The sequence below is a fragment of the Diabrotica virgifera genome, chromosome 10 (assembly GCF_917563875.1).
Source record: "Diabrotica virgifera virgifera chromosome 10, PGI_DIABVI_V3a".
Classification (NCBI taxonomy): Eukaryota; Metazoa; Arthropoda; class Insecta; order Coleoptera; family Chrysomelidae; genus Diabrotica; species Diabrotica virgifera.
In genome coordinates, this window is record NC_065452.1 from 49342606 (window position 1) to 49630963 (window position 288358).

Consider the following 288358-nt stretch of genomic DNA (forward strand, 5'->3'; position numbering starts at 1 on the left):
TGGGAGGATAACTCAAATATAATTATTTGAGTTATTTTCAAGCAATATCTGCAAAAAAATTTGAGTCACCTCTCAACGTCCATCTCAAAACAGATGCGCCCTGGACTAGTACAGGAAACCAGAAATAAGCCAGATTGTCAGAACAAAGAGACTTAGGTGGTTAGGTCATCTTGCGAGAATGGCGGACGGAAGGTGGACAAAGGACTCCTTAATGAGAGGGGCAGGAAACAGGACAAGAGGATGACCAAAATAAAAATGGCTAGAAGCGTGTAAGGAAGATCTGGAATCCATCGGGATAACAAATTGGAAAACTGCGGCCATGGACACGAGAAAATGGAGGAAAACCGTGAACAAAATCCAAGCCATGGGTTTTTAATGCCTGTTGAGCTACAAATGTATAATTACAAATTACAAATTACAATATAATATATTAGACGGAGCAATAAAACACTAAAATCGGCCTTACCTCCGAAAAAAAGGGCAAGACGGATCTTAATAATTCTTTTTGCATTCGATTCGTGAATGCGCCAGGAAACTTTGTGAACCAGAGGCATGATATAATATTGAAAAACTGCATACAAAAAATGCATTCTTAAAGTGCATCTCAAACAGACAATAAAAAAAATTCAGAACTCGTCAATTATCGGCGAAAATGAGTTCAATTTGTTATTCGGGGGTTTTTGGGGTCGCTGAAAACAAATATGACGTCAAAAGTGATCTCCGGAGTACCTGTTGCCGAGGGTACCTACTGTATACCTCGTCAATAAAGTTCATTAAAAATTTAGTCAAAAATCATTACTCGGTGGTTTTTGGGGCCGCTAACGACGAATATGATATCGGAAGTGATTTTCGGAGTACTTGGTGCCCAGGGTATCTACTGTTTAGCTCTCTAGTGGAGTTTTCGGCAAAAAATTTATTAAAAAATTAGTCAAAATATGACATCGGAAGCGATCTGCGAAATACCTGGTGCTCAGGGTACCTACTTCTTATGGAGTTTTCGGCAAATTCATTAAAAAATTAGCCAAAAATCATTACTCGGGGGGTTTTTGGGTCGCTGACGACGAATATGACATCGGACGTGATCTACGGAGTACCTGGTACACAGGGTACCTACTGTTTACGTCGTTTTCTGGAGTTATCGGCAAATTCATTAAAAAATTAGTCAAACATCATTAGTTACAAAATAAACAGTAGGTACCCTGGGCACCAGGTACATCGTAGATCACTTCCGATCTCATATTCGTCGTCAGAGACCCCAAAAACCACTAAGTAATGAATTTTAATTCATTTTTTAATTAATTTGCCAAAAACTCCAGAAAACGAGGTAAACAGTAAGTACCCTGGGTACCAAGTACTCCGTAGAGCACTTCCGATGTCATATTCATCGTCAGCGACCCTATAAACCCAGAGTAATGATTTTTGGCTAATTTTTTAATGAATTTACCGATAACTCCATAAGAAGTAGGTACCCTGGGCGCCAGGTATCCCGGAGATCGCTTCCGATGTCATATTCGTCGTTAGCGACCCCAAAAACACCCGAGTAATTATTTTTGACTAATTTTTTAATAAATTTTTTGCCGAATATTCAACAAGACGGGGTAAACAGTAGGTACCCTGTGCACCAGGTACTCCGGAAGTTACTTCCGATGTCATATTCGTCGTTAGCGGCCCCAAAAACCCTCGAGTAATGCTTTTTGACTAACTTTTAATGAATTTGCCGAAAACTCCACAAGACGAGGTACACAGTAGGTACCCTGGTCACCAGGTACTCCAGAGATCACTTTTTCGCCGATAATTGATGAGTTCTGAATTCTTTTAATTGTCTGTTTGAAATGCACTTTAGGAATGCATTTTTTTTGTATGCAGTTTTTCAATATTATCTCATGGCTAGGGGTCACAAAGTTTACAGGCGCATTCACGAATCGAATGCAAAAAGAATTATTAAGATCCGTCTTGTCCTTTTTTTCGGAGGTTCAGTGATTTATTGCTTCGACTATATGTATTTAAATTTTATGTAGTAGGTATGCCTTGTATGTCCTTAAGGAATTTTATTGTATTTGATGCATTAGAGTTTAAAATATCTTTAAGTTTATTTGGTTTTTCTCGTATGTTGTTAATGAATCTTTCGCAGGAATAAAGAGGGCATTGAATCAATATAATATATTGGACAGTTATTTGACATTCACTCCTATTCATTCAGGTGGTACCCTTTTTGTTTGTGAGATGCTGGTGAGTTAATGTTGTATGTCCAATTCTTAATCGGTTTTTAATCACCTGTTGCCTTCTGTTTCTGGAATTGGCAGTTTAATGCCAATCCTAGCTTTAACATTTTTAAGTTTACTCTTATTATAATTCGACACTTGTTGCCAATTTTTTACATAGCGCTGTTTAAAAATAAGCTGGATATCAGTGAATGGAAAAGATTGACATTTGATTTTTAGAAAGAAATTTTATCACCTGGTTGATTTGGTCTGTGCTGTTTAGGAGGTCTTGGATGATAGTACTAATACCGAGCTGTATCCAGTATCTTGCCGAAACGAAGGTCATTACATAAGTATATGTCTGATTTGAAGGATCGTATTAGAATGCTATCATTTTGATTGAGACGATAATCTCATCAGAAAGCCTTCTGAGGAAATCAGAAGAAGGACTGGCGTCACAAGTGTCAGAGCGAGTAGCGTGGCTGAAGTGGAATTGGGCGGGCCATGTAGCCAGAATGAAGGACGGGAGGTGGACCCAAAAAATTACAGTCTAGAGACCACAAGCAGACAGAAGTAGAGGTAGACCACCTACACGATGAACAGACGACGTCAAAATGGTTGCAGGAAACCCACGACTGACAGAACTGGAAGAAACTAGGGGAGGCCTATATTCAACTTTGGATGCAGAAGGCTGGATGATCATGATGATAGCCAAGCCTTAGATCGGCATGTCATATACGCAATCTACGTATTATTGTTAATTTTTATGGTTAAACTAGGACAGGTAAATGTATTCACCGAGGGTTTAATTTTATACGGTGCGGAAGTTACTTTATTCCAATGAATTTGCCAGGTCGACAGATTAAGCTTCTTCAATTTTAAACGTATAGATAAATTCAAATTTGTAGTGTAACTAGTAGCTACGTTAGACACCAGACTCAGTAAAAAACAAGTTTGATTAAAATTAAAAATATATTTTAAATAAATAAGTAACAAAATAAAGTGAAATAAAAAATAACAAAAACATAAAAATATGCGAAAAAAAATACGGTCAATGGTAGAAAAATTGAAACAAAAGGAAGATTAGTTGGTCAGTACCCAAAAACCAAGAATAAAGTATAGTCACTACTTATTCTAGGTTAGAGGTGGCCGACTCGATCACTACTCGATCCGCCAAGGATCGTGAAGCGACTAATCAATACTTGGTCTCCGGCGAAACTGTTTGGCTTTAGATCAAAATTTCAAGACACGGTTCGGAAGTTCTTACTGGATCAATACTCTAGCTCGAACTGTTAGTGTGGACACTGTGGCAGAACTGGGGTTCTCTCTTTAAATCATTTTATATCGCTGCGGGTGCTCTATCTCTGTGGTGATGAATAAAGCTCGGATTTATAGGCAACAAAAATTGAAGAAAAAGGCGCCTATATAGGCAAAGATTTTTATTAAAAAAGGCAGGAATATTAACATTTAGGCAAAATATAGGCAATAAAGGAATATAACTTATTATTTATTGTACAAAGTGAATTAACGTAATATTAACAAGGCAGGTATATTGACACATCATAATCATAACATTAGTATAAATAAACTAGTAACTAAATAACGGTTAATTAATAATTAAACATTGTAACCACTTAAAATTTTATCATTAATAGAAACAACTAAATGTTTTTCAATATTTTCGGTCTTAAAACTATGTCTTCGATCACTTAAAATTAATTTGTACATTGAAGACGAACGTTCGACATCGACAGATGTAATTGGAGCATATTTCAGAGCGGATAATAAATCTGGCATAATTTGTAATTCCTCGGAAAATTTCCCATTCAAAACTTTAGCAACATTAGATAAAAACGAAAAACTTTCATTCTTGTCGAAAACATATTTCATTTTTTTAAAAATTAATTGACCGTTACTTCCAGGTGCCGATTTAATTTTCGTCTTTAAATTATCTATTAATTTTACTGATTCACATAAATTTATCTCTTGTTTTTCTAATAAGGTAATTGTGGTAACTATTAATTTATAATTGTCATTGATATAAGCAAGTTCCTGTTTCAATTTGGGATTTTTTAATATTTTTTTTTTGCTTCTCGAATGGCTTCGGAAATATCATCATCAAATTCTGACATAACTAATTCTATTTCATTGCAGTGTTCAAAGTAAAAAAAAACTGCTTCGAGCCAGGTTCCCCACCATGTAATTACTGGCTTAGGTGCCAAAGGGACACCGGGAAGTCTTTCTTTATATATTTGCACCCTCAACGGAGCCTGTACAAAAACTTTTTTCATAATATTTATTAAATTATTTACCAACGGAAACAGATTTCTTATTTCTTCAGCAATTATATTTACCCCGTGGGCTACACAAGTGCAATGAATTAAATTAGGATAAAAAATCTTTAAATTAACAGCAGCTTTTAACATATATGCCGGAGCATCTGAAAGCATTAAAACTATTTTATTCACTGGTACAGGGTTGGGTAAAAAGAGGTTTGTTAAACTATCTTGTATAAATCGACTTATTGTTAAATTGTTTGTTTTTTCCAATTCTTTAACGGCAACTAAATAAGGTTTTCTCGCAAAGTCTTCGTTCAAAATTCCAATCATTAAATTAGCTATATACCTGCCGCATACATCTGTCGTTTCATCCACGATAATATACAAAAAATTGCCCTCTAACTCCCGCTTAATTTTTGAAATACATTCCACATAACAATTTTCCACAGTATGTTTTCTCAATGTACTCTCGTCCGGTAAGGATTTACTAAGATATTTTTCGAAAAAGCATTTAAAACTAGGGTTATTAACTTTATATAGAGGAATGTTGGATGCAATCATCATCTGGCATAAATCAAATTTAAATGCGTCTTCCTCCTTTTTTTTAACTGCTTAAACTATCCCGCAGAGATATTTGGGCTAACTTAGAGGAATTTAATTTTTTCAAATTACGTTTATGAAATAGGGTTCACAATGCTGGTCAATAAAGTACTTCTTTCTACTTGAAATCTGAGAATTTAAAAAACAAATAATTAGAATTCTAAAACCGCTTTAGAATTTAGTTATGTTGTGGGACGAGAAAAAAGAGAAAACATAAAACTTACCGATTTGCCGCATGGTTTACAAAATTCTCCATCTCCTTCTAGAGAAAGTTCCGAATAAGGTGCGATCCGTAGCCTTAATTTAGATGTCATCTTTTCACACAAATGTCTAAAACGTTTTAAAACGTGTTCTTTCCTTTTCGGTATACGCAACAAAACTAAACTAGGATATAGCAATTTGTGACTAAACTCTGATACAGTAACCGACTGTACAACTGATAATAAACTAATAAAGCTTAGGGATTTCCAAATAGTTAACCCTCATGTCTCGATCAGGTACATTTTCCTAGAAATCTGTTATATAAACAAACCATTGATATTTTATTATTGACCCAAAATTTTATTATAGAATGGTTTAGTAATAGAATAATATCATGGGTAGTACCATGAAATTTTAAAAAAGGCACAAATAGGCGGAATTTACGAAAAAAGGCAAAAAGTGCAAAAAACAATTATAATAGGCAGAAAAAGGCATTTTGCCTATAATCCGAGCTTTAGTGATGAAAGCCATTAATTTGATGGTATACTTCATCTGGAATTTGTACAGATTTGATGGTAATGTCCATGTTGAGAGACAACGAGGATGAATTTTGAAGACTGTATTTGTGATGGCGATTTAATTGTCTATTCAAAATTCTATGATTCATTATCTGTTTTGTAAACGATCTACGACATGTTTCAATTATTGAAGGTGGTCAAATATGTATAAAGGTATGAAGTACAAATAAAGTTATCTTGATGATGTCTATTGTAACGGGTATCTCTTTGGATTTGTCTGTGTTTATTTTTATTTCCGGTGTTTTATCTTCCCTTTATATGATTGCAATAATTGCTATAAAAATTATGTGATCTACGTAGCTCAAGTGGCTCTTTACTATAAAAAAATACTTTTCTAGTCACGGAACATAGGTAATAGAAATTCAATCATTCGGTGTTTACTCTTTTCAAATCCTGGCTTAACTAAATATTAACTATAATTTACTTTAATTGCCTGTTAATTTTTATTGCAATAGCTAACACGCTATTGTCTAATCTTGTAAATGAATATTAACACCTAAAACAACGCGTTAGGCACATCGCTGGTTAATGAAAAGTTTCAGATGAATGCGCCCGCTGCGTTGTCAGGGATGAATATTATAATTTAATATCAATAATAATTCAAAAATTTAAGAAATTACAATTAAATTCAAAATTTATAGTACAGTCTCTCAAGCATTTTTCTATTTGAAATATGAAGTTTGAAATTTGAAGGGATCTTGAAAGTATTATTTACAGTAAAAATACGTTTCCTCAAATATACTCTTATACAGGGTGTCCCGAAAAGATTGGTCATAAATTATACCACACATTCTGGAGTCAAAAAGAGTTCGATTGAACCTAACTTACCTTAGTACAAATGTGTTCATAAAAAAAGTTACATCCCTTTGAAATTAGAAAATGAAAATCGATTTTTTTCAATATATCGAAAACTACTAGAGATTTTTTATTGACAATGGTCATGTATCATTCTTATAGCAAAAACATCTTAAAACAAAATTATAGTGAGATTTGTCCACACCATAAAAATTTTATGGGGGTTTTGTTCCCTTATACCCCCCCAAACTTTTGTCTACGTTCCAATTAATTCATTATTGTGGTACCATTAGTTAAACACAACATTTCTAAAACTTTTTTGCCTCTTAGTATTTTTTCGATAAGTCAGTTGTTATCGAGACGCGGCTTCTTTTTTAATATATTTACATAAAAATTGTATGGGGGTTTTGTTCCTTTAAACCCCCCAAATGTTTGTGTACGTTCCAATTAAACTATTGTTGTGATACCATTAGTTAAACACAGTGTTTTTAAAACTTTTTTGCCTCTTAGTCTTTTTTTGATAAGTCACCTTTTATCGAGATGTGGCTTCTTTTTCAAAATATACCTAAAAATGTAAATTATAAATAAATTTTCAGATTATCAATAGGTCTTTATAATCGTACTTGACCATATACAAATATGTGGTGGATTTGACAAATATTCAAAATATCTCGATAAACACTGGCTTATCGAAAAATTACTGAGAGGCAAAAAAGTTTTAAAAACATTGTGTTTAACTAAAGGTGCCATAATAATAATTTAATTGGAACGTACACACAAGTTTGGGGGGGTTTAAGGGAACAAGACCCCCATAAAATTTTTATGGGGTGCTCAAATTTCACTTTAATTTTTTTTCAAGATTCTGCTGCCATAATAATGCCACATGTCCATTTTCAATAAAAAATCTCTAAGAGTTTTCGATATATGAAAAAATATCGATTTTCATTTTGTAACTTCAAAGGGCTGTAACTTTTTTTGGGTGCATTATTGTATATAGATAAGTGAGGTTGAATCAACCTATTTTTGACCCCAGAATTTGTTGTATAATTTATGACCAATCTTTTCGGGACACCCTGTATATTGTTGTAGAATTGTTTTTTTTTTGAATAATTCAGAAAATAAATAGAGACCACGAGATCATGGATTTTCTTCAACCTGTACATGACCAAAAATTGTATAGTCTAATTTAGTTAGTAAACAGTGGTTCGGGGAAGGTGAAATCGTTAATGTGGTTTTCGTTAATGGGTTTTTTGAAAGGATTTACAGACACTGTTTCGGAAATATTGGAAAGTGCATGTTATTTCGTTTTGTGAACATCAATAGGATTTTTGTAAATAATTCGTAGAAGGTTTAAACGGTAAACAAATTTTATCGAGTTTAGAATGTGTGGCTTTTGTTTAGTTTTTTGAAAAAACGATAGTAATTTGATGTCTCTTAGAATTTTAACAAAATGGAAAGTTGGATACAAATTAAGTTGGTTTTCTTAGGAAAGGAAAGTATGGATGTTTTGGGTAGAGAGGTTGTTTTTGATTGGTAGAGAAAGATCGATGGAAGGGATGAGAATGGGGAGTCGGAATTCGAGAGAGGAAAGATAGGACGGTGTGATGAATATCGGGAGAGAGCAGTCCAGTTTTTGAAAAGTGAGAAGTCAGTGTAAAGAGATGACATCTGCCTTTGCGAGCAGAATCAACTTGAAACGAAAATGTTGACCGGTTGAGAAGTAAATTTTCCTGTGTCCGAGGAAGATTTCTTTGTTCTGTCTAGAACGACTAGCTGATTGGTATCTACTTGCACAAGATATCGAGCAAGGAAAAACTAAGTAGAGAATTCGAGCGAGTCCTGGTTTTGTTTGTTTTTGAAGCAGTTTGGACGAGAGGTACCTTTTCGCAACATCAAAAGAGTACGTGTGGGAGAATCAAGGACAACGCAATCTGGGAAAAGAAGGAGTGAAGAAACAGAATCAAATCATTTGTCAAAACGGAGAAAGCTTGTTTATATCCACACCATATATGCTCATTTTTTTGTATTGAACAGTTTATTCCAATTTTAAGTAATCAATTCAAAAGGAGAAAAGTAAATTTTATTAAATTTAGTATGAATAAATAATAATTTATTTAAATATTTTCTTTTGTTAAAACAAAGAGGCATCAGGATTAAAGCTTGATTTATTAAGTAAGAAACTGTTGCAACAAATTTAGATTTTAGTATTTTTTTCAAATCTTATTTATACGGCATATTGGATAAATAAATAATAGATTACATTTGTATGATATTGAATGTGTTTAATTTCCCTGTTTTATCCTGGAAGGAGTAAGCAACTAGAGATACTAGAAGACTTAAATCAAAGGTATTGCATCGAATACAAAATTAGCCCTGAGAGTAAAATTTATTAGAAAATTTAATTTAAATTTGGTTTTGTTTTTACATAGACAGAAATTAAAATACATGAGTAATTAATTAAATTAAGAATTTGCTAATCAAACTAATAAAAGAGATAAAGTAGAGCATAACAATATATAATGTCTTAGTGAATACTGGTAAATTGAGGAACATTTATTCTTCACCACTTTACTTATAGTCCTTACCTCCCGCATGAGATTTTTTTATTCACTTATTCATGTCGAGTTGTACAAATTTTCTACTTCGTAAAATTTTGTGAAGGGTGTATTTCGTAACTATAGAGGTTTCAGATAACTAGACTACCCCTAAAAATATCTCGGGACAATATTACCAGTAAATTGTAAGTATTTCTACACACAATCCTACCAAAAAATATCATTATTTATGACTTCATAGTGTGCCCTCCACAGCGAACGCATGATAAATAGTCAAAAAATGTTTAAAGTTTAGAAACTTTAGAATAACTGAATAAAAAGAGTCACATAAGGGAGGTAATATTTTTTTTAAATGGTGCGTCCAAGACCTATTACCAATTAAATCTACTCAACCTTAATGTAGCAAAAAGTGGTCGCAAATTAAACAAGTATATACCTATATATATCAGGGCCACGAGATAAAATTGGGAAGAGACAATCAAACAACAGAGTTAAACGGGAAAATAATACTAACATGGTCAGGTTACGAAAAACTAACGGAAGTCTTTAAATCAGAATCTGATTATTCTGATAATAATATCTGATATTCCCATGTGCTTGAAAAAGAAAGATCTTTGATCAATATTATGTACCCCCAGTTCTAGCGTATGGAGCAGAAACATTGAACTTACCAGAAAGTCATTTACTGAGCTATTGGTGTATTCATGCATTATTTATGACTACTTACATTTTTCATCTTTATTGGTATAGAATAAAATAGAACAAAAATTACTAAATGATTGGATTAGTATAATTATTCTATGAAATGAACGTATGAACAACCTTCTTCGTGCACTATCTACTATCAGCGAATATATCTACAATTTTATTAATTCGGATGGACAACTTCATTTTCAATACTGCACTGCTTAAAAAACGTATGTATGCAAAATAAAATAAGGACACATTTTTACATATTTAGACAACAAGATGGGGCCCTTGACACATTGGGGCCCCCCGTAAGCTTCATGCTGCGGGGTCTCTGTTACGCCTCTGGATAATTGTATCGAAATACTAAACGTAGGTAAAGATTAAAGAGAATACCCATTTCTAGATTTAAAAATAGTTTTCTAAAATTCGTCAAATTACAATTCTCAAATCTTTCAAACCCATTCAACCAATAAGATACGGAATGGCACCGACAACAATAGAGAGGTCAATGTTGAATATATTCCTCAGTTTCAAATAACTTAGTTAGGAGAAAAACTGGTTTCACGGACGAAGTTAAAAGAATTACAACGATGAAAAAAACTGTGCGGGACATGTTGCCTGATTCAATGATTAAAAATGCACCAAGAAAATTTTAGAATGGAAACGTGGATACAATGCTTATCGTAATGGAGGACGTTCCTTAACAAGGTGGTCAAGATCAGCACAACACAACCTGATTCAGGTGCTCAAGATCGAATGCGATGGAATTATTTAAGGGAGGCCTATGTTCAGCAATGGACTCAAAACGACTAATGATGATGATGATTGTATTCATACATTATGTTTCAATTTGTATATCGTTGTGTAGTATTTTATTCTTATATTCGGTAACTTGGCCTTAGATTGTGAATAGGTCATTTTAACATGCCTGAATCTCCATCAGTCGAGGATTTATTGCAACTGCTTATTATTTATAGCCAAATTTAATGCATATGATTTTAAAAGTATTCAAGGAGCGATTAACTTTGGTTATTTTAAAAAGATTTAGAGACGCCACTGGAATACCTACACATGGATACCTGATAAATAGGTCAAGATTTAATGTAGTATTGTAGAATGGGCCGGTTAAAAGTCCTGATCGTAAAATGTATTCTTTGTGTAGGATTCATCCCATTTTGACAATAAGATAAATATTTATTCAACCATAAACAAATTTTCTTAGAGATACAACAATCTTCAAAATGAGATGTCAGATCAAGAAGGCAGTGAGAACTCTAAATCAATATATTATTATATTTTTAAATGGCACGGAATTGGTTGGATTTACAGGATGATTTATTTATAATCTGTCTATAAAATAAAGTAATAGCTACCCGACATACAAAATTAATTGCCCCATTTTTTAACTATGTGAGACTCGAAAGTATTGCTTACGATTACCTTGCAGTCATTACATTTACGTATATCTTCTTTTCTTGTCCTGAAATAATCTATTTGGCAATGATTTTGTCCACTTTTATATGTACAAATACATATAAAAGTACATAATATGCATTTAATATCTTGACAATCGCCATATTTACTCCAATTTTATTTCTAGTTCCGAGTTCAGTCTTTTATGTATCGGTTCATATCCTCTCTTGGATTGGCCCACACCATCATCATCATCCAGCCTTCTGCATCCAAAGTTGAACATAGGCTTCCCCTAATTTCTTCCAGTTCTGTGGGTCTTGAGCTTCCTGCAACCAATTCCCAGCGACCCTTTGGACATCATCTGTCCATCGTGTAGGTGGTCTACCTCTACTTCTTCTGTCTGCTTTTAGCCTCAGCACTGTAATTTTTGGGTTCACTTTTCGTCCTTCATTCTGGATACATCATCCGCCCAATTCCACTTCAGCTATGCTATTCGCACTATGATATCTGTGACGCCTGTTCTTCTTCTAATTTCCTTGTTTCTAACTCTGTCTCTAAGAGTCAGTCCAAGTAGTGACCGTTCCATTCTTCTTTGGGCCACTCTAAGTTTGGTTGCTGTGGCCTGGGTTAACGATAGTGTTTCGGTGCCGTAAGTCTGTATCACTGAAAATACACATTGGTCGAACGTCTTCTTTTTCAAATAATTTGGCATGTTGATCTTGAAGATATCTGATAAAGCTTCATATGCGTCCCATGCTAAGGTCATACTTCTTGCAGTTCGGCAGGTTGATTGTCCCTGGCAATTTGAATTTTATACCCTAAGTATTTATATTTAGGATCCAATTCTATTTCTATGCAGTCGACTTTTCAATTTTTGCTTTTACCAGGTGTAGGTTAAAGAGCCTTTCGCAATCAAATTGATTCCTCGAACTGCCGTAAAGAGTTTGGGAGATATGGTGTCTCTCAGTCTAATTTTTCTTTTGATTTTTATAATCACCTGCATCATTATTTATATTCATCATCATTCAATCTTCTCTTGTCCACTGCTGAACATAGATCTCTCTCATAATTTTCCATCTGTTTCGATCTTGTGTCTCTTGCATCAAATTCCTATGACAACGTTTTAGATCATCAGTCCAACGTGTTGGTGGACGACCTCTGCTTCGGTAGGCATCATCTCCATTCCAGTATCCGTTTTTTCCATCTGTTATCTGTCATTCAAGCCACGTGACCTGCCCAGTTCCATTTTAGTGTTGTTATTTTCTCTACTGCATCAACCACTCCTGATCTAATTTTCATAGTTTATAGTCATGTGGAATAAAATCATCTCCTATTTCACTCTCCTCCGATGGAATATCACTCGTTGTGTCTCCTAATTGATCATAGAAATATTTTCTTTCATTCTTACCTAGACAAGTTATTCGGCTGTGTGTGGATGCTGTATATTAATATGGAATATTATAGGCAGCTTTATTTCGTGATACCTGAACCGATCTGATTTTCAATTTTGGCGATATCTCTGTAGAAAATTGATTCATACTGCTTGGAGTGGAAAATCACCAGGAGCGATGCCACAAAAGAGGCATAGTCTTTTTACAAACTTTTTACAAACATTAAAATGGTTTAATTTTAGATTTTTTTATTCCAGATATCTTGGCCATTGAATCTCCGAGAATATGCATACGTCAAGTGGTGAGTACTAACAGTTTTCTATGTGTACTAACTTTTCTCGATCATCTATAAGTAAATAGTTAATTGGTCGATCCCATTTCTGCAATTTTATGGGATATTAGATATATATTGATTTAGTGGAAATAAACCATAATTTTTATTAAAATATATTAGAATTTACGTTTTAATTTGGACCTCGAATCAGGAACTATCTTTCATTGAACTCATGATATCTTAAGGTCTTTTAGGACCATAGCTTGACGACTGCTCTTAATTTTTACAGTCTTTAGTTTTTGCTCTCCAATTTCTAATAGTGTTCTCTTTCAGAAACATCATTTAATCATATTTTTTTTGGGTCGACCTACATTTTTGCCATTCATCTGTGTATTTATTACTATCTTCAGCACCCCTTCTTCTTTCATTATTTCTTAAATGTTTCAACTATCTCAATCTTACTACTTTTACAACTTCTGATATCGCAAGATTCATGATACCTCTCTCTCTTTGATGCCTCCAAAAATTCTTCTCAATTGGTCTCATTTCACATACATTTCTTTTTTCTTCTTTTTTTGGTTTAGCACTCATATTTCGCTTGCATAGAAAGCTGTCGGTCTCAAAATTTGTTGTATGTTAAGTTTCTGGTAAGTAACATTCACAAATTGTTCTAATTCTAGAGCGTTGTCTGCATTGTCGTTGATCATGAAGGTTGCATGTTCTCTTAATTCTATTTGACATCATCCACATAAGCTCAGATCTGATAATACCGTGTTCTTACAATCACTGTTCTGTTTAAATTGCTATATCTGATCACCCATTCTAGATACACATTCAAGAGGGTTGTAGACTAGTGACGTTGAAAAAGTAACTATTCGGTACAAGGTACTCGTTACTTACGAATACCGAAAGTAACGATTACTATACACAGAGGCAAATCGTTACTTTGATTACTTTGATTACTCTGATTACTTCGTTACTTCGTAGCAATCGTATCAGAGCGAGTAACGACTATTGTATCTACAACCAGTACACTTGATTACTTTCTATAAAAAAAATACCAATCGTATCCCAGCGAGTAATGGACGGGACCGGTATTTTACGAGTGTTATCGAATATCGTTATCGGTATGAAGCGTTTTAAGGGTGTGACGGAATACCTATACAAAATACCTACCTACTGAGAAATACGATACTCGAGATGATTACCGGTACTCAAATACAAAAGCAAATCATAGTAATCAAAGTAACGAATACTGTAAATGATTACTTGTTATATCGGAATACCTATACAAAATACCAACCTACTGAGAAATACGATTTTCGATATGATTACCGGTACTCAAATACAAAAGTAACAAAATTAATCATAGTAATCAAAGTAACGAATACTGTAAATGATTACTTGTTACATATATCGGAATACCTATACAAAATACCTATCTACCGAGAAATACGATTTTCGATATGATTACCGGTACCTACTCAAATAAAAAGGTAACAAAATAATCAAAGTAACGAATACTGCAAATTATTACTTTATGCAAAAGTAACGATTTGTAACGATTACTCGAAAGTAACCATACTCAACATCACTATTGTAGACAGAGGGTATTGTTGCTTTAAACCTGGCTTGGTCCCGAAACTGTCTCAAAGTTTTCGGTTGTATTTGATCTTCATGCTTATATTGCTGATTGTCATTTTATCTAAGTTAATTATTTATTTGCTCGGTATGTTCTTTCAAATATTTTAACAAATTTAGTAATTTTTGTCAATTAACTGAATCATATGCTTATTTTAAAGACAGCAAGAATAGGAATATTATATTCATATATCTCGGTTTGCCTCAGTATAAAAATATATGTGACTGATCTGCTTTTTGGAAAACCAAATTGATACTTCTCTGCTATTATTTTTTGAATGTACTCTTCTAATTTTACTTGAATACTCTCCGCTGTTATTTTGTTTACCGTACCCAACAAGGCTATTTCCCTATAGTTTAAACAGTTTTGCTTATTTCCTTTTATGTATGGTATTAAGAGTGAACTCCAATATGTAGGCAATTCTTCCCTCTTCCATATAATGTCTATGAGCTAATGTATTTCTTCAAGTAATTTTTCCCCTCGGTATGTAATAAGTTCTCATTTTCTCCCGGACTGTTTGTGTTCTTCCTTGGTAGTCTATTTTTTGTAGATTTTTGCATATTTTATTATCCAATGATTTGATTACGTTCTTTTGTAGTTTTATGTATTGTCTATTCGTGGCTAATTCTTGTATTTTCTGCTGTAATTGATTTTGTCCATGACTACAGCTATGCTACCCTTGTTAGCCAGAAATATTATTATGCGCTAATCTTCTCATAGAGCTTTGAGAACTTTATGAGTCGCTTTACTGACATTTGCTTCGATTTTGTGTTCTCTATATACACAGTAATCTATATTCTTACTTTTAATGTATTGGTAGTTGTTCACAGAAAGAAGAATTATATTAATAATATTGTGGAATCTTTCGTCAAAAGATGACTCACAAATTGGGACTTCTCCAAACAAACCGCCTGCCATAATATCAATATGGGACTAAGCGTATGCTTGAGAATGACAAGTACAAGCTATACTGGAATCATAGTATAGTAGACCAGATAGTGGCACATAATGGAACAGATCTCATGTTAGTCAATAAATTAACTAGACAAACAACATTTATTGATGTGGCGATACCTAACAACAATAATCTATGTACTTACTAAACTGAAAAGATTCCAAGTACATCGATCTCGAAATTCAAATATGAAGACAATGGGGAATGCAAAGTACCCAGACAATACCTATATTTACCTATTCTATTATTATACGGGTGTCATTCCGAAGAACCTCCTAGAAAATATGAAAAACTTGTGTCTGAATGAACATCTCTATAAAACCATGTAGAAAGCTGTACTATTCTCGACGGCCGAATGTATACGAAAATTTTTGGGAGATACTCCAGCATACCAAGTCACCTAGGGCTCAATAACACGGAAAGAGTCCCACCAGAACTCAATGCTATTGATACGTAAGTATCTGGGATGAGTGAATTTTCTTGTTAGAGGGATCGAGAGCCTATGGCTAAATCTGGCATTGTGGAAAATTCTACAGGGTGTACAGAAACTCTACCGACTAAGGAAGACAAGAGATTCCTCAGATAATTTGAAGACAATTTAACCCAATTCACTTAGTCCGAAAATGCTTCCTAAGGGAGCTAGAGCTCTTGGAAGACGGCGTCTGGTAATTAGTTTTTCTTAAATACCTCCAGAAGGCTTCTATTTTAAAAAACGACGAAATTTGGTAAGCTTATTTATCTTCCAGGGTTAAATCGACTCTAGTACCGGTCATAGACGTCCGTTTTGGGTAGGGCAACGTTTATTTTATCGCATAACCTTTTTGTCTTTACTTTACTAGGAATTTTTGACTCTGGATTAATAAATTTTCAGGTATTCTAGAACTAAAAGGTACTCTTGCTTATGTCTATTAAGCTAGAATAGCCATTTCATACGGGAGCCATGAGACTTGCCCCATATTTTTTGCTATTTTATTGCTAATTTATTACGCAAATTAAAAATATATTGCTTCATCCCCTTCAGAGAAACAGGTGGCTATTCCAGCTTAATATTAAGCTAGAATATCCAACATTCATATATCCGGAACGAAAGTAGATAGAGAGTTGCTTCCGGTAGCCTATTTTACTGCTAATTAATTTCCAATTTATTACGCAAAATAAAAATTTATTGCTTCAACCCTTTCAGACCAACAGGTGGTTATTCCAGCTTATTATTAAGCTAGAATAGCCAACATTCATATTTCCGGAACGAAAGTAGATAGAGGGTAGCTTTCGGCGGCATATTTTATTGCTAATTAATTTCTGAAAGACTGGGTATACATGAATTTACAAACTCACCCTCTTCATCCCCTACCGTTATCATCATTTCCCGGAATCCACAAAAAGTGAAGATAACCAGTAAAGACCTAAAACCAAGTAGGTATTTTTTGCTTATTAATTGCTACAGATCTGAGCCAAAAATGCCCAACACTTCTATTTCAGGAAAGAAAGCAGATAGAGGGTCACTTCAACAATTTACAAACTCACCCCGTCCAACCCCTACCGTTCACTTTCTGTAAAATCCGGGGGATGATGATAACGGTAGGGGTTAAAGGGGGTGAGTTTGTAAATTGTTGTCTACCCTATCTTTCAGCAATTAACTAGCAATAAAATATGCCGCTGGAAGTGACCCTCCATATGCGTTTGTTCCTGAAATTGGAGTGTTGAATGTTGTAGCTTGAGTATTCAACCGTAGTAGCCATTGTTGCTCGTTAGGGGATGCAGTAAAAAAATCGTTTTTGCCGTAGACCTGCAGCAGTTACTGAGGAAAATACCCACTTGGTCTTAGGTTTTTAAACTGGTAATTTTCACTTTCTGTGAAATCCGGGGAATGATAATATCGGTAGGGGTTGGAGAGGGTGAATTTGTAAATTGTTGTATGCCCTATCTTTCAGCAATTAACTAGCAATAAAATATGCCGCTGGAAGCGACCCTCTATCTGCTTTCGTTCCTGAAATAGGAGTGTTGGGTATTGTAGCTTAAGTATTAAACCGCAGTAGCCATTGTTTCTCGTTAGGGGATGAAGCAAAAAAATTCGTTTTGGCGTAGACCTGCAGCAATTAATTATCAAAAAATACCCACTTAGTTTTAAGTGTTTAAACTGGTTATTTTCACTCTTTGTGAAATCCGGGGAACGGTGATAACGGTAGAGGTTGGAGGAGGTGAGTTTGTAAATTCTGGTATACCCTATCTTTCAGCATTTAATTAGAAATTAAATATGCCGCCGGAAGCGACCCTCTATCTGCTTTCTTTCTTAAAATAGTAGTGTTGGGTATTGTAGCTTAAGTATTAATCCGCAGTAGCCATTGCTGCTCATTAGGGGATGAATCAAAACATTCATTTTTGGCTTACACCTGTAGCAATTAATAAGCAAAAAATACCTACTTGGTTTTAAGTCTTTAAACTGGTTATTTTTACTTTTTGTGAAATCCGGGGAATGATGATAACGGTAAGCGTTGAAGGGGGTGAGTTTGTAAATTGTTGCATACCCCATCTTTCAGCAATTAATTAGCAATAAAATATGCCGCCGGAAGCAACCCTCTATCTACTTTCGTTTTGGAAATATGAATGTTGGCTATTCTAGCTTAATATTAAGCTGGAATAGCCACCTGTTTCTCTGAAGGGGATGAAGCAAGAAATTTTTAATTTGCGTAATAAATTAGCAATAAAATAGCAAAAAAATATGGGGTGAGTCTCATGGCTCCCTTATGAAATGGCTATTCTAGCTTAATAGACATCTCTTGCTTTAAGTCGGTAGGACATACTGTTTTCTAGAAAAATCGATTAGAAAATTTTTAGTTTTTTGAATTTGAGCAGAGTTGAATTTTTTTTCAAAATAAACGGTTTAAATTTTACCAACTTAAAGCAAGTGTATCTTTTAGTACCAGAATACCTCATAATTTAATAATTTAGTGTCAAAAATGCTTAAAAATTAAAGACAAAAAAGTTATGCCATAAAAGAACCGTTGACCTACCCAAAACGGACGCGTATGACCGGTACTAGAAATTTGCAATTAATAAAATCGATTCATCTCTGGAATAGCGTTATTTAAGAAAGGTGATAGGGCAGACCCCAGTAACTATAGAGGGATAAATTTACTGAGCAGTATACTAAAACTCACAACAAAAATACTTATGGAGAAAATAATGGCGTGCATAAATATATCGGATGAACAACAAGGATTTAGAAGTGGAAGATCATGTAACGATGCAGTTTTTGTGATAAGGCAAATAGCGGAGAAATCATTAAAACATAACAAACCAGCCTTTTTCTGTTTCATAGACCTAGAAAAAGCGTTTGATAGAATCCAAAATTGAAAGATGTGATACACCTACTACATATATGACAAAAATTTACCACCGGATATCATAAAACTGATAGAAAACATATATGTAAGAAATAAAATAGAAATGAAAGTCAATGGAATAGTAACAGAACCCATAGAAACAAACACAGGAATCAGGCAAGGAGATTCACTAAGCCTTCTACTGTTTAACATAATATTGGATGCAATAATAAAACAAGTGAAGAAAAAAAAGAGGATACAAAATGGGCAATAGAGAGATAAAAATACTCTGTTACGCTGATGACACCGTGTTAGTAGCAGAGTGCGAAGACGACCTACAAAGATTATTGCATGATATCAACATTAACGCAAAAGAAATGAATATGAAAATATTAGCTCAAAAAGCAAAAAGCTTAGTAATTGCCAAAGAACCAATAAGATGCAAATTGGAGTTAGACAATCAAATTATACAACAAGTAATGACTTTCAAATATCTGGGAATTAATCTATCAGACGGCAACAATATCGAAGAAGAGGTAAAAGACCAAATAATTAAATCCAGTAGAACGGCCGGATGCCTAAACGACACAATTTGGAAAAACAAACACTTAAGATTGGAAACAAAGGCCCGAATATATAAGTCAGTTATTAGACCAGTTATGACTTACACGGCCGAAACAAGACCAGATACAAGCAAAACACGAAGACATCTGGAAACCAAGGAAATGAAGATCTTAAGAAGGATTGTTGGAAAAGGACTACAGGATAGGGTAAGAAGTGAGGAAATCAAACGCATATGTGGGGTAGACAATATAAATACCTGGGCAAAGAACAGAAAAGAAGAGTGGAATGAGCACATAAGAAGGATGTCCGAATCAAGGATAGTAAGAATAGCCAGGGACAAGTCACCGTTAGGCAGGAGAAGTATAGGACGCCCAAGGAAAAGATGGAATGACAACTTAGGGGCAGAATGAAAGGCACCGTTGAAGAAAAACAGGCCGTACTGGCTATATAAAAGAAGGTGAAGAAGAAGAGAATCTCTGCAATATAAATAAACGTACCAGTTTTCGTTTTTCTAAATAGTTTTTTTTAATTTTTTTTACATTCAAGAAACAAAAAATTTTCAAATCAATTTTTCTAGAAAACGGTGTATCCTATGGACTTAAAGCAAGAGTACCTTTTAGTACTAGAATACCTCACAATTTAATAATCCATAGTCAAACATTCTTAAAAATTAAACGTAAAGAAGTTATGGGATAAAATAACCGTTGCCCTACCCAAAACGGGCGCCTATGACCGGTACTAGAAATTCATAATGAATGGAATCGATTTATCTCTGGATGATAAATATGCATACCAATTTTCGTTTTTCTAAATTGAAGCGTTCTGGGGGTATTTAAGAAAAACTAATTACAAGACGCCATCTTCAAAGAGCTCTAGCTCCCTCAGGAAGCATTTCCGGACTAGGTGAATTGGGTTAAATTGTCTTAAAATTATCTGAGAAATCTCCTATTTTCGTTTGTCGGTAGAGTTTCTGGACACCCTGTATATTTAAATTAAAAATGTTAACAACAATACAGCGCCCAAAAACATGAATTTGGTTACAGTACCTCTATTTCGTTTTGAAAGATTACAATTTCCTGAGCATTTTACATGCCAATATCTGGCATCATCCAGTAAACGAAAACTAACTGATATTTATGTAGGTAGTAGCTTTTTAATATGCCATGAAAGGAATACCAATGATTTCAAATCAATAATCTATTATTAAAAGCGTTAAGAATTCAATAAATAAGAAATAAAATTGGATTTTTATTTTAATATCGGAGCTTTATCTTTGAACATTGCACAAATCGAAATTGTAGATGTAATTTTACATATCCATTTTTTGAAAGTGGATATAAAATTAAAGTTCACTTAGGAAGGCATTTTCTGCAGTTTTTATAATTTAGAAAGAAAATAGTTGTTTTGACTCGTAGGTCGAGTTTAAGTTTTCATTAAAAATGCTTTCCCAAAATGATTACACCACGTGGTTATTAGTATTCAAACTAAAACAGAGCCCAATAAAATGAAAAAATAAAATTGATGCTGAAGAAGTGCCTAGTAACGAATTTTCAATATTTTTTTCAATATTTTAGCAGCCTTTTTCTTCTTCTTTCAGTAACCTGTTTGCTTATACGTTGGCGATTATAATTGGCAATAATAACTTTGTTTACGGCAGCTGCTCGAAACATTTAATGAATGCCTCTGGATACCACTCTCGGCAATTTTGAAGCCAGGATGTTCTTCTTCGGCCTGGGCCACATCTGCTGGCGATCTCGCCCTGTATTATGATATGTAGAAGGTTATACCCCTCAGGATGTCTCATTAAATGGCCTAAATATTATAACTTTCGAATTTTTATTGTTTCCATTATCCCGGTGCTTTTTAACTCTGTGTAAAATATTTAATTTTTTATTCGATCAACCCAACTCATCCGTAATACTCGTCGGTAGTTCCACACCTTAAAGGCCTTCAGTTTTTTCATTACTGTTTCTGTAAGGGCCCAGCTCTCCATACTACTCTCCATACTCTCTCCAACGTATTAATCTAATTTTGAAAGAATGATACTGAACCGGATCGCTAAATCTGTGGAGACTGAAATTATTCCAGAACAAACAAGATTCAGACCCGGAAAGTGCCGCTGCAGTCAAATTCTTAATCTCACCCAACATATTGTAGATGTTTTTGAACGGAAAGCAATAACAGGAGTAGCGTTCATAGACCTAACTACCGCCTATGACACAGTTAACCATCAACGGCTACTCGCAAAACTCTACGAAACTACAAAGGATTTCCGACTAACAGAGTTAGTGAAATATCTCCTCCAGAATAGACGCTTCTATGTAACGCTCCAGTCCAAGAACAGTCGATGGAGGGACCAAAAAATGGGCTCCCACAGGGAAGTGTCCTCGCGCCGATTCTATACAACATATACACCAACGACTAACCCATACACCAACAAACAAGGCAAGTTGTTTGCGCTGACGATAAGCTGTGGCAGCTCAGGGAAGAACCTTCAATGAAGTCGAAGTGCAACTAACAGATGCCCTGGGAGGCTTAGCTCTATAATACGATGAAACTCACCTGAAACCTAATCCCACAAAACCCCAGGTATGTGCTTTCCACTTTAGAAACAAGCATGCCCGAAGGCCGCTGGAAGTGGAATGGCATGGTCAGATGCTGGAACACAACGAGACGCCAAAATAACTCGGCGTACGTCTGGATAGAACTCTGTCTTACCGATACCACTGTCAAGATGTCAAGAAGAAAGTAAGTGCCAGAAATAATATTGTCCGCAAGCTAATTAATACAAAATGGGGAGCACCTCCACACATTCTCCGCACTTCTGCCTTAGGATCATGTTTTTCGGCCGCGTAGTTTGGAGCACCAGTATGGGCCAACTCTGCTCGCGCAAAGAACGTCGACGTGGCTCTAAATGAAACGGTCTGTATAATATCGGGTGGCCTTAAACTGACACCTCTCGAAGGGTTATACCCCATAGCTGGGCTTGCTCCACCACCTATCAGGAGGAAAGTCAAGTTAGAGGTAGAACGAAAATAGCAGGAGACGGACCGAAGACACCCTTTACATTACCACCAAACTTTATATCTTTGAATTCTGACCTGCAAAATGAATAATACTTCTCTGGTTCCAAGGTTGTTTGCGAGACCAAACTGTGTTTCGCTTAGTTGTATTTCTATTACTTAGGTGTAAATTCTCGAGTATGGTATTAAAAAAAATTTCAGTACATGGCTCATCAAACTGATCATTACAAATGTTGACAGTAGCCACTCTGTTGGTATATTTCCTATATTCTTTGATAATTTTATAGCTCTTTCACTGTTTCCATTTCATCAAAGGATACCTTTGGACCAATTGATGTATTTTTCATTTAAATTTCTGTTCTTTTGTCATTAAACAATTTCTCAATATATTCCATCCATTTCACCATTTTGTCGTGTTCATTGATAATAATATGTCCTTGTTTGTCAAGTAGATTGTTTGCAATTGACCTATATGATCCAGTTATCTCTTGCACATATTGTATATTAAACGTGACATTCGTTTTCTGACATTCTTCTATTTTAAGATATGTGATGCTGCACTATTTTTTTGTATCCCCATTTTTCCTTCTGATTTTTTTATTGATTTGTTGTAGTCTTCTGTGTTTTTATTTCACTGGTATTGTCTCTTTTCCATTAGTCTCAAGATTTCACCAGTGATTCATGTTTGTTTGCGTTTATTAATAGTTTTATAATTTTTGGTTTTTTTTTGCAGGATAGTTTTGATCTAATTTTTATCTTAGTTTTTTTGGGAATAAGGAAATACAATATTTTACTGCTCAAAACTAAAATTTTTCAGGTAAACTACTCATTCTTGGCCAACTTGGAGATTATCCTGAAATAAATTATGTTTATCTTGACGGATAAGTAAACAAATTTATTTTTGCGAATTTCTACTCCTTTTTGATGAGTATTTCTGTAAAGATATTTAAAAACTCCGGGCCCCTTTTTGTATGTCTCCTGGCAATAAATACATGGAATTATAAAATAGCGGATTATCCTGTATATTTGCAAACCCCAGGGATACTACCCGTACACACTGCGTAAACTGCATTGATCTGTTCATATATGTATACTCTGTATAAATGTGTCCAAAAGGTGAACACTTTTTTCACACAGACCGCTTTGTGTTGATTATTCTTGAGTCTTTACAAAACCTCGATGTATGCCCGTAGCCAACCTTTTAAAACTAAATATTCTGACAATCCCAGGAAACCTAAAACTTTCGCTAAATCCATTTATAAGGGTTAAACGATAAAGCAGAACAATGTAAGCCTTATAATAAGATTTAACGGTAACAAATTTAAAATTTTCCTTATTAGAGATTACACTGAGAATTTGCCGCTTAAAAATAATTATATTATTATGTGCACTCATATAAAATTTGATTATTTTACAGTATGCGGCAAAATAAACAGTACTGAAATGAATATTGAAATTAAAAGTCAAAGTTTTTCAACCTAATAAAATATTTAAAAATATTTTTGAATGATATTTGATTGAAAAACTTATTCGACCATTTTCCTGGTAACACCTCCATGGCTTCTAAAAATTGCAAGCCAGATGGATGCTGCAATGAAGACAAGAGGGAATTCTAAGAGTTGCAATTCACAACCCCGTCTGCACGTCTTGGTAAATTCCAACGGAAAATGAACCAAGTTACTCGTTAGGAGTAATACTAATGGAAATATAAAAATGTCTTGGTTTGCGCTCTCTCAACTAAGTGAAGATTAAGACAGGTTTGCTTCGCATTGCAACTGAATAAAAATGGTATACATTTTCATATTTTTATTAGTATTACTCCTATCGAGTAACTTGGTCCATTTTCCGTTGGAATTTACCAAGCTGTGCAGACGGGCTTGTGAATTGCAACTTTTAGAATTCCCCCTTGTTTGCATTGCAGCATCCATCTGGCTTGCAATTTTTTGAAGCCATGGAGATGTTACTAGGAAAATGGTCCAATAAGCTTTTCAATTAAACATAACGTCAGTTGCAGTGTGAGGACTAACTTTCGGAAGATCGTCACTTAAGGCAGAAATAGAAAACCTATGCCTCTTTGATGATGCCCCTCTCTAATAAGAGGTGAAAATTAGCGATTTATAGTGTTGGTTTGCGCTCTCTGAACTAATAGTCCGATCAAAGAACAATCTGACAATCTGAGCCCAAAAAAATAAAGAAGGATGAAAATTTGGAAATAGGTAGTTGAAATTGTCTATTATTATATAAGAAAAAGTTTACAACTCTACATCCCCTCCATTTTACAAAAATGGAGAGGATACCCCTTTTTCGGAGGTGAAAAATATACATTCAAAATAAGCCCGGAATTGGATAAAATGACTAATTCTAAGCAAATTTTGTTCTATAGAGTTTTTTCACTAAGTCAATACTTTTAGAGTTATTTGCGAGTGAATATGTTCATTTTTAACAAGAAAAATCATGTTTTTGGGCGGTTTTTCGTAAATACCTCAAAAAGTAAGTATTTTATCGAAAACAATATTCTTAGCAAAATATAGCTTATAAAAAGTTTTAAAAAAATGGTGTACGCATGAAGTCTGTAGACTCAACAGAAGCAGAGTTGTAGATAATAAAAAGAAGGTTGTTCTTCGTCAAATTCCAAATCGAATATTTCAATGTAAAATAACCAAAAAACAAAGCACTTTTCGGGGAAAATTCATTACAATTTTTTTAAAGTGTTTAAAAAAGGTTTATTTATGTTTTTCAAAAAAAGGTCTAACATTAAAAGTAAGTGAGTTACGCTCAAAATATTGTTGGTGCTTCTCATTTTTTGGTAAAAAGTAACTGGCTGTATGTATACCATTAATTACAAGAATTGAAGAAAAATCTTCTGTGTAAAAGGTATATTTATTTAAAACCCTAATAAAGGGCTACATTAAAAAACAGAACGTTTTCGCTCTAAAGAGAGCATCATCAGTGTTCTAAGCAAGCTCTACATGCTAAGCCACCAAAAATACGCCGACAAAAAGTCTTACATTGGCGTTTTATACATTAAACCCTGGCGATGGGTGAAATTTAAACAAGATATACCTCAAAGCATCATATGACTATTATACCACGTGTATGTGGGTGGTTGAGTTGATTTCTCTTTGTGAAGACAAAGAAATCAACTCAACCACCCACCTACACGTGGTATAGTCATATTATGCTTTGAGGTATATCTTGTTTAAATTTCATCCATCGCTAGGGTTTAATATATAACACGCCAATGAAAGACTTTTGGTCGGCGTTTTAAGGGATTTAACCCATTTATTTTTGGTGGCTTAGCATGTAGAGCTTGCTTAGAACACTGATGATGCTCTCTTTAGAGCGAAAACGTTCTAATTTTTATTGTAGCCATTTATTGGGGTTTTAAATAAATATACCTTTTACACAGAAGATTTTTCTTCAATTTTTGAACATATTCACTCGCAAATAACTCGAAAAGTATTGACTTAGTGAAAAAACTCTATAGAACAAAAGTTTCTTAGAATTAGTCATTTTATCCAATTTCGGACTTATTTTGAACATATGTTTTTTCACCTGCGAGAAAATATTTTTCACCCCGTATTTCCCAATTTCTGTAAAATGGAGGGGATATAGAATTGTAAACTTTTTCTTATATAATAATAGACAATTTCAACTACCTATTCCCAGATTTTCATCCTTCCTTTATTTTTTGTAGGTTTTCAAAAAGTTTTGTGTTCATTGATGGGGCTATTATAATAGCATCACTTATAATAAGTGATGATTAAAACAGTTTTGCCTTCGCATTGCAACTGAATAAAAATGGTATACATTTTTATATGAATATTGAAATGTTTATGATTATATATGTACATGATATTTAGTATATGTACCGGGTGTCCCAATAAGAATGGCGCTCGGCCATATCTCAGGAACCGTTTATAGTACAGCTTTGGGAAAAAAATTTTATAACAAAATTTGCCTCGAGAAAAGCCTGGAAATTATTTTCATAATTGTAAGTCCACCGCTAGAGGGCGTAATTAAATATCAAAAATTAAAAAATCGAAATTTTACAAAATTTGCCAAATGAAAGGACACTGGAAATCAGATTATCGCATTCTTCATAAAATTCTGCGCATATTTTATTTCACAAGTTTAAGTCTACCTGTGCAAATAAGAGGTGGGGGTGAGTGGGAACATTGTTATGAGAAAATCGCTGTAAGTCCGGTTCTGCTTAATCGATTTTTTCAACTTGGTCTTGTTGAAAACAGCTCTTTTTCGTCAATGTAATAGTTATAATTTGGAAACAGCCTGTTACGTAATATGCCGGTTAGGAGGCGCTATTCATTTTCTTTTTAGAAATCTAGTTCTCTTTGGAAAATATTAAATACAAGTATGTATTTTTTTCCTGTATTACAAAATTAGATCAAATTAGCAACAGAATGCCGAAAACATACCTCTTTTCTATCTCGAGATATCTTAAGAAACGTGTAAATTTTAAACATAACTTTGGCTGTCATATAAGTGGAAATATATAGAAGCAAGTAGTGTGCTTTGGAAAAAAACAAAGAAACATTTTCCAGATGTCACCGTATATAATAAATCAAAACAAAATATGAAAAACTCTACTACTGGGGTGACGTCTTTGGGGATATTTCATTGCATATATTCTAGCCGCAACAGTTGCATTTCTTATGCATTCAAAGAATGTGGCTATCATGTCAAATGCTTCTTAGTTTGTAAAAATCATCTTGAATTTCACTCTGTATAAATTTTATATAAATTTTAATAGAAACAAACCGCAACAAACCATCAATGAACAAATTTTTATGTTTTACTGATTTGACACATAATTTGACACATGATGAATTTTTGAAGTTAATACTTCTAAGAGTTCTATTTTTTCCATAGCACACTAATTGTTTCCACTTTGACTTCCTTAACTTAGTTTACAGGTGACAATAACAGTTATGTATTTATCTTAGTTGGGAATAGGATAATTGATATTAAAATATAATGAAATAAAAATAAAAATTTGTGTAGAAAATCTGAAGTTTCTATATTTTCTACGATTCATCGAGAGACAAGCAAATGCGCGGAGGCAATAATTCATAAATATTTACATATTAACGCTATTTTTTTGGTATTATTTTAAGTATTAAAATTAGTGTAATATTTAAACAAAAATAAAATTAAACTGTTTAAAATATATTTATTTCGTTAAAATCATAATAGTAGAAGTATAACTTCTTACTCGCGTGCAAAGTACACACACTATTTTTTTGTTATATTTTAGTGTTATTTGTCTTATTGTTGTTTTGATTCATTATATACGGTGACATCTGGACAATGTTCCTTTGTTTTTTTTTCATAGCACACTACGTGCTTCTATATATTTCCACTTATATGACAGCAACAGTTATTTTTAAAATTTACACGTTGCTTAAGATATCTCGAGATAGAAAAAAGGTATCGACATGCGGTTTTCGGTGTTCTGTTGCTAATTTAGTCTAATTTTGTAATACAGGGAAACACATACATACTTGTATTTAATATTTTCCAAAGAAAACTAGATTTCTAAAAAACAATAAATAGCGCCTTCTAGCCGGCATATTACGTAATAGGCTGTTTCCAAATTATAACTATTACGTTGATGAAAAAGAGTTGTTTTCAACAAGACCAAGTTTATAAAAATCGATTAAGCAGAACCGGACTTACAGCGATTTTTTCATAACAAGGTTCCCACTCACCCCCCACCTCTTATTTGCACAGGTAGACTTAAACTTGTGAAATAAAATATGCACAGAATTGTATGAAGAATACGATGATTGGGTTTCCAGTGCCCATTCATTAGGCAAATTTTGTAAAATTTCGATTTTTTAATTTTTGTTATTCAATTACGCCCTCTAGCGGTGGACTTACAATTACGAAAATAATTTCCAGGATTTTCTCGGGGCAACTTTTGTTATAAATTTTTTTTCCCAAAGCTGTAGTATAAACGGTTTCTGAGATATGGCCGAGAGCCATTCTTATTGGGACACCCGGTACATGATACAGCCTTGCAAACATTATTCACGACGACGTTCCCGATAAAAGAGATGTCAAAAATTCCCTCTGGCACGAAAAAAAAAATGTTTAATTCTAGTTCCAAATTCCGAAATTTCAGACGGAGGATCGGTCTACCCCTTCAGCTTCCCCTGTTAGGTCAGCATCAGGTGGCGTTAAGTCTGGTGAGTGGCAATGTCCCAAAATGATCGAGCAGTATTCGAAGAGACTCCCTTGCCATGTAACAAGTTGCCCCGTCCTGCTGAAACCATTATTAATTTTAAGCTTGGACCGTTTTCGCGACCTTTTCCGTAAGACCGAAAATAGCACTCCACGATAAAATTGCAAAGCAGTTAAAATTGCAGTTTTTTGCAAAACTGAGAACCATCTTGAAGCACCTGACATTAACACCACATTCACATAAGTTATAAGAACGTTCGGAAACCATTCAGTACGTTTCGGCACATGACACTTATAAACTTGAGGCATGCGGATTTCAGTACTGATTATTTTGCCGCATACCGTACTTAAAAGATACTGATTTTGTATTTATTGGTTGTAGCGTTAAACTACCACAGAGAATTGAATAGTATTAATACTATGTATTATAAAATAATATTTCAATTAAATATGAGATAGGGATGGTAAAAACCTACCGGTTTTAACGTAAAACCGGTTTTTTACTTCGCAATAACTGGATTTACCGGCTGTTTTTTTGTCCCGGTTATAACCGTTTTTTCTTTTTAAAATAAAAACCGGTTATTAGGTTTTACGGTGATTAGAATTAGGTTAGGTATTATTTTGGATCCCAATCATAATTATTATTCTCAAGTAATTATTCCAAACAAAACCATAATCAAATTTTATTTTATACATACAGAAGCAAACTGAAAGTAAAAGTGCAAACTCACATCAGCCAGAAACAATTAAGTTTTATTATAATATTTCGTTGAAAAGGTATTTGTAATCATAATATTTACATAAGAAGTGATCTGGTTTAAGTAGACGCAAACGTCATCTATTTTTCACACTTGACTCTTGACATTGAAAGTGGCTGAATGACTTTTTCTGATTACCAAAAATAATGTTCTGACTATGAATATCGAATTACCGACTACGAATACGAATCTCCAAGGATTTCCCTATGTTTTCAAGACGATACAGCCATACAGGAAGTATTAAATGAGTTAAAATGTACCTATTATACAAATATACAAACGTGTTAAAAGAAATACATGATAAATTTTTTTGATGGTAGAAAAATAAAAGATAAATTGCAATATCCAATTTATTTTTAAGTACAATATTTATGTTGATATTATTTTTTTTAAATCCCATTTGAAAGAGTCTGGGAATTTTTTATAAGTTGAAATGGTAGGGTTAAATTGTATATTATTGCAATATGTATATATTAATCTTACGCTATATTATATTTAATAATAATCAATAAATATATAATAATAATTAAATAACAAATAAATATAACAGAGATCTGGAACACAGAGATATGGTACAGAGATCTGAAAATTCAAATATGAAGACAATGGAGAATGCAATGTACCCAGACGATACCTATTATTATGTCTACTACTGGAGTCATTCCGAAGAACCTCCTCGAAAGCATAAAAAAGCTGGGTCTAAATTTACAAGACCATGCAGAAAGCTGTACTACTCGTAACGGCCAGCTGTGTACGAAAATTCTTGGGAGATACTCCTTCATTAGTGATGTTGATTATAGTTACTTTCGAGTATTCGTTACAAATCGTTACTTTTGTGTAAAGTAATCATTTATAGTATTCGTTACTTTGATTACTTTGATCACTTTTGTTACTTTTGTATTTGAGTAACAGTAATCATATCGAGAATCGCATTTCTCAGTACATATTTTGTATTAGTATTACTAGCATACTTTAATTAGTATGATTACTTTTGTATTTGAGCACCGGTAATCATATCGAGATTCGCATTTCTCAGTATTGCGTAAAAGTATCAGATCCAATAATATTACAACGACCTTCACCGATCTATTTAATGGATAGATATTCTGGATAATGGATCTATTATGTTAAAAATTATTAAAAACAAGGGGTGCCCGACATAATTTTGTCCAGACTAATTAATAATTAAAAATGATTTTTTTTATAAATTCTTTTTTTTTTGGCCCGGGCAGATATTATTTTGGATTATTGGATCATAACAATAAAATACACATAGACCAATACATTTACGAAAAAATAAATTATTTTTAGGGAAGTAGTGAAACAGGAAAAAGTTTTCAATAGAAAAGTGGGTGGAAATGCAAATAAGAATAGTGTGTATTTATTATTAAAATCTAATGTGTTGCATTTTTATTTTCAAAGGAATTAAGATCTGTGAAATTTTGTGAATTATCTACCTCGACAAATCGTATGTATAGACATCAGTTTCTGGGTGCATGCTTTGTTAAATGATATACCTCCCTCTGTTTCAGCTACTTCTCAGCGCCCTGTAATCCTGTAAAACTCTTCATAGCCTTCGGCCTTCATAGATAAAATTTTAGTTAACTGTACTGATACCGAACACCCGTGGAATACCGGTCCGATTCCGATATCAACCGATTGTAGATACCATACTCAAAATAGGTACTCGCTCTGATACGATTGGTACGAAGTAAAGAAGTAATCAGAGTAATCAAAGTAAGCAAAATAATCAAAGTAATCAAAGTAACGAATTGCTTCTCTGTATAGTAATCGTTACTTTCGGTATTCGTAAGTAACGAGTACTTTGTAACCAATAATTACTTTTTCAACATCACTATACTTCATACCAAGTCAACTAGGGCTCGATAACACGGAAAGAGTCCTACTAGAGCTCAATCATTTTGATACCGTAGGCATCTGAGATGAGTAAATTTTTCCCTTAGAGGGAGTGTGAGCCGTATGGCTAAATCTGGATAATATAATAATTAACAGAATAAATTGGTTTTATTAAAAATTGTGTTTTATTTATATTGATATTGATGTTCTTTCGATAGTACTAATTTTGATCATATTGATATCGAGTATCTAGTCGAGTGGAGTATCGCAAACTAAAGTGCATTGTAAATGTAACATTGTAACCTATTGGATTAAAAAACCGAAAACCGGTTTTTGACAAAACCGTTTTTTGGCCGGTTATAACCGCCAGGTTAAACCATAAGCAAAGAAACCGGTATAACCGAAAACCGATGTTGTGTCAAAAACCGCCATCCCTAATATGAGAGACGATCGTTTATGATTTGCCTAGCTCAGTCTCTCAAGTGTGAATACGTATTGTCTTAATAAAAAATATGAACAATGAAGATTCAGATTGGTATAAATAAAAAAATAATATAACTAACCATTTGTATTTATCGCGAAAAATATAATAAAGTGATATTTAATGAGAAAATCCTGCCTATAGCTTTAAAACATAAATATAGTGGAACCCCGATAAGTCGGCCGCCGATAAACCGGAAGTCCGGCTAACCCGGACGATTTTTATCAGACAAATATTGGCGGCAGAGCAACGTTCGGTGTCTCGGATCATCGGAAACAACAGGCACCTGTTATTCCTTTATTTATTTCAAACTTCAAAAGACTATTAAAAAAATTCTTTTTTAAACAATGGTCTTAGTCTCCACTGTTCTTAAATAATATAACATGATTCCGATTGTGACGGTATTGTGTGTATTATAGTCGTATTTCAATTATAACGGAGTTTATCTGTTAGTATACCGTATTTTATTAATTTTTATCATATTCTCCGGCTATCCCAGATTTTCGATAACCCGGATCGGCCATGGTCCCGATTAATGCCAGTTATCGAGGTTCCACTGCAATAATAATTATGAACAGCTTATTTCAGAAAGGGACTCTAGTCGTGACTCACTCTTCGAGAAATATGCAAAAAACTGTCTGAATATGAAAATCCTTGGTTTTGTGTTATGATAATTTTTGAAGTTATACTTCTTTACGATCGAGAGTGAAATTTTATAATCCCGGGCGCATGCGCACACACACCGTATGTAGTTCATTGCTAATCTTTCAATATATGTATGTATCAGCGCTGTCAGCGCAAATAAGTCATTAAAAGGATATATTAGTGTTTTTAGTAAATGTATTATTTATTATAATTTTTATGTCTTTGGATTTGTCTTCCTCGGGAATAAGATATTTATTAATAATAATAAGTATATTTAAAGTATTTTTGTATACTTCACTTGGTCTATTAAATTTGTCAGTATGTATGAGAAATCTTGTAACCTGTTAAAGCAAAGGGAATACAGCTCAGTGGTAGAGCGTGTGACCGGAGATAGAGAGGTCCCGGGTTCAAATCCCGGACGATTCATATTTTTTTTTATTTTTGGTATCGTTTTAATAAAAAAATTTTAAAGTGGTAGGTAAGAAAGTTAGTTTAGTATTAAAATAAAATACAAATAACCTGTTAAGTATATTTATTTCTTTGAAATTATATAATAGAAGTATAACTTCTTACTTGCATACAAAGTACACACACATTCTTTTTTTCTTAACTCAACTACATCTGTACAAGTAGATTAGAGCTAATAATTTCCAATTTAAAACTATTGTTCATTTATAAAAAAATTATTAGTTGGCTTTTTTTCATCCACTTAGGTACCTTTTTCCAGAAAAATTACAGACTCACTCCACTAAAAAATGTATTTACATGTTTCCATCCTAGTTCATTATAACACAATACAGCATATTATTGCTAAAATACTAAACATTGGTACAAGTTAATATCAACACTTTTTTAATGGCTGCTCAGTCACTGATTTGGGTCATTTCCTGTAGTCAATTAAAAGTACGCCATACGATTTCTCTATTTTAATAGGATGTATCGGGTCCCTTTCTATCATAAACGATGTTGTTCTGAAGCTATTTCCTTGTGGCATTTTTTATGATTAACTATTTATGTGGGAAATAAGCCACAATTAAATTAAAAAAAAAACAATTTTATTAACGTTTCGACGCCCAAATCGGGTGTCGTTGTCAAAATACAAAATACTACTAAATTAAACAAACAAGCTGTTGCTAAGTAAACAATTCTTCTAATAATTTATTTAATCTGACTCATTTATATTGGCAATTCAGACATATATTATACATTTTAAAGTAGAAGACTTTAAAATGATATTGCCAATATTTATGAGTTGCGTTCCTGGGACGACTTTACTGAAAGATTATTTTAATGCTATAATTTTTTGTTACGGATATTCTTGAGTTGGGGTTGATTTCATGTAATCGAATGAACTATCTTTCAGTAAAGTCGTCCCAGGAATGCAACTCATAAATATTGGCAATATCGCTTTAAAGTCTTCTACTTTAAAATGTATAATATGTCTGAAGTGCCAATATAAATGAGTCAGATTAAATAAAGTATTAGAAGAATTTTTTACTTAGCAACAGCATGTTTGTTTAATTTAGTACTATTTTGTATTTTGAAAACGACACCCAATTTGGGCGTCGAAACGTTAATCAAATTATTTTTTCCAATTTAATTGTGGCTTATTTTCCTTATAAATAGTTAATCATAAACGATGTATTTTTCGTCCGCTATAACTTTTCTCATGCGTCACGATTCATTTTAAATCAAATTAACTCAAAACATAAAATGAAACGAACGTCATTATGTATATACATTTTGTATACTGTATACCATATAATACTACACACATCGGCGTACGTTTCACTTTATGTTTTGACTTAATTTGTTTGAAAATGAATCGTGGCGCGTGGGAAAAGTTATAGCGGACTAACAATATCTACCATCATAGTGAATGAATCCACTCTTAACAAAAAAAACCAAAAGATTGACTCAGGTCCCTTTCTGAAATAATCTGACCTTATGTTATGGCATTCCTGTTATATGTGGCTTCTTGACGTAGGATTTGAGTTAAATTGCTCGTTTAACATAGGTGGTGTAGTTGTTGAATTCAGATCGTTGCTTGCATGTTGGTCATCAAGGTCCTATTGCAGCTGCAGCTGGTCGATGAATCTACTCATCCAACATTGGATGGCATGGACTGAAGAGGAGGCTTCAGAAGATCCTCCCGAAAGGGGAACGGTTACTTCGTTAGTTATTCCAATAAACCATGAATATCGTTGTTGGAATTAAAATGAAATATTAGGCTGGTGAAATTTATAGTATGTACAAGAATTATAAAGTTTCTTATACTTTTTATAATACTTTTTATTATAAAGTTTCTTAAAAAAAATTATAAAGTTTCTCTACTAGAGTAGCTCCTTTAACCTTAAAGCTAAATGAACGGTATGCCTTAAAAATCGACTACGAAGTAGAGGTATTCTACGATGACATTGTTCTAGTCTTAGATGATACAACAACACACTATACCATAATATGCGGTGACTTTAACGCTTAAACGGGGAGAAAGGCAGACGATACAGAAACATCACTGGGAAAATTTGGTTTGGGAGATAGAAACGAACGCGGTGAAACTTTACTTACTTTCCTGCTGGAGAAAAATCTATCAAATGAACAGCTTCTTCTACAAAAAAGAACATCGTAGATGGACGTGGCAAAGCCCAAATGAAAAAACTAGGAACGAGATAGATTTTATAATCACCGACAAGAAGCAAACCTTTAAAGACGTTACAGTTCTAAACCAGTTTTCAACAAGTAGCGACCACAGAATGGTAAAAGCCTCGATAGAAATAGACCTTGGGAAAGAGAGATACCGCATGATCAAAAAGAAGTCCCCAACTACCTGGACCGAACCTAAAAATAGAAATGTATTTGAAGAACATATCAACAGCATTCTCGAAAGCGATAGGAATACAGACCTAAATGGTAACACCCTTAATGACTCTATAATAGAAGCTATATAAGAGAGCCAGAAGAAACACTGCCAAAAGACATCACATAACAAAAGAATAAGCCCCCAAACACAAGCATTAATGGATGAGCGGAGAAAAATGGAAAGTAATAGAAGTAAAAAACACCATGAACTTAGCGAGATAAGTAAAAGAATACAAAAATCTATTAGGACGGACAACCGAAAATATAAAAACGAACAAATTCAACAAACAATTGAAGATAATAAGAGCCTCAAAGTTCTAAGAAGACAATTAACAAATGGCAAAAAAGAAATAACGAAATTAAAGGACAGAGATGGAAATATCATCATCAAGAGAGATGAATTATTAATGGTAGAAGACATAGAAGGCATAGAAGATGGTAGAAGTAATGGTATTGTATACAGAACTACACAACAGTCAACAAAACCATGATGAGCCACTAGAAGATTCAGGAAAAAGGTTAGTCAACCACGGATCGGAATTGATGCCTGATATATTAACAGACGAAATCAAAAACGCAATTGAGAAAAATGAAAAGAAATAAAGCTCCGGAAGAAGACAATATCGTTATAGAAGCCGTAAAGATTGGAGGAGACAGACTTTTAAACAACATAAAGGAATTGTTCAACTTATGTCTGCACCAAAGTGAAACACCTACAAGATGGCACAGTGCACTTACCATCTTATTACACAAAAAGGGTGATCCAACAGACCTCGAGAATTACCGGCCCATAAGCCTATTAGACCACATCTACAAGTTATTCACAAGAATAATAACAAATATACTGGAAACAAAATTTGATTTTTACCAACCTAGAGAACAGGCGGGTTTTAGGAAAAACTTTGGCACTAACGACCACCTACACTGTATAAAATGAAAATATAGAAACATCTATCGAATATAACCGACCATTGGTCCTGGCTTTCGTAGACTTTCGCAAAGCATTTGATACGATAGAAATTAACAGCAGCATAATGAGAGCATTGGAGGAAAGTCGTATAGATTATCGGTACTCCAAACTGATAGCGAACATATTATTTAATAATGCAACCATGATCGTCCGACTACACAAAGATACCAAATCTATAAAAATCAAAAGAAGAATTAGACAGGGAGACACGTTATCTCCCAAACTCTTAACGGCAGTACTTGAACATGCTTTCAAACAATTGGAGTGGGACGCCAAAGGAATAAATGTCGACGGTGAAAGGCTGTCCCACCTACGATTCGCAGACGACATAGTTCTTATAACAGGCAACTTAAAAGATATTTGATCTATGCTTACTGAGTTAGATGCCGCAGCCGCCTGTAAAAAAGTTTGTTTAAACATAAATTTTGGAAAGACACAATACATGAAAAACCTCGTACCAAGCGAAAATCCAACAGTCGACGTCAACGAAATAGCATTGGTCCATAAATATAAATACTTAGGACATGAAATCCAAATTGCCAGGGACAATCAAACTGCTGAATTAAAGAGAAGGATCACCTTAGCATGGACCGCATATGGAGTTCTATCAGACATCTTCAAGAGCATCTTGCAAAATTATTTGAAAAGGAAGATGTTCAACCAATATGTGCTTCCAGTCATGACTTACGGCGCTGAAACATTATCGTTAACCCAGGTCACAGCAACGAAACTTAGAGTGGCCAACAGAAGAATGGAACGGTCACTACTTGGACTGGCTCTCAGAGACAGGGTAAGAAACGAAGAAATCAGAAGAAGGCCAGGCGTCACAGATGTCATAGAGCGAGTAGCATGGCTGAAGTGGAATTGGGCGGGCCATGTACCCAGAATGAAGGACGGGAGGTGGACGACGTCAAAAGGATTGCTGGGAATTGGTTGCAGAAAGCCCAAGATCGACAAAACTGGAAGAGGCCTATGTTCAACTTTTGATGCAGAAGGCTGGATGATGATGATGATGATGATGATGATGATGATGATGATGATTATGATGATGATGATGATGATGATGATGATGATGATGATGATGATGATGATGATGATGATGATGATGATGATGATGATGATGATGATGATGATGATGATGATGATGATGATGATGATGATGATGATGATGATGATGATGATGATGATGATGATGATGATGATGATGATGATGATGATGATGATGATGATGATGATGATGATGATGATGATGATGATGATGATGATGATGATGATGATGATGATGATGATGATGATGATGATGATGATGATGATGATGATGATGATGATGATGATGATGATGATGATGATGATGATGATGATGATGATGATGATGATGATGATGATGATGATGATGATGATGATGATGATGATGATGATGATGATGATGATGATGATGATGATGATGATGATGATGATGATGATGATGATGATGATGATGATGATGATGATGATGATGATGATGATGATGATGATGATGATGATGATGATGATGATGATGATGATGATGATGATGATGATGATGATGATGATGATGATGATGATGATGATGATGATGATGATGATGATGATGATGATGATGATGATGATGATGATGATGATGATGATGATGATGATGATGATGATGATGATGATGATGATGATGATGATGATGATGATGATGATGATGATGATGATGATGATGATGATGATGATGATGATGATGATGATGATGATGATGATGATGATGATGATGATGATGATGATGATGATGATGATGATGATGATGATGATGATGATGATGATGATGATGATGATGATGATGATGATGATGATGATGATGATGATGATGATGATGATGATGATGATGATGATGATGATGATGATGATGATGATGATGATGATGATGATGATGATGATGATGATGATGATGATGATGATGATGATGATGATGATGATGATGATGATGATGATGATGATGATGATGATGATGATGATGATGATGATGATGATGATGATGATGATGATGATGATGATGATGATGATGATGATGATGATGATGATGATGATGATGATGATGATGATGATGATGATGATGATGATGATGATGATGATGATGATGATGATGATGATGATGATGATGATGATGATGATGATGATGATGATGATGATGATGATGATGATGATGATGATGATGATGATGATGATGATGATGATGATGATGATGATGATGATGATGATGATGATGATGATGATGATGATGATGATGATGATGATGATGATGATGATGATGATGATGATGATGATGATGATGATGATGATGATGATGATGATGATGATGATGATGATGATGATGATGATGATGATGATGATGATGATGATGATGATGATGATGATGATGATGATGATGATGATGATGATGATGATGATGATGATGATGATGATAATAATTATTAGATTTCCCACTGTGACAACATTTTTGGAAAGGATTTAATTGTCATTTAAATAAATGAAGTGTGACACCGAAGCATAGAACATAATGTCTGTGATTAATTTAGGTGTTCTGTTACAAATTGACAGAGATTTTAGCTTACAGAAGAGCAAGAGAGAGGGCGCTAACTAGTATTTAAAGAAAAATTAGTAAAATCGTTACAAAAGGTTAAGAAATTAATAAATTAATAAAGAAACTGAAATTAAATAATTATTTGAAAATAAATTAACAGAGATATATTGTGGCGGACACTCAATAAGAAAGAATTTCCCTGTGTGTATGTAAAGATTTTGAGATATATATGTAGGATGAAGTTGTAATGTGTAAAACAACTTCCATGGATCAATTTATTTATTTTCTTTATATTTTTCTAATTTTGTGAGACGTATTCAAATATTTCCCCACGGTACTTTCCCATGATATTATTTTTATGATCACTTTGCAAATTTCTGCAGTAATAAGAAATTCCGCTAGTAGTAGATATTCATTTTGAAATATTCCTCTTTCCTTTGAAAAATTCTTCTAATAATTTAATTTTATCTAACTCATTCATATTAGACTGTAATCATGTATCATTAGATGACTGTAAAATGTTATTGCCAATATTCATTAGTTGCGTTCCTGGGACGACTCTATCGGAAGATAGTTCATTCGATTACGTGAAATCAACTTTAACTAAAGAATATCCGTCAGAACAATCACAACATATGATATGTCTTTAAAAAAACAACCACCTGCAATAATGACAGTAAATTTCTCCTGTTAGTCATCCTATAGTAAATCACGAGGAAAAAACCAGGAAAAAATCTCTTGATACTATCCCGACATGGTTAGTATTTGGTTTTACACTTGGTTTGCTCTCAAAATTAATACCAAACTCTGATTTTATATGTATCTTATTTTAAAATATAAACGATATATCGTCGATATGTTATTGACTTCCTAATCGTGGTATATTCTTTCTATTAATTTTCTCTTTTAATATGGGTAACCACATATTCTTACTGCATTCTGCTGAGGAATTTGCGACACAATTGGTTTCATTTAACACAATTAGAGCCGCTTCTTTGATTTTTCTCTGTTTACGATCTGTTTCTTTCATGACTATAGTTGAAACTTTCCACTATATTCATTGTGCCATGCCTGTTTACATATTTTAGATCTATCAAATTTTCTATTTTTAGTATAAGATTGATATCTTTACTTATTCTAATGTTTAATGGTCTTAACGTTTCACTTAAATAAATATCTTTGCATCCATAAGATATTTTATAAATATAATTTTTTGTTCTTTCTTGTTCATTGTTAGGTTAAGTTTTAGATAAAATAGATCTAAAGGTGTTTTGTTGTTTTGGATGCCCTTGAAATGTTGAATTTATTTCTTATCTATTCAAGTTTCTCGAATAGGTATTTTATGTATAGTATTGTTATTTTCCTCGTATTAATTCTTGTGAACGTTATATGATCCATGGGTGCCCATATAAAAATTTTCAGGGGGGGGGGGGGCAGACGTGAAGATTTTGCACATTACATTTTGTACACTTTGAGTAACTATATACAGTTTAAAACAACCAAAAAGCCAGGGGAGGGCCACGCCCCCCCCCCTGCCCATGGGTATGGGCGCCTATGATATGATCCCCTTCTAAAAATAATTGTTGTTCTGTTCTATTCGGTATATTCTTGATATTGACCTTTTCCGCAGATGAGATGAGCAGATGATTAAAGAGATGTGTTGGTCCAAGATGGATAAAAATGACCATGGACAGAAAAAAAATGGAAGACAGAGGGAAATACGAAATTGGATATAAAAAGGGCTTTACATAGATAGCTAAATTATATCTTACTAAGTTAAGCTTTATTAAACATTACTAAAGATTAAGTTTTATTAAAAATATATGTAAGAGAAGGTCAACTATACATCAACCAAACCCCTATAGAAAGTGTGAGGCACTACAACTACTGAGGCATCATAATAAATGAAGAACTGACCCCCCAACCAAGAGATAAGAGCGCTCATTGGAAAAGCTAGATCCACCTTCTACCGGATTGGAGCCTTCTTTAAGAGCCGCAACACCTCTCATGGCATAAAAGTAAAAATGCTGCGATTCTACGTCTTCGCTGTCCTTTTTGTGGTGTTGAATCGTGGACCTTGAGACTGATTCGCAAATGACGATATCCTCAGAAGACTGAAGAAGAACCTGGAGGTACTGAACACCAACAAATCTCGAAAATTAGAATACATCTACAAATGAATACAGATATGCCATTCTACAAACCATTCTGCAAAGAAAAATCATCCTGGTTAAATTCTCTGTGCAGCTTCTCCACGATGCTGCAGATACAGTAAAGATTTCCATTATGATCGCCAACATTCGTCATGGATAGGCACATCAAGAAGAAGAAGAAGAAGCTTTATTAAATAAATAATAATTGTTACGGTTTTTTATGCAACCTTCACAATCATCGATAGGTACACATTGACTTTGTAACAATTAGTAACTAATAATCATCTGATTTTGTCAAGTATTAACAGTTTTAAACTCTAATTATAACTTTATATTTTAGAACTTATAAAACCTATGTTAAATCTTACACGTGACTGATCAAGTACTTTATTATAAAGATTAAACCAAAAGACATTTAAATACTTCATAAAAACATACCTTAATTGCTTCTGGTTTCTATAGAACTAAATAATATTTGTAAACTTTGCCATTAAATTTCGATCTTATTTCTCAATATAAAACACTCGTTTACGGTAGAAAAATAACCAGATTTCTCTACAGAATATTGTAATAAACATAGTTGTTTCAATAATTGAATTCATAAACAAAATTATTTATAAACTTTCAGTTAGCATTACATAATAGAGGTTACATTTCGTAAATATGTAAGTGAAGTTAGTTAGGTATTTCTTCTTTTTAATGAGAGTCGTTCCAACTAGAACCGTTTGGCATACCTATCATATCGATGTGTTTGGCGAACATCGGTTGTCACTCCGTGCGGCACTCACTCCAAATTTTCCTTGTAGGTTAGGATGCTACGTACTTGCACTGTCGCAAGCAAGAATGGTTCTGTGGGCCTGTGGCTATTTGAAGGTTACGAATGAACCTATTTTAGGGATGTTTGAGATCATCGTAATGGTTGTGCTATCCTTCTTTTGCTCATGGTTCTGGCATCGGTTTTTGTCACGTGACTAAATCAACCAGTGGTTCCGTGTTTCGATGTTCGTTCTGAATTAGGGACTCAAATAGAATGACAATAAGGAAAGACGGTTGACATCCTGTATGTTTGAATTCTGGCGTTTTGACAGCCTGTCGGAATTTTGTGAAATGTAAAATACTGCAAATCCGATTTCATCAGCTATAATATAGTCGGGATTTATGAAAAACCCTCGTAAATTTAAGTGCGTGTGCCAGACAGATTAAGGGCTCTAAATTTTATATGCTGATGATTAGATTATTAGCTGTAGAATTTTGGGATTAAGTTACTGTGACATAACTTCGCTTGGTAGGAATACACATGTTTAATACATTTTCTTAAGTATTTTATTCGTTTTTAACATAATCAATAGTTTTGGTCACTGTTGTTGCTTGGACTAATGTCCTCCGTCTTCCCTGTGCCGTTTTCCATCACTGGCGGCTGAGGAAAAGATCCTGTACAACTTCTCTTTGATGGCCCCATAATAACAGAGGTAACTATCATTAAAACTCAGATTTAGCCGTACGGCTCACACTCCCTCTAAGGGTAAAATTGACTTATCCCAGATACCTACGGTATCAAAAGGATTGAGCTCTGGTGGGACTCTTTCCGTGTTATCGAGCCCTAGGTGACTTGGTATGCAGGTGTATCTCCCAAAAATTTTCGTACACTTCTGGCCGTCGCGAGTAGTACAGCGTTCTGATGGTCTTATAAAGATGTTCATTCAGACCCAGCTTTTTAATGCTTTCGAGGAGGGTCTTCGGAATGACTCCAATAGTAGACATAATAATCGGTATTGTCTGGGTACTTTGCATTCTCCATTGTCTCCGTATTTGAATTTCCAGATCTCTGTACTTGGCGATCTTTTCACTAAATTTACTATACGTAGATTATTGTTGTTAGGTGTCGCCACATCAATTAGTGTTGTTTGTTTTGTTAATTTATTAATTGGTACGAGATCTGGTCTATTATATGCCATTGTTTGGTCTGTGAGCACAGTGCGGTCCCAGTATAGCTTATAGTTGCCATCCTCAAGCATACTGTCAGGAACGTATTGATAATATGGGAGAAGGTCCGTTTGGAGAAGTCCCAGTTTGATAGCTATCTTTTGATGAAGGATCTTTCCAACTGAGTCATGCCGTACCCTGTATTCAGTTGCCGCAAATTCCTGGCAGCCCCCGGTAATATGTTGGATGGTTTCTTGGGCTTGACTCCGCTTGAAATCCATATCGGCATCTGTCGTTTTGAACCTGAGGGTCTTTGACGATATATTTCAGGTAATTTCTGGTTGGTATAACCTGATCCTGAATGGCCAGTAATGATCTCTCCGTTTCAGGGAACATCCTTCCTGATGTCAACCAATAGTTCGACGCTGTATTGTCGACATATTCTTGGCTGACCTCATTGGGATGTCGCCCATGTAGAGGTTTACCCATCCAGGTGCGCATTTTTTCGTTTTTAGTGAGGTGGTTTATGCGCATTTCTGGTTCCCTCAGTTTGATCGGTGTTGTGTCATCTACTGCGCAGATAGTGCGATGTAAAATAAATGTCTCAACCTGCATCTGAAAATAAGTTCTTAAGTTAGCAATTTGTTTGACTAATTGCTCACCTATATCCATAAGTCCTCTTCCTCCTAAATTTCGTGGTAATGTCGTTCTTTCTACTCCACTTTTGGGATGGTGTTTTTGTGCCTTTGTGAGGTGGCTCCTTACTTTTCGCTGAAGATTTTCTATATCCGTTTTTGTCCACTTAACAATGCCAAATGAGTAGCTAAGCGCGGAACATGCGTAGGTGTTTAGTGCCTTAAATAAATTTCTACTGTTAAGGTGTGAGCGAAGCAGCTGTTTTACCCTTCATATAAACTCAGTAGTTATCTCTGTTTTCATTTGTTGATGGTCAATTTTCCGCGCTTGTTTTACAAGATATTTATACATATCGTTTTCACCCATGGCCTCGATGTTCTGGCCATTTTGCATATCGAATCCTCCGGGCTGTACTTTTCCTCTGACTATATTTAAAATACGGCACTTGTCTAGTCCGAAGTGCATATTAATATCATTAGAAAAAGTTTCTGCAGTTTTTAGCATCTCATCGAGTTGGTTTCGAGTGGAAGCCATTAATTTCAAATCATCCATGTACAATAAATGATTAAGCTTCGCCACCAAATTGTTGTTATTTTTAATGCTAAAACCTGCGTCTGTGGAGTTCAATAGCTGAGATAGTGGGTTCATAGCTAGACAGAACCACAGAGGACTCAACGTATCTCCTTGAAACGGGCCCCGGCTGATTGCGATATTTTCAGTTTCGATGTTATTTTTACCAGGTATTTGAAGGTGAATTCTAGTTTTCCACTCTGTCATTATATGCTCTAAAGGATCATTATATTATCATCGACTTTATATATCCTCAATATATCTATAAGCCATTCATGCCGCACTGAATCAAATGCCTTCTTGTAATCAATGAAGGCAGTAAAAAGATTCCTCTTTTTGGAATATGCCTGGTTAGAAATGACTGAGTCGATGATGAGTTGTTCTTTGCAACCCATGGAACCCTTAGCGCATCCTTTCTGTTGAGGCTCTTTGATATTGTTCAGAGCACAGTATTGGCAGGTACGCCGGGCTACACAGGATGTGACCAATTTATACAAAGTTGGAAGACAAGTAATTGGGCGGTATTTGGCTGGATCTTGGGTGTTATTTTGATCCTTCGGTATTAAATAAGTGGTTCCCTGAGTTAGAAATGATGGTATATCCTGCGGATTAGAAATAATATGATTAATTAGTGTTGATAAGCATTCATGAACACTCCAAAACTTCTTGAGCCAAAAGTTTTGAACTCATCTGGTCCAGGAGATTTCCAGTTATGAAGCTCTTTGATGATATTTGAGACTTCTTTGTAGTGTTGGCAGTTCTGTGTCGAATCTTCTATCCATCCAGCATTGTTGTTAAGAGCAGCTGGTGTGGAAAGTTGATATCCCCAAAACTCATAAATTTCTTCTTGGCTTGGGTAAGTCTAATCGACACGTTCTACAGTGGAATTGAGCTTTCGATAGAACGCCTTTTAAGAACTTTCAAAAAGAGCATTGTCGCTTTTGCGGTTTGTACTAACTTTGTACCTCCTTAGTCATCCTGAATAAACTGAGAGTTTTTGTTTTAATGTATCCAGACACTAATGGGCTGTGTTGTTTTCTGGATCATATCTTAAGTGTCTTGCGGTACTCAGCATTATTTCTTTAGCCATCCTGATGACTTTTCTACTTGTTACACCTCGTACGTATTCTGTGACTATACCAATATCTCTACGTAGTAAGTCAATTTTTCCGAGTAGTCTTTTTTCCCAAGGTGCCATTCTGTTACCAGTTCTTTCGTTATTTGTACCACGTCGTGTTTTGATCTTAACGCCCATTACATTAGCAATTGCTGTTGCTGCACAGTAGATTAGCATATGCAAATATTCTAACGTGTGAGCTTCTACGACATAATTGGGTATGACTTCAGTGTTCACAATTTGTAACAGCGCACCTAGTCTCTTACAAAAGTTTAGTCGTGGTAGCGAGGTCTAGTCGTGGTCTGCTAAGTGGGGTTGTTCCATTAAACACTTGTACTGCACGGGCCATTTCGTTTGCTAGACTATCGCGAAACTTGGCAAGTATCCCTGCTACTCTCTGGGTATTGGCGCTACGAATACCCAGAAAGCATCCCCCATTCGCAGGGGCCGCGCCTGATAGAAGAACCGAAAAAAAGCTCCCATAGGTCATCAAAACTATTATTAAGTTTATAGTCTCTTGTGTTTCTACTGTCTCTTATAGTCGCTACTGACAGTTTTATTTTCTCTCTTGGTAGACCATTTCCTTGGGGACTATCCAATTTCGTGGGGACTACCGTCTAATCAACACCTGACCAGTAACCTAGCATAGTAACTAGCACCTGGTAACCACCTAATAACCAACAGCTGGTAACCAGAATTATGGCATGTTCGATTAGAACACACACCTACGAGACCCGTAGAGGATTCCCATATTTTATGTTAAATAAAAATGTTACTAGCTACAGGTTAATTTAATGCTTTGAATCTCCAAGACCACCCTCTGTTAGCCCACAATAAATCCCTGAGATAAGCTGAGATGAATTGATTTTGTATTTTATATTATAAAATATATTACTAATACTAATTAAATAGATAAATTGATTGCATAATGCATAGTTTATTATACCCACTTCACTCATCATCTCGTATTAATTCGTAACAAAATGTCAAAGTACATATTTGTACTTTGGGGCCTTTCAGTAAATAGAAAGGCACAAGAAACAAAAGGCAGTACTTACGCATCGGAAACGAAGTAGAAGATCTAATAGTTAAAGGACATGAAATAATCAAGGACTGTGAGGAATATGTATATTAGGGTGGATCGATTATCGCAAAATTTAAAAAAAATTGACTTATTGATTTGGAATACCTACCAAAAGTTACTTTTATTAACGACAATAAAAAAGTGTTATTACAACTTTTTGATAAAATTACATCTTCTGCCCTCTACCGGCCTTTGAAAATCGAAAAAAATATGTTGAAGTAATAATCACAAAATAAAAAAAAATTGACACATTGAATTGGAATACCAACCAAAATTTACCTTTAGTAACGACAATAAGAAAGCATTATTACGACTTTTGGATAAAATTACATCTTCTGTCCTCTACAGGCTTTTGAAAAACGAAAAAAAAAATTTTTTGGCATTATTAACAGAATCCCGGTCCTGGCGGCCCTGGTTTGTTTAGTCTATTAGTCCTATCTTCGGGGTGCGGGGTGCTGCGACTTTGGACTTCAGTAATGTTTATAAGTCCGCACGTGGCGCACTTAAATTTGCAATTAGTCGTGAAAATTGAACAGTTTTGTGGATTTCGGCGATCGTGTCATAAAATATGAGTTCTTCAAAGATACGTTATACTAGGCAATACATTGAGTGTCCGTTAGCTGGTGTTCCTGCAGATTTTAAAGGTGACGTACTTCCTTTAAAAGCTCATGTTTTACAGTGTTATTTATGGACAAGGTATAATTTAAAATCTCCAAACTCGGCGAAGGAACCAACGGTTTTTGAGATATTTAACATACTGTCTGACAAAATATTAAGTATGTGGCAGAAAGCTTCAATTTCTACCATAACAAGAAAACGTGTTTTACAATTAATAAAAACTCATCACGACCAGTACTTAAAACTTTTGCGGTATCCGGAAGTTAAGAAAAATGATAGTTACAATATATGTGTCCAGGAATTTCAAACTGAGGACACTCGTCTGTTTGATATCAGCGCTTGCAAATGCGAAATTCTTGAACAATGTTCTTGCGACAAGGGAAAAAGGTACCTAAAAATGAACGGGAGTTTTTACTAGATCAAAGAGGACCTAGAAAAATGATTATTGGCAATATCGATTTAAAGGAAACCTTAAAGTTGACAAATAAGGCAAGAAGAGTGGAAAAGGAGATGCAAAGAAAAGAGCTACAACAATCCGTTCAACACGAAAGCTGCAATACCTTATCAAGAAAGCGAAAGCTAGAAACTGATCCAGAAATAGATCCTATTTTGCCTTTCACTTCCCATGCCAATATCAGTACAGAAATGCAGTGTTCACAAAATTATTTTAAACCTCCTACCTTGGCCAAAGTCTGTGACCGCTATGGATATCGGACAGATCTGCAGCAGCTGTGGCAACTGCAGTGCTACACGACCTTGGAATTGTTACCAACGCTAACACGAAAAACGTAATAGACAGAAACCAACTGAGAAGAGCAAGAGACCAATCAAGAAAAGTTTTTATGCAAAACTCCCCCTAAACTTTGAAGGCCATATATTTTTACGGAAGAAAAGATAAAACCTTCGTTATCGAAAATATTGAAGGCAAGCTCCACAGAAGAACCGCACTCGAAGAGCATGTTTCATTAGTTCAAGAGCCAGGCTCCATATTTTTAGGTCACACAGTACCCCTTTCTGGATCGGCCCTAAGCATTTGTCAAAGTATTGTGGACTTTTTAGAGAGTTATAGGTATAATCTAGAAGAACTAGTGGTAGTAGGATGTGACGGAACTGTAGTAAATACGGGAAGAAAAACTGGTGTTTTTTCTCAACTAGAGTTAAAGTTAGGTCGCCCTTTACAAAGATTTGTGTGTCAGCTTCACGCAAATGAATTGCCTTTAAGGTATCTTTTCCAAAATCTTGACGGTCAAACTCAAGGTCCAAGAGCTTTTGCAGGAACTATAGGAAAACAAATAGTGCAGTGCGAAAATATGCTGGTTGTAAACTATGACATTATTGACTGTGAGTTACCAAAAGTAGATTTAATTGACTTAAGTGCCGATCAGAAATATTTGTTTCAAATTGGTGTCGAAATTTCTACAGGGGAATGTTCTGTCGATTTATTAAACCGAAGCCTTGGAAAGTTGAGTCATTCTCGATGGCTCACGTTGGCGAATCGCATTCTACGTCTTCATGCCAGTACTGAAAATCCAACATCAGAATTAAAGGAACTGGCCAAATTTATTGTTACGGTTTATGCTCCTTTATGGTTTCAGATCAAATGCAATTCATCATGTGTGATTGGTGCAAAGCATGTGTAAAAAACAATTAAGCGTAGTAGATACTTAGAACAAAATTTGAAAAGTATTATAGATCCTGTGATTCAAAGAAATGCCTATTTTGTACATCCGGAAAATCTTCTGCTATGCATGTTGCATGACACTCGCCCGCATATAAGAGAGCTTGCTCTACGTCGCATTCTCAATGCAAAAACTAAGGCCAATAATGATGATTCATCTAATATCCGACCTTTTAATATACCACAAATTAATTTTGAAGCAGATGACTATATTGATCTTATTGATTGGCAAAACAATCAAATAACTTGCCCTCCATTGCTTCAAGGTTTGAAAGTAGAAGATTTGAAAAATATTATTTCCGGATCTCCTGAGAAAATCATTGACATCGCTACATTTCTTTGTCACACCCAATCTGTAGAGAGAATCGTAAAGCTCGTAACTGAAGCATCCTCATCGGTTATTGGGTTACAAAAAAGAGACACTTTTATCAATGCAAAAATTGTTTCGCCTGAAGATATGCCAAAATTTGAGTCCAAAAAAGACTATAAACAATAAATAATCAAAATTAGGGGGGAGGGTAGGAAGTGGGTAGAAGAATAAATATGACATACAGTAAAGCCTATGTTACCGACCACCTGCCAAAATCGGCCATCTGTACTAACGGCCAGTTTAAAAATTTTCCAAACCAATTATATGTAGACTACAAAAACTGGCACTACCGGCCATCTTTCTATATCGGCCAATAGTTCTTTTATTTTTAGTGGCCGTTACTGACAGGTTTTACTGTATTTTGTAAATATTTCAATTGGATATCATTTTTATAATAATAGCATGTACTTATTACTTAACTTTTCAATTAAAATCATAAGTTCGAATTTTTTATTTTTTCTATTTTTTCAACCCCCGGTAGAGGGCAGAAAATGAAATTTTTTTGAAAAATCGCAAATAAAGATTAGGTTTGTATTACTAATTGGCAACTTTTGCGCACTATTCCAAAACAGTTTTCGAAACTTCGATTTTTCGATACACCCTAATGTATATATGGGAACAACAAGAGTGGGCGCACCGAAAAAGAGATAGAGCAAAGGATCGTGAAAGGAAAAAGGGTGATTGGATGCCTAAACCCGATGATATGGCCAAAAGAACTATCTAATCAAAGAAAACATCTCATGTTTAACTCCATCTTTAAAAGTATAATGCTCTATGGATTAGAAACATGACAACTTACTAAATCCCTGGATCGACGCCTACTTGCATTAGAAATGGACTTCTGGAGAAGATCGGCTAGATCAAGGCTTTAAAGAATACAAAATGACCAAATCAGAAATATAATGGGAGTCAAGTTATAGACGTCAATCATAGACGAAATTCAAAGGAGACAAGTGATCTGGTATGGTTATGTAGAAAGAATTGACGACGATAGGCTGAAAAAACAAATTCTAAAATGGACGCCAAGGGATAAAAGGAAGAGAGGAAGGCCGAAACAATCCTGGCTAGGCGGCATTCAGAAGGCAATGTCGGAAAGGAATCTTCACCCTGGCGAATGGAAATAGAACGACCGACGAAGCCGTAAAGTGGGAACCGGAAGGTGAAAAACGCTATAAATAACCGGAATAATAAAAAAACATATTTGTAATGAATTATTCTATGAAATGAACATTTTTTATGTACCTAAAGCTAAATATTACGCAAAAATGCAATCATTATTCATGAGGAAAAAGTTTTCCTGTAGTTGACTGTATACCATGTAATACAAAAAACAGTAAAATCCTGTATAATATACATATTTTTTAAATATACCTTTTATACAGGATTTTACTGTTTTTTCAATCATTATTCGTTTTTGCAGAATTGATTTTGAGATCCTCAGCAAACAAATCGTGCTTTCAGCGTTGAAAATATTTTAATTTAGTAATGAAGTTATAAAAATAGACGTCGTATAAAATTTTCGAATAATTTAACTCTTCTTGCTTTCTAATTAGCCAATATCCACAAATTTGAAATAATTAAAGCAAATACCGTGAAAGAAAATTTCCTCCTCATCTTTATTAAGCGCTTCATCCCAACGACCCGTCAACACTCCCAATCAATACCAGTAACTGATTGCCGCGTTATGATTTTTTCCATCATAAATGCCATGATTTTGGATTGGATTCAAACACACTTGTTCGTCCTTCATAGATAATTGGATTTTCAATAATCACACTACGAAAATTTAAAGATTCAACATGACACATGTCAAAACCAATATACTCAGAATAATAGGCAAATTATTAAGAGGTTATTTAAAATCAAGTATAAGATATGTACACTAGAAAAAATATTATTCGGGTTCCATCACATTAAATATAAGGGGTACACTAATGGCATTTCACTTACAGGTCCAGTGGCGTCCGTCTCTTATAAAATTGACCAGAATATCTTACAATGGACCTGACCAGAAGCACTCAACATCTTTTTGATCGGCATTAAGTGTAAAGAAGAATCAGTTAAATTGATTGTGGATAAGGAAAAGGATAAATCACTGTCGTTTCTGGATGCATTAATCAAAAAGTGGGATATTATAGGATTCATGGGTCATAAATAAATGACCTGAGGAGTGGTGAGAAGCAACCTTTATCTCTATCCATGAAAAATCATCACTAACAATATGTAATGTGCATAAATCGAAATGCAATAAACTGACTTAACGCGTTTTTGCGTCTTTGCGTTTCGTTGCTCCAGGTAACTATCAGTCGAAGAAAAAGAGTTCGTTTTAAAACATTTTTATTCGGAATCAAAATAAACACAAGATACGATAATTAGCCTTAATTACTCATTAAGTTCGTTAATAAAATATATTTATAATTTCTACGCATCGAGCTTATTGTTCGGGCCGATGTAACGATATTTTTGTACATGAATGAATGATTCTGACGATCGCGCGAAATAAGAATTGCTTTTATTAATACGACATGAATGTATAAGGAAAGGGGAGAAAGGAGATCCCGCTCACCTCGCCGGATTGGAAAGACATATAAAGGATATAATATGATCACCGCTAATATAAGGATAGGTAAAAGGATAGGTAAGAAGGAAACTGTCGGACTCGCTCAGCTCGCCAAAACGACAGCGGAAAATAATCGGGAAATACTACCTACATATACTCACCTCTTATACCTCGCTGTTGTCTATTATTCTTCGATCAACGCTACAAGAATAATCAACTAGGCTTTTCGGTCCGATTTTTATATCGTTCGAAACAGTACAAAAACGTGTTTTACTTAATTCATTGGCGTACTCTAGAAGATAAAATTATATTATCGTCACACCCCCCTCTCCTAAAAAAAATTTTGGAACAAAATTTTAGCTACTTAACTACGACTTATAACTAAAACAAAAGAGAAAAAAATACGTCTTTCTGAAAATTAAACTCACGAATAACCTTTAATGCACTAGCACTAGCACTAACGTCTGTATCGTTTCCTGGTGTTGTTTCCATATTGTCCTGGCGTTTCGTCCTGGAGTGGGCGGCGGCGTTCTTATAGCGCTGTTCTGTGGCAGTCTCAACACTGCTGAGATCTCAATGATGACTTTAATTTTGATAAATGTATGTAATTCAGACGTGTCGTTGTATAAATGGTGTGAAGAGTGTGAGTGTGTGGTTCGGGTTTGGTTAAGGGAGAGGATGGAATCATGTACTATCGTTGTGAGCCGGTTTCATATCTTTGATGTGAACTTTGTTAATTGTTTTTCCCGTTGCGTCCTTTAACTGAAAAATTACTTTGGATAGTACTTTGTGAATAGTATATGGACCGGAGAATTTGGGAGCTAATTTGGCGTTCAGTTGTTTGGCGGCATTGGAAATGTTGTAATCTTTCTTCATGACTTTGTTTTCGATTTTCGGAGTCCACTCTCTGCGGCGTAGATTATAGTAGTGGCTTTGTGATGTAAACGCTTTAGCCAAGTTGATTCTTACCAGTTCGAAAGTTTCTCTTAATTTATTCCATTTGTACGTTGGTGAAACTATGTCGGGCGGATTAGGCGCTTCTATAATTTTACTGGGTATATCTAGTTCATGTTCGAAATTTAAAAATGCTGGAGAGAATCCGGTAGAGTCGTGTTTTGCTGAGTTGATTGCGAAGGTCAGTTCTGGGATATATGCGTCCCATTTCTTGTGATTGTTGTCGCAAAATTGAGTAATCATTGTCTTGATTACCCTGTTTGTTCTTTCTACTGGGTTATTCTGCGGGGAATATGGTGAAATTGCGATTTTTTCGATGTTGAATTCTTTCAGTAGACTTCTGAATTCTCTGTTCTCGTATGAAGTGGCATTATCTGATATGAGTTGGGTTGGACATCCAGATCTCATGATTACTTTGTCCTTTAACGCTTGACATACGACGCTGGCTGTGGCACGTCTTACGGGGACAATTTCTACCCATTTCGAAAAAGTGTCTTGGAAAACGATTGCGTAGATCTTGCCTTTGCTTGATCTTGGTAGTGGTCCGATCATGTCGGTTGTGACGGTGTGCCATGGTTGTTCTGGGATGGAGGTTGAGTACATTTTTCCGGGGGTCTGTTGCTGTGAAGGTTGACATCTGACAGTTGGGACAACTTCTGACGAATTTTGCGGTGTCTCGAAACATGTTTGGCCAGTAATATTTTAGTGCCAGTCTTGCTATTGTTTTGGCTATACCCAAGTGTCCGGATGTTGTTGTTTCGTGGTTTTCGGATATCAGCTGTTTTTGTTTATTTGATGGAATACAGACTTTCCACGGGTTGGATAAATCTGTTTCTTTGTAGTCATATTTATCCCAGAAATGTCGGTACAGTCGATTGTCTTTTACCATATAATCTGGAAATCGTTGTGGGCTAGTTTTCACCTCTTCTAGTTTCTTCTTGTACCAATCGTCTTGTAGTTCTCCGAATGTAATGGTACTAATTGAGTCTACTGGTTCCCGAGAGAGGGCATCTGCTAGGTGGTTTTGTGCTACTTTGCGGTAAATGACGTCGAAATCGAACTGTTGTTACGCCATAGACCATCTGGCTAATCTTCCTGACGGATTTTCTATGGTTTGTAGGTATTTTAAACTTTGATGATCGGTTACGACTGAAAATTGATATCCTTCCAAGTATGGTCGCATTTTCTCTATTTCGTATACGATAGCTAGTAGTTCTTTTTCTGTTATACTGTAGTTTTTCTCCGCATTTGACAAATACCTGCTGGCGTAAGCTATGACTCGATCGTGTCCTTGTTCGTCTTTCTGAATTAGAGCTTCTCCGAGACCGTAGTCTGATGCGTCTGTTTGGAGAAAAATCTTTTGCTGAAATCTGGAGAAATTAGAACGGGAGCCTGTGTCAGTAGTTTCTTAATTTTCTCGAAAGCGATTGTTTGTTCTGTACTCCAAATCCACTTCTGTTTCTTTTTTAATAATTGTGTTAGTGGTGCTATATTCGTCGAGTAATCGTGAATAAAACGTTTGTACCAAGATGTGGTTCCTAGGAATTTCCTTAGCTGCTTGATAGATTTTGGGGCTGGATAGTCGATGATAGCCTTAATCTTGCTTTCGTCAGTTTTGATGCCTTGTCTATTGACTACATGGCCGATGTATATGATCTCGTCTTTGCAGAACTCGCATTTTCTTAGCTTTGCATCTTGTAATCGTTTAAATACTTGTTTTAATTTCTTCATGTGCTGTTCGAACGTTTCTCCTAAAACTATGATATCGTCTAGGTATGCGAAAGCGTAAGGTTCCTGTTCGAGTCCTATAACTGAATCCAATAGGCGTTGGAACGTGGCTGATGCTGCGTGTAGTCCGAACGGAAGAACTCTGAATTGAAATTATCCTTTATGCCCGATGCTATGAACGCTGTCAAAGGTTTGCTTTCTTCTGCCAGTGGTATTTGCCAATAACCGTTTTTTAGATCAAATGTTGAAATGTATTTTGCTGCTTTTAATTTGTCCAATATGTGATTGATGTACGGAAGTGGATAGGCGTCTTTTTCGGAAATTTCGTTGATACGTCTGAAATCTACGTCAAAACGGTAACTACCGTGTTTCTTCTTTACTAAGACAATTGGTGAGCTGTAGGGGCTGTTAGACTCTTCTATTACTCCTTCTTTCAACATGGTGTCTATCTCGTCGTTTATGATCTGTTGCATGGCGGGGTTTCTCGGTCTGCATCTTTGTTTTATTGGAGTGTTGTGTGTCAGTTTCATCGTGTGTTTGATTAATGGGGTTTCTCCTGCGATCTTATCAAATCTGGTCACTTCTGTTTTTAAGAAATGTTCCAATTTGTTTTGTTGTTCTTGCGTTAAAGTGGGTTTAATGTTGAATTGGCTTTTTGTGAGGCCGTCGTTGTAAGTACTTTCTGTGAAGTCACTAGTAACTCGTTCCTGTATTGCGGGAACCAATTCATCGACTTGTGTTGCAAATTCGGTGTTGACATCTGTATTGTCTTTACTGCCGTTAAAGTTTTTCGAAAAATCCTTGCAGAATCCACATTTCCGTATGTCATCGATGCCTAGTATGGCTTCTCCCCTAAATACTTCTGGTGGTGCTTTTAATAATGCATCGTGTCGAATCCGATAACAGCTTTTAAGTTCGTATAGCCTTTCCAAAAATTCTGTGGGGTTTTTATATCGTTCGAAACAGTACAAAAACGTGTTTTACTTAATTCATTGGCGTACTCTAAACGATAAAATTATATTATCGTCACAGAGTGTTAAGGATTTCATGAGTAGATAGAGTCACGAATATAGAAGTGTTAAGGAGAATATGCAGAGAGAGGGAAATTGAAAACACAATAAAAGAAAGGAAATTTCAATATATCGGTCACGTGATGAGAGGCGAAAAATATAACATCTTGAGACTCATAATTCAAGGAAAAATAGAACGTAGGAGAAACGTAGGAAAGAGACGCTTTTCCTGGTTGAACAACCTGAGAGAATGGTTTGGTTGCAGGTCAAGGCAACTGTTCAGAGCAGCTGCCTCGAAGATCAAAATAGTCATGATGATTGCCAACCTTCATCGCGGAGATGGCACTTAAACAAGAATAACCACAATATGCAGCAATTACACAACCATTGCCCTTATTCCTCATGTAAGCAAAATACTACTATAGATAATCAATGGACTGCTAAATAACTTTCTACTTCCAGAGATAGCCGAAGAAAAATGCGGATTCATGCCAGGAAAAGCTAGGAAACACAATACATCAAGTCTCCTCTATTTCTTACCTTATACAAAGGTTTTTGATTCATAAAATGGGATCCCTTCTGGAGTATAATGGGAAATATTGGGGTGTCTAACTACTTAGTTAAGCTAATATAAAATCTTTATGATAAAAACTCATCCAAAGTTAAAGTACACGGAATATATTCAAATGCGTTCAAAACAAAAAAGTAACAAAACTGGGCTGCATACTGTCACCATTATTATTCAACATATTATATTTTAAATTTTCGACATATGTATTGGACAAATGGCGAATTAGATATTATAATAAAGAAATACTCACAACCAAACTTATATGGAATCACCATGTATTTCAAAGCAATATTTATTTCTTGTGATAAAACTTGTTATTGTTGCGAAGAATAAAGGTTTTTATTGAAAATAAACAAATCGATAAAACAGTCAGATAGTAAATACAGCTCGGTACGGTATAGGTTATTTCCTTGAGTTGCAAATTGAACGAAAATAAATAAACTATCTTTTTACGTCCAAAACGGAAAATATGCCTCCTGTGGGGTTATAGAACTAACCACAATGAACGATTATTGGTCTTGTAGAGCAAGTAATGTTCTCAGAGGGACATATATGTAGAGCTAGGCCTAACACAGTAAAAGGAACTAGGAAAACTCTAAATTAAAACAAGGGAAAGTCGCCAAAAAGTAATAACGGCTCGCCACGAAGGTTTTGTCCAATCAGCAAGATATCCAGAATTTGGTATTAGTTTTTTGAAAGTAAATTAAATGTAAGACCAAATACTGACGATGTCGGGATAGTATCACGAGGTTTTTTCCTGGTTTTTCCCTCGTGATTTACTATGGAATCTCTAACGCGAGAATTTTACTGTCATCGTTGCATTTGGTTGTCTTTTTAAAGACATATCACATGGGATGATTTTTTTGTGACGGATGTTCTTAAGTTGGGATTGATTTCATCTAATCGAATGAACTATCTTTTAGTAAAGTCGTCCCAGGAACGCAACTCATAAAAATATTGGCGATATCATTTTAAAGTCTTCTACTTTAAAATGTATAATATACGTCTCAATTGCCAATATAAATGAGTTAGATTATAGTTATTCATGTAACAAGTCAGTAAAGTGACTCTTTATCAAACGAGTCTGATATTACGAGCAGAGGGAGCGAAGCGAGCGGGGCGAGTAACAGACGAGTTCGATAAAGAGTTTTTACTGACGTGGTGCATACAAAATTTTATCGCCAATCATAAAAAACATTAACATTCTTTTAATGAAAAGAGAGTGTGTGTACTTTGTACTCACGTAAGAAGGTATACTTCTATTATTATGATTTCAACGAAATAAATATATTTTAAACAGTTTACTTAATTTTATTTTTGTTTAAACATTAAATTAATTTAATTACTTAAAATAATTCCCAAAATTAAAAATAACAAATAGTTATGTCAGTGTTTATGAACTCCCCGCAGTTGCTATCCTCCCGCAGTGGCTTTTCCCTTGATGAATCGTAGAAAATCTAAATAAATATAATATACCTATATTTTTATAAAATATTATTTACTGACAAGATCTATCACCGTCCTAATATAATCGAATTAACAAAAACACCATTTTAAACTTTATCTGAATAATTAATACCTAACCTAAGATTTGAGAATTTTTTAAATTTTAGACGAAATAAACATTTCGTATGACACTAATGACAGAATGCGTTTGCATGACGGCCAGTTTCGATGTTCTTTCTCGATAGTCGTTTATCAATATTGAATACCTAATTACTAAAAATGTGTAAAGTTTTGATTTATTTTTTATGAATATAAGTAATTGCAAAGTAGTACAGAATTTCACTTTTTGACGTAAATTTAATTAAGAATAACGTAAATTTTGTACAATATTTTTAATAACTACAGTAAATAAATTTTAAGTTCACTCAAATAATAATCGATTACTGCCATCGGCCACTTATATTCAATCTCGGTTAATTTGATTAATCGCGGCAGGTAAAGTAAAATTCTTCTTTCAGTACAATAAAGTGTTACTTTACTGCCGCAAATGAGGGCAAATTAGTACAATAATGAATGACTTTAATGACGGTTCGCGATAAAATAAATTATTAGAAGAATTTTTTACTTAGCAACAACATTTTTGTTTATTTTAGTAGTATTTTGTATTTGGACAACGAAACCCGATTTGGGCTTCGAAACGTTAATAAAATCATTTTTTTGGTAAAATTGTGGCTTATTTACCATTAAAAGTAATTTATTATACAAAGGGAAGTGTAATATTCTGGAGAGGAATTGTGATCCGTAAAAAAACTCGTTTAATTTTCATCCAATCACGTTTAACTACTCACAGTTATGTTGATAACCTGTAGTTAGGCTCTGTAGAGGTGCAACAGGAGAAAATTTAATTTTTATGCGTGATAATGGACCTCTACATACCATTAGAGTGACTAGAGACATCATTGAAGCAGAAGGTATCGCTTGTTTGGAGTGGCCTGCTTGCTCACCCGAGATTAACGCTATAGAATATTTGTGGGTATGCTTAAAAGGAAAATTAGAGCTCGCCAGGATAATCCACAAAACACCGCACGGCTAGTACAATCTGCTTTTAAAGGATGGAGCAACCTACCACTACAAAATGTTGATAATTTGATTAGAAGCCTGCCCACGCAAATTGAAGGTGAAACTAAGGACTAGAGGTGATAACAATGACTACCAAAAAATAAAAAAAAAATAAAAACAATTTAACATTATTTGTTTTACATTGAAATCTTTTATGCTATTGAGTTTAAAAGAACTAGTTTCAATTTGTTTGTTAAATGCATTATTGTTTTATTTAATTGTTATGAATTTGTTATTAAATTGCTTTAAATAAATATTTTTTGACTTCGTGTGTTCGTTTTTTTTTATTTCGCACGAAATAATAGGAAATATCAGATGATTCCCTATAAGTTTGGTTGTGTGTATACGAATAGTATAGCGAACCAACACTAGCACAATACACTAGACTGCAGAGATTACGGTGGGCAGGTCACGTTGTCCGCATGCACGAGAACAGAATCCCCAGAAAATTGCTAAATGCACGAATGCAAGGAAAAAGACACGTTGGAGGACCAAAAAAGAGATGGGAAGACGAAGTAGATGTGGATATACTGGAGCAATAATTGACGAAGCTTGTTGAAGGAGGTCAAGGCTAAAGGAATAGGATGCAGGAATCACGATAGGAGGCAGAAAAATCTGTAACCTGCGATACGCAGATGGCCCACTAACTAGCAGCAAATCAAGTCGAAATGATCCATTACTGAACGGCTAAACTGGATAAGTCAACTGGAAGTCAACACGAGTGCAGGCCATTCAGCTACCTTATTGCTCCGTGAATTAGCTCTTTTTTGAACTTTTATTAAACTTAACTAATTTATTCTTAATATAAAAAGGTTAATAGTTTACCACAACATTTGTTAATTCCAAGGCGATACGTAATTTACCTGGTCAACTTTGTATATTTAAATGGGTTGTTTTGTTTAAATTCTATCCCATTTTTATAGTATAAAGTGTTTCCTGACAAAACGTAATAAAAATAGCTATTATAAGCAAATCAATTGTATCTACCGATCTTGATTTGATATAATCGAAACAAATATTTCCTATATTTCTAGCCTGCAGGCATGTGCTGTTTAGTTTTTCAGTACTTTACATAATACAATTTTTTAGTGTGTACACAGGTATTGAGGCCATTACCCTATAATATAATATCAATATTTGTAATAAAATATTGAAATTTAAACAAGGCAATAAATATCAATAATGTTTTAAATCATTTGTTTTACATACCAGTAAATCAACTGTATGAAAGTAACATAATATGTTTGATTAAATAGTTATTTTGTATAAAAGGATTTTTATATGTATTTGATTTACAATCCAATTTGGTTATTATTATATTATCCTCACTGCTTCATTATACAATAAAAACTGAGATAAATTCTCTGGATTATACAAATTTTCTAACGAGGAGTAACGAGAGCTTTTTGTTTTTTTCACCGGAAGCTGTCTATGTTCTACCAGTTCTACTGCAACCAATAGGATTATTATACCCCTACTGTAATGCAAAGCATCTGGAACTCGACATATCTGCAGTAGTACTCTGATTACGATCATTCAAAGTTACTTAAGGTTAGACGAAGTCCACAACGGGGGTTGGTTTTCAGTTTATTATCTTTGGAGGTGTATTCGTGGAGCAAATCCTGAACTAACCCATAGGGAGAACGCCTGCGCATTACAAAATTAAGTGTTCCATAAGGTCGACCTTTTCCCTCAGGCGTTCTCCCTTTGGGTAAGTTCAGGATACGATCGAGGCATGCTGCGCGACTACGGCTTAATATTGTTCTGAGATATTTCAAGAACGATTACCGAAGTGGAAATCGAAACGTCCAAATAAACATATTTTACACTAATATTGTGGCTTATTCCCAATTAAAACAGTAAACTTTATATTTTTATCGCCAACCGTCACTAAATTCATTCATGATTGTACTCATTTGACGCCATTTGCTGCAGTAAAGTAACACTTTATTGTACTGAAAGAAGAATTTTAATTTACCTGCCGCGATTAATCAAAATATACTGAGATTGAATCTAAGTGGTCGATGGCAGTAATCGATTATTTATTTGAGTGAACTTAAAATTTATTTGCTTTAATTATTAAAAATATTGTACAAAATTTACGTTATTGTTAATTAAATTTATGTCAGAAATTTAAATTCTGTAGTATTTTGCAATTATATTCATAAAACTTAAATCAAAACTTATTTAGTAATTAGGTACTTATTCATTATTGATAACAACTATCGATTAAACATTGAAATCGGCCATCATGCAAAAGCTTTCTGTCAACGTCATTACTGTCACACGAAATGTTTATTTCGTGTAAAATTAATAAAATTCTAAATATTTTAAGCTTTGTATTAATGCAAATACTGTATAGGTATTATGAAATGGTGTTTTTGTTAATTGGATTATATGTACAGGGTGTTTCATTAATAATTGTCCATATAGTAACTGGAGAAGCCTTACCACAAAATACGAAGATTTAACCTAAAACACTTAAATAAAATGTTGTTCCTTATTGAGTTACAGGGTGTTTTATCTAAAAATTTAAAAATTATTTTTGCTCAGCATTTTAAAACTACTCAACGTATCCTTTTCATACTTGGCAGGAAGTATAGGTACTGTAGAAACTACTAAATTGTGTTAAACAAACGTTTCTGGCTATTACCAGAGGCGTACGACGGGGGAAAGTGAATGGTTGACCCTTTCCAAATTCTACGCCACTGGCGAAATTTCTATTTTAGTTCAATTTTTGGATTCTCCAACACTTTCTATGAAAATAATATTCTCTTCATTCGTAACGATAAAGTCATTAGTTTTCGAGATCTTTGAAGTTAAAAATGAAAAGACAAGGTTATTTTGATTAATGTATTGTGTCGCTTAATTTTTAATTTCAAATATCTCGAAAACTAATTATTTTATCGTTACGAATGAACAGTATATTATTTACATAAAAAGTATTGCAAAATCAAAAAAATACACTAAAATAGCAATTTCGTCAGTGGCGTAGAATTTGGGAAGGGTCAACCAGCCACTATCCCCTATCGTACGCCTCTGGTAGTAGCTAGAAACGTTTATTTATCTTAATTTAGTAGAGTGTACAGTACCTACACTTTCTGCCAAGTATGATAAGGATACGCCAAATAGTTTTAAAGTTCTGGGTACAAATAAATTTTAAATTTTAATCATATGAATCATATTATAAATTAATCAAAATAATTGTGCCATTTCATATTTAACTTCAAATATCTCGAAAACTAATGACTTTATCGTTACCAATGAAGAGTACATTATTTACGTAAAAAGTATTGGAGAATCTAAAAATGGCACTAAAATAGTAATTCCTCCAGTGGCGTAGAATTTGAGAAGGGTCAACCATTCACCATCCCCTGTCGTACGCCTCTGGTAGTAGCTAGAAACGTTTGTTTATCATAGTTTAGTAGGGTGTCTAGTATTCGCACTTTCTGCCAAGTATGAAACGGACACCTCGAATAGTTTTAAAATGCTGAGCAAAAATAATTTTTAATATTTTAGATAAAACACCCTGTAACTCAGTAAGGAACCACATTTTATTTAAGTGTTTTAGGTTAAATCTTCGTATTTTCTGCTAAAGTTTCTCCAGTTACTATATGGACAATTATTAATGAAACACCCTGTATATAGGACGGTGACATACAGGGTGTTAGTAAATAAGTATGAAAAATTTTAACGGCTAATTCTACATGAAAAATTAATACCAGTTTGTTCCATAAACATATGTCCGCAAATGCTTAGTTTCGGAGATACGGGGTGTTGAAATTTTTATTTCAAACTGCCAATTTATTTATTGCTCTAAGACCAGTTGAGCTATGAAAATGAAATTTAGTGAGTTTTAGGAGGTAGTTATTACGAATTTTTTGACATACAATTTAGAATTTTGTATTCATCATTGGCGCGCCTACGGGAAATGGTCTGAATTATTTTAAAGAAAAAAATAGTACGCCACTGAGATATTTCAAACTAGAAATTATTTCTAAATTCCACGTCTAATTTATGATAAAAAACCTCTCTTGCCTTTTTTTCATATGATGCACCGTTTTTATGCAGAAAAATAAAACATCTGGCGGGTATTTTTCATTTCTTAATACATCATCAAGAACTATCCAATATAATAATACTAAACTAGAACAATAACAGAAAATATTACTAATAAGATTTCAACTAGGTGCAAAGCTGCAAGAAATGTTTAAAATGATCTCCTTTACAGATAACAGAAAAATTTTATATTCATCATCGGCACGCATACGGGTAATGGTCTGAATTTTTTAAAGAAAAAAATAGTACGCCAGTGAGATATGTCAAACTAAAAATCATTTTTGAATTTCTCGTTCCATTTACGATAAAAAATCTTTCTTTCCTTTTTTTCATACGAGGCGCCGTTTTTATACAAAAAAATAAAACATCTTAACGCTTACCAAGTATTTGAGGTAGTTTCCATATGCATAGAAACTAAGTTCAAATACTTTGTAAACGTTACGACGTTTAATTTTTTTGCATAAAAACGGCGCCGCATATGAAAAAAAGGTAAGAAAGATTTTTTGTCATCAATTGAACGAGGAATTCAAAAATGATTTTTAGTTTGACATATCTCAGTGGCGTACTATTTTTTTCTTCAAAAAATTCAGACCATTACCCGTACGCGCGCCAATGATGAATATAAAATTCTTCTGTTACCGGTAAAGGAGATCATTTCAAACATCTCTTGCAGTTTTGCACCTAGTTGAAATGGTATTAGTAATATTTTCTGTTATTGTTCTAGTTTAGTATTATTATATTGGATAGTTCTTGATGATGTATTAAGAAATGAAAAATATGCGCCAAGATGTTTTATTTTTCTGCATAAAAACGGTGCATCAAATGAAAAAAAAGGCAAGAGAGGTTTTTTATCATAAATTAGACGTGGAATTTAAAAATAATTTCTAATTCGAAATATCTCAGTGGCGTACTATTTTTTTCTTTAAAATAATTCAGACCATTGCCCGTAGGCGCGTCAATGATGAATACAAAATTCTTAGTTGTATGTCATAAAATTCGTAATAACTACCTCCTAAAACTCACCAAATTTCATTTTCATAGCTCAACTGGTCTTAGAGCAATAAATAAATTGGCAGTTTGAAATAAAAATTTCAACACCCCGTATCTCCGAAACTAAGCATTTGCGGACATATGTTTATAGAGCAAACTGGCATTAATTTTTCATGTAGAATTAGTCATTAAAATTTTTCATACTTATTTACTAACACCCTGTATATTAATGATAACTTGTTAGGAAATATATTTTTCCACCTACCTCTACCGAAAGTATACTTTTCCGGGCCTGATTGTAGGGAGCAAAGTTGTACTTTTCCTCCCTAGGGAGGAAAATATTTTTCCTCCCTAGGGAGGAAAAGTAAAAGTGACGTCATGGTATTTCATTCATGAAATATAACTTATTGACGCCCTGTATAATATCTATTTTCTATTACGAAGTATCTATACATTTTAACGTTTATTTATAAAACATCCTGTATTTTGCAGAATGGTAAAAAACAGTAAATTGTTATTTTGATTTAACAATGTTTACATTAATAATTTGACTTATATTTGACAGTTGACAGTTATATTGTACCTACTTGTTGTTTTAGTTCTAATAAATTTTGTTGGTTAGTTACATAAATAAATTAAGTAAAAATAAAAAAAATGACTTGTTATTTGAGGAAGGCGGAAAACCCATATGTATAACATGGGAGTAAAGTGCCTTTTCCTCCCTTGAATGATTACTGCCCTCCGCTACGCGTCGGGCAGTAAACTTCATTCTCGGGAGGAAAAGTTACACTTTCCTCCCTTGTTATACAAATAGCTATATTTAGCTTTTCTACTATTCATCAAGGGAAAATCAACGGCGCTGTGGTAGGCTACGCTTCATAAATATAACGAAATTATTAACGGTATTTTTAATTTTTGGTATTTTATTTTAAGTGTTAAAATTGATTTAATATTTAAATAAAAATACGATTAAACTGTTTAAAATATATTTATTTCGTTGAAATCATAATAATAGAAGTATAACGTCTTACGTGCGTACCAAGTACACACACTCTTTTTTCATTAAGATGTAATTAAGTAAGTGTTAATGTTTTTTGTGATTGGCGATAAAATTTTATATGCACCACGTCAGTAAAGACTCTTTATCGAACTCGCCTGTTATTCGCCTTGCTCGCTAGGCTCGCTCGGCTCATAAAAAGAGTCACTTTACTGACTTGATACATAAATAACTATTATCGCCAACTGTCACTAAAGTCATTCATTATTGTACTCATTTGCCGCCATTGGCGGCAGTAAAGTAACACTTTATTGTACTGAAAGAAGAATTTTACTTTACCTGCCGCGATTATTAATCAAATTAACTGAGATTGAATGTAAGTGGTCGATGCCAGTAATCGATTATTTATTTGAGTGAACTTTAAATTTATTTACTTTAAGTATTAAAAATATTGTACAACCTTTACGTTATTATTAATTAAATTTATGTCAGAAAGTGAAAATCTGTAGTATTTTGCAATTATATTCATAAAACATAAATCAAAACTTTACAGATTTAGTAATTAGGTATTCAATAGATATTGATAACAACTATCGATTAAACATCGAAACCTCGATCAATTAAACTGTCATTACTGTCATACGAAATTTCTAATTCGTCTAAAATTTTAAAAATTCTTAAATCTTTGTTATGTATTAATGCAAATAAAGTATGAAATTATGTTTTTGTTAATTCGATTATATATAGACGGTGATAAATATTTACTGATAATGTGTTAGTAAATATATTTATTTAGATTTTCTACGATTAATCAAGGGAAAAGCAACTGCAAGAGGCTAAACTTCATAAACAATGACGTAACTGTTAAACGTTATATTTAATTTTTGGTATTTTAGTGTATTAAACGTATTCTAATTTTTAAACAAAAACACAATTAAACTGTTTAACATATATTTATTTCGTTGAAATCATAATAATAGAAGTATAACTTCTAAGGCAAGCCGCACACCAAAGAAACATGAAACGAAAAACATGAAACATGAAACGTGAAACATGTTTCATGAAAATAAAACACTGTTAAACAAATCTCAAAGTCCGCCTACCAATGAAACGAGTGTGATTTATGATCATGACATATTTTTATTTTCGGAGACTTTCATAAATGGCCGGACGTATATTTGTTTAGCAGTGTTTTATTTCCATGAAACGAAATTTACGTTTCATGTTTCTTTGATATGCCTTACGTGCGTACAAAGTACACATACTCTTTTTTTCATTAGTGTTAATGTTTTTTATGATTGGCGATAAAATTTTGTATGCACCACGTCAGTAAAGACTCTTTATCGAACTCAGCTGTTACTCGCCTCGATCGCTTCGCTCCCTCTGCTCGTAATATCAGACTCGTTCGATAAAGGGTCACTTTACTGACTTGGTACATAAATAACTATTATTTATACACGACAAAAATTAAAACAAACGACACCACTACGGCCAACATACCAACACCAGGGGTAGTCAGGCAGGGAGACAGCCTCAGTCAATTTCTATTCATTATGCTGATGGATGAAATAATAGAAGATGTGGAATCTTTACAACTAGGATACAAACTAGGTCACAGTATAATCAGTATAGTGTGCTAGGTGGATGATGCAGCTCTGATTGCAGAGGATGAGAATGACCTACAAAGACAGCTTTATCGATTCTACCAAACATGTCGACGACTGAACATGACCATAACCACGCAGAAAACAAAATGCCCATTGAGAAAAATCTAATTAGATGCAAGCTCGTGGTAAAGGGGAAACCCATAGAACAGCTAAACCAGTTTAAATATCTAGGTGTAGATTTATCAAGTTATCATGACCCAGCTAGAGATCTAAGAGGATAAATAAACAAGGCCGCAGTCTTGTCCTGATGTTTGGGAGATGTGGTCTGGAATAACTCATATATGAGAATGGATAGCAAAGTTAGAATTTATAAAACTTGAATCAGAAACCGTTAGGACCTATGGTATTGAATCAAGAGAAGACATCAATAGAACCAAAAGCTTGCTACGATCAAACGAAATAAAGACACTAAGAACAATAGCAGGTATAGAGTACGAAACAACATCATCAGGGAACAATGTGGTGTGCAAGACCTAGTAAGATAGGGTAGGCAAAGACGAAGAGAATGGTTCAGTCATGTAAAAATAATGGAGGAGCACAGACTACCAAGAACTGTGCTAGAAGGAAAACCAGCTGGCAAGCATCCACCGGAGAGACCACCAAAAAGATGAAGAGGTAGCTGGCAGTCTACCGCTCAAGAAATACTTTAACGTCGGAATTAACAGATCGACAGATCTCTAAAAGTATAAGAAGAAGAAAATTATATTTTCATTTCAATACCCATGAGCGTCAGTTATTTCCTAGTCCTCTTCTAGATATTCTTGTCTTTATCCCTTTGTCTTTATGTCTATTGTATTTCCATGAGTGGGGACGAAATGCCGCCAAGTAATGTACCCATACTGTCCCAAGGCTTCAATCTCACATAGTTCGCCAGCTCTCTAGGGCATCTACTAGAGAGCAGCTTTTTCCCAGTATTATGGATAAAATTACGATATGTTTTCTAAGAGATATTGGCTTTGGAGGCAGAGACGTTCGCATAGTTGCAAATTTGTATGGGAATCCAACAGCATCAGTTTTAGTAGTCGGTTTTAAATCACAGGCTCTTAACATTAAAATACCTGCTGTTCAACGTTTACTCCTAAATAATTTTCAGAGATGCATTTTCTGAAAAACAAGAAGGAATAATTGGGAACAGTGAAGTCATCAATAATTGGCTATATCCGGACACAGTACTCTTATCTTCTACTCAAGAAGATCTGCAAATATTACTTGAGAGTGTCGTTGAAAGCTGTAAGGAAGGTCTGAATCTGAACATATGGAAAACCAAACTACCTACTCGTAATAAGTAAACAACACAATATAAAACCGTCTGTATATGTAAATAATACCAAACTTAAGCAATTTGGTCAAATTTTTTACCTTGGATATCAGTTAAATTATAATGCAGAGAGTCACGGTAAAACTAGATCCAGAATAGAGCACGCTAGAGCCACTTTTAGAAGGATGTCCAAGGTATTATCTAACAGAAACCTTAAATTGGCATTGCGGATCCACCTACTTCGCTTCTACGTTTTCTCGGTCTTACCTTATGGTGTGAAATGTGAATAAAGTCGATTTAAATCGCCTTGAGGCTTTACAAATGTGGTGTTATAGAAGAATTTTAAAAGTTTCTTGAGTGGAGAAGATTCGAAACTCCACACTCCACAATACTAGAACATCTCAGCAAGGCTACTGAGACTATAAAAAGCACAAAGTAGAGAAATCTGGAGTATTTCGAACATGTAATGAGAGGTTAAAAATATAATAGGTTGCTACAAAATATCATACAGGGGAAAAGAGTAGGAAAACTCAGTCCAGGACGAAGAAGAACTTCATGGTTGAGAAACTTTCGACATTGGTACGGTGTTGATACAAGCATGCTATTTAGAGTGGCAGTGAATAAAATTAAGAAAGCTATGATGGTAACCAACATTCTGAAAGGACATGCTACATAAAGAAGAATCACATTTAGGTTAGTTTGGTTCCATAAATTCCATAAAGAAAATTTCATAAAAAAATAAGGCAAAGATAGCGGAGACGGGCCACAGAATCCCTATACCCCCAGAAGACATTATTTTTTTCTCTAGTTTTTCCCTCACGCAGTATTGTTTTAGCAATTCAGTTCTCTGGCATTCTTTTATTGTTACAAAACTAGCTTACATCTAACACTTTGGGCTCATATTTTTGCCATAATTATTATTTCTTATTTCTTTATTTTTTTGTCTCTTCCAAATATTCTCTGGCGTCTGTGTTCCTCCGAAAATTATTCTAAGCACCTTTCTTGCACAGATATTTACTTTAGTGTATTGAATTTAGTGACCCTACCCCTTTGCTCCCTCTTCATTAATCTTTTGTCTATCTCGTTTCCTTCTTTTCCTATACCTTTGTACTTTTTGCAATCAGTTTTGTCGTCTTTTTTATAGATAGGACAAATAAGAGCGCTACTCCATTGTTTCCGCATTTCTTCCTTTTTAAAATAAGAAAATCTACGGTTTCGTTTTGATTAAACTCTGTTTTCCTCCATCCCCCGATAGTACTATTTCTAGGTCTACCTGTTGTCAAGGAGGCTCTGAGGAAGACAGATTTTTACCATTACGACCGTAGTTTCTCGATATAAATTAAAACAATTTATATAGCAGTATGGTTAGAACGCCCTCTAACGGGGAATAAGTGAAATGAATTTCGACTTGATTCAAGTTCTCTGTTTACCCAGGTATAACCATACCAACAGGCACCGCTAGGAAAACATTCCACTTTGCAGTTCAGAGAACCCGTACGAAACGAGTCTGTGTACTCTAGACAGAGTATGGCATTAGTAAAATAAGAAAATTTACGGTTTCGTTTTGATTAAAATCTGTCTTCCTCCATCCCCCGATAGTACTATTTCTAGGTCTACCTGTTGTCAAGGAGGCTCTGAGGAAGACAGATTTTTACCATTACGACCGTAGTTTCTCGATATAAATTAAAATAATTTATATCGCAGTATGGTTAGAACGCCCTCTAACGGGGAATAACTGAAATAAATTTCGACTCGATTCAAGTTCTCTGGTTACCCAGGTATTACCATACCAACAAGCACTGCTAGGAAAACATTCCACTTTGCAGTTCAGAGAACCCGTACGAAATGAGTCTGTGTACTCTATACAGAGTATGGCATTAGTAAAATAAGAAAATCTACGGTTTCGTTTTGATTAAAATCTGTCTTCCTCCATTCCTCGATAGTACTATGTCTAGGTAGACAACAGGTAGACCTAGAAATAGTACTATTGGGGGATGGAGGAAGACAGATTTTAATCAAAACGAAACCGTAGATTTTCTTATTTTACTAATGCCATACTCTGTATAGAGTACACAGACTCGTTTCGTACGGGTTCTCTGAACTGCAAAGTGGAATGTTTTCCTAGCGGTGCCTGTTGGTGTGGTTATACCTGGGTAAACAGAGAACTTGAGTCGAGTCGAAATTCATTTCACTTATTCCCCGTTAGAGGGCGTTCTAACCATACTGAGATATAAATTGTTTTAATTTATATCGAGAAACTACGGTCGTAATGGTAAAAATCTGTCTTCCTCAGAGCCTCCTTGACAACAGGTAGACCTAGAAATAGTACTATCGGGGGATGAAGGAAGACAGATTTTAATCAAAACGAAACCGTAGATTTTCTTATTTTACTTCTTCCATTTGTTTTGTCGTCTTCCTTAAACATCTTAGCTGGGATCATACTTTCTCCTGCTATTTTGTTATTTTTAGCTCCATTATTATTTTTTAAATTTCTTTCAGTAAGTTATTTCCTCGCACGTCCCTTCTTCATCTTCTTTTCATTTCTAGTCCCCTCTAGTCATGCTAACAGATCTTCATGTGTTCAATTTTTCTGTAGTTTTTCCTAGAAGTAAACCTTCTTTGTTTGATAAATACATATTATTGATACATAAATATAACAAACGCACAGAACAAATGTTAAAATATCATTTATCAAGAACGGCAAACAGAATTGAGGGATCAGAAATTATTTTTCTTCGTCTATTTGGCGATATTTACGAACTACTTGTTAACATTTCATTCATGTCAAATACACCTGGTGCCAACTTAGCTGAACCTAACTCAACGCACTCACACTCTGACGAACAACAGATCAATACACCTAATGCCATACCGAATTTAAATTTAAAATTTATAAAATCCGTTTATAAATAGTTTTTTATGAATAAAATAACAGTAGGTACATCCCAACCTATCGACATAATCGATATAACAATACAAAATTAAATTAGAATAATTTAGAAAAATGAAACAGATTTGCAGTAAATAACTAACAAAAATAACTCAAAAATGCAACACTAAAAACTTTTATATTCAATATTTCCACAAAATTTATTATAAATTAATGTCACTACAGCATTTTCGGCAGAGTGCCTCTCCCAAGTGATGTATTTTTACTAAGCATCTACACTTTAAAGTCTCTAACTGAATAGGTTGAGGAGTGGGGAGTTGTTTGTCTTCAGTTGGATTCAGAATTATATCTGTATTTTTTAATTTATCGATTTCCATAGATTCTAATAAAGATAGCTTAAGGCTTTTATTTTGAATACCTATGAAGAATTTGAAACTGTTCATTAAAAGAATGATTATGATTTAGAAGGTGAAGTGCGTAAGTACGTAGAATCTGTTTCTCTATTATTGAAAGTCTTTTTGTGTTCTACCATTCATTTGTCAAATAATCTGCCAGTTTAATCGATGTAGTTTTAGACAGTCAGAACTTAGAACATCAAGGAAAAGGAAAACTTCATGGATACGCTACAAGGTGAAATCATAAAGGTCAAAAAAAGGGAAGAAATAATCATCGCAGGAGATCTGAATGGCAGAGTTGGGAAAAAAGAAAATGACCAAACAATTGGAAGATTTGGAGAAGACGTTGGAAACGACAATGGAGAAAGACTTACAGAACTATGTGAGATGAACGGCCTCAGAATCACCAACGGCTTTTTTGAACATAAAGACATTCACAAGTACACATGGACTCAAGAAACAAGAAAACTTAAGTCGATAATAGATTACGTCATACTGAAGAAAGAAACCACAATGCGAATAAGAGACGTAAGAGTACAAAGAGGAGCAGAATGCGGCAGCGACCGTAGACTACTGATAGCAAGATTAGAACTACCATGGGTACACCAAAGTGCACAGAGTAACCAAGAACCACATAAAGAATTACCAACAGAAAAAAGACTGAAGATACACTTACTTCAGGACGACTCCATAAGAAACTTGTACCAAAGGAGATTAGATCAGAAGCTAGTGGAATTTCGTTTTCAGGAGAATATCAACAGTACATACGAACACATAAGAGAAAGCATAATACAAGCAGGTCTGGATGCGCTAGGAGAAATAGAAAATACAAGAGATAAAAATTACAAATGGGAATTCCACGAAGACACCTTAGAGAAAATAAAAGAAAAAAAAGAACTATACCATAAATACCTAAGCACAAAAGATCCACAAGACCTCCGTAAATATAGAGATAAGAACAGAGAAGTTAGGGCTATTACAACGAAAGAAAAAAATGAACAATGGGAAAGGTCATGTAGAAGTATAGAAGAGAATATGGGAGGAACAAGAAGTTCAGAAGCCTGGAAAATTGTGAAATCATTACGAACTAACAGGAAAGAGAAAACTTTTATACAATACATACCAGACGACGAGTGGGAGAACCACTATAAAAATCTACTGATAGAGCAAAGACCAGAATTCAGCATCGATGGAGACGAACAAAAAATAATGACCACAGAGGAAGAAAAAATAGTCATAACAGACAAAGAGATGAAAGAAGCAATAAATTCCATGAAGAACAATAAAGCTGGAGGACCAGGAGGAATTGTGGCGGAACTAATCAAATACGGAACACAGAAATTAAGAAGAATGATATGCCGAATCATGGAAAGAGCAATAAATGGAGAGGACATCCCTAAACAATGGCAGGAAGCCTACATAACATCGATATACAAAAAAGGTAACAGAAAAGATTGCGAAAATTACAGGGGGATAAGCGTCATCGCTACAATGGGAAGACTGTATAGCAGGATCCTCAGGAACAAAATAGAGAAAAATATAGAAGGTAAAATCGGAGAAGAACAAGCAGGTTTTACAGCAGGGAAATCATGTCTAGATCATATCCATACAATACAACAGACAATAGAGAAAAAAAGAGCTAAGAACAAAGATGTACACATGGCGTTTATAGACCTTAGGGAGGCATACGACACCGTGCCAAGGAAAGAACTGTACAAAGCAATGACTAAAATAGGGATACCACCTAACCTAACACAAGCAATCAAAAACATGTACAGTGGAAATGAAGTAAATATAAAAATCGGAAACAAGGTAGTTGCTAACTTCAAAACAACAAAAGGATTACTACAGGGATGCCCAACGTCACCGACTCTATTTAAAATATTTTTAGAACACGCACTAACAACTTGGAAGACAAAGTGTAGGGGTATGGGAATACCGATAAGGGACGATTATCTCTACACATTGTGTTTCGCAGACGATCAGGTGGTGATGGCTCAAGATGAAGAGGATATCAGTTACATGGTAAGAAAACTAAAAGAGGAATACAAAAAGGTGGGCCTGGAAATAAATATGAAGAAAACGGAATACTTAGTAATATCGTAAGAAGACGTAAAAAACTTAGAAGTAGAAGAACAAGTTGAAATAAAAGGAACGAAGAATTTTAAATATTTGGGCTTTATAATGTCGAAAAGCGGAACAACAGAAGCAGAAATAAAAAGTAGATTGGGACAAACAAGATCTTGCATCAGACAACTCCATAATGTAATCTGGAATAAAAACATCAAGGGAAAAACAAAAAGAATGATATACCAAACAATAGTAAGAAGCATCATGACATATGCCGCAGAAATTTGGGTCATAAACAAAAAAAACCCAAAAAAGCATTCTGGCAACCGAAATGGAATACTGGAGAAGATGCTGTGGTCTCACCAGAAGAGACAGAATAACAAATGAGGATATAAGGAGAAGAATGCAAGTGGAAAAAGATGCCCTGCAATATATAGACGAGAGAAGACTGAAATGGTACGGCCACGTACGCAGAGCAGAAAACACTTGGATAAACAAGGTTGCAGAATGGAGCCCAAGAGGAACGAGAAGAAGAGGACGACCTAGAAGATCTTGGAAAAATGAAGTCGACGAAGCCATGTCTAAGAAAGGATTGGAAGACGGAGACTGGGAAGATCGAAAAAAATGGAAGTCCTGGCTGACGGAAGGGAAACGGCATTAGCTGTTTTTATATATATATAATATACCCTTATATATATATATATATATATATATATATATATATATATATATATATATATATATATATATATATATATATATATATAGTTTTAGACAGTCACTACATATCAGTTTGTGTACTTACACTACTCTGTACTTGCTTTTTCTTTTGGCTCTAATTGTTCTTAATGTATTTGCCTAAGTTGTTAGTTTTGAAAGCTGGTGTTATTCCTTTTTTTATGTGTTTGGCAATTTTTGTTGATATGTTACCTGTATATGTGACAGAGCAGAAGGTGCTGGGTTTTTTCTGTGGTAGTGGGAAGACTAATTTGATGGCTTTCTTATGCAGTTTTTGGTTTAAAATTTTGTTAATTGTTTGTTTGTTCTTCTTCTTCTTCTTCTTCTTTTATATAGGCAGTACTGCCTCTTTTTCTTTAAAGGTGCCTTTCATTCTGCCCCTAAGTTATCATTCCATCTTTTCCTTGGGCGTTCTATACTTCTCCTGCCTAACGGTGACTTGTCCCTGGCTATTATTACTATCCTTGATTCAGACATCCTGCTTATGTGCTCATTCCACTCTCCTTTTCTGTTCTTTACCCAGGTACTTATATTGTCTACCCCACATATGCGTCTGATTTCCTCACTTCTTACCCTATCGTGTAGTCCTTTTTCAGCAATCCTTCTTAAGATCTGCATTTCGTTGGTTTCCAGATGTCTTCGTGTTTTGCTTGTATCTGGTCTTGTTTCGGCCGTGTAAGTCATAAATGGCCTAGTAACTGACTTATATATTCGGGCCTTTGTTTCCAATCTTAGGTGTTTGTTTTTCCAAATTGTGTCGTTTAGGCATCCGGCCATTCTACTGGCTTCAATTATTTGGACTTTTACCTCTTCTTCGATATTGTTGTCGGCTGATAGATTAATTCCCAGATATTTGAAAGTCATTACTTGTTGTATAATTTGATTGCCTAACTCCACTTTGCATCTTATTGGTTCTTTGGTAATTACTAAGCTTTTTGTTTTTTGGGCTGATATTTTCATATTCATTTCTTTTGTATTAATGTTGAACTCGTGCAATAATCTTTGTAGGTCGTCTTCGCACTCTGCTACTAACACGGTGTCATCAGCGTAACAGAATATTTTTATCTCTCTATTGTCCATTTTATACCTCTTTTTTTCTTCACTTGTTTTATTATTGCATCCAAGATTATGTTAAACAGTAGAGGGCTTAGTGAATCTCCTTGCCTGATTCCTGTGTTTGTTTCTATTGGTTCTGTTATTATTCCATTGACTTTCATTTCTATTTTATTTCTTACATATATGTTTTCTATCAGTTTTATGATATCCAGTGGTAAATTTTTGTCATATATTAGGTGTATCACATCTTTAAATTGGATTCTATCAAACGCTTTCTCTAGGTATATTAAACAGAAAAAGCTGGTTTGTTATATTCTAATGATTTCTCAGCTTTTTGCCTTATCACAAAAACTTCATCGTTACATGATCTTCCACTTCTAAATCCTTGCTGTTCATCCGATTACCACATATTTTTGAAAGTCATTACTTGTTGTATAATTTGATTGTCTAACTCCACTTTGTATCTTATTGGTTGTTTGGCAATTACTAAGCTTTTTGTTTTTTGGGCGGATATTTTCATATTCATTTCTTTTGCGTTAATGTTGAACTCGTGCAATAATCTTTGTAGGTCGTCTTCGCACTCTGCTACTAACACGGTGTCATCAGCGTAACAGAATATTTTTATCTCTCTATTGCCCATTTTATACCTCTTTTTTTCTTCACTTGTTTAATTATTGCATCCAAGATTATGTTAAACAGTAGAGGGCTTAGTGAATCTCCTTGCCTGATTCCTGTGTTTGTTTCTATTGGTTCTGTTATTATTCCATTAACTTTCATTTCTATTTTATTTCTTATATATATATTTTCTATCAGTTTTATGATATCCAGTGGTAAATTTTTGTCCTATAGTAGGTGTATCACATCTTTTAATTGGATTCTATCAAACGCTTTCTCTAGGTCTATGAAACAGAAAAGGCTGGTTTGTTATATTCTAATGATTTCTCCGTTATTTGCCTTATCACAAAAACTGCATCGTTACATGATCTTCCACTTCTAAATCCTTGTTGTTCATCCGATATATTTATGCACGCCATTATTTTTTCCATAATTATTTTTGTTGTGAGTTTCAGTATAGTGCTCAGTAAATTTATCCCTCTATAGTTACTGGAGTCTGCTCTTTCACCTTTCTTAAATAACGCTATCATTTGTATTTATTATTTTACTTATAAGAATATTCAGTTCTTTGTGAAGTCTATCTCCTCCGTATTTTAAAAGTTCATTAGCTATTCCATCTTTTCCAGGAGCTTGTCGATTTTTCATTTTTTTTAAGGTGTTCTTTACAACTTCCTCTTTAATTTCTGTTTTCTCATCCGATTTTCCGCAGTGTCTGACTGGTGGCATTATATGGTTTTACAAAGTGAAAAAATGTAAAAAAAAATTTATGTTTTGTCAGGGTGACTTTATACTACTGAACCACCAAAAAATCTGACAGTTGTATAAAAACATATTTTAACAAAACACTCTACTTAACATAAATGCTATTAAAAATAAAAATCATTTTATTGTTCAAAAATTTTGGCAGATTCCCATTATCAATAAACAATTTCTTATTTATAACTTATATTAAGAGCAACCATTTTGAAGATGAGGAAATTTCTGAGTAACCTAAGACTCAATCTGCAAATCCGATATCGGACGGTAAATAGCTATTTGTATAACAAGGGAGGAAAGTGTAACTTTTCCTCCCGAGAATGAAGTTTACTGCCCGACGCGTAGCGGAGGGCAGTAATCATTCAAGGGAGGAAAAGGCACTTTACTCCCATGTTATACATATGGTTTTTCCACCTTCCTCAAATAACAAGTCATTTTGTCATTTTTACTTAATTTATTTATGTAACTAACCAACAAAATTTATTAGAACTAAAACAACAAGTAGGTACAATATAACTGTCAGCTGTCAAATATAAGTCAAATTATTAATGTAAACATTGTTAAATAAAAATAACAATTTACTGTTTTTTACCATTCTGCAAAATACAGGATGTTTTATAAATAAACGTTAAAATGTATAGATACTCCGTAATAGAAAATAGATATTATACAGGGCGTCAATAAGTTATATTTCATGAATGAAATATTATGACGTCACTTTTACTTTTCCTCCCTAGGGAGGAAAAATATTTTCCTCCCTAGGGAGGAAAAGTACAACTTTGCTCCCTACAATCAGGTCCGGAAAAGTATACTTTCGGTAGAGGTAGGTGGAAAATATTATATCCACCCTATTCTTCTTTATAGTTCTGAAGCTTGGATTGTTAATGTTGACTTAATAAATAAGAAAGCTTGAAGCTTTTGAGATGTGGCTTTTTAGAAGAATTTTGAAAATACCATGGACCGATCATATTACGAACGAAATAGTGTTGCACAGAATGGGAAGAGATAGAGAACTTTTGACCACTATTAAAACGAGAAAGACAGCCTATTTGGGGCACACACTAATGATAATTACGAGTTTTCAGCGGATTATGAAAGGTAAAATCGAAGAAAAAAGGGATCCTGGTAGACAATATCCTCACTTAAAAACATTCGTAACTGGACCAGATTAACCACAGATGCCTTTAACAAAAACAGAAGATTGGAAGAGGAAGAGAGACGAATTTGTAATGGTTATAATCAACCTTCATTGTGGAGTCGGCGCTAGAAGAAGAAGAAGAAGAAGATTTATAGCTTAGATTAACTAAAGTGATTAGTAACAGGCGATTCTTTAAAATCGGTATACATAAATGGCTTTTGTCTGTGCACTTAGATTGTGCCGTGTTGTATTTAATGTGTAAACAATTAATTAAATGTTAACATACAGGGTGTTAGTAAATAGGTATGACAAATTTTAGGGCGAATATATAACTACATAAAAATAATGACAGTTTGCTCTATAAAGGTATGTCCGAAAATGCTCCGTTTCCGAGATACGGGGTGTTGAAATTTTTGGTTGAGCTATGAAAATGAAATTTGGTGGGTTTTAAGAGGTAGTTATTGCGCATTATTTGACATATAATTATGAATTTTGTGTTCATCATTGGCGTGCCTACGAGTAATGGTCTGAATTTTTTTAAAGAAAAAAATACTACGCCGCTGAGATATGTCAAATTAAAATCATTTTTACGTTTCACGTTTAATTTGTGATAAAAAATATTTTTCGACTTATTTTCATATGGTGCACCGTTTTTATGCAAAAAAATAAAACATCTTGGCGCGTATTTTTCATTTCTTAATACATTATCAAGAACTATCAAAAATATAATAATACTAAACTGGAACAATAACAGAAAATATTACTAATCAGATTTTTACTAGGTACAAAGCTACAACAAATATTCAAAATGACCTCCTTCATTGCTGACAGAAGAATTTTATATTCATCATTGGCGTATGGGTAATGGTGTATCTCATCTAATGGAACATAAAACTTTATGACACTTAATTAAATGTTTTAATCCAGAAATCAAAATGTGCTGTTTACTGCAACTTGAAATCAGCAACATTTAAATTTAATTTCAAAACAATTACAGGTTATGTATAGGTCTGGATCCCGCGTATGAAAAAAAGTTGATTATTAGCAAGCTGAAAATTTGTTAATAGCTTAAGGGTGTCTAGTCGGACAAACTTTGATATATGAGAACACTGGAACAGGGAAAGTTTTAATTGTGGAACAGGAACAGGTTAAAAATTTGGAACGGTCAGACCACGAAAACTTCACATGTATTTTGTCCGACAGAACTTCCAATTGATTTGTTACCCTTTTATTAACTCTCATGCAAAAATCAGACTGCTATTTATCACCTGTCATAATTCCTGTCATTTGACATGTTCTACGTGTTCCACTCATTAAAATGCCCATTTGGTGATAAATACCAGTCTGATTTTTGCATTAGAGTTTAATGAAAGGGTAACAAATCAATTGGAAGTTCTGCCGGACAAAATGTGCATGTGACGTTTCGTGGTATGGCCGTTCCAAATTTTTAACCTGTTCCACAATTAAAACTTCCCCTGTTCCAGTGTTCCCATATATCAAAGTTTGTCCGACTAGACACCCTTAAGCTATTAACAAATTTTCAGCTTGCTATTAATCAACTTTTTTTATACGCGGGATCCAGACCTAATACCTTTCAATGCGAAATTCAGATTGATATAATAGCTGCATGGTACATCATGTAACAAGGGGAATACCCGAATTGCAAACTCTCAGACTACTGGATGGGAATAGTTAATATTAATTATACTAATTGTTAATAATAGACATTTTTGAATGAAATACCAACCGCATAACTTCAAAATCGCATAAAAAGAATCCGAATAAAAAGAGACCTTACTGTATTAAAGAACCAGTTGTCTTAAAATAATTGTTTTCCGACGTTGCTAGCAATTGCTCCATAAGTCATATGATTGTAATGTTATGTTTGTATCTAATTGTTAGCTAATTTTATAGTTGGTTCCTGATGAAGATGAAAAAGAAATATTCATCGAAATATCGAATTCAACGAAATAAATGTAGTTTCAATTTAAGTTACAGACCGCAATTCCCGATGTTTCAACACAAGTCCATAGTGTTATACAATATAAAATATAGATATGTATATGGAAATTGTAGAATAAAGGCACCATCTGTTTTCCTATGACTATAAAATAAATACAAGTTTAGTGAACTCCTTAGACGCAACCATAATATTTACGATTCCTACACGCTCGAATGAAACGCCTTTAAAAAATGTTCATTGTTGCGCGGCGTGTAAAAGTGAAGATTCATTGGCCGAATACGTCAAGCATACAGAACAAAAACATAAAAATCCAAAGTGTCCCAGTGTCACTGATATCTTAAAGCGGTTTCTGTATCCATAAAAGATATAATTACAATTTTATCAACGCCGTAGGCCCTCCAATAATGGTACCATATGGTACGCTAATAGGTACTACCTTTCAAAATAAGAATCAAGTCAAAATTTCCACGGGCCTAATTAGTTTCACGACCAATATGAACAGACAGTTGTTTGTGAGTAACTCGGGGCATATTTAAATCAATAAATAATTTAAAAGTCTCACAGATGGTTTGTGATATTCATCAGTAAAGTGAAATGTTTTCATGTAGGCGTAGGTATGGAATGCTGAATAGTGGACACGTTCAACGTCGTCAGGCCTCTCACTATTTCTTTCATTTCTTAAGAATCTCTTGAATTAATAGTTCAACAATCAGTTAAGTCTTTGCTATACTTTAAACACCGAGTATACAGAACGATGTTTAAACTTATTGTAATGTATTTGAGTGCTTGAAAAATAATTACAATTTGCTTTTAATAATATTTGAACAATAGAGAATTTTGAAGCTAAAAATCAAATCTTACAATGCAATGTATAAATTTTAAAATTATGATTCAGTTCAGATATCAAAATACTAATAAAACTAATAAAGGATTAAAATCAAATAAAGTTGTCATAGTTTACAAATAGCAAATGGATAAATCACATACATATTTGTAACCCGGTCTATATAGGGTGGGGCAGATAAAGGGCCTATTAGAAATATCTCGAGAACTAAAGGTAAGAGAATCATGAAAATTGGAATACAGAGGTTTTGAGGTATGAACTATTTAATGAAAATATTTTGGTCTCTTTGCTACTTCCGGTTATATCGGAAATTGATTGTAACTTCGTTTTTTTAAATAAGACACCCTGTATATTTTTACATTTTTGGATTCTGCTCGATGTCTTCTTTCTTAAAATATGAGGTTTTGTAATATTATACAGGGTAGTTTAAAAGATAATTACGGTTTTTTATAAATTTTGTAGCAAACTTCACACCCTGTAGAATTGTCCTGATTTGATATCAAAAAGTCCATTTATGTTTAAGTGATTTTTAATATAGTCTATTATTATTAAAAATTATTAATATAGCGAAATGTTTAGGTCAGGCAGGTTTGGTCGAAACTCGGAATGAGTATTATTTGAGTTTTCTTAAATGGAACACCCTGTATTTTAGTATTGTAATGAAATGATATTTTATAGTACTTTTTTATTTCTTAAGCATTCCCTATACCTAACTGCTTTAATTTGTATGGTATTCGTAGTTCTTTAAGCCAAACATTAATTATTGCAACAAAAATTACGTGAAATTTTATTATTAAGTTTGTCGTGAAAATAAATCAATCATAAATAATTTTTTGAAAATAAGTACATGTTAATCTAGAATGATCCTTAATTTATTAATATTGGATATGATACCAAAAAGCCTACGTTGTTAAGATGTTGGTTCATAAAATATTAAATAAACCATACCATTAAACCATTTAAATAAAAACAAACCATATTCTACCCAGTTGGCTATGGCTTTAACACTAAACTTGATTAAATAGATATTATATTATTTTTATAGTTCCAGTTGCTTTGTTACCATTACTAATATAAATTGTTGTAATGGGGAACTGATTAGTAAAGTTTTTGTTTTAGGAGAGTGTAACAAAAATGTACTACTAGCAATAAGAATTTATCATCTGCATCTCCCTGATAGATGACAGCCAAGAAGAGAAACTTTTCAAAGTTTAGAAGAGAAACTTTTCAAAGTTTACTAGAATAGTTCCGACGTACTAGACACTTAGGTTACGAGAACGTTCATACTAATATGCAGATTCTCAGTGACACTAACATTTAATTCATTTTAATCATTTAAAATAGTTTTTGTTCGATCAGATTTCTCGTAATCTAAACTTCCAGTTCGTCGAAACGGCTCTAGTAAATTTTGAAAAGTTTTTCTTTTTGGTTGTCATCTATCATGGAATTGCTGATCATAAATTCTTATTGCTAGTAGCACATTTTTATTTGTAATGCTCTCCTAGAACAAAAAACATCTGAATCAGTTCCTCATTAGAAAAATTCATATTAGCAACGGTAGCAAAGCAACTGGAACTTCAAAAATAGTAGAATGTTTAAGCAAAGCAAATGTTTAAGCATATTTAGTGTCAAAGTCATAGCCAACTAGATAGAATATTGTATGTTTTTATTAATATTAAACACACCAACAATTTTAACTGCGTAGTTATTTTGATATATCAACCAGTATTAATAAATTAAGGGTCAGTCGAGATTAAATGTATTTATTTTCGAAAAATTATTTATGATTGAATATTTTCACGGCAAACCTAATAAAATTTCACGTAATTTTTGTTGCAATTAATGTTTGGCTTAAATAACTACGAATAACCTACAAATTAAAGCATTAAGGTATAGGGAATGCTTAAGAAATAAAAAAGTACTACAAAATATCATTTCATTACAATACTAAAATACAGGGTGTTCCATTTAAGAAAACTCAAATAATACTCATTCCGAGTTTCGACCAACCCTGTATACTAAAATTAAACATTTCGTTATATTAATAAATTTTAATAATAATAGACTATATCAAAAATCACTTGAACATAAATGGAGTTTTTGATATCAAACCAGTACAATTCTACAGGATGTGAAGTTTGCTACAAAATTTATAAAACACCGTAATTATCTTTTAAACTACCCTGTATAATATTACAAAATCTCATATTTTAAGAAAGAAGACATCGAGCAGAATCCAAAAATGTAAAAATATAGAGGGTGCCCCTTTTGAAAAAACGAAGTTACAAACAACTTCCGGTATAACCGGAAGTAGCAGAGAGACCAAAATATTTTCATTAAATAGTCCATACCTCAAAACCCCTGTATTCCAATTTTCATGATTCTCTTACCTTTAGTTCTCAAGATATTTCTAATAGGCTCTTTATCTGCCTCACCCTGTATAGACATTTGAAATAACAAAAATTGCCGGAGAGCCAAATTTTGGTGGAGAGCTAGGGTATATCATAACAAATAAAGTTTTAAAAGTCCCCATGGATCCCATGTGTGCAACAAAAGTTATTCGGGGTCAAAGGTCAAAATTTGAGATTTTTTGGATTTTTTTCGAAAACGGTAAGTTTTATCAAAAAAGAACTTTAAACCAAAGTTGTAGATCTTAAAATTCTCTATAAAAATATTTCTTACTATTTTTTTCCTTAGAGTTGCCATTCCTGAGATATCGCGATTCTAAGAGTCACATTATACATGATAATAGGCACACGTTTCCACACCACCTGTGAGGTAGTGTACTCGGCGCGTTTTTACCGTGGTTTCCCCTGTAGGCCTACTCCACTAACTGTTTTGACAATTTTAGGATAATTTAAGGAAACAATACCGGTCAAGTTCTAGATATTATCTTATTGATTATTTATTATTGATATTGCTATTGATTATTAGGTTAACTATTGTTTTGATTTCTTTAGATATTTTAATCAGATTCATATTCTTGAAAGTCTACTTCAACAGTCAACTCTTCTTCGATTTCATCTTCTTCCTCTTCTTCTTGCTGGATGTTCAAAAATTGTTCAAATGTGACTGAGTCATTGGTTTCTTCATTAAAATCACAGGAGTCTTCCTCCTGTGATTTCTTCCTTCCTCTTTTTACGTCCACAGTTGGCACTACAACCATTTTTGCAATTGCAAAAAATAGTGTTAAGGAGTTTTTCTGGAGCAGGTGGGAGTAAGGTTTTAATCAGTTCCAGAGTATTGTCTATTAATTTCCAACCCCAGTCTTCTGGATTCAGTTCATTGCCTAGCCATGTTTGAACTTGATAATATACTCGATACAAATGTTGAAAAGCAGATGCTGATATTGGAGGAAGACATGATAGTTGTACTTGTTTCTTGTTTCGCATATTTTTTACAAAAGTTAAGTATCGGTATTTATCAAGACAACTAATTTTTTTTTGAGCTCCATAAACCGCAAGAAGAAAGCCAATTCCGTCCGTAATTATTGTTTGCGGTGTGGAATCAAGTTCTGTACAAACTTTACAGCAGTCAGTTTTTTTTTTCGAATAATTTAAGTACTGATGTTTTGCCCCTTCTGTACATTGCTGACGTATTGTCGCAGCCGGTTATCGCATGTAAAAATAAAATGTACTTTTGGCATTTGGGATAAGCCGATAAACGTTTCGAAGAATATATCTCTGTTCGCTGTTGAGCCCTTCCAGGTTTCAGAAAATAAATAACTTTATTTACTGGAGTCCTTGCAGTAAGCTGTATTAACAAATCACCATCTTCACCAACTACAATTGTTGTGTTTTTTGCCTTAAATTTTTCAATTGCTGTCTCAATTATAAGGACATCTGCGTCATTTTTAGCTTATTTCACTTCAATATTCGCAGCTGTTAATTTGTCAGTTAACATGGAAATGAAACGAGATTTATTATTAATGCTAGGGAAAATTGTTGTTGATTCGCTGGAACTGTTATATTTTCATCAAAGATAATCTCGGAACCCGATGATGTTTTTGTAGTTCGACGACGTTGTTCTGCAGCTTTAATATTCTTTGTCGAGTCACTGTAGCCGTCAAATACCACTGTCACTGTAAGCCCGTAATGTCTGCTAAATGGTAGACGCTTCTAATAAGTACTTATATTCACTTGAACTGAACCTTTAGCACTAAAATAAACAGATAATATTATGAACAAGACCTACGGACAATACTGTAGTCATTATTTACAATAGACACTCTGTTATTTTTTAAACAATGGTATAGCCAAATGTTTTTCAAGGCCACGTGGATAGAGAAAATTCAGTTTGGGACTGATTATCTTTTAAAGAAATATTTTCAGAATAGTATAATATATTTTATAAAAGAGACACAAATAGGCATTTATACTTGTCTTAAGTGCCACATTAGGTATATACGTGGCTTATATGTATATGCATATAATGTATAAAGTAACTTTTAAAATATGTCAGGAATGGTAACTCTTAGGAAAAGAATTATAAGGGCTATTTTTGTAGAGAATGTTAAGATCTAAAACTTTGGTTTGATGTTTTTTTTTTGATAAAACGTTTTCGAGAAAAATCCAAAAAATCTCAAATTTTGACCTTTGGCCCCGAATTACTTTTGTTGCACACATGGGATCGATGGGGACTTTTAAAACTTTATTTGTTATGGTAAACTCTACCTCTCCACCAAAATTTGGCTCTCCGGCAATTTTTGTTATTTGCCAACTATTTTGATGTCTAAGTTGACCGGATTATTGAAGGAAGCTGCTAAAAATAAAATACTTTTTTTATGTAGGTTATTATTTTATCTCATGTTAAGAGTCATTGAGTGCAAATTTTGTATACAGAAGAGGGAGATAAAATAGAGCAAAAGTAAATTTACTAAATTTTTACACGATCGTATATTTTGAAACAGAAAACGCGATAGACTACCCCAGCTAATTAAAATGCCTTTCGAAAATAATATTTCAACCAACTAGGATAGCTAACGCTCATCCTAGCTTAGCTCAGTCTCTCAAGGTGTGTGTTCGTCTTGTCCTAATCTTAGATATGAACTCTGAAAATTTAGAATGGAAGCAAACAAAATAGTATTTTAACCAATCATGTTCATTGTTCAATAAAGATATAATAAAAATTTGACTTATTAAATAAACACAACAAATATATTCAAATTCTTGCCAAAAACTAACAATTCCTGGATTACACTTATGCACGGCCTGTGGTTTGATGGCAACTTCGTGATGTCAAATGGTACAGCTCTAGACTTGTAGTAGGTCACTGCAACTAGAGATGTCGGGTGCTGCTGTCTGTTCGATGCATCTTGTTGTCTTGGCCTTTAAGTGTGCATCACCGGCGATGAAGACAGGTGGCTCCCGAAGGGAGAAAAACGATTTCTATCCAAAACTAGAAGATAATAAAACACATATCAAACATCAAGAAGTGGAAACCAAAATGTGCCAAGTCTGCCATTCTTTTAAGAAATGATCAGAGAGAGTAGCAGATGACAAGAATAAATTAAATGGAATTAAGATTGATACTAGTTAAATTATCTGATTACTAGAAGCATATCAGTAGCGAGAACGTAAAATATGAAACATGTGCTTTTCGACATGGAAGGTTAGCTATAGGCAAAAAATGACTATAAAAACTATTACAAACAGCTAGGTATGCATGTAGGAATATAATGATTGTAGTTAATATGATAAAAATAAAAACTCACCCCAAGAGAATAAGTGTCGATGGATAAATAAATCTAATATTCAAAGTTCATACCTTTTTAAGGAATAATTCTTCCCTTCCATTTTCAGTTTGTGTCAGTGAGTAGGGATGAAGTGTCACTGTCATATCAGCGAAACACACCACAGAACATGAAATTTGAAATAACGACAATGGAACACAAGATTAGATCAGATGCTAGAATGTAAGATTATGAAGTATGTTCAGTATGACTTAGATGAAAAGAGAGTTGCCTATAGAACGGGCGCCAAACATGTTTTTAACGGAAAAACAAGTTAAAAAGAATACAGAAGATAGTTATTAATGGAATATTAAAGAAAATAAAGTAAAATAATTATTTAAAAATAAAATAGCAAAGATGTGACGTTTGTAACGTTACAATTTTTCCACTTGGTTAGACCGCAAATTGGTCCATTGGCATTAAATTGCCTGCTTATTTCAGGTTTTACGCGTTTTTTCTAAGTAAGGCTTTAGTTGTATTTCAGACGTAGCCTCATGTCAGTTGTCTTTCTAGTGGTATGGTGCCTATTGGTTTTAAATCCCTTGCTATTCAACCGTGTGTTTAAATATCGTCTAAATTTCATATTTTTACGTTTTTACATAGTGTTTAATTGCCTTAAATTGTTAGTATTTGTTTTTATATCCGTTTGTTATAATTTATAGTATTTAATTTCTTAAATGTTACCAAAGTTTTATAATATAGAATATAGGTATCTGTTCTTTTGACTTGTCCAAAAACAAAGAAATGTACAGGGTGTCCCGGAAAATAGTGCGTTCCTTGAAGGTATAGGTAGAAGGCACCATGTAGAACAAAAAACTCTTATAACATTTTTTTCTAAATGCAACCGTTTGACCAAAAAATTAAAATGTATTTTGGTATGTAAATTTAAATCTGACAACTATGTGCGGTACGCAAATTTAAGCATAGACAGTCCCATGTAAATAGATAGAAGATACATAGTAAACAGATAGTTTTAAAGAATCCTGTTTAGTGTCAATGCGAAAATGTTTTCGAATAGTGAGTGTATTACCTATTATGTTATTACCTATGAATGGTGTTTGTGAAAGGTTACTTGAAACATCTATTCGGTATAATAATTATTTTCAAGTAAGTACAACTTAGTTATTTCAGTTCACAAGTAAACAAATTACTGAGACATTATCTGGTGTATTTAAGTTCCACTGTAAACTATTAAAACTATGTAATTCAGTTAAAGCCCTCAGCAGTACTCAGCATTCAACCCATTTAAACCTTACTAAATACATAATACTAGTTCAGTTAAAAGATGTGTTTTTATGTTAAAAGATGTGTAATTCGTTTAAAATTATGCAATAGGTATTTCGATACATTTCAAAAGAAAATAATTTTAGTAAACAAATTAATAGTAAATACATAAGTATTACCTACTATTAGGTTGGATTATTTTAAATACTGTTAATCACAATCACAAACGAGTTCTTATTATGTTATTATTCCGTAGTGCGTACGATGTTGCCAGTTTATTAAAATTTCCAAACATTAAAATACAGGTATATGGAAAACAATGTTAACTTTTTTTTTGGAAACGGCTAACTTTAGAAAAAAATGGTATAGGACTTTTTTGTTCCAAATTGTGTATTCTCTCCATACCTTAAAGGAACGCACTATTTTCCGGGACACCCTGTATATTGACTAAATATATTATATTTTAAATTCTATATCGATTCGTGTAACATACTGGTTCCATTCCCATCTTCTGTTTCGTCCTCAACGTACCATATCCTATATTTTAGAGATACCTCTTCTTGCTCTAAGTTTTTTTTAATTGCGTAAGTTTTCCTTAGCGTTTTGTTTTACAAATGTATTTAATTCATGCTTGCTAGTAGATAGAATTCCCTTGTGTCATGCCAGAACTTGAAAACAACTTCCTTATTTTTTTTAAGTTTTCTAATACTTCGTAATGCTGCAATAAGAAAGCTGGAAGCTTTTAAGATGTGGTTTTTGAGGAACATTTTAAAAATATCATGGACCGATCATATTACAAAGTGGTGCTGAAAAGAATGGGAAGAGACAGAGAATTTTTGACCACCATTAAAAGGAGAAAGACAGCATATTGGGGCCCATACTTTGGGGTTGAGAAATGATAAGTCGGGGTTTTTGCAGCGGATTATGAAGGGCACAACTGAAGGAAAACCAGCAGGCTACAAATTCTGATTGAAACCCATTCGCGAGTGGACTGGGTTAAGAAAAGCAGAAGATAGAAACAAATTTGCAATGGTTATAGCCAACCTTCATTAGTGGAGTCGGCACTAGAAGAAGTAGAAGAAGAATACTTTGTAAAAGGTAATACACTTTAAGATAATGACAAAAATTCAGAAAACTTAACGATTAAGTATTTAAATTTCGCGCGTTTAAAAATTTTTCGTTAAATTGAAATTGAAGGCATATTGCAAATGTCGTTTAATAGCTATGTGGGTTTGTCAAATTTTGTCATTGCATTTCATTTTTCTCTTTCGTCATCTCTCTTTCTCTCTCTCTCTCTCTCTCCAACGATTTTTTATCTCTCTCTCTCTCTCTTTCTCTCATCCCGTACACGGCGTAAAATAATTTTTGAATTATTAAAATTAGGGATTGTTAATCAAGAGGAAGGAATCTATAGAAAAAACTAGAAGCGAAAATATTTAAAAATGAATAAACGTTTTCAATTTCGTTGCAATACGGAACTACAGCCGCATTATATTTTATTTCAGTCAGAGAGTGTGGCAAACACAACTCCCATTAGGGAACTTTACCGCGCTGAGCAGATGGGACGTGAATTATAAATTGTAAAATTCCCTCATCTTCTTTAGTCTCAGCATCCGTAATGGCTTGCATTTTTAGAAGCCTCGGAGGTGTAACCAGATAATGGTCCCAATAGTTTTAGTCTGGTGGAATGTAAAAAAAATATTTTAAATATTATTATTATTGTATGTGCTATTAGAGTAAAACTTAGACTTTTTTAGAAAATATTTACTTCAATTAAAAATATTTTTTGAAGTAAAGTTTCCAGTTTGGAAGTTAAATGTTGTTGGTACATTAGCAGTTTTATACCAGACAAAGAACATAATATGTTCTTTGTCTGGTATAAAACTGCTAACATTTAACTTCCAAACATTAAACTTGTTTTAAACAAAGCTACTTTTTTGAAGTTATACTCACGAGGGTAAATTTTTACATTGCCTGGCACATGCGCACACCGACAGTATGGTCACGTATAGTATTCGTCGCTCAAACGTTATACGGAATCTGATTGGGTGTTAAAATCATCTGTCAATAATTGTTAAATAATATGTAGATTATGGATAAACAAATAATGTTGTGTATATCAGTGGCGGATATAGGAAAATATTTTGGGGGGGGCCCAATAACCGGGGAATCCGGGGGGGTATGGAATAAGCAGAGGGGGGTTCGGGTATACTCCCACGAAAAAAAATTTAAAGAATTGGTATATTTTTATTTTAATTTAATATTTTAAGTTTACAACTTTATTACAACTTTTATATTTTATGTTTACAACACAAAATCAAGGTTTCTTGGTACACTCGCAGACTTGTCAAGAACTTCTTCATTGCTTATTGCAAAATCTCTGTGGATTGAAAGCAACGCTAGCCCATTAAGCCTATTTTCCGAAGTGCTATTTCTCAAGTATGTTTTTAGCCTTCTTAAACTTGAGAACGATCTTTCCACGGTTGCCACAGAAACAGGCAGAACTGCTAGCAGTTTTAATAGAACATAAATGTTTGGGAAGAAATCTTGGTCACATTTTTCAAGAGAGCTTACGGCTGACTTGGGAAGATTTTCATACTTCTCTTGGCTCCACCTTTCTTTCCACAGCATGAACTCGCTTTCCACAACCTCTTTATGGGACAAATCCTCTTCATAGGAATTGAAAGCAGGTTCCAATGCACAGAAATCAGTTTTGATACAAAATTCTGGAAGGATGTTTTGTAAGGATGCAACTGTTTCCTTGTGAGACTCAAAGCGTTCCTTCAGCGAATTGAAAAAATCGTCTAGGTAAGGTAAATAAACAGCTCGGCGATAGTACTCTTCTTGGGTACTGTATGGAACGTTGTTGCGGGCTGTTTGAAGGCGGCAAATTCTAGGAACCTCCTCTTTAATCTTAAGTTTGTCAGCCCAGCCCGCTCCTGTATTTGACTATACAGGACTTTAAAGTTGTTATCGGCATTTTCCCTTTCTTTTGAAAGCAGATCTAAGACATTCGAAACATTTTTCACAGCCTGTGTGAGATCTAAGTTCTTTTTTTGAAGATTCTCAGATAAGTTATGTGTTTTAGACAGCATATGGCTCAAAACAAAAGTATTTACAAGAAATTGAAATTGAGTGATAGAACTACCTAGAGCGTGTGCCTTAGGCGCTGAGTCACTTGATTCTTCTTCAATTTTCAAAAGGGAAAGACTGACGGGTTCCAATAGTTCCTTAAATAAAAGCACCGAGTCATGCCTCTCCACCCATCTTGTTTCACATAAAGAAATAAGTTTCTTTTTCTTTTGTTCAGGACAACATTCAGTAATGGTTAATTTTAATACTTCAGTTCTTTTGGCTGACTTATGGAAGAATGCGCAGACTTCTTTAATAACGCCCATGCAATTTTTTATAGAAGGTATGTTACTTGCATCTGATAAACATAAGTTTAGGGTATGTGAAGAACAGTGTGTGTACAACGCTAGAGGCAGTTTCTGTTTGATGTACGCTTGCACCCCTCTGAAGGGCCCTCTCATCGTGGAAGCACCATCGTACCCTTGGCCTCTCAATTTGTTCAGGTCAAGCCCTAAGCTTGACAAGGTATCCAAAACTGTGTTAGCTAATGCTGCCCCAGTAACGTCATACACTGGAACAAAAATCAGGAAATCTTCTCTGATTTTATATGATGAGTCGTCGACATACCGTACACAAAGAGAAAACTGTTCAACTTGACTAATGTCAGTTGTTTCGTCTGCCAAAACAGAGTAAAATATAGATTTTCTGACATTTGTGACAATCTGACTTTGAATCAAATGACCAAACGTGCTAATCAGTTCATTTTGAATAAAAGAACTTGTGTACATACTCTTACCACCACTGCTCAATAATTGAAGTTTTAGATCATTGTCTCCACTGTTAGCCCTGTATCTGAGCAAAGATCGGAAATTTCCATCATTTTTTTCTGGCTCTTCTAAGCCTATTCGTCCACTGTCACGGTGGCCTCTTAGTGCTATTTGTTGCCTCCCGCAAAATCTTATACTTTCTATTATAGGAATAAGCTTTTTCCTGTTTTCTTTAATATCTATTATTCTTTGAGCATTTAGTTGATTGATAACACTCTCCGATTTTTTAGTTACAACAGATTTTGTATTTTGAGCTACCAAAATTGATCGTTTGTGATATGTACATTTTTCGTGTTTACCAAATACTTCTTTTGCCTTTTTCAAATTAGTGAAAGCCTTATTTACCAATGCCCCTGACATTTGGTGGTCTCCTTTTCCTACAGTTTCGGAGTGAGAAAATATTACGCAGTATTTACAAAATGACCCAGATTTTTCCTCGGAATATGCTAACCACTTAAATTCTTCTAGCCATTTCATTTGAAAAGATCTAGCATGGTTTGAACTAGAAATAGTAGGAAATTTATATCCAATCGGAGGTTTCCAAACATTTTCTAACAGTGAATTTTTTTCTTCATTTGTTAAGCTTTGAGTAGAGTTGATTTGACAATAGTGTCCAATATCATATTTGTTTGCTCTTACTTGTAATAAGCCTAACTGGTTACGGTCCTCTGCTACTGGAAATGGATCGGTGCTCGTAGTAGCAACAACAGAAGACGCAGCATCATTGCTAACGGCACAGTTAACTTCACTAGGTTCACTTACGTTTAGCCTTTTCGTAAAAAAGGTTTCAATTGAAGCTTGTCTCTTCATAACGAAATGAGCTGAACTATATAACAACGGATAACAACAAACGAATAACAAATAAAGCAAACTCAACACCACTTAATTGCAGTTTGTAACTGACGCTTCTCTGAAAACAATCAACACAGCATGCGCCGAGAACGTTCCGCACAGCGTTGCCATATCGCTAAAATTAAAGCGGTAGTAAGTAAAATGTACTGGCTCCGTTAAGAACGACTCTGAGCAAAGTTGCCGTTTAGGGAGATCCCAAAAAAGGAAGGGGAGAATAATGCACGGACGTAAGTGAGGGGTTACCATAATTAGCACCTACTTCCGAGTCCGAGCTTTTTCCCCTTTTTCTTGTTTAATGTCTTAACAATTTTTCTATTACATATTTTTCAAAAATTTTGGAATTCATTTGACAATGATAATCTCCACTATAAAATAGTAGTGTAGGCTCTATAAACCAGTTATGCTCCTTGGATAAATCCTTCCGAACAGCCAGCATGCACAACAAACAGTATATATCAATCTCCATAAAATCAATCAAGCTCCATCCACTTCAATATTTTGTGTTAACTTGTATTTTTTAACTTCATCAACCATTTTTCATTTATTTATTTTTATTTCGGGAGGGGCCCGGGCCCCCTCGGCCCCCCCCCCCTTATATTCGCCCTTGGTGTATATTAATTTTTATTGTTTTGAGGACAGAGACAAAAAGCAAGTTTATAATTATTGTAGTGACTTTTTAAATAGCTTTTAAAAGCAACAGGTACGTACCTTATTGTAAATGTTTTAGTATTGTAATAAAAAATTACAAATTACATACCTATTTGGAAAATGTACCTTCCTAGCTGGTAGGTAATGCTTTGATTTACATAATTTGATATTTTGTCGTATTTTAATTCCACCAGAATCAAACTTATTTGATTAAACTAAGAGAATAAGCAACTACTGTCAAAAAAAAATTAAACCGTTTAGTTGCTATATCTTCCCACTTCATTCGCATGTCTCGGTAGTTTAATTCTGCGTGGTGTGAGTTCAAAATAATCTAACAATCTGATAGACGCAGGTTCAATTCCCGATGCAAATTTTGATTTTTTACTTTCTTTTTATACATTTTATGATTGTAGGTATATTTATTATATTTTTTTTCAGAAAATACATATTTAGTTAAAACTTTTCTCAACAATTATTGTTCAGAAATCATTTCTTTGTTTCATTTTTCAATGTGTTCGCGTGTGTTTTATTCGTTTATTTTTTTAATTTTTGGTATTTTTTTAATAAAATTTTTTGGAAAGTAGTAAATATTAAAACTAGTTTAATATTTAAATAAAATATAAATAAACTCTTTTAAGTATATTGATTTCGTTGAAATCATAATAGAAGTGTAATTTCTTACGTGCGTACAAAATACACACACATTATTTTCGAATGTTATAGTTTATTTATTCCTTCGTTTTTCTTTATTTCCAGTTTTTTTATAGTTTTCATGTATCTACCTAACATAAACAAATCTAATCTTAACAAATAAATATTTCAACGAACGATGGTTCTATCACATTCGCATGTGATATAACAAAAAATTATATGCTAATACTTATTCAGATAATTTTATATTATTGAAATATGTTAAATAACTATCTGCTAACATTTCATTAACAGGTTATAATTTTGTTATGGTCTTGATTTTCCTACAAAATTATACATATGTATTGACGTCCGACATCCATATGTGAATAACAAACATAGAGGGTCGAATCTAGATGGATAAACGGTATTCAAATTACCATATAAATATTTCGTCACAGTCATTAGAAACGACTACCCACTGTTCCCTGCTGTTTTTAAACGATAACGCTTCAATTATAAAAAAACAATAATGCGGGACACCATGAAGTTCCAGGAAAAGGCAATTCGACGGTTCTGCCTGTAACTGCTTAATTAAAATATGATAAGCCCCTTTTCTGGTTTAGTTATCTAGAGCTAATTTATTTAAGTTATTTATTTAAGTATATGTTACAGTTCAAGTTGATTCTCAGTTAGAGTTGACTATTCCTAATTTGAGTCAACTCCAACTAAAACGAACAGTAAGAGTTGATTTGAAAAATTTACTTTTATTAGTTGAAGTAGACTCTTCCTAACCGTTGTTAGTAAAAGTAGATCGAGGGAAAAATAGAATCAACTCTTACTAGTTTGAGTTGATTATTCCTGGATCGATTCAGTAAATGTAATTTATACGAGTATAATCTAACGTGCTTTTTTGATGAGTGTGCGTATCACACAACACGCTGTGCTATAATAATAAAAGAAAACAGCGGACTGATTCTCCGCAACAAATGAACCAGAGAGCCTAAAAGAGGGCGACAGACACTCCGGCATGAGTGAATAAGAAATGATGATAATGATCTACCCATGAAATACTTAGCACTCTTCTAAATGATTCAGTTCCATATTGAGCACACTGTGTACATAACATTTAATTAGTCTTATTCTGAGGGCCACTTTCACGAAGTTGGCACGTGCTTTTTCAATTCTCACGAGGAGGACGATACATTCCCTAAAACTAAATAATGGATAACACAAGAAATAAAAGCATCAATATCGGAAAAGAGGAAATAAAAGAATAAAAACGAACAACAATATAAAAATTAATAATAGACTTTCAATTTCAACAGAGTGAAAGTTAGAAAAACATCATACGCAGGCCACATACTGAGAAATAATGATAAGTACCTGGTGTAATTATTATTAATGTGGGGTCCTAACCACTAGACGATCACGGCCAAATATTTGTCTTTTGTCGACTCTCCATCTAGTAGTTTCTCGTGATTATTTTGAAATTTGGTCCAATAGTCCTCCAACCTGTCCTGACGTTCCGTAATATATTGCTAGTTTTTTCTCGATTGAGAATCTTTTTTTAAATTAATTACAATTTTGGATATGTCAGCTCCAATTCCTGACTGGTTTCCGTATAGTGCTTCCAGGGTTCCAATTTTCTTTTTATTTTATTTCCGAAGTTAAATTTTTTTCATTTTTCCGTATAACGATATTATACGCTATTATATTTTTGGCCGTGACCGCGTTAAACTTGGTGTTTTTGTTTATTCGTATTATTTCTTCCAAAGACAATATCGCAAAATTCTGCTGTGGAGGCACTCTTATGGTGCACAATTTGTTTATAAATAAAATGAAACACGACAATTAATTATGAGCACCTGTTGTGTACTTATGGTACTTATGTTGAGTACTTATGCTCAACGTACAAGAGAGACGTACAAGAGAGGACAAGAGAGAACTAGGAAGGAAAAGACTATCGTGGCTCAGCAACATCCGACATTGGACAGGGCTAAATTTTGAACATTTACTAGTAAGACCCTATACCATTGTACGGTAAAAGGGATATGATTATAATAATACTAATAAGAACGAACTGAAGACAGAGAAGAGTTTGCAATTATAGTAGTAGCCAACCTCTATTGAGGAGAGGGGACTTTAAGAAGAAGAATAAACTAATAACCGCGATTGATACATTAGTAGGAAGATAAATTAACAAAATTTTTTCTTTCTAATTATTAATAATCTTAAATGGATTTGTTTGTTTCAAAAATGTAGGTTGAGAACCAAAAGAAATCTAAAAATATTAAAAATACGCAACACAAACAAACCCGTAACCGCTTTATTGATTTTCCTGTTGATTTATTGTACGTAAGCAAATACACGAACGAGAAAGTCTCAAAGGTTTTAACGGTTGTGATTGTTTGATCAAATTTACAACTTACAATTATTACCTTATTTGTCAAAACCTAACAACCGGTTGAATCTCATTATTACTTTGAAGTTTTATTATAGATATTGTAAAGATGTGTCACCGACTTTTTTACGATTCACGAGTAGTATCGAATCTTGACATAAACAATTGAATAAATTTGGATCCCAATTTTACGCCGGCGCCTGTCGGTGAATAATTAAGCTACGAGCAATATGACCTAAACTTTTTTGGTATTTTAGAAAAGTAGTAAATTACTTCCAAGTGGCCATCGATTACTGGCAATAAGCCTACAGTAGTTACATTAATTTTTTAGAATTAATGTGCACTATTTAGTTTCAGAAACGTCAAAGAAACATACAAGTTCATAAAAGAGCTTACAGAGAACTCGAGAAAAGAAACATTCAACAAAAAGTAAAAATCAACGAAGAACTCAAAAAAATTATTGAATAAAAGAAAATTCTATATATGAAAAGTATGAACAACCAATTCCCAGAAGATATACAGAAGTACAAGGAGAAAACATGCAGAGAAGTAAAACAAAGAGTTCAAGAATTCTTCTTCTTATTCACGTGCCATATCAGAATTATCCGACGTTGGCTATCACCATTGTGAAGGCTTCGTGATCTGCCACATGGAACATATTTCGTGCATTTGATAACTGATCCATTCACGAATTTTTTTGAAGTTATACTTCTTTAGACGCGATTGAGAGTGAATTTTTATTATTCTGCGCACACAGGCAGTATGGAGTTCGTTGCTAAATCTTTTAAGTTATGTATGTATCAGTCCAAAAAGGGTGTGGAAAGAATATATTAGTGTTTTTAGTAAATATATTTATTATAATTTTTGTTTTTTTATTTGTCTTCCTCGGGAATACGATAGTAAGTAATATTTAAAGTATTTTTATACTTCACTTAATCTATTTGCCACTATGTCTGGAAATATTGTTATCCGTAAAAACAAAGGGAGTATAGCTCATTGGTAGAGCGTTCGACTGGAGATCGAGAGGTCCCAAGTTCGAATCCGTGTATTTTCTAATTTTTTTTATTTTTGATATTGTTATAATAAACATTTTTAGAAAGTAGTCATTAAAAATTAGTTTAACCTTTAAATAAAATACAAATAACCTGTTGAAAGTATATTTATTTTGTTAAAATCATATAATAGAAGTATAACTTCTTACGTGCGTACAAAGTACACACACATTCTTTTTTTAACCAAGAAACTGGTTTTCTTCCTACACTTCTACGCCCCTGTATTTTGCCTTTAGGGATCAGTAGTTGTAGTATTCTCTATCGATTGCCCCTCACTATATGTCCCAGATAAGACATTTTTCGGTGTCTAATAGGCTTTAGCCAATCTCTATCTTTTTTGACGATCATTCATTATCATCATCATGGCTTATTGAATCCTGGCGGAGTGTTTGCCGCCCCTTCGGGCTCTCTGATTCATTTGTTGCGGAGAATCAGTCCGCTGTTGTCTCTTTTTATTATAGTAGCATGTTTTGTAACTTGGCCCTGTCTACAATGTTACTCCATTTGTTCCGGTACTTACACCACTCCTAATTGTAGGTTTTTACCTTCTTTATGTCTTCTAAGACTGATCTCTCCATCTTGCTTTGGGTCTTTCCTTTGGCCTCTTTGTTGTTGGTCTCCAGCCAGTTATTCGCTTTAGCGTAGAATCTGGGTTATCTCTGTCTGTGTGTCCCAGCCACCTGAGCGTTTGCGCCTTCACGAACTTGATTTTCACGATTATCTTCACCCTGGATAGCTTCTTTAATTTTTTCATTGGCTAACCTTCTAAATTCGTCTACACTTATCCTCACCAGTCCCACTATTCGCCGAAATATCTTTCTCTCTAAGATTTCTAACTTTATTTCATTTTTTGTTAGGCACATTATCTCTTCACCATTGGTGGTAACTGGCGTGATTGCAGTCTTGTAAGTTTTTAATTCGGTTGTCTTACTAATGTGTTTTTCTTTTAAGGAGTTTTGCTAGTTTATGAAAGTTTTATTACCCAGTAGGATGCGTTCATTTATTTCATCTTTCACTTCACCATCACTTCCGTACACAATGGTGTACTATTTTAAAGGTATATGCACCAAGCTTAATTTCTTTCTCGATGTTCGTACTCTCTCGTGAACACTTGAGGTATTTCGTTTTACTTTGGTTTATTACTAGCCCTCACTTCTTTGCTTCTTTGCTTCTTTATCTAGAGTTAATATTATATTCTGCATGGTTTCTAAGTCTTTAGTAACCAGTATAATATCGTCTGTATACGCTATTAGTTGGGCTGAAGATTCGATAATGGTTTCCATAATTGGCTGCTCTTACTGCACCCTCTATGGCGATGTTAAATAATGTTGTTAACAAGAGATCTCCCTGTCTGACGCCTACCTCCATTTGTTCTTCATCTGAGGGGCCTTTCCTTGTTAAGTTTCGTGCTTTGGATCCCTTCACCGTCATTTTCATGAGTCTTCCTGGTTTTCCTTAAATGCCTAGTTATTTCGTATCGTTAATTAGCTCCTCCCTTATTACACTGTCAAACGCTTGCAGTATATTTATATAGATCTACTCCATGCTCGTAACTTTTTTCGATGATTTGCTATTTATTAATGACCATCATTATTACTAGGTACCTTATTAGTTATTCTTGCTGTCGTGGGTATCTTAAGAACCCGTCTATGTTTCCACATTTCCAATGATTCAATTCTGTTCATGGTCGATATTTTTGATGTATACACTTCTACACCATGCAAAAGTACATATCAAACCAGAATTTTATATTCACCTTGGACAATATAAAATTTTTAATTGCATGTCAAAAAATGCGCAATAGCTACCCTCTTAAAACGCACCAAATTGAATTTGCACATTTCAACCGGTTTTAGAGCAATAAATAAATCGTCAGTTTGTAAGAAAAATTTCAACATCCCGTATCTCGGAATCGAAGCATTTGCCTTGGACTTTATAAAGCAAACTGTCATTATTTTTTCATATAGAATTACCCCTTAAAGTTTGACATGCTTATTTAGAAACACCCTGTATTGATGAAGAACATGGCTAGTTGTTAAAGTATCTAACTTTTTTATCATTCAACATAAGCGAATGAATAAAAAAACAGAATGTTAATAAAACCTGAGGTTATATACTCCATCTAATTTACTTACCGTTGCACGTCATCCGCGTCATAGCCCGTGACGTCACATGATACCAACAAGAAATATTTAGACGGTAGGTGTGTTCTTTTTTAGAATCACTTTGCCGAGTATACTGGCATTACAGCCACTAGACATATTTTATTATATACGCGTAGAAATAATATTTAAAGATTTCTGTTAATGTTAACTTAAAGAAATACACAATAATATGTTTCATTTTAGGTGAATTTGATAGGTGATATTTTAGCATAAATTGGTAACATTTATTTGACAGTTGCTGTGATGACACTTCATATTCGTTTATATTCTTTACTATAAATATTTGTTTCATTATATTTACTGTTTTTATTTTTATATTATGTACTTTAACGTAAGATTATAACTTAATTCTTGTTTTCTATTTTTAAAGCTTTTATTTATTTACATTGAATATTAATTTGTTTTGCTGTATAATCCACTTCCGCAAAAAGTGTGTGATGTATTTGATTTAAAATGAATTCAAGAATTTTTGTAATTGGGCAACAATGTCAACTTAGATCTTTAACGTAGATAATGACGTGCTTCTTCTTCTTCTTAAGGTGCCGAGACCGCTTGTCGATCGTTGGCTCTCATGTTGCGCAGCATATTAATAATCATTGTCTTATTTACAGCCGCACGAAATAGTTCAGTGCTAGTTTTCCCAAACCATTGGCGTAGGTTTTTAAGCCAAGAAGTTGTACGGCGGCCCACACTTCTTTTTCCCATTATTTTACCTTGCATGACAAGGTGAAGTATGTCATATTTTTCTGGGTGACGCATTATATGACCAACGTATTCCAATTTGCGCCTTTTAATCGTGTTCACTACTTCGCAACTTTTATTCAAACGTTGCAAAACCCTTTCGTTTGTGACTCTTTCTACCCAACTGATCTTCAGAATACGAAATAATGACGTGCAACGATAAGTAAATTAGATGGACTATAGTTGGGTTTTAATTTTAGTATTTTACAAATGCTAGAATATTCCACAGGCTGTGGTGAACTTTGGAAAAATAATACAGTCTGATTGGTAGACCCGGTATACAATGACAATTTACCTGTCTAGCAACAATATTATAACAGCGATTTTGTTAAAGAGTAAGGCTATAACACATTAGAAATATCGCTTAAATCGGAAAATAGGTTTACGAAATTCGAGACATCAAAAATTACCCCATTTTTAATGTGGTGCCTTAATTTTTTATAGTAGTGTAAATTACGTTAGAATAAAAAATGTGTATATATCTATCGTTAAGATATTGTAATTATAGAAGTGTTTTTATATTAAAAAGACTTTTTATAAAAATAAAATAGCACATTAATTATTTACAAGAGACTAAGGATACGGTATAGTATATCAGTTGCTTAGATACCCAGAAATTTAAATATGAATAAAAAAGTAGAAAGTTGGATATATTGCTGAAAATTTCTCCAATATTTTTTGCAACATCCCTTTTCAAAAAAGATATATCAAACATTGTCTCTTCTTTTACCCTTTTTGGATACATTAACTACTGACCTCTCACACGGAAACAACAACTGGCCATCTACCGATGAGAATCAACTTGATCAAACGGGTCCGGTGTATAAACTACGTTTACCGTCGTACGTCTGTAAGACTTAACCACAAATAAGGGTTCGTTCGAATTTTAAATGTTTCATGGAGGACACAACAAAAGGGCAGAGTCCTTCAATTAAACTAACCCAAATTCATTAAGGGGATTTTATGAAGCTACTTTTAACGAAAGTTATTCGGCGCAATCGACAAGGATTTTCTGAATGTGTACTCTTAAAGCCGTGGGTAACGCTTTTCCAAGTGACTATTTGGGAGTTTTTTTTTTAATTATCGAGATAACTTCTTGAATAATTAATGCTTCTAAAGCAGGACTAGATACTGAGATTAACGTGTGTAATACTGAGATTAGTTAGAATTTTTGCGCAATTAACATATTAACCTTCTGACCATGTCACTAGTTTAAAATGCTAAAGGTACATTCCATGTCAAATCACTCACACATAAACTTTTGGATCTCCGATTTTTTTGAAACTTGGTGTATAGTTTCTGCTGGACGTAAAAATAAGATATTTAAGGTCAAGAAATCTTTTTCTTTTTTTCTCAAAATGTTATTTTATGCGATTTTACAGTGATTTGGTGTTTATTTAAACAAATTTGCATTTTCTATCGTAAAGAATCAATGGAAAAAATAATATTTTAATAGAAGTGACTCAAAAGTGACATTATATGGCATTATAACAAGTTATTTTGATTCAAAACAAGATTTTAGTCAAATTTTATAGTGTAGAAAACGTTAAAATACCGTTTTCTACATTTTCCTCCATTCCCAAAATAAATAATAATAATCGATTTGGCTGAAGATTTGCCCACAGATAGCCAAAACATAGGACTTTAAGTGGTTAGAAGGATTTGAATTATATTACAATATCAAAAAAGTTACATGCAAAAATACCAGACTGAAAAGTATGTATATTAATCCAGTCGGGATAGCATTTGATCTTGCATGCCGAGCTGCACAAAATTATATTTTTATAATCTTAAGGGGGCCAATAGTAGCCTAAATTTAAAATTTCGAATGAATTCCTCCGTTACTTTAGCCGCCATCTTGATTTTAAAGGAGAACGGTCTTTGCTGAATATCTCCGCCATTTTTAACTTTTCGACAAAAATGTTAGGAACTGAAATTGTTCCAAATAAATCGTTTTTACAATTATTACAATTTATTTTTAACAATTTTTGTCGTGAGGTCGATATTTTTGGAGTTAATTGCACTTACAGTAGACGCATATATTTTTGACTATGATATTGCATGTAACTTTTTTGGTATTTTAATATAATTGAAATCCTTCTAGCCACTTAAAGTCCTATGTTTTGGCTATCTGTGGAAAAATTTTCAGCCAAACCGATTATGACGTATTTTAGGAATGGAGGAAAATGTAAAAACGGTATTTTAACGTTTTCTACACTATACAATTTGATCAAAAACCTGTTTTCAATCAAAATAACTAGTTATAATGCCATATAATGACATTTTTAAGTCCCTTTTATTAATATATTATTTTTTCCATTGATACTTTACGATATAAAATGCAAATTTATTTAAATAAATACCAAATCACTGTAAAATCGCTTAAAATAACATTTTGAGAAAAAGAAGAAGAAGAAGACAAAAAAGAAGAAGAAAAAGAAGAAGAAAAGAAGAAGAAGACAATTTGACCTTAAATGTTTTATGTCTACATCCCTCAGATGCTATATACCAATTTTCAGACACATCGGAGATCCAAAAGTATTTTATGATCCAAAATTGAGTGATTTGAAATGGAATTACCCTAAATAATCACATCAAAAATACACGTATTTAATACAATCACAGAACCAACTCTTCATTATGCAAGCGAGACATGGGTTACAAATAAAAGACATAAAAGTCCAATAAATGCAACAAAAATGAAGCAGCTGAGAAAAAAGCTGGAAAAACGAAGCTGGACAGGGAGAGGGACGAAAACATCAGAAGCTAAGACAGGAACCAATAGAGAAAAAAATTGAATAAAGAAAACTGAATTCGCTTGAACATATGTATACATAACTAGAATGAACGGGAACAGACCAGTGAAGAAGGTGTCAGATGCCAAAAGATAGGGGAAAAGAAGAAGGGGCAGACCTAGAAAGGGATGCAACAAATCCAGGAAATCGGGACCAAGAGAGGGAAAACAGTGCAATAGATGAAGGAAATGGCAGGACACCGGAGAACGTGGAAGGAATGCGTAAAAGATGGATAGGTAATAGTAAAATCCGACGCTCTTATTGGGCATAAGAACAACGAGAAGAAGAAGTGAGTAATTACATAAATGGACATTATAGGTATCACTAAATTAACTTAAAGTACACTTGTATTAGTCTAGTGTACCACGGTGAAAATAAGTTATAAACTCCGACTTACATCAACATGCATCGATTTTGATGAAATTTTGGAATTAACCTGTATTTACCCTTAACTTCAAAAACTACCCCCTGCGGCATCTACACCAACTGGGCTACATTCCAAAAAGGTGGAGAGAGGTTAGGGTATGCTTCATTCCTAAGAGTGGTAAACGCCCTCCAGAGGAGCCGAAGTCATATAGACCCATAAGCTTTACCTCCTTTCTACTTAAAAGTATGGAAAAATACTTGATATATATATATATATATATATATATATGTATATATATATATATATATATATATATATATATATATATATATATATATTGTTATATTTCTATTTGATATGAAAATTAAAATTTGATAATTATAGACAAAATTCAATTTAATATAAAATATTTTCAATTTTCTCAACCACGGGCATATAAATTTAGAACAACCTGTATACAACAAATTGTTATATTTAATTTTAAGAAGTGATTAAATAAGACTCAAGTGAAATCGATAATAGGTAATTATCGTTGTTCGCGGAAGGATCGATCATTAGCCGATGCTAAATAAGACTAAGTGGAAATAGAGAGTAGGTCATTAAAATTTGTATATAGTAGAAAGTAATTTTAGAATGGGAATTAACTATTTTCTTTGAAATCCATTAAGCATATTTAGAAAGTTTAAAAATTGGTTTTGAGGAATACTGCGAATGAGAGTTGGTGGTGGAATTTTGATTTGTGAATCTGGAAGGGATATTTAGAAAGTAGGGGAATGAATGACAAATAGAGGGCAGAATGTTTTGAGCTGTCGAGAAGTGAAGTCGAGTAGTAGACGGTAGTGTACGGAGAGTGGGAAAGCCTGTGTAGTTCCGTGAGTGTGGAGTATCTATCGTAGAACGAGAGGTAGGCCAGGTTGAGAGTAAAAGAACCTCCTTGAGCCAAGAGTTCCCGGTAGCTGATTGCAGTTTCGAAAAAGGTAGAAGACAGCATCACGACAGAAGCAGGAAACGAGAGCTATACGAGCTAGTTTCAGAGGAGAACATTACTGGAAGCCAGGACGAGGTTTTGATTGCAGCCAAGGATAGCAGGAAACGGGTCTTGTGTGAAGACTTTCTCAGTGCACCAGAAAAAGGTCAGTCTCATTTTTTTGGACATGAATGTATGGGTTTTTCGTAGTAAATACCACATTTAAAATTGAAGAAACATAATCAATAATATCAGAAAAGCTTCATCAAACTTAAATAGAATTGTTGCTAATAAATTATAATAGTTAAATGTTAATAAAAACTTTCAATTGGAAATCAAAAGAAAATAAGATTCCCATGTGTAAATGTTATGTTTAAGAATAATAAGATATAGCAAATATTAAGCAGTGATTGCCATTTGAATGAAATAAACAATATTTTGATTACAATTGTAACCCATATGTGTTATTATTTTACTCTTTTCTTTCCTATCCCGATTAGGAACCATTAAGAAATACTTAGAAGCCACGTATGTAAGTAATTAATTTTATAAAAAGCCCTGAGATTGAAAACATATTGATATGTGATCTGGTAAATTAATTAGATTATTAGTAATGCATTGATTAAATTAAATGACATATAAAATTATCATCTCATATCAATAATCAAGATCACAACAACTGTCGTCCAACGTGGAGGGCATTGTAAAGTATTTCTAGTGGCAAATTTGAAGGATAGAAAGAGTAAAGCCGGTATTTGAAAATTTATATGCCTGTGGTAAAAAGTGAGATACTTACATTTGATAACATAAAATTTTAGATCTCTTTAGGTACAAATTTTACATAACTGATTTAATATTTTATTTTTACGATATTTACATTTGATATATTTATTGACAATTTATAATATTTGGGTGAGAAAAAGTCGTCTTGGTAACATACTAGTAAAATTTCATATTTGGCGGGGACAGTACTTCTTGAAAACAAATGTCAGTGACAAGAAGCCAAAGCAAGGACAACAAAAAACAAAAAGAACATTCAGACCAAGAAGATATTTTAGACACGACAATCATGGCATCAGAACAGCAAGAATTATCAGGAATAGATAAACTATTACAACTTATGCAACTCCAGTCACAAAAAATGGATGAAGCAAAACGAACAATGGATAAAAATCAGGAGGAAACAAAACTAGCAATGGATGAAACATCAAAGAAAATGGATAAAGTGGATCAAAAAATGGATGAAACACAGCAAAAAATGGATGACAATCAAAAGGAAACAAAACAAGCAATAGAAGAGAACAATAAGAAAATAGAGGAACGCATAGAAAAGTATGAAAAGGAAATAAAAGGATGTTTGACAACAATGAAAAACGATATAGAACAGCAAGAAATGAAAATTAAAGATCACATGAAAGAACAAGAAATGATAATTCAAAACAAAATGGAGGAGTTAACGAATGGCCAGAAAAAGGAACTAGAAAATTTGGAAAATAAGTTAGAAAATGCTATTCAAGTAGACAGAGAAGAAGTGGAAAAAAGAATCACAGAAATAGAAAAACAAGTCACCGAAAACAGGACGCAACAGAATGTCGGAGAAAGAAGAGAAATGGTTATACATAGCACAGATGACGTGAAGATAAGGTTTGGCGGGGATGTAAGAAGATTACACCCAGTGCCGTTCATAAATAGCCTGAAAAAGAAAATACAGCACATCGGAAATTTCGAAACAGCAAAAGAAACTATCAGAAACCATCTCAAATATGAAGCAAGCCTATGGTTCGATAGCAAAGAAGAAGAATTCGGCAATTGGCAACAATTTGAACAAAAATTTTTGAATTATTTCTGGGGAAAAGTCCAACAATTGGAAATTAACAAGGAATTGCAAAATGGGAAATACAATGATAGGATGGGGGTATCAGAAAGGACATATGCTTTACAAATTTACAATAATGCAAAGCATTTACAATATAATTACTCATCGGAACAATTAGTCGAACTGATTGCAAGACATTTCGAGGAAACGCTGGAAGACCATATCACATTGCAAAATTACAAAGACATAGATAGTTTATGCCAATTCCTACAAATAAGAGAATCACGTCTAAGAGAAAGAAAATCAAGAAGGTCGCGAGAAGATTACAGGCCCCGAGAAACACAAGATTACAGAGATAGAAATCAAAATAGGAGGGACTATACAAGACGAGATTTTAATCCCAGAAGGGAAAACGAAAATAGAGACAACGGAAGAGGAAATTATGAACAAAGAAATAGGCAATGGAATGAGGATAGAAATCGAGAATACCAGAATAGAAACACCACACGCTCAAATCAAGAAAACAGAAATAATGGTAGACAAAATGAACAGGGATATCGAGAAAACCGAAACAGATCCGACAGACCAAGAGAAAATAGAAGAGAAGTAAATAATACCCAGACAGATGAATATGACGGAGAGAGACATTATGACGAAAATATAAACAACGATGAGCAACCGGCGTTTTTTCACGACGGCGCTCACTAAAAACCAAAAATCAAACAGGAATCTTTTGTCACCCCAAGGAGTTTATTAAATTGGCAGGAAACAACGAAAAGAAAAATGGAGTTAATTTAAAATTTGTGGATGGATTTATCAACGAGAAACCAATTAAAATTATGATAGACACTGGATCTGAAATAACATTGGTCAACAGAAAACTAATAGAAGAAGTTAACTTAACAAATTTAATTTACAAAATACCTAGGGTAAATTTAGTGGGCGCAAACAAACGGACATTGGCAACTATAAATGAAGGCATACGAGTAATGGTACGACTGGGTAAGAATATGTATGCACTACAATGTGTAATAATGCCAAACATGTCACATGACATGATAGTAGGAGTTGACGAATTGGCAGAAAAACATGTAGTGATAGATTTTAAAAATAATACGATGAAACTAACAGAAGAAAAAGAAAAAGAACAGGACAAGGAACATGAGAAACAAAATACGGACGAATCAGGTAAAGAACAAACAGTGGAAATGAATTTGGCAGCGAAGCAAGGACAAAGAAAAAAAAGGAGAAAAGGTCAGAAAAAGATAAAAGAAAATGAAACCTGTGGCTCCTCAAAAGAAGAGTTGAGCCCAGAAGAAGAAAATTTGGGAGTATCAGAAACAAAGGAAACCTGGGATTCCTCAAAAGAAGAGACGAGCTCAGGAGAAGAAGAAATAAAGCAAAAAAATGAAAGTGAAAAGAATATGATTGAAACAGTCGTATTTGAAGAGGAGGTATATGCAAACGAGGATGCAGAATGCACGGTAAACATGTGTGAAGAATCTGAGAAAAAAGACAGAAAATTGATATGTGGAGAAGGGAAAGAAAAGGAATTGCGGTTGATGTTAAGAAACTATGAAAATTTGATCAATGAGGAAAACAGAGTGGCGAAAAAGTACGAACATTCATTTGAGGTGAAAAACTTGGGAAATTTTCGATCAAAGACTTACCCGATTCCATACAAGTATCGACAAGAGGTGAAAGAAGAAATAAATAAAATGTTGGAAGATCAAATCATCGAAAGATGTGATTCACCGTATGTTAACCCGATTGTGATAGTAAAGAAAAGCAATGGAGAATTGAGATTATGTTTAGATGCCAGGAATATCAACCAGCACACTGTATCACAATATGAATCACCTCTAAACATCGAGGCCATTTTTGGAAGAATCACCGGGTCACACATATTTTCGAAAATTAACTTAAAACACAGTTTTTGGTTGATACCGTTAGCTGAAAAGTGTAGAAACTACACCGCTTTTTCTATTGATGGTATTGTCTACCGGTTTAAGGTAGTGCCATTTGGATTGCAGAGTGCTTGTGCTGCACTCGTCCGAGCTCTACATACCATTTTGAATCGCCATGAAGATTTCATAGTTCATTATATCGATGATTTATTAATTTTTTCACAAGATACTCAGAGTCATCTGGAACACATAGAAATAATTCTGAAAGAATTGGACACAGCGGGATTGAAATTAAACATTGAAAAATGTCAATTTTTTCAAAAAGAAGTCATTTATTTGGGTTTTCAATTGGACACCAAAACAGTAAGATTAGCCGAAGACAGAGTCAAGCTCATAGATGAATACCCAAGACCAACGAATTTGAAAACATTGAGAGGTTTTCTTGGCACGATAAATTATTTTAAAAAGCTGATTCCCGATTTGAGCCAAAAGGAAATCCCTCTGATAAAATTGCTTAAAAAAGGAATAAAATGGAATTGGAAAGAAGAACAGGAGGAAGCTTTCGAAACATTAAAACGAGAATTCGCAAAAGGAACGAAAATATACCACCCCATTTACAATTTACCTTTTATACTCCGAACTGATGCGTCCATACAAAAATTTGCAGGAGTTCTGTCTCAAATACAAAACGACCAAGAAGTACCGATATGTTTTATATCTCGAGTGACTAAAACACATGAGAGAAAATATAGTGTTACAGAATTGGAGTTTGCCAGTGTACTATATTGCGTAAACAAATTGAGGTTTTACTTATTGGGAGCAAAATTCACAATCGAAACAGACCATGCAGCTTTAGTACATATCATGAAGAATAGATTAGTAAATAATAGAATACATAGAGGCATTCTATTATTACAGGAGTATGATTTTGAGTTTCGATATATAAAAGGAAAAGACAACATAATAGCCGACGCTCTAACACGGGATGAGGACACGGGAAAAAAGGAAACAATTACTCTACAGGTGGGACTAAATAGATTAATACAAGAAGAAGGGATATATTCGTTAAATGAGATAAGGACAAACCAGGAAGACCTAGAGGAAAGAGAGAAAAGAAGAGCGGAAGTAGAAAATAACATATATTTTAAGAGAATAGACGGAAAGGAACTATATTTAGTGACACAGACATTGGCCGAAAAGATAATAAAGAAATTACATGAGGACAATGGGCATATCGGTAGCAGAAAAGTTTGGCTCGTTTTTAGGGAAAATTACATAAGCCGACAGGATTACCGCATTGCAAAGGAAATTACCCAGAAGTGCGATGTATGTCAAAAATATAAGAGTCGGAATTTCAAAAACGAAAATGTTGCCAAAAATATTGAAGCCCGAAACAAACTAGACATTGTAGCGATAGATATGTTAAGCGATCTAATTATGACCACTAAAAGGAACAAACATATTCTGGTAATGGTGGATGTGTTTTCAAAATACGTAAAATTATATAGTTGCCGCACCACAAAGGGGGAAGAAATATTAAGAAAAATCGACAATTTTATAGCCATAGTAGGAACACCAAAAAAGATTCTACTGGACAATGCAACGTATTTCCGAAATGATCGTTTCAAGGGACAACTTCGAGAACGAGGAATAGAGACAAATTTTGTCAGCATCAGGCATCCACAGAGTAATCCTTCGGAACGATTCATACAGGAAGTGACGAAATTTCTTCGCATTGCAACAGATGGTCAACATCGCCACTGGGACAGGAAAATGGCGGAAATAGAAAGGTATCTAAATACAATTCCGAGCACAGTAACAAAAGAGACCCCAGAATACATCATGAAGGGTGTACTGCCGATAAGGCCATGGGAAGACCAAGAGCCAAAAGAATATCAACAGGTGATTGAAACCGTACAGAGAAGATTACGGCGAAGCAACGAAAAATATATCCAAAGACAGGAACAAAATAGAAAAAGAAGACCAGTGACTTTCCAAAAGGGTGAAAAAGTACTCGTGAGGGCATTACGAGTATCAAATCTTCCTGGGGGCATTTGCGCAAAGTTGATGCCTGTTTTCGAAGGCCCGTATATCGTGAATAATGAAAATGGGATAAATAGTTATGAGTTGAGGCATAGGAACTCGGAAAAGATCCGAGGAATTTATAATATTCACGATGTATACAAATATCACGAATAGAAAGACAGAATTACATGAAGTAGATAGTAAGTTAGGATATAAGACGTAGATTAAAGTAAGGAAATATACAGGGAGTTGGTTTTGCCTCGAGAAAATTTATTTAAAAATGCAGATAAATTTTATCGAATACAAGGCGGGGATTTGTTATATTTCTATTTGATATGAAAATTAAAATTTGATAATTATAGACAAAATTCAATTTAATATAAAATATTTTCAATTTTCTCAACCACGGGCATATAAATTTAGAACAACCTGTATACAACAAATTGTTATATTTAATTTTAAGAAGTGATTAAATAAGACTCAAGTGAAATCGATAATAGGTAATTATCGTTGTTCGCGGAAGGATCGATCATTAGCCGATGCTAAATAAGACTAAGTGGAAATAGAGAGTAGGTCATTAAAATTTGTATATAGTAGAAAGTAATTTTAGAATGGGAATTAACTATTTTCTTTGAAATCCATTAAGCATATTTAGAAAGTTTAAAAATTGGTTTTGAGGAATACTGCGAATGAGAGTTGGTGGTGGAATTTTGATTTGTGAATCTGGAAGGGATATTTAGAAAGTAGGGGAATGAATGACAAATAGAGGGCAGAATGTTTTGAGCTGTCGAGAAGTGAAGTCGAGTAGTAGACGGTAGTGTACGGAGAGTGGGAAAGCCTGTGTAGTTCCGTGAGTGTGGAGTATCTATCGTAGAACGAGAGGTAGGCCAGGTTGAGAGTAAAAGAACCTCCTTGAGCCAAGAGTTCCCGGTAGCTGATTGCAGTTTCGAAAAAGGTAGAAGACAGCATCACGACAGAAGCAGGAAACGAGAGCTATACGAGCTAGTTTCAGAGGAGAACATTACTGGAAGCCAGGACGAGGTTTTGATTGCAGCCAAGGATAGCAGGAAACGGGTCTTGTGTGAAGACTTTCTCAGTGCACCAGAAAAAGGTCAGTCTCATTTTTTTGGACATGAATGTATGGGTTTTTCGTAGTAAATACCACATTTAAAATTGAAGAAACATAATCAATAATATCAGAAAAGCTTCATCAAACTTAAATAGAATTGTTGCTAATAAATTATAATAGTTAAATGTTAATAAAAACTTTCAATTGGAAATCAAAAGAAAATAAGATTCCCATGTGTAAATGTTATGTTTAAGAATAATAAGATATAGCAAATATTAAGCAGTGATTGCCATTTGAATGAAATAAACAATATTTTGATTACAATTGTAACCCATATGTGTTATTATTTTACTCTTTTCTTTCCTATCCCGATTAGGAACCATTAAGAAATACTTAGAAGCCACGTATGTAAGTAATTAATTTTATAAAAAGCCCTGAGATTGAAAACATATTGATATGTGATCTGGTAAATTAATTAGATTATTAGTAATGCATTGATTAAATTAAATGACATATAAAATTATCATCTCATATCAATAATCAAGATCACAACAATATATATATAAGAAGCGAATATTTAACAAATATACCGCTTCACAAAGAACAATTTGCCTACCAATCAGGCAAATCCACCGTGGATGCCTTGCACTGTCTCGTAAAAGACATAGAAAAGGCAATAGGATCAAAGGAAGTGGCGCTATGTGCATTCATAGATATAGAGGGTGCGTTTGACAACACCTCATATGAATCAATCAGCGCCGCCGCAACAGAAAAAGGTATCCAACCTTCCATAACTAAATGGATTCAATCCATGCTAAACACTAGGAAAATTATTACCTACCTAGGAGGCAAATCAACTACTATAAAAGCAGTAAAAGGTTGTCCTCAAGGAGGAGTCTTATCACCTCTACTGTGGTCGCTAGTGGTTGACGACCTCCCAACAAAGCTCAAAAGAGCAGGATTTCGTGCTCTGGGCTATGCTGACGATCTAGTTATAGTGGTAAGAGGCAAACATGACGGTATTATTGCCGAACGCATGCAGCAGGCCTTAAATATTATAATCACTTGGTGTTCGAGGGAAGGGCTATCAGTCAATTCCAACAAAACGACACTTATTCCGTTCACTAACAGGAGGAAACTAATATTACAGCCTCCGATCATGAATGGAATAACCCTTTCTTTCTCAGAAGAGGTTAAGTACCTAGGAGTCATCCTTGATAGGAGACTTACGTGGAATGCACACCTCACTCATATTACCATAAAAGCAACAAGGGCTTTCTGGATGTGCCGTAGACTTTTTGGGAAAACCTGGGGTCTGAAGCCAAAAATGATCTACTGGTCATATTTAACGGTTGTCAGACCCATTATCACTTATGCTGCGATGGTTTGGTGGACCAAAACAAAGCAGCAAAAGGCAATAAACGAGTTGCAAAAAGTGCAACGACTTGCCTGTATTGGGATCACGGGTGCAATGAGATCGTGTCCTACCGCAGCCTTAGAGGCAATGCTAGACCTTCCTCCACTACATTTACGTGTACAGAGGATCGCTCTAGAAAATGCCTATAGGCTGACATAGACTAAATCTCTAAAACCCGCTGACTTAACGGGACATCTTGAGGTATTAAGGGCTGGAACAACCCAAATCATGAAGATGCCTACAGACGTAATGCCTGCAAAACAAGGTTTCGAACTCGCGTTAAATGTTATTATTAACGAACGCGAGTTGACAGAAAACGAAATCGCTCAAATCACAAAAGGTGCCCTCACTTACTATACTGATGGGTCAAAAACAAACGAAGGAGTAGGAATAGGGATCACAGGTCCTAATATTAGGATATCCGCAGCCCTTGGAAATGCTCCAACAATATTTCAAGCAGAACTAATAGCAATAGAGTTCTGTGCTCAAGAGTGCCTAAGAAAAGGCCTCAACTCAGCAAGAATATTTATTGCATCTGATAGTCAGGCTGCTTTGAAGGCTCTGAAGTCCACAACTTACGAGTCAAAAATAGCCTGGAATTGCAAACAATCCCTTAAACAACTGGCTAGTCGCAACAAACTAACGTTGCTATGGGTGCCAGGGCATAAAGGAATTGTCGGAAATGAGATTGCCGATAGTCTCGCAAAGGAAGGAGCTTGTACTCCTTTCATCGGACCTGAACCATTTTGTGGCATACCAAAAAGCCGCATAATGGAAGAAGTTCGAAAATATGAAAAGGAACTCAGTGCAGTCTACTGGAAAAATGTTCCAGGCCAAAGAGAGGCAAAAAGGTTATTACGACCCTCTGCCCGCTACGCGAAATTACTCTTAGAGCTTCAGAAATCTGATCTCAGAGTAATCACAGGAATTCTCACTGGACACTGCTCACTCAGATACCATCTCTGTAAAATGGGCATACTGGACAGTGGGACATGTAGATTCTGCGATGAGGCAGATGAGACGTCAGAACATAATTATCTGCAATTGCAGAGTAATTGTTCGGCAACGCCATAAATATCTGGAACAGGTATTCCTTGATCCTGATCAGATTACAAACCTAGCTCCAAAACGGATAATGGACTTTCTTAGAAGCCTAGACCTTTTGGACTAAAATATAGATGTAGGGTATACACAAAAGATCTTATAGGTCGCAGTGTAGTAAGGTCAACTGGGCCAATCGACCCCTTTTGCAATCTACAATCTACACCAACTGCAGTGGCTGGAAGTTTTATATTAAAAATAACCTCAAGAGTCGCTTTAAAAATATATTCTTAGCAAATAATATATGATCTATAGAGTTTTTTTCGAAAAATCAATACCTATTTATAGATTTATTTGTGTTTGAAAAGTTCAATTTTTCTCACGTTTTCAACTACCCCCTGCGGCATCTACACCAACTGCAGGGGTTGGAAGTTTTATATTAAAAATAATCTCAAGAATCGCTTTAAAAATATACTCTTAGCAAATAATATATGATCTATAGAGTTTTTTTTTTTTCGAAAAATCAATACCTATTTATAGATTTATTTGTGTTTGAAAAGTTCAAATTTTCTTACGTTTTCAATCTATTTTTCGCCAATATTTACATTTACTTAAATATTTACTCACAAGGAAAAAGTTTTCCTGTGGTTGGCTGTATACCATGTAATAAAAAAACAGTAAAATCCTGTATAAAAGGTATATTTAAAATCCCTCAACCAATTTTAAACCAATGTTTCCTTGGCGGACTACCTTGGTGGTTAGCATGTACATTGAACGTAAGCACTGATGATGACTGGTAAACCAGTCGAAAACTAGTTATGTGATTTTGATGTGGCCCTTCTGAGGGATTTTAAATGTACCTTTTATACAGGATTTTACTGTTTTTTTTTTTTAAATATTTACATAAACTTTACATGTTATTGAAAAACTGTTAATAGATAAAATGTAGCTCATAAAACATCAACATCGTTTTTTTTATTCTTGTTTTAAGCCTAATTCAAGCTCATTGTGCGTGACAATTTCGTATTTAATGAAAAAGTTTTAAAAACTCAATATAGAATATCAGGAAAACTGTCAATTTTACTGGAAAAATTCGCGATATATTTTTTTAAATGACTTTAATAACAAAAAAAGCATCGAAATGCTAATTTGTAAACTCTTTGCTGCCATTACATACTATATACATATATGTCCGTACTCTATTTATAATTAAACTTTATCAATTTGAAATTTATTGTATTTAGGCATCAATAATGTCATCCACAAGTTAGAAAAATTCAAAATAAATGATTTTGAAAAAAAAATACGGTTACAGTGAAAAAAATATTTGTGACATTTTTAGAATTACTTTTTCTTAAATTCTTAATCCTTAAATAAAGTGAATGTGAAATGGAAAACATTTAATTGAAATTAGAGTAGAAATAGCAAGGTTAGTATTGTTTCTTCTCCCGAAAAAAATAGGAAACGACTTTATTTTCATCATAACTCCCTTAGTTCATATAAGTATAAAAAATATAATTTTAAAGCTTTTTTTAGTTACTTTAAAAAATATATCACATATTTTTCCAGTAAAATTAACCGTTCTTTATTATTATATTATGAACTTTTAAGTATTTCCGATAGTCATTGAAAAAATAAAAAACTTAATACTTTTTTAATTTCTGGAGATCATCGTCAACATGACATCTCTGGATATACAGAAAGGAACTAATTTTATTGTTCTATTCAATATTCAAACTACTTTATGGTTTCCAAACATAATTAGTGTCAACTGTGATTTAAAGTGAAAAAGCTTCCCAAATCACCCATCTACCAAGCTTCGCAATGCGAAAAAGCAATTGGCACCTCTACGTCTAAATAATTGTGGAAATAAACTGTTAAGTTTAATGAATAATTCCTTGGAATATTCGAAAAAAAACCCTAAAAATCAATGATACTTCCAAAATCGAAAGAGTTGCTTCGTATTTAAGGCTTTTAATTGAATATATTGCAAAGTACAATTTATTTTGCTAAGATATATACGGTCCCTGATGTCTTCGGATTCAAAAACTTGGGTCCATATCAGAAAAAACGTATTCTGTCTCTAGTAAAATATGCGGTCTTATAAATAATTTCTGAATGATCTAAAATTCACGAGTTCCCTTCGTTTGGATCCATTTGATGGGACGTTGACAAAAATCTGATAACGTATATAATATGTTTGTCTGTTCCCTTTGATTTTAGTCTTAAAATTCAAAATATGAACGATATGATGTAGTAGGACTCAGAGATTAGAACAAAAAGAGAGAATATATTATGAAAAATATAAACATCAAACTAGATAACAGACTAAAACGTGAAAATCATAATTAAGGTATGAGACGAGTGCGGAAACATCATAAAAGTAGCAGCTGAAGAAATGTAGGCATGGAAGATCAACAACAAGAACAAGAACGAGTGACTGGTTTGACGAAGAATGTCAGATTATAACACAAAGAAAGAGAGCATATTTACTGATGAAACTAGGAAACACACCTAGATAAGCCGAGGAGGAATGTAAACAACTACGTAAAAAGAAAGGAAATTCCACCGACGAAAGAAAAGAAAAATATGAACACAGAACTTAAAACCTACAACAACAAAATAAACCAACAGAGACAAGAAATATTTACTAAAAACTGAAAAAAAAGCAAAAAAGAACGATGTGTAGAGGAAATATACAGGATAAGGAGGGTAATTTATTGACAGAACAGCAATAAATACCAAGAAGATGGACAGAATAGTTTAAGCAAAAGCTTGAGGGAGATATAAGGTAATCCAACCCTCATATACTACTAGACCAACCAGCCAATGGTATAAAAGATATTCAGTTTTTCGTCATAAAATACATTCTTAAATGACTGGATGTTTTGTATGTGGGTGGCCCGATAAGTACTTAGCTTCTCCGCTCGATGGCGCCACTGTCGCAAGATAAATCTGCCATAGTGTAAGGTAAGTTGACCAAATAAGGCCCACTTAATGTTTGTTAGTTGTTTTTTGATAAATAAAATCAAGATATAAATCTGAAAACCACCGAGAAGATAAATCAGATATTTAAATTTAATATGAGATTGTTAAATTTTGTCAAATGCTTTATGAGTTGTTACTTTTTAGTCTTTAAAAAATGGTAGCTTCTGGGCCTAATTAGGAACACCATGTTCTTAATAAGGCCCACTTCATGTTCTTAATAAGGCCCACTTTTTAAATGTGACAATTATGCTTGGTTGTACCAACAGATCTTCAGCTCCAGTTTAGCCCAGTTCAGCTTATGTCGCCTTGGCGTTCCACGTCTTAAGCTTAAGGTCTATTGGTGCAACTATACATTAATCAAATTAAACAAAGGTGACATGTAGGACATTTATTTTGTAAAAAATAATAGGTACTTAAAATAATTATTGCAAACAGTCTGGACATATGAAAACTAAGTCTTTGTCATCTGCTGAAAGTCCTACACACTCTTCATGAATATATCGTTTGCAGCTATCACAAGGTCTCATATTCTTAACGACATCCTCATTGCAGACGAAACAATACCAACTATCTTTTCGTTCTTCTTTGTTTTTTGAGGTTTCAAGTGAGCAGTGTTTATTTTTCACTTCTCCTTTTTTTAGTTGTTTTTTGACTATTTTTCCGTTTGCCAAGTTTTTTCCTTTTCTTGATTGGTTTTTAGGGTCATTTAAACCAGCTTCATCAAACAATGATTTTTTGACTTCCTGTGCTCGATAGTTCAGGGATTTCTTTCTAGCACCTTTGCGTTTTCCAGTTTCCCATTCTGGTGTTATTAACACTGCATTGAAACTTACTGACATTTCGTTTTCTTCTTCTGAGCTGTCATGTACTGAAAATTCATTGTCAGAACCGTCAGAACCCTCAGAGCTATCTTGCGTATTTTTCTCCTTTAGAGCTTTTATTTTCTTTTTTCTGTCTGGAGTGGAGCTGCCAATAGGATTATTCGTTGCGGAAGTCGAAGCTAATGGAATAGCAGAATCTTCTGAGTCTAATTTATTTTCTGTTATTTCTGATGGGCAAAAAGCTATGTTAGGAATGACACTCGGATCATACGGGTATATTCCCGTAGCACGAAAACCTGAAATAACATTTGATGCTGCAGTTGCTTTTGTCCATACTTTTGATAAAATTGTGCCAAACGAAAATTTATTGATCGTTCGATCTGGTTTATTTGTCCAGCAGGTGATAACTTCGTCGTCCCAGTAATATTCGAAGGCTTTAAATACCGCCTTGTTCATAGGTTGCAGTTCATGTGTGCAATTACTTGGCAAGCAAAAAAGCGTTATTTCATGCGACTCGGCTTCATCAACAATATCTGCATCCAAATGGGACGATGCTCCATCAAAAATAAGCAGTACTCTTCCTATTGGCTTGTACTTAGAAAAATGTTGTACCCACTTAATGAAAACTGGCGTAGTCATACTTCCTTTCTCGGTCATTTCACTAACTGTTCCAGCAGGAAGATTGTCATACCATTCATTCTTCTTTCTTTTTCCTTTGAACAAGATCATAGGTGGAATTATTTGTCCTATAGCATTTCCACAACCGACGACTGACACATTCTCGGCGTGCTCTTGCGAAATCAAATGAACTCGTTTGACACCTTTACGAGCATATACCTGTTGTGATTTATGAAGGTTTAGGCGGCAACCTTTCTCATCAATATTAAAAATGCGTTGAGGGCTTTGCAGGATATCAAGCTTCAACATAACTTCGCGTAGCTTTTCAAAATAGTCATTGACTATGAATCTGTTTAATTTGGCGGCTCTAGCTGGATTCATGAATTGAGATTTTCTTTTAACTACTTCGGGATGTCGAGTTAAAAAAAGTTTGAGCCATTTTCGACCAGCTAAGTTTTTATTGATAAAAGGTGCAGATATGCCATTTCTTTGGCAATATTCATGGACAGAACGTCTTATCACTGTTGATGTCAGAGGCATTCCAACGTCAGCTAGCCTAAAAATTCTTCCACACAACTCAGATTCTTGTTGGGGGGTTAAACATGAAGGGCGACCAAGTTTCTTTTCCGCTTTTCCACTAAGCAAATGTTTCCTAAGTGTTCGACGGGCAATATTAAATTCTTTGGCGGCTGTTCTTACTGACATCCCATTTTTAACTGCTTGCAAGGCCAAAGCCATTTGTTCTTCAGTCCATAAATCTCTAGGCATCTTACGCTTTTTAGTATTCTTTCTGAAACAAAGTTAAAAACTTATAAAACGTGTTATTGAAGTGGTCTTAACAAGACCCACCCGTAGTCTTAATAAGGCCCACACGGGCCTTTTTAGGAATACTGTAGGTGATCAATGTTTTTTAGACCTTACCATTATTTACGTTTTAATAAACATAAGGTAATGCAGGTACTATGAAAGTACAACTAATAAGTACACAAATGTCATGCAGAATAAAAAAAATCGCACTCATAATCGTATTAAATTACAAAAGCATACTAACCTCAATATTAGATTGGATATTTACCCATTGACCACTGTAAACGAATGATCATATAAAAGCGACAGTTCGCGTCGCTGCTCAACTTAGTGTAACAATTTGCACCTAGATGGCTCTACTGCGTCTGTACATTGCAGCATACTGCCATTATTTGTCCATCCTGAGGAATAAGAGAGAGTGGGCTTTATTAGGAACCGGGCTTTATTTGGCGAACCTACCTTACTACATTCTTGTAGACGGCCTATATCAAAATATCAGCCAAATCGGAGTCATAGTTCTGTTTTAACCGCGGGTGTAAGTGGGCATATTTGGGTATTTTAGAAAAATGAAAAAAGAGCAATAACAGTCGGTGATTTGACTCTTGTTTTTAAAAAGGAAATCCCGCAGCGAAATCAAAAAGCCCTTGATAGCTGTAAGAGACGACCTTTCGATGGAAACCGTAAAAAAATGGTTTAACTAGTTACAACGTGGTGGCGTCTGTCTTTGATAAGTCACCAGGTGCCCCGAAACGGCTAACACTAAGGATAACGTGAAATAAATCCACTATCTCGTACTGGTAAACCGCCGACTTGAGGAGCCTGAGATAGCTGAGACAGTAGACATCTCAAAAGATCTCGTTGGTCATATTCTGTATAAAATTTTGAGCATAAAAGTACATGCGGCGCGATGGCTGCCCAGGGCCGGATTTAAGGGAGGGCAGGCCGGGCAGCTGCCCGGGGCCCCCACATGGAATATTTGCAATATTTTGGAATGAAATCTAAGATGACAAACAGCACAAGTCGTATTCCTAAGGATCCAAATATTGACTGTAATTCAGTAGTGGCAGCGCTTAGATCACTTAAAAAATTTATATTCTTTTCAGGGATATTCGACTGATTCCACTGGATTTGAGACATCTCCAGAGACTGAAATGACAATATCAGAGAAATTTAGGACTCAAAATTGTATGGCTATTATAGATCAATTTATTTCCTCTTTAAGTCAGAGGCTTTCTGCATATGAATCGATTCATTCCAATTTTGGATTTTTACATAATTTGGGAAAATTTAACTCCCAATGAAATTGAAGCTGGCCGACATATAGAGCAATGATTTAGATGAAAACCTAGGTGTCGAACGGTTACAATATGTAGAATTTTCCAATTAATTTAAAGAGGAAATCGGCTGATCAAATATAAGTAAAGAAGTTTAAATGTACCGACTGCTAAAAGTAAAGAATGTGAATGATGCGTTTCCAAACGTTGAGGTGACACTAAGTTTATATTTAGTTCTAATACTAACTAATTGCACTGGAGAGAGGTCATTCTCAAAATTTAAGTTAATTAAAAATCGACTTCGGTCTATGATGGACCAAGAGCGTTTGAATCATCTCTTTATAATGAGCATTGAACACGATGTCTTAAAGCAACTAGACATGTCCGATATAATCAAGGAATTTTCAGTTAAAAAATCTCGAAAATTATCCGGACTTTAACCATATATTTTACTATGTTTATTTTTAATATTTTACTGTAACAAGATACAGCTCTTGTATTTTTTATTATTTAAAAATAATATTTATAAAACTAGATCAACATTTTTTTTTTATTTCTAAAAGGGAAAACCCTGTAGTTGGCTGTATACCATAGTTATAACAACAATTTTTTTAATGGTAGGAGGTAGGGCCCCAACCAATTCTGCCCAGGGGCCCCCCTTAAATCCGGCTCTGTGGCTGCCCCATTTTCGAACTTCGAGCAATATACGCAACTATGGGGTCTAGGACGTTTCATCGCCGCTAGTTCATCGCCGCCGTTTCGATGCTGCCAGTTCATCGCCGGCCGCCGCCGGCCGGTTTATCGCCAGTCAGTTAATCGCTAACTGATATATTTCCGAATTTTCGACCAATTTTCGACAATTACATTTATTATTTATTTTTAATATTAATTAGGAATTCTAGGAAATGCGAAATATGACCATTCCCGTTGCCATACTTAATCTTCTAATAGACTTTTAAACTTTTATAATATAAAATATAATTTAACACTACAAATTTAATACTATTTAGTATCAAATTTAGGGGAAGTAGAAACAGAACAGTAAATTAATATAAAAATATTTTTTATCTTTTTATTTGTCATATGTTTTGAACTGAATTTAACGTCGTGTCGTGTCATCTCCCATAATACAAAATCAACTGACTAACTGCCGATGAAACGGCCGGCGATGAAGCCGACGGCGATGAAACGGCCGGCGATGAAACGGCGGCGATGAACCGGCGGCGATGAAACGTCCCATTCCGCAACCATGAGACCGCTTTAGAGCAGTGTATGATTCTGTTTAAGCGTACTGCAAATGAGTTTGTACTTTGTTTCATAACCGTCGATGAAACATGATTCCACTGGTATACACCAGTCCAAGTAACAGTCGATACAGTGGACGTCACCCCGTGAACGTTCTCCGAAGAGGGAGAAGATTGTCCAATCGGCCGGAAAGACGATTACCACCATTTTCTGGGATTTACAAGGTGTGATCTATATTCCTTTCCTGAAAAAGGTCAAAACGATCACAGGGCTTTACTATGCTGCATTAATAGCCCGATTCGACGCCAAATTTTAGAAAAAACAGGAAACTGGGGAAGAAAAAAATACTCTGCTACCATTACAACGCTTCGTCTCAAACTTCCGCCATCTCCATGACTAAATTGGTCCAATTGGACTACAAAATGCTGTTCCATCCATCGTATTCTCCAGATTTAGGCCAGTAGGATTTTTTTTTGTTTCCAAACTTGAAAGAGTCACTCGCAAGGCAGAAATTTAAGTCGAATAAAGAGTTCATCGCCGCCACGGAAGCCTACTTTTCAAACATCGAGAAAAGGTATTTCTCAGATGGGTTAAACAGTTGAGAATCGTTGGTTCATGTATATCGAGCTAAAAGGAGACTAAGTTCAGAAATAAATCGCCACTTTTTCCAAAATTTTCGTTTTTCGTTTGAAGGCTACGTACTTATCGAACCGCCCTAGTATGTCACTGTATTGTATAAACGACGCCAGAAAAAAAACTAATCAACCAATTTGCAACCAATTTTCAATAAAAAATGAATAGCCATTTTTAATTTCAATGAGTTAGTTGTTACTAGTATCTAATTCACCACTCCAGTTGTTTATTCGTGGTTTGATTATAAATTATTATATCGGTTGAACTTTCATTAAAACATAATATTGACCCGTATATTGTTTCAAATCCACAACATATCTATTCTATATGATTATGCCGACATATTTATATAGAATAAAATGAAAAAAATGTTATTGTTCCAAAATAATGTATGGTGTATTATACAGGGTGTCCCGAAAAGAATGGTCATAAATTATACCACATATTCTGCGACCAAAAATAGTTCGATTAAACCTAACTTACCTTAGTACAAATGTGCTCATAACAGAGTTACAGCCCTTTGAAGTTACAAAATGAAAATCGATTTTTTTCAATATATCCAAGACAATTAGAGATTTTTTATTGAAAATGGACATGTATCATTCTCATGGCAGGAACATCTTAAAACAAAATTATAGTGAAATTTGTCCACCCCATAAAAATTTTATAGGGATTTTGTTCCCTTAAACCCCCCAAACTTTTGTGTACGTTAAAATAAACAGTGGCTTATCGAAAAAGTACTAGGAGACAAAAAAGTTTTAAAAACATTGTGTTTCACTAATGGTGCCACAATAATAATTTATTTGGAACGTACACAAAAGTTTGGGGGGGTTTAAGGGAACAAGACCCCCATAAAATTTTTAAGGGGTGCACAAATTTCACTTTAATTTTTATTTGAGATGTTGCTGTCATAAGAATGCCACATGTCCATTTTCAATAAAAAATCTCTGAGTTCTCGACATATGAAAAAAAATCGATTTTCATTTTTTAAATTCAAAGGGCTGTAACTTTTTTTGTGTGCACTATTGTATATAGGTAAGTGAGGTTCAATCGATTTATTTTTGACCCCAGAATCTGCGGTATTATTTATGACCAATCTTTTCGGGACACCCTGTATAACTAGCTATTAAATTATAATAAAAACCCAGATAAAAAGGATTCGTACAGTAGCTGTACATTTTTTTTCCAAAATAAGCGTGATAGTTAAAGCAAAGTGAAAATTTATACAAGTTTCTAAAGGTAGCAAAATAAACGATGATGAAATAGTTTCTGTTTAGTACAATAATATAACAAATAGAGCAACACCTTAGAGCACTTTTATGCAAAGATGCAAAGTGAAAGGACTAGATTAGACGCCGCGCCGTATAGAAAGAGCAATAAGCACCTTCATAAAAATGAAAAATTATTTATTAGAAGGAATATAACTACCAACTTCAAGTTGCATAAATATATCTTGAAGATTTATGGATATAATTTGTAGACTACCTCAATTCTTATTTTAGAATAACGCGACAAAACAAAAATGAAATAAGTTTGGTGTGGTAATTTATTTTCAGTCTTAGTTTCAAAAATATTTGTAGACAGTATTTAGGGACAGACATTAATGAAATAAACGATTATACCAAAGAAATCAGAGTAAGAATAGGAAAGGCTAGAAGTGCATTAAATAATATGTAACATACAGTGCGGTGGAATAAGTGTTGCCCCCCCCCCGTTAACTTGTTTATTTTAAGAATATAAGCAAAACGCTCGGACAGGTCGATTTTTAAACTAATCATAGTATATCATAGCATCAATGTTTCGAACTTTACTCGATCCCTCTTCAGGTGACAGGCATAACTTTGATTTTTTTAAAAGGTAAAGTACATCATGTGACACCTCATTTAACAGCTCTCAAAATACTGATTTCAAAAATGTATAATACTTTAATCCTTTTTGAGATCGCAGGCCCAAATTTCGGCCGAACTCTTTTTAACGCATTTATTTTTTTCGAATTCTGAGAAAACTAATAAGTATTTTTGAAAAATTTAAACGCAGAATGAAAGACTAGATTATTACCGAGGGCTGACAGTCCCTTAGAATAAACAAAAAGTTTCTTTTGAATGATATATTTGAAATTAAAAATCACACTAAATTTTCTCTTTTTTCCATCACTGCGACTTATTAAAATAAACATTATAGGAGTTCTCAGGGACTTTGAACCATCGAGAATACTGTAATATTTCATTCTGCGTTTAAATTTTTCAAAAATATTTATTAGTTTGTTTAGGATTCGGAAAAAATGATTGCATTTAGAAAGAATTCGACCGAAATTTTGCCCCTACGCTCTCAAATAGGATTAAAGTATTATACATTTTTGAACTCAGTATTTTAAGAGCTTTTAAATGAGGTGTCACATGATGTACTTTCCCATTTAAAAAAAATCAAAGTTATGGCTGTCACCTGAAGAGGGATCGCGTAAAGTTCGAAACGTTGATGCTATAATATACTATGGTTAGTTTAAAAATCGATCTGTCCGAGCGTTTTGCTTATATTCTTAAAATAAACAAGTTAACAGGGGGGGGGGGCAACACTTATTCCACCGCACTGGATATTATATAGTCGAGACATCAGCCTAAATCTTAGAAAACAAGTACTAAATTGTTATGTATTTCCTGTCCTTTTGTATGGTGTGGAGACATGGACTCTTAATAAACAATATTTTAATAGATTTGAAGCATTGGAAATATGGACATATCGAAGAATGCTCGGAATCTCCTGGACAGACAGACTAACGAATAAAGAAGTACTGAGAAAAATAGCAGGGAGCTGTTTCCATCAAAATAAGAAAACTGAAATATTTGGGTCATATAACAAGTGGTGACAGATATTAACTACTAAAATTAATTATTCAGTGTTCACAATATTGAAAATTGTTATTACAAAAAGTTATTGGGAATTAGAAACTATGTTTTAATATGCAATTACATCCTTCTAATTGAAATACTGTGAACTATAAAAATATTTTAGTCTTGAGCGAAATTCATATTTTTTGACATACCTCGTATAAAATTGATAAATTTAATATCTTATGGTTGGATCCTACTATTTAGAGCAAGCAGACTTTTTATAAAGAATAACTTTTTCGTAAAATTAATAATAACGTAGTTCTTATAAATATAAATGATGTTGAGTATGTATATCCGTAATTTGGGAAAAAAATTTCAAATTTTCAAAATTTCAATTTGTTTTAAATTAGAAGATTGTATTTTCATGTTATAACGGAAACATTGTATACAACTTTTCTTAATAAGAGTTTTCGATATTTTGATATATAAAGGTATTTTACTCTTTAGCGAAATTCATATTTTTTGACATACCTGATATACTGTTGATAGAATTTTATATCTGATGATTCCATCTTGAGTTTTAAATTATGCAGAGAATTTTATGAAGGATAACTTTTTTCGTAAAATTTATAATAAAAAAGTTTCCCACAATATGGTTCCAAGTTATGCAGACACACTGTATATTACAACTTCGAATCTGCTAGCTGAGCGGTAAGTATGGAAAAAATGATATTACAGTCGAACCCGCTTATTAGAATCCCTGTTATAGGAATATCCCGGTTTATGGAATATAAATTCGAGTTCCCGAAACGTTTCCATTTACTCCTTAATAAATTTATCCTTTTATTGGAATAGGTTCTAATTAGATAATACCGCTTATTAGCATATTTTGCAGGTCAACGACTATTTTTTTTTTACAATTTTACTAAAAATTTAAATTATGTTTGGTTATTATGGTCAGTCGTCAAGGATTAGATATTATTAGGGTAATAAATATTTATTACTTTGTTACGAGTACCAATTCGATTTTTAGCCGACAAATGCATGGGTCATAAAGTAATTTTTATTTGTCTACACAAAGGCACTGTTGCCTGCTATAAAATTGTTAGAAGCAGTTTATTTAGAATTCACCCAGAGAGGCTTATGGCTTTGTAAAATTCAATTCATCCATTTCTTGCCGCCAATAAAAGTTCCATTCAACCAATGGATTAAGGATGACAGCACGGATTAACAACAAAAAGCATAATTACCGATAATTTCTCAAGAAAAAATAAGTAATTTTGTTATATGCATTTTAATAAGAAAATATTTACATATCTACATATTGCATACATTTTATATTAATTACCTACTGCTACTGTATTCATTCACATATATAATATAATGTAATTTGGTATTTAACACATACATAGATAAGTAGTAGTTACACTACTGTATTATTGACGTAAAAAGACCTAAAACCATTTACATATACTGATTATGTAGGTGTACATATATGATATACATATTGGCATAGTATGTAAAACTACACATTGGCATAGTATGTAAATAATATTATTACTTATATTCGGTACACTTATTTCGACTAGCCACCAATGATCGGTTATTAGAATATCCCGGTTATAAGAATATTTTTGCCTGGTACAAAGGCTATTCCAATAAGCGGGTTCGACTGTATATAAAAAGTATTAACTTTCAGAAAAAGGATAATCTGACTCAAACTACAATTAAATAATCACAAAAAGCATCGCATAGATTTTGAAACGGAGAAAAAGTTTAAAAATAATTTTTAATTTTTAGCAGAATGTTATAATGCTCCTATATCGTCTTATTTAGGTGTCTACAAAACCGTAATATTTTAAATTGAAGTTTTTGAAAAAAACCGTAAACAAAACGTTAAAACAGAGTTAGACCGGGCAGTATCGTCGTCCCCGCTAGCGAAATTATTCCGATTCGATTTTTTTGCACAAACTTACTCAAAAAGTGGTCCTTATAACATATCCACAGGGGGCCGGCCGGTGCCGTGGTTGAAAAATTGTTTAAACAATTTTTTTAAACAAATTCACAAAAATATTTTTTTCATTTTGATTAATTTTTTTTAGATAATTTGGGTCATTCTGAGCAAAAAAGGTCCCTTGTCATTTTTCTCTAAAATTGATTGTTGTCGAGTTATATGCGATTAAAAAATTGAAAAATGCAAAAATTGCCATTTTCAAGGCTTAATAACTCGATTAAAAATTATCATTACGAAATTAAAAAAGTGACCAAATCAAGTTTCATACCTCTTCTTAAAGGTCCTGAATAGATTTTTGTCATTATTTTATTACAAAGCTGTTATTTTTAATTATTAACAATTAGCGCTATAGTCCAGAATGTATCGTCGCCCCCGTTAGTGAAATTATTCCGATTCGATTTTTTTGCACAAACTTACTTAAAAAGAGGTCCTTATAACATATCCACAAGGTGCCCGGGCGGTGCCGTGGTGGAAAAATTGTTTAAACAATTTTTTTTTAAACAAATTCACAAAAATTATTTTTTCATTGCGAACGATTTTTTTTAGATAATTTGGGTTATTCTGAGCAAAAAAGATGTGATTGTGATTTTTCTCCAAAATTGATTGTTGTCGAGTTATATGGCCATTTTAGCATTTTTCAAATTTTAAATCGCGTATAACTCGACAACAATCAATTTTAGAGAAACATCACAAGAGACCTTTTTTGCTCAGAATGTTCCAAATTATCTTAGAAAAATTGTTCGAAGTGAAAAAATTATTTTTGTGAATTTGTGTAAAAAAATTGTTTAAACAATTTTTAACCACGGCACCGCCCGGCACCCTGTGTATATGTTATAAGGATTTTTTTTGAGTAAGTTTGTGCAAAAAAATCGAATCAGAATAATTTCGCTACCGGGGGCGACGATACTGCCCCGTCTAAGTACTTATTTTGGATATTTGTGTTCGAGGAAATATGGAATATGGAAGAGAGATGGAAAAAATTGAGAAACACGTTATGGAACACTGCAAAACAAGTATGTGGAATAAGAAAGAATGGTAAGAATAATAAAAGAACGGGATGGTGGAATAACGAAATAAAGCAAGCTGTAAAAAAGAAGAAAGAAATGTGGAAGTGATACATAAACACTAATGAAGAGCAAGACAGAGACGAATACAGAAGACAGAGAAATATAGTGAAAGAACTAGTAAAAGATGCGAATAAGAAGAGCTGGAAGGAATTCGGTAAAGAAGTGAACGAAGGGTTTGGGAATAACAATAAACAGTTTTGGAATAAAATAAGAAGCATGAAAGGAACAAAAAGGAAACAAATAAGAGGAATTAGAAATGAGCGAAATGAATTGAAAACAAACATACAAGACATACTAACCATATGGAATAGGCACTATAAAGAAAAATTCGAGGCAAGTAACCAACAAAATGAGGAGAGAGGACAGCAGGAAAGAGAAGTGGATAGAGACAATCGAGTAGACGAAATTCATATCAAAGATATTGAAGAAGGATTGGCAAGAATAAAGATTGGAAAAGCGAGAGGTGCCGATGACATAGATCCAGAGATGATGAAGTACGTGGGAGAACGAGGCAAGCTTTGGCTACTGGAAATAATGGGGGAAGCATGGAGAACAGAAAAGATACCGGAAGACTGGGAAGAAAATTTATTGATACCAATACACAAGTAAGGAGAAGAAGCGGAATGTGATAACTATAGGGCTATATGCTTATCATCAGTGGCATATAAAGTCTACACCGGGATAATAGAAAGGAAGCTCAGGAAAGAACTGGAAGGAAAACTAGAAGAAGAACAAGCGGCTTTTAGGAAGGAAAGAGGAACAACAGATAATATATACATACTGAGAAATATAATTGAAAAGAAAAACGAAATAGGAGAAGACTTATATATTACGTTTATAGATATTAAAGCTCCTTTTGATTCTATAAATAAAGAAGTAATATGGTCAGTAATGGAAGATTTGCAAATCCCGCAAAAGATAGTAAGCGTGGTAGTACATATAGAAACGTACTTGCTAAAGTACAAATAAACGGAAACAGATCGCCAATAATAAACCTAAGGAGAGTAATACAACAAGGGGACAGTTTCAGCCCAGTTTTGTTTATATTAGTAATGGATAGAGTAAAGAAGAGCGCTAAAAGAAGGTCAAGGCAATTACAGTCAATAACAGGGCACAGGAATCTAGTACCAGTGAGAATGGAGAGATTACTATATGCAGATGACTTAGTAATAATAGCAGACAATAAAGAGAAAATGCAAAAATTAATCAATATATGGGTGGAGGAAATAGAAAATTTGAAAATGGAGGTAAATGTAAAGAAAACGAAGACCATGATAGTAACCCAAAAGGAAAGGGAAGAAATAAACCAAACGATATTTAGGTGCAAAAACGAAATAATAGAAACAGTCTCGACGTTTGAATACCTTGGAGTAATAATATCAGAGGATGGAAAGATAGATCAAGAAATCTCATACAGAGCGAAAAAATCAAATAAGATCTACTATGCACTAAATAAAACAATATTTGGAAAGGAAGAAATAGATAAAGAAATAAAACTGAAGGTATACAATGCAATCTCTGTGCCAACTTTAATATATGCAAGTGAGACATGGGTAAACAATGCAAAAATAGACAGTACAATAAACGCAGCGGTGATGAAGCAGCTAAGAAAGATAGCAGGAAAAACGAAATTGGACAGAATAACAAATGAAGATATTAGACAAGGACTGAAACAGGAATCGATAATAACCAAGATACAAAAAGAAAATTAAAATGGTATGGACACATTAACAGAATGGACCAGGGAAGGCTACCAAAGCAGGTGATGGAATCGAAAAGATATGGTAAAAGAAGGAAAGGGAGGCCAAGGAAGAGATGAATCGATCAGATTATAGAAATTGTACAGGAAAAAGGAAAAACACATGAACAAATGAAAGAGTTAGCAAAGGACCGCAAGAAATGGAAGAGATGGATAGAAGATGATTAAAACCTCCGACGCCCCTCAGGGGCATAAGGAGTTTCGAGAAAGAAGAAGAAGTGTTCGAGAATTTGATATGTGCACTATGTCTGCTTGACTTTTCAATGAGGAGGTGCGTTCTTATACAAAAATGAGTAATACCTAATATAACGTCAGAACAAGCAGTCCAAATTGTAGGTTTAATTGGAGATGGACGATCGCAGCAATACCTTACTGATGTTATGAGAATCCACCAATCCAGCGTTTCAAGAGCTTTAAGAAGGTATAGAGAAAGTAGAGGATATACTAGGAGACCAGTTACAGGACTTCCCAGGCTCACGAACCCCGCAAATGAACGTTATTTACATCTGTAGACTTAGCGTACACATCATGTTACAGCTAGACGATTGCAAAATCATCTTTCCACAGCCCGTGGCCCTTAATGTTCGGTTCATAAAGTGCAAATTCGGTTAGAAGCAGATTAAGGGAATATGGAATCAGAGCCAGAATGCCTGCTAATGCTTCTCTGTTAACGAGTGCACACCGTAGAGCACGTTTAAATTTTGCACCAGAACATGTCGATTGGGATATTAACGACTGGACTAATATTCTTTTTACTGATGAGTCAATATTTGCACTTTATCCGACAGACACTTTGCATTGTCAGATCCACAATGCAAGGGCAAATGATGACCCATCAATAAAAAGAATATTAGCCCAGTCGTTAATATCCCAATCGACAATGTCCTGATGCAAAACTTAAAAGTGCCGTACAATGTGCCCTCGTTAACAGTGAAGCAGTAGCGGGCATTCTGGATCTCACTCACTAAATTACCTTAATCTGTTTGTAACTGAATTGGCACTTATCCGAAGATTACGGGCTGTGGAAAGATCATTTCGCAGTTGTCTAGCTGTAACATGATGTGTACGCAAAATGTGCAGATGTAAATAACGTTCATAGACGCCTGTAACGTCCTGGAACTGGTCTTCTTGTGTACTCTCTACTTTCTCTATACTTTCTTAAAGCTCTTGAAACGCTGGATTGGTGGAACCCCACTTTCTGAGCTGTATTTAATTTTCTACCATATTTTGTTTTATAAGGTGTAGCACCTCGTTTCTGATGATGATAGGCCAGAAAAAATGAACAATTATTCGTAGGTATTTATTAACAAAGACCTGAAGTTTCTCTGTAAGGCTTTTTGGCACTTTCCAGGTTTCACATCCGTAGAGTAGAATAGATATGACATTTTACTGAAATATTTGTATCTTGGTCTTTGTAGTATACTGGCCAGATCTCCAAACAAGGTTAATCATGCTGAAAGCTTGTTGAGCTTTTCGTATCCTCTTACGAATATCGTCTTCTGCACCTCCGCTTTCTGTTAGAACAGCTCTAAGTAATACTTCGTTTCAAGCTATTTTTTGTTTTCATTCCAAAGATTTCAATATTTTTTTTAAGTATGCACTTAAAACGCGTTTAATATTTTTACTTATTCACTTAAAATGGGCTTAATATATGCTGATGATGTCGTGTTAGTAGGAAATAGTGAAAGAGACTTAGAACAAAAACTGGAACAGTGGAGAAAAGCTCTGGAGGAAAAAGGTTTAAAACTTAGTAGAAAAAAAAGCAGAGTATTTGGAATACTCATTTAAAGATGGAGTTACTACAAATAAAATGGTATCTTTGGATAGTGAAATCATTGTCAAAAGCAATAGTTTTAAGTACCTGGGATTGAATATACGGATTATCGTTGATTGAATATACGGATATTCAATCAACGGTATTATAGAGTAATGGAGAAATAGATGGAGATACATGCAGTAGAATTAGGGCTGGATGGCTGAAGTGAAAGGAAGAGAGTGGTGTGTTGTGTGAGAGAAAAATTCCAATAAAACTGAAGGGAAAATTCCATAAAACAGCCGTAAGATCGGCTATGATGGACGGAACTGAATGTTGGGCAGTGAAAAAGAAAGAGGGACAACGAATGCATGTGGTGAAAATGAGAATGCTTAGATGGATAAGTGGAGTGACAAAAAAGGATAAAATTAAAACCGAGTATATTAGGGGACGTCTAGATGTGGCACCAATTGATGCCAAAATGAGAGAGCATAGGTTAAGATGGTTTGGTCATGTTGAACGTCGAGACGTTAATCACCCAATACGAAGAATAGCTGAAGTGCAGATTCCTGGAAGGGGAGTAGGAGAGAAAGACCAAAGAAGACCTGGGGGGAGACGATTAGGCAGGACATTTTGATAAAGAGGATTAATATTGATATGACCTAAGAGAGAATTGTGTGGAGAAATTCAATTAGGCAAGCCGACCCCGCATAGGGATAAGGCAAACAGAATGATGAAGATTCACTTTAAATGTGCTATATAAAGCATTCTTAAAAAAAAGTGTTCTGATAATAACGCGATAAATTCAAACTATTCCATATTTTTGTCCATGAGTGTATTATGAGACAAAGTGTATTAAAAGACCTAAAATGGCGGTGATAGAGCAAAATAATGTATTATTTTTAAATTTCTGGATTAAGAGTTCTACATTCTTCGTTCTTTCATCGTTTCTCGCAATGTGCAATGCGAGCAATATTTCCAGTGTGGTAGGTAAAGCAAACCTGCACTCAAAGCGAGTTATCGATTGGCAATGAGAATTTTACCATCTGTATTTCCGGAGAGTTTCGGAAATATTATTTCTGAAAGTAAATTTTAATTTAATCCTTGCTTCAGCGTTTGGTGAATTACTCGAAATTTAAAGCAGTAATGTATTTTGAATAAAAAGCTTGACAAATCTTATTATCGAATATCATCAAAATATTTATACTCAGCATAACGGTATTTCAAAGTTACGTTCTAATATGTGACATTTCAGTTAAATATCAGAAATATAATAGAATTTTTATTACGATTTTTCCAAGAATAATATTTCACTAAAATAGATTTTAATATTCCCAATTTTATTCTAAAAAAATGCAATTATAGCATAATATGTTGGAATAGACAAGTATAAATACTTTGGAGCAATTATATGTCAGATCAGATTTTTATACTAAAATAATTAAGATGTGGCTGCATAGAATAATGCTCTGAATACCCGGAACAGCTGATCCAAGCTGGCCAGTTCAACCAACGAAGCTGGTTTTGGTTTGTATTCGGTTCGAATATGGGCTGATCGCCCATAACCCATTCTAGCTCTAATTATTATTTTATTAACTGATGCTTCAAATAGATCAGTTGTTGTTGTGGAGAACCATTTCCTCAGGTTCTTTAACCATGTAGTTGTGGATGTGGTGAAGAATTTTCAGAATTTCACGTAAATTTTAATACAACAGATCTAAAACAAATTACAATAACTTGAATGTAGGAAGTAAAAATGTTCGTTCATCGAAGCGTTGATTTTGTGTGTATTCTCTTCGTTATGTACTTTTTCGTCACCCAGTAACCCTGGCGAATGAACTTGGGTCACTTCGTTCGGCAATCTTCGGTAATACGCACTTGTACAATAATTGGCAGAGTCTAATAAATTTCAAAGTCAATGTACTTAACATATACTCCCCCACCTTGAAACCCCAAAGACCGGGTTTCAATAAAAAGTCTTTAAAAAAAAAGCCAAAGGTCATATTAATTATAGTTTGCAAACAAAAAGTTATTGATCTTGGTTAGGCAGAACACATAATTTCACAACCGGTCGTTTAATCTCACCAGAGTTTGTCTTTATCACAACCGACCGCACAATATTGTCACTTCCGGTATAAGTTTTTAAAATTCTGCCCAACTGCCACTTCAAGGGAGGAAGTCCATCATCCTTTACTAGAACCATGCGTCCAGGCTGGATCAGCTGTTGGCAATTCTCCTTCCACTTGACCCGCTGCTGAAGATGGGATACATATTTTTTGGACCATCTTGTCCAAAAGTGCTGTAATATCTGTTGCACCCTTTGGAATTTGAAATACGATTTTCATTAATGTCCATTAAGTTTTGTTATGGTATACTCGTCAATGAAGATCCAATTAACAAGTGTGCAGGAGTAAGAGGGTTAGGGTCATTTGGGTCATTAGAAAGAGGATAGAGTGGTTTAGAATTGAGACAAGCCTCTATTTGATATAAAACCGTGGTAAATTCTTCAAATGTTAAAATTGCATTACCTGCTACACGTTTCATGTGGTGTTTAACTGATTTAATGTTTGACTCCCATAATACACCGAAGTGGGGAGCACGTGGAGTAATGAAATGCCATTGAATACCGTCGATTGAGAGGTCTGTAATAATGTGATCAGCATTTGTGTTAAAAAATTGTCTGAGTTCGTTATTTGCTCCAACGAAAGTGCTGCCGTTATCTGAAAAGATTTCGGAGCATTTACCGCGTCGGGCCGTGAATCGGCGTAATGCCGCTAAGAAGCATTCTGTCGTGAGATCACTGACAACTTCTAAATGTATAGCCTTACTGGCGAAGCAAATGAAGAGAGCAATATAAGCTTTAGAAGTTTTGTAATTACGACCCTTTCTATCTCGTAATAAAACGGGACCAGCATAATCGACACCAGAAACCGTGAAGGGACGTGAAGGGGTAACTCGTGACTTCGGAAGATTACCCATAAGATACTGTTCGGGTTTATTGTTAAATCTAAAACATCGGACACAATCACGAACAATTTTTCGAACCAAATTGCGCCCTGATAATGGCCAGTCATTTTCTCTTAAGGAAGCAAGAAGTGCTTGAGGACCAATATGTAAAAGTTTCAAATGCTTATGTCGAGCAATGAGTTTCGTGAGGTGATCTTTTGGAGGTAGGACTATGGGGTGTTTCTTGTTAAAATCAAATGACGAATGATGTAAACGACCGCCAACGCGTATTAATTTTATTGTTGTATCAAAGAATGGAGTTAGGTCAAGAAGTTTACTTCTTTTGTCAATTTGATTGGAATTGGAAAGTGCATCATAATCATATGGAAATGATTGACGTTGTACGAACCTAATTAAGGTTAAAAGGGAATTATTGAGTTCTATTGTGGTCAAGGGACCTGTTATTCGTAAATATTTAGGAATCGACAGATTGTCTTTAAATCTTAAGACATAAGCGAAGACGCGTGTTAGTTTATTTAAAGAAGAATATTTGTAATAAAAGGTAAATTCGTTGTTGATATGATGAAACACAAGAGTTTTGTTACGCAGTTCAGGTAGTTCAGAAGTTATACAAACTTCTTGATGTTTTGTATATTGAGGCCATTCTTCTTGAGTCAAAGTGAGCCAAGAAGGGCCATGAAACCATATGTGGGAATTACTAAGCGAAGAAGGACTTATACCTCGTGACAGTAGATCTGCTGGATTATCATAAGTATTAACATATTTCCAAAATTCAGGGTTGCTCAGTTTATGTATTTATGAGACTTGATTTGCTATAAAAGTCTTAAGTAAATGGGGAGAGGTGTTTATCCATGAAATAACAATTTTAGAGTCAGTCCAATGCGTAATGTTTTTAAAGGAGACATTTGCAGATGAAGTGACCTTTTCAACAAGTTCAGAAAGTAGTGATGCCCCACAAAGTTCGAGTCTTGGAATGATTACAAGTTTCATAGGAGAAACCAGGGACGTCATTTGGGCTTCCAGGGGGGGGGCATTTGCCCCCCCTGGCCCTAAAAAATGATTGAAATTTACAAAAAATACATCAATATTCATCATAACATCATATAAAATGTATTGTATATATAGTGCTTGCCCCCCCCCCCAAACATAATTTCAAATGACGCTCCTGGGAGAAACTCGAGTTTTAGCACAATAAAGATTTGAAGTGTAATTTCCAAATATATCTGTGCAGCATATGTAAATACATGCACCGTAAGCTGTCTCCGAGACGTCAGAAAACCCATGAAGTTGAACAGAAACTGGGTTAGAAGAAAGTACATTTCTAGGTATTTTTAAAGTGTTTAATTTTGTAAGTTCGAAGTAGTATTTCGACCAAAGTGTGTAAATACTTTCAGGAACAGATTCATCCTAACTTGTCTTGAGTTTCCAGAGCTCTTTAAGAATAATTTTCGATGTAACTGTTACGGGTGAAAGTAACCCCAAAGGATCAAATATTTGTGCTGTACAGGATAAAATCTGTCTCTTTCTAATCTTTAAGTTAATTGTGGAGATATTTATAGAATATTGTAGGGAATCACAAGACGGATTCCAAAGTAACCCTAGTGTTTTGTTATGTTCGTCAGAACCAATATGCAAAAAATCAGGATCAGAATGATTTTGTAGAGACGAATCATTGGTAGTCCATTTTCTCAGAGGAAAACCGTAGGAAGATAATAAATATGAAATAGTTTCCTTGATTTCTTGGAGTTCTTCCGATGTGTCACAATCAGTTAATAGATCATCTACATAAAAATCGTGCAAAATTATGGAGGAAATTTTTGGGTATTCGGAAATATGTCGATGAGCAATTTCATGAAGAGACCTAATGGCAAGAAATGCTGCTGATGCAATATCGTAGGTAACAGTATTCAGTGTGTAAACAGAAATCTCATCATTTGTATTAAATCTCCAAAGGATCTTTTGAAGGTAACGTTGTTCAGGAGTAAGGAAAACCTGACGATACATTTTAGTTATATCTGCACCCAGTACGAATTTATGACGCCGAAATCTAAGTAAAAAATGTAAAATAAATCATCTTGTAAATGAGGGCCGACATACATGATGTCGTTTAATGAGTAGCCTGTGGTAGTTTTCGCGCTACCGTCAAATACAACTCTTAACTGTGTAGTGGTTGAAGATTCCTTTAAAATGCAGTGATGAGGTAAGAAGAATCCAGAATTATTATTAGTGTCATTTGTTAGGGACATGTGACCAAGTTTAATATACTCACGTATGAAGTCATGATATTGTGATTTAAATTGAATGTTATTTTCCAGTTTTCTCTCTAAGTTTAAAAAACGTTTTTTGGCAGTCATCAGAGAATCCCCTAAAACTGATGGAAATTCCTTTAGTGGAAGAGTAGTGATAAAACGACCATCACAATGGCGAGAAATGTGCTGCTTAAAATGATTTTCACAATAGATGTCTTCTTCGGAAACAAACTTAGTTTTAGGACACTACTCTAGTTCCCAAAACTTTGTGAGCTGTGAATCTAATTCACTGGTAGAAGAAAAGTAACAGTTGTGTTGGGGGTGGTGTTGAATATTTGTTGGAATTGGGCCAGAAATTATCCAACCAAGAGTGGTTTTTTGAATGATCGGTAACCCAGGACCAAGTTTAATTTGTCCCACGCTTAAAATATCCCAGAATGTATCAGCTCCAATAAGAAGGTCTACTGGACCAGGTTTTTCAAAATTCTGGTCAGCTAGAAGTAATTTTGTTGGAATATTGAGCTGTGAACGATTGATGTGTATGTAAAGTAAATTACTTGTTATGTTGGGCAAAATTAGACAAGATATTTTTTTCGAGAAATTCTTAATATCTGATTTAAATGTTAGTGATGTCCGGAAGTTAATATTGTGAGTTAATTGATTAATTCCCGAGATCGAAGTATTGACTTTTTCCTTGCAAAGTTGTAAAATATCAAAAAATTTCTCAGATATAAAGTTGGATTGACTTCCGTTGTCCAAGAGTACTCTGCATTTATATGAGTTGCCGAACTTGTAAAAAACGTTAACAACAGCAGTTGAGAGGAGAATATACGGTTTAATAGCATTGTGAACACTTGAGCTTATATGATGTGTTGAAGAGAAGTTAGATGTAGAAGTAGATTCATTGGACTGCAACCCAGTGTTTGGAACATTGGAAGGTAATGAAGATTGAGAAGAATTGTTTTCTGTGGAAACTGAATTTGAAGATTGTGAATTCTCGAAGTGTAACATAGTGTGATGGATCTTTCCACATTTTCTACAACCAGTAGAACGACAATCCTTAGTACGATGGCATGTGCCAAGACAATTAATGCATAAACGTAGACGTTTTGCATTGTTTAATCTATTAGTAGGATTTAGTTTTAAGAAGTCAGGACAATAATATATTTTATGTTCCTTATTACAAAAGTTGCATTTAAACCTATTCTCTGTGTTAGAAACAAAGGCTCTTGTTTCAGACTTATTACCTTTGTAACGTGGTGAATTTTGATCCTGTTTATTATCCTTGTAGTTGTCTAATGACTCTAAGATACGACATCGTTCTTTTAAAAATTTCAGTAAATCATCTAAAACTGGTAGGTTGTCTTTACAATTTTGTGACTCCCAAGAGCGTCTTGTTGAGTTATCAAATTTTGTTGTTAACAAATAAATAATCAAATCATCCCAGTGTTTAGTGGGGCGTTTTAAAACTTCTAAAGTACGTAAATGTTTTTGTGTATTGTCTAGAAGTTGTCTGAGACCTTGATTTGATTCTTTTGTGACTAGTGGTAGGTTAAAGAGAGCTTTAATATGATTGTTTACAAGTAACTGTTTATTTTCAAATCTTTCGATCAATAAACTCCAAGCAATGTCGTAGTTTGCATCGCAAACTTACAAAGATTTAATAGTGTCGGCAGCTATGCCACGTAATGACAGACGTAAGTAATGAAAATTTGTACATTGGAAAGTGAAGTATCATCATTAATAATAGAATTAAAACTGTCGCGAAAGAAGAGGAATTGATCAAATGACCCATCAAATGTAGCTAGATTCAATGGAGGTAACTTAATGTTGCTTGTATTTGTAGGCCCAGCTGCTGTTGAACCATTGACAATACGTGAATCAGACGTTTCAGTAGGTCGTCTAGATAAAATAAGGTTTTTGATGTCAGATATTATTTTAAAATATCTGTCCTCAAAAGTTTGCCTTTCAATGGCATGTATTGTGTCATAATTTTCCTCGCAGTCAGGATCATCAGTTTCAATAAGCAGCTGAACCTCATTAAAAACATCTAAAAGCTCTTTGGCTTTGGATAATCGCATTTCTAAATCTACGAGGTCGATAACTTCATTATTTTCTACACTTCTAAAATATGTTGTTAAACGTGTAAGAGCACCTTTAGTGGCCATTCTCTTTGTTTTGTTTTGGTCTGACATTTTTGACAATATGACCAAAATTTATGAGGATGCAAAATAATTAAATATTATGTATGTATGTGGCGTATATTATTATACAGATATAAACAATCAAAATGTGTTTGATGTTTAAAGAAATAAATATTTGATCTTCGATGAATGTAATTAAATAAAAAGAAATGATCTATTCAAGTGCAGAAAACGGAAATAAATGTTTTGTAATTCAAATATTATTATGTACGTAAGAATTATTATTAACGTTTAGTTACGATCTGTCATAATAAAATAAAAAATCAGCTAGCACATTCACAATGAATACGAGAGTAGGTAAAACGTCAAATAATATGTCACTATTCGAAATAAATATATTAATTTAGATTGAAACTCATGTACTTAAAATATTTATCAAATAGAGACTGAAAAAATGTGAAATTATAGAAAGGATTTGGTATTCAGTGTTGTAAATAATGTAGCTTCCTGGGGTTGATACAGAGCGGGTCAAGTACGACGTCGGTTTGTAGAATGTAAAGCTGCTATTTTCTTTGTAATTCTGCTGGCACTGTAGATTCGCAGTTCGAAGGACCAATAGTTGTGGATGTGGTGAAGAATTTTCAGAATTTCACGTAAATTTTAATACAACAGATCTAAAACAAATTACAATAACTTGAATGTAGGAAGTAAAAATGTTCGTTCATCGAAGCGTTGGTTTTGTGTGTATTCTCGTCGTTATGTACTTTTTCGTCACCCAGTAACCCTGGCGAATTAACTTGGGTCACTTCGTTCGGCAATCTTCGGTAATACGCACTTGTATAATAATTGGCAGAGTCTAATAAATTTCAAAGTCAATGTGCTTAACACTATGATATCCTTCTTCTCCCAATTCCTCGCTTTCCGAATATTTTGCCTTGAAGGATTATCTTCAGTAATCTGTATTTAGTGCCGTTTCTCATTATGTGTCCGAGATATTCTAATTTTCTCCTTTTAATGGTATGCATCACCTCTCTTTCTTTCCCCATTCTTCGTAATACGGTCTCGTTGGTTATCTTGTCCGTCCATGATATCCTTAGGATTGGCCAGTATAGCCACATCTCGAAGGCTTCAAGCTTTTTTCTATCTTTTCAGTGAGTTTTATTTTTGCTGATGACCATAAATTTAGTTTTTGATATATGTATTTACTTTTAGTCGAAATTTTTTACTTACTTACTTTGTTTATGAGTTGCTGTAAACTGTTCAAACTGTCTGCAAAAATAACGGTGTCGCCTGCATAGCCTATGTTGTTTAGGCGTTCTCTATTTAGCAGTATTCCATGTTTGCAATTTTTCAAGGCTTCACTAAATATTTCCTCTGAATATTGGTTAAATAATATAGGTCAAAATATACATCCTTGTCTAACGCCTCGTAGAATTTGGATCGCTTCCGTTGGTTTATCTCCAAGATTTGTTCTTATTGTGGCTGATTGGTTTCAGTATAATTTTTGTATTATACGCCGGTCTTTATCATCCATTTGGGCATTTGTTAGAACATCCATCATTTTGCGCTGTTGAACTGTATTATATATGAACTACATATATATTATATATGAACTGTATATAAAATTAAAAAATAAAAATTAAAAATTAAAAATTAAAAATTAAAAATTAAAAATTAAAAATAAAAATTAAAAATTAAAAATTAATAATTAAAAATTAAAAATTAAAAATTAAAAATTAAAAATTAAAAATTAAAAATTAAAAATTAAAAATTAAAAATTAAAAATTAAAAATTAAAAATTAAAAATTAAAAATTAAAAATCAAAAATTAAAAATTAAAAATTAAAAATTAAAAATTAAAAATTAAAAATTAAAAATTAAAAATTAAAAATTAAAAATTAAAAATTAAAAACTAAAAACTAAAAATTAAAAATTAAAAATTAAAAATTAAAAATTAAAAATTAAAAATTAAAATTAAAAATTAATACTTAAAATTAAAAGTTAAAAATTAAAAATTTAAATTAAAAATTAAAAATTAAAAATTAAAAATTAAAAATTAAAAATTAAAAATTAAAAATTAAAAATTAAAAATTAAAAATTAAAAATTAAAAATTAAAAATTAAAAATTAAAAATTAAAAATTAACAATTAAAAATTAAAAATTAAAAATTAAAAATTAAAAATTAAAAATTAAAAATTAAAAATTAAAAATTAAAAATTAAAAATTAAAAATTAAAAATTAAAAATTAAAAATTAAAAATTAAAAATTAAAAATTAAAAATTAAAAATTAAAAATTAAAAATTAAAAATTAAAAATTAAAAATTAAAAATTAAAAATTAAAAATTAAAAATTAAAAATTAAATATAAAATAAAATAAAATAAATAAAAAATAAAAAATTCAATGGATATTTTCGGCTAAGGGTCTGAGGCTCACCGAAATACCATTGGGAATATTATACAAGTCAAATAGATCTACACTTACAATTATTTCTGACTATTTTTAGATTAATAGTGCCAGCATTTCTCATCTAAGAATGAGAACTGGAAGCACTATAAAAATTATTTTCACAAAAAAAAAATAAATTCAATTTAAAAAAACAAACAAAATAAATTAAAAATTATATTTTGTTTATTAAAATTGTTTAAAATTGTTTATTAAAATTGTTTATTAGAATTATTTATAATTTATAATTTTCAGAATTAATAATAGATTAGATTAGGCCATTATTAATTAGTTAAATTAAATTAAAAATTATTCAAATAAAAATTATATGTATCAACTATTGTAATCCCATCAGGAAACGACCTGGACTAGTCTCAAGAGGCCAGGTCATTTGTATTTACTATAAATAAATAAATAAATAAATAAATAAATAAGTAAATAAATAAATAAATAAATGTTTATCTGTATCAAATGCTTTTTGGTAGTCCACAAAGATAGTGTAAATATCGCAAGTCATACCTCTGCATCTTTGAAATAACACCAGTATACTAAACAGTGCATATCTTGTACCTACGCCTTTCATGAATCCAAAGTGTGTATCTTAAGAAGCTGGCTTAAGTAGGGTAAATGATTTTCGTGAGTTATTGAGAACTATCAAAATAAGACAAATTTCATGTCTAAGACATGTTTTTAGAGAAGAGCGGTAAAGAATCATCCACAGGATGAAAGGTACAATCGAGAGCAGCAGAATTGAAAGGAAACAAATATCAGGAGTCATTGTATTTATTAAAGTGTTCTGTTCAGGTTTCAGGTTTTATAACTCTCAGTTGCCATTAAGTCATTGAAATGTGATCAACTCAATTTGGATGCCACGTATTGGGAAACCTGTATACCTTACCTTAGGGCATTATCCTGTTTGCCATGTGACCATCACAGGCCTTTTTCTTGAAGTATGCACTTTTAAGGCATTTATATTTTATGTAAAGGGTTTTTACCCAGATATTTTTCTTTTGTGGCTCAGCTAGCATCCAGTTTATCGAACACTGATGATGATTTTTTATAAAAATCGAAAACGTTTTGTTGTGATGTAGCCCTTTTAAGGGATTTTTAATAAAAAAATTTTATACCTTTTACAAAGGATTTCTTTCCAATTTTGTGATTGATGGTATACAGCCAACTACAGGAAAACTTTTTCTTTTCCTTGTGGTGTTTTTTTCAGTAGAGTCACAGCAGGCACCCGGCGCGTACACACCACCACACTCGCAAAGAATAACAAACCCACTTTTGAGAAATATTCACGCTATTTTACCGACACAAATAAATATATTATTGACAAGTTGTTGTTTTTACACTTATTTAATAACAACCAATTATTTAAAGGCGCGGTCTGAAAAGTAAAAATCGCTCTGATGATTGCCAACCTTCGAAGCGGAGACGGCACCTAGAGAAGAAGTTATTTTTCGTACTTCTCCGGGTTTTGTTTTTTATATATCTTATGTGGGCATTTAATTTTTCCTTTTCTGCTATCTTCAAATGACGACTTCTTCCTTTCCCCTGTGTAATTAAAGCACGATTTATTATTTTTTGCTCTGTTTGAGTTGAATATTCTTAGTCCCATCACCTCTGTGGTTCTATTTGTAGTATTAACTTTTTAGTTTACCAGGACTTGCAATATTAGCCTATCTGTACAAAAGACTTATTCGTTCAGCGACTACATTTCTTTGTGTTTTTCCTTTTGTCTAATGCAACAACTAAAGTATATAGATAATTAAGTTAAACATTTTAAAAACTATTAGCTGACGAAAGTTAAAAAGCCGTAGATTCGGAGAAATTTCCTGCAATTTTCTTTAACTAAAGATCTATAATAAAGTAGCGTCGGTTGATTAAAGTATCAGGAATCTTCAAAAGCTGGAACTTGATCTTAATTAAAATTAACTTTATCAGGGACAATAGGGATGCAAAATTGACTTTAAATAGGAGTTCTTAACTTGCTCGGGATATTCGAAAACTTTGACAAGAAAAGTAAAGAGCTAATATTTAACTAATCTTAACTTTTATCAAATGCATAAGTGAATATAAGATGATGAAAAATCTGAAAATTATCCGTTTTACTGATATTTTAGTTCGGCGGAAGAAAATATTTCTTACAGGGAAGATTATATGTAATATAGTTTATTATAATAAATAATAGGGTGAAATGGGGTGCCGGGTTTGGGGTAACTGTGATTTTTCAGGTAACTCCTTTTTTTTCTGAATACTGTAAATTCTAGGTACACCAGTCGTCCTGGAGTCGATTGATTAATTGGACGTCTTCCGTTATCTATTATACAGGGACTTCGGTAGGCCCGCTACAGATATCCTATCAAGGTGATATTTTTAGCTACTCTAGCAACAGTACGTTCAGCGGAAGCTGCCTTATGTTAGGATGGAACGTGTACGGCACGGGCCGTGGAACAACCGGCTCTGCACGGGGTTTTGTTTCATGCTACGACGGGTCACTTTCGGCTTCTGCAAGGGTTTTTTTTAATTGGTTTTAATTGGTTTAATGGAATTGTTAGAGATAGCTGTAACTTTGGGTGAAAATGAAAAGAGGAGAAGGCGATGGGTAGTCCAGCCATCATGGATACCATAAATAGCTGGGTACTTCCTCACACACATTCAATGAAATGTTCGTCATTCATTGTAAAATGTAACTTCTTCTTCTTTAACATCCTATTCTGGTGCAGTGCTGGACATAGGCCTCCCCTTGTGTTTTTCATATTCGCCTATTTTGTGCTATCTGGTGCCAGTTCATTCCTGCCATTTCTTTAATGTTGTCGATCCATTGCATCATTCTTTTTGCCCACTTCTCTTCGCTTTCTCTCTAGTCACATATCACGCCCAGTTCCATTTTCATTTTGTGATAGCTTCGAAAAAACGTTTTACTTTAGTTCTTCTTCTTAAATCTTCAGTTCTTATATGAGAGATCGTGATGAGATCCGAAGATAACCGTGTGGTGTTACGTTGCTTCTTCAGACCTTTTCTTCTTAGGTTAAAAATAAAACGCAGGAATTGCAAGAAAACTGCTACCAACACTAAATTGAGATGTAGATATGGCCAAAGTAGGATCAGCTCCTATAATAACAGCAGAATCTGGAGAGCCGGAGAAAGCTAACGTCTATATCTATACCATTGTCGCTAGTTTCGTTTCTCCAAAAGGGGGTATAAATATAGAAGACTGGAATTACGGGAGAGATCCTTGCCTTAAGGTATTGCCGCTTCAAGGAATGGAATGATATCTTGGATAGTGTATCTTCTTCTTCTTCTTCTTTTTCTTCTTCTTCTTCTTCTTATTCTTCTTCTTCTTCCTGCTTCTTAAATAGGCTCGCGCCTGTTCCATCTTCGGATGCCTCCTCGTCAGATATCCAGGTTGTCACTCCATGTCTTCCTTTGCCTTCTTATACTCCTTAGGCCGTTTGTTGATCTGTCTAGTGCTATTTTTACCAGTCTTCTTTCTCCCATTCTGCTTATATGGCTATACCATTCTTTTTTCTTTTCAGTGTCCAGTCAGTTATGTTCCCTATATTACGTCTTTGCCTGAGGTCTGTGCTACGTTGTCTGTCCCATAATGATTTTCCTCTGATATCTCGCACAATTTTCATTTCACACGTTTCCATCAGTTTTTGTCCTTGTGGTACCTGTGTAAGTCATAATTGAGGCCATGAGAGCCACAGTGGACTACCTGAATTTAACATTACTTTACATAATTAAAGAAAATGATGAGAAGCTTTCAATGTCCGATTGTTTTAGTAATTGAATATTGACCAATAATGATCCTTGGTCAACATAAAACTACTAAAACAATTGGACATGTAACAATAAAACACTGAAAACGTTTGTTTTCTATTCTTCCACAAAATTTATTACAACTATGTGACTACAGCTGTTTCGGCAGAGTGCCTTTCTCAAGTGATTTAGTTTACAATGGTTTGCCTATTTAAAGTCTTTAACTGATGAGGTTGAGGAGTGGGAAGCTGTTTGTCTCGAGTTGGTCATTCAGAATTATATCTGTATTTTTCAATTTATTAATTTCCATAGATTCTAATAAATTGAAAAATACAGATATATCTGAATGACCAATTCGAGACAAACAGCTCCCCACTCCTCAACCTCTTCAGTTAAAGACTTTAAATAGGCAAATCATTGTAAACTAAATCACTTGAGAGAGGCATTCTGCCGAAACAGCTGTAGTCACATAGTTGTAATAAATTTTGTGGACGAATAGAAAACAAACGTTTTTAGTATTTGATTGTTAGATAAAATGAACTTCCATCAAGTAACGGTCGAATCCATCAACAATTGGACATTGTTAGCTTCTGATCATATTCTTTGATTATGTAAAGTAATGTTAAAGTCAGGCTACTCTGGCTCTCATGGCCTCAATTGGCCTACGGACTGTCCTATAAATCTTGGCCTTTGTTTCTGTCCGTAGATGAGTGTTTCGCCAGATAGTGTGTTTAAGACATCCTGCTATTCTGTTGGCTTTCTTACTGTCCAAGGTATCATCAGCATCCGTCTATGAATCCACTTTCCAATGCTTCATTTATGTTCATGGTCCATACTTTTAGCGTCCACACTTCTGCACCATACAAAAGTACAGACCAAACATAGCACTGAACCATTCTTTGTATAACTTTTAAACCGGTATGATTATTACAACAAAATAACTTTAGTAGAAAGTAGACCATAACAACATTCGGAACATGATGCGATATGTGAATTGAAAATTACAGAATATATTGCATATTTACCTTTAAGTTTAATTTAAATCGTGTTAGTAGTTACTTAGTTATTAAGAAAATCGTTATAATATTAGTTGAATATAGTTTCCTTAAATTCTTTATTAGTATTTTTCTGAAACCTTTTAATACGTTCCTACGTTATTAAATTTGGTTGTAGTAAAGTTCTACTTTATACAAATAATATACGTACATACCCTGATCCCAGTAATTGGTAGAAATTTTTATTTAAATAAAGTTCTTCCTTATGCTAAACTTGAGACACACAATTTTCCTTCGCTACTCTGAGATCTGCATTGTTATTACTGAAGACATCTAAAGTAAGCGCTTGCCGCTTGTTTCGTTGTTCTGTTGTCTACCTTGCAATTTTTAAAATTTGATACAATTAACTAAACCAGAGGATTTTCAATTATACGCGGTGCCCAGTGGCGTTCGTACTAGACTGGAATCCTCGAAAGCTTGTTTTTATCTTTTGGAAAGTATTTGGAAAATGGATAACCCGATATAATTGAAGGGCTTAATGTGAAATAATGACAAGCCTCAAAAAGGTAAAAGTGAGATATTTGACTTTGAATGTTAAAAATAATATTAAAAAATCAAGTAACAACTTTTATTGTTTTAGTTTAGATACTTCGATGCACCATGCCCTATGGGACTCTAGTTGACAACAATATTAATAAAAATAATATTAATAAATTACTTAAAACTCGAGAAAAAACAACCTTTGTTTAAAAAAAATATGGCTTGTTACATTATTCCATTAATAATAAATACCCAAATTTTAGATATAAGTAGACTGAGAATTTTCTATTATTGCCTGAGTTCGGGGTGGTTTCAACCCTATAGTGTTAAACAGTGTTTATTTCTTTGTCTCCATCGACTTGTTGGAATTTTTGACGGGTGTGTTTGGTTTTGTCCTTTTTATTGACGGACCTTGTTCATTATCCTACAAACAAATGCAATAATATAACAAGCCACGTCACAAGCCAATACATTAACCCTTATCCGGACAAGGTGGATCCAACAGGCCCGAGACGCAAATTCTTTTATCATAAACTGATCAAAAAATTTTTATTGAATTTTATGCATCACTGAATTTTTTTAGAAGTATGTTTCCTTCAACATGCTCATGAGCTATTCAAAATATTCATTACCATTTTTGAAATTATTGCGTCGAAAGAATTTTGTCACGTAAAGGGGCAACACGGGCCCGACAGACTTATTTGTATTTATACCTAAAATCTAAATCTTTGTTACAGAATTTTAACTATTTAGAATGGGAAATAAGCCACAATATTATTAAAAAATGATTTTTATTAAAGTTTCGACGCCCAAATCGGGTGCCGTTGTCAAAATACAAAATACTATTAACATAAACAAAAATGTTGTTGCTTAGTAAAAAAATTCTTCTAATAATTTATTTAATTTGACTCATTTATATCGGCAATTCAGATACATATAATACATTTTAAAGTAGAAGACTTTAAAATGATATTGCCAATATTTATGAGTTGCGTTCCTGGGACGACTTTACTGAAAGATAGTTCATTCGATTACATGAAATCAACCTCAACTCAAGAATATCCGTCACAAAAAAATCATAGCATGTGATCTGTCTTTAAAAAGACAACCACATGCAACGGTGACATTAACATTCTCGCGTTAGAGATCTCATAGTAAATCACGAGGGAAAACCAGGAAAAACCTCGTGATACTATCCCGACATCGTAAGTATTTGGTCTTACATTTAATTTACTCTCAAAATTAATATCAAATTCTGACTTTACTATAATTTTGTTTAAATTATAAATAATATCAATAATACATGGATATATAAGTAATACTAAAATATAAAATATGTACTAACTCGACTATTGACTTACTAATTGTGGTATTTTCTTTCTATTGACTTCCTCTTTCAGTATGGGTATCCACATCCTACTGCATTCCACCGAGGAATTTGCGACACAATTGGTTTCGTTTAGCATAATTAGAGCAGCTTCTTTGATTTTTCTCTTTTTACTATCTGTTTCTTTCAGGACTCTACTTGAATCTCTCCACTGAACTCTATGTTCATTATCCCATGCGTGTTGACATATTTGAGATCTATCAAATTCTCTATTTTTAATATAAGATTGATGTTCACTTATTCTACCGTTTAATGGTCTTGATGTTTCACCTATATAAAACTGTTCGCATTCACAGGGTATTTTATAAATACAATTCTTTGTCCTTTCTTGTTCATTGTTAGGTTTAGTTTTAGATAGAATAGATCTCAATTTGTTGGTTGTTTTGAATGTTGTTGAAATGTTGAATTTATTTCCTATTGTTTTAAGTTTCTGGGATAGTCCTTTTATGTATGGTATTGATATTTTCCTCGTATTATTTCTTATGAACGTTGTAGGATCCCGTTCTATGTTGTTCTGTTCCATTCGATCCAATCTTGACAATTCCTTATTTATAAACGATAAAGGATAATCATTTTTTAATAAAACAGATGTTAAGAATTGTTTTTCTTCTGAAAATTAATTTTCGTTAGAACAAGTAATTTTGGCTCTATCATATAAGGATTTTATGATTCCCTTTTTAACGTTGATGTTGTGATTTGATTTGTAATTGAGATATCTGTTGGTATGTGTTGGTTTTCTATACACTTGAGTCTCATATCCAGTATCCTTCTTTGAGACTAAAACATCGAGGAAAGGCAGGGTGTTATTAAATTCCTTTTCCATTGTAAATTTTATTGTCTCTTCTTGATCGTTTATAATATTCAGGAATGTATCCAACAATTCTGATCTATGAGGCCATATTGAAAACACATCATCTACATATCTCCACCATACAGTGGGTTTTAAATTTTGTTTAGAAATGATACTAGTTTCGAAATCCTCCATAAATATATTAGCCAATAATGGAGATAAAGAGGAGCCCATTGCTAGACCAAAATTTTGTTTATAAAATTCATTATTTAGTTGACAATAGGTATTATTAGTACATAATGTCAATAACTCCATTATAGCTGATACATTTAGTTTTGTCCTAGTTGTCAATGTATCATCATTCTCTAATTTCGTTTTGATTATGTTTAAAGTTTTGTCTAATGGCACATTTGTAAATAAACTGTTTATGTCAAAACTTACTAAAATATTATTTGGATTAAACTCAATAGTTGATAATTTGTTTAAAAAATGTTTTGTATTTTTTATAAATGTGTCATCATTGTTAGCAAATGGTTTTATAATGTTTAATACAAATTTTGATAGTTCACTACAAGGAGAACTGATGGTACTACAAATGGGTCTAAGTGGTATGTTCGCTTTATGAATTTTCGGCACTCCATAAAAATGTGGTGACTTACTGTAATGAGGTGTCATTAATTTTCTTTGATAGTATGTTAGATCATTTTTAAATTTGAATAAATTTCTACAGATTTTGTTTTCCAGTGTTTTCGTTGGATCCTTCGTTAATTTGGTATAAGGTCCATTTGTAATTAGATCTGTAATTTTGTCCTCATATTGTATTTTATCCATTATTACAGTTGCATTTCCTTTATCCGCTGGTAGGATCGTTATGGAGTCATCATTTTTTAAAGTTTTTAAAGCTTTCATTTCCTCTTTACTGATGTTCTGTTCAATTTGATTTGTCTTTTCCAATTCAAGTTTACATAGTACCCTATACTGTTCTTTTTCATGAGTTGGTAAACACTGGGATATTTTTTCCACTGAACTAATTATGTCTAATTTTGGAATAGATGGATGAGTAACAGCATAGTTTAAACCCTTTGACAATATCAAATTCTCCGTTGCATTTAACTGTCTATTTGATAGATTGACAACTGTCGCTAATATGTCATTATTTCTATTTAGGTTATCAAAAGTATGTATACTATTTTGTTCTAAAAGAATATTAAATTTATTTAAATGTATATTTCTTTGTTTCTGATATGAATTTTGATAAATTATGTGTAAACTAAAAATAATTCGATCAAAATCAGAATTTGATATCATTCCGAAAAGCAAATCTTTAATATTTAATCTTTAATCGAAACGTTAATAAAAATCATTTTTTAATAATATTGTGGCTTATTTCCCATTCTAAATAGTTAAAATTGTAAAAATGCCACAAGAGAATAGCTTCAGAACAACATTTGTTACAGAAGTTAATCTGGCAGTCAGGTAATGTTTTCGTGAATTATCTAAACGTTTTTTATGATTCCGGAAATCCAATAATAAAGTCTAAACCTGTAACAAACAATGTAAACATCTCTTTGATGTGAACGTCAAAGAGATGCTTACAATAGGTGTTATGTCTATTTCAAATGAATTTTAAAAACTGATAATCATTGTTGGAATGCAATAATATTGTTAGGTAGGTACCTACACATATTTTGAAATAAATAATGCATCTGCCATCAATCGATTGATATCGATGTTAGTGTCGACAAATAAGCTCCTAAAATTATATTGAAATACAGTGAAGGTAGATAGTGCGAATAAAATGTCCCGAAAACCATTATCAGCTGCATAACTGCAAGATATTGCTAATAATTTATGGGATTTCGATGATAAAGGATCTTCTGAAGTAGGTGGCATTGAAAGTGACTCTGAAATTCAAGATCAATTTTCGGAAGCAAGTGAAGAGGCTGATCAGCAAGTAGTATTGAGTAATAATGAAGAAGAATGTGCAGCTACAAGTTCCCAGATTTCAGAGTGTGTAATTTTTGAAACTAAGGATGGAATTAACTGGAAGAATCAACCACAACCGACAGGACGTATGCGATCTTGCGACATAATAAAATGCAAAACGCACAAAGTAATGTTACCCCTGGTCAAAGTGTAGGTGATCATGTTGATTCCTTTTGTTTGTTTGTGGACGAAAAAATTGTGAACAAAATAGTGAAGTGTACAAATGAAGAAGCCGAAAAAGTCCTGGGGATATAGAACTGGAAATATTGCGACTCTACAGAGCTATATGCCTTTATTAGACTACTACTAACTGTAGGGCAACTGAGTGCCAACATCCATAATTTAGATATACTTTGTACCTTTGCAGTAAGTTTTATGGACCTACTATATTTAAAGCTACCATGGGGTTAAAATGATTCAAAAACTTACTAATATTTGTTCGATAAGAGCATAAAGACACGAGGTCTGAACGAAGAAGGAACGACAAAGTAGCAGCAATACGCGATGTGTGGAATCAAGTCAAAAAAAAGTTCAGACATACTATTTACCAGGAAAAAACATAACTGTAGGTGAGCAACTTGTAACGTATCGACGTAGGTGTACTTTCAAGCAGTATATGCCTTCAAAGCCAGACAAGTATGGCATGAAAATATGGCAAATCCTTCAGGGAGATCGCGCCCTCAAGGTAGACCGCATACTATAGTAGCACCTTTTATCAATCTAGACAATTTAAATATAACTTTAGTAAAAAATGAAAAAATAATATTAGAAATATATGGGTAAATATGACTAGTACATACACAAACAGTGGTGGGCCCAACGGACCCGAGTTGCCCGGTTACGTAAGTAAAATGTGTTGCCCGAATAAGGGTTAATCTTGAATGGTAATAATGTGACAAGCCACATTTAGGAAAAAATTACATATCGCTGTATTTTCATTACTTGAGTCACTTCTAGATTGTACATAGTCAGGGTTGCGGTCACTGTCATCAAATGTCAAGCCAACTTGACTATTTTTCTTACTAGAATCGTCAGAACTCAATAATTATCCGAATCGCTTCCGCCCATGTTCGCCATTTTGATGTGGTTTGTCATTATGTCGAGTAGATACTAGAGACAAACTAGGCCTATGCAATAGTGTGACCATAGATTTATCGGGCCATCTATTAACGAAGGGCGGAGATAATTTTGTTAGTGGCTTGTTATACTATTACTTTAACCAAGAATAACACTAACTATTTTTGAACTCATGTGTGGCTTGTCATTGTTTCACATTAAGCCCTTCAATTGCTGAAGAATTAAGGAGTGGTTTTATTTCTTTAACATTTATGGAATATAATATTTTCTTTCAACAGGAAAGGAAGCAGAAAGTAAATATTAAGTTAGTCTCCTTCTTGTTATGGTGCCTTATCCTTAAGGACGTTGGTCATTATATTTGCCCATATTTAATCTTATTTGCAGCCGTCCAAATTAGTTTTCTTTCCTCTCTTTCCTTGCTCATCCTCCTTAAGATTTCCGCATTTATCGTATGGCTCATGTAGAATATTCTGAGAATTTTATGGGAACACCAGAATTCGACTGATTGGATTCTTTTCTGTGTTGCTTCTGTCATTGTCCAGGCTTCATCATAACATAACACCATAAAGCAAGGTGGAGAAAACGTAGCACTTGAATATTTTAGTTCTCAATGAGAACTAGAATAGATCCCCACCTGGCGGTTGCATAGAATATCTTGCATTTTGTAAAACACTGTACGTACCTTTTCAAGACGTGTTTTATCTCTAGTGAGTGGTCACAAGTTTCATCAAGATTACTTCCAAGGTACGTTACTCTTGTTACTCTTTCCAGATCTGTTCCGTCGACATTCACCCTTCTGTTTTGGTGCATGCTGATGACCATCGTTTTTGTCTTTTTTGTATTCAATTTCAATCCAAATTTTCTACAGGCTGTCGTTACTCGGTCTACTAGGCACAGTTGGATTCCGTTGCTCCATACTGTCTTTATCACTAGCTACTTGAAATAAGGTTAAAGATGCAAGTGGCGCCGAAATCATATTATTAGTATTATATTAGAATTTTATTCTGCAAATTCAGGTGTAACCTTTTTCTTATTAACCACTACATTTTACTGAGTTTCGGACCCAACTGTTTTCTTTTCGTGAATATGTATATTTCTTTGACGTTAGTCTCCTGTCCAAGTGCATACCTAAGTATTTTACATCATCCTTTTGTTGTATTACGTGGTTGTTTAATGAGACGGTTTGGCATGTACCTTTTCGATTAAGTAGTGAACGTTATACTTGCTTTCATTTACTTTAATTCACTATGTTTGTAATCAAATCTTTATTTTATCGAAAGTGGTCTGGAGCAGTTGCGAGGCGATGTACGGGTTTTGATTGACCCGAAGGATTGCTGTGTCTTTTGGATATGTGGCTGTTATGATGTTTGGACTTGTCTACTGTCTAGAATAGGTAGAGGAACAGGTCTAAGTACACTACCCAGAGGTACTCTAGCTTTAATTGGATATAAATTAGTGCACTAATCCTTTACTTTTATAAGGAAATGGCGGTCGGAAAGATAGGACTTGAGGATTGGAAAGTAGTTGAGAGGAAGGACTGTCTTATTTTGTATAGCAGTCCAGTGTACCAGACTTCAAAAAACTGTGAGACATAAAAAAAGACTACAGACCACTATTTCTTCTCTTCTAAGCCTTTGTTTATAGAATTGCAGATTCGGTGAATTTTTTCAGTGGTAGCATGTTGCTGTCTAAATCCAAACTGGTGGTTGGGTGTTAGTTGGGTGTTAGTAGGTGGTTAGCTGCTGTCCACGAGGATTGGCTGTAAACTGTCTAGTAATAATTTTACTTAGCATATAGGCCATAACTTATTCTACAGACTTGCCTGGTTTGGGTATTAAGATGATTTGTGCTACTTTACACAAGAATGGATAGTACCCAGTTATTAAGACAGCATTAAAAGTCTGTGTTAAATATTACACTCCTTTCCTGAGAAGTTCTTCTAGAATTCATGCAGTGAAGTCAAACCTTGGGAAGTTCTTCGGATTCATATCTGTTTTAATTTGTTCAACAAACTTGCTCCAGGTTTGTTGTTTTGAGCATGTGGTTGGAACACTTCCTCCAGGTATTTGGCAAATACTGACTTTTTCTTTATTACTTATAGCCCATCGTCTATTACTGGTGCGGATAAGCGGATTAAAGAGTTGTGGTCAGTTAATCTTTCGTGTTGCCTTTCATAATTCGTGGGTTTCCGTGGCATACAGATTTTGTAGATACTTATCGTTTGATATCGGTGTTTTTATTGTTGTACAAAAAAGTTTTTAATCGTGCTGTACCATGGACGCCCATATCTACCGGCAGGGGGGGCGTGGCTCCCCTTATCTTTTCGGATGCTTTAAACTATATAAGGTTATCCAAAATATACAAAATATAATGTGCAACATCTTCACGTCTGCCCCCCTAAAGATTTTTATATGGGCGCCCGTGTACTGTACCTTGGTTTAATCTATTTTTATTGTGGGGTGCGCGAGTTCTTTCCCATATTTTCCTTTGTCTTCGTTTTTCTGCAATTTTCTCTTTTATTTCTTTGATTAAGTTTTGACCTATTAACGAAAACTGAGTATGAAAATCAAGATATAACTATGGACTCTACCAACTTGTCAAAGAGTTCATAAGAGATCAGAGATCTGAGTTCGTTAAACTTCAGAAATTTCGACGGGCTGGACATGTAGTAGGAATGCAGCCCGAAAAATTGCCGAAAAAAGCACTAGAGAGCAAAATGCAAATGGCAAGAGCAAAAGTAAAACCACAGCAAATATGGGAGGATAAAGTGGCAGCGAGCTTGCAAAATTTGCTAGACGTCAGAACCTGAGGAGATCGGCGGAAGACCGGCAAGGTTGGAGGCATAGCTTGGAGGAGACCAAGTCTTGATTTGGGTTGTAGCGCCATTGGAGAGGGAGAGTATATCTTTATCGGGAATTAACCACAATTTCAGTTGAAAATACATTTATTTTGACATTTGAAGAAATACTGTTTATCTAGATTACAACTATCTTTTATATATATATATATATATATATATATATATATATATATATATATATATATATATATATATATATATAACAGCCCTACAGGCCTTAGAGGCCCTTGGCTTCGATAGTCTTGACTAATTTCTTTCACTCTTTGCGGTCCTGTACTTGTCCTCTCCAGTCTCTTGTACCCATTTCTTCTAGGTCAGTCCGGACGGCATCAAACCACTTCCTTCGTGGTCTCCCTCTTCTTTTCTTCCCTTGTTCTCCTGCTGATAAAACTCTTAGGACGTTTTTTTCTTGTGGCATTCGTAAAACATGGCCCAACCATCTAACTCTCTGTGCCTTGATTTTCTGAGTTATTTTAGGTTTCTTATACATCTCCATTAGCTCCTGGTTTGTTCTTCTGCGCCATTCCCCGTTGTCCTCCTTTATACCACCAAAAACTTTTCTCAATATTTTTCTCTCCCAAATCTCTAGCTTCTTTTCTACTTTCTGGTTCATTGTCCAAGTTTCACATGCATACAGCACCGTTGGTCTCACTATTGCTTCATACGCTCGGATCTTGGCTGCCCTGGATACGTTTTTTGCCTTCAACAGTGCGTTTAATGAACCTACTGCTTTACTACCTTTTAACAACCGTTTATCTATCTCTCTCTCTTCGTCTCCTCTATTTGTAACTGTGACTCCAAGGTACTCAAATTCAGTTACCTTCTCAAATTTATAATCTTTGTCATTTGTCCTTAGAGTAATCCACTTATTTTCTTCAGCATTTTCTCCTCTCATTTCCATATACTTGGTTTTTCCTTGGTTTATAGTCAGGCCATATTTTTCTGCTTCTTCTTCAAATTGCTTGAACATTTTTTGAAGTTCTATTCTTAAACGCGTCAGAAACACCAAGTCATCTGCAAAACCTATACACTGTTGTCTTCTGTTAAGAATCGTGCCGCTTGTCTGGATATTGGCTCCTCTAATTATATTTTCTACTACTAGATTGAATAAGTCTGTTGACAGGGAGTCCCCTTGTTTTAATCCTCTGTTGACGTTAAACTGATTTGAAAAACTGCCTTCTATCATGACTTTATTGACTGTGTTGGTTAACGTCATTTTAACTAATCGTATCAGTTTCTCTGATATTCCTAGTGCTCTCATTGCTTCGTATAGCCCGTTTCATGAGATTGAGTCGTAAGCCTGTTTAAAATCGATAAAGGGCATATGTAATCCTAGATTTTGTTCATAACTATTGTTTTGCAATAACTTTAGCAAAAAAATTTGATCGGTTGTTCCTTTTCCCTGTCTGAAACCAGCCTGGTATTCTCCGATTATCTCTGATTCATAAGCTTTCAATCTAGTTCTTATAATTTTTGCTAATACCTTATACACCACTTCTAACAGTGCGATTCCTCTGTAATTTTCACATATGGTCTTATCACCTTTCTTGTGAATTGGGCAAATGAGTGCTGTGTTCCATTGCTCCGGCATTTTTTCGTTGTCCCATATTTTCTTTGTAAGTCCAGCTATTTTTTGCTGCAGTATATTTCCTCCTACCTTTAATATCTCTGCTGGAACTCCGCTTTCTCCGGCACTTTTATTATTTTTTAGGTCCTTTATTACTGTTATTATCTCCCTTTCTGTCGGTGCTTGTGTTTGTTGTGGTTCCGCTTCTTGTATTTGTTGTTGTTCGATTTCTTGCCCTCGCTGTTGCATTTCTGTTTCTGTTTGGGCTTTATCGTTTAATAATTCTCCGAAGTATTCTGCCCATCTCTCCAATTTTTCTGTCTTGTCTCTCAACAACATACCATCTTTATTTCTGCAAAACATTATGCATTTATTTTGAGTCCCTCGTGTTTTTTTTACTCCTTGATAAAAATTTTTAACTTCTTTTTGGACATAGTTTTCTTCTATTATTTCTAGTTGCTTTTCCAGTGCTTTTCTCTTCTTTTGCCTACATAATCGCTTAGCTTCTCTTCTCTTTTCTTTATAATACTCGTTACTTTTTTCTGTGTTGTTTCTAATATTTTCCATTTTTGCGTTGTTTCTCTGCTCTAGAATTCTTTTGCAGTCCTCATCAAACCATTGTTCTCTATTTTCTTTTTCTGCTTTTCCAATGCTAAGGTCTGCCGCTTCTATCACAGCTGCTTGTATTTGTTCCCATTCCTCTTCTAGGTTCCCGGTCGTGATTCTTTCCAATCTCTTGTTTATCTCTTCCTCTGTTCTTTTTGCTACCTCTTTATCTTGGAGTCGCTCTAATTGGTATTTTTTCCGTTGTGTTCCTTTTCTTGTTAGCTTGGGAATTTCTTGCTTAAGTTTGACTATTGTCAATATATGATCGCTATCCGCGTCTGCTCCTCTGTAACTTCTACAATCAGTCACAGATGTGTTGTGTTTTCTTTCAGTGAGGACATGGTCTATTTGGTTTCTCGTTTTTCCATCAGGAGAGATCCAGGTTATTTTTTGTATATCTTTATGATCAAATTGTGTACTTACTATCTTAAGGTTATGTTCCATTGAAAGTTCTATTAGTTTTTTGCCATTGTCATTACTTTCTTTATGTAGGCTTTTACCTCCTGTTATATTCATATAAATTTCTTCTCTTCCTACTTTCGCATTCATATCTCCCACAATTATTTTTATATCATATTTTGGTATTTTCCCAATTAGCTCACCGAGTTGTTCATAGAACTCATTTTTTGTTTCCATGTCTTTCTCTTCTGTAGGAGCATGTGCATTAATTATGCTAATTTTTCTATACTTCCCGCTAAATCTTAAATAGCACAGTCTTTCTGATATTTCTTGGAAGTCAGTTACTACTCGTCTTATTCTGTCTGATACTATAAAACCAGTCCCCAGGTATCTATTTGGCCCGCCGCTTTTAAAAAGGGTACTTTTCCCAACTTTTACTATCTTACTTCCTAGTTGCTTGGTCTCTTGCAAGGCCATTATTTCGATTCTATATTTCTCTCGGATTTTATCTAAATTTCTTAATGCTCCTTCATCGTAAGTCCCTCTTACATTCCATGTGCTCACTTTCAGTACATTCTCAATTTGTTTATTTCCTTTCTTATCTTCTTTTCCTTTTTCCGAATTCATCATCCTTATTGTAGCCATGTCGTTACCATTTTTCTCATGTTGATTATTATTTTTTACTTTTTTGACCCCCCTGGTGCAGCTTCTCCTTTTTTTATTTCGTATAGCTGCTCCTTCTCTTCATCCCATCTCCATTGTCTACCGTCTACTATTAACTTTTTGTATCCAATTCTTGCCATTTTTCCTTTTTCTCTTTCTTCTTTCGCCACCTTGCTTAATTGTTTCTGTATTTCTTTTTCTTTCATCGTTAGGTCACTGTTTATGTAAATGCGTTCGTTGTGGTTTTTTAACTTTCTCTTGTTTTTCAATATCTCCATTTTTTCAGTCATTGTTTCCGTTTCTATAACACAGAGATTCTCTCCAATTTTTGTGGCGTTCCTTAATTTCACTTTAACTTGCAGTTCTCTGACTAGGAAATTTTCCATTTCTTCTCTAATGTTTCTATCGTCGTTTGTGTCCATTTTTAATCCTGATATTATCAGGTTTTTCTTCTTACTGTATTTTTCTATGTATTCGATTCTTTCCTGTAGTTGCTTTACTTCTCTTTTCAAGTTTTGATTCTCTTGCCTCATTTCCATTAATTGCTTATTGTTTTCGGCTTGTTCCTTCCTGACCTGTTTTATTTCATTCATCATTTCTTCATTTTTCTCCATAAGTTCTTTCATCATTCTAATCATGACTGCATTTGTATCTTTGTCTGCTTCTTTTGTCTGTTGTGTTCTCTTTGCTTTTTTACTTCTTTCAAAACTGTCATCGTTTCCTTCCGTTCTCTTCCGTTTAGTTTCTTCGTCTGTTTCTACCTCGCTTCCAGTTTCGCTTCTATGCTCACTCATTGTGTTTTTATTTAGAGACCTAATTCTGTATTTACTTATTACTATGTATTAATATTATTGTTATTTTATTTATTAATTATTTAATTTTTAAATTTTTATTTTACTTTTAAAATTATTTAAAAATTGTTTAATTATCGGTTATTTATTTATATCAACAATAATATTTCGACTCTGTATTTTTCGATAGGTGCAAAAACTTGAATTTATCTATTAGTCATTAACACTGCGAAAAGAAGCAACGGTTAGTCGCCCCAGCGGACCGTGACTCCTTATCAGTGCCAAAAAACTTAATGATAAGTGGACGGCGTTATGCAGAAAGCTACCAACCCTCAATAGTGGCAAACTGAGATAATCAAGTTTAAAGTTTTATTGATTTAAAAAATCTGTAGGATATGTTGCTACTACTTTGTAACTTTGTTTTGACTGTGGATAAATATTTTGGTATTTTCTACATGTTTAAATATTTTAATTGTAAATTAAAAAGAGAAATGGCAAATTTTTGTGGATTGGTAGGTTTCTGCATTTTGCAAAGTGGGAAATTAATACCAACAATATTAAATATAGACAACAGTAAAGTTAGAAAAATTATTTTTATTTACAGGAAGTTAAGGATATGAATATTTAACGTATTAATTTAATAAATTTTAATATTAATCTACTTCATCCACTTCAGAATCTAGATCTTCAACATTGACATTGTAACCCTCAACATCTTCAGTTACATTGCCACCCTGCAAATTTTGATAAAAAGTCAATGCATCAACAGGAATAAGGTACATCATTTCCTTTAAATTTTGTAATTTCGCCTCAACGATAGGCTTCCCGTTAGGCCAGAGTGGTATTAAATCGCTAAAGATTTCTTCGTTAGCAGTTCTACCTCGAGAAGATCTTTGATAGAAATTTTTTGATACGGTTGTGAAAAATCGTGTTTTTGTATCATTAGCCGAAATGGGCTAGACTTTTCTATTTTGATTGACCTAATCTTCAACCAATTAATTTTTTCTTTATCTTCGGTCACTTTGCGATTAGCAGTTTTTTTCTCAATGTTTATTACGCCTAAAAAATCTTCGACGTGCATTTGGGTTACTACCAATGGTCTCTGCTTTCTACAAGAACGCATTACCTCGATATAGTCATTTGGGGTATATAATCCTTGCTGTCGTTTAAGAGCCGACTCAATATCACTGAAATCAGTGTCGTTGGGCAAAAAACTATGACCAGAACAGAGATATTTTACGGTAATGCTATCTAGGTTTGTGAGTGTCCCATGCAAAATTGATTTAAGCATAAGTATTAACTTAATATTTCGATTTTGCCCACCGCAAGAATCACACCAAAGCGTAAGATGTTTGACTTCTGGAGTTAATTTAGTTGTAACATGTTTTATAAGGCAAGAGCCTATTTCTTGGGCGCCCTTTCCAGCTGAACCTTCTACCCAAACGTAGCAGTATCCTCTATTTTCTTTAGCACTGTGTATTCCTGCATTATACACCCACAACTGACGCTTATAAAATACGATGCCTGTAGGTATTCTGGGAAGCGGTAGGGTTTTTTCCAAGTCAAAACTTAAACACTCTTGATCTGTTTGTTCAGTCGCTATCTTGAAATCATCTCTTCTCATTTTCTGTGCCTCCTCTGCAACTTGCAAATGCTTCGTATGTTCCTGATTGAACTCTTTTTTTTTTCTTCATCCTTTTCATTATCTATTTTCATTTTTTCATTTTAAATGTATCGCAAACACAAACATTGCAGGTGTCTTTTTTAATGGCTTTATTTTCAAATTAAATTTCGTGTAGAATATGTTCTTGTATGACATTAAGCTTACGGGATTGGTTTCTTCCTGCTTGTACATGTCATACATTTGTTGTAAAGTGATACCAGGTGGTAAATATTTCGCCTCTGTTTGTTCCCGACGGTAGTGCGAGATGTATTTAGGTATTTTATTAATATGACTAACAACTGCTTGAATTCGTTCATCTGCTAATTTGTTTTTGCCTCCCTGCTTTAAACCTCTTTGATCACTAATAGGAGCCCGACCATGAAATTGTTTTAAAGCAGTGTTTACTCGAAATGTAGTTACCTCTAGAGTATTTATAAATATTTCTCTACACACTTTTGTTTCCATTATTTTAAAAAATTCGAAATAATTTCCTTTTTTCAATATTTCTACCATAAGACCTTTTTTTTTTCAATCTCGGATACACTAGCAGCAATAAAATTAGTTTGAGCATCATATGAATTTAGCGACCAAAACCTCTCAAATTCATATTTTTGACTTTCAACAGAAACATTTTCTGCACATTTAAATGTACAGTTACAATGGAAATCCCCAATATTTGCAGAAAGCTACCAACCCACTTGGATGCAAGTGGCGCTTTGTTAAAATTCTACCAAGTGGGTTGGAAGGTTTCTGTAAATTAAAAGTATACTACCAAGTGGGTTGGTAGGTTTCTGCAAATTAAAATATCAGATAAATTTAATATGTGGCTTAGCATTTTTATAGTTTTATAGGTTATATATTAATCTAGAGGCAGGAGGTTTTTACAGAATGCAGAACTCGTATTTTGTTGTCCAAATATGCATCCAACCCAATATCTGATATATTGAGGGTTGGTAGCTTTCTGCATAACGCCGTCCAAGTATTGTTTTACTGTTAGTAATTTAAAATATATTTTTATTAAAGCTAGGTTAGGTTAATAATGGTTGGATCTTACTTTTAAAATTCTTGTTTAGTTTACACTCTAAATTACTTAATTCACTTATTTACACTTTGTCTGCCCCCCTAAAAATTTTTATATGGGCGCCCGTGAACTGTACCTTGGTTTAATCTATTTTCATTGTGGGGTGCGCGAGTTCTTTCCCATATTTTCCTTTGTCTTCGTTTTTCTGCGATTTTCTCTTTTATTTCTTTGATTAAATTTTGACCTATTAACGAAAACTGAGTATGAAAATCAAGATATAACTATGGACTCTACCAACTTTTCAAAGAGTTCATAAGAGATCAGAGATCTGAGTTCGTTAAACTTCAGAAATTTCGACGGGCTGGACATGCAGTAGGAATGCAGCCCGAAAAATTGCCGAAAAAAGCACTAGAGAGCAAAATGCAAAGAGCAAGAGCAAAAGTAAAACCACAGCAAATATGGGAGGATAAAGTGGCAGCGAGCTTGCAAAATTTGCTAGACGTCAAAACCTGAGGAGATCGGCGGAAGACCGGCAAGGTTGGAGGCATAGCTTGGAGGAGACCAAGTCTTGATTTGGGTTGTAGCGCCATTGGAGAGGGAGAGTATATCTTTATCGGGAATTAACCAAAATTTCAGTTGAAAATACATTTATTTTGACATTTGAAGAAATACTGTTTATCTAGATTACAACTATCTTTTAGGAAATTTAATTTAAATATAAGATGCTGATTGATGTTGTAGATTAGGTGCCTTTTCATGGTTAAAAAATATTGGTTTATAACCAATGTTTCAAAAAACTACATAATACATAAAAACATGAAATCAACAGAATTGGAAACAACTGAAGGACTAAGACAAGAAAGTGTCATGTGCCCAACCCTCTTCAACATCTTTATAGATGAAATCATGAAAGAGTGCACACAGCAACTAAAGAAATTGCAAGTAGTGTACAGTATTCTCCATAGTGTAACCAAAATAATCTGTGGACTTGGAATAACGCATTGTCTAAACAAGGTATGAAGATAAATACACATGAAACGAGGACCATGGCAATATCGCAAGAACCACTCGTAATAAATATGCAAATTAATGGAGAGAAAATAGAACAAGTAAACCTATTCCAATACTTGGGTGTTACAATTAAAAATAATGGAAGGCAGGAAAAATATGTTGAAGAGAGGATTAGTAAAATATCAAAGCTATTCCATGCAATAAAAAAATTGCTTTTTAAACAAGAAAGAAATTACAAGGAAAACCAAACTAACTCTATTCAAAACCATATATTATAGACTAGGGCTTACATACAGCTGTGCATCATGGATACTAGCTAGAAAACTAGAGTAAGATACAAGCCCTAGAAATGAAATATTTCCGAATAGTTAGAGTAATGACAATGAGAGGCAGAATAGGAAACACAGATTTACGGACAGATCTTAAGACGAAATCAGTACTTGAGTATATTGAAGCACAACAACTTAATTGAGGACACATGAAAAGAATGAAAGACATACATATAAATTACACAACTGTGAAGAAAATATAGGAAGCTAGGATACAAAAGAAAGGAAATAGAAGAAGACCTAGAGAAGATTGGAATACAGCAGTCGCTAAAATCATTCAAAGGGAGTGAAAAACAACAGCAAAAGCAAGCAAATTAGCATACAACAAGAAACAATGGTACTCATTTGTACACACGTGAAAAGACGTGACAATCCCGACACGGAAAAGTAAAAGAGACTCAAAAGACTTTATACAAAAATATTGCTAGCTAATATCCTTACGTATCTACGTCTATGTTCACGATTGTTTGATGTTGCTTGGTCGATCCATGTAATTCTTTGCTTTTGCTACACAAAACACGTTATTAGTTTTATTCCAACATTTTCTTTCATTTAGTTCATGTGCCTGCGTTTTCTGTTTTTTCTATTTCATTATATGCAGTGAAAAATGTTACACTAACATTTTAATTCATACTAGCAATATAATATTTCATAGCTTTTATTTATATAACAGTATTACAGTAATTGCAAGGTAAAAAATAGTGTTTATTCTACATCAAAGAGTTGTTTGCGTTTCAATGTTACATTATTACTGACTGGATAAATGTATTAACTATGAGTTACATCTATCACAATATTTTTCTGTAAAACTAGGTACTGGTTTTTATGTTTTATGGCGAAATAAGTTAAATGGAAATTTATTATTAAATGAAAAATTAAAAAACAGCTTATGTTTCAATTAGGCTCAGAGGGGCTACATGAACACGTCTGAATCGAAAGGACACCAAGCTGTCTATTTAAGCAGAATAATGAAAATATTTCTGCGTTTCGGACGCTCGGTAGTGACATCTGTTAAAGAGAAATAAGAAGTCCCCGGTCTAAACAATAAATCTGAAACTTATCGTGAAACCACTTTCTGGTAACATCCTTAGTGTCTGCCTTTTACAATTTAAGGCAAAGAGACGCCGAATAAACAAGACGAAAGGGAGTCTGCGATATGCTGTGACATTCCGTCTATTCATCTAGGAGAAAATTCCAACGAAAATTGATTTCGTGTACTCAAAATATTTTTATTTTTTATATTAAACACAAGCCGTGTTTACATTTCGGATATACCAAGGAGCGGTTGACATTTCGGATATACCAAGGAGCATCAACGATGTTCCTTAATACTTTATTCTGGAATCTCTGGATAATCTGGATATTACTTGAATTGGCACAGCCCCAGAGTTGGCAACCATTCATCCATACTGGTCTAAGTATTTGTTTGTATAGAAGTATTTTGTTATATGTGGACAGCAGAGTTTCTTCCCATCAGCCAATATATTTTTTTGTAACGGATGCCTAATTCTTCCCTTTTCTTTTTAATGTGGACTTTCCAGCGAAGCCTTGCATCAAGTGTGATACCTAAATATTTTGCAGAAGATGCATATGGTATTTGGGCATCATTTATTCTAATTGAAATGTTTTCAATTTTTTTATTTGTAAAATTGACATGAATAGATTTAGATTCATTTAATTTGATTTTCCATTTTTTAGTCCAGTTAGGTATTTTATTTATTACCAACTGTAATTTTTCTGCTGCTTCTTCGCTGGTATCACCTACTGATAAGATAGCGGTATCATCTGCAAATGTAGCTATAGTATCATTTTCCATTTCAGGTATATCGTATGTGTATAACAGATAGAGGACAGGACCTAATACGCTTCCTTGAGGGACTCCTGCTCTGATTTCTTTTAGATCAGTTGCACGTCTTTTTGCTTAATTCTGAATTATCTGTCGGATATATATATTATTGTGTTTTCAATTTTATCAATCAAAGGCAAAATAAAAATTAAATTAAAATTTTTTTAAATAACGCGGGCACATAAATTTGATACACCCTGTATATTGATCTGTAAATATTTATTAGAATTTAGTTTGGATGTAAGTGGATTTCTTTTTTTATGAGCTTTCCGATGAACCATTAAAGACTTTTGTGAATAATTAAAGTGAAAAGAACGATGTAGTTAGGTTTAAAATGGAAAAAGATTGTTTATTACGGGAACTATAGAATCCACAGGTAGAGGTAATTATCATTTTCTAGAAAAATGGTTTAAAAGAAAGTTTGGAATTTTAATATCTTTGTTTCACCCCAAGTAAATGTTGTAGAGTTCCCCGAAAGTAATTAGGATGGTCGGAATAATTTTGAAAGAATGACTGTTTGTTTGTCGAATGGAAAAGAGAAATGTTTCTGATTCTTGGCAATTTGGAAGGGGAAAAGTGGTTGGAATGTTTGAGTGAGTTTGAAAAAGAAGTCATTATGTTATTGGCATCGCTGAGGAGCAGTTCGACGTTTTCGTGGATAGATAGTTAGCAAGTACCAGTGGCTGTTTGATAGTGGAGAATAGTGTTGAAAAGTGGAACGAGAGACAGATCAAATTGAGACGAAATACCTCTTTGATTCTGTATTATTGTGAGAAGGAGAGCAGATAATTTTTGGAGTCCTGTTTGAATCGAGTACTGGTCAAAAGAGGCCCGGTTTGTTGGAGAATTGGTGCTGGTATGCTGATAGTTTTGAAGCTGGAGAACGGAGAGGGCTTTGATGAGTAGCCTTTAACATAGTCAACGAGGGAGAGCTGTTTTGGGTCACGAGAAGACATCAGAGTGAGTAAAGAAAAAGGTCAGTCAATTTATGTGAAAGATATTTTTACGTTCGGAAACTAAAATTTTGAGTAAAAAGCATATGAATTAAAATTCCAATATTTCAAAAAGTAAATAGGAAATATAGGTAATCTTGCGAATACATAAAGTTATTTAGTTTTACCAAAGTCATCGGGAACAAACCGATAAATTGTTCTTTTTTTTTAACTAGAATAAATTTAAGTGGTAAAAATTTCATTCGGACATCTGTGTCCACAGGTTTTAGATTTGATAGATTTTTAGAGTATCGATTTTGATAAATAAAAGACAATTCTGTATGTTTATTTTATATTTTGCTTTATTTCTTTTCCCTATTTTATCCCGATTAGGATCAACTAAGAGATACTGAACCCACGAGAGAAGATAAGTATAACGTAAGATAATTTAGACATTTTCTTGATATTATAAAAAGGCACCCTGAGATTTTTTATTCATTTTTTATGTATGATTTGCGACAATTAAATAATTAATCAAATAAATAATAATTAATATAAAATTAATAAGAAGCAGATCATAACAATATATATGATTGTAAAATTTCTGAATATTGTTTAGGCATAAGAATTTTGAGTTTGTAGACTAAACCTTCATGCCATACTTTGTCGAGGGCCGTAGCTACGTCTAAAAAGATTGTAGAACAGACTTTCTTTTCTTCTAATGATTTAAGAACAGAGTAAATAGTAGAATGTTTATTTCTGAAGCCAAATTGGTGGTTTGGAATCATTTTTTTCTCTTCTATTATTGGTTTTATTCTTTTTAGCAGGAGTTTCTCAAAAAGCTTCGACATCACTGGTAAAAGTGATAATGGTCTATATGAAGACACTTCATTTGGTGATGATCCTGGTTTTGGTATCATTATAACCTCAGCTATTTTCCATAAATTTGGAACATATCTCAATCTAAATGCAGCATTAATGATGTTGGTCAATTTGACTATGGCTTTACGAGGTAGGTTTTTTAGTAATTCTTCAGTAATTAGATCATATCCTGGTGCCTTCTTAGGATTTATATTGTCTTTTATTTCATCGGCTGCTTCCGTCGAGGATGTTGGTCTGATTCTCTCCTCTGTCTGATTAGGCTCTATCGATATTTGATCATTATTTTGGTCATCATGCGGTTTTAATGTATTTTCTAAATATGTGGCAAATCTCTCTGCTTTTTGCTCATTACTTCTAGCCCAGCTACCGCCTTCTAGTTTAATGGGTGGAGAATGGGTTACTGGTCTTTTTAGCCTTTTTGTCGCTTTCCATAGAGAGTACTCGGTGCTACTATCATTCGTCAGCTCTCTCAGGTAATAATTGATTGACTCATTATTTATATTTTGAATTTCTCTTTTAAGTTTTTGACTAGCATTGTTTAAATTTGTTTTATCTTGAGGTGCTCTGGTTTGTTGCCACTTCCTTCTAAGTTTTATTTTCCCTTTAATTAACTTTTTAATTTCTTTCGGATAGTTGTTTCCTTTGACGTTTGCTCTTATAGTAGGAGTACTTTCCCATGCTGATTTTTGTATATTTTGTACAAGCAACTCAACTTCCTCATCTAGTTGTTCAGGTTTTTTTAATGTACTGCTAATTCAATTATATCTTCAAGGATTGATCTAAAACTTTCCCAGTCTGTTAGTTTATTTGTTAGTATTAGGTTACAATCCTTTCTGATAATTGTGTCACTCACAGTGAGTATTATGGGTGAATGATCTGAATTCATATCCCAACCTTCATTAATATCTACATAGTTCGATGAAATATTTTTAATAACAAAGAAATCAATTAAGTCCGGTATTTTGTTTGTATCTGTTGGCCAATAAGTCGGTCTACCTGTTGATATTACTTCACATTTCTGTTCTTTTATGGCTGCCAGTAACTCTTTTCCTTTAGTTTTTGTTAATTTTGATCCCATTGGGTGTGCTTTGCATTAAAGTCACCTCCAATGATATATGTTTTCGGCAAATTTTCAAATATTCTACATACTGTTCTTTTTTAATGGAATGCCTAGGGGGGCTACAAATTGAGCTTACATTAACCTCGCAATTAGTTTTGAGTTTAACACATACCATAGTTGCTTGTATGTGTTCTGTTTCATATTTTAGCTCCTCATAATATTCAATGTTATCTTTTATTGATAGTGCGCTGCCTCCTTTTTCTGCATTGTCAGGATGTGTAGCGTGGTATACCCTGTATCCTCTAAACTTTATAAAAGATTGTTTTGTGAAATGTGTTTCATATATGAGACATAAATCAACTTCTTCTGTATCTAGGATAGCTTGCAGTTCGTTTTTATGTTGTAGAAGCCCATTGGCATTCCACTCAAACCAATGTACTCAAAATATGAGTAACTATTTATATGGGAAATAAGCCATAATTAAATTGAAAAAAGTAATTTTATTAACGTTTAATATTTAACTAATCTCCATCATTGGCTAATATATTTATGGAGAATTTCGAAACTGCACAATATCATTTCTAAACAAAATTTAAAACGCACAGTATGGTGGAGATATGTAGATGATATGTTTTCAATATGGCCTCATAGATCAGAATTATTGGATACATTCCTGAATATTATAAACGAACAAGAAGAGACAATAAAATTTACAATGGAAAAGGAATGCAATAACACCTTGCCTTTCCTCGATGTTTTAGTCTCAAAGAAGGATACTGGATATGAGACTCAAGTGTATAGAAAACAAACACACACCAACAGATATCTCAATTACAAATCAAATCACAACATCAACGTTAAAAAGGGAATCATTGAATCCTTATATTATAGAGCCAAAATTACTTGTTCTAACGAAAATTCATTTTTAGAAGAAAAACAACTGTTGACATTTGTTTTATTAAAAAATGATTATCCTTTAACGTTTATACGTAAGGAATTGTCAAGATTGGATCGAATGGAACAGAATAACTTAGAACGGGACGCTACAACATTCACAAGAAATAATACGAGGAAAATATCAATACCATATATAAAAGGACTATTCGAGAAACTTAAAACAATAGGAAATAAATTTTTCCACCTACCTCTACCGAAAGTATACTTTTCCGGACCTGATTGTAGGGAGCAAAGTTGTACTTTTCCTCCCTAGGGAGGAAAATATTTTTCCTCCCTAGGGAGGAAAAGTAAAAGTGACGTCATAGTATTTCATTCATGAAATATAACTTATTGACGCCCTGTATAATATCTATTTTCTATTACGAAGTATCTATACATTTTAACGTTTATTTATAAAACACCCTCTATTTTGCAGAATGGTAAAAAACAGTAAATTGTTATTTTGATTTAACAATGATTTAACATTAATAATTTGACTTATATTTGACAGTTGACAGTTACATTGTACCTACTTGTTGTTTTAGTTCTAATAAATTTTGTTGGTTAGTTACATAAATAAATTAAGTAAAAATGAAAAAATTACTTGTTATTTGAGGAAGGTGGAAAAACCATATGTATAACATGGGAGTAAAGTGCCTTTTCCTCCCTTGAATGATTACTGCCCTCCGCTACGCGTCGGGCAGTAAACTTCATTCTCGGGAGGAAAAGTTACACTTTCCTCCCTTGTTATACAAATAGCTATAACATTTCAACAACATTCAAAACAACAAACACATTGGAATCTATTCTATCTAAAACTAAACCTAACAATGAACCCGAAAGAACAAAGAATTGGATTTGTAAAATACCTTGCGAATGCGAACAATTTTATTTAGGTGAAACATCAAGACCATTAAACGTTAGAATAAGTGAACATCAGTCTTACATTAAAAATAGAGACTTTGATAGATCTCAAATATGTCAACACGCATGGGATAATGAACATAGAGTTCAGTGGAGAGATTCAAGTATAATCCTGAAAGAATTAGATAGTAAAAAGCGAAAAATCAAAGAAGCGGCTCTAATTATGCTAAAGGAAACCAAACGTGGCGCAAATGCCTCGATATAATGCAGTAGGATGTGGTTACCCATACTTAACCTTCCGATGATTAACCTTTTTTTGTTACACGGATGACCAAGGGGGGGGGGGAAATGACCCAGGTCAAAAATGTCAGAAATGACATTTAAAAAAAAATGAAGCTTTTTTTTTAATTTTTTTTATGGCATGGACTTTATGTTCAGCCAGTCACAACATGAGTATTAGTGTCATGTGTAGTGTGTATGTTGAGTAAGTGTCTTGTTACTTTGCAAAGTCGACGTCATTAGCGTAAAACTACTTGGAATTACACATTATAGACGGTATTTTACTAAACATCAACTTCAGAATATATTTTTTATTCGTAAAATATACGGAATTTTTTTTATTTCAAAATATGAGAATATCTAGAATGATATTAAAGTCAAATAAAAAAAATAATGGGTTAAAAATTGATAATACTTTTGAATTTATTAAAGAAAAACATAGCTGGGGTCACAATTTCCCCCGCTTGGTCATCCGAAGGTTAAAGAGGAAATCAATAGAAAGAAAATACCTCGATTAGTAAGTCAATAACATATCGAGTACATTTTTTATATTGTAGTATTACTTATTGAAAATCTATGAATTATTAATATTATTTATAATTTAAACATATTAAAGTCAGAATTTTGTATTAGTTTCTTGAGAGTAAATTAAATGTAAGACCAAATACTTACGATGACGGGATAGTATCACGAGGTTTTTCTTGGTTTTCCCTCGTGATTTACTATGGAATCTCTACCGTGAGAATTTTACTGTCATCATTGCATTTTGTTGTCTTTTTAAAGACAGATCACATGCTATGATTTTTTTGTGACGGATATTCTTGAGTTTTGGTTAATTTCATGTAATCGAATGAACTATCTTTCAGTAAAGTCGTCCCAGAAACGCAACTCATAAATATTTGCAATATCATTTTAAAGTCTTCTACTTTAAAATATATAATATATGTCTGAATTGTCAATATAAATGAGTCAGATTAAATAAATTATTAGAAGAATATTTTGATTCAACAACAACATTAGCAACAACACTTTTGTTTATTTTAGTAGTATTTTGTATTTTGAAAACGACACCCGATTTGGGCGTCGAAACGTTAATAAAATTATTTTTTCAATTTAATTGTGGCTTATTTCCCATATAAATAGTTAATCATAAAAATGCCACAAGGAAATAGCTTCAGAACAAACAAATATGAGTAAAACTTTAAAATATATAATACAGGGTGTCCCAGACTAACTTACCCACGCTATATCTCTTAAAGGAATACAGATTTTCGAATGGGACAAAAGGTGATATATTCTACTTGTAATACACTTTAATATAACGTACACAAAAATCATCCCCTAAATAATCATCCCTTAGTTACAACCCCTAACTTAAATTTTTTTAATAGCACCCTATATATTTTTTTATAGTTTTGGATGTGGTCTTCTATCGTCTATTCAACACATTTTTTGAAAATAAAATCGGTTTGTAAATAACCAAGAAAATATCAGTTTAGTTTTGTTAATTGTGTGTCCCAGACTAATTTATCAAGGCTATATTTCATAAACGAATAGAGATTTTCGAATGGGACAAAAATAATCTATTACATTTGTAATACACTTTAATATGGCCTAGAAAAAAAAATATCCCCTAAATATTCATCCCTTAGTTACAACCCTTTACTTTATTTTTTTTAATAGCACCCTGTAAGTTAGGGATGAATATTTAGGGGATGAATTTTTTCTACGCCATATGAAAGTGTATTACAAATGGAATAGATCAGTTTTTGTGCCATTCGAAAATCTCTATTCGTTTAAGAAATATAGCCTGGATAAATTAGTCTGGGACACACAATTTAACAAAAATAAACTGATAGTTTCTAGGTTATGTACGAACCGATTTTATTTTCAAAAAATGTGTTGAATAGACGATAAAAGACCACATCCAAAACTATACAAAAATATACAGGGTGCTATTAAAAAAATTAAAGTTAGGGGTTGTAACTAAGGGATGATTATTTAGGGGATGATTTTTTGTACGCCATATTAAAGTGTATTACAAGTAGAATATATCACCTTTTGTCCCATTCGAAAATCTCTATTCGTTTAAGAGATATAGCGTGGGTAACTTAGTCTGGGACACCCTGTATATGTCTGAATTGCCAATATAAATAAGTCAGATTAAATAAATTATTAGAAGAATATTTTACTTCAACAACAACATTAGCAACAACACTTTGGTTTATTTTAGTAGTATTTTGTATTTTGACAACGACACCCGATTTGGGCGTCGAAACGTTAATAAAATTATTTTTTCAATTTAATTGTGGCTTATTTCCCATATAAATAGTTAATCATAAAAATGCCACAAGGAAATAGCTTCAGAACAAAAAAATATGAGTAAAGTGAAAAATTAAAAAACAGCTTATGTTTCAATTCGGTTCAGAGGTGATGCACCATACCCATACGTACGTTTCGGCACAGTATAAAGAGGGACAGTAGAACCACTCTCCGAAAAATTGGAAGTAAAATATGTAGTCGCGCATGGCGACCGCTCAATGTTGGCAGTCGCTTTTGCCCCACTCTCGCATTGCTAGTCACATAGAAACGTACGGATTTTAACAGGGAAAATCCGCATCCACCACTGGTGAATTGCCAATTGCTTACTGCCGGTATTACTTCTTGAGATCAAAGCGCCGACAGAAGAGTGATTTTACTGTGGAACCTCTATATACTGTGGTTTCGGTGTCTCCAGGCGTCTTCAGTGGGATTACATAAATACCTCTGAATCTAAACGAAACCAAGCTGCCTATTTGAACAGAATAATGAAAATAATTCTGCGTATAGGATGCACGGTAGGAATCAAGTTTCGTTGGAAGTTTTCCTAGACGAATAGACAGAATATGACTTTAGGGTCCCTTTCGTCTTCTTTATTCGTCGTCTCCTTTCCTTACAAATAGTAAAAGGCAGAGATTGAGAATGTTACCAGAAAGTGGTTGCACGAGAAGTTTCATATTTATTGTTGAGATCTGGGACTTTTCATTCTCTCGCAAATTTATCAATTTAATTGAATTTTGTGTGTACATAACTTACGATTGTACAATACCTTTGTGATGTTGTATCATTCTTCTTTTTTTCAGCGTACTGGGTTGTGTTGAATCTCGTGTTGGATAGCGTGGAACTACAACGGTTCTATCTCTGCTGTAACATGTCTTATCTTCTTCTTAAGGTGTGTCTTCTTTCGAAGTTTGGCGATCATCATAATTACTTTAACTGGGTCGTGAATTGTAAGTTTTTCAATTCCTTCTTGTCTTCTTCGCTTCGGCATCCATCTGGCTTGCAAATTTTAGAAGCCATGGAGGTGTTACCAAGGAAATGGACTAATAAGTTTTCAATTTAGAAATCTTTTAGTAATATCTTAATATTTTTGAATATTATTAATATTGCTATTATGATCGAAAACTTCATCTTTCAATTGCCAGATGACGCTAGTCACCTAGTCCATTCACGTCAGTTGTGGTGTGGGGGATAAACTCTCGGTGTTGGTCACTTAGAGTATGGAGTAGCAGGCCAACGTCTCTCCGATGAGACTCCAACAAGAGTCGAAAATCGTCGATTCAGATTGCTGGAGTGCGCTCCGTATTCTAAGTAAAACATAAGATTGTTTTGCCTTCGCATTGCGACTGAATAAAAATGGAATTTTTATTTTATTTTTATATTAAGTACTTCTTTGAGTAACTAGGTCCATTTTCTGTTGGAATTTACCAGCTGAACAGACGGGGTCGTGAATTGTAAGTTTTTGAATTCCCTTTTGTCTTCTTCGCTTCAGCATCTATCTGGCTTGCAAATTTTAGAAGCCATGGAGGAAAGGGACCAATAAGTTTTCAATTTGAAAATCTTTTAATAATGTTTTAATATTTTTAAATATTATTAATATTGCTATTAGGATTGAAAATTTCATCTTTTAATTGCCAGATAACGCTAGTCACCTAGTCCATTCACGTCAGTTGCGGTGTGGGGGATAAACTCTTGGTGTTGGTCACTTAGAGTATGGAGTAGCAGGCCTACGTCTCTCCGATGAGACTCCAACAAGAGTCGAATATCGTCGATTCAGAGTGCTGGATTGCGCTCCGTGTTCTAAGTGAAAAATAAGATTGTTTGGCTTTCGCATTGCAACTGAATAAAAATGGAATTTTGATTTTATTTTTACTTTAACTATATTCACTGTAGCTCTAAAGAGCTGGTTATATGATCAATTCAACCACTCTCAATGGCGTTCTCATCATCAATGGCGTTACAACTCTTCGTGAGTCTTTACTGTTGCCTTTCATGTTTGTCGATCCTGTGCCACTAATTCCATTTACTATAACATCAAAAACCTCTTGTGTTTTAAAATTATCATGAGTAGGTCATGCCTTTGTCTGTCATATGCCTTGTAACCGTTGACCTGATGATGCTCTGCATATTGTAGAGAGCGAACCCCGTCATCAGAAGTTAAACAATAAATGATTGCGAGTACGTCTGTTCTTTACTTTATGCTTTATCTTGTATTTCAATTGTTATGATGGTTATACTAGGAAAAATAAATTGACTAGATTACTATTGCTTTCTAAATCGCAGCCTGAAAGGCGTTAAGACTTCTAGTATCCAATAATAGATCGATTCAGGATCATTTCCCTTACGCTCTATCTTGTTACTGTGTACTGAGTAGAAAACAAAAGTAAAATATTAGGTATTCGGCATAAAATTAATTTTCTTACTCATGTTGACCAAATTAAAAAAAATGGTATTATGTTAAAGCGTTTTATTCAGATATATGTACAGTGGAACCCGATAAGTCGGCCCCCGATAACCCGGAAGTCCGGCTAACCCGGACCGACTTTCATCAGACAAACATTTCAACAATAAAAATGCATGTAATAAAAAACTCATACAGAAGTAAAAACTTCAAATTGTATTCTGGTATAAAATCGTTTATTAAAAACTATCTACAATGTTATCCAAATGGATTGCAAAACGTTTTCGTTCTAATTCAGAACTAAATCTTCAGTGCTTAGAATGAAGTATTTCCACGTTAGATTAAAGCAAAAAGTTAAAATTGTGACTGTTAGAAAGAAAAACATGTGGGAATACTTACATTCTGCCGAGTAGTTTGAAACTAGCACACAATTTAAAGTGGTAACCCCATAATATATGGTTTACATATTATATATTAATAGAATATGGTGACTAGAAATCGATGTTCTCAGATTTAATATAATACATGCTCAAGGTGCAACATGCTCCCCTGCTCGAAAATGCTAGGTGCTTGCCAGTTCAATTGGCACAGACCAACTGAGGGAATAGGAAATGGACATTCGGTATGTCATATAATATTTCGGAGATAATGTGTATTTGTGTAATTTGAACTATACGATAGCAAATATCACCCATGGCACACGGCACCACAGCGACGTTCATTGTCTCGGATTATCGGAAACAACAGACACCTGTATTCCTTTATTTATTTCAAACTGTCTTAGCATTGTTCATAAAAGACTAAAAGACTTTTTAAAAAAATATTTTTTAAACAATGGTCTTAGTCTCCACTGTTCTTAAATAACTTAACATTGTTCCGATTGTGACCGTATTGTGTGTAGTACAGTCGTATTTTTCGCTTACGTTCTATAATCGTGTTTCAGATAGGTTTGTGTTTGCGTGTTTTTTTGTCTACGCATAAGTTTTTTACCAAGAAATGAACAGTACTCTATACTTTATACAACTATACGTAATTTAGATCTGTACTGTGCATATATATTTTATGTTATTTCAATTATAACGGAGTTTATCTGTAAGTGTACCGTATGTTACTAATTTTTACCATATTCTGCGGCTAACCCGGATTTTCGATAACCTGGATCGGCCGCGGTCCCGATTAATCCGAGTTATCGAGGTTCCACTGTATCTCGACATTTGCTTATAGTATGTTTTTCCTAAGACTTGGTTATTTCAGAAATAATTGGGTTACTTTTTCAAATTATTGTACTTATATATAGGCTTATTTTATTCTATCTGTCATGCTAATAATTCTAATAATCTAGTCCTTTATATATCATTATCTCTATAGTTGTTAGAAGGCAGTACATTAATTTTGTCAAAGAGTTCATTTAAAAGTGATGAAAAATTGAAGTAATCGTGAAAATATTTCCTGTAAAGTGGTATTTACAGAAAACTGAAAAGGGTCTGTAAAATTAGGCACCCATCAGTTTTAAGTCCCTCACTCCAAGGAAAGAAAATAAGCAATAATTTTAAGCCGTCCCTAATTCTATACAAAATTAAGGAGAGAACTTTCCTCAGAGACAAAGTAAACAAAGCTCCCATTTAGCTAATATCAAAAGCAAATTTCCATTTATTTAGGAAATGAGAAAAATGTAAAATGGAAATACCAAAAATTTAATATGCAATTGGGTCTTTCGCGCGAGCCTGATTAAACTGAGTGTTAACTGTAATTGTTAATTTTAGTTTTTATTTGAATACTGGAAAGAAAACAATCGATTTTCGACTTTGGAGCGCCACTTGCCTCGCCGCTAGTTTTCGAATTTAAGCTTTTGGTCCTCTAATAATTAGAAAACGGTTGATCTTTTAATTGGAAATGCCCGATCCTTTTTAAATGCATTTCTTTCTGTATAATAGGGTAGATATATACCACAAGGTAGCGTACTGGGACCTACTTTGTATCTCTTGATTGCCGTAGATATACCTACAACTCTTAGGAACCACTAGAGGAGAGACCACCTACAGAAGAAATAATGATAGAAACATTTGTCGAAGATACTACAATGAATCCTGACATGCTGACTCTATTTATGCCTCGCATATCCTTCAAGCGTATCTAAATAGAATACAAGATTGGTTTCTGGAATGGAAAGTTAAAGTAAACGAAGGAAAATCTATTCACATACTCCAGTGACTTTAAATAATCATCGATTACCCTCAGACAACGAGATAAAATATCTTGGTATTAATTTGGACAGAAGTCATATATAAAGGAAACATATTGGACCAAGAGAAAGCAACTAGGCCTTAAATTCAGAAATATGTATTAGTTAATGCCTTCGTCAAGGTTATCTCTAAATAAAAAATTGGACAATTGGACTATACTCCAATCTGGTCAAATGGGCTGGAACCATGAGGAAAAGCCAGTCGCTTCAACATCGAATCGAAAATATTGTTCTGAAGCTATTTCCTTGTTGCATAATAATTATGTAATTGACTGTTACGTAGACTGACTCTATTTGGGAAATAAAGCCACAAATCCAGTTTGAAATTAATTTATTGACGTTTCGACTTCCAAGTTTGAAGTCGCTATCGAAATACAAAATATTGTATTATCAATACATTACGTATAAGGCTGCCCAAGTCAGTCGTATACGAGAGAGAAGCTCAACTGTTTGGTTATCTTTTCCTATGCGAATCTTGTGACCGAGGTATTTATAGGCCGTTACCTGGTCTATGGATCTTGTTATCTTGTTCCTACGCATATATCTTTGCTGTCTATAAGATCTTTCATCATCTGAGTTTTAGATATTATATCTATTTTCAATGCCCCTTCTAGAGAAAAAAGCTAGAGCTGATTTAAAAGTTCTTTGACCTCATCCATCCTATCAGTTATTAGCACAATATCATCTGCAAACCTCAGGTGACTAATCTTCTCTCCGTTTATGTTTATGCCCTTGTCAGTCAGTTTTGCCATTTTACATATATGTAGAATTGTAAATACTTTATCTTAATTTTTAAGACTCCTGTATATAATTTTTTCAATTATTATTATTACGAAAACGAAATAAGAGTCTCACGCATACGAACACATGTGCGGATCGGCTTGGGGATTTGGAATCGGAGTTATCTAAGACTCAAGGTAAACAAGCAGCCACCTTGACTAATTTTTATAGTTTTCGTTTATTGGAAAAGGTCGGTACATACTTTGAACTAATTTTAATAGGTTGGTTTTCAGAGGAAAACGGAAAAGGGAGATTAGATGTAAGAGATTTTTATTTAGCGTAGGGGTGCGAGAGTCAGTCGATTTTGAGATTCGAATGAAAGAGGCTGTATTTGGCGATAATCGAAAGGACGCGAAGTTTAAGACGTAACTTATATATTGACAAGCCGGTCATATCTTAAGTAGATAGAAGCGATTATTTCAAAAACATTTTCTTTTGTGAGAACTCATAAAATTTTATTCGCAATTACACAAACACTTTACATTTCGTCAATTTAATAGTGTCTATAATTTATTTGTCTATTTTATTAATTAAAACTGTAAAACATCACACGGACTTTGATTACGCTTGTCTTTAACGTATCCTACATATATTTCAAAAGCGTAGTGAACAGTTTAATGATCACCCACTCTAACAATAACTAATACGTTTTGGGTTTTGGTATATGTGTTTAATTATATTTATATACCCATAGTCAATTCGGCATTATGTCAAGGCTTCCAACATTTTTTTTTATTTATGGTGTCAAAAGTCTTTTCATGGTCCACAAATATTAATGCTAGTGGGTTATTACATTCAGTACATTTTTCTATAAGATTTTTTATTACCAATAAGTGATCGTTTCAATCGTTTGTTCCGTAGCCTCTTCTAAATACCGCCTGTTCTATGGGCTGATAAAATTTCAATTTATTTTCTAATCGTTTCGTAATTATTTTTGTAAATAGTTTATAAATATGAGAAAGTAGACTTCTTGGTCTGTAGTTTCTGAGGACGGTAGCCAAGGGCGGATCCAGGGAGGGGGCCATGGGGGCCATGGCCCCTCCGAGAATTTAAAAAATATAAATTTAAATATTTGCAGTTCAAAGGTTTTTAGTTTCAAACATATCTCTGAGTTGCCATTAAGTCATTGAAATGTGATCAACTCAATTTGGATCCCACGTGTTGGGAAACCTGTATACCTTACCTTAGGGCATTATCCTGTTTGCCATGTGACCATCACAGGCCTTTTTACTGAAGTATGCACTTTTAAGGCATCTATATTTTATGTAAAGGGTTTTTACCCAAATATTTTTCTTTTGTGGCTCAGCTAGCATCCAGTTTATCGAACACTGATGATGATTTTTTATAAAAATCGAAAACGTTTTGTTGTGATGTAGCCCTTTTAAGGGATTTTTAATAAAAAAAAAAATTTATACCTTTTACAAAGGATTTCTTTCCAATTTTGTGATTGATGGTATACAGCCAAATACAGGAAAACCTTTTTCTTTTCCTTGTGGATTTTATAGACAAAGGTGTTTACTATCTGGTATTCCTGTAATATGTTAGTCAGTTGGATAGTGTCAAATCTGTCGACCACCATTATTTTTGTCTTAGCTTTATTGATTTTCAGACCAACTTTATTGCTTTCGTACTCAACTCTTCGCAGAAGATCAAACATTTCTTGCTCATTTGCTACTATAAGTGTAGTGTCATCAGCAAATCTTAAATTGGAGATTTTCCTACCAGCTACTGTTACTCCACCGGCCCATCCTTCTAAAACCATCCTCATGACATGTTCACCATAAATGTTAAATAAGTCAGGTGACAACACGCTTCCGTGTCTAACACCTCTCTCGGTCTTTAAATGGTTTGAGAACTTCTGATCTAGTCGTACTGTCGCTATATTAGACTGGTATAGATTTTTAATAAGTGTCACCAAGTGCATTGGTGCGCCCATTTCTATTAAAATTGACCACAGATTTATCCAGCTTACACAATCAAATGCCTTTTGGTAGTCAACGAAGCATATAATCATAGGTACTTGAAATTCTCTAGACTTTTCAATGAGTGGTCTCAGGTTCAGGATTTGTTCCCTTGTACCTTTACCCTTTACAAACCCCGCTTGTTCCTGAGGTATTTGTTAATGTAGATAGGTTTTTAATCTGTTTTTGATGATATGCAACAAGATTTTACTAGCATGTGTTATTAGTGACAGTGTGCGGTAGTTTTCACATCTGGTAGTTGTTCCTTTTTTGTGTAGTGGGATATAAATTAAGGTACACCAATCAGATGGCCATTTTCCTGAATTCCAAACAGCGACACAGATAGAATGGATGATATGTAATCCTTTGTCACCTAGTAACTGTAGTATTTCACATGGTATTAAATCAATGCCTGGGGATTTATTTCTCTTTAGTAATTTAATTGCATCTTTGAATTCAGCTAGTAAGACAGTAGGTTCTCTAGGGTAGTCAGAAGGCCACTGATTTTCTGCTGATACCTCGTTATTTTTATATAGCTCGCCACAGTAGTTTTGCCATGTTTCCAATATTTCATCAGTATCGGTCTTTAAATCACCTTCCTTATCTATTACAGACCATAAAACATATGTATTTGTACAAAACAGGAGGTAAATGTGTTGTCTAGACTAGAATCGAACAAAAGCATTAACAAAATTCTTGAAGAATGACATAGGATGTTTTGCAAATCAAAATGTTAATAATTTTACGTTAAATAATGTTAAGTGCCAATTTTTAGAACGACCTTGGCAGCCATAAAAATCGTGTCAATTTCCATATTGTGTACACACAAAAATAGAAAAAAATGGAGCATTACTTGGGTCACCAGCACTTAGAACGAAGAAGTTGGTTGGTATTTTCGCACAGCCAAAAGGGATTGTTTATAAAGTATTGCGTTTTATTTTCCTAACGAAAAATATGGTCACAATAAAAGGTTGATAGCCCAAAGTCTTGTCACGAAACATTTAACATCTTTCGCTAAAGTCATGGTCAAAGAGAAAGCCATACAAACCCATGAAAAAACATCATACCACAAGGAGTGCCTTCAGCTTGGGCTGGATTTTCTACAAAGATATCGCAACCCGCAAAAGTCAGTCATTAACCAGATAGACTCTCAGATGTCTAAATAGGTACAAGAAAATAGAGAAAGACTACGACTAATACTAGAACCTATAATGTTCTTAAGTCGACAAAATACCCTCTAAGAGGCCATCGTGATGATAGCCTTCTGCTTCTGGACGAAGATGCTGGACCTAACAATGAGGGGAATTGTTAATGTTTAAAATCGCATCAGAAGATAAGACTCTTAAACAACACCTATCCACAGCATCTTCCCGAGCAACATACATTAGTAGCACCAGTCAAAATCAATTGATAACATGTGATGAAGACATAATTTCAAAAATATTGAATCAGGTTCAAAGTGCAAATTTTTACTCTGCCATATTTGACGAAATGACCGACGTATCCCACGTGGAACAGCTTTCTCTAAATTTAAGATACATACATACACAATAACAACATTCGTGAAGACTTTGAAGGTCAATGACGCTTATGAGAACATAAAAGTAATTACTGAAAATCAGAAAGAGGGAAAGAACAAGACCTGACAGGAGAAGCATTGGGAAAAATACTATTAAACTTGTTGAAAGAACTGCACTTGGATCCGAAGAAATATGTAGGAATCTTTACTGACTTTAATAATACTTTAATAACCAAAAGTTTTGAATGTCTTTATGGCACTCAAAAGTGTATGAAAAGTGCCTTAAAACTCACCATTGAAACCCAAATTTTTTTAAAAATTATCCCAAGATCCTCCGGTACCCCTCTCAAAAAAAAAAGTTTATGGCCCCTCCCGAAAATCGGTCCTGGATCCGCCCTTGTCGGTAGGATCACCTTTTTTATGAAGTAGGATAATTTCTGCGTTATGCCACTGAGTTGGTGTTATTGCTTCGTGCAGACATCTAGTGAATAGCTTGGCAAGGACTTGCCATATTCTTTTTCCAGCTACTTTCAAGGCATTTGCCACTATTTCATCATCTCCGGGGGATTTATTGTTTTTTATTTCTTGCACTGAGCTTCGAACTTCATTAAGAGTTATGTCCGCTACAATTTCAAATCCCTGATTGATTATCTTTGGTAATGATCCATTCCGGATACATTGCTGTTCTTTGTATAGTTGTGTAGAAAAACCCTCCATAGTAGTTATGCACCCTGTATATTTAAGTCTATGTATATATACTTGTTTTCATTTCTTTTGATTCACTTTGGACTGAATATTTTGCAGTGAACATTATTTTAAAGAATTGATTTTGGATACAATGCCTGACAAACTATTGTGCGCCTCGTTGTTTTTAATTTATCGAGAATCCACGAAAAATCCACGGAATAAAAACAGTTGTTTAAGACGTCTTAGGGAAAAGAGCAGAGTGATGTGTACAAAGACATTATGACGGTTGAAAGGTGTATAAAAAAGTCAACAGGGGAATAGGGCGAGGGCCGTTGAGACGAAAGACATTTTCGCTGGAAATCCAAACTCAAGATGAGAAAGGAATTCAGAGGTCCCTCGGCGGACAAATTGGGACAACTGGATATGTTTTTGTAATAAAGAGATATTACGTCTAGGAGTAAAAATAAATGAAAGGGCGCGCTTAATATAAGACACATTAAATTAAAAGAGAACTTTCAGTATTATTTCATATTATTATATAATATATATCTATCTATACAGGGTGTTTCATTAATAATTGTCCATATAGTAACTGGAGAAACCTTACCACAAAATACGAAGATTTAACCTAAAACACTTAAATAAAATGTTGTTCCTTATTGAGTTACAGGATGTTTCATCTAAAAATTTAAAAACTATTTTTGCTCAGCAGTTTAAAACTATTCGACGTATCCTTTTCATACGTGGCAGGAAGTATAGGTACTGTATAAACTACTAAATTGTGTTAAACAAACGTTTCTGGCTATTACCAGAGGCGTACGACGGGGGAAAGTGAATGGTTGACCCTTTCCAAATTCTACGCCACTGGCGAAATTGCTATTTTAGTTCAATTTTTGGATTCTCCAACACTTTCTATGAAAATAATATACTCTTCATTCGTAACCATAAAGTCATTAGTTTTCGAGATCTTTTGAAGTTAAAAATGAAAAGACAAGGTTATTTTGATTAATGTATTGTGTCGCTTAATTTTTAATTTCAAATATCTCGAACACTAATCATTTTATCGTTACGAATGAAGAGTATATTATTTACATAAAAAGTATTGCAAAATCAAAAAATTACACTGAAATAGCAATTTAGTTTGTGGCGTAGAATTTGGGAATGGTCAACCAGACACTATCCCCTATCGTACGCCTCTGGTAGTAGCTAGAAACGTTTATTTATCTTAATTTAGTAGAGTGTACAGTACCTACACTTTCTGCCAAGTATGATATGGATACGCCAAATAGTTTTAAAGTACTGGGTGCAAATATATTTTAAATTTTAATCATATGAATCATATTATTATAAATTAATCAAAATAATTGTGCCATTTTATATTTAACTTCAAATATCTCGAAAACTAATGACTTTATCGTTACCAATGAAGAGTATATTATTTACGTAGAAAGTATTGGAGAATCTAAAAATGGCACTAAAATAGTAATTCCTCCAGTGGCGTAGAATTTGAGAAGGGTCAACCATTCACCATCCCCTGTCGTACGCCTCTGGTAGTAGCTAGAAACGTTTGTTTATCATAGTTTAGTAGGGTGTCTAGTATTCGCACTTTCTGCCAAGTATAAAACGGACATCTCGAATAGTTTTAAAATGCTGAGCAAAAATAATTTTTAATATTTTAGATAAAACACCCTGTAACTCAGTAAGGAACCACATTTTATTTAAGTGTTTTAGGTTAAATCTTCGTATTTGGTGCTAAAGTTTCTCCAGTTACTATATGGACAATTATTAATGAAACACCCTATATATAAAAGTTAAAGTTTTCAACCTAATAAAATATTTAAAAATGTTTAAAATAATATCAAATTAAAAACTTATTGGACCATTTTCCTGGTAATACCTCCACGGCTTCTAAAAATTGCAAGCCAGATGGATGCTGAAGCAAAGAAAACACGAGACTCTTCTAAAATTTGCAATTCACAACCCCGTCTGTTCAACGTGGTAAATTCCAACGAAAAATGGACCTTTGTTACTCAATAGGAGTAATACTAGTAGAAAATATAAATGTATACCATTTTTATTCAGTTGCAATTTGATATTATTTTAAATATTTTTAAATATTTTATTAGGTTGAAAACTTTGACTTTTATTTAGCATATGCCGTTTGGCACCTATACAATCACGTTAGTTGCAATGCGGGGACTAATAGACTGGGTAATTTAAACTTGGGCCAGAGTCAACATTACATATGCATTCTCTAATATCTGATTAGAGTCGATTAGAGTGCTGGTTGCGCTCTCTGAAGCAAGTAAAAATTAAGACAGGTTTGGCATCGCATTGCAACTGAATAAAAATGGTATACATATTTATTTTCTATTAGTATTACTCCTATTGAGTAGCATAGCTCTATTTTCCGTTGAAATTTACCACGCTGAACAGACGTGGTTGTGAATTGCAAATTTTAGAATTCCCTCATGTCTTCTTTGCTTCAGCATCTATCTGGCTTGCAATTTTTAGATGCCGTGGAGGTGTTACCAGGAAAATGCTCCAATAAGTTTTCAAATTGATGTTGTTTTAAATATTTTATTACGTTGAAAACTTTGACTTTTATTTAGCAGATGCCGCTTGTGACCTACTACCATCACTTTATATATGTACAAAATACAAAATTAAAATATATAAAAAAGATGGAATGCAACATTAGATACTAGACACGTGTTTATAACTCATTAGTCGCCATCAGTAAGGTATATTCAAGTTAGAAAATGGACCATATTAACTTGGGAAAGCTTCAATACGGGAGCAATGTTACCATTTGTGACAACAATGTCAGAAGCCCCTGCCTTTCAGGGCGATGACTAATACAGTCGCGGAGGTAAAGCTAACTGAGGAAAGGAAAGCCAAATCGTTATGAAATACTACTCGCTTACTCAACATCCTTTATTTCATAACGGTTTGGCTTTCCTTTCCTCAGATATAATAGCTATACCTCCGTGACTGTGTTAGTCGTCGCCCTGAAAGGCAGGGTCTTTTGACATTGTTGTCAGAAATGGTAACATTGCTGCTGTAGTAATCGTTTCCCAAGTTAAATTGCTCATTGTTCTAACTTGGGTATATAGCGTACTGATGACGACTAATGAGTTAAAAACACGTGTCTACGGTTGCATTCCATCTTTTTTACATATTGTTATGATCTGCTTCTTATCAATTTTATATTAATTATTATTTATTTGATTAATTATTTAATTGTCGCAAATCATACATAAAAAATGAATAAAAAATCTCAGGGTGCCTTTTTATAATATTAAAAAATGTCTAAATTATCTTACGTTATACTTATCTTCTCTCGTGGTTTCAGTATCTCTTAGTTGATCCTAATCGGGATAAAATAGGGAAAAGAAATAAAGCAAAATATAAAATAAACATACAGAATTGTCTTTTATTTATCAAAATCGATACTCTAAAAATCTATCAAATCTAAAACCTGTGGACACAGATGTCCGAATTAAATTTCTACCATTTAAATTTATTCTAGTTAAAAAAAAAACATTTTATCGGTTTGTTCCCGATGACTTTGGTACAACAAAATAAACAAAACCAAATTATGTATTCGCAAGATTAGCTATACTGGAATTTTAATTCCTACGCTTTTTACTCAAAATTTTAGTTTCCGAACATAAAAATATCTTTCACATAAGTTGACTGACCTTTTGCTTTACTCACTCTGATGTCTTCTCGTGACCCAAAACAGCTCTCCCTCGTTGACTATGTTAAAGGCTACTCATCAAAGCCCTCTCCGTTCTCCAGCTTCAAAACTATCAGCATACCAGCACCAATTCTCCAACGAGCCAAAGCCTCTTTTGACCAGTACTCGATTCACACAAACTCTAAAAATTCTCTGCTCTCCTTCTCACAATAATACAGAATCAAAGAGGTATTTCGTCTCAATTTGATCTGTCTCTCGTTCCACTTTTCAGCACTATTCTCCACTATCAAACAGCCACTGGTACTTGCTAACTATCTATCCACGAAAACGTCGAACTGCTCCTCAGCGATGCCAATAACATAATGCCTTCTTTTTCAAACTCCCTCAATCATTCAAACCACTTTTCCCCTTCCAAATTGCCAAGAATCAGAATCATTTCTCTTTTCCATTCGACAAACAAACAGTCATTCTTTCTAAATTATTCCGATCATCCTAATTACTTTCGGTGAATTCTACAACATTTTACTTGGGGTGAAACAAAGATATTAAAATTCCAAACTTCCTTTTAAACCATTTTTCTAGAAAATGATAATTACCTCTACCTGTGGATTCTATAGTTCCCGTAATAAACAATCTTTTTCCATTTTAAACCTAAATACATCGTTCTTTTCACTTTAATTATTCACAAAAGTCTTTAATGGTTCATCGGAAAGCTCATTAAAAAAGAAATCCACTTACATCCAAACTAAATTCTAATAAATATTTACAGATCAATATACAGGGTGTATCAAATTTATGTGCCCGCGTTATTAAAAAAAAATTTAATTTAATTTTCATTTTGCCTTTGATTGATAAATTGAAAACACAATAATATATTAATTTTGTGTTCACATTCACATTGAGAGTTTTGTTGCCAATGATTTTCCTTTTCTATAGAGGTGCTCAGAGCAACAGCAACCTAACCCACAACACACAATTTTACCAAAACGCTTTCATTACATTAAAGTTATCCCTTATTTAAGTATTTTCAAATGCATAGTCGCTCAAGCATTGGTTGCTTAAGCATTCTTTTAAATTATTTTTAGATACTTTCATTTCTTTACTAGCCATTATTTAAAAAATGATATCTTAGACGCATTTACTTTTATATCGTAAGTGATAACTTTAAATAAAAATGGCGAGTAAATATTTCGGGTGAAGTGATGTACTCGTACTAACTCAAGAATCTATTCAATTAATTAGAAGCCAATCTGTTTTGTACACTGAAACTCATTGACGAAATATTTAAGTGAGTTCTTAAGATGCAATTAGTATAATGTAGCCGCTGAGATGAAAAATAATAGTTAAAGATACATTAACATTAGGCACCACTTCTTACAGATCACTTACACAGATCCTTATTTATTCGATGTAAATTGGATAATTACGCTTCATTTAACTGAGAGCGTTTTAGTTTTTTAGTTTAGTTAATTTTGAAGAAATATTCATTTGTATAATATACATACAGGGTGAGTTTTTAGTGCGGGATCGGTGGATAATTCCATTATGGTATAGAATATCGAAAAAAGTTATTTAAAAAAAATGTAGACAACGATATTCCCCAGGCTAGGAAAATATGATACATTCTACAGGGTGATCACTCACTGCGTGGTATATCAAATATATAAGTTTTTAAATGGGACACCCTATATATTTTTTCTTATTCATATTCCTCTCATAATTATTGTTCATATAATATAGGGTTTTGCACTACTATACAGAGTATTTAACAAGTTATGACCATTTTTATTTCGAAATCCATATGAGATTAACACCATGTATATAAAGGAGTAATTCATAAACTATAATTTGTTTTATATTAGGTATAAGATAAACAATATACTGTAGTTTATAAATTAAGTTTAATTGAAATCATTGACGAATATTTGTATACAGGGTGAACTACAAAACCAAATTACGATTTTCTCAATTTTTTTAATCAGATCACACCATATGTTATTTTTTTTAAATATTGTATTTATGATACTCTTTCATTTTTATATAGCATTCCCTATACCTAAACTCATTACTTTCCAAGATATTTTTAGTTATCTTCAAATTTCGGGGATACATTCAATTTTTCTAGTAGAAATAAGTTAGTATTGAGTGATAATTAAACAAAATTATTTTTATTCAATAAATAACTAGCACAAAATATAAACCAGAATAATATGCGGTGAATGTACCAATAAATGTGATATTAAGAAATTATCATATTTCCCTAATATACAAGAATCGTAAAATTTCTACAAAAAAAATATGTCTTGTATATAATAATATAACAAGATAATTTTTATTCAATAAATAACTTACATAAAACATAAATCTAAACAATATACAACTGATGTAACAGTTTTTAGATTGTTATATCAACAGTATTCTAAGCCAAGAAGTTTTTAGTAAAACATTCAATTTTATAAGCACTTTTAATCTACAAAACAAAATTACGATTTTCTCAATTTTTTTAAATAGATCACCCTATGTTTAATTATTTAGGAGCATTGTATTTATGATACTCTTTCATTTTTACACAGCATCTCCTATACCTAAACTTCTTAGTTTCTGGGATATTTTTAGTTTTCTTCATTTGCCGGGAGTACATTCAATTTTTATAAGTAGAAATAACTTAACAAATAAGTATTGTGTAATAATATAACAAATATTTGCATTAAATAAGGAACTAACAAAATATATAATATTATTTAATGAATGAACCAATTAATGTGATGTTACGGATATAAGTCTAAAGTAAATGTTGAAAATGTCCACCTTCAACGTCTATGCAATTTTGTAGCTGATGTTCAAATGACCGAGCCACATTGCTTAACATTTTTGTAAGTCAATGTTATCAGGCGTTGTTGGATGCTTCTGGCATACAAGGTTTTTTATATACCACCATATGAAAAAATCAATTTTGGAAGAACTGGAGCACCGTCGTGTAAAACCTCACTCAAACGTCAAAAAAATGTGGGCCAATAACATAATCGCCAACAATAGCAACTTAAACATTTATAGATCACCTAGTTTGGCTATGAGTGTTAACAAAAAAGGGATTTCTTGATGCATATTAATGAAAATTAGTATGGAAATTATATTATTAATAAATGCGCGTCACAATCTGCAATTAGGAATGTGTTACTAAAAACTTCTTGGTTTAGAATACTGTTGATACAACAATCTAAAAACTGTTAGGTACATCAGTTGTATATTGTTTTGATTTATATTTTGTGTGAGTTGTTTATTAAATAAAAATAATCTTGTTATATTATTATACACAAGACATATTTTTTTGTAGTAATTTTACGATTCTAGTATATTAGGGAAATAATATGATAAATCCTTAATATCACATTTATTGATACATCCATTGCATATTGTTATGATTTATATTTTTTGTTAGTTACTTATTGAATAAAAATTTTCATACAGAACAAGTAAACACTTCGTTTGTATAATGGTATAAAAAGTTTATTGAAAAACTATTAAAAAGTCAACCAAAAGGATTCGCAAAACGTTTTCAATCTAGATCAGATCATCTTCAGTGCGTTCTGCTTAGTACATGAAACTAGCAACCTTGTAGAATAGGTGACATCGAGAAATATGATTTACATTTTTAAAAGATGATGTTAGTAGCGACTCTAAGTCGATGTTAAGCGATAAATTTAAGAGTGCTCAGAGGGCAACATGATTCACTGCTCGATGGTAACGTGTGGTACTTGCCAGTTCGATGGACACAGACCAATCTATGCACTAAGCAGAACGCACTGAAGATGATCTGATCTAGATTGAAAACGTTTTGCGAATCCTTTTGGATGACTTTTTAATAGTTTTTCAATAAACTTTTAATACCATTATACAAACGAAATTTTTACTTGTTCTGTATGATTTTTAATTATGGTATATCGCCAGCTACTGGGACTATCCCATTGATTTTGTAAAAATAATTTTGTTATATTATCACTCAATAGGTACTACCATTTTCTAGTAGAAAAATTGAATGTATTCCCGAAATTTGAAGAAAACTCAAAATATCTCGGAAAGTGATGAGTTTAGATATAGAGAATGCTATATAAAAATGAAAGAATATCATAAAAACAATATTTCTAAAAAATAAAGTATAGGGTGATCCATTAAAAAAAATGAGAAATTCGTAATTTGGTTTTGTAGTTCACTCTGTATACAAATATTCATCAATGATTTAAATTAAACTTAATTTAAAAACTACAGTATATTGTATATCTTATTATATAAAACAAATTATTGTTTATGAATTACTTCTTTATATACATGGTGTTAATCTCATAGGGATTTCGAAATAAAAATGGCCATAACTTGTCAAATACTCTGTATATTAATGCAAAACCCTATATTATATGGACAATAGTTATGATAGGAATATAAATATGAAAAAATATATAGGGTGTCCCATTTAAAAAATTATATGTTTGATATACCACGCAGTTATTGATCACCCTGTAGAAATGGACATATTTTCCAGTAGAATATGATTGCCTACATTTTTTCTAAATAAATTTTTTCGATATTCTATACCATAATGGAATTATCGACCGATCCCTCACTAAAAACTCACCCTTTATATTATATGGTACATATGGTATATAATAATTTTTATTAAAAAATCTCTTATAATATTTAAAATATCCATTTCCATAATTCCATCTTCAGTGCTCCTACAAGGTATACATGTTTAAACCCATGTGTGAAAACTCTACATACATACATGGGTGACAACTCTGAGTGAAAAATCAAAATGGTTGAAAATTTTACATGTAATAAAATTGGTATTATATTATATTGCTGCTGATAATTTTCAGGATATTTAAATGATTCATTCATGATTCATTCATGGCAACATAAAACTCCCAAATAGGAGCTTGCTGGCTCGGAGATAACCTCTCTGAAATTGCATCCTCGGATATGTTTAGAGAGGTTGTCTTCGGAACAGCATCCTCCTGTGTATTTTGGATATATGAACTTTCACCACTCGCTTGCATCTCCATTTATTTCCCAATTTTATTTTATTTATAGTTGTAACTACATGTTTCTACCTCTTTTTACCTCGAGAGCAAGGAATTGGGAGAAAAAAATACCTAGGTTAAAGAACCTGAGAAAATGGTTCTCCACAACAACTAATGTATTTAAAGAATCAGGTAATAAAATAATTATAGCTAGAATGATCGCCAATATTCGAAACGAATAGGTAACAAAAGAAAAAGAACTACATCTTAAGATAAATTTCCCCAATGCTCTATTTTTGTCCTACTAAGTTTTAAAACTTTTTCTTCGGGTCTTCCCTTTTCGTTATTTTTCTAAATAACCTTAAGTATTTCCTACTAAAACTACCCCATCAACATATATTAAGCACCAGGTTACGCCAAGTCTTTGTCATCCTCAGCTTCCCCTCTGTAGATGAGGAGGGTTGAAGATTTTCTCTTGCACTGACCAGTTTCCGAATCTATAGGTGGACATTCATGTGATCGTGTTTCATTTGGAGCTTCTCGATTAATTTACATTTTCCTTCTATCCCTATGGTATCCTTAATTTTCTTCAACTCTTTCTTGATTATTATGTTGATTTCTTGGTATTTCCTCGTATACTTGTTAACTAATCTCCCTTGTTCCGTGATCTATAGCATGTTATCAGTCATCCATTATTTATTCTTTATTCATGTTTTCTTCCTTAGATGTTCTTTTACCGCATTCACCATTAGTTATTTGATTTTTCTTCTTCTTCAAGTCCCGTGCCCAAATTCTAGGCGTGGGTAGCTTCCATGACAATTTGTCTGTATTGTTCTCGATCTTGCGCGGCATGTAACAATTCATCTGCTGATGAGCCAGTCCGTTGACGAAGGTTACGGAGCCATGGATATTTCTTCCTACCAGTTCGCTTTTTCCTTATTTGATACTTATTTGATATAATCCATTTTTGTTCTACTCCTATTTATTCTCTTTATCTCACTTATGCCGTCTTGTTTCCCTTGCAGTCTCATGAGTTCCATGACAAATAAATTTCTTTTTGATCCACAGTTTGTCTTTACCGTTTTACTTCTTCTTTTTTCTCAGCTTTTCGCTTTTCAGGGGTTGTTCCTTATTCTGGTTTACCCCCCATTTCTATCCATTGTGTCTCCTTCACCTAAATATTTCACCCTCAAATCCCCTGCCACGCAGTCCTTCCATCTTCTCGGTTTTCGTGTACCTCTCCCTCTACGTTAAACGAAATGTATGTAGGACGAAGGATACACTTCTACAGTTTTACTATTATACCATTACCCTCAGCTGCAAATGATCGTCATCATCAATGGTGCTACAGCCCTATGAAAGAGCCTCGACCTTCCCAAGTCTATTACGCCAGTCAGTCCTATCCATTGTCAACCGTTGCCAGTGTGCTGCGCCCATTTTTCTCCCATCCTCATCTACACCATTTTTCCATCTGAGTTTGGGCCTACCCGTATTTTTACTTTCCACAGGTTGTGACATAAGGATTCTTCTAGGATGGTTGTTCTGCTGTGATCTTGCTAGATGTCCTGCCCATCTTGGTTTTCCCATTTTTATAAGAGATACTACGTCTTTACCACCAAATTTTTGTTTATATATGTGGTATAACTCGTAGTTGTACCTCCTCCTCCAAACACCATTTTCACAGATGCCACCGAATATTCCTCTCAGGATCCTTGGTTCAAATATAAGCAGAAGGTTTTCATCTGCCTTGGAGATGGTCCATGCTTCAGATCCATATGTCAACACTGGTTGTACAAGGATTTTGTATATGGTTATTTTTTTTTGGCTTAAGTTTGTACTTCTCATATGCCTACTTACTTCTCATCCTTCGCTTGATTTTTTCTGTCATGGCGCTCTCATTGGTGATCAGCGAACCTAAGTATGTGAATTTGTCCACCACTTCAAAGGTAGAGTTATCAACCGTGAATTGGTGACCGATGTTTCTGGCTCTATTGTTGGGTGTTTTCTCCTTGTTTACTTGCAGGCCCATATTTTTTGAGGCATTTGAGAAGGTGGTATACATTTCTTTTAGCTTCCGTGTTGTGCGGGCCACTAGGTCCACGTCATCTGCATATGCCAAAATTTGGGATGCTTTATTAAAAATATTTCCTCTTTTGTCTATTCTGGCATCTCTGACCGCCTTTTCCAGAGCTATTTTGAAGAGGAGACACGCCAGCGCATCTCCCTGTCGCAGCCCAACGTACGTTTCAAACGCCTGTGACTGTTGTATTTCGACTTTGCAAACAACTTTACGCATTGTAGCCTTAACCAATCTTATCAGATTATCTGGGATGTGGAACTCATCCATGGCTTCATACAATTTATTTCTTAGAACACTGCCATAGGCCGATTTAAAATCTACGAAAAGATAGTATGTGTCGATATTGAATTCATTGGTTTTTTCAGTATTTGCCTTAGCACAAAGATCTGGTCTGTTGTTGATCTACCAGGCCTAAAACCACTTTGACATTATCCAAGAAGCTCCTCTGAATGTGCACTTAGGCGACTATACATATAAGATACTCGAAAATAATTTGTAGGCTGTATTAAGGAGGGTTATTCCCCTATAGTTTCTACATTCCAATTTATCACCCAATACACCTCTCTTCCGGGATTTGATCCTCATTCCACACTCTCAGTATTATTTTATATATTTGATTAGCCAGAGTAGCACCGCCATATTTAATAAGTTCCTCGGGTATACCATCACTTCCTGGAGATTTATTATTTTTTAGGTGTTTTATTGCATCCCGTACTTCTTGAATTGATGGAGGCTCTAATGGTGTATTGTTGCTTGCTCCTGGGAGTGGTTGATTTGGATCTTCTACTTTGATAGTAATTAGTTCTTTATAGTGTTTCAACCACCTTTTCAATATTTCTTCTTTTATATCGAGTATATGCCCCTCCTTATCCTTACAATGTACATAGTCTTAGCCTTTGTTTGAATTTCTTTCTTGCATTATTCAGGGTTTTACAGAATTTTCTTGTTTTATTTTCTTGTTTTAATGTCTCAAGTGCTTCCAGTATTCTATTTTCATAGATTCGCTTTTTTCTTCTATGAATACACTTCTCTTCTCTTCTAAGGTCTTTATATTTTTGTTGTTTTTCCCTGGTTCTTCTTTGCTGTATCAGTTTATATGCATCGTTCTTTTTCCTTGTAATGTCCTCACACTCAGCATCGAACCAGTCATTGCGTGATGGTGGTTTTTCTGGCCCTAGAATATTATTTCTGCGTCGGTGCGACGGTGCTGCGTCTTTAATATTATTTCTACACATTTCCCATTGTTCACTGATTGTTAGGTTCTCATTAATTATGTAGTTAGTTTTGATATAGTTTTGAAACCTTTCTACCGTTTGCGGAATTTTGAGGAGTTCAATATTAAGGCGCGTTGTTTTGGTACTTCTTTCCTTCTTCGCGTTTGAGATTCTAGCTCGAATTCTTGTGCCAACTATAAAGTGATCTGGAGCAATATTGGCGCCTCGATAGGTGCGGATATCCATTAGGTTTGAGAAGTGTCTAGCATCTATGATCACATGATCAACTTGGTTGTTGGTTAATCCATAGAGGCGAGGTCCAAGTTCCCATATGTATTTTTTTGTGAAGAAAACATGTGCTTCCTACGATCATGTTTTTTGCGGCTGCGAAGGTGACTGCTCGGTGTCCATTCGAATTGGTGTTATTATGGAGACTATATTTACCGATATGCGGAAGATATATTTCTTCCCTTTCGATTTTTACGTTCAGATCACCGATTACTCTTTTAATGTCATTTCTGGGACAACTGTCATATGTTCTTTCTAATTCAACATAGAATTCGTCTTTTTCTTCGTCTTCCTTACCCTCTATTGGGGCATGTACATTAGTAAGATTAATATTAAAAAACTTGTCCCTGATCCTTAAGCATCTCATTCGTGGTCATTTGCAGTTGCAAATAATATCTTAATTTAATTCAATAACATCTTCCATCAGCCTTGAAATAGAACGACGTATTGAGATGGCCAGAATATGATGACATATTTCAATAAAATGAAATCAGTATTATCTACGCAATGGAAAACTGCGAATAGAAATTAGAGCTAGAGTATTGAGATGTTACGTATTTTCTGTCCTTCAATATGAAGTCGAAGATTAAACAATTACGGACTCAACTGAAAAAAGACTTGCTGCCCGCTTGGAGATTTGCTGTTATCGAATAATGTGGCAAAAATCATGGACACAACACGTAACGAGCACGGAAACATTATTAACGATGAAAAAGAAAAAGAAATACTCAACACTCTGAAGGGAAGAAAAGTGAGCTACTTTGATCACATTCTAAAAAATGAAAAATATGAGTTGATCTCATTGGTTATAGAAGGGAAAGTGAAAGGAAAAAAAAACGGGGAGACGTCATACGTCCTAGTTGAAAACGTCCTGGTTGAAAAGAAAAGTGAAAAAAAAATAATGTTGTTCTGAAGCTATTTCCTTGTGGAATTTTTATGAGTAACTATTTATATGGGAAATAAGCCACAATTAAATTGAAAAAATAATTTTATTAACGTTTCGACGCCCAAATCGGGTGTCGTTGTGAAAATACAAAATACTACTATATTACACAAAAATGTTATTGCTAAGTAAAAAATTCTTCTGATAATTTATTTAATCTGACTCATTTATATTGGAAATTCAGACATATTATACATTTTAAAGTAGAATACTTTAAAATGATATTGCTAATATTTATGTGTTGCATTCCTGGGACGACTTTACTGAAAGATAGTTCATTTGATTATATGAAATCAACCCCAACTCAAGAATATCCGTCACAAAAAAATCATAGCATGTGATCTGTCTTTAAAAAGACAACCAAATATAACGATGACATTAAACTTCTCGCGTTAGAGATTCCATAGTAAATCACGAGGGAAAACCAGGAAAAGAAACCTCGTGATACTATCCCGACATCGTAAGTATTTGGTCTTACATTTAATTTACTCTCAAAAACTAATACTAAATGAAAGAGGAAGTCAATCGAAAGAAAATACGACGATTAGTCAGTCAATAACATACGAGTTAGTACATATTTTATATTTTAGTATCACTTATATAGGGTGTCCAGAAACTCTACCGACAAATGAAGACAGGAGATTCTTCAGATAATTTTAAGATATTTTAACCCAATTCACCTTGTCCGAAAATGCTTCCTAAGGCAGCTAGAGCTCTTTGAAGATGGCGTCTTGTAATTAGTTTTTTCTTGAATAACTCCACAACGCTTTTATTGAAAAAAACAAAAATTGATACACATATTTATCCTCCAGAGATAAATCGATTCCGTTTATTGCGAATTTCTAGCACCGGTCATAGGCGTCCGTTTTGGGTAGGTCAACAGTTATTTTATCGCATAACTTTTTTATCTTTAATTTTTAAGCATTTTTGACTCTGGATTATTAAATTGTGAGGCAGTTTACAACTAAAAGGTACTCGTGTTTTAAGTCGATAGGATACACCGTTTTCTAGAAAAATCGATTTGAATTTTTTTTTTAATTTGAAAAAAAAACTGAAAAAATTTAAAAAAAAATGGTGTATTTTACCGACTTAAAGCAAGAGTAACTTGTAGTACTAGAATACCTCATAACGTAATAATCTAGGGTCAAAAATGCTTAAAAATTAAAGACAAAATTGTTATGCGATAAAATAACCGTTGACTTATCCAAAACGGACGCATAGACCCGTACTAGAAATTCGCAATTAATGAAATCGGTTCATCTCCGAAATATAAATAAACGTACCAGTTTTCGGATTTCTAAATAGTTTTTTTTTATTTTTTTTTTTGGAAATTCAAAAAAAGAAAAATTTTCAAATCGATTTTTCTAGAAAACGGTGTATCCTATGGACTTAAAATAAGAGTACCTTTTAGTTGTAAAATACCTCACAATTTAATCATCCAGAGTCAGAAATGCTTAAAAATTAAAGATAAAAAAGTTATGCGATAAAATAACTGTTGCCCTATCCAAAACGGACGCCTATGATGACCGGTACTAGAATTTCGCAGTACACGGAGTCGATTTATCTCTGGAAGATAAATATGTGTACCAATTTTTGTTTTTCTCAATAGAAGCGTTCTGGAGTTATGTAAGAAAAACTAATTACAAGACGCCATCTTCAAGAAGCTCTAGCTCCCTTAAGAAGCATTTTCGGACTAGGTGAATTGGGTTAAAATATCTTAAAATTATCTAAGGAATGTCCTGTCCTCGTTTGTCGGTAGAGTTTCTGGACACTCTGTATATCTATGTATTATTAATATTATTTATAATTTAAACATATTAAAATCAGAATTTGGTATTAGTTTTTGAGAGTAAATTAAATGTAGGATCAAATACTTACGATGTCGGGATAGTATCACCAGGTTTTTTCCTGGTTTTCGTTCGTGATTTACTATGGAATTTCTAACGCGAGAATTTTACTGTCATCGTTAAATTTGGTTGTCTTTTTAAAGACAGATCACATGCTATGATTTTTTTGTGACGGATATTCTTGAGGTGGGGTTGATTTCATTTAATCGAATAAACTATCTTTCAGTAAAGTCGTCCCAGGAACGCAACTCATAAATATTGGCAATATCATTTTAAAGTCTTCTACTTTAAAATGTATAATATATGTCTGAATTGCCAATATAAATAAGTCAGATTAAATAAATTATTAGAGGAATTTTTTACTTAGCAACAACATTTTTGTTTAATATAGTAGTATTTTGTATTTTGACAACGACACCCGATTTTGGGCGTCGACATGCTAATAAAATTATTTTTTTCAATTTAATTGCGGCTTATTTCCCATATAAATAGTTAATAAAAAAATAATAAGACTCTTCAGACCCACATTGAAAAGAGTAAGATGAGGCACATAAAGAAAGAGAACATCTTCTAAGACGTAAGATGTAACAAGTAGAGAAAATTCTAGTAGTCTTTTTAATATCTGAATAAATTTAAATCAATCCGTATTCTGTTAACACAGTTACATCCAGTTTCACTAAAATGAACAGATTGTTATGTAATCGTCACATGAATTATATATCCCTACCTTATATCCCTGTATATCCCGACCTTGCGAGTATATGCATTTTTATTATTAATGCGAAAAAGACAATGCATACGAAAACCGTCAAGCACATACACAAGAACTAAAGGAGAAACAGATTTATTCAGTAATCTCATTGTTTCATTTTGCACTACTTGGGTGATAAATTACAATAATCTTGGACCTTTATAGTCCTTTTAGCTTTGTTTGTGACTTTGCTGTGTGGGAGCAATGAAAACGTGCTGTGAAGTATTTGTTGCAATATATCAAAAGTATTTTTAGCCAATGAATAAAACTACAAATGAAATGTGTAGGTTACAACTATTTACACTAAATATTTATGTTTTAGAACAATAATTAAATTTACTTACTAGGTCTAGAATATTGTTTTTATTTTATTTAATTTTACCAATTTTAAAAAAATTTAAATTGGTTAATCTTAGTACAAATATTATTAATTGAGTGAATAAAAATTAAGTACATATTATTGTGTTTCAATTTATCAATCAAAGATAGAATAAAAATTTTAATTTTTTTATTATAACGCTGGCACATAAATTTGATACACCCTGTATATTGATTTGTAAATATTTATTAGAAGTTAGCTATCACGCAAGGTGGTTTCTCCTTAATGAATCTTTCCATGAAGAATATTAAAAACATTTGTAAATAAAAGTAAAGTGAAAGTTATTTAGGAATATTATTTGAAACAGATTGTTTACGGGAAATTTAAAACCATAGGTAGATGTAATTATTAGTTCTTAGAAAATTAAGGTAAAGAAAGTTTGGAATTTTAATCTCTTTTTGTTTAACCCCGAGTAAATTTTGTAGAATTTCCCGAAAGTAATTTATTATGATGGAAGGAATATTTTTGGAAAGTATGAGTGGGTTTTCGAATGAAAAAAAGATTGGGGGAGAGAAATGTTTCTGATTGTCTTGGAAATTTGGAATGGGGAAAGTTTTGTTTTGAATGTTGAGATAGTTTTGGAAAGAGGAATTCATTGTGGTATCGGCAGCCGAGAGGAGCAGTCAAAAGTTTTCGTGAGTAGTTCTGAAGCAAGTACTAGTGGTTGTGTTTGATAAGTGAGAGTAGCTGAAAAGTGGAACGAGAGACAAATCAAATCGAGAAGAAATACCTCTTTGATTCTGTAAAGTCCAAGAGAATAAGTTACAAGAATTATCGTTATTAAAATTATTTGTGACGCCAAGTAAAAAAGATACTTGGGTCTCAGGAGATTATTGTTGAGAGAAAGAGAGGAGAGAGATTTGGAGTTTATTGAACGAGTCCTGGTCAAAGGAAGCCTGGCTTGTGTTTTGGAGAAATAGTTGCTGGTATCCTGCTGGATTGTTTGCTGAGAACGGAGAGGGCTTTGATTGGTAGCCTAACATAATCAAGGAGGAGCTGTTTGGGTCAAGAGGAGACATCATTGTGTGTGAATCAAAAAGGTCAGTCAATAGCCTATGTGATAGATTTTTTTTATAATCAGAAGTTAATTTTTTTACGTAAAAGCATATGAATTTAAGATTCCAACATTTCAAAAATTTAATAGGAAGTATAAGTAATTTTGCGAATACCAAATTTGTTTGTTTAGCTGGGTTTATTAATGGTATCAAGAACAAAGCGATAAATATTTGTTTGAATTAGATTAATTTATATGGTAAAAGTTTCTTTTGGACAGTTATGCCCACAGGATTTAATTAATAAATTTACAGAGCATTGCTTTTGATAATAAAGGTATTTGTATGTGTTTATTTATGATTTTTCTATTTATTTTCTTTTCCTATTTTATCCCGATAAGGATCAACTAAGAGATACTGAAACCACGAGAGAAGATAAGTATAACATAAGCTAATTTAGACATTTTTTTATATTATAAAAAGGCACGCTGAGATTCTTTCTTAATATTTTTGTATGATTTGCGTTAATTAAATAATTGATCAAGTAAATAATAATTAATATAAAAGTAATAGAAAGCAGATCATAACAATATAAAATAATACTAACGGGCACATATTGCAATTAAGGAGGACAAACTAAGAGATGATAATAAAGTGAATATCAGTAGATTAAAAACAATAGAAAGGCTGAAGATACAGATTAAAAAGATATGGCAATCATGGTAAAGAAAGTGAAAAATAAGAAATAAAATCTTCTTTAAATGTATACATACAGTGAAAAAATCTATCATTACTTCTAAGATTTCAATGGGACACGATCTCAATGCACCAGTGATTTATACACAAGTGGGTCTGTGATCCTTTTGCGACTATAATATTACCTTTTACTGCGCTTTTTTGTTCTACAAAACCAGCCAATCCGACTACTGGTGCATATAACCAATAGTACCCTTCTTGCTTCACTGATGACATTTTCAAGCTTTTCCCAAATACTTTCGCTATCAGAGCATCTTTAGGGGCATTTCGTAAAAATAAATGTCCACGTATCCAGCACATCCAAGAATGTAAGAATGTAAACATTCACATAAAAACTATACATATACATATAACATACAATACACACTAGACGAAGGACAAACAGTTTAAAATAATTATTCTGGGACTAAATTATGGTCAATGTCAGGATTGAGAATCTAGATAGAATCTCCTGATATAATTCACTACATGAAACTACCCCTGACTAAAGTATCGAAACGGACCTTTTCATCACTTGTGGAGATATAAGCGCTTGTATATTAAATCGAACAATACCACCAGTAGAGTGGAACCTCGATAACTCGGAATAATCAGGACCGCGGCCGATCCGGGTTATCGAAAATCCGAGTTAGCCGTAGAATATGGTAAAAATTAATAAAATACGGTATACTTACAGATAAACTCCGTTATAATTGAAAAAAACATGAAATATATAATATGCACAGTACACATCTAAATTACGTATAGTTACGTAGATCTAAGTTACGTAGAAAATCCGGGTTAGCCGGAGAATATGGTAAAAATTAATAAAATACGGTATACTTACAGATAAACTCCGTTATAATTGAAAAAACATGAAATATATAATATGCACAGTACACATCTAAATTACGTATAGTTTTATAGAATATGGAGTATTGTTCATCTTTTGGTGAAAAACTCATTGCTACACAAAAAAAGACGCAAACACAAACCTATCTGAAGCACGATTACAGAACGGAAGCGAAAAATACGACTGTACTACACACAATACGGTCACAATCGGAACAATGTTATGTTATTTAAGAACTATGGAGACTAAGAACATTGTTTAAAAAATAATTTTTTAAATAGTCTTTTAGTCTTCTTTGAGCAATGCTAAGACAGTTTGAAATAAATAAAGGAATGCAGGTGCCTGTTGATTAAGATAATCCGAGACAATGAACCTCTCAAATATTATATTGCATATATTTTTATTGTTGAAATGTTTGTCTGGTGAAAATCGGTCCGGGTTAGCCGGACCCGGGGTTATCGGGGGCCGACTTATCGGGGTTCCACTGGACTTTTAAATATTTTAATTTTATTACTATTAAGTAAGAGTAAGTTGGTTTCGTAAAAATGTTAAGAAATAACTAAAGAAAACTTACCAGAATAAATATTTTGTTAGAGGTGTAGAATTAGGAAGCTTGAAAGTAATTCTTCTTTTATATTAATGAAACAACTTAAGCGTATACCATACCTACAACAAAAATGCAATACATTAGCCAGTTTTCCCAACTTTACCTACATTACTATATCTACTATTAGCGTCTCATCAAAACTAAGTATTCTGAGTATCTAACTAAGTATTGGACTTAGAATGCACCTGCACAAATATTTAATTAGTAAGTGGATGCATGGGGTCACTATATTATGGCAAGAGGTTATAAAACACTTTATATACAGGGTGTAACAAAAAGGTAGGTCATAAATTAAATCAAACATTCTGAGACCAAAAAGAGTTCGATTGAACCTAACTTACCTTTTTACAAATATGCACATAAAAAAGTTACAGACCTTTGAAGTTACAAAATGAAAATTGATTTTTTCCAATATATTATTCTAGAAAGCTGTTACGGATTTTTTTATTGAAAATTAACATGTGGCATTCTTAGGGCATTAACATCTTAAATAAAAATAACAGTGAAATTTGTGCATCCCATAACAATGTTTTGGGGGTTTGGTCTTTGGTTCCCTTACCCCCCCCCCCCCAATACGTTCCAAGGTACCATTAGTTAAACACACTGATTTAAAACTTTTTTGCCTCAGGACTTTTTTGATAAGCCAGTTTTTATCGACATATTTTGAACAATTGTAAAATTCGCCACATATTTGTAATGATTAAGTAAAAGTATAGAACAGTGCTTTTTAATTTTTTTGCGTCATGCACCACAAAATACTTGGTATTATTTTCGGGTATCACCTAACTGAAATACCTATCTAGCTAGGTAATATAATTAACTATAATAGTGGTGCTCTTTTGGCTGTTTTTGCGTTTTCTGTTCACCGCAAAATGATATGTGCCATCAGTGGTACATTTATTACAGATTGAGAACCGCTGTTATAGAATACTGTTCATCCATTTATTCATTAAGCATTATATAGAACTGTATACCACAAACTCTACTAAACAAGTAGTATAAATTGGTGAAAAACAAAAGCCTAATTTTACAAGTAAAACACTGAATAAATATTAAATGAAATGGAGGAAATTTGGAAATAAAACTGCGAAATATAAAAGTAAATGTAATATTAGAATTGTAAATCCCTTAGACGATTTAAAAAGTACATATTCATATTAATTTGCATGTGATAAAATTGAAAGCGCGCGAGCGGGTGCTTAATGACGCGTACCACTAGATGGTGCATATATCATTCGATTCGAACTTGCAAATGTTGTTTGTAATATCTGAATGATCGATTACTTCATTAAAATCGCTATATCATTGCCAGCCCGCTTATTTAAAAAATATTATGTTAATATTTCAATCTACACAGTAAAAATTGATTTAGCTGCTGTAAATCATTCATAAAGCTATATTAGATATGACCGTTTACGATATCGTAAAGAACATCTGACCTACTGAGATTCTTTGTGAATACTTTGGCCAGGTTTAATTGTTTGAAGATACGAGTATATTAATATGGTTCTGAAACTGTTTTCTTGTGACGTCATCATCGTCATCAACCCGGACGCATCAACTGCTGGACATAGGTCTCCCTCAGCTCTTTCCATCTGTCTCTGTTTTGTGAGGCTTGCATCCAGTTACTGATAACGATAACACGCTTCAGATCGTCGGCCCATCTGGTTGGTGGGCGTCCTCTGCTCCGTAGTGATTCTTCTCGTGACCTCCACTTGACAATACGTCTTTCTATCGGTTGTCTGACAATCTGGCAGCATATCCTGCCCACGGTACACGTACAGGTGTACGTGTACCGTGTATCCTGCCCAATTCCACTTTAGCGACGTGATTATGTCGACAGCGTCTGTTGTTTTTGTTCGACATATTTCGTCGTTTGGGATTCGGTCCATCAGGGAGACACCCAACATCTGGCGCTCCTTAGCCGTCGGAGTTATGCGAATCTTGTTCACTACCTTTTTTGTTAGTGTTAAATGTTTCGGCTCCATAAGTGAGTACAGGCAACACACATTAGTCAAAGATTTTCCTTTTTAGGCATATGGGTAAGTTCGATTTAAATACACAGTTCAGTTTCCCAAACGCTGTCCAGGCTAATCCTATGCGACGTGGGAGCTTGCACGTCTGGTTATCTCTTCCCAACCGAATTTCATGTCCAAAGTATAAGGATGCAGTCTGCTCAATACCCATTCCATCAAAAACAACATTACGATTGCTAAATCGTAGATTAGTCAACCGTAGATTAAATAGAAAACCAGATTAGTCATTATTTGCGTCTTGTTGATGTTAATCTTTAGTCCGACCTCTAAGGGCTTTTCCATATGCGGGCGTTTTGCCAACGTCGACTGCGCGGTTTACCTGTTTTTCCCCTGTTTTTCTTGGTATTAGGGTGAAACTTCAAAGGCGGCAAGGGTGAGATCAAGTAAAACAGGTAAACCGCGCAGTCGACTTTGACAAACCGCCCACATATGTATAAGGCCTAAGGAAGCATGGTATAACTTCTTCTTCTTCTTCTTTTTATATAGACATTACTCTGTCTGTTTTTCAATGTGCCTCCAGTAAGTTGTCATTCCATCTTTTTCGTGGTCTTCCCACTGATGGTCTTTCTATTGGGGAACCGTCTCTCGCCGTCCTTACTACTCTATTTGTTGTCATTCGGCTTATGTGGTCGTTCCATTCTAATCTTCTGCTTTTCACCCAGTTATTAATGTTGTCCACCTTGCATCTCCTTCGTATATCTGCACGTCTAGCTCTATCCCACATCGTCCCACCATCGATTTTTCGCAATGTTTTCATCTCTGCTGTTTCCAGCATTCTTTTTGTCCATGATATAACTTGTTCAACATTATTATTGCGTTATCCATACGATCCGCTGTAAGGACGATGTTATCTGCGCATCTCAAATGACTGAGTTTCTCTCCAATTATGTTGATACCATCTTAAATCAAATCTGCCTTCTTAAAAGTGTGTTCAAAAAGGGTTACGAATAGCCTTATTGTGGCGTGTTTAAGTTAAATATTGTATTTTTATGGAATTAGATACAGTTGATTGTAATGACAATTACATTTTTACCTAAAAAGATTTTACGTATCGATTTGCAGTCCAGAAGTCGTTTTCAAAAAAGATTATTAAGAGAAATTATATTTCTTATTCAAGATATCGAGTCAACTTTAGAATTTATAGAGAGAAGGCATCTCAGTTGGTGGGGTCATCTTCAGAGAATGGATCAGACAAAATCGGTGAAATAAATTTGGCAGGCAAAAACGCAAAGAAGAAAGAAGAAAGGTAGACCACGACAAACATGGGATAGAAAACTAGGCAAAATAATCGAGAAAAGGGGAACAACGTGGATAGAAGCAAGGACGTTGGCTAGAAATAAGAAGGAATGGGTAAAATTTGTACATAATATAAATGTATAGCAGTTATTAGTTAAATTTAAGATTAAGTTGTTTTTGTATTATATTATAATGTGACATAATGTAATGTATTGTCGCCTTACACCACTATGTGGTAAAAAGGTTTTTTTTTTAAATATATTGTAACGTTACAACGTTCCATCTCCTTTCTATAATTCATCCTTTTGTCTTCCTTTGTGTTTTACTTCTCATATATAGATTTTCTCTTTATTTTGTTTCTTTGACATTTGTCAATATTGTCAAATTGTTCTAGCTCCTGTCCAATTCCCTTAACGCACTTCAAATAATAATTTTCTGAAACCTGAACTATTTATTGTAATTAGCGGGCATTAAATATTCGTCAGTACTAGTTTTTCTCCAATATGTTACCCACTTACAAATGAGTGCCTTCAGAAATTTGCTCTCTTTTGAATAAAACTTGAAATAAGTAAAACCAATGTAGTATTATCTGTAACAAGAGGTGTTTCCCAACTTATTTGGGATGAGTATGTTTTTTTGATTATAATTTACCTTGTGCTTTTCGGCTGATGTTTTGGTGAGCGATCCTTAGCAATGCTTGAGTTTTTTTATTTATTATTATCTTTATATTTTTTACACTTACTGCCATTATTAGCTTTATTCAAGTTTCAATTACAATTTTTTCTTTGTGTACCCTAGTTGGCAAGGAGATTATGTTCGGTGGTATTAGTTGCGACCGTTTGACTTTCATAGGACGGTCTACTTCTACGCGAACTGGGTCTCCTTGCCAAACGTGGATCTCATATGTGCTATTGACATATTTTTATTGATGATTTTTATTTAGTCGCTCGGAAGAGCCCATGTACCAGGCTATACAAATCAAATACCATCTAGCCGCCGTTTTGCACCGGTGACCATGAAACTACAGTAAAGGCCTGCACCCGAACACCTTCACCGTCAGTTAACAGGGCTACGTGGAGCCAAAGTTCCTCCAAGACTAGAAGACAGCAACGGAGATCCCTCGACGCCTCGACGATCGCATAAGATAAGTAGCCTCTTGCAGTTAGATGTTCGCAAAGTGCTGCTGAATGAACTATTTTCTTGACAACAAGTCTTTTTATTGTTAATAAATTTCAATTTTCCTTTATTCAATATTTTGAATTGCGATAATGTGTATTTAATAGATTTAATAAGGTCAATAAATGAATATGTGAACTTTTCGAATGTTATTGCTTAACCTCCTTTAGATTCTTGGAAGAGTGATCCTTTCTTGCACAGCGCAGAACCTACGACAGGCTGAGCTAGCCAATAACCTGTGTAAGGGTTACATTAGGTTACAATATATATTTCTTCTTCTTCTTCAGCCTGTTTGCATCCATCCCTGGACAAAGGCCTTCCCATTAGTTTTCCATTCTTCTCTGTTTTGTGCTATTTGGGAGAGTTTCTCCCCATTTTTGCTTTGATGTGATCTAGCCATCGTTTTTTGGTCTTCCTCTACTATGACTGTGCTCGCGTGGTCTTCAATGTACAATGTTTCTCGTCCACCTTTCGATGTTTTACCGTGACACGTGTCCTACCCAGTTCCATTTTATTAGTAGTCCAGAGAAATAAGGTTTTTGTCGGGACACTTGAGCAACCAGGTTACAAATGGATTTTTGGGTACTATATACCTAATACATTATAAATACAAAAATGCCCGCACAGTTCGGACGAGAAACTTAGTTATTAACAAATAAGGGTCAAAAATGGCAGTTTTTCCGTTTAAATCGCTACAGATAAAAATAGGGTAACTAAATATCTTATTTATAATATTTTTTTTTGTAGATGAGCCAAGGTTTAAAATGGCACTTTTTGAATTTTAGTCCGATCCTTTTTTGTTTCGGAAAGTGCAAGATAAGACTAAAATTTCAAAAATAAAAAATGTGCTATAACTTTTGTGAAAATGGCTTTTTCCACCTAACTCTACCGAAAGTATACTTTTCCGGACCTGATTGTAGGGAGCAAAGTTGTACTTTTCCTCCCTAGGGAGGAAAATATTTTTCCTCCCTAGGGAGGAAAAGTAAAAGTGACGTCATGGTATTTAGTTCATGAAATATAACTTATTGACGCCCTGTACAATATCTATTTTCTATTACGTAAGTATCTATACATTTTAACGATTATTTTAAAACACTCGGTATTTTGCAGAATGGTAAAAAACAGTAAATTGTTATTCTGATTTAACAATGTTTACATTAATAATTTGACTTATATTTGACAGTTGACAGTTATATTGTACCTACTTGTTAGTTTTAGTTCTAATAAATTTTGTTGGTTAGTTACATAAATAAATTAAGTAAAAATGAAAAAATGACCTTGTTATTTGAGGAAGGTGGAAAAACCATATTTGAGGAAGGTGGAAAAACCCTCCGCTACGCGTCGGGCAGTAAACTTCATTCTCGGGAGGAAAAGTAGCACTTTCCTCCCTTGTTATACAAAATAGCTATAAAACTTTCGTATTGCACGAAAAGTTGAGTCAAACATTCCGTATACTGCACAAAAAATTTTAAGACGATTGGTCAATTAGTTTAAATTTTATTCAATTTGTATATCGCAAAGAGCTTTTTTTCGCAATGTTATTGTTCACAAAATAATAATGACATAGAAATTATGTGAAAACCATATGCAAGAATAATATTTATGTTTTTAAAGTATTGAAAAAAATCATTAAAAAGTTTTTATCGTTTTTATCACTCCGAAAAAAGTTTAGTAAAATAGAGTCATTTTTGGCTTCTAAACAATTTGAATAACTTTGTTAATATTGACTAAAGAGTAAATCTACTTTAGGATTTCAAAGCTGGTATTTTTATACGAATTTTTAGAAAAACCTTTTTGCCTAGGTTAATTAGGTTCAAAGTTAGCCACTTTTATTATTTAATTCGCATTTACTTCTATATATATCAAATTAACCTGTAACAGTGTTAGTTACCATACTACTCCAAACCGGCTCGGCCGAATTTTATAAAATGTTACACGTTTATCCTGTAGGACTTTGAAGAGGTTTTAATGTATTTTTTAAACCCATAAGTTATAAGAGGGTTGTCCCACTGACATTTTTTTTATTTTTTTGGACAAAATTATCTACTTTAATTTAATATGATGTAGAATTAAAAAATACATACAACCCTTAACTTTGACTCTTCTATCACCAACCCCTATTTGTTAATAGCCATCTATATTTACATATATAAAATTCTCCTGTCACAGTGTTAGTTTCCATACTCCTCCGAGACCGCTTGACCGATTTTTATGAAATTATATATGTATATTTGGTAGGTCTTAGAATCGGTTGTAATCTATTTTTCATATCCCTGAGTGATGAGGGGAGTTCCCCCTAACATTTTGTCATGTTAGGTGGGGTTGTGTGTATATAACGTACTCTATCAAGACTACAAGTACATACAAATTTAAAAAATTATGATCAAAATCAATCAACAAGTTCCAGCGATATTAATCGCAGCATATGTTTGCAGAATCAGCTTCATTTTTTGAGTGCACGTATTTTAGTTATTCCCCTCCACCGACCACGAATTAATTCCGTTCGGACGCCATTTTTAAAGCTTTATTAACCACTCTGTTGAGGTTCAAAGTTTACTCAAACTTTTACACCTAACCTATATATCTTCAACTTCAAAATGGCTCTAGTTAGGTTACTTAATTGTTATAAACAAAGTAGCCGTCAATTAAATAAAAAAGTGGCTATCTTTGACCGTAATTAATCTAGGCGAAAAGTTTTTCTTTGAAAATTTGTATAAAAATACCAGTTTTTTAAATTACATTGTAGTTTTAGCGTACAGTCAACAAAGTTATTCAAATTGTTTATAAGCCAAAAATGAGTCTATTTTAGTAAAATGTCTTCTGAGTGATAAAAATGACTTTTTAATGATTTTTTTAAACGCGTTGAAAACATGACTATTCTTTTTTCATGTTGTTTCCACAGAATTTCTGTATCATTATTATTTTCTGAACAATAACATTGCGAAGAAAAAGGTCTCTGGGATAAACAAATTAAATAAAATTTAAACTAATTGACGCATCGTCTTAAAATTTGTTATGCATTGTTCGGACTGTTTGACTCAACTTTTCGTGCAATATGAAAGTTCTAAATTAATTTTCGCAAAAGTTATAGCAATTTTTTTATTTTCGAAATTTTAGTTTTACTTAGCAATGTCCGAAGCAACAAATAACCGGACCAAAATTCAAAAAACGCTATTTAAACGTGAGCTCATCCACTAAAAGAAAAATATTATAAATAAGACATTTATTTACCCTATTTTTTACCTGTAGTGATTTGAACGAAAAAACTCTCATTTTTGACCCTTATTTGTTAATAACTAAATTTCTCGTCCAAACTGTGACGGGCATTTTTGTATTTATAATGTATTAGGTATATAGTACCCAAAAAACCCACTTGCAACCTGGCTGCCCAAGTGTCCCGAATTCCCGAACATGGTATATTTTTGCCTTATTTTCCTGGTGTATTGAGCAATTCTTCCAATTACAGCTTCCACCGTCGTTCTGCTTCGCACGTCCTTAGTTCGTATAATATGTTCCCTCAGAAATATTCCTAATATATCTCGTCCGATCATCTGTGTCGTTCTCAATCTATTGGCTGATACCTCTGTAAGTATCATCGTCTCCATTCCATAGGTCATAACTGGTAGAATACAACTGTTGAATACCCTTTTCTTTAGATTTATTGGTATATTTTGTTTTTCAACACATCACTTTTGTACTGATGTGGCAACAGGCTTAGGGGTCTGTGATTTTCAAGTTTAGGTTTGTCTTCTTTCTTGTCTAGTAAAAGTACCTGCTCATTTTGTTAAGAGGTTGGAATAGCACCCCTTAAAGAGACACTTGTTCATTAAGATTTTAACTGCCTCCAAAATTATTTGACCTCCAGCTTTAAATTATACTAAAGAGTTTATAGTCGCTAAGTCACCATTACATTAGACCCAGTAGTAATGTAACCCGTCACATTAGACGATGGGGTAGAAATTAAAAACTGTCATGAACACAATTACCTGGGCATCAAGATAACTCAAGATGAAACACTCGATGCTTCTAAATACTAGATGGAACTATAAAAGACAGAATCATACAGGGTAGAAAAGCCATATCCATGATAAAGGCATTTTGTGGGACCAAACAATATCTAAAGCGAATAAGCAGCTCATATAGAATAGAATAGAAATATGCTTTATTGTCATGAAAAATTGTACAATTTTATCGACAAAGCTTATAAAAATTCAAGACAACAAAACAATAACAATCCAATTTACTAAAATTACATAAATCGTCAGTATATTTACGATAATAACAATAATAATGAAGTTAAACAGAAGTAGTCAATTGCAAAATTTAAGTAAATTGCAAATGCATAGTCTACCTAGTAATTAATAAGTTTAAAAGTTAAGCTGCTGCATATGACACCCAAATATAGACAAAAAAAATGATAATAAAAATACTACTTGTGCAAAGGGTACTGTAATTTCTTAGTTATTGATTAAGAAAATCTTCTACTGAATAATATGGTCTTTCAGATAGGTAGGCTCTTGTCAGTTTACGGAATTTGGGGAAAGATGCTGCAGATTTAAGTTGTAGAGGGAGATGGTTGTAAAGTTTTTTTGCGGAATATGATATAGATTTCTTTACTAACTCAGAGGACGGGGTCGGCATATAGACGTCAAACGTAGAATTTCTCGTGAAGTAGTCATGATTAGGTCTTGGTGGAAAGACATGTAGATGTTTACGAATTAAGCAAACAGTTTCTAAAATATACAAAGATGGAAGGGTTAAAATTCTGTGATCTTTGAAGTAACTTCTGCAATGTGTTGTTCTTCTGAGGCCAAACAGATATCTAATTGCTCTTTTTTGTAATTTGAAAATAACATCGAATTGGGCAGCTGTACCAGAACCCCAAAAAGGAAGACCATAACGAAGATGTGACTCGAACAAAGAAAAATATGTTATTTTGGAAGATGCTAAATTGAGTTCATTCGAAACAGATCTTATAGCATAGCAAGCTGAGGATAGTTTCTTCCTTAACAAATCGATATGGTGGGACCATTTAAGGTTGCTGTCTAAAAAAATACCAAGAAATTTCACAGAATCAACGGTACTGATCTGGCTGTTATTAAGAGGTAAGGGTTGAAGGACTCCTTTATAAGACAATGCTACTGTTTTATCTACGTTAAACGAGAGTAAATTAGAGTCAGACCAGGTTTTTATTGTAAGTAGATCAGAAGTTATAGTAGCATGAAGAGTTGCAATATTTGAGTTGCTTCAAGTGATACTGGTATCATCAGCAAAAAGAAAGATTTTTCCACTATTTTCACCGATTTTTAAACTAGTGATGTCATTAATAAAGATAAGGAAAAGTAGAGGACCCAATACTGAACCTTGAGGTACCCCACATACAATGTTTTTGCGACTAGAGTCTGTATCATTTGCTCTAACCAGTTGTCTCCTATCATCCAAGTAAGATTGGAACCAATCTAAAGAAATACCTCGAATTCCGTAGAAATTTAGTTTTCTTATCAAAATGTTATGATTTACACAATCAAAAGCTTTGGCGTAGTCACAAAAAACGGTGGCAGTGTGAAGATTATTGTTCAGTGCTTGATAAACCTCATGTAGTACAGAAAAGATGGCATCAGTGGTGCATTTATTATTTAAAAAGCCGAACTGATTTTGTGATAAAATGTTGTTTTCAACTAGAAAGGACATAAGTCGGGCTTTTATGGGTCTCTCAATAATTTTGGAGAGTACCGGTAGTAGTGCAATAGGTCTATAATTGCGGGTATTAGATATTTCACCACCCTTATGAAGAGGAATAATGATGGCTGTCTTCAGGCACTCTGGAAATTTACCTTTCTCAAAGGAATCATTAATTAGTGAGATGAGGACTTCTAACACATTTTCTGGGAAATTAGAAAAAAATTTTATCGATAGACCATCAGTACATATACAATACCATACTTGAAAGTGTAATTGCACATAGCACTGAACTTTGGCAAATGAAAAAAAGAACAGAGAAAATGTTACTAGTAACAGAAATGGACTTCCGGAGAAGAGCAGCAGACAAATCAAGAAGAGATCGGACACCAAATGAGAGAATACAAGAAATGATGAGAGTCACGTATACAATAATTGATGACATAAAAACAAAACAACTGATATGGTAGGGCCATGTACAGAGAATGTCAGATGACAGGATCTGTCTATCAGATCAAATCAAATCAAATCAATCAAATCAAAATAACAACTAATAAATTAGTTAATTAAAGTTAAGTTAGTTAGTTAAAGTGTTAAATTCATACTAAATTAGAAAAAACTGTTAAAAAGTATTATAATATTATTTGCTCCATTTACTGAGGTAGAATTGGATGCATTTTTTGTAATTCTTATTGCTTAGATAGGATTAATAGGAACATGTGTATTTGAAATGTGGAAGATAGATTCTGTTTCGTGTAGTTATGTCTCGACATCGCTTAAAAATGTTTCTCAGTTTCATTCGGTTTGATGATCAGAATACGCGTTCCGAACGTACAAAATCCGATAAATCTGACCCAAACAGAAACATAATATGGACTATGCTCAATTCAATTCAAAAGATTAAATTAACAGTATTGTACCGATTTACTGTTTGCACTTAATATTGACAGAGAATTAATAATAATTGTATATGTGTAGAGCATTCAAACCATGAGTTTACATACACCTCACCACAAATTTTAATTTAGTTTGCGACAAATTTTCAATTGACCAAGTTTGGGAAGTGATAGAGTTAATATTTATATTCAACATTAAAAATTGCGAGTTATTAAATTGTAGAAGTCTAATAGAAAGTCTTAAAAACAGGATAAAATGAAAAATTAAAAAGGGGAAAGGCGGTTCTTGTTTTTATTTGATTCAGAGTTGGACCACCACCTACAGATAGCTATTTCTGCATATCATGCTTCATCAGTGTAGCTATGCAGTCACAACTCTGAATCAAAAATCAACAAGCCTGCCTTTTAAGAGAAATCACAGCGCTGTAGTAATTCCACCTTTGAGACGCAAAACAGTGACATCTCTAATCAAAAGAGGAAGACGACGAAAAGACCCAGATGCAAAGTTTACTGTAATAAAACGATTAAAATAATTGAAATAAAACAATAAACAATATTTTAAATCTAAGACTTTTCGTCGAAAGAAACTGTTTTCTGGTTACATCCTGAATCTCCGGCTTTAACAATTTGTAAGCATGGAGACGAGGATAATAGAAGAAAGTAGAAAGGAAAATAGACTTACTGGGAATCAGCGAAATGAGATGGCCAGAGTCAGGAACTTGTAAAAAGGACGGAAGTGTATTATATTATTCCGGTAACAGCACAGAAGATCCGCATCACAAAAATGGTGTAGGTACATTAGTAACAACAGAACTGAGTAAATATGTGACCAATTTCGTACCAGTCTCGGATAGAATAATATTACTCCAAATAAATACTCAACCATTTAAAACTAACATACTTCAAATCTATGCCCCGACTGCAGATAGAAAATATGACGATGAAGTCGAGAAGTTGTATGATCAGATCCAAAACACCTTCCAGAAACTTAATAAACACGAAATTTTATATATGATAGGCGACTTCAATGCAAAAATTGGAGAAGGTCGACGAGGTCAGACTGTAGGTCCTTATGGTCTTGGGCAACCTAACGATCGAGGACACAGATTGTATGAATTTTGTAAAGAAAACGATATGATCATTGCAAACACCTGGTATAAACTACCCAAACGACGACTATACACTTGGAAAGCCCCATTTGATGATGGCAGTAACCGTGAGTCTTCAAGAAATCAAATAGACTATATACTTGTAAACGAGCGTTTCCGAAATGCCGTCAAAAAAGTCACTACATTTCCTGGGGCAGATATTGGATTTGATCATCAACCACTTGTAGCAGATATTAAACTAAGGTTAAAACGAATTCAGCGACAAAAACCAAAAACCAATGTACTTAACTTTGACGATATAAACATAAAACATAACATTAAAAAAGAATTTAACAATAGAATATAAAACATCGGAGAACAACTAGAAGATCCAGAAGAAATATGGAGTGAATTTAAAAATCAAGTTAACGAAATCTCCACAAACAATGATTATAGAAAAAACTTAATCAAGAAAAATAAATGGATGACAGACGACATCTTGAAATTGATGGAACAACGACGACTGATCAAATTTAATGAAACAGAATATAGACACCTGCAAGGAAGAATAAAAAAGGAGATCAAATTAGCCAAAGAAAAATGGATGAGAGAAAGGTGCGACGAAATGGAGGATGTGATATCTAGACACGACTTGTTTAATGTGCACAAAAAACTAAAGAAATAAGTAACATATTTAAAAAACGAGTTCCCTCTGTGCTCGTTGACAATAATAACAAAATTATTGTAAGTGAGCACGAAATAAGAAAATAATGGCAACTGTATATATCAGAGTTGTTTGAAGATGATAGGAATAATATTACCGAATTCTACCAAAACTGTACTGAGGCTACGGCTCCACGGGCTGGAAATTGACGCTAGCAGTAGCCGCAAAACGAACTTAAGGTTCCACGGAACGGAATAGGAATAGCCGAACTGAACCGACTACGCACAAGTCCTGTAGTCGGTACAGTTCGGCTATTCCTATTCCGTTCTGCGGAACCTTAAGTTCGTTTTGCGGCTACTGCTAGCGTCAATTTCCAGCCCGTGGAGCCGTAGCCTGACGGCCCAGAAATTATGAAATGCGAAGTAGAACACGCTATAAATAGTGCTAAAATTAGAAAGGCTTGTGGTCCAGATGATACACCAACTGAGTTGCTGAAACTAATAGAGGATGATAACATAAAAGTAGTAGTAAGACTTTTTAATTCAATATATAACACCGGAGTGATTCCCACAGATTGGCTCAAATCTATCTTTGTCGCAATACCTAAAAAACACAATGCGAGAAAATGCTCAGAATATCGATTAATTAGCCTAATGAGCCACACTCTTAAGATTTTCCTAAGAATACTTCACAACAGAATTAGAAGCAAATGCGAAGAAGATCTCGAAGATACCCAATTTGGTTTTAGAAATGCTATGGGTACCAGGGAGGCACTTTTTGCGCTTGACATCCTATTACAAAAATGCCGTGATCAAAGAAAATATGTATTTGCATGTTTCGTGGACTTCGAAAAGGCATGCGATAAAGTACAGCATGTAAAATTAATGCAAATACTGAAAAATATCGGAATAGATGACAAAGATATTCGTGTCATTAAAAATTTGTACTGGAATCAAACTGCTACGGTCAAAATTGGAGATAACTACACCGATGAAATCTCCATACAACGAGGCGTCAGACAAGGTTTCATTTTGTCACCAACATTGTTTAATGTTTACTCGGACCAGTTATTTAAAAAGGCACTTGAGAGACAGCCATATGGAATAAAAATCAACGGAGAACTACTTAATGTGATAAGATATGCAGACGATACAGTAATTCTGTCAGATAATATTGAAGGTCTCCAAATTCTGCTTGATCGTATTCACGAGGTAGGAGAGGAAATGGGCATTAAAATAAACTCAAACAAAACCAAATTTTTAGTGTTTAGTCGTGGCCCATATCCCGATTCAAAGCTTTAATTAAACGGAGTCCAAGTTGAGAAAGTTCACAAAATGACATATCTGGGAACTGTGATAACGGACCAACTAGATCCAGACATAGAAATAAAACGTAGAATAGCAATGACTAAAACCACTTTTACGAAAATGAAGTAATTTCTTTGCAATAATCATCTCAGTTTAGAACTAAGACAAAGAATGGTCAAGTGCTATGTTTGGTCCGTACTTTTGTATAGTGCAGAAGTGTGGACGCTAAAAGTATCGATTATGAACAGAATTGAAGCATTGGAAATGTGGATTCATAGACGGATGCTGAAGATAACCTGGACAGCAAGAAAAACTAATGAAGAAGTACTAAGGAAGGTCAACAAAGATAGAGAACTGCTAAAGACTGTTAAACATCGAAAAATGTCTTATCGGGGCATATAGTGAGGGGAAGTCGATATAAAATATTACAACTGATCCTTAAAGGCAAAATAGAGGGCCGTAGAGGTGTAGGAAGAAAACAAGTTTCTTGGTTAAAAAACATTCTTGAATGGACTCAGATATCAAATGCAGGACAATTATTCCATATTAGACCAGGGCGCATCTGTAAAAATATTAGTACATTTGGACGTTGAGAGGTGACTCAAATTTTTTGCAGAAATTGCTTGAAAATAAATGAAATAATAATATTTGAGTTATCCTCCCTCTCAAAAAGGTCCGGAACATTGTTTAAATAATCAAAATGTCAAAAAATTAAGGAAAAATTCGATTTTTTTCTTTGTTTTTTGATTATAACTTTAAAAGTATTCATTTCCGAGAGAAAAGTTGTACTCCCATAAAAGTTGCGTAATTAAATTTCCTACAGTATAGAATTGGTTAAAAATTTAAAAAATAGTCACCCTTGTTGCAAAATAGCAATAATTGTGAAAAAAACATACAAAAACAAGTATTAGCATTTTACGTTTTTCAACCATTTATGCTACACTTAGGACCTTCATATTTCACCCTAAAAAACTTTATGATACAGTAAAATAATACTGGAAAGTTCATTACGATCGGTTCAATACATTTTGCAAAATAAATTTTGCAATCCAGCTTTCGTAAAAAAAATTCATTTTTTCAAAATGTTACAGGACTGAAAATAAAGTAGATAGCAAGTTGAAAATTTTTTTGCATATAGAAGCGTACCGTACCTTTCATTTGCAATTTTGCAAAATTGAAATCGATTAACACCACGGCGCGGCGTCAGGAATATTTTTTAATAAACATTAATTATTGGTGCTACGCGCAGGACAGCGGATAGTTTGCTCTGATTGGGCATTCCAATGACCTTTGATAACACAGCCCAACAAAAAAAAAATTTGTCTTGCTGCCGGAAAAAAATCAACTGATTATAGTTAATTCATCTCTGCTGATTCCAAAAATGCAAACCTTTTCTTTGTATCAGCTCTAGTTTTCGAGATATAACATACTCATCAAATACTTAAATATTATTACATTTCTGTATATTCGACCACTATAATTGCAATATGTTTAAAACAAACTTAACAAATTCTGAGAAAATTGGGCAAATGGACAAAAGGGCATATCAAGGCTATTTTGGAGTTCATTTAGGAGATAAAGATAAATCCTGGGCTTCACATGTAGTGTGAAAAACTTGTCTTGAAAACTTGCGACAGTGGACGAAAGGAGGGAACCAAAAAATCATTTTGACGATTCATCAAAGACCATCCTAACCTGGATTCAGCAATAAGACCAATTCCACATCAGCTTGAGCAGATACCCATTCCAATATTTAGCAGTCTTCTTACGTTACCAGAGTATAATGTCGAAATGTTATCTGACGAACTACAGACTAATAGATTTGGGAAGACGACAGTGATTTTGAAGGGGATTCAACACATCCTGAGTGCTTTATTCCAGAAGAGCTAAGCGATCTTATCAGAGCTTTGAACCTTTCAAAGGATTCTTCCGAGTTGCTTGCCTCCAGACTAAAACAAAGGAATGTTCTTCACCCAGACACCAAAATTACATACTACCGTAATACAGAAAAAGATCTTTTGCCTTTTTTTTCTCAGCAAGATGATATGGTTTTTTATAACAATATTACAGGACTGTTAGAAGCAATGGGTGTATCGGAGTATACACCAGATCACTGGCGTCTATTTATCGATAGTTCCAAACGAAGTTTAAAGTGTGTCCTACATAACGGCGACAAATATGGAAGTATACCAATTGGGTATGAAATGGGCAAGAACTGCTCAACAGCTTTAACGAACACGGTTGTCATATGAGAATTAAAATACCTCTACAGCCATTTAGATCGTTTCCCAGAAAATCTTGGTGACCTTAGTGAGGAACAAAGGGGACGCTTCAACCAAGATATTAAAACGATGGAAGAGAGGTATCAGGGGAGATAAGGCAATCACATGATGGCAGATTACTGCTGGAGTCTTCAAAGGGACCTTCCTTTTAAAGCCTTTGCAAGAAAATCATATAAAAGGAAGTTTTTAGGTGACGCCGAATAACACATTTTTGCTGCGACGCTGGTAAGGTTAGATGGAAAGTTAAGTTTTTTTGGGCAGATATGTGTCATGATTTTTGAAAGTATATTGTTGTACAATAAATATCTTACTTTTTATTCGTGTTTTGTTTATTTCATGGGTAGCATTACTACATATATGTAGGTAGTGCTGCGTTAAATTGTCCTATATGTTAAAAGTGTGATATGTCGCCGTATTTTCTGAAAGCGATCAGATGGAGCAAATCTGGTGGCATTTTTGGATTCAGCAGACCCAAATTACCTAGAAACAGTAAAAAAATTTCCAGCAGCAAACTGTGTGTTTACCAGTGTAATGATCGATACATTTTAATTTTTATTACATTTCGATATAAATAAATAAATTTGTTTATTGCAAAATAAAAACACATACTCTATCCTTTGAAATAACATTTTTATTAGCAAAAACTTTCTTTGTTCATATATTTTAACTTAAATAATAAAAGTTTATTATTTTTAAACATATGCAATTGTTTTAACAATATTTCACAAACAATAATAAAATTATTTTGATTTTTGTGGAATTAAAATATTAAAATACAACAAAATAAGTAAGAAAATAATATATTAGATAAAGATTGAAAGAAATTTTGGTGGAAATCAACTTGTGTGAATCGAACACCGCTGTCCTGCGCGTAGCACCAAAAATTATGGTTTATTCAAAAATTTTCTGACGCCGTGGTAATTAATCGATTTTAATTTTGAAAATTGCAAATGAAAGGTACAGTACACTTCTATAAACAAAAAAAAATTTCAACTTGCTATCTGCTTTATTTTCAGCCCTGTAACATTTTGAAAAAATGAATTTTTTTTGCGAAGGCTGGATTGCGAAATTTATTTTGCAAAATCTATTGAACCGATCTTAATGAAATTTACAGTATTATTTTACTGTATCATAAAGTTTTTCTGAGTGAAACATGAAGGTCCTAAGTGTAGCATAAATGGTTGAAAAACGTAAAATGCGAATACTTGTTTTTGTATGTTTTTTTCGAAATTTTTGCTATTTTGCAACTAGGGTGACTATTTATAAATTTGTAACTAATTCTATATTGTAGGAAATTTAATTACGCAACTTTTATATTAGTACAACTTTTCTCGAAAATGAACACTTTTAAAGTTATAATCAAAAAACGAAGAAAAAATCGAATTTTTCCTTCAATTTTTGACATTCTGATTATTTAAACAATGTTCCGGACCTTTTTGAGAGGGAGGATAACTCATATATTATTATTTGATTTATTTTCAAGCAATTTCTGCAAAAAAAATTGAGTCACCTCTCAACGTCTATCTCAAAACAGATGCGCCCTGGACTATATTGCAGAAGATCGAGAAGCCTTCGCAATGGTGATCGCCAACGTCGGATAATTCTGATATGGCACGTGAAGAAGAGGAAAGGACAACGATCACGTATCTACTCCCTTTTCGTCTAGGAAAAGTGCCGAAAACAGTTTCGAGTACCTCAAATATCTGAGTAAAGGAGAATAAGGGGGAAAGGCAGTTTTTGTTTTTATTTGATTCAGAGTTGGACCACCATCTACAGATAGCTATTTCTGCATCTTATGCTTCATCAGTGTAGCTATGCAGTCACAACTCTGAATCAAAAATCAACAAGCCTGCCTTTTAAGGGAAATCGCCGCGGTGCAGTAATTCCACCTTTGAGACGCAAAAAATTTCACCTTTGAAGCGCAAACAATATAATAACAAAACTTGCTGGAACAACTTGGGGTGCTTCTGCAGATACACTTCGGACCTCTGCTCTAGCTTTGGTTTTTTCAGTTGCAGAATATTGTGCACCAGTATGGCTAAATAGTGCACATAAAAACAAAATCGATGTCAAACTTAACCAAACCATGAGAATAATCACTGAAACAATAAAATCAACCACAGTGAGATGGCTGCCTACTTTGAGCAATATTGCTGCACCAGATCTACGCCGTAGAGCAGCATTAGTGAGAGAGTACCAAAAAATTGTAGCCAACGTACAATTACCAATCCATCAAGACATCTCAGACATATCAAAAGAGCACCAGCGACTGAGATCTAGAAATCATCCAATCAGGTCTGCCCGAAAAATTGATGATTCCTATGATATACATAGGCAATGGTTAACAAGATGGATGCCAACAATAGCAGCAGACTATATTCAGATATCCACCCCAACTCAAGGTTTGATAGGATCAAATCTGCCCCGGTCCACCTGGGCGAGGCTTCATCGCATACGTACGGAAATGGTAAATGTGCTGATTCTCTGTTCAAATGGGGTCGTGCGGAAAGTCCACAGTGCGATTGCGGATCACCTAGACAGACCATAGCCATTGTGTTTCAGACTGCCTAAATCGTACCTACCGTGGAAACCTCCAGGACTTTGTAGAATATTCCCCAGAAGTAATTGAATGGCTACGTAAATTGGACAATTATTTTGTTCAATCATTAGAGAGTTTTTGTGCAGCCAAATACGTATACGTAATGTATCTTTTTGACATATAAGCATGCGCATTAATGGTTGAACTCCCGTATCTAGATACGCATTACCTAAGGTAACGGTCTGATACGTACGTTAAAACGCATCCCTATCGAGGTGAAAGTTACCGAATGCACAAGGGGATCTTGCCCGATTACCGAATCAACATTTCATCATCAGACCGCCATAAACATTTAAGGTTATACACAAATCTTGTATTTAAGAGATACAGTGATCACCACAATAACTAGATAAACAAATGAGCTAATTTCAGTAAAATTTTCAAATAAATATGAACGAACTCTTTACATTATACGGGAATTCTGATGTAGGTACAATAATTTACAACTAAAAAGTAGGTAGGTATAAAAAAAAATAAAAAATTTAAAACTAAGGAAAAATAATATTTTTATATTTAAATAGAAGCAATTAACCATAAAATTTCATCATGCACATTTATCTTTTTTAACATTTGTATATCTATTAATTGTATATTGTTTGTTTTATTTTTTTAATGTCAACGGAATTTAAAAATGACTTTACGTTACGTTAGGCAGTTACAAAAACTCCCTATTATATTTTAATGTTTAAATAATATAATATTTGTGTATTTATCGTACTGTAAAAGTCCATACGCTAAATAAATAAATTGTAATCTTATGCCCTAAAAACTATGCTATCATACATTTGCAGGTGGAGTATAAGACGGAAGCTTTGCAATGTTTTAGACATGAGAGAAATATGTTTCTGAATGTCTAGGAACTACTATATACCCTTCTCTGTCATTATTTGCTAATGACCCAAAGATATAATAAAGTAATGTAATAGATAAGACTTTGGAGTGAAGTTTAGGAACATTTATATTCACAAAACTTTCTCTCCTGCTGGTATAATTTTAATCGTAATTTTATGCTAAAACCATAATGATTTAGCTGCTTAACGATTCCCGTGTGGTCATATACCCAAAATATAAAGTAGGAGGTAGGAGGTATGCAGTAGTGCAATTATTTCACTAAGATTAACGTGTAAGGTCCGAATTTATTGCCATGGACGCGTGCCCGTGCGGATTGTACGCTTTAGTCGTCAGACTAAATTTTAGGGCTGTAAATTTCATTTTAATTACATGCAACCGATTATTCAGACTGAATTGTTGATTATATACATTACTTTCATCATTATTGGGATACACAAAACACCATTTACATACTTTCATACAAAATAATTGCATAATACCTATGTCAACAAGTAAATATAATATCGCTAAGTGAGGTCAGTGTAATAGTCAGAGGCCCTGCAGAAAATTCTAATTATAATATTTGTCAAAGTAGAATGAAGTAAACGCTTTTATTTTATGCAGATATACATGAATTTAAAAAAAATCTTTAAAAATTATCCACAAGGTAGTGGAAAATTACAAAACACAAAACGTTTTCGGTCTGACCAGACTGACCATCATCAGTATGAACGTCAAGTGTACAAGTATTTGGAACTAGCCACTTCATTAACTGTCTCTCTCTATTGACTTTCCTCCTTATGAAGTAGTGGGCGCTCTTGCGTTTCTTAGCCAAAAGTGAAAGATGGCTCATTGGCTGGATCAGCGCACCCTCTTCTGTTTTATTCTGTCGACATTTCTTCTACAAGTCTTTTCCTTACCTACGAGTCTCTATTCCTCTCTCTCTCTCTCTCTTTTAACTTCTCTCCATCCCAAGCCAATTCTTTCATGAGCTCTTGTTACAATTCTTCTCCAACTATTATCGGGTCTTCGTCTTCTTCGTCTTCCGTCTGGTTGGTATTCTATTGTCTAGTTTTATTATTTCGGTCTTTCCTTAGAGTATGTCCAATCCATTTCCATTTCCTTCTGTTAATCGTGACTGTTATTTTCTCTTGTTTTGTTCTTCTCCATAGATCTATGTGTGTTATTTTATCAGGTCAGTATATTTTCAGGATTTTTCTCAATGATTTATTTATAAAGGTTTGTAATTTTTTTGTAGTTGTCTCTTCCATCTCCAATATTCTGCGCCATATAATAATATACTCTTAATAGAGCCGTTTAATATTTTGATCTTGGTTAATTATGATATATCGCGTGTGTTCTAGATTTTCTTTGATGAGTTATATGCGCCTTTACTATTCTTTTTTCTACATCTGATCTACTACTACCTTTTTTCATGATTGATCCGAGATATTATGTAAAGTTATCTACTTTACATAATACATTTATTTTACATAGTTTACATTTATTTCAATTTTACCTTCTTGGTTGCTGCTTTTCAAGAGTTTTGTTTTGTTTATATTTATCTTCAGGCCCATTACGTTGGAGTATTTTGAAAGCTTGTCGATCTACTTTTGCACGTGGCTGATATGCTCGGTTAAGGGACAAATGTCGTCTGCGAACACCAAGTCCTCCAACTGGTCATGCAAATTCCTCCTAATACCTGTTTTTTATCGCTTACTTTCTGTATGATCTAATCCGTTATTATTAGAAATAATGTCGGTGACAACACGCATCCTTGTTTACCTCCGCTTTGTATAGCTATATCAAGCGAATTGTACGTTTTAGTCTACAGACTAAATTTTAGGGCTGTAAATTTCATTTTAATTAAATGCCACCGATTATTCTGACCGAATTGTTGATTGTACATTACTTTCATCATTATTGGGATACACAAAACATCATTTACATACTTTCATAGAAGATAATTGCATAATACCTATGTCAACAAGTAAATATAATATCGTTAAGTGAGGCCAGTGTAATAGTCAGAGGCCGTGCAGAAAATTCTAATTATAATATTTGCCTTTTTAACACAATACAATATGCAATAACGGATTTATTTATGCCTCTTCTTCATAACGTGCTCTATAAAGTCCCCTTGACGTTGGCGATTAACTGTCCACTCCCTGATTCCTGCCAACTCCCTGATATTCTTCAACGAAGAGGCCTGCTTTCTACCAATTCCTCTACGTCCCTCGATTTTACCCATCATAATAAGTTGAAGAAAATTATACCGGTCTCCCCTTACTACGTGTCCAAAATAGGCCATCTTTCTATATTTGATGTTATCAAGCAATTCGCGGGCAGCATTTGCTCCCTTAACTCTCGTAAAACGGTGCTTAAATTCTTACGTAAACAACGGTGCAGGGTGCATTTGCACCCCATCTGTATATCCATTTTTATATGTAAACGTCGGGGAAATTGATTTGAAAGATAATTAGGACTTGTTTATTATACTATGAAACGTAATTTTACAAACAAAGTACTCATTTCTTCTTAAAAAAAATTATTATCGTTGCACGACAAACACATGAAATTTTTCACAGAGTCATCATTCTCTTTGTCTTATCCCTATGCGGGGTCGGCTTCCCTAATTGCATTTCTCCATACAATTCTATCTTGAGGCATTTCAATGTTAATCTCCTTTACCAACATGTCCTGCCTTATCGCCTCCCCCCAGGTCTTCTTTGGTCTTCCTCTCCTACTCCTTCCAGGAATCTGAACTTCAGCTATTCTTCGTATTGGGTGATTAACGTCTCGACGTTGAACATGACCAAACCATCTTAACCTATGCTCTCTCATTTTGGCATCAATTGGTGCCACACCTAGACTTCCCCTAATATACTCATTTCTAATTTTATCCTTCTTTGTCACTCCACTCATCCATCTAAGCATTCTCATTTCCGCCACATGCATTCGTTGTTCCTCTTTCTTTTTCACTCCCCAACATTCAGTTCCGTGCATCATAGCTGGTCTTATGGCTGTTTTATAGAATTTTCCCTTTAGCTTCATTGGAATTTTTCTGTCACACAACACACCACTCGCTTCTTTCCACTTCATCCATCCAGCCCTAATTCTACTGCATGCATCTCCATCTATTTCTCCATTACTCTGTAATACCGATCCTAGGTACTTAAAACTATTGCTTTTCACAATCATTTCACCGTCCAAAGGTACCATTTTTTTGTAGGAACTCTATCTTTAAATGAACATTCCAAATACTCTGTTTTTGTCCTACTAAGTTTTAAACCTTTTTTCTCCAGAGCTTGTCTCCACTGTTCCAGTTTTTGTTCTGAGTCTCTTTCACTATTTCCTATTAACACTACATCATCAGTACACATTAGGCACCATGGAATACTACCCTGTAGTTTCGCTGTTATCTGGTCCAAAATTAATGAAAATAAATAAGGACTAAGCACCGAGCCTTGGTGCAATCCTACTTTCACCTGAAATTTATCAGTCTCTCCCACACCTATCCTAACACTAGTCGTTACTCCCTCATACATATCTCTAACAATCTTTACATATTCGCCAGGGATTCCTTTCTTATTGAGTGCCCACCAGAGAATCTCTCGAGGAACTCTATCATATGCTTTCTCAAGATCAATGAAAACCATATGAGCGTTGGTCTCTTTATTCCTGTATTTTTCCATCAGTTGCCTTACAATGAAAATTGCATCTGTTGTTGATCTGCCCTGCATAAAGCCAAACTGATTATCGGATATATCGGTTTCTTCACGTACCCGTCTATCAATTACTCTCTCCCATATTTTCATGGTGTGACTAAGTAGTTTTATAGCCCTGTAGTTTGTGCATTGTTGTATGTCTCCCTTGTTTTTGTAGACAGGTACTGTATGAAATTTGTATGAAATTATGAAATTTTTTGAAAGTATGACATTTTTCACAGAGTGAGCAACACAAAGTTTTTACACACAATACAGTTACGCCGGGGCTCTCGGTTTTTTTTTCTCTGACATAAGTAACACCGACCTGTCCCGTAGCTCTGTTAGCTCTAGGTGGAACATCAGAAACGTCCAATTCAGGATATGAAATTTTCATCCTTTGCACCCTTCAGTCATTTTTCCAAAAAACACGTAAATGCAAAGAGTTTTAAATGCTGTAATGGGTGGAATGCGTTTAGAATTGAATTTAATGCGAATAAAAAAATGGACAAAAATCAAAAAAAAATATTAAAAAGGATAGGTGAGAAAAACGAGGTCTGGGGTGCACCTGCACCCCGCACCGCCTTACGAGGGTTAAAGACTGCCACATTTGTCAGCATAGCCGTCCATGTTATTTTCAGTGTACGTCTGTGCAACCACATTTCAAAGACCTCCAAACGATTATTGGTGGATATTTTTAATGTCCATGCTTCGACACCATACAGGAGGACTGACCAAATGTAACATTTACTCATGCGCTTTCGAAGTTGAAGTTGCAAGTTTTCATTACACAAGAATGACCTCGTTTTTAAAAACGTCGTGCGGGCTATCTCGATTCTACATTTTATCTCTTTATCTGGATCAAGTTGTTCAGTAATATGGCAACCAAGATATTTAAAACTGGGTACTCTTTGAATTATATGACCATCAACATATAACCGTGAATACTGATGGGCCAAACGGCTTCTTCTTTCTTCTTTAAGTTCCATCTTCTATCGAAGGTTGGAAATCATCATAGCAATGCGGACCCTGTTGACTGCCGGTCTAAATAGCTCTGCACTACTGCATTCGAACCATTCCCGTAAGTTCTTAAGTAAGGATGTTCTTCGTCTTCCCACATTTCGTTTTCCTCGGATTTTGCCTTGCATAACAAGTTGTAATAATGAGTATTTTTGCCCTCTCATCACATGTCCCAAGTACTCAAGTTTTCGTCTTTTGATAGTTAGTATTATTTCCGGTTGATTTCCTATCCTTCTAGTTACTTCCACGTTCGACATTCTTTGAATCCATGATATTCGTAGGATTCTTCTGTAACACCAAAATTCAAAGGCGGCCAACTTATTCAAATGGACTTGTTTCAACGTCCACGCTTCCAAGCCGTAAAGAAGAGTAGAGAACACGTAACATCGAAGCATCCTTAGACGTAGTTCTAACCTTATATCCCGACAACAAAGAATTTTTTAAGTTTAATGAATGATGCACGTGCTATTTCAATGCGTGTCTTAATTTCTTTGGTTTGGTCTACATTTGATGTTATCCATGTTCCTAAGTATTTGTAGTTATCCACACTCTCAATCACAGTATCTTCAATAGTTAATTGGATGTTTACTTGTGCTGATTTAGTTATGATCATGCATTTAGTTTTCTTTAAATTCATCTTCAGTCCGTACTCATGACAGCGTTCATTAAGGCGTTGCATAACATTATGTAAATCATTGTTGTTATCTGTTATTATTACTGTATCGTCTGCAAAACGTAAATTGTTCAAAACTTCTCCATTGATAGATATACCTTCTATTGAATTTGAGAGCGCTTCTTGAAATACCGCTTCACTGTAGACATTGAAAAGTAGTGGAGACAGCACGCAACCCTGACGGACTCCTCTCTGTATTTTGATATCTTGGGTGTCCTGGTTGTCAACTCTTACCTTGGCAGTGTGATTCCAATATATATTAGATATAATTCTCATGTCACGACTGTCAATATTTTTGCTTTTTAATATATCTACAAGCTTTTTATGTTGAAGTTTATCAAATGCCTTTTCAAAGTCTACAAAACATAAGTACATATCCTGATTCATGTCCATGCATCTCTGGGCCAGCACATTCAAGCCGAACAAAGCATCTCGCGTGCTCATACCATTTCTAAAGCCAAATTGTGTGTCACTGATTTCATATTCGAGAGTTTTAACAATTATACTGTGTATTATTTTCAAAAATGTTTTAAGTGTGTGACTCATTAAAGATATTGTTCTGTGATCCGAGCAGGTTGTTGCACTTGACTTTTTGGGAATTGCTACAAAGGTCGATTGCAGCCATTGTTTGGGGATTGTGGCAGTCTGATATATTAGATTAAAGAGTTCAACCATTACATCAATACCATCTTCATCAATCAGTTTTAATAATTCGATGGGCACATCATCTGGTCCAGTAGCTTTACCCTCTTTCGTGTTTTTGATGGCATAGATGACTTCGTCTCTTTATATTGGTGGTCCAGTATCCTCTGTGATTTCTAATGACAGTTCTCCTCTTTGATCATTAAAGAGTTGTTGGATGTAATTGGTCCATTGACACAATCTCTCCTTCACGTCAGTAATAATATCCCCTTTATCATTTTTAAGGGTATTCGTTCTTGTGCTTTTTCTAGAACCTGTCATTTCTTTGATTTTTTTATGCAAATTAAAGCTGTCATACTTTTTACCCAGGTCTTCTATTTCTTTGCATCTGTCGGAGAGCCACCTCTCTTTTGCCTCTCGAATTTTCTTTCTGATGTTTCTCTGAATTTCTTTGTATTTATTCGGGTCTTTTGTTTTATGTTTTCTTCGTTCTTCCATAAGTTCAAGAATTTCTACTGTCATCCAAGATTTTGTTTTTTCTCCAAGTGGTTTGAGGGTTTCTTTTCCAACTGATACTAAGACATGTTGAATTTTTCCCCATTTTTGGTCAACAGTTAGAGTTTCCGCACTATCTTCTTTGACTTTCCTTAAGTTCTCGTTTATTTTAAATTTCGTTTCCGCATAGGTCTTGTCTTGTTTGAGCCGCCTTGTATCCATGATTTTATTGGAGCTAGGGCTCTTTATCGTCTTTAGTTTCACTCTCATAGACAAAACAACCGGGTTGTGATCGGATTGCCAATTTGTTCATAGAAGGCCTCTATGGTGTCTTCATCCTTGTCTGCAGTGGGTGCATATACTTGGATTATATTTATTTTACGATTTAAATGAGAGTTGAAAAACAGCATTAATACTCGATCAGAGTAAGGAACAAAGTTACAAACGGCTTTCCGAGAATTGTTGTCAAATATAATTCCAACTCCCTGTTTGTGATTGGGGTCGTTGTTTCCGGAATAATACAGTGTTCCATTTCTGGTGTTACATTTTCCTGATCCGGGCCATTGTATATCGCTAAGGCCCAGTATGTTAATCTTCATTCTGCACATTTCCGATACAGCGTTATCGAGTTTGCCTGATTGGTATAAACTTCTTACGTTCCATGTTCCGATTTTCAATGCTATAGAGTTATTCTTATTTCTTTGACAGGGATTTACCTTGATGACGACCTGAGAGGCCCTGTCGTCTAAATCTGATCGTCCTCCCCTGTCGGATCTTGGATTCCGAGCTCCATGATCATTAAGTAAATTATCAATTAGAGGGTCCATGATGATTTTTACTAAGGATATCCACGCGGATCTTTAATGTGGTAGTCATCCCGTGGCTTTCCACATCTCAATGCCGTTGACTAATTTAGCTCTTCCGCCTTCGGAGTTAATTTCTCGACTCCAGGGCAATGAAGTGCCCTACCACGTATCGGTTCTTCCACCCGTAGCTGTTGACCAACAAGTGGGTGATTACTTATACCGGCAATCGTTCGGTTATTCTAACAGCTCCAGTATCCAATAATAGACCGATCCAGGATCATTTTCCTTACGCTCTATTTTGGTTCTGATGCTGCTGTCTGACAGAGTAGGATATGGAAAGGGAAACTTTGGTAATTAGGTGGGAGAAGGGGTTTAGGACATAATTTCTCCCAGGTACCAGGAGATTGGGAGATAATTATGGCTCACGTGGGCAGGGTCGCATCCCTGAAGTAGATCTATCTTCCACCGGGGACATAAAAAGTATCACCCGCTACCGCTTGTTACCAAACGGCTAAATACCATGTGTTTTGTTTTTGAACAGTTTGTGTTTAGGTCAAACTCTCTTCCCACTCTGTCAATGGCATTAAAAGGAGTTGTAATCCATTCATATCATCACTTAAAAGAACTGTATCGTCTGCATATCTGATTGTATTTATCAGAATTCCATTAAATTTCACACCCCATCCCAAATTATGCAGCGCTTCCTTAAATATTATATCTGAATATAAATTAAATAACAGTGGGACAGTATACAACCCTGTCTGACACCTCTTCGTATTTTGCATATTTCTGTTGATTTTCCATTTATGCAGGCTGTCGCTGTTTGACGCCAGTATAATTTTTCCACGATTCGTACATCTTGACTATCAACACCCATATCCTTTAATATTTTAATTAATTTGTGATGTTGTACTTGATAAAAGGCCTTCTTATAGTCAATAAATACAGCAAAGACGTCTTTCCTTTGAACTCGACATTTATGCAATAATACATTTAGTGCAAAGAGTGCGTCCGGGTTCCCAGTGCATTTCTGAAGCCAAACTGTGTTTCATCCTGGTCTTCTTCACATTTATCTCTGATTCTACTGTGGATGATACATAGAAAGATTTTCAAAGTGTAGCTCATAACATAAGGCTTATCATTCTATAATCGCTACAATTTTTCGGGCGTTGTGTTTTTGGTAGGGTTATGAATTCAGACTTTAACCAATCTTCAGGGATATCACCAGTCGAATAAACATCAATGAAAAGTTTGACCATTATTCCAATGTTTTCCACATTTATGAGCTTTAACATTTCTGTAGGTATGTTGTCAGGACCAACGTCTTTCTTGTTTTTTGCCAATTTTATAACATTTATTTGTGCACTCTTCATTAATTCGCATTTTTAATGCTTCAATATCTATAAATTTTTCCTCTTTTTAACATGCCATACACCAAAGTGCATAAGCGTAATCTCATTACTAAGGTTCTGTTCTTGGCACAGAACACAGCTCGCCTGTGTTGTGTATTCCTGTCCATTTCTTAATATTCCTTAACCAGAATAGTTGTTTGCGGCCGACTCCTCTTCTACCTTCGATTTTCCCTTGTAGGATTACCTGTGGTATTTTATATTTTGCTCCTCTTAATATGTTCCCAAGGTAACTAATCTTGAGTTCCTTAATTAATCCAAAGAGTTCTATTTCCACTCCGGCTCTCTGAAGGACGTCATCATTTCGAACTCTATCCATCCACGGTATGCGCATAATTATTCTCAATGATCACATTTCGAATGCATATAAATTTTTGGACAGAATAAATTTGAGATTTTAGTTGCCTCTAGATAAAATAATGCTTTTGGGCTAGATCTCCCGATCTCGGAGGCTATTTAATGTTGCAGTTAGGTCTTCTTCTTCTTCTTCTTCTTCTTCTTCTTCTTCTTCTTCTTCTTCTTCTTCTTCTTCTTTCTCCGTGTATGTAGGCTTTAAAGTATGTTTCTTCTTCAATATTAGCCTCCTAAATTGTTTAAGTTATCGCACCATCTTTTTCTTGGTCTGCCAATACTTCTTCGTCCATTTGGTGACTTATCTCGTGCTATTCGTACTATCCTGTCCGCTGCCATTCTACTAATGTGTTCGTTCCACTCCTGTTTCCGTTTTGTCACCCATCCATTTATGTCTTCTACATTTCATGATCTTCTTATGATTTTGCGTCTCTCCCTATCCAACAGACTTTTCCCTGATATTCGTCGGAGTATTTTCATCTCTGTTGTTTCTAGTAGTCGTCTCGTGTTAGATGTGTCAGGTCTTGTCTTCGCCGTGTATGTCAATATATGTCTAATTGCTGCTTAATAGATTCTTGCTTTTGTGTCTTAGGTGTTTGTTCTTCCAGATTGTGTCATTAAGAGATCCCGCCGCTTTACTTGCTTTTAAGCTTTGTTGTCGTACTTCCTCTTCAACAACAACGTAACTGGTTATATCTATTCCCAGATATCTAGACCTTGCTTCCTGCTTTATTGTTTTCCCATCAATTTCGATTTTACATCGTAGTGGGTATTTAGATGTTGTCATACATTTGGTTTCAGTTAGCCAATCAAAGTTTCAGTTAGCAAATCAAACAATTATTAACACTGTTCTTAAATAATTCTTTAACCTCCCTGATATTGTGCGTGGGACACCCATTTAGATAAATGAAACCAAATTTATTGTTCATCTGGAGTTACTTCTACAAGTTTTGGTAAAATATCTTCTTGTATCAGGTCCATTTAACATCTATTCTGAATTCGATTTCAAAAAATCAGTGGATAATGTTCAATGTGGTATCAAAATGCATGGCGTCAATATTAATAATTTGAGATACGCGGATGACATGGTGTTAATTGTAAACAGTTACGAAGAACTTCAACATCTGATTAATAGGATTACAACAATAGGATTACAAACACCACAAAGACAAAGGTGATGGTTGTCAGTAGAACGCCAATAAAACCGGAAGTGGTAACAGCTTATGGTGAACAACTGGAGAGAACTAAGAGTACTATCTACCTTGCTTGTAATGTAAATGATAACTAGGACATGAGCAAAGAAATTAGAATACGTTAAGAGAAGGCCAGAGCAACATTCTTTAAGATGAAGAAAGTGTTATGTGAAAACAATATTACTTTTAGTCTGAAAATTAGATTACTGAGATATTATGTGTTCTCTACTCTTTTGTATGGTGTCGAAAGGTGGACTTTAACGGATACACTTTTCAAGAAACTGGAAGTCTTTGAAATCTGGGTGTATCGAAGAATCCTACGAATAAGTTAAGTGGATAGAGTTTGTAGCGAAGTTGCATCGGATGAATAAAGTTACGGAAGTCGTCAGAACAATTAAAAATCGCAAACTTGAATATTTCAGCCGTATTGTGTGATACCCAGAGACATATATTATACTTTATTTAAGAATACAAGGCAACGTAGGCAAAAGAAGAAGGCCAGGTCGAAGAAGAAAGTCATGGCTTAGAAACCAGAAAGAATGGTTTAACAGATCCTCTGCATCCCTTTTCCGAGCTACCGTCAACAAAATTACTATAGCCAATTTGATAGCCAACGCTCGATAAAATCAATCAGGGCAAATGAAGAAGAAAAAGAAGCAGCTCCTAAACTTTTTCGAATTTAAATTTTCCTCGTAGAAAAATAGTTCCATAATATTGGGTACAGACATTTATTTTTTGACGATATTGGGTATTGTTTTCAATAATATTTTCAGGCCTTCTTATAGACCAAATCCTAAAAATTATTTTGTGTTACCAGAGAACGGCAGTTCTCGTCAGTGACGCACAATACCTACATGCGACACAATATACACTGCGTTGCAAAAAAATCGATCCACTAAAAATTTGGTCATTTTTAATGTTTCGAATTTCCTAAACCTGTTTTCCGATTTAAGTGATTTTTACCATGTTATAGCCTCTTTCATTGACAATATCGCTGTAATAATATTGTTGCTAGACAGTCAAACTCTCATTGTATACCGGGTGTACGAATCAAACTGTGCTTTTTTCTCAAAGTTCGCATCACCCTTTGGATTATTCTAGCATTTATAAAATACTGAAATTAAAACCCAACTATAGCCTCAGGTATTCTTAACATTTTGTCTTTCGATTCATTCGCTTATATTGGATAATAAAAAAGTTAGGTACTTTAACAACTGGCCATGTTCGTCACCAGTACAGGGTGTTTCTAAATAAGTGCGACAAACTTTAAGGGGTAATTTTACATCAGAAATAATGAGAATTTGCTTTATAATAATATTTCCGCAAACGCTTCGTTTCCGAGGTATGGGATGTTCAAATTTTTTTTTACAAACTGACGATTTACTTATAGTCCAGGGCGCATCTGTTTTGAGATGGACGTTGAGAGGTGACTCAAATTTTTTTGCAGAAATTGCTTGAAAATAAATCAAATAGTAATATTTGAGTTATCCTCCCTCTCAGAAAGGCCCGGAAAATTGTTTAAATAATCAAAATGTCAAAAAATTTAGGAAAAATTCATATTTTTTCTTCGTTTTTTGATTATAACTTTAAAAGTGTTCATTTTCGAGAAAAGTTGTACTAACATAAAAGTTGCATAATTAAATTTCCTATAATATGGAATTGGTTAAAAATTTAAAAAATAATTACCCTAGTTGCAAAATAGCAATAATTGCGAAAAAACCATACAAAAACAAGTATTCGCATTTTACGTTTTTCAACCATTTATGTTACACTTAGGACCTTCGTATTTCACCCAGAAAAACCATATGATACAGCAAAACAATACTCTAAATTTCATTAAGATCGGTTCAACAGTTTTTGCAAAATAAATTTAGCAATTCAGCTTTCGCAAAAAAAATTCATTTTTTCAAAATGTTACAGGACTGAAAATAAAGCAGATAGCAAGTTGAATTTTTTTTTGCTTATAGAAGTGTACTGTACCTTTCATTTGCAATTTGCAAAATTAAAATCGATTAATTACCACGGCGTCACGAAATGTTTTAAATAAACATTAATTTTTGGTGCTACGCGCAGGAAAACGGTGTTCGATTCACACAAGTTGATTTCCACCAAAATTTTTTGCAATCTTTATCTAATATATTATTTTTTTACTCTATATTTTGTCGTATTTTAATATTTTAATTCGACAAAAATCAAACTAGTTTTATTATTGTTTGTGAAATATTGTTTAAACAATTGCATATGTTTAAAAAGAATACACTTTTATTCTCTAAGTTAAAATATATGAACAAAAAAGTGTTTGCGAATAAAAGTGTTATTTCAAAGGATAGAGTATGTGTTTTTATTTTGCAATAAACAAATTTATTTATTTATATCGAAATGTAATAAAAATTAAAATGTATCAATCATTATCAAAGGTCATTGGAATGCCCAATCAGAGCAAACTATCCGCTGTCCTGCGCGTAGCACCAATAATTATTGTTTATTTAAAAAAATTCCTGACGCCGTGGTGTTAATCGATTTTAATTTTGCAAAACTGCAAATGAAAAGTACAGTACACTTCTATAAGCAAAAAAAATTTCAACTTGCTATCTGCTTTATTTTCAGTCCTGTAACATTTTGAAAAAATGAATTTTTTTTGCGAAAGCTGGATTGCAAAATTTATTTTGCAAAATCTATTGAATCGATCTTAATGAAATTTACAGTATTGTTTTACTGTATCATATAGTTTTTCTGGGTGAAACATGAAGGTCCTAAGTGTAGCATAAATGGTTTAAAAACGTAAAATGCGAATACTTGTTTTTGTAAGGTTTTTTCGCAATTATTGCTATTTTGCAACAAGGGTGACTATTTTTTAAATTTTTAACCAATTCTATATTGTAGAAAATTTAATTACGCAACTTTTATGTCAGTACAACTTTTCTCGAAAATGAATACCTTTAAAGTTATAATCAAAACACCAAGAAAAAAATCGAATTTTTCCTTAATTTTTTGACATTTTGATTATTTAAACAATGTTCCGGACCTTTTTGAGAGGGAGGATAACTCAAATATTATTATTTGACCTATTTTCAAGCAATTTCTGCAAAAAAATTTTAGTCACCTCTCAACGTCCAAATGTGCTAATATTTTTACAGATGCGCCCTGGTCTATTATTGCTTTAAAACCAGTGGAGATATGCAAATCAAATTTGGTGGGTTTTAAGACGTAGTTATTGCACATTTTTTGACGTACAATTAAGAATTTAATATTCACCATTGGTGCGCAAACGGGTATTATGACCGATAATATTACCCGTACGCACGCCAATGGTGAATATACAATTTTTAATTGTATGTTAGAAAATGTGCAATAACTACGTCTTAAAACCCACCAAATTTCATTTGCATATCTTAACTGGTTTTATAGCAATAAATAAATCGTCAGTTTGTAAAAAAAATTGAACATCCTGTATCTCGGAAACGAAGCGTTTGCGGACATATGATTATAAAGCAAATTGTCATTATTTTATCATGTAAAATTACCCCTTAAAGTTTGTAGCACTTATTCAGAAAACACCCTGTACTGATGAAGAACATGACCAGTTGTTAAAGTACCACTTTAACTTTTTTATTATCCAACATAAGCGAATAATATTATCCAACATAAGTCGAAAGACAAAATGTTAAGAAAATCTGGGGCTATAGTTGGGTTTTAATTTCAGTATTTTATAAATGATAGAATAGTCCACAGGGTGATGCGAACTTTGAGAAAAAAGCACAGTTTGATTCGTACACCCGGTATACAATGACAGTTTGACTGTCTAGCAACAATATTATTACAGCGATGTTATCAATGAAAAGGGTTATAACGTGGTAAAAAATCGCTTAAATCGGACAACAGGTTTACGAAATTCGAAACATCAAAAATGACCAAATTTTTAGTGTATCGATTTTTTAGCACCGCAGTGTATGTTCACGAAATTTTCGATTTTCTAAATCTGACTGACTTGAAAATCGGACCAAATCCCATCTTAAAGTTTAGGAAAAGACTCGCCCATCCATATGTCAAATCTCCATTTTGGTCCAAGGGTGTGGATTTTATGGCCCTTCCCATTTAGGGTCTGTTTTTCGTTCTCGTCCCCAAAACTCCCTAAAATTTCAATAATTTAAATCCGGCCTTTGCCGCTTCTGATAGTACTGATCCTTACCTTTCCAACGCATGTCTAATTTTGAATACCATTCAAAAGTTACCGAGCTCAGAAAAATGAATCAATTTTTATTTAAAAAGGGGAAAATATTTGTGGATGTATGTATTTATTTGGATCTACACCGATCTGATTTTTTTTGCGTGTCAAGAGGGGGTCAGGACCAATTCAGAACCGGTGTAGTTTGTGACTTTTGGCCACCCACACTAGCTATAGGGCTTGGTAGATGCAAGATTGCATTTTTTTCATGTTTAAGGAGAGATAGAATACCCGCAAATACACCAAATCAATAGCGTTGAGTTAAGCTCTCAAATGGTGCCTAAGTGGTTAGGATCAGACATACACGCGGCTCAGTATAGCCGAAAAACTGAAAAACTAAACTTTGAAAATTTTGTTTTTTTTTGACAATTACTTAAAATTTCAACCTACGAATCACGCCAATAACTAAGCGTTTGTAGGAAGACTCTAGACACGTCTAACGGTGTTTATCTTATATCTGGGAAAATTCGAATTTTTAAGTTAGAGGTTTCATAAGTATGATCAAATCTATTTCTTATGGGGAAAACGGTTTTTCAAGTTCAATAATTAGTGTAATACCTTCAGTTATCATACTTGACCTTGGATGCATCAGATACTACTTGTCAATACGTTTCAAACTCATGTTTAGTGATCCAAATCGGTTAAGCCGTTCAGAAGTAATCGAGTTCCAAAAGTATAATTCATTTAACCATTATCGCGGAAATGGTTTATGTAGTTGTAGTGGTTACGACGCTAAGATTGATCGTGCAATCCGAGTACATTTGCCGGTCATAATTATTAGGACTGCTGGGATATGAATTCGGATTGTCTCATCACAAGCTTGGTGTCATTACTACTAGATCATTTGGAAGAGTATGCGACAAAGGCGACCATTTATAACGCTTTACGTGTAATCAAGAAACATTACATTCAACTTCATACATTTGATTTATAAAAAACTTTGAAAAACTCCTGATACAAGAATTAAAACCGCTAAACGCCGTAAAGATGAGTGGCGCTTACAATATTCCAGCTAAAAAAGAGCTGATATGAGTATTACGTGGCGCGAAAATGTATTTTCGTTTTGATGGAAAATAAAATTCTAGTTTTATTTCGAAAGATTTTTTCCATAATATTTGCTAAATTTGAAGTAAAACGCGCCACAAAAGAGCCTCAATATGCAAACTGTATCAAAGTTACTCTTTTGTGGCGCGTTTCACTTCAAATTTAGCAAATAGTATGGAAAAATCGTTCAAAATAAAACTAGAATTTCATTTTTCATCAAAATGAAAATACATTTTCGCGCCACGTAATACTCATATCAGGTCTTTTGTAGCTGGAATATTGTATGCGCCACTCATTTTTACGGCGTTTAGCGGTTTTTTATTCGTGTATAATATAGGAAACAAGCTTCTAAAATAACATTATAGTTTTTAGATAACATAAATAATTTTTTAGTGATATATATGGAAATAATATTTAGAAAAAAACATTAATCGTAGAAACTCACGTATCTATATTCTTATAATAGTAAGCAAAAACCTGGAGAAGTGCATAATTTCTGATAAAATAATTAAATCCTAAAAAAATAATCAAATAACCACGCCTCTGGAACTGTTGAGTATTGCAACTCTTGTCAGGTTTGGTTTTTGACAATGAGTCACAATCTTAAATTGATCTTAGGACAATAGTCATCGAACTGACCTCTCTTAACTCAATTTGTACCTCAAAGACGCTTATTATTATAATGTTTCTTACTAATAGATGTGAACAAACATTACAAGTGACCTTTCCATGTATGATATGTCTAAATCCCTTTAGCTTATCTTGTCGTCTTTGAATATATAAATGTCTGATTAACACTTTGTGACGTTTAATACCAACATAATATATCCTAAAACGATACGTAGTTTGGCTTTCGCAAAGAGCACATCGGCTAAGTTCACAAGTGTTGATGCTGATGATTTAAATCAAGCGTATTCAGGTATTACCCACGGTTCTTAGACATTACTACGGTTGCCTAAATCGACTAACCAATGAACATTAAGGGTGAGATTACGTCACGAGAGTTTACTGTCATTTGAATCGTAATATGATTTTTTTTCGAATCCTGAGAAAACCAAGTATTTTAGAAAAATTTAAACGCAGGATGCAAGATTACATTATTACCGAGGGCGGAAAGCCCCTTAGAATAAATAAAAAGTTTCGTTTGAATGAAATATTTGAAATTAAATATCACACTTCTCTTTTATTTTCAGCCCTGTAACTTATTAAAATAAACATTATAGAAGTTTTCAGGGACTTTCAGCTCTCGGTAATAATGTAGTCTTTCATTCTGAGTTTAAATTTTTCAAAAATATTTATTAGTTTTCTCAGGATTCGAAAAAAATGAATACAATTAAAACACATTGAGAATTTTGACATGCGTTAAAATTTTGCATTAACTCAATGTAAAATTCTGAACTGTTGAATTCCAGCTTCCCTAATAATTATTGTACATCAAAAGACATTAGAAACTATTTGTAGAGGATTGAAATCTGTATTGGAAATAACTGTTAAAACTGGTCTACGTAATTAAACATATTCCAAAATTTTGTAAAAATGTAATACATTTTAGTTTTCAGCCCAAACTTAGGCCACACACAATGCAATAATGTTCACATTTTTGAACTGTCAATATTTTTATTTTATCATCTATTGTTTAAAAACAGTACAGTTGATAAGATACCCTCAGTTGCGGAGAAAGGATTAATAATAAATATTTTTTTATTCAGTCAATGGTCACACCACTGTCAGTTAAATAGTAACGTGTGGCCTTACTTTTACACGCATACCTATTGTGGCAAATGTATCATATTTTTCAAAATTTTGGAATGCATTTAAATCGTAGAACAATTTTAACTTTTGATTTTAATACAGATTTTAATTCTCTACAAGTATTCTCTCATGACTTTTGATGTAAAATAATTAGGGAAGCAGGAATTCAACAATTCAGAATTTTACATTGAGTTTCCTATGGCCCTTTTTACGATTCACCACCCGGTATAAGATAAAATGTGTACTATTTGTCTAATTATTTCATAATAACACAAATAATACACATATATACACAATAACACACATGCAATGATCGAAAATCATTTAAAAATATGGGAATGTAAACTCTTGTGACGTAAAGTCAAAAATATAAGTCTCCCCACCACCGTCGGACAAGACAACCGTAATAAATTCTAATAACCGTGGGTATTACCTACCTTTATATTTTTTTATCAGTTTGGATTTAATAGATTGAACTAGCCGATTAATACCACAATATGTAATGCAAACAAGTCATATTCGTTTATAAAACGAGTACATATTTTATTTTTCTGTTTGTTTTACAGTATTTTGCTACAGTGTAGTTTCCAATAAAAGGTTTGTTCCAAAACCGTTCTTGAACGGTTACGAGTATGCGCAGTAACGAAGAATGTGTTACTGCGCATACATACATACATAATCGGTTGCCTCTTTTACCATTAGGTGTCGAGGATTCCTCCTTTATATAATTCTCTCTAGAAATTTACGCCACTCCTTCCTATCTGCTGCTAAAACTTTTGACTGCGCATAATTATTCGTTATTGCGCATGCGCTTAACGATTCAAGAACGTTTTTGTATCGAGTTGGAACAAACCTATAATCAGACCAGTCGGATGGTCATAGGCCACCAGACATTTCCGAGATTAAAGGTGACAGAATAATTTTATATTCACCATTGGCGCCCGTACAGGTAATGGGCTGAATTTTTTAAAAAGAAAAAATAGTACGCCACTAAGAAACGTCAAATTAAAAATCATTTATGAATTCGTTCAATTTTTGATAAAAAATCATTCTTGTCTTTTTTTCATATGCGGCGCCATTTTTATACAAAAAAAATAAAACATCTTAACGCTTACAAATTATTCGAGGTAGATTCCATATGCGTAGAAACTTATTTCAAATACTTTGTAAACGTTAAGATATTTTATTTTTGTGCATAGAAACGGCGCCTCATATGAAAAAAAGACACAAACGATTTTTATCGTAAATTGAACGAGGAATTCAAAAATTATTTTTAATTTGACATACCTCAGTGGCGAACTATTTTTTTCTTTAAAAAATTCGGGCCATTACCCGTACGCGCGTCAATGGTGAATATAAAATTACTCTGTCACCTTTAAAGGAGGCAATTTTGAACATTTGTTGTAGCCTTGCACATAGTTAAAATCTTTTTAAAAATATTTTCTGTTATTAAGTATTTTTATAGGAAATAAGCCACAATAAATTTGAAAAAAAAATAATTTTATTAACGTTTCGATGCCCAAATTGATGCCAAAATACTACTAGAGTGGTTTACACATAATTGTGGCTTATTTCCCATAAAAATAGTTAATCATAAAAATGCCACAAGGAAATAACTTGAGAACAACATATTTTCTGTTATTGTTCTAGTTTGGCATTTAATTATTATATTGGAGAGTTCTTAATAATGTATTACGAAATGAAGAATACGAGCGAAGATGTTATCTCTTTTTGCATAAAAACGGTGCACCATATGAAAAAAGACAGGAAAGGTTCTTTATCATAAATGAAACGTGGAATACAAAAATAATTTTTAATTTGAAATATCTCAATGGCGTACCGTTTGAATCTTTAAAAAAATTCAAACCATTACCCGTAAGCGCGCCAATGATGAATATATTGTTATTTGTTTACCAAAAAATGCGCAATAACTACCTCTTGAAACCCACCAAATTTAATTTTCATAGCTTAAAAGGTCTTAGAGCAATAAAAAATTCGCAGTTTGAAAAGAAAAATTCAACATCCCGTATCTTGGAAATGAAGTATTTGCGGACATACGTTTATAGAGCAAACTGTCATTATTTTTTCATGTAAAATTATCCCTTAAAGCTTTTCATATTAATTTATTAACACCCTGTACATAACATTTTATCATGCTGTAACGTAGGTACAGATCAAGATTACGAGTAGTGAGAACTGTTGCATCTTTAAGAAGTTATTTCTTGCATTCTTGCCTGTTATATTCTACATTTAACCTCTTGTTCTTGGTCTAAGATTTCATGTATTCAACATCCTAGGTACTTAAACTTTTTCACTTGTTCAACGAGACTTTTGATGACTAGTATGTTTATAATTGGTGTGGGCTTTCTTGAAATTACCATTGTTTTAGTTTTTTTTATATTCACCTTAAGGTCATATAGTTCTCCTTCTCACACTACTTTGGTTAACAGAATTTGTAGTTCTTCTTCACTGCCAGCAATCTCGTAAGTATTGTATCATCAGAGTACTTGATGTTGTTCACGATTTTTCCGTTGACTTTTATTCGTCTTGTGCTTCATCTAGCGCTCGTGCAAAGATTTTCTCTGAGTAGAAGTTGAATAATAATGATCATAGTATACAACCTTGTCTAACTCCTCTGTGGATGTTTATTGTTTTATTATTACCCATTTCGGTTCTGACTGAGACGTTTTGGTTCCTGTAAAGTTCACTTATTGTATTAATGTCGTTTGGATGCAGGTTTTTTTGCAAGCATTCTATTAGCTGATCGTGTTTAACTTTGTCAAAAGCCTTTTCATAATATATAAAGACATATTTTTGTTGACCCCGACCCTTTCTCACGAGAACAATAAAACTGAATAAAGCTTCTCGAGTTCCCATACCGTTTCGAAAGCCAAATTGTTCCGGACACATATCTTCTTCGCATTTGTTGTAAATTCTGTTATGGATGATTTTTAGAAATAGCTTCAGAATATGCGGCATGAGACTTATTAATCGAAAGTCGTTACATTTTTTGCGTAGTTTGATTTAGGTATAGGCACAAACGTAGACGTTAACCAATCTTGTATAATTGTACCAGCCTTGTATATACTGTTGAAGAGTCAAGTTGAGGTTAAGATGTAAGAGCTGAAGAGTTTAAGAACAGAAAATTGGCTTACTTCGGCCACATTATGCGTAATAATAAATACCGACTTCTACAGTTGATTCTACAAGGCAAGGTTAAGGGCAAGAGAGGCTCTGGATGTAGACTTATATCCTGGCTAGCCAATCTTAGGAAGTGGACTGATCTAACTTCAACTGATCTATTTGGAGCCGCTATGAATAGAATAAGATGGGTCAATGTAGTCGCCAACATCTCTAGAAGATAGGCAGCTTTAGAAGAGGAATAATAATTAATCACTTGAATACGGTTTTATCTTGGAGCTGCTTTCTGAACGCTCGTATAAACGCCGTAACTACGCGTTCGTGTTCGAATAGATCATAGTTAGTGCGTTTCGTTTGCAAGGTAACCGTATAAATCTAACGCCTTTACCGGGTGTTAGAAAATCAGCTCCGAGTAGAGTGCAGGCGCTTAAAACGGATATAATTTCAACACAAAAGTAAATGAAGTTTTAACAGGGAAATGTGAATATGAAATATGCAAATATGGAATAAATTTAAATGTTTACATCTATTTTCTAGGTAGGGTGGTGTCCCACAGCCCTTCCTCACCAGCCGCCTCTAGTGCATTCCCACGTATAAAATATTCGATGAAAAACATGCTACAGGAAAATAGTTCTAGAAATATATTATGATATTTCGTTTGATTCCATGAAATGAAATTTAACTCAAAGGCCTTTATGTGTCAGATAATTAGAGCAGCTAATTACTTTTTATTAAAACCACATAAAAGGCACATAAAACTGCAAACTGTGATTTGTGTCACATAACATAATAATATATACCTTAATATCCTCTGGTTAGAATTTTTGAGGTGTGGACTTAATTTGAGGATATTTCGTTATGAAATGGACTTTTCAAAAGTCTCTCTAGGTCAAGTAATTAGAGCTGGTCGTTATTATTTATTAAAATCATATATTCAAATTACCCCGTGATACTAATTATGCATATCACTGTATATGGTATTTCAGAATTCATAATTCTTCTTTAAAGATCATTTAAAACACTTAAACTCATTTAACTTTAATAATAAAATTTATTATTAAAGTTAAATTTATTATTAATATTATTAATATTTAATATTCTAAAAACGATATGGGTCAATATTGTGCTTTTGGAGAAAGTAAAAATAATAAAAGACTGACTATTTCCAATAAAAATTGGTTAATATTTGTTAAAACGCTACACACATTAAATCTGACATTAAAAATATTGTATGTGTAGGAGTGAGTAAGGTAAAGGTATCTTTAAATCGCACACTGTGGTGAAGATTCATTAATAAACCACAAGGTTCTCAGAAATAATAATTGGTTTGCGTACATTCCTGAAATAACAGGAAGGGTTTTGTCAGAATAGTCGATTCGTTTTTTTTTCCGACTACAGAACATTGAATGCCAAAACATTAACCCATTAAGTGCCAAATTTTAGGATTTATGTTTCAAACATATGTATTGTTACTTACATAAGCAGGATTCAAACAAATTTTCAAGAAAACACACAATGTTTTTTAATTTATAATCCTTTATTTGCGGATCCCTTTTTGGGGATCATAGTACAAACAATTTAATTTTTATGATATTGCACAAAGCATTGAATATGAAGACCGAAAAATCACTTTCTACATTATTTTTGAATATTTATTTTCTTACGAATTGCATATTTTCTTTACTTCCTTCGTTTCTTCCCGTTTACCGGGGAAGAGGAGTATGGTTTGCAATATTTAATTTTTTTTATTATTTCAAATAAAAGTGCATACTTTCAGGAATGCTCTTCACATTGATCGGAGTAAAATTACCAAAGATACAGCGTAGTGAGAAACGTTAAACAACTGTTCGCCTTCTCTTTTATATATTACTCCGCGATTCAAAAAACATATTCTAATGTGCATCACATTACGATTTGGCAGACAAATAAGAAGATGAAGATGCAGTTGTCAAAACTTTAAACTCCTTTTTCTCAAAACTACTTTTTCAAATGCGGTGGACATTGTAACTAAAAAACTACTTGACCGATCCATCTGAAAGTTTGCATAGATTTTCTTTAGACATTTCGTAAGACATTTTACCTATGTCGAGATAGTTTTCGTTTTGCGCTTATTTTTTGTTCAACAATAATAAATTTGTTGATTTTTACAAAATTTTTACCAAAAATTTTGTATTTTTGACTTTTGAGTGATACCAAAAATTCAAATATCATTAAAAATAAAAAAAAACTTGACGTTGTTACCTCGTGAAACTCATAAGCTAATTAATTCTTTTTGAACTTTTTGTTTCTTATGATCCAGTGACCAGTTCTAATGTACACCGCAAAATCGATTTTTTTTAGCTGCCTGTCAAAATTTGTCACCAATGGCTTGTTTCAATATTTTGGATTGAATTTTTTTTAATATTCTTTGAATTGTACGTAATAAGTTTATTTAATTTAAAAATAAAATAATTCTACCATAGCTTCAAAAAAATTCACAAAAATGTGCTTGATACGTTGATTTCAAACCCCCTTACTCCCCCCCCCCCATCCAAAAAAGCAGAAGTAATATTTCATTTTTGAAGCAAAAAGTTGGTATCATTTTTAAATAAAAGAAATAATTACACTGCATTACGAAAAATTGTGAATTTTATGAGAAAAATTACAAACAAATTAATACAGAAAGAAATTAATCCTTAAATCCACATTTCACATTAGTATGCAGAATTGCTCAAACCACTAAGTTACTGGGAATTTGATTTAGCCTTAAAATATTCGCGAAACGCGTTCCTTCGGGTTGGATGGATTCACATAAAAGTATTACATAATTGCCCTTTATTAGCTTAAATTATACATATTTATTGAATGGTGGGTGGAACAACAAACATACATACATGTAAAATGAGATATATACAGTTGTTTTTATAATAATAAAAGCTCTAAATAATATATTAATTTCTTTATCTTATGAACCTATCTCGTTGTTATCCTGTAATACAAAAAATTACTAGAGAATAATTTAATTTAGGGACCTTATGGGTTGTGCAACCTAGTGACTAGGGATGGCGGTTGTTGATAAAAAACCGGTTTTCGGTTATACCGGTTTTTTTACTTATGGTTTAACCTTGCAGTTATAACCGGTCAAAAAAACCGGTTATTCCAAAAACCGGTTTTCGGTTTTTTAACCAATAGCAAATAGGTAGGTATGTACTTAATAGGTTAAAATGTTACATCTCTTTAGTTTGCTCAATTTTCCTCCCGAAAAATTCCTTAACCATTTCAATGTATAAAAATTTTCCCAGGCGCTTTCAAGGTACCCCAATCTGGAAACTCTGATTCGTCGCTCGTTGTAGACGGCGTCGACGTGTATTGCGTTGTCAATTGGAATATTCCCAACAGTGATGATCCTACCAATCTACCGAAATGTTCCTGGGATCTACCGAGTTTAAAAATATATCCAAATGGACTTATATTTTTTTTTTAAATAAATTCGACAACCCAATTCATCCTTTTGTATAATACCAATACCTTTTAATTAATCATAACATGCCATACAAGAGTCTCAAATACTCATAAAGAATTAAACGGGCTCCATACTCTCGGCGAAGTTACTTCGCCAAAGTTGACCGAAGTCTACTTCGCGAGGAACACATTCAAGCGGTGCGATACCGACAAAGATCCCTTTGACTCGGACGCGCCAGAACGAGAGATTTCGGAAGTAGAACGAAGTTAGGCAAAGTTACACAAGGTGGCCGTCTACACTTTCGTACTTTTTGAACCTCGATCGACTTCGGCGAGAGTGAAGTGCGGGCTATGATGATTGCAATATCGATTTCAAGCAGATCACTTACAGTTTTATGTAAATATTATCATCTAAATAACTCTTCAAAAACTATAATAAAACTTAATTGTTTCATAAAAGCTGTTGTGGCACTTTCGTCCAGTTCTTTATTAGTAAATAACATTTGAATTATGGTTGTTTGGGTTAATTACTTCGCATATTATTTATAATACATATGATTGGGATCGAAACTAGATAGAAGTCTTTGAAATTTTTTCTCTGAATCAATTATTTTTTCCAAAAGGTAACTTATTCGATTTTTCACCGGTTATTGCTTTAAAAAGAAAAAACTGGTTATAACCGGGACAAAAAAACAACCGATAAAACTATTTGTTGCGAATTAAAAAAACCGATTTTAGGTTATAACCGGTAGGTTTTCCCATCCCTACTAGTGACCACTATTAAGTTAACTCAAGGTTTAAAAAATAAATATCCAATAAAATAAAGAAGATCGTCAAAAGGAAAAACATGAAAATATTGACAAACTGAAAGATCCGGACTTAACTAATGTATACAGAGAGCCAATACTAGATAAAATGGGGACAGAGAAGGTAAGAAAAGAACATATTAAACAACTATGGATAGAAATACGAGCTATTCATGCCTATTCTGTAACTCATTTCGATGATAGCAGTCAGGAAAATCGAGTAGAAGTTGCCAAGTCGAATGGAAATAGTCCAAATCGGTATTCCATAACTCCCTCGGAATCTCTACAATCGGAATAGTGAATAGAAATGACTTCGACACCATTTACCCTGTCGAAATTAGAATTCGATAATCGGAATTGACGCAAGCGCATTGTATTTTGTTTTGATGTTTATATTTTATATTTACTAAAATAATTTATTACTACTTATTTATCAATATTTATAATATTTTTACCTTTTGTATCTGCTTAATTTTTAGTCTGTGGTGGTATTTACTTAGGGAATTGTATATTTAATTTAGACATGTACGAGTATGCATCAAACCTAACCTTAAAATTGACTTGGCATCCGAAATTCAGATTCTGAATGCTGAATGTTTGCCAGTCAGAGTGTTGCCAAACGTTTTTTTGTTTATTTCTTGTACAATTTCAATAAATGGCATAATGTACAAGAATAGATTGTACAAGAACGTTTAAAATATAAAGAGAGACTTATAGCGTTGATTGATAAATGTATTATAACTGTTTACTTGTATTTGTATCAGTCGACGACGCTTATGGAAAAGAAAATAATTATAGAAAAGACGCTGTTTTTTGGAAAAAGGTGTTTGTAAGTTATTTTAGCTGGAATCAAATCTTCAGATTGTATAATTATTAGCATTATTAGTAATGTCTTACATTATAATATCTTATCCTCATTTATCTTTTTATTTATCAGTTTATCTTCTTTTTTATAACAATTTTAATTAACTTTGATTTAAAACCATTTATCATCTTTTGAGGTTTTTGTGTCCAATATTTACACTAATATTTTATTTCTTACTTTTCAAAACGTTTGTTTTTTGTTATTTCAAAACTATTTTTAAAAATGTAACTGTATGTAATGTGATAGTATGAAAAATTGAAGATATGGCAACGGTGTCGTATTTCAAATTTAGAACCAGCAAAAAACAGGTCACAGAACACCAATTTCTCTTGACAATGCGGGGTTGCCACCCCCTCTTGACCGAGTGAAATAGAAATTGCCGATTTCGATTTAACCTGCTTACGATGTGAGTTACAGAATGCCAATCCAAACACGAAAATGACGCGATAGATATCAAACATTCCGATTTCGGGTAATTACGATTCGACTTGGTCATTTCTACTCGATTTGTTAAAAGTTACAGAATAGTTAAAAGTTACAGAAAAAACAGGGCTGATTGTATTATAGAAATCACAGCTGTTATGACCACATCATTTGATATAAAAAAGCGCTTTCCATGCATGACCGTTTTAGGTACTGAAACAGATGGAACTCGATAGGGACCAAATCTGGTGAATACGGTGAATGCTCCAGTAGTCCGAAGTTTAATTAATGAATGTTAGCCATTGTCAAAATGCTTATGGTGCATTGTCCTGTTGAAAATATTTTTTTATTTGCAAACCGGATCTTCTTTCAGAAATTTTGTCCTTCACCTGGTCTTCCAGACCAGTATACATGTCATTCATCGATTTAAAAAAGGCATATGACACGGTTCCCAGAAAACAACTATGCAACACCATGAACGAAATCGGAATAACTCAGAAGTTAATAGAAGCCGTAAAAAACCTTTACAACAAAAACAGGGCAAGAGTTAAAACCGGCATTTAAATACATCAACGAATTTAAGACCACAAAAGGCTTACTACAGGGATGATCTTCATCTCCAACACTGTTCAAGATATTCGTAGAACAAATATTAAAACCATGGAAAAAAATGTGAAGGCATGGGAATATCAATCCGGGACAACTTCTTCTACGCATTAAGTTTTGCAGATGACCAAGTGGTAACGGCTCAAGATGAAGAAGATCTGTCGATTTAGAGTGCTGGTTTGCGCTCTCTATTCTAAGTGAAAAATGAGACAGTTTTATATTGGTTTTACTCCTTTGAGTAACTAGGTCCATTTTCTGTTGGAATTTACCAGCTGAACAGACGGGGTCGTGAATTGTAAGTTTTTTGAATTCCCTCTTGTCTTCTTCGCTTCAGCATCCATCTGGCTTGCAATTTTTAGAAGCCATGGAGGTGTTACCAGGAAGATGGTCCAATAAGTTTTCAATTAAATATCTTTTAGGAATATTTTTAATATGTATAAACTTTGGAAATCGTGATTTGGGATTTACAATGTATAAACATTATAAATTATGATTTGAGAGTGCTCCTAGTAGCATTTAACGTGTCTTGGTTTGTTTATTTCTACTGTATCTTGATTTTAAATTTAGTAGAGGATGCACACTCTCAAAGAATGGAACCACCAAGCAAGAGATAACCATCACATTAGCACAGACAAGATCATGTATTAAACAAATGAATGGGCTACTGTGGGATAGAGAGATTACCATAAATACAAAAAAGAGAATATATAACACCTTGGTATGTAGCGAATGACCTATGGAGCAAAAAATTGGGTAATAAAAAACGAAACAGGTCCAAAATTACAGCGACTGAAATCGAGTTCATGAGAAGAAGCTGCAGAGTGATAAAAATAGAACGCATTAGAAATGAGGAGATAAAACGAAGAATGGGAGTAGAACAGGACATACTCAGCTACATCGAGGAAAGACACGTTTAATTTGGAATGGACATGTGAGAAGAGTAGATCGTACAAGGTGGATATCAAAGATTTCGGTTTGGAGCTCAATAGGAAAGAGAAGAAAAGGTAGACCCCGAAGATCATGGAAGGATAAAGTGGACGAGGCCATGGAAAGACGAGACCTTAGAGACGGAGAATATGACAGAAAAGAAACGACTGGAGACATTGGCTGAAAGAGGGAAGGCGGCGACAGCTGTAAAAATCCTTATACAGGGTGTCCAGAAACTCTACCGACAAACGAAGACAGGAGATTCCTCAGATAATTTTATGACAATTTAACCCAATTCACCTAGTCCGAAAATGCTTCCTAGGGGAGCTAGAGCTCTTTGAAGAAGGCGCCATGTAATTAGTTTTTCGTAAATAGCTCCAGAACGCTTCTATTTAGAAAAACGAAAATTGGTATACATATTTACTTTCCTGAAATGAATCGATTCCATCTATTGCGAATTTCTAGTACCGGTCATAGGCATACGTTTTGGGTAGGGCAACGGTTATTTTATCGCATAACTTTTTTGTCTTCAACTTTTAAGCATTTTTGATACTGGATTATTAAATTGCGAGGTATTATAGTATTAAAAGGTACTCTTACTTTAAGTCGATAGGATACACCGTTTTCTAGAAAAATCGATTTGAAAGTTTTTAGTTTTGGGAATTTGATAAAAAAAGTTAAAAAAATTAAAAAACAAACCGATGTATTTTACCAACTTAAAGCAAGAGTAACTTTTAGTACTCGAATATCTCATAATTGAACAATCTACTGTCAAAAATACTTAAAAATTAAAGACAATATAAAGGTATGCTATAAAATAACTGTTGACCTACCCAAAACAGACGCCTATGACCGGTACTAGAAATTCGCCATTAATGAAATCAATTAATCTCTGGAATATAAATAAATCTACCAGTTTTCCTCTTTCTAAATAGTTTTTTTTGAACCTTTTTTTTTTAATTCAAGGAACGAAAAATTTTCAAATCGATTTTTCTAGAAAACGGTGTATCCGATCGACTTAAACTAAGAGTACCTTTTAGTACTATAATAACTCACAATTAAATAATTCAGAGTCAAAAATGCTTTAAAATTAAACACAAAAAGTTAGGCGATAAAATAACCGTTGCCTTACCCAAAACGGACGCCTATGACCTGTACTAGAAATTCGCAATGGATGGAATCGATTCATTTCTGGAAAGTAAATATGTATACCAATTTGTTTTTTTAAATAGAAGCGTTCTGGAGGTATTTAAGAAAAACTAATTACATGACGCCATCTTCAAAGAGCTCTAGCTCCCTTAGGAAGCATTTTCGGACTAGGTGAATTGGGTTAAATTATCTTAAAATTATGTGAGGAATCTCCTGTCTTCGTTTGTCGGTAGAGTTTTTGGACACCCTGTATAGATAGATAGACCTGGTTTGAAAAGTTAAAATAATATTTATTACTTTACAAAGAGACAGACAAAGTAACAGAAGTATACGCGAACAATGTCAAATTAAAAATATTAACAGGTGGATAAAAATAAGAAAAAAAACTGGAACGAACATGTAAACCGAATGTGACCAGATAGATTAACAAACATCTGTAAAAAAAAACAAGTTGTATAGCAGAAGACCCGTTGGAAGACCGCCGAAAAGGAGGAAAGACAATGTACAGTCAACAACAACTGAAACAGAATAAGAGGCAGACAAACAAGAGTAATACTAGTCGCACGAAGAAGAAGAAGACAAAGAAGAAGATTAATTCCTGCAACATTATCATTATTATTACGAACTGTGGCTCATGGTGTAAGTCCGAAACCAAATTATTCTCTACACGCATTTATTTAAATTTGAAAAACATCCCGTAAATCTCTCATCTAAGAAACATCAACGAGAAAGATCAATATAGAAGCCATGACCTGCAGTTCACCTTGCTTTATTGTATGCTTAACGACAATGTCAAATAACCCATTTTAACCAAATATTTTAAAAGACATTCTTTTAAATCCCAACTGAGTCATTTAACACAGTTGTAAATACGTTGTGAAAATATGTAAACGACTTTTATCTATCTGTATAATGGTCTAATATATTATTGAAAAAGATTATCTGCCAATGTTTTTGGCGCCAACGAGTGTCTATTTCTGAGAAAAAATCATCGGCTGTATTTGAGTTAGAAAAGAAAGAAGAGAAAATATACATAGCGGTTTACAGCATATAAGACTAATCAACCTACACTCTAGTTTTGTGTGGGCAGTTGAAGTTGAACCGCCCCAGAGCACACAGAAAGACAACGTTCTCTCTTGACCAGAGACGTACCAAACCATAAATTATATTTAATATTTTTTATATACCATTGACTAATAACACCGTTTCAGCCTTCGATAAAAACTACACTCACGCGCATTCTACACAATAGTATCTTTTTGTTGCGTTTTTTCTCTAAGCTCTTGTCGTAAAATGGTTTAGCCTCTGTTACAATACTTGCTTTTATATTAACTAAACAATCAATGAATCAATGAAATATTAGACTAATGATGTTTGAACTATATAATAAAGGGCATATGCACAGATAGATAAAAAAATATTCATGATATGTGTTTCTTTAACACTGCTAATATTCAATTTCAATATTGTAACATCTTCTTTAATATTTTATTTCCGTCTATAATACATTCGAATATCGAGGGTTTACACAACACAATATGCAATTCAAGACGAAGATTCAGAAAACGAACAGGTAAATACCAACATCCAAACATTTGAGGTGTAACAATAAGGTACCTGGACCAGATGAAATCCCTTCAAAAATACTCAAACTAATGAATGAAAGGGGAATTTCAGCACTACATAAAATATTTAATTTTATTATTATGAAACTGATTTTTATTCTAAACAGTGGTTACACTCTTATCTACATTTATTCACTTACCCAAGAAAGCCATTGCAAAAAGATGTGAGGATCACAGACTCGTTAGCCTGATGAATCACACTTTAAACGTATTCTTAAAAATTCTAGATCAAAGATTATACAAAAAATGTGATCGGAATTTCAGTGATTCTCAGTTCGGGTTTAGGCAAGGTTTAGGAACAAGAGAAGCAATAGTAGCAACACAGTTGCAGGTCCAAAATTGTTACGATCAGAGGAAGGACGTGTTCCTATGCTTTTCAGATTACGAAAAAGCGGTTGATCGTTTTTAACACCACAAGTTAACCTTTAACTACCCGCGCATCAAGTTATAACATAACTACACGCGTGGCGTACTTTGTACGCCACAAGAAAATACACTTAAAAACAGCGGATTTGTTTAATTTTTTTTGAAAAAATACACTTAGTTGTTTGTTATAAACCTTATTCGGCATCAGTGAATACTTGGAGTTCCTTTTCAGTAAACCAATTGGGATTTATAACTGGAATCATGGAATAACTGGATTCCATGATAAATAAAATTACAAATAAAATTTTTTTTTAAATGTGATTTTTTACAGGAGAAAAAGTATTGTTTACAAAGAAAAATATATTTTTTGCCATAATGACTAAAAAACAATTAAAATATGTACTTATATTACGACTTAAAGTAATATAATCCTGGGGTATATTGTCCACCACCGGAAACAACAAATAATAAAATGTAAATTACGATCTTTCCAGAACGCCGATTATAACGAAACTAAAACCAAATTGTAAAGCACATTCCAGTGATAGGTTAGAAAAATAAGCAAGGTCAAAAATTAAATTTTTAAATATATTTCCAGTAGAATTCTTATATCTGGCGTACAAAGTACGCCAGCGCGTGTAGTTAAAGGTTAATGCAGATCCTCAAGAAACTTGATATAGACCAAAAAGACATAAGATTCATTGACAACTTGTACTGGTATCAAACGGCACAATTAAAAATAGACCATTCTATATCCAAGCCCATGCATATAAACAGGGATGTATGCTTTCCCCTCTTTTATTTAACATTTATTCGGAAGCCATATTTCAAGAGTAGGCTTTGGAAAATGCAGAGATGGGAATCAAATAAATTGAGTATTGATTAACAACATACGATATGCTGGTGATGGTGTCTTAATTTTTGACAACATATTCGATCTTCAACAACTTGTCACTATAATCGGAGAATAGAGTAAGTGAATGGAATTAGAGATTAATATAAAAAAAAAAAACAAATTCATGATCATCTCGAGAAACTTGGATGCACTTAAAAACTCCACAGTAACACTGAAAGCCAAGTCCATTGAAAGAGTGAGCAAATTTAAATACCTGGGAACGTGGCTTTTTGAAGACTGGGCATTGGACAGGGAAGTAAAATGTCGCATTGATCAAACTCAACGAGCTTTCCTAAAATTCAGGAAAGTATTGACCTGTTGAGAGTTCGATCTTCAACTGAGACTAAAGTTTACTAAGTGCTACGTATGGTCGGTGCTGCTATATGGCGTAGAGGGCTGGACACTCAAAACGAGGGATATAAACAGATTAGAAGCCTTGAAATGTGGCTCTATCGTCGTATCCTAAAGATACCATGGACGGCGAAAGTTACAAAAATATGTCCTAATGAGAATGTAGATGTCCTTAAGAGAATCAACCAAAAACTCCAACTTTTCAAAACCATCAAAAAAAGGAAAACGGCATATCTGGGTCACATCATGCGAAACGAGAATACCAGTTCCTTCAACTTATAATCGAGGGTAAAATTAAAGACAATAGAGGAATATTACGCAAGAAAATGACCTGGCTCCGAAACACAAGGCAATGGACAGGGATTAACGACATACAATCTTTGATACACATTGCAAGAAACAGAGAGTTAATGGAAAATGTGATCGCTAACATCCATTAGTGGATTTGCATCTGAAAAAAAGAAACATTTGAGAGAAACAAAATGACGGGATGACCCCAATGAAGACATAATAAAAATTATGAAAGAAATAATGACAAAAAACGATGACATAATGATACAAATAAGAAGTATACGCAACAGTAAGACGCAGCAGTAAGGAAAAGACACTGGAGTAAATCAAAGAACTAAAAAGCAAAAATAAATAACTAGAAGAAGGGCTCAAAATGGTAAACAAAAGAGATAGAGCAACCAAAGAAAGATAAATGGAGAAACAATATATTAATAAAGCGCCTAGAATAAAGAGAGCTGCAGGTCAAACTGAGAGGAGTCGGAAGAATTGGAGAAAAAATTTGCAAATAGTTGAAATGAAGAATATGGAAGACAAGATTCGCGTATTTAAGAACAAAACAAACTAGAAGTATACAGGGACAAAAAATTTACATAGTATCTGATTTAACAAAGAAAGAAACTGAAATACAGGCTAAGATCAGAAAAATGGTGAAGGATGAGAAAGATATAGGTAACACTACGAATATGGGATACATGAAGAGAGAGATAAATGGGAAAGAGTGGAAATACGACTGCAATAATGAAAAATGGTCTAGGCAGGAATTAAGCCCAAAAATGACCCCAAAAACGTGAAATAAAATAAGGAAGAAGCACCAAATGCAATGGCGAACAAGAATTTAGAATCACAAAATACAAAAACAAAGAGGAATGAAAAAGGAAATCAACATATAGAATAGAGGACAGGGAGATAAAAGAGATTAAGCAGGGAACATGGAATATGAGAAGTAGTAAAGAGTGGTAATAGTAGAAAAGACAGGCAAAACTGGTTAAGGAAATGATAAGCTAAGAAATAGAAATACGAGCAAAACAATAAAACGAAAAGGTTTAAAAAATATAAACAAATTAAAGATACTGGCTATTTTGAGTAGAGGTAGACACAAAGAATAGGGAAAAAGGAGTGGAACTAACAATCGCACCAAATAGATTAAAAGATATTGCAAAAACCACTAAGACAAAATAAGGTGCACAGACAAAGACGGAACTATAAAAACAGAAGGTGAAAAAATTATGGAGATATGGCGATAACATTTTAAAGAGGTAACAAACAGGGACAAGGAACACCTAGATGAAAAAGAGACATAAACGCAAAGCAAACAACAGTATCCATAAAAAGAGAATTAGAGAAGACAATAGGGGTGGTTGAACTAGATAATGCAGTAGGAAAGGACAAGATTACCCCACAAATGATAGGATAGATAGAAACAAGGGATAAAGCGTCTATAAGAATAATTAATAAATGAGATAATAAATAAAGCGAAAATACCACAGAACTGGAAATATGCATTATACTACCAATACATAAGAAAGGGTACAAGAGACCTGTATCAACTATCAAGGCATAACCATGTCAAGTATAGGAAAAGTATTTGCTAAATTGCAAGAATAGTAGAGAAAAGAATAAAGGCTAAAATAGATCCAACATTGGAAGACACGCAATATGGGTAAAGAAAGAACAGAAGCAAGCAAAACCTCATATTCACCATAAGACAAATGCTAAATAATATATGCTAGAGTAGATTGATGTATATGCTAATAAAGACCTAGAGACTACATAAATTTAGAGACGAAAATTGACAAAATTTGAAGAAAGGATATGTGGAAAACATTACGAGAAAGAGTACTGAATGGTAACAAAATAGAATAAATTATAAAATATACAGGGGTAAAGCTCAATAGACCCGCTATAGTAATAGAAAGCAATAAAAGCTAATAACAAAAATTGTAGATAACTTTGAGATTCATATTACAAAATTAGTTAGAATATTACAGGGTGTTCGATAACCTAGTGGCAGACCCCACTTATATTTTTTTTGGATGGAACACCCTGTATTTTATTTTATATTCGAAATTTACTTAACTGTCTCATCACAAAAATATAAAGGTTTGTTATGTTATATAGTACAGGGTATGTACAAAGTTATAACCAATTTTATATGAAAATCCTGGATAAAAAGTTCAACATCCTGTATAAATAAAAATAAGCTCAACAGAAATGGTTAATTGGTGCCATATTTTTTAATGATGTTCAAAATTTTTAGAAATTTTTAGATTAATATTGCTAATTTTCTGTATATCGAATACAGGGTGAGTCAAAACGCAAGTACATTATTTTCTCAGTAGTTTTAAATGGAATTTTATTTCATTATCGAAAAGTACCATTACCGTACTTTAATTTTTGTATAACATTCCCTATGTCTAAATTTATTAGTTTTCTAGATATTTTCAGTTTCAGAACAAATTTTTAATTAGGGTCTAAATCTTTCCAAATTTTAAGTAAGCCATGACTGAATTGTCTAAAACTGACAATTTACGATTACTGATTATCAATCCAACAAATTTAAACTAATATCAATGTAACAATGTAGCAAATAAAGAAAGAAAAATAATTTATTAGTAATAAATTTTACAAAAAAAAGCAACCACAACATACAACATTTTTGAAACAATTAAAAACTACTTTTGTATATAAATGTAACAAACAAAGAAAGAAAAATAATTTATCAGTTATAAATTTTACAAAAAAAAAACACAAACAGCAAATGCAACATTTTGGGAAAACAATTAAAAACTACCTTTGTATGTAAATGTAACAATGTAACAAATAAAGAACGAAAAATAATTTATCAGTAAAAAATTTTACAAAAAAAAAAACATGAACACAAAATACAACATTACTGAAAAATATTTAATTACATAAGGTGTTCAAAATGACCTCCTAACACATTTATGCATGCCGAAAAATGGTAATTGAATAAGTTACTTACACTACGAAGCATTAATTTGTTAATTTACACTCTATATACTTTGTATTCTATTTTTAATCTCCTCCCTTGTTGTTGGAGGCATTTTATAACCTTCTTTCTTAACGTAACCCCATAAAAATCAGTAAAGTTTATTAAATTCTGTTGATCTGGGTGGCCACGCCACTGGTCAATTGAAAAATGAAAATATCTCGAAAATTAATAAATTTAGACATAGGGAATGTTGTATACAAATTAAAGTACGATAATGGTACTTTTCAATAGTGATATAAAATACAGAGTGTTCCATTTAAAATTACTGAGAAAATATTGTACTTGCGTTTTGTCTCACCCTGTATTCGATATAAAGAAAATTAGCAATATCAACCATTGTTAATAATTTTAACAACCAACAGAAAAATATGGCACCAATAAACCATTTCTGTTGTGCTTATTTTTATTTATACAGGATGTTAAACTTGTTACGATTTTCATATAAAATTGGTTATAACTTTGTACATACCCTGTATAACATAATAAACCTTTATATTTTTGTGATGCGACAGTTAAGGAGATTTCGAATATAAAATAAAATACAGGGTGTTCTATTTAAAAAAACAAAAGTTTGGTCTGCCACTAGGTTATCGAACATCCTGTAACATTCTAACTAATTTTGTAATATGAATCTCAAAGTTGTCTACAATTTTTGATACTAACTTTACTTGCTATCTATTAGTATAGCGGATCTATTGAGCTTTACCCCACTAATCAATTACCCTGTATGTATAAAAATAAGATATATATAGTAAAATCAAAAAATAATGAATTCAAGGAATTACTAGGATACTGGAAAATGAAACAAACACAACTATCTGAACTACCACTCGCGGACGATGGCCTCGATAGCGGATAACACCGAAAATACACAATACAGTCTAGAAATATTGGATGAAGAGCTATGATAAGCATGAAAATAAATAAATAAAATAAATAATAGCTAGGACAAAATGATTCATGGCGTAAGATTTAATGAGGTGTAACTAGAACAAGAAATTTAAAATCACTTTAAATATCTAGCAGAAATTATAGAAGAAAACGATAAACAGAATCAGGAAATAAACGAAAGATTGGGAATAACCGGAAACATATTTAATACAATGACAACAACATTTTTTTGGGAAAAGAGATAAAGATCGTTAAAACACTAGTAGGCTAAGAAAAGAATAGACCAAGTCAGAAATTCAAAAAGAAAGAAAGAACGAAAGACTCAGATGGTACACGCATACGTGTCGAATATCGGACGAAAGACTTACAAACCAAGTGAAACACGAGTGCAATGAAAAAACAAAATAGGAAGATAGCCCAGGGTAATAAGACAAAAATATACCCTGTTCGTGACACCTCAGCAGCCAGGATACTGAAGCGTTTTTTCGACAGGTATAATACCTATAGGAACAAATTGTAACTATTTCCTGCGTAGGATCTGGCGGCCATTTTTATTTATAAACAATTAACTGTCAACAAATGGCATTTTCCCTTTTTTTCAAATCAACGGAAAGCAGTGAAAATTATGATTTTTTAGTACAAATATCTTCGAGATTATGGAAAGAGCTTTAAGATGACGTATTGCAAAATTTGATATATTCATTTATTTTTAATATAATTGCGAAAAAAGGTCGGAATTGCAAAAAAAAATATTTTCGCAATAACTGTTGTAAAAATTAGTGTACAGCTTTGAAATGAAATTTTTGTCAAATGAGGGTTCTTTGGTGCTTATGTAATATGTGATAAAAATTTCAAAGCGATTCATTTAATTGTTTAAATTTTATTCAAATTTTATCCCAGAGAACATTTTTTTTGCAATAACATAAGTCAGAACAAAATGACGTTAGGACCATTCCACAGGTGTCAAATGAAAGAGCATGAGCTACATTTTCAACATGGTTTAAAAAAGTGAATAAAAATGCATTTATTAGTAATAAATAATTATGCAGAAGTATCGTCAATTTCTCTTTATAAACTTTTTGAATAACTTTTTCCAAAAAAAATTACTGTTTTACCCTGTTTTAAATGTACAACTATCGAGTAATATTATTTATATCATAATTGATAAAAAATTATAATAAATATATACAATTTCTTATATTAACAAAATAAAAAGTTTATAAGGAAAGATTTACGATACTTTTGCATAATTATTTATTACTAATAAATGCATTTTTTATTCACTTTTTTTAAACCAAGTTGAAAACATAGCTCATGCTCTTTCATTTAACACCTGTGGAATGGTTCTAACATCATTTTTTTCTGACTTATGTTGTTGCAAAAAAAATGCACTCTGGGAAAATGAATTTGAACAAAATTTAAACAATTAAATTAATCGCTTTGAAATTTTTATCACATATTAAGCACCAAATAACCCTTATTTGACAAAAATTTCAGAGCTGTACACTAATTTTTACAACAGTTATGGCGAAAATATTTTTTTTGCAATTCCGTCTTTTTTCGCAATTATATTAACAATAATTGAGTATATCAAACTTTGTAATACGTCATTTTAAAGCTTTTTCCATAATCTCGAAGATATTTGTACTAAAAAAACCATAAGTATCCCTGTTTTCCATTGATTTGAAAAAAGTGAAAAACGTCATTTTTGACACTAAATTGATTACAAATAAAAATGGCCGCCAGATCCTACCCAGGAAATAGTTACAATCTGCTCTTATAGGTATTACCTGTCGAAAAAACGCTTCAGTACCCTGGCTGTTCAAGTGTCATGGAAAAAACCTTATTACCCTGGACTAAGACCAAGAGCTAGATGGATAGAGGGTGTCAGGAAGGAAATTGTGAAGAGCGTTTCAGTATAGGAAGAAGTACGAAATCAACCACATGATATGAAAGAGTGGAGACAAATATTTTGTACTCTGTTCTCATTTCTACTGGATCTGCTTTCTCCATCATAGTTTCAGGCGGTTACAAGTAGGACTTATGTCTTATTATCTGAACAACCATAGATAGGCTATGATGTCAAATAGAAACCTCTCCTTTCATTAAAATTTTACATTTGCTGTATGTCAAGAAACTATTTCCTTATAATACAAAGTGGACCTATAAATCAGAATCACAATCCACAGTGACATGCAAATACCAATTAAGGATGAATCATTTTTAACAACGTGGTGCTTGCTGACACTTTTATCAAGAAACACACATAATCTAAAAGGTGTCACTATACAAATCTTAACTTATTTTTATCCTCGTTCTCGAGCAAACGTCCGGTTTATGTTTTATTTAAATTTATTCAGACTATAGAGTGACACTCAAGTTAATATCTTATCAATAAACGATGCGAATGCTAAAAATGCGTGTTTACGTTTTCTCACCAGCCTTCAAATTAGCCGTCAAACACCACTCGGTAATAACGTTTCCAGTTTAAACGGCTTACTTAGCTCTTTAGGTGCTTCTAGTAGCAAAAATACCTTGGGTTATTTTCGAAATATTTTAATGAGTTGGATTGCACAAATTCAAATGGAGTGTATAGGAATTTGCTGAATTGGCCTTTATACTACGAGACTTCACGGTTCTTTGGTGGTTAGAGTTCTTTTAGGTAATAAAGAGTTTAGTACGGTTAGAAAGTATCTCTTTCTGCAAGCATTAGAAATAATCCTAAATGTTATAGAAAATTGTAAAGCTGCGATCTAAAATCTATTTTGCTCAAATATAACAAGAGATATTCTTCTTCTTTAAGTGCCGTCTGCCAATCGGAAGTTGGATATCATCATCACTATCTTTACTCTATCTACCGCTGCTCTGAAGAGTTCTATAGAACTTCATTTAAACCTGTCCCTTAAATTCTTCAACCATGACACTCTCCTTCTTCCTTTACTTCTTCCTCTTTTTATCTTCCCTGTGTTATCAGTCTTAGCACTTTATATATCTGTCCCCTCATTACGTGTCCCAGATATTGTAACTTTCTTATTGTTATTGTATTTATTATTTCGTATTCTTTGCCTTGACATCTCACACACTTAAAAGGTTTTTAAAGATCATTCATAAACGCATTTACCAAACACTTGATATGGATATTGGAGACCAATTTGGATTCCGTAGAGGCGTAGGTACCCGTGAAGCTCCCTTTGCATTTAACGTACTAATCCAGAGATGCTTGGACGTGAACCAGGATATGTACGTCTGTTTCATAGATTACAACAAGGCTTTTGCTAAAATCCTCCACAAACAGCTAATGGACGTCCTCAAAGCAAAACAATTACAATACAATGACCTTCGAATTATAATAAATCTATATTATAAACAGCAAGCACACACACGCATTAACGAACACACATCAGAAGAGTTCGAAATTAAAAGAGGAGTGCGACAGGGGTGTGTATTGTCACCACTACTATTCAATGGATACTCTGAAGAAATTATGAAAAGAGCTCTTAAGGGAAAAACAGCAGGAACAAAGGTAAATGGAACGCCAATTATTAACAACATTAGATCTGCGGACGATACTATCATAATAGCAGACAACCTTAAAGACCTCCAAAGGCTAATGAAGAAGATAGTTGAGTATGGAGAAGAATATGGATTATCAATAAACATCAAGAAAACTAAATTTATGAGGATATCAAAAGCCCAACATAATGATGAAAGCCTGACAATTAAAGGTAAAACTTTAGAGCAAGTAGAAAACTGCAACTATCTTGGCACAATAATTAATCACACAAACGATTACTCCAAAGAAATCTAAGTTCGAATAGAGAAAGCAAGAACAAACTTCAATAAAATGAAAAAGGTACTTTGTGAAAGATAACTGAAATTATACTTATATTAAGAGTTACGCTGGCAAGGTGTTATATTTTCTCGACTCTGCTTTACGGGATAGAAGCGTGGACTCTTAACGCATCGACTACTAAGAAGTTGGAAGCATTTGAACTGTGGGTGTATAGAAGAATCCTGAAGATATCATGGACCGAGCATATAACAAACAACGAACTCATGAGAAGAGTCAACAAAAGACTGGAAATATTGGAAACCATCAAGACACGAAAGCTGAAGTACCTGGGGCATGTTATGCGTAATGAGAGATACAACATATTTCAGTTGATTATACAGGGGAAAATCCAGGGCAAGAGAAGTGTAGGAAGGAGACGAATCTCGTGGTTGCGTAACTTGAGGGAATGGTACGGATGCACATCAACCGAACTATTTAGAACAGCAGCATCTAAGATCAGAATAGCCATGATGATTGCCAACCTCCGTCGCGGAGATGGCATGTGAAGAAGAAGAAGATTCTTTTTCCATTTCTCGCAATACCATGTATATGTATATGTTACCGGCCAAACCCGATTTCAGGACAAACTAGTTTGGCCTATGCCAAACTAGTTTATCCCGATATTAATATGGATACTGCAGGATAAACTAGTACCGGCTAGTAAAAACATCATAGTATACCTACAAAACCAAAATAAATAGATAAACTGAAAAAAATACTCTGTAATTGGATATAAGATAATTGTTTTTATTAAAACGATAATGATTAGTCCTTAAAACTAATGGACAATTGGTAATACAAACAATCATATTATAAAAATCCTCAATTATTATAAAAATTAGTATTTATTTTTCTATCGAGTGCTTCGGTGCATAGTACCATGCCTTCTTGCACTTGCATGTGTTTGTGGAGCAGTTTTTCATAGCAGCATAAATTCAGTTGTGAACCAACTGAATTTATCATAGCTTATTATCACAACTCGTGGACACGACTGCATAATATGCAGACACTTACAAAGGGACGTCTGCGTATGAAGTCGTATCTGTGAATGTGTTAAGTAAGAAAAAATAAACCCAGAATATGGTATTTGAAGGACACCAAGTTTGGTGCAAACTTTGTAAAATCCTTCGTCATATTTGTCTAAAGAATCACTCCAATGATGTTTCTGAGATCACATTTGCCTGTAGGCATCACTGTCTTCTCTAAGGGTTAACATTAAAATTATCTTCATCTTTAATGTCATTTATGATTTCTTGCTGCAAAGATGAAGTCGAAAGTCCTAAACCAATGCTCTAAAATATCGTTAATAGTTGCAGCTACGAGAGATTAAGTTGAATTAGAACCATTTTTATTTTTCAAATACACCTGCAACATAAACTCTGTTCCATAAGCAAATGCAAGTGCAAGAAGACAATGATATCCCGCAATTCTAAGTGTCTCCAAAGCCCATATGAAAAAATTATAATAACTGGCTGACCCGGCAGACTTCGTACTGTCTCAATAGATAAAAACAAACTTTTGTGTAAAATACACTTAAAATAAACAAAAGGAATTCGTAATTAATAAACAAAAAATGCTCGATGTGAATGAGGTTTTATTATTATTTTGAATTAATTACATATGATGTTTGAAGTAATAACGTTTAGTTAGAAGTAACAAAATAAAGTTTGTAGTGCAACAGTTACAATCTTAAATTTGTTTATTTTATAATGAAAATAACAGCTTTATTAAATAAACTTAATAAAATTTTTATCTACATTCAAAACAACCCTGTATTTATAATGGGGTTCGTGGTTGTCCAACTATATAGGTGTTGATTAATCAAAATAAAATTAAATTAAAATTTAATATCGTTAAATAAAATAAAATAAAATTAACTAAAAGTAAATTGAATCTAATAAAAATAAATAAAATTTAATAAAATGAAATAAAATAAAAACAATAAATGGAATTAACAATGAAATAAAATAGAATAAACGGTAATAAATAAAATACTTAAATTAAATAAAATTAAATAAAATTAAACAAAATTAATTAAAATTAAATAAAATTTTATAATTTGCTGCTTGTTCTTTTCGTGTGCTCAGAACTTTTCTCCTGCTTGCCGTTCGTCAGAAAAGTTCGGTTTAGAGATATTTTTAGAAAATTTCGAAAAATTAAAAAATTTATATTTTGCCCAATTTAAGTAAAAAAGTTAAACAGTTGCACTTTTCTTCGATGAAATTTGTTGCTCGTTCTTCTTCTGTTTTCAGAATATTTCTACGGCTTAAGATATAGTATTTCGGACACCGATTGCGCTAGAGAAAAAATACCTCGAAAATTAATAAATTTAGACATAGGGAATGTTGTATACAAATTAAAGTACGATAATGGTACTTTTCAATACTTTGTTCTTTTCGTGTGCTCAAAACTTTTCTCCTGCTTGCCGTTCGTCAGAAAAGTTCGGTTTAGAGATAGTTTTAGAAAATTTCGAAAAATTAAAAAATTTATATTTTGCCCAATTTAAGTCCAAAAGTTAAACAGTTGCACTTTTCTTCGATGAAATTTGTTGCTCGTTCTTCTTCTGTCCTCAGAATATTTCTACGGCTTAAGATACAGTATTTCGGACACCGATTACGCTAGAGAAAAAATTTTAGTACCGTTCGGCTATCAAGAAGTCTTCCTTTCCTACTTAATTTCGTATTTTTCACGTGATAATTGTGAGAGTTATGGCGTCATGGGTAACCCCCTTATGACGTACGGGTATGAAATATAGATAACAACCTACTCCCAGACCGGTCGAATATACCTTCCAAATTTCATAAAAATTGGTCAAGACGTTTTGGAGGAGTATGGCAACAAACACTGTAAAAAGAGCATTTTATACATATGGATATACAATTTTGGGTGGCTACTAAGGGTCGATTTCTCATACCTGCGTTAATCTATGGTTAAGTTGACCGCAGTTCACCGGTGAACTTCGGTTCTGTTTGGAATGCATTTCTCATTGCACGTTCATATCAGTACACGTTCTACAGCTTTCGAGAAATACCAATAGATCGCAAAAGGTAAAAAACTATCGCCATTTTGTACGAAATTTTTTATTCTGTTTTTGAATAAAGTTAAATTTAAGTATTTATAGTCAAATAGTAATTTTAATAATTATAAATAAATGTTATAAAAACAAAAATAATGTTATCGTTTATCGTTAGGCTTAATATAATAAAGGTTATATTTATATTATGACAGCGTTTCGTGTTAATACAACGCATGCGTAATCCATGAAATCATCGTAACTGGGTTCTGAAATCTTTGAACGGCCGAATTCCAGTGTTCAAGCATCGTTCAAGTTTAAAATGCCATCGGTTGAACGTGAATTGAGAAAGACGATTTTGATTTTAAACTGACGTTCACTAAAAGTTCAGGTTAAACTGGAGTTGAACTCGATATGAGAAATTGGCTCTAAAATGACTACATAAAACCGTATAAACCTTCCCTGAACTTCCACAAATAATTCAACATCAGAATTAGCCAAATCGGTCCAGCCATTCTTGAGTTTTAGCGGGACTAACGAACAGCAATTGATTTTATATATAAGATTTTTATAATTGACGTATAATTATTGTTTTTATCAAAGGAACACTTAATATTTTTTATATAATTGTTTGTATTTTCAATTTTCCATTAGCTTATGCCGAATCATTATCATTTTAATAAAAGTGATTGATTTACATCCAATTTCAGGGTATTTTATTCAGTTTATCTATTTTATTTTGGATTTGTAGGTCCTACTATAATGTTTATACTAGGCCGTACTAGTATATACTGCAGTGTCCCTATTAGTATCAGGTCAAACTAGTTTGGCCTAGGCTAAACTAGTTTATCCTAACGCGCTCAGGACAAACTAGTTTGGCCTTAGCCAAATGGTGGCATTTGGTGCCATTTTTAAATTAAATATTATGTTTATACGGAATTAAACCACAATTAATTGAAATAAAACTTACATTTCATAATTTTTGTTTGATATTTTGATTTTCACTCCGGAAATCATTTTCAAAAAAGAATATTTCAGAAAATAATGAGGTGTTATTATAACCGAAAGCATTAAAAATATTGCTAAAATGTTTTGTCCCCCTTGTCTGTTGACAATTTCCTATTTTTTAATGTTGTTTCGTAATTTAGTATCTATTGCTGTTCTAATTCCGTGTAAATATTGTTATATAATTTTTATGGGGAAAATATAGAAAATTAATTTATGCCAAAGACCACGAGATCGTAGATTTTCATCGCCCTGTATATGGCCAAAAGATTGTAAATAGTATTAGTTAGTCATAAGCAGTGTTTCGTTGAAAGTGAAAATCGTTCAGTATTAGTGTTTCTATGAACGGACTTATACAATTGATACGGTCGGATTGGAAAGTACATGTATTCGCTTTGAAGTAAACAATAGGACATTTATAAATGCTTCTTGGAAGGAAAGACGGTAAACACCATTATTGTGTAGTTTTAGAATATATCGGGTTTTTATATCATGTAGAAACACAAAAGTAATTTTGGTGTCTCCTGGAATTTGACAAAATGGAACAGTTGTATACAAAATTAATTTGTTCTTAAGAAATGAAAGGCGGGATGTAATGTGTAGGGCGGATTTTTGTGATTGGTGAGAGAGACGGATGGAACGAGAATAGAGTGTTTGAGTCTGACTTGGAGGAGAAAAAAAGTTTCACTGTAGAATGAACTTCGGGAGAGAGCAGTCCAGTTTTTGAAAAGTAAGAAGTCGGTGTAAAGTGGTGAAGTTGGCGGCCGTGTAAACAGAATCGTGTTGAAACGAAATCGTTGATCGAATTGAGAAGTTAAATCCCCTTGTGCCCGAGGAGGTTCCTGTTTCTGTCTGGAACGAGTAGCCGGTTGGTATTAATTTGCACAAGATATCGAGCAGAGGGAAAACTGAGGAGAGATTTCGAGCGAGTGTTGTTGTTTGTGAAGCAGTTGGGACGAGAATACGAGAAGGATCCTAGGAGCAAGTGTGGGAGAATCAAGGACTACACAATCTGTGAGAAGAAGGAAAGGAGAGAAAAAAAGGTTAGTCATATTATTTGTCAAACGGAGAGAGTTGTTTTATATTATATACCATATTTGTTTATTTTTTATTGAACAGTTCTACAGCACAATTTAGTAATTCATAAATTCAAAGAAGAAATAAGTAATCTACTCAAAAGATGAAAATAAATTTTGTTTTTTTTTTTTGTTATTATACAATAGTAAGAACAGTCTAACGAATTACTAAAATGAAAATTTTGTAGAAAAAGGAGATAGCAGAATTAAAGGTTAATTTATTAAATAAGAAATAGTTGCAACAAAATTGAGTTTTAGCATACATTTAAATCTTATATTTATGGTATATTGCAGGGGTTGCCAAGCTCCTTGATAGTCCGAGCCATTATTCAAAATTTAAAATTTTTCGCGAGCCGCAATTAAACAATTATTTAAAAAGTGTAATAAAGGTATTAAGCCTTACACCACTATGTGGTGCCTTACACCACTATGTGGTAAAAAGGTTTTTTGTAAATATATATATATATATATATATATATATATATATATATATATATATATAAAAGGTATTAAATTTTTCTCTCAGTGTTTGGATTTTACAAATTTTAAAGTGAAATAAAAGTGTTCACATCGTTGTTTCAAATATGAAAATAATTCTATAAGCAGCCTTCACTACTTCAGGATACTTCGATTCTTCATCATCCTTCCATTTTTGTCTGGGACGGCCTACTGATCTTCTAGCATCTGGTATATAAAAAACACTCTTTGTAACATTCTGCCTTACTTTGATTTTACCACATGACCTGCACATCTTATCCGATTAGCTTTCATATGTCTAATGATGTTTTCAGTAGTAAACACAGTTACCAATTCAGGTGTGCAGCACCTCTTCCACTCTCCTGTCAATTCATCTCGTTGAAGGCCAATTATCATTATGAAAACTTTTCTTTCACAAACTAGCAGTATATTTATTTCTTGCTGATATAGAGTCCATTTTTCACTTCCATATTATAAAATGGGCGGATAATTGACATTCACAATCTTAATTTAGGTTATTATTTCAGCAGCTTAGATCTTAATAATGATGATAGGGAGTATATAATGCTCTGTTCCACGCAGCTATCCTTGCCAAGACCTCTATGTGGTTGACCTCTATATATGGTTGTCATGTGCGATTACCGCCCCTAGATATTTAAACTCTTTTTCTACTTCGAAGTTGTGATCATTAATAGTTATGTTCTACCTAACTCTTGGTCTTGGATTTTGGGTTACTAGCATGTATTTAGTTTTCTCTTCATTTATTCTAAGGCCCAGACTAACTGCTTCTTTCTTGAGTTGTAAAAACACCTCTCTCTTGTCTATTGTAGAATGAGCGACTGCACCTAGATCATCAGCAAAGGCCGACAAGGCAACAATAGTTTTGATCCTCGATTCGCAAATCCGCCTGTCATCTCAGATGATATTTTACTTATTACATATTTTAAGGCCAAATTGAATAGCAACATTCATTGACACGAGGTCTTCTTGTCTAAGTCCTGATGTTACAGTTAGTCTTTTATATTTGTTGTCAGTAATTTAAGATATTTAAAAAAATTAAAAATATATATACACAAAAATTAAAAGTAATTCGGGTACATTTATTGAGAGCCACAAATAATCCTTCAAAGAGCCACATGTGGCTCGCGAGCCACAATTTGGCCACCCCTGCTATATTGGATAAATAAATAATCTTTACAGAATTTATATGATATTGAGTATATTTATTTTCCCTGTTTTGTCCTGGATGAAGTAAGCAACTAGAGATACTAGAAGCCGCACACCAAAGGTAATACATTAAAATAAATTAGCCCTGAGAATAAATTTTATTGGAAAACTTTATTTAATTTTGGTTTTGTTTTCCGTAAGTAATAATTAAAATAATTAATTAATTAATCAAAATAAGAATATGCTGATCAATCTCATAACAGAGAGAAAATACAGAGCATAACAATATATAATGCTTATTTCTTTTCGTTTAATGAGAAAATTAGATAGATTTATTAATATACACTAGTATAATTTAAGACGACATAAATTCCCTTATTTATCATTTCCTAATATCTAGTTTGTCCCAGTAGTTTCACAAAATATCAATCAGCCATATTTCCGATTTAAGTCTCATGGAGGGAGCATCCAATTTGGTATGCACAAACTTTCTGCAATTCTCGATAACATCACATTGTGTTCAACTCCAGAAAATGTGCATTTACTCTTCAGCATTCCGTCTGTTTCTCAAAACAACTTGTACATACCAACTAGGTATGTAATTTTCTTCTGAACTGAATTTTAAGTGAAGTACTGATAAAGGGAATGTATTAGTTTGCCGCAACCCTAATAATTGAAAACAAATTACAGGAAATTTGTCACCCGAGTTTTATTTTAAGGAAAAAATATATAATTAGGTTTCGGATACACAAACGGTACACAAAAAAAATTCGCAGGGTTGCTTATCTAAACAACTAATTTTTTATTCAATAATTTTAATAAATCAAATATAAAATATATTTAAATATGCTAAGTCAAAACAAATATACTTCTGGAGAAGAGCAACAGGCAAACTAAAAAGAAATCGGACACCAAATGAGAGAATACGAGAAATGATGGGAGTCACGCATACAATAATTGATGACATATCATTGATAACCTTCATATAATTGATGAAACGTCAAGAAAGAAGTTTGAGGATAAAGAGACTTGGTGGTGGTCAAATGAAGTACAAGGAAAAATAAAAGAGAAGGAAAAATTATATAAAAAGTGGCAAGAAACCAGATCGGACATACAGATCATGGTTTTGAGCTCATGGTTTTCTCGAGAAATTCCTTGCAGATCTTGGGCAATTATTGGGCGTCTCAGAGAACCCGCCGAGAAGCTACTTACAATTTTTCGGCGAGTGGTTCTGCTGTCCCTCTTTATACTGTGACCCAACTATGGGCTATGCGCACCTGCGTGGGTAAACCTCTTCACGGGCGACATCCCAATGATATCAGTCAAGACTATTTCGACAATATAGCGTAGAACTATTGGTTGTCAAGATTCTGTTGCAATTAAACGGACACGTGCAAAGGAAGGTCTTGAAAAATATACGAAAAAATGCTTAAAACATCAAAGTTGAAATTTTCTGATGGTAATGTCAGTGATACGGTAAAATTAAGAGTGCCAGATGTTGACAGGGCACGAAGTGATTCTAGAAATGTTTTGCCTGTTATTAAGAGTGTTCAAAATGTATTATACGATTTGGGTACTAGAGAAGGACGACTGCCACAGTAGTTCTATAGCAGAAATCAGTTCTCACTTTACCATCTGCAAAGAATCACTCTTCAATCCTCTAGGCATAGTTCCCAAACTAAACATTTCATTGCGCAAGTATGTTATAAAAATACCTTTGTCGGATGGCAAGGCTATCATAAATGTGCTCGCAAAAGTAAATTTATAACAGATAAGTGTATGTAAATGTAAAAAAATTGAAAATGTGCGTAATTCCAAGTGCCATGAGAGTTAGTGATGCCACAGCAAATAGTAAGTAAGTACAGTAGAAGTAATAATTCTAAAATCTGCCTTAAATCCTAAAAAAACGACAAGACGGATCTCAATAATTCTTTTTACATTCGATTCGTAAATGCTCCAGGAATCTTTGTGACCCAGAGCCATATTATAATATTAAAAAACTGCATACAAAAAATGCATTCTTAAAGTGCATCTCAAACAGACAATAAAAAAAATTCAGAACTCGTTAATTATCGGCGGAAATAAGTTCAATTTTGTAACTCGGAGGGTTTTTGAGGTCGCTGAAAACGAATACGACGTCGAAAGTGATCTCCGGAGTACCTGGTGCCCAGGGTACCTACTGTATACCTCGTCTTCTGGAGTTTTAGGCAAATGCATTAAAAAAATAGTCAAAAATCATTAGTCACGAGAAAAACATAGGTACCCTGGGCACCAAGTACTCCGGAGATCACTTCCGATATCATATTCGTCGTCAGAGGCCCCAAAAACCCCCGAGTAATCGAGTAATGAATTTTGACTAATATTTTAATGAACGAAAACTCCAGAAAACAAGGTAAACAGTAGGTACCTTGGGTACCAAGTACTCCGTAGATCACTTCCGATGTCATATTCGTCGTCAGCGACTCAAAAATCTCCGAGTAATGATTTTTGGCTAATTTTTTAATGAATTTGCCGAAAACTCCAGAACAAGTAGGTACCCTGGGCACCAGGTATTCCGTAGAACACTTCCGATGTCATATTCGTCGTCAGCGACCCCAAAAACCCCCGAGCAATTATTTTTGACTAATTTTTTAATAAATTATTTGCAGAAAACTCCACAAGACGAGGTAAACAGTAGGTACCCTGGGCACCAGGTATTCCGGAAATCATTTCCGATGTCATATCCGTCGTTAGCGACCACAAAAACCTCCAAGTAATGATTTTTGACTAATTTTTTAATGAATTTGCCGAAAATTCCAGAAGACGAGGTAAACAGTAGGTACCCTGGGCACCAGGTACTCCAGAGATCACTTTCGACGTCATATTCGTTTTAAGCGACCTCAAAAACCTCCCGAGTAACAAAATTGAACTCATTTCTGCTGATAATTGACGAGTTCTGAATTATTTTTATTGTCTGTTTGAGAGGCATTTTAAGAAGAATGCATTTTTTGTATGCAATTTTTCAATAATATATCATGGCTCGGGGTCACAAAGTTTCCTGGCGCATTCACAAATCGAATGCAAAAATAATTATTTGAGTGCTTTATTGCTTCGGCTATTCAGGCAAAAACGAATATCAAGTTATAAAAATTCTCTCTTGTTTTTATTTTTAAATTTATCGTTTCTATTTCATCATTTTATACTTTTACCGTTGGTCCTTGGTAATTGTACACAATTACCGGTAAAAGTAGATAATTGAAAATCATTTCCTCTATTTACCGCCGACTTTGGTAATTGAATAAAATTACCGGTAATTGTACACAATTACCAATTATGTAATTTTACCGTAACATATCTAATAAAATATAATAATAAATAATGTATTCATAGTTTACTTATATAATGTTGCAATGTCTTATAAACAAAGCCTCATAAAATGTATCGAATTATGGGATAAAGCGTTTACGTTTTCACATCCCCATTTCCGCCGTTATTAGGAAGAGCAAGAGCAAGCAATTTTGAAATCCAAAAAGAGCTTCAATACCTATGCCTTTATTCCTCTTTAATCTCCGAGTAAGCTAATGATGTTATGTCTTCAAAGCATACTCAAATTTTTATTTGAAAGGTGCGTCTTTGTTACTATAATACAATTAGTTTGATCGTTTTTCTCTTTTCCGTGTTATTGAAAAAGTAATATCCGATCACTTAAATTCTCTTCCAAACGGTGAGACGACGCCGTCGCGCGTCACGACGCATTGAAACAACTACGCTCCCTTAATCAGTTGATAGTGATTTCTTATTAGATTTTTAAAGAGGAATTTAGAAAGAGAAATTACTGGGGCCATTTTACTTCCTGCAGTAAACAACAGCTTGGCGAAATTTTTCCTCGGTTGTTATTACAGTACAGACTAGTAAAATTGTTTATTATTCTAGCCGGATACAGTTTAACTACAGAATTTTGTTCATTGTTGTGAACATATGGTCGCTACATTTGAATGAGTGTAATTATCAAAATGTGAGTAAAAATATATTTTCTACAACTTTCTTGAAATAGATCTCTTGAAGATATTAAAAAGCGCCATATAAAAAGTACGTTAACTAACAACTCAGAATTCTGTCAATGAAAACAGTCAAAAATACATAAAGAAAGAATTTTCGTAATATTAGCATTGTTGTATATAGCGTTGCATATGTTTAATGTAGGTAAATATATGATTGTGTGTTGGCTACAGGTGACAAGGGAGTGCGAGTGGTCTTGTCACTTGACGTTGACACTGACACTGATTTAGACATGCTTGTAATCTTGAAATACACACATGGAGTTCATAATAAATTATAATAAAACGAGATATTTATTTATAATATTTATGTTACCAACATACCCGATATAACATGGTGTCAGGTGTAAAATAACAGTAAGATAAAACTTATAACAGTTATAAGTGTGAAGTCAACAAATTACTATAAAAGTAAGGTTCAAGGTTCCTAAGAAAATGGAGGGAATGAGTATGATGAAACCCCCAAAAGAGTTGGTACTAACTGGAGAAGCCGCTAATTGGAAAAAGTTCAAGCAACAGTTCGAGATACAATATATGAAGGCAACTCAATATGATCAAAAAGATGATGAAACAAAAATAGCAATATTCATGCATGTGGCAGGAGAAGAAGCCCTAGATATTTATAATACATTTGATTTAAGTGCCTCAGATAGAAAGAAATATGCAGTACTAATACAGAAGTTTGAGAAGTATTGTTTACCAAGAAAAAATATAATAATGGAAAGTTTTAAATTCTTCAGTAGAATTCAGAAACCTGGAGAAACTTTTGATCAGTTTATAACAGATTTGAGAGTCCAAGCCAAATTATGTGAATCTGGAGAACAAGAAGAAAGGTAGATTCGAGATAGAATAGTTATAGGGGTAGATGATAACGCCTTACAAGAAATAATGTTACGAGAAATAGATTTAACTTTGAGAAAAGCAATAGAAATATGCAGGGCTACAGAGGCAGGTAAAATTCAATCAAAATTTTTGCAAGAAAAAGAAGTAAATGCTGTTAGAAAAAATGAGTTCCCACGTAATAAGGTACAGAATGACCCAGAAGGAAGAACTTTTAGCTGTGGTAGGTGTGGCAAAAATCACACACCAAGAGAATGTCCAGCTTATGGAAGAAAATATGCAGCATGTAATGGAATGAATCATTTTGCAGCAGTGTGTAGACGATACAAACAAGGTGAAAGAAACACTGGTACAAACACAACAAGAAAGAAGGTATTTGAGTGTACTGAAGAGGAAGAGGACACTTTTTTAGGTTTAGATCCTTTACAGAAGTAAGTACAGAAAACAACATAATAGATAGTTTTTCAACAATGGTATCAGAATGTCGAAGTAGGTGGTTTAAATATAGATTTTAAGTTAGATACAGGTGCTGAGTGCAGTGCACTACCAGAAAAGTACTTTTTGGAGTTAAATAAAACGAATAATATAGTATTGGAAGAGAGTAGAACAATGTTAGTTGTGTATAATGGGAGTAGATTTAAACCTTTGGGATCAGTAACACTAGTTGGTAAAATAGGCTCTGTTGAGGCCAATATTAAATTTCTAGTAGTGAATGTGGCATCAGTACACATATTAGGGTTACAGGAGTGTATAAAGTTTAATTTAGTTGAACGTGTTAAAGTAGATTCTGTAACTAATAGTCAAAAAAGCCACATGAAAGAAATGGAAAAATTCTTAAAGAAAAATGATAAGGTTTTTTCAGGGCTGGGAAGTATAGGAAGTTATAAAATGAGGTTGGCTGATAATGCTGAGCCTGTAATAAAACCAATTAGAAGAATTCCAGAATGAATTAAAGATCAGTTAAAGGTTACTTTATGTGATTTGGAAAACAAAGGTATAATAGCAAAAGTAAATACACCAATATTGTGGTGTCAAAATTTAGTAATAGTAGAGAAACTCAATAAGACTTTAAGGTTGTGCTTAGATCCTAAAGAATTAAACAAATGTATACTAAGAGAAAGATATTTGAAAAGAAATCCTTTGTAAAAGGTATAAAAATTTTTTATTAAAAATCCCTTAAAAGGGCTACATCACAACAAAACGTTTTCGATTTTTATAAAAAAAATCATCATCAGTGTTCGATCTAAAAATAAGTATAACCGATTTAATGAATATAAAGTTATTATTTAAATTTTGACAAAGGTTAGAGCAAGTTGGTTATACTTACAAACTGGATGCTAGCTGAGCCACAAAAGAAAAATATCTGGGTAAAATCCCTTTACATAAAATATAGATGCCTTAAAAGTGCATACTTCAATAAAAAGGCCTGTGATGGTCACATGGCAAACAGGATAATGCCCTAAGGTAAAGTATACAGGTTTCCCAACACGTGGGATCCAAATTGAGTTGATCACATTTCAATGACTTAATGGCAACTGAATGCGAAATGAGTGATGTTTCTGAAAGGTGTCAAAAGACAGATGGACAACGTGACGTGGAATTTACCCTGTATTACGACAGCCAACTAATTGTTAGTAAAATATTTAATGAAAATTTACATAGTAATAACAAACATCAACAAAGTTGTGGCTATAATTAGTTGTGGTTGTAATTATAGCCACAACTTTGTTGATGTTTGTTATTACTATGTAAATTGTCATTAAATATTTTACTAACAATTAGTTGGCTGTCGTAATACAGGGTAAATTCCACGTCACGTTGTCCATCTGTCTTTTGACACCTTTCAGAAACATCACTCATCTCGCATTCAGTTGCCATTAAGTCATTGAAATGTGATCAGCTAACTCAATTTGAATCCCACGTGTTGGGAAACCTGTATACTTTACCTTAGGGCATTATCCTGTTTGCCATGTGACCATCACAGGTCTTTTTATTGAAGTATGCACTTTTAAGGCATCTATATTTTATGTAAAGGGTTTTTACCCAGATATTTTTCTTTTGTGGCTCAGCTAGCATCTAGTTTGTAAGTATAACCAACTTGCTCTAACCTTTGTCAAAATTTAAATAATAACTTTATATTCATTAATCGGTTATACTTATTTTTAGATCGAACACTGATGATGATTTTTTATAAAAATCGAAAACGTTTTGTTGTGATGTAGCCCTTTTAAGGGATTTTTAATAAAAAAAAATTTATACCTTTTACAAAGGATTTCTTTCCAATTTTGTGATTGATGGTATACAGCCAACTACAGGAAAACCTTTTCTTTTCCTTGTGGAATTAGAAAGATATTTGATTCTAAGTCCTGACGAAATCTATAATAGATTAGCGGGTAAACAAGTCTTTAGTGTTTTAGATTTAAAAGATGGGTTCTTTCAAGTAGTACTGGATAAGCAGAGCAGCTACATATGTACATTTGGTAGTCTTTTCGGTAGATATCGTTTTAAAAGAATGCCTTTCGGCATAACATCAGCACCGGAGGTAATGCAAAAATTAAACACCAACATCTTTGGTGACATACCAGAAGTTGAAGAAAAAGCATTTAGGCTATTGAAGAAAAAAATTTTTTGCGCTCCTACACTTAGCATTTTGGACAAGAATAATGAAATTGTGTTGCAAACTGACAGCTCAAATGTGGGGTTAGCATCTTGTTTGTTACAACAAGGGAAGCCCATTTCGTTTTATTCACGAAGCTATACAGAGAGCCAAATTAGATGGGCTCCAATTGAAAAAGAGCTGTTTGCAAATATGTGCAGCAGTGGAGAAGTTTCATCAATTTATTTATGGAAGGAAAGTAGTTGTGGAAACGGACCATAAACCATTGATTGTCATAGTAAGAAAAAATATAAGTAAAATTAGTACTGGATTGCAGAGAATGGTGCTAAGTTATTAAAATATGACTTAGATATTAGATATATACCAGGAAATAAGATATATGTGGCTGACTTTCTGTCCAGAAACTGCTTAACAAATAACGCTAAGGATGAACCTACATTAGCTGATGTTGTTCATTGTATTGAAATTGACGAATTGAAATTCCAATATCGGAGTCCAGGTTGAAACAGTTACATTCACATTCAATAAAAGATGAAGTTCTTAAACAGGTTGTTAGTTGGTATTTTAAGGGATGGCCAAAAAATAATAAAAATGTTGCTGTTACTGAACTGAAAGAATTCTATAAAGTCAAAGATGAACTGCATGTCAAAGATGGTATAGTGTATTTTAATAATAAAATAGTAGTACCTTGTAAAAGTCCTTGAGACAAGAATTGCTTAATCTTTTACATGCAGGTGATATAGGAATAACTAAATATAAAAAGAAGCCTAGAAGTTTATATTATTGGGTTGGAATGTCAAGTGACATAGATTAGTAGATTATTTATCTAAAGGGAGAGAAGTAAGAAAACTTAGAGATAAAAGAGCTCATAATGTGACTGTAAAACTTAAAAACATTTTTGCAGTGTATGGTATTCCTAAATTTATAATTGCTGATAATATGCCATTTACTAGTGTCAAATTCAAGGAGTTTGCAGAAAGTTATGGCATAAAAGTTATTAATTCAAGTCCGAGGTACTCAAAGTCAAACTGTTTAAGTGAGAAAGTAGTAGGAATAATAAAAAACATGATGAAACGATGTAAAGAAAGTAAGTCTGATTTTTATTTAGCATTGCTCAATTACCGTAACACACCAGTGGCTGGATTAGATGTGAGCTTAAGTCAGATATAAATGAGTAGAATGCTAAGAAGTACCATGCTATGCACAGCAGAAATGTTAGAACCTAAAGTAGTAAAAAATGTTAGAGATAAATTGTAAGCCCGGCCGCACATCAAAGAAACATGAAACGTAAATTACGTTTCATGGAAATAAACCACTGCTAAACAAATATATATCCGGCCATTTATGAGACTCTCCGAAAATAAAAATGTGTCATGAGCATGAATCACACTCGTTTCATTAGTAGGCGGACTTTGAGATTTTTTTAGCAGTGTTTTCTTTTCATGAAACATGTTTTTCGTTTCATGTTTCTTTGGTGTGCGGCTTGGCTTAGAAAACAAACAAAAGGTTGAAAAATATTATAATAACACAGCGCATGAAAGAGCTCCATTTCAGCCGGGGGATGATGTGGTAATACAAAATTGGCCTAATAGAATGTGGTCTCCAGCTAAAGTACTACAGAGTCAAGGGCCCAGGTCATATGTATTAAAAACAGACACAGGTAATACTGTTAGGCGAAACTCAATTCATGTCAGAAAATCAATTCATATCAGAAAATCTAAACACCATTTTAATGTGTTACCGGATCACTCTGAGAATGTGACAGAGGGTGATCCTTGCACTAGTGCTGTGGCTGAGCCTTGTAATAATGAAGCTGGTTATGTGACAAGGTCTGGTCGCAGCATTAACAAACCTTCTTCTTCTTCTTCCTTCTTGTATGTAGGCTTTAAAGCCTGTTTCTTCTTCAATATTATCCTCCTAAATTGTTTAGGTTATCGCACCACCTTTTTCTTGGTCTGCCAATACTTCTTCGTCCATTTGGTGACTTATCTCGTGCTATTCGTACTATCCTATCCTCTGCCATTCTACTGACTGCCATATTAACAAACCAAGTAGGTTAAAAGATTATGTTTTGTAAAAAGGGGGATGTTGTATATAGTGTTGCATATGTTTAATGTAGGTAAATATATGATTGTGTAATGGCTACAGGTAACAAGGGAGTGGTCTTGTCGCTTGACGTTGACACTTAGATTTAAACATGCTTGTAATCTTGTAATACACACATGGAGTTCATAATAAATTATAATAAAACAAGATATGTATTTATAATATTTATATTACCAACATACCAGATATAACAAGCATTTTCCAATAGATTTGTGCATTTCAAAGCTGCATATATAGAAAAAGAAGCTCAGTAAATAGACATAAATTACTTTAGATCTGCTGCAACTTCATATACCTCATTGTTTCTGCAAGATGAATGTCTATCTGCAAGCATTTTCGGTAAAATGAGAAACAAAGTTACATATTCATTGTTTTTACCCCTTGCGTCCAATCTTGTGACGTGATTTTAACCTTTATCCGGACAAGGTGGGTCCAACAGGCCCGAGACGCCAATTCTTTTATCATAAACTGATACAAAATTTTTATTGAGTTTTATGCATCACTGAATTTGTTTAGAAGTATATTTCCTTCAACATAGTCATGACCTATTCAAAATATTCATTATCATTTTTGAAATTATTGCGTCGAAAGAATTTTGCCACGTAAAGGGACAACACGGGGCCGTCGAACCCTATTCGTATTTATACCTAAAGTCTAAACCTTTGTTACAGAAGTTAATCTGGCAGTTAGGCAATGTTTTCGTGGATTATCTAAACAACTTCTATGATTCCGGAAATCCAATAATAAAGTCTAAACCTGTAACAAACAATGTAAACATCTTTTTGATGTGAACATCAAAGAGATGCTTACAATAGGTGATATACCTATTCTAAATGAATTTTGCAAACTGATAATCATTGTTGGAATGCAATAATATTGTTAGGTATGTACCTATACATATTTTGAAATAAATACTGCATCTACTATCAATCGTTTGATATCGACATTAGTGTCGAAAACTAAGCTTCTAAAATTAGATTGAATTACAGTGAAAGTAGATAGTGCGAATAAAATATCCCGAAAACCATTATCAGCTGCAGAACTGCAAGATATTGCTAATAATTTATGGGATTCCGATGATGAAGAATCTCCTGAAGTAGGTGGTATTGAAAGTGACTCTGAAATTTAAGATCATTTTTCGGAAGCAAGTGAAGAGGATGATCAGCAAGTAGTATTGAGTGATAATGAAGAAGAATGTGTAGCTACAAGTTCCCAGATTTCAGAGTGTGTAATTTTTGAAACTAAGGATGGATTTAACTGGAAGGGTCAACCACAACCGACAGGACGTATACAATCTTACGACATAATAAAAAGCAAAACGCACAAAGTAATGTTAGCCCATGGTCAAAGTGTAGATGATCCTGTTGATTCCTTTTGTTTGCTTGTGGACGAAAAAATTATAAACGAAATAGTGAAGTGGACAAATGAAGAAGCCGAAAAAGTCCTGGGGATAGAGAACTGGAAATATTGCGAATCTACAAAGCTATATGCCTTTATTGGACTACTACTAACTGCAGGGCACCTGAGTGCCAACATCCATAATGTACATATACTTTGGAGTAAGTCTTATGGACCTACTATATTTAAAGCTACCATGGGGTTAAAACGATTCAAAGATTTGTTCGGTTTGACGATAAGGCACGAGGTCTGAACGAAGGAGGAACGACAAATTAGCAGCAATACGAGATGTGTGGAATCAAGTCAAACAAAACTTTCAGAAATACTATTTACCAGGAAAAAACATAACGGTAGATGAGAAACGTGTTACGTATCGAGGTAGGTGTCCTTTCAAGCAGTATATGCCTTCAAACCAGATAAGTATGGCATGAAAATATGGCAAACTCTTCAGGTAGATCGCACCCTCAAGGTAGACCGCATACTATAGTAACACCTTTTATTAATATAGACAATTTAAATTTAACTTTAGTAAAAAATTAAAAAAAGGATATTAGAAATATATGGGTAAATATGAATAGTATATTCACGAACAGTGGTGGGCCCAACGGATCCGAGTTGCCCGGTTACGTAAGTAAAATGTGTTGCCCGGATAAGGGTTAAGACGATTATCATTTTTATTTCCCCTTGTCTATTCACAGTTTGATAGTACTCTTTCTAAGCTAACAGATTGAACAAAAATCTCAAAATCACCAAAAATTGACATTCATCGTTGTTCCCTCTTACCCTTCATATACATAATAGAAGAGTCAATAATGAGATTTGAAGCCCTTCAATTATAAAAATGGTCTAAGATAGGGAGATCGAATATTGTGTCTCATCTTTAACCTTGTAATTCACAGATTAATACGAATGGTACAAATTTTAAACAATCTGTACAAGCGGTTGAATAATATGCAACTGCCTTTGACATCATTGCTAGGTCCATAGAGATTCTGACACTAAAAAAACTGACATAAATACAAAATATAAATGCTTCCTTTAGTCAGGTAATGGAATACCCAGACTAAGAATAGATGATATGAAACTGGAAAGTCTAAACCTTTGTATACCTTGGATCGTTATAACTAAAGAAGACAACACCAGCCAGGGAATTAAAAGAAAAATATTGCTGGCTTATAAGTGTTACTACAGCCTGAGAGGACAGATGATCTCAAAAATATACAGGAAAATAAAAGTGATATAAATAAAAGTCTATAAAACACTAATAATACCAGTGCTAGCATATGGAGCATAGACGTGGTCACCTACATAGAAGGACCAATAATTGATTAAAGCCTTATAGCGAATAATTCTAAAAAGAATTTATGTAGGAGCTTAACTCTGAGGAACATTTAGATGTCATCTTAATCATTATCTCAGGAATGTATTGATAATATAGGAGATTGTTGATTTGAAAAAGTCCCACTGAGTCATGTCGTTCCATAAACCTTGATTACACATAACGAGTATTGTATCGAGACAGTGTTCTCGGCCGAGTGCTCGTTTGGTATAAACATACTACCGAGGTGACCGAGTACTTGGCCGAGCACTCGACCCAGTCATATGGCGAGACAGTCACTCGGATCTTGTTCTATTTACTAGGTCTTCGACCTCCCAACCTTCAATCGTATACTCGCCAATCCACTCGGTATGTGTAAACAATACTCGCTGTGTAACTGTGCATATTAAATACCACTTCATCGGAGGAGACGACTTGTGTTAATTAATGTGATTTGTGATTCTCAAAAATAGCTAACAAATGGAACTCAGATAGGACAATAAAGTTTAGTTCAATTGTATAGATAAGTCACAACTGTGCTTATGAAATTTCGAATCTTTGGAGTATAAAAATAAACAAAAACGTGATGCAGCATATGCATCGATTTTAGAAGAAATAAACATTGTTAGTTTTAAAACTCAAGAAGTCAAATAAAATAAAAAATTTAGATTCGACATATAGACAAGAAATAAAAAAATCGATGAAACGAAGAAATCGGTTGCAGCGAGATTTGGTCTTCTTAAAATTCATTGTCTATATTCTTAAGACGCTTACACATCTCCTTCTCATAACATATCCGTCAATTCTTGTATAAGCAGTGGTAATATAAGCCGTTTGATATATTTTTAATGTTAGCTCTACGATCCATAAGTACACTACTCCTTGTTTTTTTGAATCGAAACTGAACTGACTCGCCTCCAAATTCAAAAATTGCCAAATACGTATAAACCATATCTCGCCCTCACTACTGTCTCGGCCTAGTAACCGTTTGCTGTCTCGCCACTGTACTCGTTACGTGTAATCAAGCCATTATATTCAGTTGCAGTAAATACCAGATAGCTTCAGACAAGATGTTGGTTTCTTGGGTTAGACATTCACATCAGCATTTGTTGTTTTGGATCTGATGGTCTTTGACGATATATTTTAGATGCTTGCCTCTCTGAAATTTGATTAGAAGATAGTTCTTTTAGAATCGCATAGATTCATTGACTGATGGTTGCTCAGGTTGTTCTGGTTCTTGTTCTATTATAAGCTCATTTGGTTCGTCCACTTCTGCTTCTTCACGTTTTTCAGAATCAGGACCTGACTAGTTTCCTTCTACTTGTTCCACCGAAGCTTCCAAATTTTCTTCAGTCGAAATAATATTTTCTAGAGCATCTTCTGGCAGGGATGAAGTTTTCAAACCAAGTTTGGCAGGAATTCCCAACCATAGCTTCATATGGATTGCAATTTATACCAGAATGATAATTCTGTTGGGGAATTTTCGTCCATTGTGATCTACAGGATGCTAGGAGCTCCAAAGCAGGAAATATATCAAGAAGAACTAATGCTACTTCTTCTGCACCTTTAGTTTTCAACGGCCGTAATTGTAGAAAGTTTGTTAAGTGATGTTGATAGACAAAAATGAATTTCATGATCTTCTTGGGCTTAAATATCTATCAATTCTATTTGACATCTACTATTAATTTCTTTTGACAATATACATGTTTCACTGCTAAAGCTTTTTTGGAACTTCAGATGGTTTCTGGCAAGGTTCACACAGATCCAAATATTATCCAAATTATGTTCTTATCTATTCTTTCAACATTCTTGTTCTACCACCGTGCCCAATAGATAATGTAATGTATAGTTGTGTATGTAGGTAGGTTAACACAAAACGTTAAGTCGATAATTAAAACACTTCAAAGATAGGTAGCTTACTTTATTGTTAAACACGAAGCACATGCCAAATCAGGATAGAAATACTTTTGATGTCTCAATCAGCACTGCAACTGAAGATTGATTACGCACAAGGTAAACAAAGGCATTTAGCTTGCGTGGAGATCGTTATATTGCGTGAATCGCGTGAAAATGTTAACAATTACCGGTAAAAGTAGAAAATAAATGTTTTTAAACAACATTTTCTACATTTCCCGTCGACTCTGGTAATTGTATACAATTACCGGTAATTGTGTACAATTACCAGATTATCTACTCTTACGGTAACATATATACAGCGTAACATAAAGACAGGTCATAAATTGAATCACATATTCTGGGACCAAAAATAGTTCGATTGAACCTAACTTACCTTAGTACAAATAATGTGCACATAAAAAAAGTTACAGCCCTTTGAAGTTACAAAATAAAAAACGATTTTTTCCAAAATATCAAAAACTATTAGAGATTTTTAATTAAAAATGAACATGTAGCATGCTTATGGCAGGAACATCTTAAAAAAAATTACAGTAAAATTTGTGCACCCCATAAAAATTTTACGGGGGTTTGTTTCCTTAAACCATCCCCCAAACTTTTGTGTACGTTAGAACTAAATTATTATTGTAGTACCATTAGTTAAACACAATGTTTTTAAAACTGTTTTGCCTCCTGTTATTTTTTCGATAAGCCAGTTTTTATCGAGATTTTTGTAAATGGTTAAGTAAGATTATAGAGACCTGGTAATAATAAGAAAATTTATTTATAATTTACATTTTTCAGGTATATTTCAAAACATAATAAAAAAGGAGCCACATCTTGATAAAAACTGTCTTCGAAAAAATACTAAGACACAAAAAAGTTTTAAACACATTGGGTTTAACTAATGGTACCACAATAATAATTTAATTGTAATGTTCACATACATTTTGGTGGTTTAAGGGAACAAAACCCCATAAAATTTTTATGTAAACATATTAAAAAAGAAGCCGCATCTCGATAAAAACTGGCTTATCGAAAAAATACTAAGAGAAAATCTTTTTAAAATATTGTGTTTAACTAATGGTAGCACAATAATAATTTAATTGTAATGTACACAAAAGTTTGGGGAGTTTAAGAAAACCAAATCCCCATAAAATTTTTATGGGGTCACCAATTTCACTGTAATTAAATTTTAAGATGTTCCCTGCCATAGGAATACTACATGTCCATTTTCAATATAAAAAAAACGTGTGATCCAAAATTATTGTCACCATAGGTTGCTCTGAACGACAGAGATACATAGCTATCCAGTGCATGTCTATTATTAATTCAGATATAATTTCCAATTTAGGGATATCTATAGAAAATTCTACTGATTTTCATAGTTGATTTTTTCGCGAACAGACGGATTCCGCTATTTTTTTTATTTTAACCTTTTCTTTAGTATTTACACAGTTGTGCAAAGGTTTACTCAAACTTATTTTGTACTTATACCGGGTGGAAGAAAAAAATATGTTCTTCTTGTGTTAAGTTTGAGACACCCTGTAGGGAGAACGAGGTACAAATGTGTGTATACATAAGAATAATATTGTAGTCTTATGTTTTGTGAACATCCTGATGTTTGAATGTGTCTGATATCTTTAGAAACAAAAAAAATAGACGGTTTTGTAATTTAACATGTGTTCTAACCGAAACAAAAGTTTGAGACACCTTATAGGGAGGAAAAGGCACAAAGGTGAGTATACCCTGATATTATGTTGTAGTCTCATATTTTTTGAATATTTTATTCTTTTAATTTCTCTGATATCTTTAATAACAAAGAAACTAGACGGTATTACTCTTTAATATGTTTTTCTATGTTTCACATGTGTGATGTGACGCATGTCGTCAGTTAAAACACATATTAAAGAGTAATATCGTCTAGTTTCTTTGTTATTAAAGATATCAGAGAAATTTAAAAAATAAAATATTCACAAAATATGAGACTACAACAAAATATCGAGGTATACTCACCTTTGTGCCTTTTTCTCCCTACAAGGTGTCTCAAACTTTTGTTTCGGTTAAAACATGTTAAATTACAAAACCGTCTATTTTTTTATTTCTAAAGATATCAGCGACATTCAAAAAACAAAATGTTCACAAAACATAAGACTATAATACGATTTCGATATATACTCCCATTTGCACCTCGTCCTCCCTACAGGGCGTCTTAAACTTAACATAAGAAAATCATTTCTTTTCTTCCACCCGGTATAAGTACAAAAAAAAAGTTTGACTAAACCTTTGCATAACTGTGTAAATACTAAAGAAAAGTCTAAAATAATAAAAAAAATTAGCGGAATCCGTTAATCTGTTCACGAAAAAATCTACTATAAAAATTCAGCTGAATTTTCTATATCCCTAACTTTTGACGAGCAGTTTATTTTATCAGCATATTAAAGTTGTTTTTATAAAGTTAATGCAAAATAAATAGTACTACGCAAATAAATTGACGAGTTCGTTTTTAAAAACAGACGAGGCAAGTAGGTCTTAAATGGCTCATAAAGAAAACCACCGTTTTGCTGCTGTTATGTGAAACAGTTTAGGAATTACTGTAGGTGTAACTTGTATGTCATGTATTGTGGCCGTTGTGAGTTGGTCACACCCTAGACTTCACAAGTTGTTCTTCGCCAGTTTATTTTCTTATACTTCTCCATATTATGTGTATGAATGCTGAAGATACGAGCATTGTTTATTGACTTTGTAACGCAGGTATATGTTAAATAAAAAAACTTACTGTAGAGTGAAAACTTCTAGTGTAATATACAGGGTGTAACAAAAATACGGGTCATAAATTTAATCGCATATTCTGGGACCAAAAATAGTTCGATTGAACCTAACTTACCTTAGTACAAATGTGCATGGAAAAAAAGTTACAGCCTTTTGAAGTTAAAAAATGAAAATCGATTTTTTCTAATATATCGAAAATTATTAGAGATTTTTTATTGAAAATGGACATGTGATATTCTTATGGCAGTAGTATTTTAGAAAAAAATGAAAATGAAATTTGGCTACCCCATAAAAATTTTATGGGGGTTTGGTTCTTTTAAACCCCCCCAAACTTTTGTGTACGTTCCAATTTAATTATTATTGTAGCGCCATTAGTCAAACACGAGTTTTTAAAAACTTTTTTGTATCTTAGTACTTTTTCCAAAAGTCAGTTTTTATCGAGATATTTGAATATTTGTCAAATCCACCACATATTTGTATATGGTAAAGTACGATTATGGAGACTTGGTAATAATATGAAAATTTATTTATGATTTACATTTTTAAGTATATTTTGAACCATATTAAAAAAGAAGGCACATCTCGATAAAAGATGCTTTATCAAAAAAATACAAAGAGGCAAGAAAGTTTTAAAACACTGTGTTTAACTAATGGTACCGCAGTAATAGTTTAATTGGAATGTACACAAATATTTGGGGGTTTTAAAGGAACAAAACCCTCATAAAATTTTTATGTAAACATATTAAAAAAGAAGCCACAACTCGATAAAAACTGCCTTATCGAAAAAATACTAAGAGACAAAAAAGTTTTGAAAAAATTGAATTTAACTAATGGCACCACAATAATAATTTATTTGGAACGGGCACAAAAGTTTGGGGAGGTTTAAGGGAACAAAACCCCCATAAAATTTTTATGGGGTGCACAAATTTCACTATAATTTTTCTTTAACATGTTCTTTCCATAAGAATGCCATTTTCAACAAAAAATCTCTAATGGTTTTCGATATATTCGAAAAAACCGATTTTCATTTTGTAACTTCAAAGGGCTGTAACTTCTTTGTGTGCATATTTGTACTAAGGTATGGTCCCATAATATGTGGTTTGATTTATGTGCGCCAAATCTCTGGTTGTCTCTGATTACGACTAACACGTCTATGATTTAAAATTATTTTCGATTATACAGGGTCAGTTGAAACGACAGTACGAACCAAAGTTTTGTTTTTTTTTAATGGGACATCTTACATATTAAATCATGTTTGAATATATTTTTTAAAGGTTTGTATAAGATTTTATAGGTCTAAAATTAATAATTTTTGAAATTTTTACACTTTTATCGAGAAAAATGGTAATATTTAAAGGGCTGTGGACTATGCTTCCAAGGTAATAAAAATTAAAATGGCATGTCAAAGTTTTCTAGTATGGTGTAATTTTTAAATAATTTATTGTCTTTGACATATAGCTATACCATATACAGTGTGATACACTATATACACAATATAAACTATTTGCACATCTTCTGAAAATATTGAAAAACATTTAGTTGTTTCTATTAATGATAAAATTTTAAGTGGTTACAATGTTTAATTATTAATTAACAGTTATTTAGTTACTAGTATATTTATACTAATGTTATGATTATGATGTGTAAATATACCTGCCTTAAGTTAATATTACGTTCATTCACTTTGTATAATAAATAATAAGTTATATTCCTTTATTGCCTATATTTTGCCTAAATGTTAATATTCCTGCCTTTTTTAATAAAAATCTTTGCCTATATAGGCGCCTTTTTCTTCAATTTTTGTTGCCTATAAATCCGAGCTTTAATAATGACACTGGTGTCATCTAACGATAAATACTTGACCCATAGACGTGACACTTTCTGAGATAGGAGTTTATAGTTTTATTAAACTGTTGGTGCAATAAAACCGGTTTTAAAATTCCTTGAGTTGTGACACTCTTTGAGCGAAAGTACGATTTGTGCTAGAACTTTTTCGGGTTTAATTCAAAAACTGTTAATATTAGTATAATAAATATTTTAGTAGTTACAAAGGTTTTTTTTGAAGCTGTACACTAACCACTCGCGTCGAATTCTTACCCCATTAGCTTTCATTTTATAAAAAATTGCACTTTGCAAATGTCTGGTTTTATTGTTATCCAGTTGTGTAACACATTCACTAATTTTATCAATATATTGATTCGGTCGATTACCTAAGATATTGTTGAACATCAGCTTTATTTTTAGACATAAAAGGGGCATATGACAACGTAAAATTAGATATATTATATTTAAAAATGTGTCAAATAGGAATTCCTCAAAGTCTAGCTAAACACGTATTTATTCTTTACAACAACAGAAATCTATTTTTCAGAGAAAACCACTCATTCTTTGAATGCAGACAAACATCTATGGGGCTGCCACAAGGTGGTATATTAAGTTCTATACTTTATTATTTAATTTACTCAAGTGATTTAATTGTTAAAAACGGGAGACTATTATTATTATTATTTAATTGTTGACATCCCACAAAATGTATCTATTTTGCAATATGCCGATGATATTGTTATTTACACTCGTCACAAATCCATTGAGATGGGCCATAAGCAACTTAACTATGCAGTAAAAAATTTAGACAATTGGACTTTCAATAACGGCTTATCAAGTTCCGAAGAAAAATCGGTATTAGTTACTTTTAATTTAGTTAATTTATTAGTTACACATAAATTATGTAATCAAAGAACAGAAAATAGTGTAAATTTATTAAAAATTTTAGTCATTCCTCCTGAGGAGGGGATCCAAAAATAATGTTACTGTTTTATAAAACACTCGTTAGATCTATTTTAGATTATGGTTCTTTATTTTACCATTCAGCAGCGGAATCAAATCTTATAAAAATAGATCAAATAAAAACCAAATGTCTTCGACTCAGTATTGGATACTTGGGAAGTACGCCTATAGACGTCATGGAAGCTGAAACATGTGAACCACCACTGAACCTGCGTAGAAGACTTTTATCTGACAAATTCGTGTTGAAGTTAATTTTTCAAGAAACCAAAGGTATTAGCTAAAATATCCAGTTTAGCCAGTATGGTTTTGACATCTAAATACTGGGAGAAAAAAAAAACACCGTTATTAGTTGAAAGTTTTATTAGCAATGTACACAGATATGAACAACTTTATCAATCCAATGGTATCCCTTTCTGGAATTATTTCTATGAAATGTTTCTATATCCAGTAAAGACTCATATTAATGTTAGATACTTGTGTCAAAACAGTGATATTATACAAAAAGAACATTATCGGGATTGTACAGCTAAGTGGAAGGAGTATGAAAAAATTTATGCTGATGGATCGAAATCGGAACATGGAGTTGGTTGTGCCATTTATTACCCTTCTAAAAATATTAAGTTAATATACAAACTACCAGAAATGTTGTCAATTTTCAGTGCAGAGCTTATTGCCATAAAACTAACAATTAGTATGTGTTTAGAACAAGAACATGAAAAATTTGTTATATTCACAGACTCTAAAAGTTCTGTAGAAAAACTTAAAAACCTTTGTTTAAATCCTAATTTAAATTATATTCTACTTGATATTTTGGAATTGTATCACAATGTATTAAGTAGGGGAAAACAAATTTGTATTTCATGGATCAAAACCCATTCAGGTATAGATGAAAATGAAGAAGTGGATTCTTTAGCAAAAAATGGTGCAAAGAATGGAAGAATACTCGGATCAAAAATACCAGAGTCTGAATTTATTCCAATTTTTCGGAAGGACCTAAAGGAAAATTGGCAGCTAAAATATGAATTAGGAGAGAAGGGACAGTTTTTGTAAGAATATACAACCAAAAATAAGGGACAAACCATGGTTTGAGAATATATGTAATCGTTCAATTATTCGGATTATAAGTCGAATGCGCTGTAACCATGCCTTATTTCCAGTGTATAAATGTAAAATGGGTTTGTTAGATAATAATAAATGTCTGTGTGATGAAATTGCCGATTTACAACATATTCTTTTAGAATGTCCTTTGGAAAAATTAGAAATTGACAAGCTTTATTAAAATTTAATATCTTACAACATGAAATTTCCAATAAATGTTTCAAATCTATTGACATTCGAGGATAATAGCATTTATAATACATATTATATATCATTATGTAAAATCTACTAAAATTACTTTGTAAGCAGTATTGCGACAGATAAAAAAATTTCATTGTAAGCCTAAATCGAAAAAAGAATTAAAAAAATAAATAAAAAAGGAAGCAAACAACAACAAAAAAAATACATAAATCGTAATAAAACGAAGAGAAATAAAAAAATAATAAAAAAAAGATACAACATATAAAAATAATAATAATAAAAATACGTAAACAAAATCCTTCGGCATTTACTAACACACTATTATTGTTTTGTATACAAATTATTGTTACTCAATGTACCACGTATATAAATATAAGTAAGCAATGGTTAATAAAACTATAAGAAAACATGACTGGCCTTTTGGCTATGCCACTGCCATTAACTTAGTTAAAAAAAAAGATATTGGTGAAATTCCAAATTTAAATGTTTTGGCCAATCCCCTATATCGCTAGGAAATTGTACATTTAAATTTCTGGTGCAACTATATTTCTATTATATAATTAATTCATTTAAAAAAGTTATTGTTATTATTAAATCATATTTAGGGACCCAAAATTGTGTAATGCCTCGGTCCTGATTTGAAGTAAAATAGGCTCTGATTAGAGTACCATGTTTTAAAGTATTGTTTATATTATTCAAATAACAATTCTTTTAATTTTGAACATGATTTTGTCTACCTAGCTTATACTCATCGAAACACTGTGAGACCGTGAATTCCATTTTAAAAAGTGACATGCTTTAATTGAAGAAACAGAGTAACTTTATTATCATAATAAGTATCTTACATCCTATTATAAATGTACCAATTATATTTGCAAATGAGTGGTTTAAGTAAACAAAAAATAAACCACTTTTGATATTACTAACTCCCTCTCCCTTTATTATTATACGACACATTTCTGTTTGACAGAGAGCCAGACACAAAGCTCCAAAATAACGGCTTATCGTAGAGGATTAAGTCTCAGCTACGAGAAATGTATGTTCACATCATGACAATCCTCTTACCTATGACAGACGTCATTTC